Source organism: Gigantopelta aegis, chromosome 5 (assembly GCF_016097555.1).
Source record: "Gigantopelta aegis isolate Gae_Host chromosome 5, Gae_host_genome, whole genome shotgun sequence".
NCBI lineage: Eukaryota > Metazoa > Mollusca > Gastropoda > Neomphalida > Peltospiridae > Gigantopelta > Gigantopelta aegis.
The window spans coordinates 897,824-1,186,181 of record NC_054703.1 but is presented as its reverse complement, the minus strand read 5'-3'; the positions used below and the strand labels follow the sequence as shown (position 1 = coordinate 1,186,181).

The following is a 288,358-nucleotide window of genomic DNA, read 5'->3' as shown; positions in this document are numbered from 1 at the left end:
TAATAATTAGGGTACACGCACATTATCATCAAATGATTTTTGTTTACTTATGTCTGCATATATATTTTTTTAATTCTATTTTCTTCTTATTATTATTATTATTATTTTTCTTCTTCTTCTTCTTCTTTTCTTCTTTTTCTTCTTGTTCTTTTTTCTTCTTCTTCTTCTTGTTGTTCTTGTTGTTGTTGTTGTTCTTCTTCTTCTTGTTCTTTTTCTTTCAATAAAAATGGAAAAACATTTGACGCTAGAAGACAGTGCTCACAAACCCATAACATTAATGTGTTGCTTCTACCGGTTAAAATGTATTGAAAAGAGAAGAAGAAAATGTGTTCGAACAGAGAGGGGTTTCGTCCCCCGAACCTTTCGCTTCACACACGCCTCAGATTATCTCACATACTGACGAAGAACATAACAAAATACCAGTTCTGATCATTTCGTTTTTCTAGAAAATTCGAACAATTTTATTTGTTTCCTAATTAAACACTAACAAGAATGCGTTGGTCAAAATCGTGACTTATATAATCCACATTTTGTATTTCAGTAATTTGGTGGCTCCCGGCACGCCTATCTCTCAAATGTCACGCGCGTCGTCAAGGCAATCTACCCTTGACGACTGGACTGACAGCGCCAGTGACAACACGAAAATGACGTACTATTCCCAGGCCAGCCTGCCGTCAAAACACGCAGGTCTCTATGGCAACTTCAGACTACAGGCACCAATCACGACCGGACTCAGGTAAGCAGCTTCCTCAGGTTTATAACCAATTGATTTCTTTTTAAAGAACTTATTAATTTTAATAAACTAATAAATAAATAAATAATAAATGTATAAATAAATAATATAATTAATAAATAAATAAACTAAGGTAAGCAGCTTCCCCAGGTTTATATCCAACTGAATTTTTTTTACAAACAACATATTAATTTATGAACTAATGAACTAATAAATAAATAAATAAATAAATAAATAAATAAATAATAGTTTTACTTCATTTAGATTAATTTATATATTTATAAATTGAATTAAATTAATTGTTTTCAGTTGTAGTTTATTATTAATTAATATATTCCTTCTTTTGCTATTTTGAAATAATTTCAGTATTTCTGCTGAACATAAGCTCAAGTACATTTTGATTTAATTTCCGTATTTCCACAGATCAAAAGTTCGCATTAATTTTGTTTTAATTTAGTATTTCCACTGGTCACAAGTTGACGTTCATTTTTATTTAATTTTAGTTTTTTTCACTGATCATAAATTCACATTCTTTTCTTTTTTTTAAAATTTAATTTCATAGTCTTACTAATAATAAATTCATGTTCCCACTGAGCCTATATTAATGTTAATTTGTTTTATTATTATTTCAGTGTTTCCAGTGATCGAATCAATGACGATCTGATTTCAGTACTTTCAAATCGATCAACAGATCCGTAAGTACCAGACTGTAATTTAATTTAAAGAACACCCTCACATATTTCAATAGTTTTATTCTGAATTGTGGCCGTTTTCATGAAGCATTTGGTTCAATATACTAAGAAACGAAACGAAATATGCCGACTCTGTAGGGGCAAGGAGAGGGGTTTAGCCCAGTGGTAAAGCGCTCGCTTGATGCGCGGTCGGTCTGGGATCGATTCCCGTCGGTGGGCCCATTAGGCTATGTATCGTTACAGCCAGTGCACCACGACTGGTATATCAAAGGCCGTGGTATGTGCTATCCCGGGATGGTGTATATAAAAGATCCATTGCTAATAATTGAAAAATGTAGCGGGTTTCCTATCTAAGACTACATGTTAAAATTACCAAAGGTTTGACATCCAATAGCCAAGATTATTAAATCAATGTGCTCTAGTGGTGTCGTTAAACAAAACAAACTTTTAACTGTAGGGGCAGTTAAACAATTACGAAACGCTCTTGATGGGTGGGGTATCACAGGAGACGTAACAAAATCTGAACGACAAAACCGTATTCCCATATCAAAGTCGTATCTCTGCACATGGCAGAGAAGAAAAGATGTTATGCAACGTCGCGATTGCTTTCGTGATCCATTATCAAGTATTCATCCTTAGGAGGATATGTAGCAGGGCGTTTCATCCTTCGTTCACCTCCTATAGGAGGACTGTCATGTGGAGAGGGGAGTGATGGGTTGTGAAAAGTTACGTAATTCGTAACTTGAAAAGCTTTTATTCATAAATAAAAACAGATAATTGTGACCAATATTTTCATAACAAATGATTTTATATGTAATAATTATTTCAAGAAATTTAATAAATTCAGTTGTGGTCGAAGCAGTTCACTATATCTGTTGGACGGGATTTAGCTCAGTCGGTTGAGTGATCGCCCGAGGTGCTTGCGTCGGTCGCAGGATCGAACCACCTCGATGGATCCAATCAACTGATTGGGTTTTTTCTCGTTCCAACCAGTGCACCACAACTGGTCAAAGACCGTGGTATGTGCTTTCCTGTCTGTGGGAAAATATCCCTTGCTGCTAATCGAAAAATGTAGCGAGTTTCCTCTGATGACTACGAGTATGAATTGACAAATGTTTGACATCCAATTAATGTGCTCTAGTGGTGTCGTTAAATATCCGTTTACAGCTGATATTCTGTGTATGTTTGTGCATCTTTCTACTTATGTACATTAATGTACACCTACCATCTTGTTACAGTTATACTGACTGTTGTATGTATATATCCTCATATGCCGTAGACTACGCCCTGACTGTAAATCATGTTGAGTTCAGATACAAAAAAAACTAGATAATATTGAAAGAGCTGTTGTGTTTGTGTAGTGTTTAAGGCCAGGAGAAAACACTGCATATTAACTTATTTAATATCTTTCCTACAGGTTGGAACCTCTGAACCTTGCTAGTAATTACCGAGAAAATTGGGATAACCAGTTCTCTGACGTCACACTATCCGCGTCTACTGAAGGGTTAGTATTATTACTACTACTACTACTACTACTACTACTACTACTACTACTACTACTACTACTACTACTACTACTACTACTTTTATTACTATTATTATTATTTATTTATTTTCTTTACTATTAATATTATTATTCTTATTACTATTATTATCATCATTATTATTATTATTATTATTATTATTATTATTATTATTATTCAATTGTTATAATGATTGTCATAACAATAATATGTATTTATAATGTTCAAAATATTCTAATAATAATTATTGTTATTGTTACTATTATTAATGTTATTATTATTAGTAACTAGTATTAATAATAATAATAATATTATTATTATTAATATTAATATTATTATTATTATTATTATTATTATTATTATTATTATTATTATTATTATTCAGGCTGTGCTATATTTCGCATCCTTCTGAGAATCCAGATTTAGCCAGTGAAAGATATCCAACAAGATTACAAACGTAAGTTACAACAGCTTCTGTCTCTTTGCATGTACAATGTTTAATTATTGAGATGATTAGCTTTTAATTCTCGATCGGTCATGTTTCCATTGAATCTGTTTTATATTTACTTTTTGTTTTATAAATTTAATATATTTATAATTATTTATCAAAGCATTAAGGCATTTCCGCCAGTACACAAAGTAGTTTTTTTTCTAAATGTAATTCCTTATGTAGAGTATTTGAAATAAATCATTTAAATAATTAAATTAAATGATGCCTGTTTTGATGTAATACATTTTTATTTTTATTATTTAATTGTTATGTAATTTTGTTTTAAATATTAAATGAGTATGGTGTAGTTTTATTTTAAAAAATTAAATGGATTATTAAATATATTTTTTAAAATTGTAAATATAATACATTTATTAAATATAGTTTATTTATTTTTTATATAATTAACATGTTGTGTTGTTTTGTTATTTTAGGCCAAGAGCAGAATATGGAAATGAACAAGGCAGACAACTGCGATACCTAGAACCATATACACGACTTTAAACTGAACAGTTTGTTCAAAAACTTCTTCCAGTACAGGACTTCAAGCAGACATAACATGGTGGGGAAAACAAAAGAGTAAAGCTGAATTAACAACTTGACATTTGCAAGGAGAAATGATTTCGAATGGTTTTCGTGTATTCCAAGCTTTAGAAGCTTTAGAAGCTAACTGCAATGAAGTTCGATCACTTTCGCCGGAAGTGTGATGAATCACAGGTGTGATTCTCAACAGCAGACCTGCTATATCAAAGTCCGTGATATGTGCCGTCCTGACTTTAGAAGCTAACTGCAATGAAGTTCGATCACTTTCGCCGGAAGTGTGATGAATCACAGGTGTGATTCTCAACAGCAGACCTGCTATATCAAAGTCCGTGATATGTGCCGTCCTGACTTTAGAAAATGTGTGTAAAAGACAACTTGCTGCTACTATCAGGAAGCATAGCTTGTCTGACGTCAGAGGGTATTTTTAGAATAGCTTCTCTAGGCCAAGCGTCTCGACTACCGTAATTAACGTGTAATAGGCGCTGGTTAGGTAACATGTTGATGTGACGTTATATACAACATAACTGTACAGCTATCCAATATGAAATAACCATGTTGAAACAGCCATTGGACTCTTGTGTACGGTTATACGATTTAGAATGTGAGATACCGATGTGGGTTTCAGGATTTGCAGGAAAGGAAGTTTGTAAGCGTTTGTTTTCGCAGAATAATGACACTGTTTTGAAGAAAGAGTTTAGGCCATAACGTGTCACGTGACATTGCGATTAGCCAGTCACGTGATCGCTCATAAAGATCACAGTGATGAGATGTTAAAGAATGAGCAGAAGTGAATACCGTGGTCGTGAATTCTGTAGACCTTATCGATTTGTGTTCCGTAAGACGATTGGCTAAACAAATCATTTGTATTTTCATTCATTTGTTTGTTTGTTTTAACTTATTTTCATGCTTATATCAAGTTACGGTTCAAGCACGCTGTCCTGGATACACCTCAGCTATCTGCGCTGTATATCCAGTACAATGGGTTAATGGTTAGTCCTTTCATTTACTCATTTTTTTAAAAGTTATTTTCGTGTTTATACCCAGTTAACGTTCAAGCACGCTGCCCTGGGCGCGAATCTCCGCCATCTGCACTGTCTGTCCAGGACAGTGGGTTAGTGAAAAGTTGTTAGTGGCTAATGAGAAAGAAGTCAGTGAGTCGTTGAACTCGCTCTAGGTGGGAGCAGGTACCGGTAAGCCACTACACTATCGAGGCTGGTAGTTGTTAGTGAGAGAGAGAAAGAAAGAAATGTTTTATTTAATGACGCACTCAACACATTTTATTTACGGTTATATGGCGTCAGACATATGGTTAAGGACCACACAGATTTTGAGAGGAAACCCGCTGTCGCCACTACATGGGCTACTCTTCCGATTAGCAGCAAGGGATCTTTTATTTACGCTTCCCACAGGCAGGATAGCACAAACCATGGCCTTTGTTGAACCAGTTATGTGCAAGTGATTTACACCTACCCATTGAGCCTTGCGGAGCACTCACTCAGGGTTTGGAGTCGGTATCTGGATTAAAAATCCCATGCCTCGACTGGGATCCGAACCCAGTACTTACCAGCCTGTAGATCGATGGCCTACCACGACGCCACCGAGGCCGGTAGTGAGAGAGAAGTCGGTGTAGTGGCCATTGGGTCATTCAAGCCAGTCTATTAAAGGCCGTGGTATGTATTTTTTCTGTCTTGTGGGATGGTGCATATAAACGATCTCTTGCTACTACTATAGTGGAAAGAGGTAGCGGGTTTCCTATATGTCGAAAATTACCAAATGTTTGACGTCCAATAACAGATGGTAAATAAATCAAGGTGTTCTAGTGGTGTAGTTAAACAAAACAGTTTCGTTTGTTTCTGAGAAATGTAGAAGAGTCATGCTGGTGTTTTTGTTTAGGGTTTTTTCGGGGGGGGGGGTGAGGGGGTTGGGGAGTGTTTTGGTTTTTTACTGTTTATTGTCCCAGCAATCTGAACGAGAAAACTGTTATCCATTGTCGAAACCGTATCTCTGCACAATGCAGAGTCGAATGGGTGTTTAGCAAAATAGTGGTTGATTCCATGGATCTATCTATATGATGACTGTCACTCCCATAGAGATCCTTTACATCCTCCATGCATCACCCAAAAGAGGACTGCCACTAGTTTGTTAAAACAAAATTTATACAGGACTGAACTCATTGGAATAAATATAGCTGTGATAGCATGCACTCATGAATCACTGTCAAAACAGTGATAATATCAGGTGTACGCGAAAGTTGAGCATATCCTTCCCTACCGATGATACCCCATCATGAGTACTGCCACCACAGCTGTCAAGTCTGTTACTTCATCTAAAACAATGAGACAGATGTACTAGATTATTTTAATGTTACTGTTCGTGTATGTTGACGTGTTATAGTGGAAATATTCAATTCAACTGGGTAAACAATGAACATTAAATAGTACTCGAATACCAGACGGGATGTAGCCCACCGGAAAAGCGCTTGCTTGATGCGCGGTCGGTCTGGGATCGATCCCCATCAGTGGGCACATTGGGTTATTTCTTGTTCCAGCCAGTGCACCACGACTGGTATCTCAAAGGCCGTGGTATGTGATATCCTGTCTGTGGGATGGTGCATATAAAATATCTTTTGCTACTAACAGAAAAATGTAGCGGGTTTCCTCTCTAAGACTATATGTAAAAAAAAAAAATAGCCGATGATTAATAAATTAATGTGCTCTGGTGGTGTCGTTAAGCAACACAAACCTTAAACTTTAATACATATTGTAATATACTACTCAGAACTAGGTACGGGTCACTAAATATATTTTATAAGAAGAGTGGCAAGTAATCCTATAGGTTGGTCAACACTATGCGACTTCGTTGTTCTGAATGTCTTAAAGGGACATTCCCGAGTTTGCTGCTATCGACTAACAGATACTTTTCAACGATTGTAATTACATATCAAATATATTTTTTCTGCATAAAATATTAGTGGCTGTAGATTAAATGTGTTTGTGATAGTTCTAATATTTGTACTAGGTTAAATTTCATTTGATTTCGTAAAATTTTGTTTTTTCGTACGTACGAAATTATTTGAAGACAAAGTCCAGTTTGGGCTTCTTACAAATATTGAGATGACCAGAAACACATTGAATATGCAGACACTGATATTCTAAACAAGAAAATATATTTAACATGTAACTTTAATCGTAGAACTATTTTATCAGTCGGAAACATCTTACAATGCAGCAAGCTCGGGAATGTCCCTTTAAAGCAACAGGTGGTTATAATCGTTATTAAAAATCAGTCTTTCTTCTTGTTGCTTTTTAATGTGTTACCTGTTAAAGAGAATTATTAAATTCTACACCGTATTGTTAACATATAAATTTGTGTTCATTATCCATGCATTTTCATATGTTTTATAATTTATGTATTTATTTAAATACTTTACACAATATTTATATTAAATTTACGGTTCAATAAACTGTTGATGGTTAACTTGTTTTGAATAGCAGATAGTAATACTGTGAAACCTCTCAAAACTGGACACTCTGTAAACCGGAATTGTCTCAAAACCGGACCTTTTTAAATATCTGTCCAGAAGACTTTCTCTGTAAACCGGATAACTTTTAAAACTTTTTACTTGGTCCCTAGCGTGTCCGCTTTTGAGAAGTTTCACTGTATACTACATTGAATTTTATGTATTTATTTATGTATGTTTGTATGTGGGTTATATTTCTGTGATTTTATGACATAATTAAAGGTGTTTTGTCAATATTGCATGTGTCCCATTTCGCTGTTTGTTTGTTTGATTAACTCAAGAATATCACAATTGCAATGGTGAGCTACTCGGCGTAGAAATGTGGGGTGGGGTGGAATTTTTAGAAACAAATTTTAAGTAAAGTATATAAAAGATACACAGCGTAATTTTATTAAAACAACACTATTATGCTAGGTTCAGACTGTCAACTGTTACGACAAAGTTGGTCAATTTGACGGTTGCGTTGTAATTCCCCAACTCCCCGACTTACGACGGGTGCGCTCAGATTAAAGGCATACTGTCACGGATTTAAGGACCTTATTTCTCTAAAAACTGATAATAACTAAAAATTGCATTAACTGTTGGAAACCAAATCTAGCTATTGCATCACCTTAACTGAACCATGATGGAGTGAAATCCATGTCAACCCTCTCAGCAATTTTAGTTTTTGAATTATGGACCATTGCCATAATTCAATTATTTTTACAAAATATCATTAATAAATGGAGTATGGTGGTTATGAAGATGGTTGAATAAAGTATATTTAGGGACAAATCAAATTATATTTGTTCAGGTAATACTTTGTTAGACCATTAAATAGGTCAGTGGTCTGTGACAATATGCCTTTAACAACTAATGGTTATATGATACGACGAGAATTGAGTTGTAAGAGCGTTCAGACTAACAACTGGACAGTCGTAGAAGTAATGAGAGCAGAACGTTAGCCAACTTTCTGCTGGCAGTTGGTAGTTGGTGCCTAGCAGTTTACATAGCAGTCTATTCTTTGTAACAATGTTAGTATGAAGATGCTATTCAAATTTAAATTTTCCTGGATCCATTCAAATGATTAGGTTTTTCTCGTTCCAATCAGTGCATCATAACTGTTCAAATGCCGTGGTATGTGCTTTTCTGTCTGGGGGAAAGCGAATATAAAAAGTTCCCTTACAGCTAATATAAAAATGTAGCGGGTTTCCTCTGTCATCTAATATCATATTGTTGTTCCAGCCAGTGCACCACAACTGGTATATCAAAGGCCGTGGTATGTACTACCCTGTTTGTGGAATGATGCATGTAAAAGAACCCTTGCTGCTGATCGAAAAGAGTAGCCCATGAAGTGGCGACAGCGGGTTTCCTCTCTCAATATCTGCGTGGTTCTTGACCATGTCTGACGCCATATAACCGTCAATAAAATGTGTTGAGTGCGTCGTTAAATAAAACATTTCCTTCCTTTCTCTGATGACTACGAGTCAGAAATACCACATTGATTTATTTATCATCGGCTATCGGATGCCAAACATTTGGTAATCTGGCATCTTTAATTCGAAGTATAATATTTATAGTTCACAACAACAACAACAAAAACTTTGGCCACTATGCAATTTTGAGATTGACCCTCTAAATGGTTCGACTTTCCCTGCTCACCAGTGTACGGTGCTGTTGGGTAATAGTCAATTTTATGGAAATTTAAAATTATGGAAATATAGTAAAGTACTCCTATAACGAACTGGAAGGGACCACGATAGTTAGTTCGTTATAACCGTAGTTAGTTGTACACATTTGCATAAGTTTGTTATTAATGTATAGGGAGATAAAACGGGGCTTTACGATCAGTTTGTTCTATGCAATAGTTCGTTCTAAGCATGTTCGTTATAAGTGTATTTTACTGTACTAACATTATAGAGAATAATAAGTCAATGACGTAGAACAGCAGCTTTTTAACAAAGTCTGATCTAGAACTTCCGGGTGGATGGGGTGCATGGAATCTTGAGATCATCTGGATTAGTGAAAGCAATCTTATCCTGCTAATATGAAGCATCCCGGTGTTTATGCGATAACTTGAAAACTCTACGTTTAAGTGCAAAGCTACAAATGTTGGTTTTTTTAACATCCCAATGTTCATACGACAGCTTAAAAACTACGTTTAAGTGCAAAGCTACAAATGTTGATGTTTTGGCATAATGATATTTATACGACAGATTGAAAACGCTACGTTTAAGTGCAAAGCTACATAAGTTTGTGTTTTAGCATCCCGGTGTTTATACGAGAGTTTGGAAACGATGTTTAAATGCAAGAACAGATGGGCAACTCCCCCCCCCCCCCCACTCCACCCCCCTTCTGTTAGATCCACTCCTGATTTCATGTAATGTTAAAAATAGGTAATTCTGCGATGCTTGCTAGAAATGTCTATTTAGGCTCAATGGTGGTCTGCCTGAATGTGTGTACGCGTGTGTGTGAGCGCGCGTGCGTTTCTGAATGTGTGTGTGTGTGTGTGTGGTGTGTGTGTGTGTGTGTGTGACTGTGCGTGCGCGTGCATTTGTGTGTGTGAGAGAGAGAGAGAGAGAGAGAGAGAGAGAGAGAGAGAGAGAGAGAGAGAGAGAGAGAGAGAGAGAGAGAGAGAACTGTTTTTGGCTAAATCTGAACAATGTTTGCTTGTTTTGTTTAACGAAATCACTAGAGCACATTGATTTATTAATCACCGGCTATTGGATGTCAAACATTTGGTAATTTTGATATATATAGTCTAAGAGTAAAATGAATGAATGAATGAATGTTTAACGACACTCCAGCACGAAAAATACATCGGCTATTGGGTGTCAAACTGTGGTAATGGAAATATAATCTAAGAGAAGAAACACGTTATATTTTTCCATTAGTAGCAAGGGATCTTTTATATACAGTATCCCACAGACAGGACAGCACATAGCATGGTCTTTGATATACTGGAACGAGAACTGAACTACACAATCGTAATACAAAGCAGAGTCTAATGTCTCGTCTATAGTATGACAGCCACTCCCTAGGAGATCCTTTATTGGAGTTTTCAACCCCCTCGCGGCATCACGAAGAGGACTGCCACTCCCAGACTAGTTTACGAAATCAAAACTAGTACCGGACAGACATTATTATAATAAATACAGTACATTCATTCATTTCAACTTATTTTCTTGCTTATATCCATTTAAGGCTCAAGCACGCTGTCCTGGGCACACACCTCAACTATCTGGGCTGTCTGTCCAGGACAGGGGGTTAGGTGTTAGTGGTTAGTGGTTAGTAAGAGAGAATAAGGTGTAGTGGCCTTACACCTACCCATTGAGCCCTTAAGAACTCGCTCTGGGTTGGAGCCGGTACCGGGCTGCTGCGAACCCTGTACCTAACAGCCTGTAGTCCGATGGCTTAACCACGACGTCACCAAGACCGCCACCAAAGAGTTAAAGTTTGTTTTGCTTAACACTGGCGTAGGAAGCGGGGGGGGGGGGGGCAAGAATGTATCAGCAGCGATGTTTTAGAGAGAATAGGCCGGTCAGAATAAGTACAGCTGCCATAACAGTGATGATATCAGGTGTACGCGAAAGGTGAGCATATCCTGCCCCACCGAAGGCACCCATCATAAAATACTGCCACTACAGTTGTCAACTTTGTCACTTCATCTAAAATGTTGACAAAAGTACTAAATGTGCAAGAGTTTCACCATACAGATATAAAAAAAAAGTATGTAAAAGTTCAAAATATGGAATATAGCATCAGCCACCATTTTGGTCAATTATGCATCGTATTTAGTAGAGGGGCGAGACGTAGCCCAGTGGTAGAGCGCTCGCTTGATGCGCGGTCGGTTTTGGGATCGATCCCGTCAGTGGGCCTATTGTGCTATTTCTCGCTCTAGCCAGTGCACCACAACTGGTACATCAAAGGCCGTGGTATGTGCTATTCTGTCTATGGGATAGTGCATATAAAAGATCCCTTGCTGTTAATCGAAAAGAGTAGCCCATGAAGTGGCGACAGCGGGTTTCACTCTCAATATCTCTGTGGTCCTTAACCATATGGCTGACACCATATAACCGTACATAAAATATGTTGAGTGCGTCGTTAAATAACACATTTCCTTCTTCGTATGTAGTAGATACAGCCTTCAAATGTTTACCATAAAACGTGTTCAGTGCCCTCAGGAGTCCCTGGACATCATAACCCTGACGGAACAACTTCTGTGCCAGAACGATAGAGCGTTATTTCAAATATGAATACAATGAGCATGTCTTAAAGCGACATACCCTAGTTTCAGCTCATAAAAATTAACACTTAACATTAACACAAATATTAACACACATTAACACACACACATTAACACAAACCTGTAACACATTTGGATAAAGTTACGACTGAGTGAAACATGAGTCTGTGAGTTTGAAATGGTAAAATACCCTCTAAAATAGACTAAAACTCGACTCCATAACTGTTACTTCTCAGACGCACGTGCGTTTTTACAAATATCGGAAATGCATTTTGCGATATTAAAAACACCAGGATGACCAAAACCACTTCGAATGTACGGAAATGGATACTCTAATCAATAAAATCTAAGTAAAATATGATTTCAGTTATCAAAAACGGCTCTAATAGTCAAAAATATTCCTTAGTGTTTAAAAACTAGGGTATGTCTCTTTAAGATATCTTAGAAGTTGTGATATGTAGATACCAAAAGATGGAGCAGAAGGTATATTGCTCGAAAATTTACTGTTGGAAAGTTGGAGTCATCCATTTTGTCATAAAGCTTAGGGACGGTCCATAAATATCGATGTGCTTCACAATCCGAACAATGTTCGGAAGGGGGGGGGGGGGGGTGGTAAAAGCCATGTTCGGATTGCTTTTCAGGTATAACATCGTCCATCGAAGGTCAATATTTCTTACAATTCGAAACAAGGGGGAGGGGGTAAACGCCATGTTCTGATTGCTTTTCAGGCCATAACATCGGTATTTTGGGGGCTAGTTTTTGCGGCGGCGCTCTCTACAATTGTCATCTACTGCATCAATACATCGTCGACCACGGTGAGTCTGAAATAGAATACGCATAGGGTTAATGTTTTATATCTACCAGTAAATATGTAAAGCCAACACGTATAATCTGGTAATAAAAGTCAATGTTTTTATGTTAGGATTAGGGGAGGGGGGGAGGGGGTCAAACCCAATACTAACCAGGCCTGTAGTAAGAGAAATTTATATGGTGGTCTATCATGCCCTCCCAGAAAATATATTGAGAAAAAAGAAACTTTGTTTGAGCATGGAGGGGTTTCGACTCCTGAAGCCAAGGTGATAGTTTCAAAACAAGTATGCGCAAGAAGTAAATAGACTCTTGGGGAATCCCCCAAATGTCCAACATGTTGATGCTGGTTTTAGTGTCACAAATTTTGTGTTATATGTCTAGTGTCACAATTGTAATTCTTAGAATCCGATCATGTTAGGATTATGAAAACCATTGACATTTATGGACCGTCCCTTAGTTTGGAGACCAGCTAGTGTCGCCTTGAATCTCTAGGTATGAAAGTTACACCTTCAGCTGGTTAGTTTATTTCTCCTGTGGGTAAATCAATAAAAGATAATTTATTATTTTGCTATTATTGAATGATATAAGATCATCAGTATAACGAAAAGTAAAGTTCAAAGTTTTAGCCAGATTCCTTTGTTTTTATTAAACCAGATTAGTCAGAAAGTTTTATTCATATGCATAGAGAAACAAATCTGTGAGTAATGGAGAACAGCTGGTGTCCATGAGGATTTCGATCCCTGTCAGTATGCCTATGAATGTTTGCAAACTATTTTGACTGGTTCTCGATGTGGTCATTTGGTTTAATGTTTAGCTACAACCAGTCTAGCTAGCGTTATCAACAAACGTGTGGATGAATTTGGTCCTGGTTTATAGGCTTGACGCTAAATTCATAAGCAGTATCCCACAGACAGGATAGTACATACCACGGCCTTTGTGACACCTGAATCAGTGCTTATAAAACATTCAATCTCTAATGACGCAATTTGCATGGCGTTGTCATGACATTACTGTCTCAAACTGTTAGAAAAATATATATATATTTAACGACGCACTCAACACATTTTATTTACAGTTATATGACGTCAGACATATGGTTAAGGACCACACAAGTATTGGGAAAGGAAACACTTCATGAGCTACTCTTTTTGATTAGCAGCAAGGGATCTTTTATATGCACCATCCCATAGACGGCAGTACATACCACGGCCTATGGTATACCAGTCGTGGTGCACTGACTGGAACGAGAAATAGCCCATTGGGCCCACCGACGAGGATCGATCCCACACCGACCGCGCATCAGACTCCGTTAGAGTCTCGAGTCTAGACTCAAGGTTTTATAAGCACCAGGCCAGGTGTGGAGCACAGGCTGAAACGAGAAATAGCTGAATGGGTCCTCCGTCGGGGATCGATCCTAGTCCTCATAGAAGTACAGGATGGGTTTTTTTTTGCTTTTTTTTTTTTTTACATACGAAATTATTTAAAGACAAAATCCAGTTTGGGCTTCTTACAAATATTAAGCTGACCAGAAACACATTGAATATACAGACAATGATATTCTAAACAAGAAAATATATTTAATATGTAATTTTAGTCGTAAAAATATTTTACTAGTCGGAGACATCTTACAATGCGGCAAACTCAGGAATTTCCCTTTAAACATTACGCAATTCGGCTATATTGGGTTGCAAACGAACCACTACGCATTTTTACATGGATTACAACTAATATTGTGGGAACAATGATGAAAATACATGGTGAAAAGGTTTCAGGCAAGTTCATTTTGTCCGAATATCGCTATCTTTTTTGCCCGAATTTGAGGATTTTTATCCAGCCGAGTGTAGGGCAATTGCTCACCGGACAATACCTCACCGGACAGTACCTCAGCGGACAATTGCTCACTGGACAATTGCTCACCAATAAAGTGAGAAATAGGACAATTGCTCACCTTTAGGTTTTTTTAATTAATAAAATGTTTAGAAGGCAATGGAGTTAGGTAATCGTGGTCACCTATGATATTTTTTCTTTTGTTAATAAAAAAGAACATAAAACATAGAATTTCTAAAGGCACAACTTCAAAGTTGTGTTAATTACACAAGTTTTTGAGGTTCCTATAAGTGTTTAATTGACATTTCTATGCTGAACTGATGTGCTGAACTTGTTTAAAATATAGCTGATTTAGAATTAATTTTGTTATTTTATTTAAAGGTGTTTAATAAACTGAGTTTACCATACCCACTGATAATATCAGAGATTCCCACTCCCACCCAACCATTTACACACACATACCATAACCTAAATTAAATTTGTATTGATAAACAAATCAGCAATTGTGGTGAGCAATTGTCCTATTTCTCACTTTATTGGTGAGCAATTGTTCAGTGAGCAATTGTCCTATTTCTCACTTTATTGGTGAGCAATTGTCCAGTGAGCAATTGTCCGGTGAGGTATTGTCCGGTGAGCAATTGTCCGGTGAGCAATTGTCCGTACTCCCACAGCACCACCACCACCACCCCGTCCTCCCTGTCCCGTACGCTTATGCTAGTCTTACCGCGTATCAGGCAAGCGCTTTACCACTGGGCTACCTTCCGCTTCCCGATCCTGTGTTACCCTTGTATTAATAATTGTTAAAATGTTATGTGGCGAATCGGTCTATTCGTGTGCGTTAACGATAATATAGCAGCTGTAGAAGCGGTCCAGTTGTTAGCGAGTGCTTGCAAACAAAACCGTATTGACGAAGCGCAGCCCTGTGCAGCTGTCTAACAAAAGGAACACGTTATAAATAGGTCAATATGACACGATACGTCACGTACACCAACTTCATCCGTGGTTTAAACCGGGAAGTGACGGGTATCTCGGGTGTCTCGGGTTACCCTTGCAGTACATTCATTCTTAACGTCCGAGGGCTCAAGAAGGCTGTGGAACATGATGTTCTGGGAAACGTGCTATTTATAATGTGACAGACGTCTACAAACTCCTGCGACGGACAGTTAGAAAAGTTTATAGATTTGTGACAATCTGACGTTTACAGATTTTTTACGGAACAATGATATAGTTATACGTTTGTGACGGACAATCGAGTGTTAACAGATTTGTTACGGAACAATAACAGATGCTTATAGATTCCCGACGGGCAACCAGATGTTTTATAGATTTGCGATAGACAAGCAGATGTTTCTGGATGTGCAGGGAACAAACAGATGTTTACCTCGGACAATCGGATGTTTATAGATTTCAGATAGAGAAGCAGATATTTATATCTTTGCGAGACACAATCAGATGTTTGTAGATTTGCAAGAGACAATCAGATATTTACAGATTGTAACAATCAAATATCTGTAGATGCAACGGAAAATCGAATGTTTATAGGTTTGCCACTGACAATCACATATCGATAGATTTGCGACAGACAGTTGGAACTCTACAAGAGTGCGAAGAGCAATCATTTTAAAAGATATATCACGGTAAGTAAAATTATCTTCACACTGGAATTTAGGTTATACTTACTCTTAAAGGGACATTCCTGAGTTTGCTGCATTGTAAGATGTTTTCGACTAATAAAATATTTCTACGATTAAACTTACACATTAAATATATTTTCTTGTTTAGAATATCAGTGTCTGTATATTCAATGTGTTTCTGGTCGTCTTAATATTTGTAAGAAGCCCAAACTGGATCTCATCTTCAAATAATTTCGTACGTACGAAAAACTATATATTTTAGGAACTAAAATGAAAGTTAACCTAGTACAAATATTAGAACGATCAGAAACACGTTTAATATACAGTCACTAATATTTTATGCAGAAAAATACATTTGACATGTACGACATTGAACTACTCTTAAAAATAGACTACAGCTCGTCTTCATAGCCGTTACTTTTCAGAGGTACGTGCATTTTTATTAGAAAATTTGTTTCTAATTTTCATTATTATTCATACTTACCTAGTGCTAGCACAACAAATATGCTATTCAACCTGAGTCATACCTACACACTGCAGAATTCTCTCCCTTGCCGGATATGCGCAATGCTATCCTTGCACGGGCTACCTGTAACTTCATTCTCGGTTCAAAGTCCACCCACCGAGGGAAAGCCTCATAGGGGTGGGTGGGAGGTATAGTTTGTTGTGCTAGCACTAGGTAAGTATGAATAATAATGAAAATTAGAAACAAATTTTCTAATAGTCTTATTCAACTTACTGTGCTAGCACAACAAATATGCTATAACGGACGTGCAATGACACCGTTAGAGCACGTGAATTCAACATTAATGGGAGGAGGTAAGAAAATAGAGGACTTACCCGTACCCAAAAAGCTCCTTTGAAGTAATGACATGGAGATAGGACGAACCACGACATACGGTAACAAGGAGTCAAAAAACTTTTGGGAATAAAAAGGGGCTTCCCAAAAGAAAAACTCATCCCCATGAAAGGGAGGAAAAACATCTCCCCAGGGAGAGGAAATGGTAGACAACACTACAAAAAACCCCATCCCTCAGAAAAGGGTGGAGTGTTAAACATGTCCGAAGCGTGAATCGATGGCAGTCGGACGGAAAAGAGGTCGACCCCTTTCCGTTGCCCTGCGCACAGACACGACGTGTTGAGCCGCAATGACTGTCTGGATCCTACGCGTACCGTCAGGACCAACCGCCATATCCCGGAAATAGAAACGGTCAAAAGTGTGCCGTCCTTTCCAAACCCCTGCATTCATGACCTTTATAATATCTAAAGAGTCATGAAAATTCAGGGAAGCAGAAATGGCTCGGATCTCATGTGGTTTAACAGAGAAATTCCGTAACACATGATCACCCGCCATCTCATATGCTAGCTTGATGGTAGCTGCTATCCATCGAGACAAAGCATTTTTTTTTTTTTGTGACATCACCCGGCCTAATGGTATAAGAAATAAACAATCTCTTTTTACCCTGCCGCCGGTTTTTCGTACGCTGCAAATAATACTTCAATGCTCTCACCGGGCAAAGAAGTCTATCCGAGTTATCAGATGACAGTGTACGAGATAAACTGTGAATGACAGTAGGTGGAAACTCTTCCCCTGGAGACTGGTTTTTAGCAACAAAGATAGGGTCGGTACGTAAAGTGACAGACCCGTCCGAATTGTAATCAACCAAATCATGCAAAAAAGCATGTATCTCACTGATCCGACGACAAGCTGCCAGTGAAACCAGAAACAGAGTCTTCCATGTCAAGGCACGAAGACTAGCAAACCTCAACGGCTCATAAGGCGCACCCTTAAGAGCATGCAACACCAGAAAGACATTCCATTTCGGAATAATGGAAGGTCGTTCAACCGTGGATTGTATTGATTTAAGTAAATCATGCAACACCAAGTTGGTAGAAAAGTCACGACATCCACACTGTTTAAGAGTAGTGAAAATCGCAGCTCTGTGACTTTTCACTGTCGTGACTTTAAGTTTCCTTTCTTGGACCAACGCCAGAAAGTACTCCGCTAAATCGTTGACAGTAGGCGATAAGGGATCGAAATCCCGTGCGTTCGCCCAACGAACCCACATACGCCAGTGACACTGATAAACCGACTCGGTAGAATTGCGCTTTGCTGAAGAGACGAGATGCGCAATTCTTGTCAAAAAACCTCTGCGTCGCAAGGAAGCCCTGATAACCTCCACGCGTGAAACCGGAAGACCTCCGGCTTCGGATGCCACACCGTCTGACTCAGTCGCTGGCTGAGTAGATCGGACAACACTGGTAATCGGAATGGGACTGCCACTAACAGTGACAGGAGCTGTGGAAACCAGGGCTGCGCCACCCACAGAGGAGCTATCAACGTCACGTGACAAGGTTCTTGGACCACTTTGGTCAACACCTTGCCGAGTAAGACAGGAGGAGGGAAGGCATAAAAATCCAGTCCCGTCCAATCCATACTTAACGCGTCGTACTCCAACGCCAATGTGTCCGGTACCGGGGACACGAACACCGGCAATTGGTTGTTCAACCGTGTGGCAAACATGTCCACCTGTGGACTGCCCCCACACCCGAAGAACCGCTGCGACCACCCCTTTGTTCAACATCCACTCCGTCTGAACAGGGGTATGTCGACTGAGGGCATCTGCTAACACATTCACCGATGAAGGAATGTGTTTCGCCCACAGAGTGGTCCCTAGTTGGTCGCAGAATTCCAAAATCGCAAGAGCTTTGCGACCCAAAGTCTCCGATTTGGTTCCACCCCAACGATTGAGATATGCCACTACCGACGTATTGTCGCATCTCAACAGAATTCGACGGTGTCGAAGAACACACCGGAAATGAAGACAGGCACGATGCACTGCCTCCATCTCCAAACAGTTGATATGAAGCTTCCTCTCGGAGAGATTCCATACCCCTGAAATGTGTTGATCCAACAGATGCGCCCCGTACCCGTGCAGCGACGCATCCGTGAACAGGATCAGATCCGGAGCAGGGGGGTGCAACGGAACCGATAGGGACATGCACTTGTCCGACAGGCACTCCTGTATCGGATGAGTGAACCATGGGCCCAGAGGCACTATCGTGTCCCAATTGTGACCGTCCCACCGTGGGGACAAATGCCACTGGAGTGGTCGTTTGAATCGTCTGAACCGCACGATCAATGAGGCCAGAGATTCGAGGTGGCCCAACACCACGTGGAGAGATCGTACCGTAGTACTTTGCTCCCCCATCAAACGTCGCGCCGACGTTTGGAAATTGTGGATACGCGCATCGGTGGGACGAACCGACGCTACCACAAGATCGAAGACCACTCCGAGATATGTGAAAATCTGAGCCGGCGTTAACTCCGATTTCACCCAATTGGGAATAAAACCCAATTGGAGGATCGTGTCCAAAACCAACCCGACATTGGTCTGACACTCCTGTTGCGACGAAGCTGGGATCAACCAATCGTCCAGATAGGTATGCATTCGAACCCCTAACAAATGAACATGACCTACCACCGCTTTTACCACACGTGTAAAAGCATGGGGACTCGTCGCCAAACCGAACGGAAGCACACGAAACTCGTACGCTTTCCCGTCGAACAGGAAGCGCAGAAACTTCCAAAACGCCTTGTGCACCGGGACATGGAGGTATGCGTCTTTCAGATCGATCGACACAGCCCACTCCCCAATTTGAAGCAGGTTCCGGACCGAATGAACCGTTTCCATTTTCATGGAAGGAACATCGACGTAGACGTTCAGTGGCTTCAAATTTAGGATTGGTCTCCATTCCCCATTTTTCTTCCGGGCGAAGAAAAGATGAGAATAAAATCCCGGAGTGTCCAGACTGACTCTCTGGATGGCCCCTTTGTCGAGAAACTCGGCAATCATACTCTCCACTAAAACGCGCCGATCCGCGGACGGTAACGGCGGCATTCTCGGAGTGGAAGTAAGAGGGGGGCTCGAAGAAAAGGGTATTTTGTAACCGTGTCGAACGACCGACAGAACCCAGGGGTCGAGACCAGGCAGCTTGCACCAATTTCGAAGGAAATGGCGGAGCCTGCCCCCCACGGGTATGTTTGCTAACGGTACCTCCGAAAGCAACTGCCGATCGTTCACGTACCCTCACCCCAACCGCTTACCACCCGTAGGCGCAACGCCTTTGGTGGACTGAGAACGGAACACAGTACGACGTTTGCGTCCTCGCTTAGCGGAAGACGGGTTGTTACCTGGTTGCCTCCTAGTGTCAGGAACCCTAGGGATCTGAGCCGACTGTAAAAAAGCAGCCTTTTTTACAGGAGGAGGCTTGAACCCCGAAAACGTGGACCGACGTTTACCAGAGGTTGAGGGTCGAGTGTTCGGGACTGGTCGCGACAAATCCTTGTCTAGGACAATATTAAAATCGGGACCGAAAAGTAAATTTTCCCGTACCGAACGTGTACGAAAAAACGTCTTCGCAACGTTTGACGCACTCAAACCCGCCAGGTAATGGTCACGCCGTAACAAAAGACTGTTCGCAAACAATCGGCCAGATAACTGAGCGATATGCTCAGAGGCTTTTGACGCAGCCTCCAAACAGCCTTTCGCCATCGCGGGAAGGCTCTCGACAGCCTTATCCAAGCCAAATAGGAACGTACCTAAATGGTTATTAACCTGGAACATCGACTTAGCCAGCCGTTCGAACGATTCCAGATCCGCGATTGGCAATGACACATGCGGCGATGGGGAACAAGCGGCTCGGACACTAGCGGGAACGACCGCCGGATGTTCGAGAAAATCCGCCCCCAATGTCTCATAGGAGTCGGCACGAAAAATGCGCGCTCCCGTTAGGATTTTCCCCGTAGGCAGTGCCGTTGGGTACTCATCAACACCCACTCCCAGGATACGATCACTGCCAGTGATCAACACATCAATGTCACAAAGTGAACTGTGCGCCTCCTGTGCAAGTGGTAAACCCGACTCCTCACGAGGAGTGACCAAATTCAAAGAACGGTTCCCGAAGGAGACACCCTTGAATGTAGGCTGGGCCTCAACCTGAGGTATAGCGTCCCCGCATACCTGTCGGACCTGGTCCCTGACAAAAGCCAGAACCGCCGGATAATCGCACTCCTCCTCTACTTCCGAACCGAAGTGAGAGAGAGCTGGGTCAGCGACAGAATCCGGTCCAACCGACGCTTCCTCTGAAGCCAGGTCACTGTCCACTGGATCCCGAAGATCGATATGGACTCCTCCCCCTAATCGAGACGCCCCTGGGGCAGCGTCTCCCGAGACGGAAACAATAGGAACCGAACGACAATCCCTAACTGCATCGTCAAACTGCTGTCGAGACGCAGTTTCTGCTGGTTTTGGCGGAAAACCAGGGGGGGGGGGGGGGGAATGGGAGCCGCACCCGTCGGTCCCGTCTGCGAAAGCAATGATCCCAACTGAGGCGAAGCGTTCAAAAATTCCACAAAACTCCGAAACAACGTTTCCTGAAAGCCTAACGGTCGTTCCTGCGCCAAGTGCGGAACGGTCGGAGTTTGCGGCCACAGAGTACCCCCAACCGAGGGGTATCTGCGCGAACCTCGTCCTCTATCGAGTAAAGTCGAAGAGGTAGGGACCAAAGACGGTGCATACTGTGAGGAGATGTCCGTTGCTACCGAAGTCACCGGACCCTTGGGGTAAACATATGCAAACGGAGGACCCAAACGGGATGAGTCCTCCACCCAACGGTAAACATCGGTCGGGATGCCATCAGAGACGGATCCCGGCATCGGAACAACTGGCTCAGTTCGAAGCAAACTGGCAGAACTCTCCTCGGGCCTTGAGAATGCTGAGGTGCCGAAGCGACTGTCAGCAATCGAAGGCAAAGTCGGGGCCACCTGCTCTGCGGATGAAGCAGTGGACCTATGCACAACGGAGTGCATGTGCTCGGTAACCGATGAAGTCGTCAAAACCGGTGCCGCGACGACTCCACCCTGCCCCCCTTCTGTTTGTAAAGGTAACCGTAACGACGATGGCGACGCCCGCGACGAAAGCCACACAAACAGAAGAAGGCGCCGTCACTAACGAAGACGGCTCACGTACCACGGTCACAATAGGAGCCCGGGGGGGCGCTCCCGAAGTATCTGTAACTGTACTCGTAACACGGACCGAAGAAGAAACACCCTTGTGTTTCCCCCCTTTCCGGACACTTTTAGAAGTGTCTACAGACTTATGGGACCTACCCACTAAGTCCGACTTGCCGACTACTGCCGAAGCAGACGACAAGATTTTGCTGGTACCCGAAACCTGAGTCTGCGAACCGAACCGAACCCACTGGTCAGGAGACCACGTGGCGCAGATCTCACACTGACGGTCTTGAGAACAAGACCGACAGTCCGGACACAACACGTGTGTGTCTTTACGTCGTAAAAGAAATGGACAACCATCTCGCGCACAAACTTCACCATTTCAAAGTAACAGACTCATGTTTCACTCAGTTACAACCTTATCCAAATGTGTTACAGGTTTGTAGATTAACTAAACTTGGTGTTAATTTTCACGGGTTAAACTAGGGTAGGCTGGAGGTTTCGAAGGGTTCGGGTTCACCCCCACACACACCCGTTTCAAGAGGCTAATTTTAAAAAAAAATGGTACAGTGCAATACTAGTTGTAGGCAAATTCATTTAGGTGTTCAGGCGAAATCTAGACAGTTAAAGTTAAAGTTTGTTTTGTTTAACGACACCACTAGAGCACATTGATTTATTAATCATCGGCTACTGGATGTCAAATATTTGGTAATTTTGACATATAGTCTTAGACAGGAAACCCGCTACATTTTTAGCATATTTTGTATGCACCATCCCACAGACAGGATAGCACATACCACGGCCTATATATATATATACCAGTCGTGGTGCACTGGCTGGAACGAGAAATAGCCCAATGGTTCCGCCATCGGGGATCGATCCTAGACCGACCGCGCAACAAGCAAACGCTTTACCACCGGGCTACGTCCCGCCCCAAAATCTAGACAGAGGCGTGATGGATGGATGGATGGATGGGTGGGTGGGTGGGTGGGTGGATGGATGGGTGGCTGGGTGGGTGGCTGGGTGGGTGGCTGGGTGGATGGATGGATGGATGGATGGATGGATGGATGGATGGATGGATGGATGGATGGATGGATGGATGGATGGATGGATGGATGGATGGATGGATGGATGGATGGATGGATGGATGGATGGATGGATGGATGGATGGATGGATGGATGGTGGATGGATGGATGGATCAGTCGATCGATAGACACACAGACAAATAAACAGACTGGCAGATAGGACAGATAGCGCTTACGCTTACGCATGGATTTGGTTTTAGCTTCTTCATTTATTTTTTTAATGACGTTTAACAGATTCGATGAACCAATCTTGATTTTTCTAACGCCCGTAGTTTCCCAACTAGTCATATCTGCAGGCCGTGACAATCTACAAAATGAGTCAGACAAAATAAGCCGTATGCACTAAGAATAAGCTGTCATAATAGGTCTCGGCTGAAGACATATATATTATGTGCTCGATGTCTCTTTGTGCAAATTGCTCTTGAGAGATAGCTGATAGAACTTTTAGAAATAAAAACCTGTTACACCCATAAAACAAATTTATATATTTATTGACAGTTAATAACATATTGAGATTGGCTGTCTGTGGGGAGGGGGGGGGGGGGGGTGGGGGGGGGGTTGGGAGGGTTTTGGTTTGTTTCTTTGTTTTTGTTTTTTTTGGGTTTGGGGGGGTTGTTGTTGTTGTTGGGGGGTTTTGGGGGGGGTTGTTGTGAGGGTTTTTGTGTTTGTTTAGTTGTTTTGTTGAGATTTTTGGTGGGCTTTTTTTCTTTTCTTTTCTTTTCTTTTTTTTTTTGGGGGGGGGGGGGGGGGCAGTTGGTTCCTTTGTCGTTTTTGGTTTGTTTTTTGTGGGTTTATTTTAGTTTTTTTAATATTGGGGTGGGGTGGGGTTCATTTGTGGATCCGGAAGTTTAATTTATTTATGTAATATTTTCTTCCTTTCTTTCTTTTTCACCGGCCTCGGTGGCGTCGTGGTTAGCCATCAGGCAAATGAATATTATTCTGGTGGCAATACTTCCCACAGTTAAGAGGGGTACAGATTTGGGCGGGGAGGGGGGGGGGCGCTCAATATACGCAACTTGATGCAAGATAAATGTATCTAACGCCAATCATGTAGTACTCTCTCTCTATCTGTCTATGTCTATCTAGCTAGCTATCTAGCTGTCTATCTATCTATCTATCTATCTATCATCTATTTATCCATCCATCTATCCATCTATCTATCTATCTAGTCTGTCTGCATGTCTGTCTGTCTGTCTATCTATTTCTTTCTCTCCTTCCCATCCTTTCTGCCACCTCTCTCTTTCTATCTCTCCTACCTTCGCTCACTCTCTCTATCTCTCCTACCTTACATCACTCTCTCTCTCTATCTCTATTCCACTGCTCTCTCTCTCTCTCTCTCTCTCTCTCTCTCTCTCTCTCTCTCTCTCTCTCTCTCTCTCTCTCTCTCTCTCTCTCTCTCTCTCTCTCTCTCTCTCTCTCTCTCTCTCTTAATTTGTTCTCAAAAGAACTCCATTCAACCTCTGCATAGTTTCCATGTTCCACTTATTGTTGTTGCTATTGTTGGTATATAACTGAGTTAAAGGCATATTGTCACAGACCACTGACCTATTGTTGGTATATAACTGAGTTAAAGGCATATTGTCACAGACCACTGACCTAGTTAATGGTACCGGCCTCGGTGGCGTCGTGGTTAGGCCATCGGTCTACAGGTACTGGGTTCGGATCCCAGTCGAGGCATGGCAGTGATCCATAACTGGTACAACAAAGGCCATGGTTTGTGCTATCCTGCCTGTGGGAAGCGCAAATAAAAGATCCCTTGCTGCTAATCGGAAAGAGTAGCCCATGTAGTGACGACAGCGGGTTTCCTCTCAAAATCTGTGTGGTCCATAACCATATGTCTGACGCCATATAACCGTAAATAAAATGTGTTGAGTGCGTCGTTAAATAAAACATTTCTTTCTTTATTTCGCCGTTCCAATCAGTGACCCATGACAGGTATATCAAAGGCCGTGGTATGTACTATCTTTTCTGTGGGGAAGGTGTATATAAACGATCCCTTGCTGCTACTGGAAAAATGTAGCGGGATTCCTTTCTAAGACTAAATTACTAAATATTTGACATCCAATAGCCGATGATTCATAAATCAGTATACTCTAGTGGTGTCGTTAAATAAAACAAACTTTAACTATACAAGATTATTTGGTAGGATAAAAGTAGCTGCTAGAGGTGTGTATATATATATATATATATATATATATATATATATATATATATATATATATATATATATATATATATATATGTGTGTGTGCGTGCGCGTGTTTGTGTGTGTGCGTGTGTGTATGTGCGTGTGTGTGTATTTGTGTGTACGTGTTTGTGTGTGTACATATGTGTGCCCATGCGTGTGTGTGTATGTGCGTGCGTGTTTGTGTGTGCGTGTGTTCGTGTGTGTGATTCCATTACCCACTTCCTGATTTCGCGGCTCTTATCCTTTCCTTTAATAATTTTACAGATGGCGTTGGCGAAATCGACACCCTTACGGTTCTCAAGCGTTCACGGGCAAAATGTTCTCCTGGGCGACAAAATGTCCACGTCCACTTGGGAAATGTCTGCACATTGGGGAACCTGCGTCACAAACCGACAGCTTCTGAAAGGGGAGATAATCGAGCTGGAACTCACTGGCAGTGGGCACATGTTCATCGGATTACTCAGATCGAAACCAAATGAAAATGATATTTTGGGGAAAAAATCCCCGGTGAGGATCGTGGGAGACAACTGGGTCCACTTCCGGTTAAAAAAGAATAACTTTGTCGTAAGACTGGAAAAGACGTCCACGAAGGAAGTGACGTTCTACTCAGGGGGAGATAACAAATCGGAGGTGTTTAAAATACCTGACTGCTGGTTATGCTGTGATTTGCTGTTCGGAGATATTGAAGTGAAACTCTTGAGAAAAGGTAACTTTTAAAAGGTTAACTTAAAAATATATATAATCTGCAAAAAAACTTGGGTATGACGCCATACCCGTTTTACCCCCTGGCAGAAATCTTGACTGTCTTAGAAAGAAAACCGCTACACTGTTTTCCATTAGTAGCAAGAGATCATTTATATGCACCATCCTACAAACAGGGTAGCACGTACCACGGCCTTTGATATACCAGTCGTACTAGGAAACTAGAAAATATATATTTGGTCAAAGAAATGTGATGGAATCTTTTCGATTCCATCCAGAACTTTTATTACAATTTTTACGTGATACTGACTTTTATTCGAAATTTTAATTTTATCTATCTTTGATATTTGTATTTTTAGCAGTTCTTTACACTGTGTTTTATTTTAACTGTTGAATTTTTATATTGATGTTGATCATCACTTTATGTGTTTGCATTTACCATAGTTTGATACTCAATAGCCGATGTATTTTTCGTGCTGGGGTGTCGTTAAACATCTATTCTATTTTATTCTATTCGATTATAAAAATCCATAATAGATTGTGTGGGGAAAAAATTGCTACCGTACCTGTAATTGTGTATCCAGTTTAATTGATGGAATTCTTGTAAAATATTTTGTGGTTTGGGTTTGTCTTCTTATATATGCATACATCAATACATACATACATACATACACACATACATACACACATACAAACATACATAATAGTTATTAAAGGCAAAATTACCGATTTGTATCATGTATCCCGGTGAATTTTTATATTGATGTGTTCATCATTTCATGTTTGCAGTTACCATAGTTTGACACCCACTAGCCGATGTATTTTTGTGCTGGTTTGACGTAAGAAGAAGAAAAAAAAAGTGTTTTGGAAATAACAAAAATCAACCATTTTTGTGTGCAGTTTAAATATAATCAGTTTATAAACAAATAAAACTGTAATACATATCATAGTAAGAAAACGACGCTTAGTCTGAAAGCAAGACGATATCAGTCCATAAACCAAAATGGACGCCATAACGCTGTAAACGTTATTTTTATTTCTATGATGGGTCGTATTATGGCATGGCGTTGTCCGTCCGTACGTCCGTCCGTACGTCCGTCCGTACGTCCGTCTGTTAACGTTTTCTTGTCCGGACCATATCTTGCATACATATGCATACAGGACCATCAAATCTCACATATAGGAACTTGGGATGGCCGTGTGTCGCGTACTATTACTAGGTCACTGTGACCTACTTTTCACGGTCTGCTGTACATAACAGCAAATCCTTGTCCGGACCATATCTTGCATACAGATGCATACAGGAGCGTCAGATCTCACATGTAGGAACAACTTGGGATGGTGGTATGTCACATACAATTTCTAGGTCACTGTGATACGAATAACGGGCGTATCATGTACCTCATCGGTACTCTTGTTTTACTATGGTATGTATTAGTTTTATTTATTTCTAAACCGAATATTTTTTAATTGCACACACAAATTGTCGGTTTTTGTTATTTCCAAAACACTTTTACTTTTTTCTTACGTCAAACCAAACCGAAATTATTTACACAAAAAAACCAACATGTTTATTGGGGAATGGGACGGACTATTGGTTTAAATGTTTTGAAATTGACCATTGTATTTTATGCGCGTTGACAAATTTTAAACATCATTTTCTAACTATTGTTATTCTGAAAATTATACAAATTATTTCCAAGATTTTAGGGTACGTAATTTTGTCTTCCATCTGGCAGAAACCATGGCCGGTGATCGACGATAAAATTCCAGCCGATTAGACTACAGTCCGTCCCATCCTCCTATAAAAATGTTATTTGTAAATAATTTCAGTTTGGTTCGACGTAAGAAGAAACGAAAAGGTTTTCTGGAAATAACAACAAAATACTATTTTTGTGTGCAATTTAGAAAACAATCGGCTCAGAAATAAATAACTTGTAGTAAATTTTGTAGTACGGACGGACGGACTATAGGTATATTTGGTTTCGTTTGTTTTGTTTTTTTAGACAAAAGTGATAAAAAATCATCGTCAAAGCGAGGCTCTCCTTTCTGTTTCGATTCTGTCTGCGGTCCGAACGTCAGTCTTTGTTCGAACTCGACTATCGCGAAGCTAAAACATATCAACCCTAGCTCCATCTGCTGTACAGATCGCCCCGTGGTTCAAGGGGACGTAATCGAGATAAAGGTGGAGCCTATCAGAGATGCCAAGTGGACGTACATCAAAATATACATGAGCAATTTCAGGTAATTATCTTCCTGTGTGATATTATCGCTCCGCAGTAGAATCTAGTCCCACATAATCGATGACGGAGTATCTTCGTGTGTGTGGGTGGGGGGTGGTGGGGGTGTCTGTGTGTGTGTGTGTGTATATGAGAGAGAGAGAGAGAGAGAGAGAGAGAGAGAGAGAGAGAGAGAGAGAGAGAGAGAGAGAGAGAGAGAGAGAGAGAGAGGAGAGCGAGAGGGGGAGAGGGGGAGAAAGAGAGATGGACACAGAGAGAAAGAAGGATGGGGAGGGAGAGAGGGGGGCATGGAGAGAGCGAGAGGGGGAGGGAGAGATGGACACATAGAGAAAGAAGGATGGGGAGGGACAGAGAGGGGGGGGGGTTGTGGAGGGAGTACGACTTCGTGCTTATTTGCATTAAAATGTTACCGTCGCAGTTTGTACATAAAATAATCGTTTGAGTTTAGACTTTTCATGCTTTGAAGAATAAACATTTTGCACGTTATATCCAAGAATATGTGCATGCTGTGTCTAATACTGAGGCTAATCCCAGCCTTAAAGTAGCACACCCTTGTTTGTAAACACTACGTCGTATTGTTCACTATTAAAGCCGTTTTTGATTATTTGATTTAGAATATTCATTCTCATACACCTGTAGTGGTTGTGGTCATCCAGGGTTTTGTAATACTCCAAAATTCATGTTTTATAGTTCTAAAAACGCACGTCTCAGAAGTAATGGTTATCGAGACTAGCTCTAGTTATTTTAGATGATATTTCCCTGTTTAAAAGCATATTGTCACAGACCACTGACCCATTTAATGGTCAAACAAACTATTACCTGAACAAATATAATTTGATTTGTCCCTAAACGTACTATATTCAACCATCTTCATAACCACCATACACTATTTATTAATGACATATTGTAAAAATAATTGAATTATGGCAATGGTCCATAATTCAAAATCTAAAATTGCCGAGAGGGATGACATGGATTTCACTCCATCGTGGTTCAGTTAAGGTGATGCGATAGCTAGATTTGGTTTCCAACAATTAATGTAATTTGCATTTATTATCAATTTTTAGAGAAATAAGGTCCTTAAATCTGTGACAGTATGCCTTTAAACGTCAATTAGTTTAGCTTCTTTCTGTTATAACCTTATCCAAATGTGTTGCAGGTTTGTAGATTAACTAAACTTAGTGTTCATTTTCACGGGTTGAAACTAGGGCCTGTCGACTTTAATGTTTCAAATGAACAAATCATCCCCTTGCCTTCATAAGTTCATAGTATATTTATAAACAAATGTTACTTCTTTATTAACAAATGCTATTTTTGTCATCAGCTCCAGAGATCTAAAAATAGATCAGGCTGACTTTGAACGCTTGGAACTAGACAAAACGAGGGAGTTACTTCCCTTAACGACGTTGAAAAACACTCAGGCAACGATCATTGTTCAAGTTAGGGAAGACAGGAAGATAACGTACACGGTCTGCGGGGACGAGAAATTGTGTGACGTCACCGGTCTTGACCTGTCAAAGTCCATCTATGTGTACTTTGAACTCTTCCGGGTCAAGTTAACTCTGACGTCAGTTCTTCGTACACCAGACAGTAAGTTTTATAAACCTGAAGTCCATGGAATATGTTTTATTATGTGTATAAACCGGCTTCGGTGGCGTCGTGGTTAAGCCATCGAACATAAGGCTGGTAGGTACAGGGTTCGCATCCCGGTACCGGCTCCTACCCAGAGCGAGTTTTAACGACTCAGTGGGTAGCTGTAAGGCCACTACACCCTCTTCTCTCTCACTAACCAATAACAATAACAATAGCTAACCCACTGTCCTGGACAAACAGCCCAGATAGCTGAAGTGTGTGCCATGACAGGGTGCTTGAACCTTAAATGGATTATAAGTACGAAAATAAGTTAAAATTAATAATATTCATATACCTACCTTTGTTTGACACCCAATAGCCGATGTGCATTTTTGTGCTGGGGTGTCATTAATCATTTATTCATTCATTCATTCATTCATTCACGTTTCTTCAAAAATAAGAAAGCTTTCGACTGTCACGGACTCGGTGGTGTAGTGGTTAAGCCAATGGACTTAAGACTGAAAGTTACATGGTTCGCCTCCCTGTACCGGCTCCCACCCATGGCGAATTTTAACAACTCAATGGGTAGGTGTAAAGCCATTACACCAACTTCTCAATCACTAACCTCTAACCTACTGTCCTGGACAGATAGTCCAGATAGTTGAGGTGTGGGCCCAGGACAGCGTACGTGAACCCCTCAATTGAACATAAGTATGAAAATAATTTATGAAAATGAATGAATGTCACGAAAATCACGAAACTACCACATGGGTGTCTGTTAGAAACGGTTAGTTTGTTTGCTTCTTTTGTTTAACGACAAGCGTCGCAGGATCGAACCACCTTGGTGGATCCATTCAGCTGATTGGGGTTTTCTTGTTCCAACCAGTGCACCACAACTGATCATAGGCCTCTAGTAAACTAGTATGTGCTTTCTTGTCTGTGGGAAAGCTCATATAAAAAATCCCTTGCTGTATTAGGAACAATGTAGCGGGTTTCCTTTGATCACTACGAGTCAGATTTACCAAATATTTAACATCCAAAAGCCGATAATTAATTATTCAATTTGTTTTAGTGGTGTCGTTAAACAAAACAAACTTTAACTAACGAGCGAAAGATAAATGGTATCTAACGGACACGAATGTAGTATTCCATTTCTTACACATCTTCAAAAATACATTTAAACGTCTTTTCCAACTAAAACGTATTTACAGCCCTAGTGCTTATAGTTAAGTAACTTAAAAGTTGTATCCTAACCGGATCCGAGCGACGCGAGGGATTATTTTAGAAATCATTGATTTCAATCTCCATATCCTAACTGGACGCGTGCGACGCGACGTGACGTATGAAAATTTATTAAAGGGACATAACTCTGACACAAATAGAATTTGGCCCTTGAACTATTTTTCGTGTATTGCTTTAGCAGTACTTGTTTATTTATTTTATTTTTTTATTTTTATTTATTTATTTTTTTAATATTTATCTATTCTATATAAAAAAATAAAAAATAAAATAATTTGTGTGTTTGTTTGCTTTTTTTATTATTTATTCATTTATTTGTTTATTTTCAGTGGTCGACTATCCTAAAATTAAAGAAATTAAAGAAGATGTCGATGATGGCTATTTAACACCAGTTGCCGTTAACACCAAGAAACCCACAAATAGAACATCGTCAGGAAAACAGGAATATTCCGAATACTGCATACTTATTCCAAACAATGATGAACAACAGCCTACCGGAAGACGAGTAAATTCCGGAAGTGGTGGAGCAGAGGGCGCTAGTGGACCTGAACCGGAAGTAGAGTTAACTGTACGCGATATAAGCAATCAGATAGCAGTTTTGCGTCGCACGACACGACACGGGCGGACGGACAGGCAGGACGACTGTAACTATTATAGGGGAATGCTAAGAGATATGAAAACGAAGCTGATCTCCATCGAATCCTCATCTTCGAATAACCAAGTGATTCTCGACAAGATCAGTGATCTGGAGAGGCAGCTGTCAGAATTCGTGACGTTACAAACACAGCCCGCCCCTAAGTCCAAAGCTCTGTCTACATCATCAGAACTAGAAAGCTGCATCCAAAATAATTATACACGGTTTTTGGATGAAATGGAACCAGATATCGTCCTGGATTATCTCTTCGAATTTGGCGTCATTACATCGGATCAGATGTACAAGCTACAAGCGATGGAAAAGGCAGACAGGCGGAAAAAGAATCGCGAAATTCTGCAGCTGATGCGAACAAAAGCCCACAAGATAGACTTGTTGAAAAAGGCACTGGTAAATTCAGGTCAACAGGATTTAGCAAATCTGCTTGACTAAAAACACCTCCGTGCGATTATTACCAAAATGATATTTTTCTAAAATAATACTAAAAAAAACAAAAAAACCCCACCTGAACAAAGAAAGAAAAAAGAAAGAAAGCATATCCAATTTCCAGATGAAAGGTGACCAGGCGAGATCGGTGTGCGACCAGACAGGATTGATATCCGAACCGGTACGATAATTACAGACCTGGTACGAAGAGACACATTTTAGAACAATTATTACCGAAAATGGAGACAGGAGTGAATTTAAATAAACAAAAATCTGGACAATAGCAACAACGTGTAGAAATAGTTTCAGCAACATTTAATTGTTTTAATATTTTGATTACAGTAATTAATTATTAACAGAGTGTATGCACCTATTTTAAATCAACTTCAGTTGCATCACTGGCTCGATGGTTAAAGGGACATACCCTAGTTTTTAAACACTAAGGCATATTTTTTACCATTATAGCTGGGTTTTTTATAACTAAAATTATACTTTACTTAGATTTCATGGTTTAGTTTATCATTTTGCTTACATTCGAAGTGTTTTTGGTTATCCTGGTGTTTTTAATATCACAAAATGCATTTCTCATACTTTTAAAAACGCGTCTGAGAAGTAACAGTCATGAAATAATCACAGTCAAACAGCAGACTACTTGCACGGACAAATTTCTGTCTGATCTGAGGCCAACAGTGTTCGCCGGAACCGGTGTAAACGGAATACAAGTCCACAGGAATGGTTGTCTTCCCGGACTCTATTGCATACATAACCAGCCTCGGTGGCGTCGTGGTTAGGCCATCGGCCTACAGGCTGGTAGGTACTGGGTTCGGATCCCAGTCGAGGCATGGGATTTTTAATCCAGATACCGACTCCAAACCCTGAGTGAGTGCTCCGCAAGGCTCAGTGGGTAGGTGTAAACCACTTGCACCGACCAGTGATCCATAACTGGTTCAACAAAGGCCATGGTTTGTGCTATCCTGCCTGTGGGAAGCGCAAATAAAAGATAAAAGTGGCGATAGCGGGTTTCCTCTCAAAATATGTGTGGTCCTTAACCATATGTCTGACGCCATATAACCGTAAATAAAATGTGTTGAGTGCGTCGTTAAATAAAACATTTCTTTCTTTTTCATCGGTCTACAGGCTGGTAGGTACTGGGTTCGGATCCCAGTCGAGGCATGGCATTTTTAATCCAAATACCGACTCCAAACCCTGAGTGAGTGCTCCGCAAGACTCAATGGGTAGGTGTAAACCACTTGCACCGACCAGTGATCCATAACTGGTTCAACAAAGGCCATGGTTTGTACTATCCTGCCTGTGGGATAACCGTAAATAAAATGTGTTGAGTGCGTCGTTAAATAAAACATTTCTTTCTTTTTTTCTTTCTTTTCTTTCTATTGCATACATAGAATTGCTAAACGATGACTATATTAAAAGCATGTAAAATATTTCTCAGGGCATTTAGGAATACAAAACTTGGAGGATTTGGAGATAATGGATTGGAGAATTCAGATATATTACCAATATGCATGCAATAGAAAGAAAAGGGTTTGGAGTCGGTATTTGGATTAAAAATTCCATGCCTCGACTGGGATCCGAACCCAGTACCTACCAGCCTGTTTAACTGATGGCCTGCCCACGACCAAAACTCAAATATTAATTTAGCTTTACTTTAATTTATCTAATATTATTCTGTTTGAATACCATTAATGTTATGTCCACTAAAATTACAGAATTAATTATACACATGTATACGTGCAACCCCTCTAAACCGGACACAGTATGTACCACGCAAAATGTCCGGTTTTAAGAGTTATTCGGTTTAGAGAGATTGAGTTCTTTACTGTGAAAAAACGTCCTGTTTTGAGGGAATTCCAGCTTACAGAGGGTCCTGTTTTGAGAGGTTTCACTGTATGTATGTATGTATGTATGTATGTATATATATATATATATATATATATATATATATATATATATTTATATTTATATTTTTTTTTTTTTTTTTTTTTTTTTTTTTTTTAATGCGTTTCTTTTGTTGTTCATAAGAGTAAATGTTACTGATTATAATTATCCATGTTGGAGTTGAAATAACAAACTAACAAACTTATGGACGTTGTTATGTTGTTTGTATTTATTTATTCACTGGGGACCAAATAGTTTTTAAAAATGTTAGTTTGTTTTACTTAACTACACCACTAGAGCACATTGGTTTATTAATCGGTTATTGGATGTCAAACTTGGTAATTCTGACATTGGTAGCAACGAATATTTTATATGCACCATCTCACAAACAGGGTAGCACATACCACGGCCTTTATATATACCAGTCGTGGTGCACTGGCTGGGACGAGAAATAACCAATAAGCCCACTGATGCAATCGATCTCAGACCAACCGCGCATCAAGCGAGCGCTTTACCGCTGGGCTACGTCCCGCCACTAAGCCATAGATTTTAATGATATGTTGAGCCTGTTTACTTTCACCCTCCTCCTATAAAACAATGTATCAACGCTGTTATACAAAACTATATGGCAACTGAGCCGTCAACATCCACATTTTGCTTTCAAAGAGAGCCACAATGGAATTCGTTGTATGATTTCAGAGGCAGGGTCTCCACGAGTCCCAAATATTGGACTCGAGTACTCAAGGGTCAAACTCTATATCTGTGTGGTCCTTAACCATATGTCCGACGCCATATAACCGTAATTAAAATGTGTTGAGTGCGTCGTTAAATAACACATTTCCTTCCAATTGCAATTTGTTGCATACATGTATCTAGACATATTTTAACACTTGCAGCCAGACAAATGGTTTAACAGGTTTGGACAAACTTGGGCGAAGCTCTTCACAGAGAAAATAGAATGTTTCTTTTGTCATCAAAAGTTTTTAAACCATTGATCATTAATCAAAGGTTTCCTTCGCAATATCTTGCCGCCAGTCACGAGATCGTTCCCTCGGCCAAATTCTGTTTCTCCTGAGCTAATCCAAGAAAAAGACCTGTGCAAAAGTAATATTACAACTCTTTCCTCTTCTTTGCGATAAGTACACTACTCATGTCGAATGCTGTTAACCAGCTGATATTTTGATAAAATTGATATATGCACATACCAAATTACACCTGTCACTGTTACCACATGTGAACACAAAGTAAATACACTTTCACTCATGTGAGTATTTATAATATATACGCAAATATACTTACATGAGTAAATTTCTGCATAAAAAAGAAAGAAATGTTTTATTTAACGACGCACCCAACACATTTTATTTACGGTTATATGGCGTCAGACATATGGTTAAGGACCACACAGATTTTGAGAGAAAACCCGCTGTCGATCACTGGTCGGTGCAAGTGGTTTACACCTACCCATTGAGCCTTGCGGAGCACTCACTCAGGGTTTGGAGTCGGTATCTGGATGAAAAATCCTATGCCTCGACTGGGATCCGAACCCAGTACCTACCAGCCTGTTGACCGATGGCCTAACCACTACGCCACCGAGGCCGGTGAAATTCTTTGATGATTGGGGGGATATACTGATTTACTAGCATATATTGAAAAACAAAACTCAAATATTAATTTAGCTTTTCTTTAATTTATCTAATATTATTCTGTTTGAATACCATTAATGTTATGTCCACTAAAATTACCGAATTATTTATACACATGTATACGTGCAACCCCTCTAAACCGGACGCAGTAGGTACCACGCAAAATATCCGGTTTTAAGAGTTTTTCGGTTTAGAGAGATTGAGTTCTTTACTGATTTTTTAAAAAGGACCGTGAAAAACGTCCTGTTTTGAGGGAATTCCGGTTTACAGAGGGTCCTGTTTTGAGAGGTTTCACTGTATATGTATATATATTTTTTTTTAATGCGTTTCTTTTGTTGTTCATAAGAGTAAATGTTACTGATTATAATTATCCATGTTGGAGTTGAAATAACAAACTAACAAACTTATGGACGTTGTTATGTTGTTTGTATTTATTTATTCACTGGGGACCAAATAGTTTTTAAAAATGTTAGTTTGTTTTACTTAACTACACCACTAGAGCACATTGGTTTATTAATCATCGGCTATTGGATGTCAAACTTGGTAATTCTGACATTGGTAGCAACGAATATTTTATATTCACCATCCCACAGACAGGGTAGCACATACCACGGCCTTTATATATACTAGTCGTGGTGCACTGGCTGGAACGAGAAATAACCCAATAAGCCAACTGATGCAATCGATCTCAGACCAACCGCGCATCAAGCGAACGCTTTACCACTGGGCTACGTCCCGCCACTAAGCCATAGATTTTAATGATATGTTGAGCCTGTTTACTTTCACCCTCCTCCTATAAAACAATGTATCAACGCTCAGACGCGGATCCGGGGGGGGGGGGGGGGGGGTTGCGAGGGGGTCTGCCCCCCTCCCCCCTGCTCGTGACTAACAAGCAGGATTTTGATAACGGGAATATATTTCAAATCCATCTAAAGCTATCTTCAAATATGAAAATTTCCTATCGAGGGGGGGCCCTTCAAAGGCTCAAGACTGGACCCCCTCTGCTAAAATTCCTGGATCCGCCCCTGACGCTGTTACACAAAACTATATGGCAACTGAGCTGTTAACATCCACATTTTGTTTCAAAGAGAGCCACAATGGAATTCGTTGTATGATTTCAGAGGCAGGGTCTCCACGAGTCCCAAATATTGGACTCGAGTACTTAAGGGTCAAACTCGACCCGGACCCGAGTACCCGATACTTACACTAGATGATAATGAGACTAAGGAATAAAATAGAATAGCATTGTGCATCTCAATTCCAAGGGGCGGAACGTAGCCCGGTGGTACAGCGTTCGCTCGATGCGCGGTCGGTGTGGGATCGATCCCCGTCGGTGGGCCCATAGGCCCAGAACTGGTGACACAAAGACCGTGGTATGTGTTGTCCTGTCTGTGGGATGGTGCATATAAAAGATCCCTTGCTGCTAATCGAAAAGAGTAGCCCATGAATTGTCGACAGCGGGTTTCCTCTCTATATATGTGTGGTCCTTAACCATATGTCCGACGCCATATAACCGTAATTAAAATGTGTTGAGTGCGTCGTTAAATAACACATTTCCTTCCAATTGCAATATGTTGCATCAACAGGTACATACATGTATCTAGACATATTTTAACACTGACAGCCAGACAAATGGTTTAACAGGTTTGGACAAACTTGGGCGAAGCTCTTCACAGAGAAAATAGAATGTTTCTTTTGTCATCGAAAGTTTTAAATCATTGATCATTAATCAAAGGTTTCCTTCGCAATATCTTGCCGCCAGTCACGAGATCGTTCCCTCGGCCAAATTCTGTTTCTCCTGAGCTAATCCAAGAAAAAGACCTGTGCAAAAGTAATATTACAACTCTTTCCTCTTCTTTGCGATAAGTACACACACTACTCATGTCGAATGCTGTTAACCAGCTGATATTTTGATAAAATTGATATATGCACATATCAAATTACACCTGTCACTGTTACCACATGTGAACACAAAGTAAATACACTTTCACTCATGTGAGTATTTATAATATATACGCAAATATACTTACATGAGTAAATTTCTGCATAAAAAAAGGAAGTTTTTTGTTTAACGACGCACCCAACACATTTTATTTACGGTTAAATTGCGTCAGACATATGGTTAAGGACCACACATATTTTGAGAGGAAACCCCCTGTCGCCACTTCATGGGCTACTCTTTCCGATTAGCAGCAAGGGATCTTTTATTTGCGCTTCCCACAGGCAGGATAGCACAAACCATGGCCTTTGTTGAACCAGTTATGGATCACTGGTCGGTGCAACTGGTTTACACCTACCCATTGAGCCTTGCGGAGCACTCACTCAGGGTTTGGAGTGGGTATCTGGATTAAAAATCCCATGCCTCGACTGGGATCCGAACCCAGTACCTACCAGCCGATGGCCCAACTACGACGCCAACGAGGCCGGTAATAAAATTGATATATGCCCATATCAAATTACACCTGTCACTGTTACCACATGTGAACACAAAGTAAATACACTTTTACTCATGTGAGTATTTATAATATATACGCAAATATACTTACATGAGTAAATTTCTGCATAAAAAAAGGAAGTTTTTTGTTTAACGACACCACTGTCCAGTTGTGGTGCAATGGTTTTAATGGGAAAAAAAAACCAATCAGCTGAATAGATCCACCGAGGTTGTTCGATCGTTCGACGCAAGCACCTCAAGCGAGCACTCAATCGACTGAGCTAAATTCCGCCCACCTGATGATCAAAACTGATGTTGGACGGATTTCATTTTTTGCTGAGACAAATTGTCGTGGTTAATGAAATGCGTTCTTATTAATCATTGGCTATTGGATGCCATATATTTGGTAATTATAACGTATAGTCTTGGCGGAAACCCGCTACATTTGTCCATCAGTAGCAATGGCTCGTTTATATGTATCATCCCGCAGAAAGGTTAGCACATACCACGGGCTTTTTTTTTATATACCAGTTGCGGCGCTCTGGCTGCAACAAAAAATAGCCCAATGGGCCCATTGACGGGAATCGATCCCAGATCGACCGCGCATCAAAGTGAGTTTTACAACTGGGCTACGACCTATAATCTGTGGGTCATCCTTACTGGAAGTTTAAATAATATAAATTGGAAGAAAAACTAAACAGAAGTAAATTAAATTCCAAAACACTTTTACTTTTCTTTTTACGTCAAACCAAACTGAAGTAAAGTTTGTTTTATTTAACGACGCCTCTAGAGTGCATTAGTTTTTATGTTATCATCGACTATTGGACGTCATTATGACATGTTTTTTTAGAGGAAACCCGTTGCTAGGCTACTCTTTCCGATAAGCAGCAAGGGGTCTTTTATATATGCACTTTCCCACAGACAGGAAACCAAACTGAAATTATTTACATTTGTGTAGCTATTCTGCCTACATGAAGGGGGCGAACGTAGCTCAGTGGTAAAGCGCTCTCTTGATGCGCGGTCGGTTTGGGATCGATCCCCTTCGGTGGGCCCATTGGGCTATTTCTCGTTCCAGCCAGTGCACCACGACTGGTTTATCAAAGACCGTGGTAGGCTATGTGATATCCTGTCTGTGGGATGGTGCATATAAAAGATCCCTTGTAGCATTAAAAAAAAAATGTACCGGGTTTCCTCTGATGACTACGAGTGAAGTACCAAATGTCTGACATTCAACAGCCAATGATTAATAAATCAATGAGATCTAGTGGTGTCGTTAAACAAAACCAACTTTAGCCTAAATTGAAAAAAAAAAACATTAGGGGGTCACAGCAGACTTGTGATACTTAACTTTCTCCAAAAGAGGGGTCACGATGACATCACACCCTACAACCCACAACCCACAACCTACAACCCACAACCCACAACCTACAACCCACAACCCAACACCTGAACCCGTGCCTGAAAAGGACCCCAAACAAACAAAACTACAAAATAATAATAACTTTTTGCTGGCGTTTGCTTTGCTCTGTTCAGAGGCAGGCGGAATAATATAATGCTTAGCAAAGTACCAAGTACAACAACAAAAACGTGTAGGCGTTTATACATGTATGTTGGTGTTGTGGGTATGTCGGAAAGTGATTTTGCTAGGAGAGAGTTGAAGAAATGTGGATGGACGGATGGTTTGTTTCTCTTTAAAACAATAACTGTATTTAGTGTTATTATTACAAGACGACACAAGAGTTACAATGAATAATTGTGTTTATAAACCTTAAAAATTTTGAAATAAGTTTTGTTTAATGAAGTCCAAGGAAAGAAGGAAATTATTTATTTTACGACACACTCAACACATTTTATTTACGGTTATATGACGTCGGACGGAAGGACTTTCTTTTGGCACTGTCACTAACCCTAACCCTAACTCTGTTTATAATAAGTATTTATAATGTTCTTTATATGTGACAGTGCCAAAGGAAAGTCGGACATATGGTTACGGGGAAAGAGTTCGACTTGTACCCCTCTAAATCAAAGTTAAATTGTCAAAGGCTCTAAATGTTTAAAGACTAACCCTATACCTAAAACTACCCTAACCACTGAATGTGAAAGGGGGTACAGGTTGAACTTGTGCCCTTTTATATGCACCATCCCACAGTGACAGACAGGATAGCACATACCATGGCCTTTGATGTACCAGTAGTGGTGCACTGGCTGGAGCGAGAACTAGCCCAATTGACGGGGATTGATCCCAAACTGACCGCACATGAAGCGAGCGCTTTACCACTGGGCTAGTTTTGTTTAATAACACCTGTAGTCTTGAGTAGAAGAACACATTGATTTATTAATCATCAGCTATTGGATGTCAAACATTTGGTTATTTTGACACAGATATTTTGCTTTATATTTGCTTTGTAATAGTGTAAATATAAAAGTCCCCCCCCCCCCCCCCCCCCCCCATCAATGGGGATCGATCCTAGAACAGTCGTGCATCAAGCTTTACCACTGGTCTATGTTCCGCCCCTGTTAAAGGGAGGGGACAATTAAAGCATTTAGCCTGGTATGCATAGTCAATGATATATAATGCACATTATTGCTTAATATCAACAAGTATAATCATATAGTTAATTAATAAAATAATTAAATGTGACGGCTATTATATATAACGGGCGCAGCCATTTTATACAATCCCAGTGAATACGTCCTCTGGCAAGCCAGTGGATATGTAATCAGACCTTCGTTTTTGAAAACCCCAGGAGTGCTAAAGATCACACTCCTCAAAATGCTTACGAGGGTGGTGAAAATCACACTCCTCAAAATGCAGAGGAGGAAAAAATCGCACCCCTCAAAATAATTAGAATTAGAGGCAAGAGACAGAGAGGAATTGCACCCATGGACATGATTAAGTTTGAGCAGTGATGATTTCTAAGTTAAATATCTTAAAGAGTTTGTTTTGTGTTTTCAAAATAAATATCCTAATTTGACTAATGTGATGGTTGTTCTCAAAGATGAAGGAATGGGCCATTGCAGTCTTAAACAAGAAAAAGAAACACCATGAACACAACATTTATCTATTGGGTTTTTTAAATGTACGTCGCTATTCTATTGACGAAAACAAAACCTGCTTTACTAAATAAGGGTTTTTTTTGGTGGTTGTGTATGCATTTATTGTAATATCAACATGTATAAACATTATACACATAATAGAATTATTGGACAGTGCACCTATTATTTTTTCTGAACGTGATCAAAATGACGACAGTGTAAAATAAATTTTGCGATCATTACATGCAATGTACAAAATTAAACAAACCAAAACTGACGAGATCTTAATAATAAGTGAACTCCTAGCTGATTGTCTCAGTGTAATGATAGCCAACCAATCGTGTTTCAATTTATAAAAAGTATTCTGGGAAGTTCATTGTGAACAGAATGGAAAGGTTTGTGGCATTGTGGATTGGATTTAATAAACAATTGAAATGGCAGGGTTTTAAAAAAAAAATTACAAGCGTGATTTGTTCAATTTAGGGGCGCGTTATTTCGCGCCTGTCAGGTTCAGGGGCGTGTTAAGCGCTTGCACCCGTCAAAAATGAAGGTCTGCGTAATACTTAACGTGTCACGTCAGGAATTGGTCTTAGAACTGAAGTTCTAAACAAAATGTACCTGATATAAGTATATATTATGTTTCAATATAAAAGAAACCATCATTGTTAAAGTGTCAAAATAACTATTATATTTTGTCCATAAATTAACCCACTTACTGAAATAATAATCGAGTGTTTTCTTAGTTAATTGGTCTTTTCTTTCCATGGCCTGTACCTGTGGTTCCTGATCGGCATGTGTATATTTAGACGGTCCCCAGTCAATGTGTTTAGACATACTAAAACTACGTGCCTCTTTTTCTTAAGATCACAGGATATTGTGTGATAACCACGATAACATCCCTACTAGTTGTAATCGTAATGGACATTATCAGCTGTCCTGCTTTATTACTGTAAGTAATTCTGTAAAACCCTTGATTAAGTAGACTTTCCCATCTGAAATAACAAAACTGACCAATTATGTAGTCCCAAAGAAAAGAAAATTATCACTTGGGTATCATGAGTGGTAGTTTTTGCTCCAACGTACCTTACCAATAGGCCTACTAATATGCATTTTTTCTTTGGATTTTTTAAGAGAGAAAAATACATCAACTCCATTTCATTCTATTGATGCAAATTCAAATATATTTAGTTAAATAGTTTATTATACTATCAAGTCATTTATGTTGTTTTACAAGTCAGGTTGATGAAAGCGAATCGCCTTATCGTAACATAGTGTTTGTTTACACTGAACATATAGGAATTGGACTGAGCCGACATCACTTCGCCCCAAGCTATAGTACCAGACGCCACAAAAACGAAACAAAATGGCTGCCCTCAGTTAGCAGGAATAATCATAGCGGTTTTTTATTAATTCTGAAATTACACGTTTTTAATTTGTTGAAGTGTCAGAAGGTTTTGGTGTTGTCTGCTGTGATATCTGTAACTCGCGCCAGCACAGACTGGGTGTATTGCCACATTTAGTTCAGTGCGCTTCATTTTCGACTCTGGGGGTTGGTCTGGGATCGATCCCCGCCGATGGGCCCATTGGGCTATTTCTCGTCACAGCCAGTACACCACGACTGGTATATCAAAGGCTGTGGTATGTGCTATCCTGTCTGTGGGATGGTGCATATAAAATATCCCTTGCTGCTAATCGAAAAGAGTAGCCCATGAAGTGGCAACAGCAGGTTTCCTCTCTCAATATCTGTGTGATCCTTGCCCATATGTCTGATGCCATATAACCGTAATTAAAATGTGTTGAGTGTGTCGTTAAATAAAACATTTCTTTCTTCTTCTTTTTTCATTTTCGACTGGTACCATATTTGCCACACCAAGACCCAACTTCGGTGTATTTGGGGCCTAAGGTTGACAACAGTCACTTACAGTAGAGTACTTACTTGAAAATCATTAAACCGTGGTTAATTTGAGGAATATTTGATTAGACAAAACAGGATTTCAAATTTCATGGAAAACAATTTTTCGGTTCTGTGCTTTGTGATCCTGGGGATCCATCTGTTTTTAAAAAATAATTAGATAATTATATGTATTATTTTTGTTGATATACCGTATATCTTCGCCTGTAAGTCGATCTCGGCTATAAGTCGAGTCCCTAATTTCAAGCCCTGAAAACGTATTTTTTTTATTGACCCGTTTATAAGTCGACCCATGAAAAACAACTTATAATATTAAAATATTTCATATTTCTGCACATAAGAACAATAATGTACAATATTTGAAAAAAGAAAATTTTTTCACGTTTTGTACATCGCAATCTAAATCAGGACTTTCGATTATTAACATAGCAGAAATATTCCCTTAGTAGAGAGTGAAAGCTGTTTGACTTTTTACTGTATTGTACTGTACAGATGGTTTTTGTGCACATCAAACACACTTTATTTATAAACACTGCCAAAATCACTACGATAAAACTGAAAGTATCACGTTTTGCTATTAATACATGTAAGGAGGATAATCTTTAACGTAATGGTTTTTGTACCAAATGATGTGAGTCCACTATTTGCTAGATAGTGAACTGCAGAGATCAGTCCCTATTGAAGGGAAATCTCAGTAATATTCATGAAGTTAATCACCGGCAAAACATTGTTTGAAACAACCATTATGCCAGTGACCAGATTTCAAATAAACTCAGGGCAACAGGTAGTTAGTATTTGTTTACATTTTTACTATTAGTGATGACGTTACCCATTTAAAACTAGTGAACTGTTGTCTTGGCATGTGAGTGAGATCGTACACCTTTTCAAACGAAAACCGTTCTATTCCAAAAAAAAAAAGGTTATAAAAATAAATATCAAATTAACATATTTGAGTATAAATACATGGGCATACTGTCAACACAATACTTTGTAAAACTTGTTAAAATATCCCCAAAACTAATATTTTTTGGTGATTTTTTTTACCCACAAGTCGACCCCCCAAGTTATAAAATAATTTTTGGGTGAAAAAAATTCGACTTATAGGCGAAGATATACGGTAATAGTCACGGGAAACGAAATATCGGTTCCGTGATTTTACCAACACAGTACCAGAAACAATCGTTTCTGTAAAGTCTGAAGGCTTGCAAGGTATAAGTTTTGTAGCAGTTTTGTATAATAAAAAAAAAGCAATTGGCTAATTTGGCAATGTACAGATTGAACCCTGACATGTGGCTGTGTTTATTTCAGGGTGTGGTCTGGGTCGACATGAAGATGGGATCAAAGACGCTATCAAAGTGAAGATCAAGAAGAATCTACACGGGGTAATGTACACACAACACTAAGGATATTACAATATACTCGAATATTCAGTACATCGAACACTTTCTGAAATAGGTGGGTGGGGTCCAAATGTGATGACTGATCTCTCCTTTTACACAGAACAGTTAATATAATCACATCAGGGCTTCTAGAAACTTTATAAAATGGGATCAGTGATTTTTTAAACTTTACTAGCCACAATTAAAAATTCACTTGCTCTAGTTTACTTTAAGTTAATACAGTTTTACTAAAAAATAGTAATAATCGCCTAAAGAGGGAGATAGAGCTTAATATCACTAACATTGGGGGGTTGGGTGGGGCAGGATATTCATATTTACAAAATAAACTTAACCACAACATTTGACAAAAACATTTCACTAGCTGTCGGACATGGCAGTGGTAGTTATTTACTAGCCCAACACTGAATATCACTAGCCATGAGAGTGGGGCTACCATAACCTAGAAGCCCTGCACGTGTCCCCTTAAAGGTTATGGTCGGTTTTCAAAAAGGATCTGCTACTAGTATCGTAGTTGCATTCATATTTGTCACTAGCTGAACTGAATACACGAATACATAAATATATGTAGGCCCTAATGTAATTCACACCAACCAAAACACAATACCAATTCGATTGTTTTAATAATGATCATATTTTGTTGGTGTATGCAATGTAACTTCAATATATGCAGATGTTTAATTATCTGATTAAAGCAAAATAAATTTGTATAATTCTTTTTTATACTTTTTGTATAATTGGTTTTAAATTGATTAATACATATCAAAAAACAAATCAGCCTTAAATTGCTGCACTTTTCTTGTGAAAATGTGCACATGTTACTGTTAGTGTGCTTTAAAAAGAATGAGATTCTCCACTAGACACTAGAGACACCGATGATTAATCATTTTTCACTGAGATATACTGTTCTTCCTTTCAACAAATACTTTTCACTTTTGTATTCATGGATGTAAATAATTATTTGTATTCATCACCTCATATTCATGATATGTATCGTATTCGCTACCATGAGTATTCATTACACGATATATGGTAATGTACACTAGACACAGGGTAATGTACACTCGACACAGGTTAATGTACACTCGACACAGGGTAATGTACACTCGACACGGTAATGTACACTCGACACAGGGTAATGTACACTCGACACAAGGATAGAAACCCTAGTCTCCAATCTGTAATGAAAGAAACAAATGTTTTATTTAACGACGCACTCAACACATTTTATTTACGGTTATATGGCGTCAGACATATCATAAAGGACCACACAGATATTGAGATAGGAAACCTGCTGTCGCCACTTCCTGGGCTACTCTTTTCGATTAGCAGAAAGGGATCTTTTATATGCACCATCCCACAGACAGGGTAGTACATACCACAGCCTTTGATATACCATTCGTGGTGCACTGGCTGGAATGAGAAATAGCTTAATGGGGCCACCGACGGGGATTGATCTCACGTCGACCGTGCATCGAGCGAGTGCTGTATCACTGGGCTACGTCTCCTCTCCCCCCCCCCCCCCCCCCCCCCCCCATGAGGTCACACGTGACTAGCAGTTATACCTGGCATCTATTTCACAAAACATCGTAAGTTTACGTCTGTGACTAGCGGTTGTACCTGGCATCTATTTCAAGGACAAAAGAAAAGGAAATATGTGTATTTCTAACTATATTTTTTGTACAATAATAGTAATAGGAATGGTGGTTTAATCATAGATTTATGTTTACGTGCAAAACTAGGCTTACGAAGTTTTGTGAAATTTGGCCCAGGACTATAGAATTGTTGCCATAAAAAAACTAGGGACTCGTCTCTGTGATCACTGTGCCAATAGAATTCTTTAAAATGCAAAAGCTAGTAACAAGTATAGTGATTTCCCTAGAAATTTGCAAGGCATGGTAAACCAAACACTTTTGGGGCATTTTCACCATTTAAGGGGCAATTGTTTTTCATTAAAAATACACAAAAATTAATTGAAATAAACATTAATGTAATTTATGTCCTTGCTTTAATAAATGAATGGCAAAAGATGTAAAAGGCATATTTTATTAATTAATAATACCTTTTTGGGTGTTTTATAAAGGCAATTTTAGAATTAATTATTGAAAAAAGCTTGTTTAATCTCAGTGCAGCATGGTGCTGATTAAGGCAAGATGGTGCTAGACTATTGAGGCATGGTGCTACACCATGCTAAAACAAGCTAGGGAAAACACCTAAAGTACCTATTGGGATGTCTTGAACGACCAATAGGCTTCCAAGTACTAATCTAGAATTGAAAAAGTAGGAGAAGTGACTTCTTCCTTCCCAGAAGAAAGGGGAGAATTTTGATAAAAATAGGCAAAGTGAACATTAATCGTTACATTTCATAACATTTCACCAGTTTCCGCATGCAATCGAAAAATTTCAAAATTTTAAGCTCTGTTCTAATCGTAATATTTTGATATAAAATACTATTTCCTGCAATAAAATTTAAACAAAACAGTTGTATGTTTCATTACAAACATGATATTATAATGTACATGCAGTTGATATATGCCATATGTTAAAGTGAAAGTATTAATGAGTATTTTTTGATAAATGTTACTGAAATAAATTTGGCTGAGGATTATAGTGTAGTAACGGTGCTTCACTGGTCACATAAAACAGCGCGACATGCGTTAATGTACATTCTGGTGCCAAAGCTGGCATAGGGCAACACCGTGCCAAGTGAGATATGACTCTAAACAAGTCGCGGTCTTGGCGTCTGTTGTGTGATTTTGTTTTTGAAAACAGATTAGGTCCAAAATATTACTTCAACTTCTCACTACTGCTAATAATTCTGCGACTTCAGCCGACTTTCGGAGAGAAAAAACTGATTTCTCCAACAAGATTAGTGCCTGGGTTTCAGTTTTATACATTATATTAAAAACGTTTGTTGTTTTATTTTTCAGGTTGGTCATAATGTGGGTAGAGAGTTCACGTTTCATTGGTGGGATCATGCGTTCAATAAAGCCGCCGACAGCATCCGTGTCGAGACATCCGAGGTAAGCACCATGCAGGGCTCGAACTTAAACTTAATTGCTGTTATCAAAGATAACTAATACATAATATAATAATATATTTACTTATTGGCTGAATCTACAACAGCTTGTTCTGAATGTGCATGTAAAACCCTATGACCTGCTTGGCCACAGCTTAGTTTAAGGTTACCTCCCGAAAATAGGGCCATTGGGCAACCCAAATGCAAATAAATTGTCACACAAATAAATATGAAATGCAAATGTAATATTATATTGAAATTTGCAAATTGGATATATATATATATAAATGAATTGTCACACAAATAAAATGTTGTTTTGAAACTTGCAAATATATAAAAGTTGTTATGTTTGTTTCATATAGCAACAATGTGCACACTGGAACCAGATGTACACACGTCACAAAATATGAAAATAAATAATTAATGAAAATACATCGTAATCCAATTCAAATAAAATTCACAGATAAATAAATTAATTAACGGTACTGTTTTCTATATTACAAATGTGCCACAAAATTAATTATATGCTGTAGATCTGGAGGTCATACAAAATTCAATTTATACAAGGACCTAAATTTTTCAAATGCTGCAACTCCATTATTATTATATAACAGATCAAAGTTCCAAAGCCTGGTTTTTAAATATAAAATAAAACTTGTAAAGGGTCACTGTCACTGTTTCATCCATAGTAAGAGCCTAAATCAGAACATCTACAGTCCGTAACAACATTAAAAGGGAAATAACTCATGGCTATAACAGATCAGAATTCCATAGCCTGGTTTTAAATATAAAATAAAACTTTTAAAGTGTCACTGTTTCATCCATAGTAAGAGCCTAAATCGAACATCTACAGTCAGTAACAACATTAAAAGGGAAATAACTCATGGCTATAACAGATCAGAATTCCATAGCCTGGTTTTAAATATAAAATAAAACTTTTGAAGTGTCACTGTTTCATCCATAGTAAGAGCCTAAATCGAACATCTACAGTCAGTAACAACATTAAAAGGGAAATAACTCATGGCTATAACAGATCAGAATTCCATAGCCTGGTTTTAAATATAAAATAAAACTTTTAAAGTGTCAGTTTCATCCATAGTAAGAGCCTAAATCGAACATCTACAGTCAGTAACAACATTAAAAGGGAAATAACTCATGGCTATAACAGATCAGAATTCCATAGCCTGGTTTTAAATATAAAATAAAACTTGTAAAGTGTCACTGTTTCATCCATAGTAAGAGCCTAAATCAGAACATCTACAGTCAGTAACAACATTAAAAGGGAAATAACTCATGGCTATAACAGATCAGAATTCCATAGCCTGGTTTTAAATATAACGGGGCAGGATTTAGCTCGGTCGGTTGAGTGCTCGTCTGAGGTACTTGCGTCACAGGATTGAATCACCTCAGTGAATCCATGCAACTGGTTGGGTTTGTGTTTTTGTTTCAACCAGTGCATCACAACTGTACAAAGGCCGTGGTATGTGCTTTCCTATCTGTGGGAAAGTGCATATAAAAGATTTCTTGCTGCTAATAAAAACATGTGGTATTTCTCTGTAAGACTTCGGTGGGCACATTGGGTTATTTCCTGTTCCAGCTAGTGCACCACGACTGGTATATCAAAGGCTGTGGTATGTGTTATCCTGTCTTTGGGATGGTGCATATAAAAAATCCTTTGCTGTTAATCGAGAAGGTTTTCATCTTTCAATATCTGTGTGGTCTTTAACCATATGTCCGACGCCATATAAAACCGTAAATAAAATGTGTTGAGTGTGTTAAATAAAGCATTTCCTTCCTTCTCTCTAAGATTATATGTCAGAACTACCAAATGTTTGACATCCATTAGACGATTAATAAATCAGTGTGCTCTAGTACTGTCGTTAAACAAAACTATCTTCCATGGTGTACTAAGACCGGCAAGGACCTATCTCCGAATACCTTCCAGGGTTCGAAATTTAGGTTTTTTACCATTTAGTATCCCATAACAATCGTACAGCAAAATAACTATAGGCATGTACAATGCTATTAAGCTATTTCTCGTTCCAGTCAGTGCAGGGTCATTCCATGGTAATTATTTAAGCCAGGACGTGACATTCTGACTCCTTCACTGAAAATCCTTTTTAAATGGAAATGCATTTTTATCATTTATAGACTCATTACATATAGTAGTATAAGCATATCAGGCCTAATTTTGTTTTTGTAAAAGTGAAAAGTAAAATGTGCCAGGACGTGACGAAACACAATAGCCAGTCTATTTCTAAATGCCGTATAGCAATTTACTAAAAAAATATTCTTTATGTAACGACGCACTCAACACATTTTATTTACAGTTATATGGCGTCAGACATATGGTTAAGGACCACACAGATTTTGAGAGGAAACCCGCTGTCGCCACATAGTTTTGTTCAATAAAATGGTTTCATACGTAAAAGCAATTATTTGTTTTAAGACTAGCTTAGCAGCCTATCATGCAAAGATGGAATAGCCACACATGAATTTCACTATTCCATGTTTTTAATGCCACATTCAAGACAGAATACTGAAAGATTTGATTTACTATTTCGTTTTAAAAATGATTATTTCGACCCCTGCTTACAATGTAGTAACAACTTTCAAAGGGAAGTAACAACTTTCAAAGGGAAGTAACTTGTGGCTGTCCAGTGAAAAATAACACTACCATAAATACAATTCTGTTAGTTTCATTACATTCCAAAGGTGTAGCACCTATTATGCACAGTATCAATCTAATTAAAATTAGCTCCACTATTACATGTGGATCTAACAGCAGCCAGTTGGAGCTCATGTCCACCAATCAAAACCTTACTTGCAGAATCATGCCAGTGATTTGAAAATAATTTGAAAATATTCCAAATTATCCTGAGGGTATACGATATGTTTCATGTGAATTACGAATGCCTTATTTAGACCAGTCGAACTAATTTTAATCAGATTGCTAACAACACTGCGTAGTCTCCAATGTCCAGGTAACATTTCGTCTGTAAATAATAATGTAAATATTGACCAATCACATTTCGCCTTTTATAACGTTATTTGGGAGCATACAAATTCTAAAAATATCGGGCGAGTCTATTTTAGTGGCCGCAGTACAGCGAACCATACCAATACGTACGGGATGGATTATCATCTTCAATTTTACATTAAAAATTATTTATTTATTTATAAAAAAAAAACCCAACTAAATCAGTCTTCAGTTTTACATTACAAATTATTTATTTTGTAAAATAAAACATGTTTTAAGGCATTCGTAATTCACGCGAAACGTCGTATACCCTCAGGATAATTCGGAATGTTTTCAAATTATTTTTAAATCACTGGCATGATTCTGCAAGTAAGGTTTTGATTGGTGAACATGAGCTCCAACTGGCTGGTGTTAGATCCACATGTAATAGTGGAGCTAATTTTAATTAGATTGGCACAGTATGCACATGTGTAATGCAAAAAAAATCCGGGAATAGGTCGAGGCTGTCTGTAATTGTTCTATAAAATATCCTGTTCCTTTTTTCAGTAATTAAATTTCCCCAATAAAGCGGCGTGCATAATGCTATAAAAAAAATCTGGCTATGCCCCTGCATTCATTATGATTACAGTTTAAAGGCATCCCATTGGTCCAGCCATTGCAAGGAGAGTTTGTTAATTTCTTGATGCACATAAAAATTACGTTGGAAAATGTCACATAAGATGACATTGTTTGTATTGTATTGTTGAGCATTGTTCTAGCACCTCAAAATAATTAAAAGTAAAATATGATTGTGTTTGTATTTTATTTATAAATATGTTTCAGATTTTATTAAAATTATTAAAAAGTTACAGATATTGGTAAAATTGTTAAAAGGCAATGTTTTTAAATTTTATGTTTATATTTTAGGATGGCGTCACTGTAACAAAGTCACAAAGTGTTAAAAGGCAATGTTTTTAAAGTTTATGTTTATATTTTAGGATGGCGTCACTGTAACAAAGTCACAAAGTGTTAAAAGGCAATGTTTTTAAATTTTATGTTTATATTTTAGGATGGCGTCACTGTAACAAAGTCACAAAGTGTTAAAAGGCAATGTTTTTAAATTTTATGTTTATATTTTAGGATGGCGTCACTGTAACAAAGTCACAAAGTGTTAAAAGGCAATGTTTTTAAATTTTATGTTTATATTTTAGGATGGCGTCACTGTAACATTTCTATAGACATTACCTGTCCTCAAACAAGTGCACCTCCCCCCACGCAAGTGGTCTGGTCCGAACATCCCAACAGCCAATGGGATGGCCTAAATTCTTCTACTGCATACTGCTCTCTAGTTCCGGTCACATGACTGTAACTTCCTTCTTTTTCTCTTCGCTAAAGGGTCTGGACGTCTTTTGTTTGGCTCTGTTTGGAGTCAACTTTTTTTTATAAGACCTTTGGTTTTGTATTCGTGTTTGGGTGAAATGTTTTCACCTTAAATTTCGTTAGCTTCGTTAGCTTTCGTATGTTTCTTTTCGCGTATTCGCTTGACTTTTCAAGCGTTTATTTACATGAAATGTTGTTATATTGCCGGTTGTCGTGTCGGACGCCATTTGCAAAATGGCGTCTGTATTGACTGGCTTTGTGTTGGGTGGAATGTTTATTTTTTCACCTTATTCGTTAGCTTTCGTATGTTTCGCGTATTTCGCTTGACTTGCCAAGTGTTAATTACATGAAATGTTGTTATATTGCCGGTTGTTGTGTCGGACGCCATTTGCAAAATGGCGTCTTTGTTGACCGGCTTTGTGTTTGTGTCATGGATTCTTTTCTTTCTTTTTCACAGATTGAAAACTTATTATCATGTCAGATGTTAATGTTCAGCGACAGGTACGAGCGTGCCTACGCTGTAAGAAGTTCACTGCAGGCGGCGACCCTCATGAATTATGTCCGGGTTGCCGTGTTCCTTGTAGCCTCTCTTCGAGATGCGACCTGTGTTCGGGCCTGTCTACTGTCGAGTTCGCGGCTTACTTGAAGGTGCTGTCGGCGAGAGCCAAGAAAGTGGAATCTTCGCCGTCAATTGCGGACTCCATAGCAGATGTATTACGTTCGATGTTACCTACTATGCTGAAAGAGACTATGGCATCAATGGCGGCCTTACCAGAACCGGCGGGTTTGGGGCCAGGTCCGGTTCAAGTCCCCTCTTCGGGGGGTGCGGCTCCAGGACGCAAGACTTCAGATGACAGGCCTGCAGTTCCTACGCAGCCCTCTGACAAGCCGACTCAATCAGTTAGACGTTCCACGGCCTCCAAGGATCACCGATCTTCAAAGTCATCTTCGGCGCAGCGGAGCCGAGACCGGAGCCGGGCTCGTAGCCGTTCCCCAAGACCTGCACGTCTCCCTACGGGTTTCGTGGATCGGCAGCGCAGACCTTCTATTGAGGCTTCAGAGGGTTCTCGACGGGACCGTCCACGGTCCGGTTCACCAGTGAATTCTGTTTCGGCGGATCGATTAGCCTGTGCTCGAGTGCTTCGAGACTTTGGAGATGCAGCGCCTACAGCGGTTTCCGTCATTGATGAGACTGAATCTCCTGACCATATGAATATGAGGGATTGCTTGGCGGCAGTCTATGACATGTTGCCGTCCTTGCCACATCCACCAACGCCGTCCAAGAAGGGACCGACACCGATGATAGCGACTGATGTCCCTCCGGAAGATGTGGTGATCCGTTCCTTGGCAGCCGGTACACTCGTATCCGAGGTGGCGACGGATTTAGACCGCACTTTTAAAGACACAGCGTCTTTCGTCGCCTTCCCGACTTGGGGTCACCGTATGTATCCGGTGTTTGACATGACCTTTACAGATGTAGCTCCGTCTTTGGATGAAGATGTTCACCGTCTTGGGAAGTCGTCAACCGTGGATTTGACGGACAAACAAGTACAAGCCATGGATACTGCCCAGAGACGTTGCTTGTTTGTGTTATCTTACTTGGACGTTTTCCTTGCGGCGATGGCCACCCAGGCAAAAGATGCACGGTGCTACGCGCTGTTTCAGCAATCGGCGCAGATGCTAGCTTTCCTGACGTCTTCGGTGACTTCGATGTCCTCGATGTTAATGCAATACCGTCGCCAGGCTTATTTAAAGAAATCCACTTTGGATTTCCAGCATAAGAAGGAGCTGTTAGCTCAACCGTGGTCCGCAACGAAGCTGTTTGCAGGCAAAGTTTCTGAGGTGGTGAAGGCCAATGATAAGGACCAACAGTCGACAGCAACTGTCAAAGCGTTGCAACTTATTTCGACGTTGGAATCTACAAAGCGGAAGTCTACATTCACACCACAACCACCATCTAAGCGCTGGAGAGGTTCCTTTCGAGGTCAACCTTCTCGAAGGTTTCCGGTCAGACGACCATCCGGTCCGCCAGCTCGGACCCAGGGGAAGCCTGGTCGACGTTGACGCCAGCCAACAGATCGTGGACTGCTCAGATTGCTTCAACCTACGCCCGCCCCTGATTTTGAACCAGAACAACGATTCGGTTTTGACGCTTCCGGTGTGTACCACACCGGTCGGAAGATCCATGGTCGGAAGTCGACTTCGCCGTTATTGGCGAAACTGGCAGACACTTTGCCAAGATCCGTTTGTCACGTCGATCTTGAAGACCGGGTATCGTCTGCAATTGTCTGCCATCCCTCCATTGACCACTTCACCTCGAGAACCGCGGCATTCCGTTGCGCAAGTCAAGGTTCTACAGGAGTCCGTCAACAAGCTGGTGGAGAAGGGAGCCGTTCGCAGCATTTCGGAAGTACACTTAACACCCGGATTTTACTCGGACATCTTTCTCGTACCAAAGAAGGATTCTCCAGAGCTGCGAATGATTCACAACTTGGCGGTCTTCAACGACCACTACCTGTCTCCTCCGACCTTCAAGATGTTAACGTTGCGAGATATCATAGCCGTGATCAGACCGGGGGATTGGCTTGCCTCGCTAGATCTCAAGGACGCCTACCTGCACGTTCCGATGCATGCCGATTTCCATCACTACCTGCGGTTTGTGCTACAGGGTCGGCATTACGAATGGACAGTCCTGCCCTTTGGGATATCCATAGCGCCATGGCTGTTCACCAGAATCACGACTCCGATGTCACGCTTCCTGCATCGCAGAGGTATATCCTTTTACCCATACCTCGACGATTGCCTGATGAGGTGTCACAGCAAGACAGGGCTGACTGCACATGTTGCCTTCATCATGGACTTTCTCAAGCAGCTGGGTTGGATTATCAACATCGAGAAATCTCGACTGGCTCCCACGCAGTCTCTACAGTTCATAGGCGCTTGGCTTCGACCCGACCTGGGCCTCGTTCAAGTTCCTTTAGACCGTTGGGAGAAGATCCAGACCATGATTGTCATAGCCCTCACCGCTCCAATGACCTTCCGCGGTTGGCAGAGTCTCCTGGGTCTCCTCACTTCTGCCCAGGATTTGACACTCAGAGGTCGTCTCCAGTTGCGGCGCTTGCAGATGTTTCTCAACCCGTTTGTTCGTTTCAACAATCCGGACTTGATCATCTCACTCCCGGACGATCTACGCTCCAGCCTGCAGTGGTGGCAGCTCCGATCGAACGTCTTAGAAGGTGTCTCTATGCGGGCCTTCATAGCCACTCATCACCTATTCGTCGACGCGTCACTGGAAGGTTGGGGAGCCCATCTAAGCAACCAGACTACTTCAGGGCTGTGGTCTCCCGGCGAACTCGGACTCCACATCAACCTGTTAGAGTTGTTGGCAGTCTACTACGCTATCCTTCATTGGCGACAGATGTTGACGGAAGCCTCTCTCATGGTGGCCACAGACAGTACGACCGCGGCGGCTTACATCAATCGTCAGGGCGGAACTCACTCCAGCAGTCTGCTGCAGTTCACTTATCGTCTCTACAAGCTGGTCGACGAAATTCCATTGCAACTTCGGGCTCGTCATATTCCAGGGGTTTCCAATGTACTAGCCGACACATTGTCCCGGCCGTCGTCTCCACAGCCGACGGAGTGGATGCTCCATCCGGAAGCATTTCGATGGGTGTGCGACACACTTTGGACACCAAACATCGATCTTTCGCCACACGATTCAACCATCAGTTGAGGGTTTACGTGTCTCCGGTGCCGGATCCCGAAGCTCTGGATCTCGACGCATTGGCCATCAGCTGGGAACAGATGGACGCGTACGCTTTTCCTCCACCAATCCTCCTTCCAAGGGTGCTTCAGAGGTTTCAGCTGTACCATTGTCGCCTGTTGCTCATTGCTCCGATGTGGCCATCCAGGATGTGGTATCCAGATCTAATACGTCTTGCCGATCCACATCCTTTACCGCTGCCAGACTGGGATCATCTGTTGCTGCATCCCACGTCAAGACTATACCATCCACGTCCGCAGTTGTTCCAACTGCACGCGTGGACTTTATCTCCAAGAGTTTGAGGAAGAAAGGTTTTTCTTCACAGTCTACGGCGGCCATTTTGAAAGCGCACAGATCATCTACTACTGCGGCTTACAACGTCAGATGGCTTTGCTTTCACCGATGGTGTGTTGGGAAAAAACTCAAACCTCAGACGATCCAGATACCTCGTCTTGCTGATTTTTTGCTGTATCTGCGGACCACTTTACGATTGAAGGGGTCTACCATCGCTGGGTACGTTTTGGTCATCGCTACTGTTCGTGATGTCACTACTGGAACGAAGTTATCGGGTATTCCTGAGATCCATAAGATGATCAAAGGGTTTCGCCTTGAAGATCAAGTACACCGGTTTCGGCCACCAAGATGGGACCTGAATTTGGTGTTACGAGCGTTATCGACCGCACCTTATGAGCCGATCGAGTCCTCTTCCCTGCAAGATTTGACACGGAAGACGGTGTTTTTACTCGGTTTCGCCACGGCTGCTCGTGTCTCAGAACTTCATGCTCTTGATGTAGATTTGGTACGTTTTCACCGAGATCGGCGTGCAGTCAACTTGGGGTTACTCATGAACTTTATTGCAAAGAATCAGTTACCAGACCAAGCGCCTCGCTCGTATGTTGTGCAGGCCCTCTCCTCTATCGTTGGTCCGGCGGACGTTGAGGACTTGGCGTTGTGCCCTGTTAGAGCCCTGCACCAGTACATCGAGAGGACCAGATCTTTTCGACAACATCGTAAAAGACTTTTCCTCTCCTGTAACCAGAGTCGGTTGAGGGATATTACCAAGAACACGGTGGCCACCTGGATCCGGTCTTCTATCCTGACCGCCTATCAGAAGGAGGGTTTACCTGCTCCGTCTGCTTCCAATCCGCATGAACTCCGTGCCTTGGCTGCCACGATGTCCCTGCATTGCAACACATCCATTCAGCACATCATCACTGGCTGTTTCTGGGCGACGGACTCCATCTTCGCCAACTATTATCTGAGGGATGTCTCCACAGAAGACGTTGAGGGGTTCCATCATCTGGGTCCGGTTGTTGCTGCACAGACTCTGTTGAATACAAGCCGTCCTCGTCGCCGTTGATGTCTGTCTGATTCTGGGCTGCATACCGAGATGTCCACCGAATCGACAGGTGAGGATTGCTTAGACTTTTGTTCTTTTGCACAGTTCACGCACTAGTGCCGGAACTTTTGTCTCGATAACCTTTACCCTGCACTGCATGTGGTTATTGGTTGTCGTTATTGAACTAACAGATCTTTGGTGTACTAGACAGAAAACATTCGGGGGTCTTGTTTTGTTCAATGTTCTGACGGATGCACCTCATTAGGTTGTCGCTTGTTATTGAAAAACTATAACACTTCAATACGTGAGGGTTACCTAACACCTGCATCCCTGGTGGCTACGTCTTCCCACCCTGTCAGAACCAGCATGAGATGTGGCTTCCGCCTCCTGGTCCATGTGTTCTAGGAGCCGTACCTGCCACTGCTGACGGATGCCACCATTCTGGTTGTTGTTACTAACATCACCTGCATTGGTCTGTGACGGGCATCCCTAGGAGGAGGGTTTACCAAGGTTGGCCTTATTCTTCCACTAGTCAGCCTCTTTCCGGTTGGGGAGTTATCACAAGCATCTACGGATCTCGGCACCCACCACCATCTGTTGAATGCTGCACTTGTTTGAGGACAGGTAATGTCTATAGAAATGGAGAAAACTTGAGTGTTTTCTCTTTTATAGATACATTACCTGTCCTCAAGATTCATCCCGCCCGGGCCTCCCCGCTTCCTGTTCTCCGTGCGATGCGCTCATGGAAAAAGAAGGAAGTTACAGTCATGTGACCGGAACTAGAGAGCAGTATGCAGTAGAAGAATTTAGGCCATCCCATTGGCTGTTGGGATGTTCGGACCAGACCACTTGCGTGGGGGGAGGTGCACTTGTTTGAGGACAGGTAATGTATCTATAAAAGAGAAAACACTCAAGTTTTCTCCAAAGTCACAAAGTGTTAAAAGGCAATGTTTTTAAAGTTTATGTTTATATTTTAGGATGGCGTCACTGTAACAAAGTCACAAAGTGTTAAAAGGCAATGTTTTTAAAGTTTATGTTTATATTTTAGGATGGCGTCACTGTAACAAAGTCACAAAGTGTTAAAAGGCAATGTTTTTAAAGTTTATGTTTATATTTTAGGATGGCGTCACTAAAGTCACAAAGTGTTAAAAGGCAATGTTTTTAAAGTTTATGTTTATATTTTAGGATGGCGTCACTGTAACAAAGTGTTAAAAGGCAATGTTTTTAAAGTTTATGTTTATATTTTAGGATGGCGTCACTGTAACAAAGTCACAAAGTGTTAAAAGGCAATGTTTTTAAAGTTTATGTTTATATTTTAGGATGGCGTCACTGTAACAAAGTGTTAAAAGGCAATGTTTTTAAAGTTTATGTTTATATTTTAGGATGGCGTCACTGTAACAAAGTCACAAAGTGTTAAAAGGCAATGTTTTTAAAGTTTATGTTTATATTTTAGGATGGCGTCACTGTAACAAAGTCACAAAGTGTTAAAAGGCAATGTTTTTAAAGTTTATGTTTATATTTTAGGATGGCGTCACTGTAACAAAGTCACAAAGTGTTAAAAGGCAATGTTTTTAAATTTTATGTTTATATTTTAGGATGGCGTCACTGTAACAAAGTCACAAAGTGTTAAAAGGCAATGTTTTTAAAGTTTATGTTTATATTTTAGGATGGCGTCACTGTAACAAAGTCACAAAGTGTTAAAAGGCAATGTTTTTAAAGTTTATGTTTATATTTTAGGATGGCGTCACTGTAACAAAGTCACAAAGTGTTAAAAGGCAATGTTTTTAAATTTTATGTTTATATTTTAGGATGGCGTCACTGTAACAAAGTCACAAAGTGTTAAAAGGCAATGTTTTTAAATTTTATGTTTATATTTTAGGATGGCGTCACTGTAACAAAGTCACAAAGTGTTAAAAGGCAATGTTTTTAAAGTTTATGTTTATATTTTAGGATGGCGTCACTGTAACAAAGTCACAAAGTGTTAAAATGCAATGTTTTTAAATTTTATGTTTATATTTTAGGATGGCGTCACTGTAACAAAGTCACAAGAAGAAAAGAAAACATCCAAAGATGTTCTGTATGGGAATTTTGTTAAGGTATGTTTGGTATGGAAGGGTGGATTTCTTTTCTTTTTTTTTTGGTGGGGGGGGGTAATAATAGCTCACTTCCATAGCCTAGTTTTTAAGTTCAAAATGAAACATTAAAATGTCATGTTACTGTAAAATAGTAACCCACTAACATGGTAGGGCAGTGTTTGCCAGGAGCAGAATCAAACTGATACCAGGAAAGTAATCTCATGAAGTTATAAATAAAAATCAATTTAATAGTTTATTGTAAAGCAATCAATTTTTAGCTCGCCTAAAAACATTTCCAGGTGAGTGAGAGTGATCACTCACCTGAGTTGACGAACACTGCAGTAGCGGATCCAGGGGTCCGGACACACACACCCTTTTTGAAAACTGACCATAACCTTTAAGGGGAAACATGATTATAGTAACTGTTCTGTCTAAAAGGAGAGATCAGTCATCACATTTGGACATTCCACCCCATCCCCCACCCCCCACCCCCACCCCCCTCCTTTCAGAAATCCTGCATCCGCTCCTACACTGATAGTGGGTTATCTCTCATTATTTTGTGTGGTCCTTACACATGTGCAGGAGTTCAAAAAATTTCAAAAACATTACTTGCCAATCAGATATTCACTTGCCCCCTATATTTTTCCACTTGCCCATATTTCTTAAGGTAACCAATTCTGTTACTGTTCTTACTTTAATACAGTGATCAATAATATAATAATCTTGAAAGTAATTGGTTTAATTGAACAAATAAAGAATTTTGGCAATAGGTTACATCACTTACCCAGAAAGTACTAAATTTATATGTCTGTTCAGTAGTATCCACTGTTTATTGTACTTTTGTCTGTCTTCTCTACTTGTTGATTTAAACTTTATGTTTTAAATAGTGTCCATTTGTTGACTTAAACTATTCATTTGTTCATCTAAATATAATTATTGTGTCTATGTATGTCTTATTGACCACTTGTTGTATGGCTGTGGATGTGGCGAGAACCCTTTACCACGTGTGAGCCATTCTTTTATGGCTGGCATTGGTTCAAAATCTTTTAGGGATTTTGGCCTATGTGTCATTATTGTGAGTATATTATTTAACACTATCTGCCCCAAAACACTGCTCTGGGTTGTTTTTACCCTGTTTATAGCTGAGAAAAGTCTCACGCAAACAGCCTTAGCTGGGATCAAAGTAAACATGTGCTCTATTACTCTGCAAATGTTTTTAAATATTTCAGGCTTAGTAAGTAACAGCAGGGAGGAGGAAGAGGGTGTTGTCATACATCGATTACAGCCTTGTATTTTTTATTTATTGAACATAATTTATTTATTAAAAACTATTAATAAAGCAGAATATATTCATGTATGCTTAGAACGCACCATCATGATTATGGCATAGGGATAATGGAATCTAACTTGTCACGATTATGACGTAGGGCTAAAGAAATCTAACTGCACCTTAGACGTTAAGTTTACACGGACGTATATTTACATTTGCAAAGTCCTGAAAAACATTAAACTCTGCTACAAAGCTTATTACATCTAAAGTAAAATATCTTACAGTTTTTATAAGAATACAGTTCATAATATTTATGCTTTGTTCCAGTGAACTCGAAAATTATAAACTCTTTAGTAGCACTTGGTTTATGTCCCCGTTCATTTGCAAAGAATCGAAAGAGCAGATTCCGGAACCGCCTTAACGTCTAATTTAATTTTAACATGACAATTTTAAAATGTATGCCACCTCATATACTATGTTTGCAATGATTAAACATTTTGATTGCGCACACAAGGCATGCATACTTTATTTTTATATAAGCTGTAAAAGTTTGAAGATCATCAAATGTTCAGTGACGGAAATTACCGATCTCAGTCGATAGTAAAAGGGGAATAACTTTGCAACACAATTTCCGTTTTAGTGTGTTAATGCATTGTCAAGAGTTTGGATCGTTACAGCATTTAGGTTTAGGGTTACCGTAGTTCTCCTTAGAGCTATATAAATGCTCAAATGATTGGAACTCTTTCCAAAGGATTTAGTGAGATTTGTAAAAAAAAAAAATGAAAATATGTTTTAGGTGTTACATTAATCATTTGTTATCGGGCATATGCAGGTAACATAATTACTAGCCCGACATGGCGTCGGGCGATGGGATTTTTGATCCCCTGATGTGTCGGACGTCATATAGTGTCCGAAAATGTGTTGAGTGTGTCGTTAACAAAAGATTTGTTCATTCTCTGTAGGGTGGAACTCTTCTGGACAATAAGGAGGAAATAATGCCGACAAATGACGATGCAGAACATGACTCCGAAGAAGAGTGGGACAGAAATAGGTAAATAAAATTTGAATATTTGATTATATGTACAATAGTTATGTTTGTATTTATAGCAGCATATTGGTTTACAATTTGGGACGGGACGTAGCCCACTGGTAAAGCACTCACTCGATGCGCGGTCGGTGTGGGATCGATCCCCGTCGGTGTCCCCATTGGGCTATTTCTTGTTCCACCCAGTGCACCACGACTGGTATATCAAAGGCTGTGGTGTGTACTACCCTGTCTGTGGGATGGTGTATATAAAAGATCCCTTGCTGCTAATCGAAAAGAGTAGCCCATAAAGTGGCGACAGCTGGTTTTCTCTCTATATCTCTGTGGTCCTTAACCATATGTCTGATGCCATATAACCTTAAATAAAATGTGTTGAGTGCATTGTTAAATAAAACATTTCTTCCTTCCTATTTCCCTGTGTTAAAGCAGTGGCCCATTGGGTTATTTCTCTAGTATATTAAAGGCTGTGGTATATGCTCTCCTGTCTGTGGGATGGTGCATATGAAAAATCCCTTGCTACTAATGGGAAAAAGTACCAGGTTTCCTCTCTAAGACTATGTGTCAGAATTAACAAATGTTTGACATCCACTAGCCGATCAATTAATAAATCAAAGTCCTCTGTGGTGTTGTTAAACAAGAACAATAAGCTGTTGTTATTGAGTTATACCTTATCTGATATATCTTATGTTATATGTTATGTTACAGGCCGTCCGAGGAACAAGTGTTCCAGTTGTGTGGAGGAAGAACAGCTCACAAGTAAGATTAAACAGTAGTTGTCTCCCTTGCACCCCCTTCTCTTAAAGGGACATTCCCGAGTTTTCTGCATTATAAGATGTTTCCGACTAATAAAATATTTCTACAATTAAACTTACATGTTAAATATGTTTTCTTGTTTACAATATCAGTGTCTGTATATTTAATGTGTTTCTGGTCGTCTTAATATTTGTAAGAAGCCCAAACTGGATTTTGTTTTCAAATAATTTCGTACGTACGAAAGATTTTTATTTTAGGAAATAAAATGAAATTTAATGTAGTACAAATATTAGAATGACCAGAGACACATTTAATATATAGCCACTAATATTTTATGCAGAAAAATATATTTGATATGTAATTACAATCGTTAAAATGTCTCTGTTAGTCGATAAGATCTTAAAAATTGAAGCAAACTCAGGAATGTCACTTTAAGGTTCTAATAGACCAAATCAATTCCCATTGCCGAAAATCTTAACATTTACTAATAAAACTGATATAAGCAGCGTATCAACACACCTAGGAAGTACAGCAATAAAACGTGTGGCACCCACATCTAATCTACCTGCAGGAAAATGAGGGGGGTGGGGGTCACATACCATTTAAGAGATTTAATTAATGTTTCTAATAGAAACAGTCATTTTTGCTGAAAATTGCAGTTCCATTTTTGGGGGTACCCCACATAAGTTTCAACCTCTGGTATATACTGCATAAAACTGTATAACAAATAAGTGTATTTATTTATTGTCAATGGATAATAGTATTTGCACAAATAATCAAATGTCACATATTACTGCCAATCACACCCACAGCTGCTTTTACATCGTAAATATTTGACGGTGCATCTCGAACTTTGACACGGAACTCTCTTTTTTGATATTATGCAACCTTTAAAGGTAGCACTAAACCAAATGACTTTGTAAAAAAAAAAAAGTTTCATCTGGGCTAGAAATGTATGCAATTTTATTTCATCTAGTACCACTGTATCAAGTAGCCTTGTGCTTGAAACATGTATTGGGTACCTGTAAAAAAAAGTACTCAAATTTTGTGCGAAACTAGGGGTGTTGTAGAAACAGCTGGTTATACCGAAAATGAGCCATGAAAGGTACCATTTTCTTCAGTGAATACTTTGAGGTAGGGGTTGTAGTACTGACATTTATGGGTCATAGTTTGGTTGATATATGGCATATAGTGTTTTTAAACACAAATGTTAACATGGTCACCTATGGGATTTTATATGGTATAGTACAACCTATATTGGCTATCTCAAGAATAGGTTTCCACTTCCGTCTGTCTTGTCTGTCCAACATATAGTTTTTCCCGGATGTTTTGTTTACAATGCCTCGAGATGCTCGAAATTTTGTGTATAGCTTTACCATGTACTGTTGCAGATCAAGTTTGACTTTCCTGGTGAGTTACTAATTTTTGACAGAGTTATGGGCCCTTCAACTAAGGAGATATGAAAATTTGTTTTGTGATTTCTTTTTTGTTGTGGGTGGGACATAGCCCAGTGGGAAGGTGTTTGCTTGATGCGTGGTCGGTCCAGGATTGATCCCCATCGGTGGAACCATTGGGCTATTTCTCATTCTAGCCAGTGCTGATGAAAAATTGCCAGTATTTACATTGATTAACCATTTTAAAAAATATTTATTTCAGAGCGGCACGGTTTGGACACAAGCTTAATGGAAAACTGAAAAGAATTGAAGAGCAAGAACAGAAAAATCTGTCTTCATTAGCAGGAGAAACTCTTGAAAATGAGCGCACAGTGGCTGAGAAATCAAACCACGATGGTTGCCATGGTGGTAGCAAGAAGATAAGGAAAAAGAACAAGAAAGAAAGACGGAAAGATAAAAAAATCAAGGAGAATCTGAATTGTGTAGATAAGAAGGATCATAAACAAACTGAAAAAACATCCTCTGAGGAAGCCGAGATGCTTTCGAAAAAGGAGGAAATCACCAAAAGTGACAAATCATGTGAAAGGACTAACCAGTCGTTAAAATCTAGGACAAACAAATTGATAACACAGCATAGTTCTAATAAAACTGTAGATGATTTAAGTGCACCTAAACGTAGTGAAGAGTGTTTGAATGATGTACACAAAGATGTGAAGAAGAGAAAAAAAGAGAAAAAGAAAAAACTTAAACATGCACACTGTCAAACAGAAGGTAATGAAAATCACAATGGTGTGACAACTTGTGAAACTAATGTAAACAGTGCTGACTTAACCAGTGTAAAAGAAAAGGAGAAAATTAGAGGGCATAGAAAAGACGAGGACAGAAAGACTAAAGTTGAAAGTTTAGAACCGGTTGCTAAAGAAGCAGGTTTTCCACAATGTGAAGAAAGTCGTGCTGATAAGCCTGTGAAGAAATCCAAAAAGCATAAACGAAGACACGCGGGTGAATTAGAACAGAGTGATTTCTCGGCTGTGACGGAAGATGCCGCGGCAAGTAGAAAGAAGAAGAAAACCAAGACTAAAAAGGTAACGGTGAACAGTCCTGCAGGTATCAATACACTTATCTTTGTTTGACACCCAAAAGCCGATGTGTATGTTTGTGCTGGGGTGTCATTAAACATACGTACATTCGTTCGTTCGTTCATTCATTCATTCATTCATTCATTCATTCATTCATTCTGGGGCGAGACTTAGCCCTGTGGTAAAGTGCTTGCTTGATGCGCGGTCGGTTTGGGATCGATCCCCATCGGTGGGCCCATTGGGCTATTTCTCGCTCCAGCCAGTGCACCACAACTGGTACATCAAAGGCCGTGGTATGTGCTATCCTGTCTATGGGATGGTGCATATAAAAGATCCCTTGCTGCTAATCGAAAAGTGTAGCCCATGAAGTGACGACAGCGGGTTTCCTCCCTCAATATCTGTGTGTCCTTAACCATATGTCCGACGCCATATAACTGTAAATAAAATGTGTTGAGTGCGTCGTTAAATAAAACATCTCCTTCCTTCCTATTGTAACTTTATCTAGATGTGTTACGGGTTTGTAGATCAACCACATTTAGTGTTCATTTTCACAGACTGAAATGAGGGTGTGCAAACTTAGGTTAACTTTTATATTTAATAAAATAAAGCGGGATTTAGCTCAGTTGGTTGAGCTCTCGCCTGAGGTGCTTGCATCGCAGGATCGAACCACCTCGGTGGATCCGTTCAACTGATTGGGTTTTTTTCTCATTCCAACCAGTGCACCACAATTGGTCAGCGGCCGTGGTATATGCTTTCCTATCTGTGGGAAGGTGCACATAAAAGATCCCTTGCTGCATTAGGAAAATGTAGCGGGTTTCCTCTGATGACTATGACTACCAAATGTCTGACATCCAATAGTCGATGATTAATTACTTAGTCAATGTGCTCCAGTGGTGTTGTTAAACAAAACTATATAATAAAGTAAAGTTAAAACCAGACCAAACATGTTTTGCCAAGTTGCAGTCAAATATCGGCACATTACATGTACATGTATGTGTTTATTACAATTTCTCTCTTTTTTAAAATTCTGCATTTTAAAATTAGCTCCACCCTTACATGTGGATCTAACAGCATCCAGTTGGAGCTCATGTCCACCAATCAAAACCTTACTTGCAGAATCATGCCAGTGATTTAAAAATAATTAAAAAAACATTCCGAATTAATCTGAGGGTATACGACATGTTTCATGTGAATTACGAATGCCTTATTTAGATCAGTAGAACTAATTTTAATCAGATTGCTAACAACACTGCGTAGTCTCCAATGTCCAAGTAACTTCTGTAAATAATAATTTAAATATTGACCATTCACACTTCGCCTTTTATTTGGGAGCATACAAATTCTAAAAATATCGGGCGAGTCTATTTTAGTGGCTGCAGTCCAGCGAACCATACCAATACGTACGGGATGGGTTATCAATCTTCAATTTTACATTACAAATTATTTATTTATTAAAAAAACTAAAAACTAAATTAGTCTTCAGTTTTATATTACAAATTATTTATTTTATAAAATAAAACATGTTTTAAGACAGTAATTCACACGAAACATGTATACCCTCAGGATAATTCGGAATGTTTTCAAATTATTTTTAAATCACTGGCATGATTCTGCAAGTAAGGTTTTGATTGGTGGATATGAGCTCCAACTGGCTGGTGTTAGATCCACATGTAATAGTGGAGCTAATTTTAATTAGATTGCTTTTGGAGTATTCTAACTTTAAAAATACATGCAATGTCTTCAATACATTTTGAGCTGTTAAAATATAGAGCATGTTCTATGTCTTCAGCTGTTGTAGTTCGTGCCGGGTACCAGACGCTTTTCCACCAAGCCAGTTCGCCCCCAAATAGGATGTCAGTTCGCCCCCACGTGCATAACAGTTCGCTTCCACAAAGGTACCAGTTCGCCCCCATAAAGTTACCATTGTCGATGTGAATGTGTGGTCTGGACCCATCTTTGTGTTTAGATATTATTTTTTATATATGAGTGGTTTGGCAGTCGTAAATTTTGATGCAAGTATGATTGACATTTTTAGATCACGGGGAATTTTTCTTTCGTAAGAATCCAGAATAAACAGATTTATTATGAATGTCAGCAATGCTTAATTCTCAGTCAGGTGTGCCATGTCGCAGGTTCTTCATACCTGAATGGTAAACAGCCTTTTTCAGGTGTATTCAAAGAGCACCTGTCGTATTAAAACCGAAACCCATGGCCGGTCACACGATAAGGAGGTGGTACACATCCTGGTAATTTAAATCTACTAATGGTAATATACTGCTGGCACTGGGTTTTTCTGCGGACAAATACAACAAAATACAACATCAGCGGTCACCAAAAATGTTCTGCGATGTTGACCAACAGAAGTAACAAATAATTGGGATTTGAGGGCGAACTGACTGAAAAGCTTGGGGCGAACTGACAAATAGTTGGGGGTGAACAGGCAAACAGTTGAGGGCGAACTGGTACATGGGGCGAAGTGCCTTGGGGCGAAATGTCATGGATTCAACATAGACACGATGTGTTTTGTCACATTCGATTCAGTTTCAGTGTCTTTGGGTTTTTTTTAACTGGTACCATACTCGCCGGACCCTAATATCAATGGTCACCTAATGAATTAAATTTGTAAAATTCCTAGTCGCCCATAGCCAATAAAGGGCGACCGGGCGACTGCTAATTTTCAGCCCTGCATAATCTTATTATTTATAGTTAAACTTTTAATTTACAATATTCAGTAAAATCAGCATTCACATTTCAAAATGGTCAAACACAACGTAGAACTTGTCCCCTAAATCTGGATACTGCTGTTGTGCTACTAAACAATACAAACCTACATGTCCAGAAAGCTGTGGGGTTTTCAATAGTTAATCTGTATTAATATCGCTGAAGTGGTGCAAAGGCAATTTGTTTCCTTCGATTCTAATTTTATTAAAAGTTGTCAATTCATATTGTTAGAAGTTGACTGGAAGCATATAGGCAGCACATTCAACACTACAGACATTCAATCCCACATTACAACTTGGTATGAAATACAGACATTACTACACTAGTAGTGAATTAAATTTGGTCTACAATCCTTATTTCTTTCCATCAGTATATTATCGACTAACAGAGACTTTTTAATGATTGTAATTACATATCAAATATATTTTCCTGCATAACATATTAGTGGCTGTATATTAAACATGTTTCTGATCGATCTAATATTATAATATTTTAGTAGAAATACATATTGTGTCTTTCACTGTTGACCAAGTTAATTTGATTTACATAAAATCTCTCCCTTGTTTGCTAATAACTAATTTTATAGACATACGGGCTTCCATTTTCTTGTGTGTAAGGGGATAGGCAGGTTTTGTTTGTTTAACAACACCACTAGAGCAAATTGATTATAAATCATCGGCTAATGGATTCAAACATTTGGTAATTTTGACATTTAGTCTTAGAGAGGAAATCTGCAAATTTTTTCAATTAGTAGCAAGGGATTTTATATATGCACTATCCCACAGACAGGATAGCACATACCACATTCTTTGATATACCAGTTGTGATGAACTAGCTGAAACGAGAACTAGGGCCCACCGACAGGAATCGATCCCAAACCAACCGTCCACCAAGCATAGCGTTTTACCACTGGGCTACATTTTGCCATCTCCCTGTGTTAGGAATGCAAGTAGTAGTATGTTGATCTTTTGTGTGGTGGAGTCCTTATAAAGGGACATTCCTGAGTTTTCTACAATTTGTAAGATATACTGATGGAAGGAAATAAAGGATCACACAGCTAACAACAAGAAAAAATGACTGCATCAAAAATCAATTCATATTGTTAGAAGTTGACTGGAAGCATATAGGCAGCACATTCAACACTACAGACATTCAATCCCACATTACAACTTGGTATGAAATACAGACATTACTACACTAGTAGTGAATTAAATTTGGTCTACAATTCGATGTGTTTCCTTATTTCTTTCCATCAGTATATTATCGACTAACAGAGACTTTTTAATGATTGTAATTACATATCAAATATATTTTCCTGCATAACATATTAGTGGCTGTATATTAAACATGTTTCTGATCGATCTAATATTTGTACTAGCATAAATTTCATTTTATTTCCTAAAATATTGTTTTCGTACGTACAAAATTATTTGAAGACAAAATTCACTTTGGGCTTCTTACAAATATTAAGACGACCAGAAACACATTGAATATACAGACATTGATATCCTAAGCAAGAAAATATATTTAATATGTAAGCGTAATCGTAGAAATATTTTATTAGTCTGAAACATTTTACAATGCAGCAAACTCAGGAATGTCCCTTTAATGTATTTTTTAGGAAAGCAAGCAAGAACAGGACACAGGCAGCCCCGATACAGTAAAACCTGATCCGTTGTGTAGACAAGATTCGTCTGGTAATTAAAGACACTGTCCTCGATTTGATGTCACCGTAAGATGTTTGCGACTGGTGAAGTGATTTCAAACCCATAACCACCTATCCCAATCTGATTAAAATTAGCTCTACTGGTCTACCAGTAGATCTAACAGCATTGTGTGGACTCCCATGTCCAGGTGACATTTCATCTATAAATAACAATTTAAATATTGATCAATTACACTTCGCCTTTTATAGCGTTATTCGGGAGCATACAAATTCAAAAAATATCAGGCGAGACTATTTATGTAATAGGCAAACTTGTTGGTCTATTTCAACATTGAAAAAACATGGGGAAAAGTGCAGTAATAAACACTGGATTGTATACTAATATAAACAGATTTTATGGCTATACCATCAGTGTTTTTTGTTTCGTCTTGAAACTAATTTTATATTGCAATTAGTTTCTGGCATGCTTCATAATTCATCCGAATCATTTTGTATTCCCTCGGCATAATCCTGAATGTTTTTAAATTCTTTTAAAATCACTGGCATGATTTTGCAAGTAAATTTTTGATTGGTTTAATGAATGTAATAATTTGAATTAGATTGCACCCATCCTATCCTCCTACAAAAAAAAAAAATTTGTAAATAATTTCAGTTTGGTTTGACTAAGAAGAAAAGTAAAAGTGTTTTTGGAAATAACAAAAAAAATACTGTTTTTGTGTGCAGATTAGTACTCAGTCGGGTCAGAAATAAAATAACTTGTAGTAAATTTCATAGTATGAAGAAAGGCGTTCGCTGTGGGACGGAATATAGATGGGGCACTTATGGTCTCTTTTATAAAATTATTACGTACCCTCAAATTATTTTCTGGCAGAAATGTCCATGTTAATTTAGGAATTAAGCCATTTAATATAATCTGAATTAGAAGTAAATAGTCCCATTGGTAACAATGTGTTTTAACTGTTGTAGTTGTACAACACTGTTTTCTGTACAAATGTTTGCTGTGAATTGCAGTTTTCAAAGACCAAAAAAGTTATATTCTGAATGGACCTTCAAAAGAGAAAAAAAAGTTTATTTTAGGTTTATGTTTAAAGAAGCATTCTTTATAAAAAAAAATTGTAAATGTTAAAAATTCTAGTACCATTGGACAAGTACACAAATGACATTTCAGTGTGTTGAAAATCTTCAGAAAAATAGTCAAAAAGTACAAAATATTTAAGACTTTTGTAAAAACTTAAATTTTGTGGTTTTCATAAACATTTATCAGCATTTGAATTGAACAAACCGGTCTCGGTGGCATCGTGGCAGGCCATCGGTCTACAGGCTGGTAGGTACTGGGTTCGGATCCCAGTCAAGGCATGGGATTTTTAATCCAGATACCGACTCCAAACCCTGAGTGAATGCTCCGCAAGGCTCAATGGGTAGGTGTAAACCACTTGCACTGACCAGTGATCCATAACTGGTTCAACAAAGGCCATGGTTTGTGCTATCCTGCCTGTGGGAAGCGCAAATAAAAGATCCCTTGCTGCCAATCGGAAGAGTAGCCCATGTAGTGGCGACAGCGGGTTTCCTCTCAAAATCTGTGTGGTCCTTAACCATATGTCTGACGCCATATAACCGTAAATAAAATGTGTTGAGTGCGTCGTTAAATAAAACACTTCTTTCTTTGAATTGAACAAATTCAGAAATGTGATTAATATTAACCCTAGTTCTTAAAGTATATTTCCCACAAAAAAATTAATCATTTTAAGGTGTGTGGGTTTTTTTTTGTTGACACAATCGTGTTTCCATCTGCAGGCTTTCTGCCAAAAAATAATTAAAACAGAATGGATCACAAGTGCTCCATCTAGGTGGTTACAGATTTGAAATCTTTTGAAATTGCAGACTGCATTAATTTTCATGTTCTTTGACAATTTTTTTAAACAGCAGTTCTTATACTATAATCTTTCTAAATATTGACAACTGAATACTGAATACATTAATATCAAGTAGTTTAGGGTGTATAATTTACCCACTTCTTACCCCCTGGCAGAAACCCTGAACTGTTTGTGTCGACTTTAACCCTAGTTCTTAAAGTATACTTCCCACAAAATATTAAGTATTTTAAGGCTTTTGTTTTGTTGGTGGGGTGTTGTTGTTGGGGGGTTTTTTTTTGGTGGGGGGGGGTGTCATAAATCATCTTTCCAACTGTATGTGTCAACTTATTTTAATAAATAACAATATCAGTAATATATCTTGCACACATGCCTGTGTCAAAACACCTCAATATCTTAAATTGAAAACGAATGGGCATACATCTCATTCCAGTATGTCCATGATAAATTGCTTAATGTTTTAGGGAAATAGACTTTTCTCTTTGTTTTACATAAAAAGTCCTTGAAGTACTGTTGATTATTAGTCCATTACTGATCCATATGGAGGGGACTATTGGTTTCATCTCCATCGTCACATCCGTCCCACATATAGTTTTCCGTCTCACAATATAGTTTTCCAGATGGGTTTCTTCACAATGCTTTGAGAAGTGTTTTGTATAGCTTTATCATGTACTGTTACAGATTGCATTTGACTTTCTTGATGATTTATTCATTTTTAATAGAGTTATGGCTAATGAATTTAGGAGTTTATGAAAATTTGTTGTGCCTGGGACATGTATTGCTTTAGCAGTTTGCAGTACAGTCAGACTTCGTTACAAAGACCACGTTCGTCCCTGGGTCACTTTGTCATTATATCGAAATTGTTGTTGTATCGATTTATTAATCATAGGCTATTGAGTGTCAATAGTAGCAAGTGATCATTTATATGCACCATTCCACAGATAGAATAACACATACCAAGGCATTTAATATACCAGTAATGGTGCACTGGCTGGAATGAGAAATAGCCCAATGGTCCCACCGACAGGGATGGATCACAGACGATCATTAAATACTTAGTATATTATTATTAATCAAAGCGTATTCACAGTCAATCTAATCGATTGGTACCTACTTCGTTTACAAAATGTCATAAAACTAGTAGACTTGATTGTTCCAAGTTAATCCTTTAATTGAATGACTAAAGGCTTATGTTCAAAAGCAATACACGTCTACAGAGTTAGCCGACATCGGTAATTCGCACATCATGTGACACTTTCGGATGCCAAATGGCTGTGTGTACTGCCAACATACCACAACATCTGTGATTATGTAATGTTGTAAAGAGGTGTTTTTTACACGTTGGTTGCACGTTTGTTCCTAATTTGCTATGTCGGGAGGGAGGAAGGAAGGAAGGAAATGTTTTATTTAATGACGCACTCGACACATTTTATTTACAGTTATATGGCGTCAGACATATGGTTACGGACCACACAGATATTGAAGGAGGAAACCCACTGTCGCCACTTCATGGGCTACTCTTTTCGATTGGCATCTTTTATATGCACCATCCCATAGACAGGATAGCACATACCACGGCTTTTGATGTACCAGTCGTGGTGCACTGGCTGGAGCGAGAAATAGCCCAATGGGCCCACCGACGGGAATCGATCCCAAACCGACCGTGCATCAAGCAAGCACTGGGCTACGGTGTGAAATCTGGTGTAATGAACAGAACAACATTGGTGTACGTTCGTTCCCGACAATTTGTGGTCATAGTAACGAGGTCTGACTGTACTGTCAAAATTATTCTTTCTTCTACTTTTTTCACATTAAAAGTCCTTAAAACTTACTATTATTTTCTCTTTCTCTCTCTTCAGATCTGTATCACCAGCACGTAAAGACGTTTGTCTCGGGCCTTCAGGAGAACCATCAGCTTCGTCCTCTCCTAGCGGAGGCCGTGGAGGGGAAAGACTCGGCGTTTCCGACCGTTAAAAACCTTCACTCCATCACCAGTCTGAACCTCAAGGCCGCCCGACTTCTCGACATCTACGATGGCGACTGTTTCCTCAGTTCGTGTTTACTCGATCAGCTCAAGATTGCCGGGTTAGCGTGTCCCACTACCGTGTTCCTGAAATTCCTAGAGATTGTCGTCGTGCGTTTTCAGAAATACATGAACACAGTGCATACGTGATTTGTGATGGTGAATACAGGGCTAGCCCTGGCACTCGCCAAATTCGCCAACTGTGAATTAAAAAAAAATATATTGACGAATTTGATTTTAATTTGGCTAAATAATTTTATGTAATCATTGATTATTATTTTTTGAATTTTTTTTTTTTTGACCGGCCTCGGTGGCGTCGTGGTTAGGCCATCGGTCTACAGGCTGGTAGGTACTGGGTTCAGATACCAGTCGAGGCATGGGATTTTTAATCCAAATACCGACTCCAAACCCTGAGTGAGTGTTCCGCGAGGCTCAGTGGGTAGATGTAAACCACTTGCACCAACCAGTGATCCATAACTGGTTCAACAAAGGCCATGGTTTGTGCTATCCTGCCTGTGGGAAGCGCAAATAAAAGATCCCTTGCTGCCTGTCGTAAAAGAGTAGCCTATGTGTTGACAGCGGGTTTCCTCTAAAAAAAAAACAGTGTCAGAATGACCATCTGGGTAGTCGCAATTTTTGAAGTTAAATAGATAATTTATTTATTAATCTAAAATTATCTACTGACCCACAGCTAGGCATCATCCATTCTCATCCATTCCCTCACGAATATATATTTTTTTTTTCAAAATAAAAGAATAATAGCTGAAATGTGTATTGCGGTAAAAAATGTTATCAGGGTATGAAAACACTGTGTGCATGATTTTTGCATACATCACTGGTCACAGTTTTACTGTATTTAAAAAGCATCATTGATCAAAATGTAATGACATATTATAACACTCTGGGCTCAATTTCACAAAACATCGTAAGCCTAATTTTGTGCATAAACGTAAATGTACGACCAAACGACAATTCTTATTACTATTATAGTACAGCAAATATAGTTAGAAATACACATATTTCATTTAATTTTGTCCTTAAAATGCTCAATTTTCCTTAATGATGTAATTTTCTTCATGAAATAGGTTTCAAACACATGTTAATGTATGCCCGGTATAACTCTTAGTCACAGACGTAAACTTACGATGTTTTGTGAAATTGCCCCCTGGCCCTTAATTTATATTGTTTAACTTACCTCTGGCCAACAAAGTTCTATATATATTTGTTTCTTTTGTGTGTGTTTGGGTGTTTTTTAGTTGTTGTTGTTGTTGTTGTTTTTTTGGGGGGGTATTATTAATGTAATGTAGATGGATGGTGTTGATAAACGTGAACAATCACCTTATACAAAGGCAACATTAAAGGAACATTCCAGAGTTTGCTGCAAGTTTTAAGATGTTCTTGATTAACAGAGACTTCTTAACGATTGTAATTACATATCAAATATATTTTTGTGCATCAAATATTAGTGGCTGTATATTAAACGTGTTTCTGATCGTTCTAATATTTGTACCAGGTTAAATTTCATTTTATTTCCTCAAATATTACTTTTTCATACGAAATTATTTGAAGACAAATTCCAGTTTGGGTTTCTTACAAATATTAAGATGACCAGAAACACATTGAATATACAGACACTGATATTCTAAACAAGAAAATATAATATTTAATATGTAAGTTTAATCGTAGAAATATTTTATTAGTTGGAATCATTTTACAATGCAGCAAACTCAGGAATGTCCCTTTAATTACTTTACCAAAAATGTCGAGGGGAATGGTTAGAAGGCCATGCCCTTTAGTCTGATGCCTAAATTCGCATTGGTAGTATATAGTGATCAAACCATTAAACTAGAGGTTCTAACCATTAGCCCACTCTCCTGGATAGACCGTCCAAATAATAGAGGTGTGCCCAGGACATTGTGCTTGAACCTAATTTGAATATATAAGCATAAAAGTTAAGAAGACATAAATAGGGTTCTGCCATCAGGACCAGAGGAAGGAAGGAAGGAAATGTTTTATTTAACGACGCACTCAACACATTTTATTTACGGTTATATGGCGTTGGACATATGGTTAAGGACCACATAGGAAAATATTGAGAGAGGAAACCCGCTGTCGCCACTACATGGACTACTCTTTCTGATTAGCAGCAAGGGATCTTTTATATGTGCCATCTCACAGACAGGATAGTACATACCACGGCCTTTGATATGCCAGTCGTGGTGCACTGGCTGGAACGAGAAATAGCCCAATGGACCCACCGACGGGCATCGATTCCAGACCGACCGCGCATCAAGCGAACGTTTTACCACTGGGTAATGGATGGATGCATAAATGTATGTATGTATGTATGTATGTATGGAAGGATGGACATATGAATTAATGAATAACAGAGTGGGCCTGTGAATGGATGAATGCCTGCATGGAAGGACGGAAAGCCAGTGGAACAATTTGAGACCTTTACTGTATTGTGGGTCAGGATGTAGCCCAGTGGTAAACCTATTATCATCCAAGAATAGCTGAAATGTGTATTTCGGTAAAAATGTTATCAGGGTATGAAAACACTGTGTGCATGATTTTTGCATACATCACTGGTCACAATTTTACTGTATTTAAAAAGCATCATTGATCAAAATGTAATAACATATTATAACACTCTGGGCCCAATTTCACAAAACATCGTAAGCCTAATTTTACGCATAAACGTAAATCTACGACCAAACGACAATTCTTATTACTATTATAGTACAGCAAATATAGTTAGAAATACACATATTTCATTTAATTTTGTCCTTAAAATGCTCAATTTTCCTTGATGTAATTTTCTTCATGAAATAGGTTTCAAACACGTTAATGTATGCCCGGTATAACTCTTAGTCACAGACGTAAACTTACGATGTTTTGTGAAATTGCCCCTTGGCCCTTAATTTATATTGTTTAACTTACCTCTGGCCAACAAAGTTCTATATATATTTGTTTTTCTTTGGGGGTGGGGGGTGGGGGGGGGGGGTGTCTCTTTTGAGACCTTCACTGTAAACCTCTTCCCTGATGCAAGGTCACTGTAAACCTCTTGCCTGATGCAAGGTCACTGTAAACCTCTTGCCTGATGCAAGGTCAAATTTGGATCCATCTCCATCAGTGGGCCCAGTAGGCTATTTCCTCATTCCAGCCGGTGCACCACGACTGGTATATCAAAGGCCGTGGCATGTGCTGTCCTGTCTGAGGGGATGGTGCATATAAAAGATCCCTTGCTACTACTTCAGAGATGTAGCGGGTTTCCTCTCTAAGACTGTGAAAATTACCAAATGTTTTACATCCATGTGCTCTAGTAGTGTCATGTTTAACAGAACAAAGTTTAACTTTTTGCTGTATTGATATACAATACAATCTAATTAAAATTAGCTCCACTATTACATGTGGATCTAACACCAGCCAGTTGGAGCTCATGTCCACCAATCAAAACCTTACTTGCAGAATCCTGCCAGTGATTTAAAACTAACAACACAGCGTAGTCCGCAATGTCCAGGTAACATTTCGTCTGTAAATAATAATTTAATTAGATTGCTTTTGGGGTATTCAAACTTTAAAAATACGTGCAATGTCTAGGTTCTAATAATAATTTAAATATTGACCAATCACACTTCGCCTTTTATAACGTTATTTGGGAACATACAAATTCTAAAAATATCGGGCGAGTCTATTTTAGTGGCCGCAGTACAGCGAATCATACCAATACGTACGGGGTGGGTTATCAGTCTTCAATTTTACATTAAAAATTATTTATTTATTTATAAAAATAAACCCAACTAAATCGGTCTTCAGTTTTACATTACAAATTATTTATTTTACAAAAATAAAACATGTTTTAAGGCATTCGTTGTTCACACGAAACATGTCGTATACCCTCAGGATAATTCGGAATGTTTTCAAATTATTTTTAAATCACTGGCAGGATTCTGCAAGTAAGGTTTTGATTGGTGGACCATCTTCATACATCAAGACTAATATTCTTTCCTCGTATTCAGCCTTGATACACGTAGTCAAGATTACTGATATCCACTACTAGCGCCCACTATTGGAAGAAAATTTGTAACACCGATTGTGTCCCTTACACTATGACATCGCTGACCAATCACAGCATCGGTAACATGTGACAATCTTGAAAGCAATATAAAAATTAACCGCCGGACGCTGACGCTGCCATCTTTGTTTACAATAACAAGGGAATCTATAAGGAGCGTTGCGATTCGTTGCAATCAGATCTCATCGCATCCAATGAAATTTAAGCATTTTGTGGCACGATTTCTTGACGACATGTATCAAGGCTGAATACGAGGAACGAATATTAGCCTTGATTTATGAAGATGTTGGTGGACATGAGCTCCAACTGGCTGGTGTTAGATCCACTTGTAATAGTGGAGCTAATTTTAATTAGATTGTATTGTATATCAATTTTAACAGTTGAGATAAGGTTCATATCCATACTGTAAACGAATGAAATAAAATAGACCAATGAAATTGGATGTTTTAAATTGATGATGTATGGATTTTCTCCAATTAAATATGCTTTTAAGGTCCTGTTTGGTTCCTCTGTAGAACATAATGCAGTGAGAATAGAGAAACGTTTATTCTTATTTATTTAAGAAGTAAACAATCAGAAAGTTTGTTGTCTTTTTTTCTTCTTTTATTATTATTATTATTATTCAAACATAATGATTCTGAATGATAATATAATGCTACCAATAGTGATGATTGAATATCGACTGGTGCAAAACGTTTACATCTAGTTTGAAGTAAATCCAAAATGACTTAACAGACTGAGCATTTATGTTCACGAAACGAAGATGTTATGAAATGAAAAGGAAAATTAATTATGTTTAATGTAGGTTCACCAAGACGGGCCTCAAACAAATTTCTACTATATGTAGACTGTTTAGTAACCAACATCTTTTAAAGGGAATGTTCCCAGTTTGAAGTCATTGTAAGTTGTAACATGTTTACGACTGAGCATTTTGTAAAATAAACTGGGACAGCTCAAAGTTGCCATTCTTATTTCAAATTCACCTGTGAAGGATATTTTCACAGATATAACAAATATAACACACAAAATGTTGTATTAAAAATACAGACCCTGCAGATGTTTTGTTGTTGAGTCTGTCTGCCTTCTTTCTTTCTTTCTTTTCTTCTTCTTTCTTTCTTTCTTTTTTTGTTTCTCTTTTTTTTTTTTTTTTTTTAAATAAAAAATTGAAATTATTGAGATTTTATTGTTTACATTAACCATTTCCGTACATCGTAAGTGTTTCCGGTCATCCTTTCGTTTCAAATACCGTGAATTGTATTTTTGATATTTTTTAAAAAGCACAACACGACGTGTTTCTTTAAGTAATGGTTATGAAGGAAGGAAATATTTTATTTAACGATGTACTCGACACGTTTTATTTACGGTTATATGGCGTGTGACATATGGTTAAAGACCACACAGATATTGAAAGAGGAAACCCTGCTGTTGCCACTTCATGGGTTCTTTTTTGATTAGCAGCAAGGGATCTTTTATATGCACCATCCCACAGACAGGATAGCACATACCACGGCCTTTGATGTACCAGTCGTGGTGCGCTGGCTGCAGCGAGAAATAGCCCAATGGGCCCACTGACGGGGATCGATCCCAAACTGACCGCGCATCAAGTGAACGCTTTACCACTGAGCTACGGTCCCGTCCCCGCGTGGGTATTGAGCCAGCTTTAAGAATGGATAGGATCATATATAGTCGGCATTCAAGAAAATATCCGGCGTCGTGGTTAGGCCATCGGTCAAAAGGCTGGTAGGTACTGGGTTCGGATCCCCGTAGTGGTCAGACTAAGCCCACAGCTAAAAGCTGGTGGGGAATGGCAGGTGTGTGGCACAGATAGCCACAAGAGACAAACGTTTGGAGAAACAAGGACTGGTATGTGGAGGTGGACAGCGAAAGAAGTTGAAAGATAAGAGGAGTTGCCAGATCGGGAAGAAATGAGATGGAATTCAAAGGAGAGAAAAGAAAGGGGGAAGTGTGATAAAAAAAAAAGTAAATAAAAAATTAAAATTTACAAACCTGCATCTCATTTGGATAAAGTTACAATAGAGTGAAAAAAAAAAGTCTGTTACGTTAAAACGGGAAATATCCTTAAAAATAGACGAACCGATACTAAACCGATACTTCTCAGACGCACGTGCATTTTTTTTTTTTTTTTTTTTTTTTTTTTTTTTTTTTTTTTATTTTTTTTTATAAAGAAACACCAGGGCAACCAGAAACACTTCGGTTCTACAGAAATGGATAATCTAAACAAAATATAAGTAATGTTTGATTTCAGTGATCATAAACGGCACTAATAGTGAAAAATATGCTGTAGTATTTAAAAACCAGGGTTTGTCCCTTTAAAATAAATCCCAAAAAAATTGGGGGTTAAGCTGCTCATTTCAAAGATTACGGGTAGCGTCTATGACTACCCCAGTTCTGCACAAAAGAAATGTCATGCTATTTTTGGTAGGACTCCGCACGTTTCAAGCACAATGCTACTAGATGAAATAAAATTGCATAAATTTTTTTTGCCTGATGAAACTAATTTAGTTTTTACAATAAACACATTTATCACCAATGACAGGACTTGTGGTATTAACTGCTCTATCAAATGTTCAAAGCACCTCGAACTTTGACCCAGCCGGATGTCATTTGGTTTAGTACTACCTGTAGTGAACATTTTGGAAGTTCGTTGATAATGTTAATTTACAAACGTATATCTCATGTAGATAAAGTTATAATACAGTGAAAGAAGAGTGTGACGTTAAAACGGGAAATATCCTTAAAAATAGACTAGAACTCGAATCAATAAACCGCTACTTCTCAGATGCACGTGCGTTTTTAAAAATATGTAAAACCTCGAACTTTGACCCAGCCGGATGTTATTTGGTCTAGTACCACCCATAGTGAACGTTTTGGAAGTTCGTTGATAATGTAATTTCTACCTGGCTGTGCAAGAACATATTATCAAACATCAATATTCGTAACCTACACTACTCGAGTACATTTATCTTGGACCAGTTTATTCCTACAAGCTTAAAGTTTGTTTTATTTAACGACGCCACTAGAGCACATTGGGTTTTTTTTTATCTTATCATCGGCTATTGGACGTCAAACATATGGTCATTGTGACACTGTTTTTAGAGGAAACCTGCTGTCGCCACATAGGCTACTCTTTTACGACAGGCAGCAAGGGATCTTGTATTTGCGCTTCCCACAGCACAAACCCATTGAGCCTTACGGAGCACTCACTCCGGGTTTGGAGTCGGTATCTGGATTAAAAATCCCATGCCTCGACTGGGATTCGAACCCAGTACCTACCAGCCTGTAGACCGATGGCCTAACCGCGACGCCACCGAGGCCGGTCCTACAAGCTTAAACCAAAGCTGTACTTTCCGCAACTGAGGTATATTAGTATATACGTATATATTATAACACTGACATATGTTCATGCATTCTGTTCACCGACAAAAATCGATATTTCCATCGTTAAATAGGTAACTGAAACATAAATCTTAACTTACTGGCTGGAACAAGAAATAGCCAAATGGGCCCGCTAACGGGGATCGATCATAGACCGACTGCTTATCAGTCGAGCACTTTATAACTGGGCCCTTTTTTTGAGAGATAGGACGACAGCCGTTTTATTTGTTATATTCAAGGCGTTTGATCATATTCACTGAAAGCATACGAGCTTTTTAAAACCACCGCAACCATAATGTTTAGGTAGTGTAACATATCGGCTAGTATGGCTTCTTTATTGTTAGGGGGGTGGGTATGGGGAGGGAAAGGAAGGAAATGTTTTATTTAACGACGCACTCAACACATTTTATTTACGGTTATATGGCGTTGGAGGGTGGGGGAGGAGGTTATGCTACCCCGGGCAAAAAATTTTTTTTTTTACCGTTAAAGCGTACACTAAGTTTTGCTTAAATTACGACGTTGAATGGCATTAGCGTCTTCTATTATAGACCGACAGACAGACAGACGGATACTTTATCAACGTCTTGCATTATGTACACCACACATTTACAAAATAAGACAAACATAAAAGAACATAACCCATTTCTTATGAAATTAGGAGAAACGCTATAGTTAAATAATACAAGTATGTACAATAAACAGGGCCGTAGCTAGGATTTTTTGTTTGGGAGGGGGTGGGGCAACTGAGTAGCTAATAGTAAAAAAACTCCTTAAACGGTTAAGAAGAGAATTTTCTTTAGGGGCCGTCCATAATTTTCAACATTTTCACGAGCGTACAAACCGTACACTTTTGACCCCCCCCCCCCCCCAAAAAAAAGTGTACATCCCCAAATGAAAAATGTTGATCGACATTTTTCATTTTCAAAAAAAGCGTACGCTGGCCCCTTAACCTCCTCCCCCTCCTCCGCGTACGGTTTGTACGCTCGTGAAAATGTTGCAAATTATGGACGGCCCCTTAAGTTTCTATAATATTTTCACGAAAATGAAATGAAATTTGGCGGCGATTAATAAATCAATGAGCTCCACGACACCGCAGCACAAAAATATATACACCTCGGCTACTGGGTGTCTAAGAAACGAGACCGGCCTCGGTGGCGTCGTAGGCAGGCCATCGGTCTACAGGCTGGTAGGTATTGGGTTCGGATCCCAGTCGAGGCATGGGATTTTTAATCCAGATACCGACTCCAAACCCTGAGTGAGTGCTCCGCAAGGCTCAATGGGTAGGTGTAAACCACTTGCACCGACCAGTGATCCATAACTGGTTCAACAAAGGCCATGGTTTGTGCTATCATATCTGTGGGGAAACGCAAATAAAAGATCCCTTGCTGCTAATCGGAAGAGTAGCCCATGTAGTGGCGACAGCGGGTTTCCTCTCAAAATCTGTGTGGTCCTTAACCATATGTCTGACGCCATATAACCGTAAATAAAATGTGTTGAGTGCGTCGTTAAATAAAACATTTCTTTCTTTCTAAGAAACGAAACGTAAGTACATCGGTATACGAAACAGATGTAAATTAGTGTTACCTGACTGTCGGTGTGTCAGTGATGAAATGGGTGTGGCAAGGTTTCCTCGTGCAGCAGTCACGTTGATGGGGAATTATTGAACTACTTACGTCAATAATTAGATAGCTCTGTGTGTAAGATTTTCAAGTAATATCGATCAGACCGTGTTTGCCTTTCAACTCCCAGCAAATTGGGTGTGGTCTTTCCAGCTTAGCGGTTAACGCGCTTACTTGACGTGCGATGGGTTCATGAGGTCTATCTATCACGGTGGACTTTGTTGGTGTCTCACGTCCCCTGCCCCCCCCCCCTTTCCCATTACAACTAGCAGTGTGTGTGTGTGTACATACACACACTCTCACACACACACACATACATACATACATACGTACAGAGAGAGAGAGAGAGAGAGAGAGAGAGAGAGAGAGAGAGAGAGAGAGAGTAAATTATTTTAAATTATTCATTTTGAGGCCCCCTAACAATAACAAAAACAACAATAGGTATAATATCTAACCAAATTCCAAACGCCCTCCTCTTACCCCCCCCCCCCCCCCCCCCCCTTTCTCAACCTCGCACACACGCGCACGTACACACAAACACAATATTTTGGACACAATTTGTTCAAAAACACTACATATATACGCTCATAAGCATATGAGACGGGGTGGGGGCAACCCAGCCTTCCAGTGTTCAAATTCGGAAAAAAAACAGGGTGTTATATTCTGTTTCAAATTACATATGTTTAGCAGTAACAATGTAAATAGATCTCATATTTCTATCTATAACAGGTCATTCATGGTAATTTTTTATACCGGTTGTTTGAATACCGTAACAGGTCATGATAATACTGACACATTTTTAAGGTTTTTATTTCAGGGAAAATCACATGGGTATAATTTTGATTAGTACATTTTAGTTAGCTGGTAGTTATACTGAAAAATACGTACACATATATACACACACGCAAATACAAACACGCATCACTGGCGGAGCCAGGATTTTATATGGGGGGGGGGGGGGGTCCATATTGGGGAGGGGAAGGCAATCCACACTATGTATGTATGTATGTATATATATATAAATACGTATTTATAATTTTATAAAATTTAATACAGTTTTTAAAAATATATGTTTGTGAGGGTGTGTATATGTTTGTGTGTGTGTGTGTACGTGTACGTGTGAGTGTGTGTTGTGTGTATGTATGCGTGTGTGGGTGATTGTGTGTGTGTGTTGTGTGTGTGTTTGTGTGTGTGTGTGTGTGTGTGTGTGTGTGTTTCCTCTAATATTGTATGTCAAATTTATCAAATGTTTGACATCCAATAGCCGATGATTATTAATGTGCTCTAGTGGTGTCATTAAACAAAACAAACTCTGTGTGTGCGCGTGTGTGTGAGTGTATGTGAGTGTGTGTGTGTTTGTGTGTTTGCGAGCGCGTGTGTGTGTGTTTGTGTGTGTGTGCGCGCGCGAGTGTTGTTTTTCTTACTGAGATATTTTCTCATGTATGTTTTACTTTAACAGAGCTCTGGCACAACGATACAATCTTAAATTTTGAGTTATAATTTTCAGACCTGGATATGACTGCCACCTCTCTATTACAACCACTGTTTGGCCGCCATAGACAGGTTCGATTGTATACACACACAAATATCCGCGTTGCCTTTGTTGTTCATGGGGGGGGGGGGCGGGCGGGGGGGGGGGGGGCGGTTGAGGTGCTTGTTTCGCAGGATTGAACCACCTCGGTGGATCCATTCAACTGATTGGGTTTTTCTCGTTCCAACCAGTGCACCACAACTGGTCAAAGACCGTGGTATGTGCTTACCTGTCTGTTGGAAAGTGCATATAAAAGATGCCTTGCTGCATTAGGAGAAATGTAGCGGGTTTCCTTTGATGACTACGGGTCAGAATTACCAAATGTTTGACATCCACTAGCCGATGATTAATTAATCAATGTGCTCTAGTGTTGTCGTTAAACACAACAAACGTTTCACTTTGTTGTTCAGTATATAAAAGTGCGGCATGTACACCCATTTCAAAAGACCGGCGTCGGTGGCGTCGTGGTTAGGTCATCGGTCTACAGGCTGGTAGGTACTGGGTTTGGATCCCAGTCGAGGCATGGGATTTTTAATCCTGAGTGAGTGCTCTGCGAGGCTCAATGGGTAGGTGTAAACCACTTGCACCGACCATTGATCCATAACTGGTTCAACAAAGGCCATGATTTGTGCTATCCTGCCTGTGGGAAGCGCAAACAAAAGATCCCTGTTAATCGGAATGAGTAGCTCATGTAGTGGCGACAGCGGATTTCCTCTCAAAATCTGTGTGGTCCTTAACCATATGTCTGACGCCATATAACCGTAAATAAAATGTGTTGAGTGCGTCGTTAAATAAAACATTTCTTTCTTTTTGTCCATTTCAAAGGTATGTCAAACAAATGACGATATGCTGTGACTTTGATAATATTATTACTGGTTACAGTATACAAATGTTTGATGTGTTTATACATAAAGGTACAGGCGCGTAGCATAGTGGACATTATTGCGGGGTGGGGGGTGGGGGGGGGGTAATTGAACGAGCGCCGAAGTCGCCAGTTATTTGGGGGGTCCGTGGGAATGATTCAAAGGTTATTTGCCCGTTACTGTAAATCTCGCCGTTAATCTCGATCCGTTAGTCTCACTACAACGTTTACATTCAGTCGAGATGTAAAGGTAATAAACAAAAGCCAAAATTATTGGGGGGGGGGGGGGGGGAGAGGCGGGCCCCCTGCTACCCCCCACCCACACCCAACACACCCCGCTACGGGCCTGATGTAGTGTGTTTTTAACTAGCATGTCTGGAGCAAACTTTTTGATTAATTTTAATTAGACTGTCGTGCTTATATATATATATATATATATATATATATATATATATATATATATATATATATATATATATATATATACATGTATATATAAGCACGAAAATCGAATTAAAATTAATCAAAAAGTTTGCCGGTATCAGGGCGCGAACCCAGTAACTCCCAGCCTTAAGGCCGATGATCGCTTAACCAACACACTAATTCCTTCCAGTGTATGTTCGTGCTTATATCCAATCAAGGTTCAAGCACGCTGTCCTGGCACACAACTCAGATATTGTGTCTGTGCATGACAGTGATTTGGTGAGAAAGAAGTCGGTATATATAGTGACTGAACTAAACTGAACTTTATTTACACTCAGGCCGTAGGTCTACGGCATATGAGGATATTTGTACATAATACAGTTAATACATTGTGACATGATGGTGAAAGTACAATAAGATACATAAATACAAAAAACACAAAGAAATCCAGTCAGAGGATTTGAAAGTATTCATAACTAAGTTACAAAATACAGAACGTTTTGTAAGGACACCAGCTTTTGTAAGACTTGAATCATTTATAAAATGTATATATATTTGGTTTTGATTGACAGAAAGCGGGTAAATAGCGATTTCTTTCATTCTTAAAAAAACATACATGTAAATATAAAATGAAGCTCATCGATGTCTTAATTTTTACATAATGGACATATATTCGATTGTGTAGTTGTACGTTTTTCCACCTGCCCGTTTCTATAAGAAGATTATGATTTGTTAATCTGAATCGTAATAATGAGCACCAGCGTGAGATATGTCTCAAATGCAACAGTATTTTTAATAATTTATAATTTGAAGCTTTGGATGAATTATTAACATGAGTATACTATGATTGTAAGTATTGATCAGTAAGCCTTGAGGAAATAGATCTTTTCAACAAGGAACAATTAGTAATACCATTGCACTGCGAGGACTATATATATGTACAACCAACATCATCAAAATTGATTTTACAAACATAATCCATTTGTGATTAAAAACATTATTGTTCACATCATTTAGTAGCAATTTATAGACTAGTAGTGATAACTTGGACTGTTTCCCAGTGATTAATCGATACCAGAAAGCAATCATTCTTAATTTTACAATGATATAAACTGGATAACGTCCAAGTTCTCCATACAACATGTACACTGGTGTAGATTTCCTCACAGGTAATAACAACTTTAAAAACTGATTATATAGTTTTTCCCCAAATTTCGCTACCATATAAAAGGACTGGTAAAACCATGCAGTCCACTTTATTTTTCGGCGGACCGTTAAAGGCATATTGTTACAGACCACTGACCTATTTAATGGTCTAACAAAGTATTACCTGAATAAAAATAATTTGATTTGTCCCTAAATGTACTTTATTAAACATCTTTATAACCACCATACTCCATTTATTAATGACATTTTGTAAATAAAAAAAAATTGAATTATGGCAATGGTCCATAATTCAAAAACTAAAATTGCCGAGAGGGATGACATGGATTTCACTCCATCATGGTTCAGTTAAGGTGATGTGATAGCTAGATATGGTTTCCAACAATTAATGTAATTTTTATTTATTATCCATTTTTAGAGAAATAGGGTCCTTAAATCTGTGACAGTATGCCTTTAAAAAACCCCGCTCAATTCCTTCATTAAAACTGCGCAATCTTTCTCTTTGGCTTAATCCTACGGGACTTTCAAAATTTGATAGCACCAAAAATACGCCACGTCTGCTACCGACCCCGATCGGGCTGTCAGTGTTCTCTTGCACCTGCCAGTGAGGGCGGTCCCCTCTCCCACCCACTCCCAACCCCTATCTTGTCCTGATCAGAGGAGCCGGCACACGTGCCCATGACAGGGGTATGCTACAACAGCTTGTTCTGAATGTGCACGTATCTGACCTGACCTGAGCTGACCAGACCATGCAGTCAAATAACTTTAGCTGACACTGTATAGAAATATTATAATATCTGCCTTGTCTTAGAAAGAAGTAGGCCTACATAGCATTTTGAGCATGTTTCTTGTCTTAGTAAATCTGTTTGTTTTGTGGAATCTAATACCAAGATATTTGTAACTTTCTTCATTATCAAGCTTCTTATTTCCAAGATAAAATAATGTTTTTTACTATCTTTCTTATTTCCATTAAAAACTAAAACTTTTGTCTTTTTACAATTTACTGTTACTGATAAAATACACCTCAATGAATTAAAACTAACTCTGGGTAGGAGCGGGCACCTGGATGCGAACCCAATACCTACCAGCATTAAGCCCGATGATTTAACCAATACACCACCAAAGCCTGTTGATTAAAGTTAAAGTTTGTTTTGTTTAACGACACCACTAGAGCACATTAATTTTGTAATCATAGTCTATTGAATGTCAAACATAAACTGGTAATTTTGACATATAGTCTTAGAGAGGAAACCTGCTACATTTGTTTTCATTAGTAGCAAGGGATCTTGTATTTGCACCATCCCACAGACAAAATAGCACGGGGTGGGACGTAGCCCAGTGGTAAAGCGCTCAGTTTGGGGCCGATCCCCGTCGATGGACTCATTGAGCTACTTCTCGTTCCAGACAGTGCACCACGACCGTGGTATGTGCTGTCCTGTCTGTGGGATGGTGCATATAAAGAAGGAAAGAAATAAATGGTTTATTTATCGACGCACTCAACAAATTTTATTTACGGTTATATGGCGTCAGACATATGGTCAAGGACCACACAGATATTGAGAGAGGAAACCCGCTATCGTCACTTAATGGACTACTCTTTTCGATTAGCAGCAAGGGATCTTTTATATGCACCATCCCACAGACAGGGTTGTACATACCACGGCCTTTGATATGCCAGTCGTGATGCATGGGGCCCACGGACGGGGATCGATTCCAGAACGACTGCGCATCGAGCGAGCGCTTTATCACTGGGCTGCTGGTGCATACAAAGGATCCTTTGCTACTAATTGGAAATATATGTCAAAATTACAAAATGTTAGACATCCAATAGCCGATTTTTAATAAATCAATGTGCTCTAGTGGTGTCGTTAAACAACGACAACAGCAACAACAGAAACTAGCACATACCACGGCCTTTGATATACAGTCGTGCTGCACTGATTGAAACGAGAAATAGCCCAACGGGTCCACTGATGGGAATCGATTCTAGACCGACCGCGCGTCAGGCGAGCGCTTTACCACCGGGCTACGTTCCGCTCCAAGCTAGTTGGTACGCCCGTCTATCGACTGACGTGGGATTGATCTCACGGGGATACGGGACTGGTTGCAGTGTCTGGGTGTTTGGGTAGTACCAGTGGATGGAATGAGTCATGCGCGTTACGCTGTATTGTGTGTCGACTTTATGTAATACATAGATAATTATAGAGCCTACGTGATATTACGCAGGCTGGTGGTGGTGGTGGTGGTGGTGGTGGTGGGGGGGGGGGGGGGTATTATTGTATTTACAAAGTGTTGCATTTGTGATATTTTATTGTATTTGTATTTTATGCAGGTGATTGCATTTCAAGACATCTAGTTTTCAAAAGTTTACGGACAAGCAGGACCCCGAACAACTTAGATGCCATGGCGCTTTACACCCCTCATTTTAGTCACATCCACCAGAGGCGGATCATGGGGGCAGGGGCCCGCCCCACCCCCTAAAATTTGCTATAGCTATAATTTTATTATATATTAATTTTCATTTTTTTTTTTTTACGACCCCCTCTAAACCTCCCCCAAAGTTCCCTTGGCATTCCACCTCATGTCACTGCCCCCCCCCCCCAAATGGATTTTCTGGATCCGCCACTGTCCACCCCCGAATGTTTACTTGCTTCCGTCGTGCTTGATTTGGCTAATCCTGTATTCATTAGCGTACAAGAAGAATGGCAGAAATGGGGACAACTGCCACCCCACCCCACCCCCCCAACCCCCACCTTCCCCCCAGTGCCGGAGAAAATCCTCAAATTTGAGTAAAAACGATAGAGATATTTGGGCAAAATGAGCTGGTCTGAACACTTTTCACTATGTATTTCAATAATTCTAACCACAATATTAGTTGTAATCCATGTAGAAATGCGTAATGATTCATTTGAAACCCTATGTTGCTGTTTGACAGTAAAAGTTAGTTTGTTTTGTTTAACAAAACCACTAGAGCACATTGATTACTTAATCACCGGCTATTGGAAGAAGAAGAAGAAGTTTGTTTTGTTTAACGACACCGCTAGGGCACATTGATTTGTTTAATCATCGGCTATTGGATGTCAAACATTTAGTCATTCTGACTCGTAACAAATAGAACATGCTTTCTGTGACGTGACGGTGACGAATTGCATTAGGCCTATATAATGTGTTGCCAGTCTAGCCCAAATGTTTATAAATTTAGAATGCTATTTGACGGTAAAAAAAACAAAACCCTAGTGATCTCAGAAAGCTAGCAGTTTTATTTTTATATGCAATGTACGTCTTCAAATGCAAGTATGAACCCATAGATATACACTTGTTTTATCTGATGTACATTATTATGACGAATGTACCATCTTACAATGTACCTCATATGCCGTTGAATTACGGCCAGAGTGTAAATAAAGTTCAGTTCAGTTCAGTTCAGTAGTCATCACAGGAAACCCACAACATTTTTCTTAATGCAGCAAGGGATCTTTTATATGAACCTTTCCACAGACAGGAAAACACATATCACGGCCTTTGACCAGTTGTGGCGCACTAGCTGGAACGAGAAAAAACCCAAACCCAATCACAGTGTTTCTGCCAGAAAGAAATTTTTGGGTATGGCTCTATGGAACTGAATGCAACCACAGTCAACAGGGGTATGGGGGGTTCTCCCTCAGAAAGAAAATGGGTTACGTTTAGGGTTAGGATTAAGAAAATCATACATTAATGATAAGAGTAATTAATTTAGCCAAAACGTTGACTTAAAAAAAAAAAATTGCAAACATATTTGGGTATGGCACCATACCCATTTTACCCTCTGGCAGAAAACCCGAATCAGTTGAATGGATCCACCGAGGTGGTTCGATCCTGCGACGCAAGCACCTCATACGAGCACTCAGTCGACTAAGCTAAATCCTGTTCCTGTTTGACAGTAATGCTAATATGAATAAATGTTGTTATCCAGATTTGGGCATTTTCTATAAACAGGCCCGTAGCCAATGGGGGGTCGGAGGGGGGGGGGGGGGGGGTCGACCCCTACCGGTGGCTTTTTTCAATATGCCCCGGACCCCCCTAAGCAACCCGGGCGCTTCACACCCTCGTGTGAGGCACTTCGTGCTTCGTGCCTCACCATAAGCCTAAATGCCCCCCCCCCCCCCTCAAAATCCTGGCTACGGGCCTGATAAATTCGTGCAAAAATCACTAATATGAGCCCGTACGCCTAACAATGTCATCAAAACGTATTTATAGGCCCTAAATTTCTGCGCATAATGTAGCAAAACACTTTTTTCTGTTTATTTTTAATTTTTAATTTTTTTTTCAAACGGGTGGGGAGGGGGTTATCTGATATCCTTCACACGTAGTGCATTCAAACTAATTGAATATCTTTGGACTTCCTACTTTTGAAATTGAAGAACCAGTTTCATTCTGATACACAGCTTCCTTTTAAAATGGCGATCTTTAAAATATTGGTCCTTATTTTAGGGTGGTCATAATAACGGGGTGGTAATTAGGTGGAGTTTCACTGTAGGCTAGGCTAAACTGTTACTGTCATGGTGCTGCTTACGTGTCAGAAATGAAATGAGTCTGATTTGGTTACTTTACAGATTTTGAAACGGTGTTTATTTATAATATACCGGGTATTTGTTTTCAAAGAACGGACAAACGAACACTGAAACCGGCTCATTACATATGCGAAAGCCAGCCTCTCACTAAGTGCAACATCCCATAATACCATCCGATCTGGCTGTTCCATTAATTGAAGTCACTGAGCTTTCGTCGCAGTAATATGCCTTTGTTTAACGTATTTTGATGACAGAAACATCGTCAGTGGCTATTTATTAACCTGGTGCAAGCATTTTTGTCATTTAAGAGACACCACCTTGCTAAAATTTCCTTTAGACGCTTACCGACCAGCAAGTAGGTCAGTCGGTCGTACCCCCTCCGCACCACACCCAGTCATTTGTTGACGACGCCGTAAGAAGAGGTGAATTTGCATGTTTTTCCGAACGTCGTCAGTTATCTATCGAAAATTATACAATTTTTTGCCCCTCAACTGGTCACGTTGAACTGGGGTTCAACGGGGGTGAAGGAACCGGACCTGGGCTCCCCGTGAAGCACCAAACAGAGACGGTCTATCGCCGACTGTCGGGAAAAGGCAACAAAATGGCGTGCTGCCTTACCGAAGAATTGAAGGAGCAGAAACGAATCAATCAAGAGATAGAGAGACAATTACGCAAAGACAAGAGAGATGCGAGGAGGGAGCTCAAATTACTTTTATTAGGTAAGTTGCACAACGCGATATTTGCTCGTTTTCGTCCCTTTTACAACCCAATTGGCTTTCAACATCTCTTCGTCTGCTTAATGACTCTGGGAATCGACGCCACTTTTTCGATAAAATTGATGTCACGCGCCCGTTATCCTTAATTTTCTCGTCCGCTTTTTGGTGGATTATTTATTACGCTACACGTCGGTACCGAAATGATGTTTGATCGCAACACAGATGTTGGAGATCTTTTCTTTTTTGTAATGCTTGTTTATTTTTTTATTTTTTTCTGGCGTGGGCCGCCATTTTGGATTTGTCTAAAACGTGAATACATAATTCATTCAAGGATCTATATTTGTGTGTCAAGTAGAATCATTGCAAAACCAAAACCCATTGATGATAAAAGCAATGTAGACATGTTTTAAATATGCACTGGCTAGTACATGTCTAATTGTATCTGAATATATGCATACTGTCAAATTCTTTCCAAAAAAAAAAATTAAAAAAAATATTTTTATTTTTTTATTTTTTTTAGCATTCACAGTAAGAACCCTATTTACAAATGACCAGTACAGACATGGTATAAATGCATCATGTTTTAGCATGTCCTAATTGGGAATGATATTTCAAATAAAAAATAATGCCATATCAATTTTGGGGAAAATCAAGAGGCTATTTTTGTCTGTCAGGTGTAAATTTTTACCCCTGAAAATGTAATGATAGAGAAATGGATGGAGGTTTGCAGAATTCAGTAAAAATTCCTTCTCTCTTTTTTTTTTTTTTAAAAGTGTACAAGAAGGCCAAACCTATGCCAGACTAGTAGACACGTAGTTGATTAGGGCTTTATATTGCACCAAAGTCAAGCCGATAATTGCTGTGTGCAAATTATATATATGTCCAAATTAAGTACAAACTAATTAACAAATTAAGTACTGGCCTCAAAGCTAATCACTACTGATATGTTAGGCTTTAATTAGATTAACTGGTGGTAAAGTGCAGTCTGTCTGGGATCGATCCCCATCAGTGGGCATATTGGGCTATTTTTCGTTCCAGCCAGTGCACCGCAACTGGTGTATCAAAGGCCGTGGTATGTGCTATCCTGTCTATGGGGTGGCTCATACAACAGATTCCTTGCTACTAATGAACAAATTAAGCAGGTTTCCTCTCTTAAGACAATGTCAAAATTACCAAATGTTTGACATTCAGTTATAGCCAATCAATGTGCTCATTAAACAAAGCAAACTAACTTTTAATTATATTAAACTAACTTGAAATACACTTCTGATTATTTACAACCATCCATCAGCTGTTAATGACATTACTGTTAAAAAAACCTGACTCTGGAGGGATTTATCCAGGCATTCTGTGGTACCAAACATGGGCTCCATTTCGAAAGCATGTGTCACTGAAAATGCCCAATTTTATGTTTAAGTAATTATATAATTATGTATGCTCTAATGAACCATTCTGTGGCCTAAAAATGTCCCAGTAACGAATATTTTGTGCTACTTTTCCCAGTCCCATAGGACATGGGGACCATGGTAAAAAAAATCCTGAATAAATCCCTGCTGTATTTAGAACAGACAAAAAGCCTGTTGCGTCCAAATTAGTGATATCTAAAGCCCTGTCAATATGCACATTCCCTTGTGCAACAATTGCAGATGCATTTGTTGAAGGTTTGTTCATGAATTCAATTCATGGCTGTGGTATGTGCTGTCCTTACTGTGGGAAAGCTCTTACGGTTTTACGTAAATCCCTATGAATTTCACCCCTACCATTCATCCCCTATTGCCACCAATGCCCCTCTATAAATCAGGTGATAGTTTGTCTTGAATGTTATTGAAAAACTACCTGCCACAAACATGATTAAGACATTAAACATTTATTTGCAACTATTTACAAAGCAAATGACTAATATATACACTTAAGCATGCACCATCCATTCAACCATTACACACAATCGTGCATTATATATGCATCACATTTGGAAATGAGAGCTCAACTCTCGGTTATGGAACAACACTTGACACAGAGGATGCTAAAAACACTTATTTAAAACAAAATTAATTGATAAAATAAAACCTGTTTATGCTAGTGCACTGTTCAAACAAAGTAATGACAAGCCAATGTTTACAAAATAGGACAAAGTACATGTCCACCACACTATCTCCCAAACTTTGAGCTTGCTTGATGAGTGGTCAGTCTAGGATCGATCCCCATCAGAGGCCCATTGGGTTATTTATCGTTCCAGGCCAGTGCACCACGACTGGTATATCAAAGGCCGTGGGATGGTGTATATAAAAGATCCCTTGCTAGTAATGGACAAATGTAGCAGGTTTCTTCTCTAAGATTATATGTTAGAATTACCAAGTGTTTGACATCCAATAGCCAATGATTAATAAATCAATCTGCTCTAGTGGTGTCTTTCTTGTGATCTCGTACAAAATTAGCTTCTAGTCAACAATTAACGACAAGTAAGGAGGTCATTTACAGCAATTGCTGTGTTGAAATTCGAACCCTGGCATCTGCGAATCCTAGATTTTGTGTTAGAAGACAAGTAGATTTCTAGATGTATTTGTCCTGTGGACTAGTAAGAAATTCTGCTTATTTCTATCACTGCATCACATGAACTTCAGGGCTAAAAATTATTGGCTACGGGTAACTAAGAATTTTACAAAGATAGTCCGTTGGGCAACCGTCGATTTTAGGGTCTGGCACGTATGGTGCCAGTTAAAAAAAAGAGAGTTGAAACATGAATTAATTGTGACAAAACACACCACATTCATTTGACAATTGTTAATAAAAATCATTTGTAATAAAAATGAATGAGTTCAATTAGTTTATATTATTCTGGGACAAAATCTAAATTAAATCATAATCTTGTAGTTTTAACTAATGTGAGCGCATGCACACCTATACAAATAACAATTGAATTTTCGAATAATAAGCAAATTATTCCAAAGGTTAATTAATTGTTGTCGGTATTGTTTTACGTTTAAGTGATTTGCATGAAATAAAAACAGATCAGATCTAAAGTCTTAAAGACACCAAGACTTACATGATGCCATAACCGTCGAAAGATTATTGTAATAAACAATAAGTACGCTTTTATGCTTTGTAATATGATAACAAAGTCCATCATATATTTTGGTAAAATGTTGTTTTTTTTTTTTTTCTCCCTCCCTCCCCCCCCCAATTTATTTTTCTTTTAATATTTATTTTAATAGTAGTCTACTACTGTAGCATTTACAATATCCAAATTACACGCATACATGTTCGTACACACACATGCACAGGGTTTGAATTATGTTATTAGAGGGGCACTGCATTTATTGCCTTAGAGGGGCATGGGATGAGGAGAGCACTACAGCAGTTTTAAGAACACACTTGGGGCAGGCACAACACAGGGCTAGCTCTGGGTGAGCAAAACAATTCGCCAAATTATCTTTAAAGATACAAAATCCACTGTTATTTTTCAACAAAATACCAATTATTACATGAAATGTTTTCGCCAAATCAAAATAAAATTGGCCAATTGTTTCTGAAATTCGCAGTTGGCGATTTAGGCGAGTGTCAGAGCACAATATTTACAACACATTAAGAAGAACCGTTGGGGCACAATATTTCACGAGAACCATTGTTCTGTTCGCGTGTCGGTTACGCAACTTTAAAATCACGAGAACCGCCAATCGGTTAGGCCTACGTGTTGAGCAATTACATTTTAAAATTAAAAGTACCATATATGAGTAATGAAAGTGAAAATCTGTTTATATTTTTAAATACATTTGAACCACCAATATAGCACAGAACCATAGTTCAAATGTTTTAGGATTAGGTAGACCTAACTCATCGATTATGAGAACTATATTCACGTAACCGAACAATCGGTTACCTAAGTAAAACTCACGTGAACTGACTTCCGGTTACCTAAGATTTTAAAATATTGTCCCCTGGGGCATGAAGGTAAAAAAAACAAACAAAAAAAATCCCCCCCCCCCCCCCCATTAATAATTGTTATAATAAAATAAAATTGACTGAAACAAATTTGCTGCAACAGGAAACTATTTTCCTTTGCAGGTATTTATTGTGCATTGTTGTTTTCTAACACTTGCCAAAAAATAATGCATGTTGGCAAATTATAGTAAGTGAACCACGAGTATGATTTTAATGTGGAATACAAATATTAACGGTGGCTCATGTGATATAGCTCTAAAAAAGATAATATTATTTGGGCAACTAACATCATTATTTTTTAATATTTAAGTTGCCCAAACAGGACATTGGTCGCATTTGGCGACCTGACCACAGGCTGTTTCGAGCCCAGAACACTATAGACCTAAATGCACAATAAGATGTACATTTATCATATAATATCTTACTTTTTCAGTGCAATCAAAGTATACTTTAAGAATTTGATAACTTTACAAATTAGATGTGAATTAATCGAGGTCACTGCACTAGGTTTATTGACATTTAAGCAAACGTACTAGGATGACATTCCATAATTAAACGTATGCAGTCATAGTCCTCAAATAAAAACATTTCAATAACAATTTTATACTGAAAGCTGTCCAGCCTTAAAAAACCCCCACCCCATTATGCACTAGTTTATTTTGATGTAAGGACACCCAAATGACATCATTCGAGTTTGACATCATTTCCATTCAAAAAGACACTGCGTCAAATATTCTTACATCATTTGAATATCTAGTAATGGCGGACTGGAATTAAAGTTGCATGTACGGTTTACACGCTATATTAACCTTCTGACTACCCGACGTCACGGCAGTTGACATACTGTACACTGTATGCAGTGTATTCCCCAATTCATATTTCCCGCCGTTTTGCACACGACACTCACCGGAGAGACTTGTATAACACTGTACAGGAAACGGAAGTCAATCCAGCTTCCTGTATCTTTAGGTGTTGTTTTTCTTTGGAAAATAACTTGTAATTTTGAGTTCAAAAACTGGTTTTTGGCAAGTATTTTCGCTTGACGACAGTAGTAGCATGTAACGGTCATTTTCAGGGATCGATAGCTGATTGTGACAGCTAATTTGATTATAAATTTGATCGTTTTACCAATAACGAAAATCACCAAATATTGGGATATGAATCATAGTACGTTTGTTTTTAAAATTGTCCTCTTGTCAGAAAACCACTGTTGTTGGGAATAATAGACATAAATACTAACAGCTGGCCACAAATGCCGATAAGTAAATGCAACTTTTCTAAAAAAAATAAATTGCCTAATTTTAGTCCACATTAACTGATTAAAAATATTATAAATACCCACAGAAATAATACTTACAAATTCTAATATGAACTTTATTTTATGTATTTATAAATTATTTAAGTGAATTTATGAGTAAAAATTATAAACTTGTACCTACACATCATGGTTTTTATCAAGAATTTATCCAGTAGTCTAAAGGTTAAGCTTGAGATTATATGATAAAGAGATTATTACTGTTGTGTGTTTCGGTATCATCAATATCATATATTAGGAATACAAATAATGTATTATGCTCACCAGAGGCTCGCAAAATAAATTTTTTGATGTATCCATGTCATGTTTCATGTCACTATTGTGAAGTGTAGGAAAATATCAAGTGTCATTTGCAGAGTATGACAAATATTTTGAAAAGTCACTAGCCACAGGGCTAGTGGGTTTGTGAAAACCACTAGCCCACCAAGATAAAGCACTAACCCAAATTCTTGATCAATTATAACTGGATTTTTATCTAATTTTTGCAAGATTACACATTTATGAGTATACTATAGCAGTAAAATGAAACAAACACTTAAATTATGTTGTAACTTTTAGTTTTGTCATGTTGTACATGTACGTTTGGTCTTTTGTCAAGTGTGATCCATTGTTATTGTCCCATTTTCGTTTTTGCCCTCTACCGGGGAAAAATAATTGATTAAACTCATGGTTGGTATCTAAAACCACTATCAAAACAATTAAATTTAAATGAGGGTACGACACACGGTAATAGATGGTTCAGTGTATTTGGTAGTGGGTTATGCTTTTAGGACCTACTATTCATGTCGCCAGGAACGGTACTGCCAATTGCTCAAATACAGGCATTATCCCACATCAGACCGATATTAAAAGAATAGAACGGCGACATCTAATCCGTTGTTAACTGATGAACAAAAAAGGTATTATCTTGTATCGGCAGCTGTGAGACATTATCCAAACGATAATTGCATGTGCGGTTACCATTAAAGTAACTGTTTTATTTAAATAAATTGTTTTCCTGGTTGCCGATAACCATATGTAAGCGAAGTGTTAAATTAGAAAACAATAGGTAAATAAAACAAACACTGAAATTCAAAGCATGACTGGGGTTTACTTGATTGAGATTAACCTGTTGTCGCGATTGGTGATTTCCAAGTTAGCCTAAAACATAATTATGTGCGAGATTAACTACCACGTGACGTGTCCAACCAATCAAAACACGCATGTCATTAGACTTATTTCCTGTGCCAGAAACTTGAAAGGGAAAAGTAAACAATGCATGCTGTAACCGTGACGATGTAGAGATAGCATGTTACTGCAGTTTGCAGACCTAGTTCAAGTGGATTATTATTATATACAGATGATGTTGTTGATATTATTCTATGACAAACGCCACAATCAAATTTATTAAACGAAATTTCAGCCGAGAGAAAAAGAAGAAAAAACAAACACGATCGAGCAATAAGGAGAGGGGTTTTGCGTTTCTCACTAGCCCGAACTTAAAAACCACTAGCCACGGGCGTCGGGCTAGTGGGTTTGTCGAACTCTGTCATTTGTTAGAAACAAGAAATAAATGACCCAGAGGAAAAAATAGCTATTTCGGTTACTCGCATTACATTGTGCAAGGTGATCTATCTGAACAAGAATTACAAACATAACACATCATATTATGTAGCTGCAATGGGTGTAACATGTAGGTATTAAATATGCTACTACATATATGCAACCTGTATTTGATTGTATAAAGCATAATTTATGTATTATGTCCTTAAAAATATGCTTTTATTGTATTTATTTGTCAAAATAATAGACATCTATTCAGCACACGATATCTTTTTGGCAACAACCACAATTACAATTTGTTTTTTTTTTATCCATGAACTTCAGCATACTGTTGATCATAAAACACATTCATTCATTAAAATAATTGATATTTAAATTTCGACTGTCTACTTTGTCATGGAATTGCCCTGGGACGATTATTCGATGTTGCCAAATCCCACGGTTTTAGACCCACGGTTCGGTGCACCGTTTCCCAATTTCATTTCGTTTTTTTTTTAAATGGTACATGTATAAACAATTCTGCACTTTGCTGGTAATCCCAATGACCCGTGAAGTATTTTAGACTTCTATAATGTGTACATGACAGTCACACCCATATATTATGTACTCCAGAATGCATCTATATCCTCTATTACCGGCCTCGGTGGTGTAGTGGTTAGGCCATCGGTCTACAGGCTGGTAGGTACTGGGTTTGGATCCCAGTCGAGGCATGTGATTTTTAATCCAGATACCGACTCCAAACCCTGAGTGAGTGCTCCGCAAGGCTCAATGGGTAGGTGTAAACCACTTGCACCGACCAGTGATCCGTAACTGGTTTAACAAAGGCCATGATTTGTGCTGTCCTGCCTGTGGGAAGGGCAAATAAAAGATCCCTTGCTGCTAATCGGAAAGAGTAGCTCATGTAGTGGCGACAGCGGGTTTCCCCTCAAAATCTGTGTGGTCCTTAACCATATGTCTGACAACATATACCGTAAATAAAAGGTGTTGAGTGCATTGTTAAATAAAACATTTCTTTCTATATCCTCTGTTAGAAATTCGCGAGACAAAATAGGCAGAGTTGTGTCCCCTAACCACAAACCACTTCCGGCGGTTATGGACGATGACCACAATTGAAAAACCAAACCATCCCATCCCTAGTTACTAACATTGCGACACTTAAAACTTTATATCAAGAAACAATATCAAAGTACAGACAATATATTATACAATAATAAACAATACTTAGTTTACTTATGGTTTTCCAATCTAATTAAAATTAGCTCCACTATTACATGTGGATCTAACAGCAGCCCACTGGAGCTCATGTCCAGTTGACCTTTCATTCGACCAATCAAAACCTTACTTGCAAAATCATGCCAGTGATTTGAAAACATTCGGGATAATGCCGAGGGTATATGAAATGATTCAGGTGAATTACGAAGTATAAAATATAAAATGCAGTATAAAATTTTATATCCAATTCGTTTTAAGACGGGGGAAAAAACCCCTGTGATATAGTGATAAAATCTGTTTATACTAGTATGCAATTCAGAGTTTATTACTGCACTTTTTCCCTGTTTTTTTTCAATGTTAAAATAGACCAACAAGTTTGCTTATTGCATAGTCTCGCCCGATATTTTAAGAATTTGTATGCTCCCGAAATAACGCTATAAAAGGCGAAGTGTAATTGGTCGATATTTAAATTATTTATAGATGAAATGTCACCTGGACATGGGGAGTCCACGCAATGCTGTTAGATCTACTGGTAGACCCAGTAGAGCTAATTTTAATCAGATTGTATGGTTTTCTTTCGTAAGTGCTGGCAATGAAAGCAATACATGTGTTAAAAAAACATAAGTAAACATCAAAGTATGTTAAGTGTGGAAGTAAAAACAATCTGGATTGGGCTTGTACAGCGACACTATACTCATAGTACATATTGGGCCTTCACACTGAATGGTTATTTTGACAGTAATCAATATTGTTTTAAATCAAACTTGCGCTAGCATTGCGCCTTCAAATTCCTTTTTGTTTTGGGTTCGGTTTTTATAAGAAGTTTGAAGATTACGAAAAAGCTTGGGGGTAGCCTAAACACCTTGCGTAATCATACAGGTATTTTGTAAACAATAAACATAAAAATTAAAACCGGGATTTTGTTAACCTTCTGACTACTGCAGGCGAGATATCTCGCCCGACGTCACGTCAGTCGATATACTGTACACTGTATACAGTGCATTCCCCAATTCATATTTCCTGCCGTTTTGCACACGACACTCACTGGAAACGGAAATATAATTAAAGAAAAAATATTTTTTTTCAAAATGGTAGTTTTTGTTTTGATTTTTTCAATTGAAAATACCTTGAAATTTTGAGTTCAAAAAGTGGTTTTCGGCAAGTATTTTCGCTTGACAACAATGGTGGCACGTCGCAGTAATTTTCAGGGATCGATAGCTGATTGTAACAGCTAATTTGATAATAAATTTGATCGTTTTACCAACAACAAAAATTACCAAATATTGCAATATGAATCGTAGTTCGGGTTTTAACAAAAATTCTGGTCAGAAAACCACTGTTATCGGGAATAATGGACATAAATACTGGACAGCTGGCCACAAATACCCGTAAGTAAACGAAACTTTTCCGATTTTTTGCCTAATTTTAATCAATATTAGCCGATCTAAAATAATAAAAATTACAAAAAAAAGACACGAAAATAATACTTACCGATTCATATATGAACTTTATTTCATGTATTTATGAAACATTTAAGTGAATATATGCGAGTCAAAATTATAAACTTGTACCCACTCAACATGGTTTTTGTTAAAAATTAATCCAGTAGTCTAAAGGTTAATAAACACAATTGTGTGAGGGATTGGAATTTGCGAAAATGCTCGCGAACTGACTCATTTTCATTAAAATAAAGTATCTTACAGTAATTATTGTGCTATAGTTGTGTTGTAAAAAAAAAAAATCTAAAGCTTTTAAAAAAATTAATGAACATTTAATTAGACCATACTTAGATGTAGATCATGTCAGGCCAACAAACACGTGTATGTAATATAGCGCAGGGATTCTAGATTATGGTAACCCCACTCCCATGGTTAATGATGTTCAGTGTTGGGCTAGTAAATAACTACTATTGCCATGTCCGACGGTTATTGAAAAATAAAATTGTCAAATCTTGCTGTTACGTCTATTTTTTAAATATGAATATCCTGACTCACTCCAACCTACAATGTTAGTGTTATCTCCCTCTTTAGGTGACATGAGTCTGATTATTACTATTATTTAGTAAAATTGTATAAACTTAAAGTGAAGTAGGGCAATCTAATTAAAATTAGCTCCACTATTACATGTGGATCTAACAGCAGTACATGTTGTATACCCTCAGGATAATTCGGAATGTTTTCAAATTATTTTCAAATCACTGGCATGATTCTGTAAGTAAGGTTTTGATTGGTGGACATGAGCTCCATCTGGCTGCTATTAGATCCACATGTAATAGTGGAACTAATTTTAATTAGATTGAAAGTAGGGCTAGTGAATTTTTAATCCTGGCTAGTAAATTTTTGAAAATGCTGATCCGATAGCTAGTAGATTTTTTTAAAATTCTAGAAGACCTGTAGCAAAATGTGGTACCTGCAACTTTTAACTTGAGATGCCCCTTTTATTTAGCTATATGAGATAATAAATTATGTTAAAAATATTTTATAGGGGAAAAACTATATATTTGTGTGTGTGTGTGTGTGTATGTGTATATATTTATGTGCATGCATGTAGACACACACACAGACACAGGCATGTGTTTATTTGTATAATTATAAATCAGAAACGTTTGGAGCCAATCTGATCAAATCAATTAAAAATGCCTTTTCGACCACTTCCAATTTCATAAATGTGTAAGAAATATACAGAACTTCACATACGTTGTTTTCGCTTTCTATTTATTGCACACGTTTATTTTGCGCAAAAATATATACCATTCGACCAATACCTCTCGGTCGAGTGGTATGTTCTTTCGCAAAATAAACAAGTGCAATAAATAGGAAGCGAGAATAACATATGTGAAGATCTATATTTATTACATACCTTCTTTTATGTTTACAAAAACGGTTTTTAATTTAAAGTCATAACAACACTTCGTTAAATCTATGATCAAAACTCCTTTCATGGATTTACTTAACGTTAAAAATCATGCTCTGCGGCAGCTTTGTGTAATGTTTCAAATACGATGTAATGTAATTTGTAAATCATAAAAGGCGTTAACTGCAGTAAAAATAAAAAGGAAATTCCCCATTTAAAAGTTCCGGTCCAGATTGCACATATGTGTAATACAACAAATTTATTACACAGTTTGAAAATGTCTTCATCACTATAGTAAGATTGAATAGGTATGTAATAAATCTATTTCACAATTTTATCTGAGTCAACAATACATGCCATACAATGATCATATTTTAGTACTAGTCCAGACAGCATGTCACATGATGCTGTAATTATAAATATTGACCAATCTCATTGAGGGTTATCTGGTTCAGCCAGAATTTTAACAGCTGAACTTGTGTTGGCAAATCAACAGACAAGTTGTTGTGTGTAAAAATGACTACTTCAGTCAAAGTACCATGTTAGAACTGAATTAAAATTAAATACATAATATTAATAATGATCCATCAACTGGCTTACATTTAATTATTAAGCACATGGCTGTAAAGTAGTAAAAGATACAACTTTAACATGTGCAAAAATTAATTGTAGCCGGTTTTAAGATTCTGTTTTCAATATATTAATGGTACTCATTTTGCATTAAAAAAACACAAAAACAAACGATTTTCAGACTATTCCTGTTTGATTGCAGGATAAATATAAATTATAATAACTGCATTTATTTAATTTTCCCTGTGAGGCTGCAAATTTAGCTGGATTTCGTGATTCCACAAAACTCTGATTGTGCATTGGAAGCCTAAGATTGATCATTATGAGGTGGAATCCCAAAATGTCTGTTACATCATTTTATGATCATGGGAGATTAAAAAAAATTAAGAAATAACTTCAGTGTTAACCTGTATTCTCATTGGCAGATCCAGAAAGGGTCACATTGTTCACCTGACCCCAACTGTTTGAAGTGACCCTTTTTACTCATTTGTTTTTTTAAAAACAATATCATCTACAATACAACACTAAATTGCCCAGAATGAGCACGTCTAAGCTAACATCTATATTTAAAAAACCGGCATTGTGCAGTGTTCGAGATTAAAATTTTTGGCCAGTATGTAAGTTGGATACTAACATTTCAAAATCTGGTATCCCACCTGAGAATTTAGTATTATATGGCATCCCGGTGGGATACTGGGTTCTTGAAGTCTGGTATCCAAAATTAAATTCTGGTATCCCCGGAATATCGGGATACTGTTAATCTCGAACACTGTCGTGGTTAGGCCATCGGTCAACAGGCTGGTAGGTACTGGGTTCGGATCCCAGTCGAGGCATGGGATTTTTAATCCAGATACCGACTCCAAACCCTGAGTGAGTGTTCTGCAAGGCTCAATGGGTAGGTGTAAACCACTTGCACCAACCAGTGATCCATAACTGGTTCAACAAAGGCCATGGTTTGTGCTATTCTGCCTGTGGGAAGTGCAAATAAAAGATCCCTTGCTGCTAATCAGAAAGAGTAGTCCCATGAAGTGGCGACAGCGGGTTTCCTCTCAAAATCTGTATGGTCCTTAACCATATGTCTGACGCCATATAACAGTAAATAAAATGTGTTGAGTGCGTCGTTAAATAAAAACCATTTCTTTCTGTATTTAAAAATGTTCTGGAAAGCATGCCCCTGAATCCTCACTACAGATCTCTTTTGGTTTGGCTCGTTTGACTTAACGACAAACTTAAGTGGCCCATTTTACAATTTTGTGAACCCCACCCTACAAGATAATGGATCCACCTCTGACTGCAAAAATGTAATTACTGATATTAATGATGCCACATAGTATTTGTTAGTTATTAAAATGTGTTGGCAACAAACATTAAATTACTCTTTCTTACTGAGTATTATTTATTTTAAAATCAATAATACATGCAATTGTTAAACTGAATGGTAAAATCATGCTTATTTTCCTCACAAATAAGAGAAACTATTTTGAAATAAGACTTTCTTTGTAATTAATTAGTATTAAAGATTATGTACAATGTAGCATTTACTTTTAGAATAGTAACTATTTGGTGGTGCTGCTACGTGTAATATGTTATTTGTTGTTTTTTCTCATTGAATCGACTAGTGTTATTACGTCACTGTTATGATTTATATATCTGGAACCTAATTCACTAAAGCCTTGCCACTTCGTGATATCACAGTGCAGGGTATTTGTCATTTTGGGTATTCTATAGCCCACTGGGGTAAATTTGTCCCATGGATCAAGAAGGAAGGAATTGTTTTATTTAATGAAGCACTCAACACATTTTATTTACGCTTATATGGCGTCAGACATGGTTATGGACCACACAGATATTGAGAGAGGAAACCCGCTGTTGACACTTCATGGTCTACTCTTTTCGATTAGCAGCAAGGGATTTTTTTATATGCACTATCCCATAGTACATACCATGGCCTTTGTTACACCAGTTGTGGAGCACTGGCTGGAACGAGAAATAGCCTGATGGGTCCACCGATGGGGATCGATCCTAGACCGACCATGCATCAAGCGAACACTTTACCAGTGGGCTACGTCCCACCCCCAACTCGCGGATCAAAGGCGAAATTATGTTGTGGTTACGTCAACTATAAAGCATATGTCATTTACTAGTTAGCAGCAGATGAAATAAATTTCTGCATTGAGCCCTCCCTGACTTATGATCTGTTTTATTTTTATTGTGTACCCTCAAATTATTTTCTGATAGCACCGAATCACTTGTTTATTTACAATACACAGCAGTTGAAAGGACCTAATGTAAAGGTCGGTGTGGGATCGATCCCCATCGGTGGGCCCATTGGGCTATTTCTCGTTCCAGCCAATGCAGTACGACTGGTATATCAACGGCCATGGTATGTACTACCCTGTCTGTCGGATGGTGCATATAAAAGATCCCTTGCTGCTAATGGAAAGGAGTAGCCCATGATGTGGCGACAACATGTTTCCTCTCAATATCTGTGTGGTCCTTAACAATATGTTTGACGCCAAAATGTGTTGAGTGTGTCGTTAAATAAAACATTTCTTTCTTAATGTAACAGCAGTTAAAATTAACTAAATTAACCATGTTTGTGTATTTACATTGGAAAGCAGGGTTTCTGCAAGAGGGTAAAGTGAGTAAGGGTGCCATACCCAAATTGTTTTGCAGATTTTAATTTTTTCAGTTAACTTCTTGGCAAAATTAATTACTCTTTGTCATTACTGTATGATTTTCTTAACCCTAACCCTAACCCTGAATGTAACCCATTTCCCTATTGAATGTTGTTGCATTTAATTCCATAGTGCCATACCCTAAAAACTATTTCGGGCAGAAACACTGGAAAGTAATATATTATTGCAATTTCTGTTGTTTGTGCTATGACTTGTTTGTATGGTCCTATGGGGGTGTCATGCAAGGAGGTAAATATAGTAAAGTTTGTTTTATTTAAGGACGCCACTAGAGCACATTGATTTTTAATCTTATCATCGGCTATTGGACGTCAAACATATGGTCATTCTGACACTGTTTTTAAAGGAAACCTGCACTGTCGCCACATAGGCTACTCTTTTTTACGACAGGCAGCAAGGGATCTTTTATTTGCGCTTCCCACAGGCAGGATAGCACAAACCATGGCCTTTGTTGAACCAGTTATGGATCACTGGTCGGTGCAAGTGGTTTACACCTACCCATTGAGCCTTGCGGAGCACTCACTCAGGGTTTGGAGTCGGTATCTGGATTAAAAATCCCATGCCTCGACTGGGATCCGAACCCAGTACCTACCAGCCTGTAGACCGATGGCCTGCCACGACGCCACCGAGGCCGGTAGGAGGTAAATATAGATAAAAACATCTAAGTACATAGACATACAGGCTCCCATTTTTGTAGGGTTTTTGTTGCTCGAATTAATACTCGATTAATTTTGGACAAAAAACACATTGAGTGAGTACAAGTTTATGATTTTTACTCCCATATATTCACTTAAATGTTTTATAAATACATAAAATAAAGTGCATATTTGAATCGCTAAGTATTATTTTCGTTTATTTTTCTACTTTTTATGATATATTTTAGATCAGTTAATGTTGATTAAAATTTGGCAAAAAAATCGAAAAAGTTGTGTTTACTTACGGGTATTTGTGGCCAGCTGTCCAGTATTTGGGCTCGGATCCCAGTCGAGGCATGGGATTTTTAATCCAGATACCGACTCCAAACCCTGATTGAATGCTCCGCAAGGCTCAGTGGGTAGGTGTAAACCACTTGCACCAACCAGTAAAAGATCCCTTGCTGCCTGTCGTAAAAGAGTAGCCTATGTGGCGACAGCAGGTTTCCTCGAAAAAACAGTGTCAGAATGACCATATGTTTGATGTCCATTAATGTGCTCTAGTGGCGTCGTTAAATAAAACAAACTTCACTTCACTTTCTGATAAGAATATTTTTTTAAAAATGAACTACGATAAATATCCCAATATTTGGTGATTTTTTGCAGTAGTCAGAAGGTTATTATCAAAACAGCTGTACAGCACAGTGGTGGGTTAGTTCTATTAAATACTTTCGAAAATGAAATGCACACTGTATCAAAAATTACAAAGCACAACACGTCTGCTGGCACGAATTACAGATGGGGCAACAGACAACATAGAACATACTATATTTTCACCTTGTCAGACTGGCAGCTGCAGCCTGTAATAGCCGTATTTAAAAACATTTCTTAATAAACAACAGGAAAGAATCAAAGTAGGATGCTGATAATTATTATTGGTGTGACTGTTTACAGAAGAAAAGTTCTACATGTATATCTAAAGATATGAGCACAGTTCAAATATATTGTAAACACATGACAGTTACAGATCCAGGCGTCAAAATACATGGTGTCTTTGCCAGAGTGTTGGTATGTTTTGTCCCTAAACTGATTTTAGCAGTGATATTACTGTTTTAATACAAATATCTGCATGTACATGATGTACAAGTTCATCACTAAAATTTAAACAATAATCATATGTCACGGAATTGTGTTGTTTGGGTCATGGATAGTCATGGAACCCTGCACTAGTATTGGCTTCTGAAGTTCAGACCTACTGTGATGGACATCAATGTTTGCACATGTATATATCAGGGCACTTTTATAGTTATCATGTGCATGTGCAACAAAGATGGCTGGTCAAACAAAATGGCATTCTGCATGACGTGAAAACAACTGGTACTTGATTATGAGGATGATATGACTTTTGGAAAAAATAAACATGTTTAAATAATTATTACACTTACATATGTAAGATACATTTTTCAAATCAAAGGCTCTTTTTTATCTTTTAAAAGTGACAATGCATTTTTAAGATATACATTTTATTTAATTGCATTAAACAAATTAAGGGAACATAAACACACAGTTGGCATTGAAAGTATTGATTTAAAAGAACTCTACTCAGTTTGTAGCCATTAAAATAGACAGTGGATTAATCAACTCGCCTGTAATAATTATATTTAGATAATAGTAAATTATATTAAAAGGTCGAAATACAAAGCAGCATATTAACAAATATTTTCAGGATTTCCTTTGAGCCAATTATTTCAAATTTTGTTTGGTTATTGGAAGAAAAAGTTAACTGATACGTAAGAATTACTGTAGACAGAAATCAATATTGAGCTGCATGTATTAGTTATCTGAAATACATTAAATACACAGATATTCATTTTCTAAGCTAAAAAAATATAAATACTTTTATAAATACAAAGGTTATACAGTTCAGTGATAGAAATAAGCAGAATGTTTCACTATTCCACCAGACAAATACATCTTGAAATCTATTTGTCTGCAAATATTTTCACTTTGCCGAATAGATATTATAATTGCTGCAAACTCAGGAATAGGCCCTTTAAGAACCTAATACACCAGTTTACCGAGTCTTTATGATATTTTCTTTCATTTATATGTATAAATAAAAAAGTTAAAACAAATAAGGACATAGATTCTTTTGTACAGTTTGCACGATGCCACGTCCGTAACAAACAATATGGAAGATAGCACTGTAATTATTTACTGTATAAAGCAAACTATTCCTACACCTAGTATCACCATTATTACCAGTATCATAAATAATTATTGTAAAATTTTATCATCATTAACAGAACAGTTTTGCAGATATATTACGCTGGGGTCGAGATGTGTTCCGAAACATGCCACGTCTGTAACAGGTTTTCATTAACTAATGTATTTACTTCAGGATGATCTTCAATATTAATTATTATATAGGAACATAAGGTATCATATACTTATACTCCATCATCAAAATACATTTTTAACAAAACATTTTAAATAGTACTTATATACAGATTTTTTGTGCAAAATGCCACATTCATAATGCTGGAATTACCCCTATCCGGGTTTCTGCCAGAGGGTAAAACAGGTATGGTGCCATACCCAAATTTTTGGCAGATTAAAAAAAAAAAAATTGATAAAATTAATTACTCTTATCAATACTGTATGATTTTCTTAACCCTTACCCTAAACTTAACCCATTTTCTTTCTGGGGGAGGCCCCCCATACCCCCTGCTGACTGGTTGCCTTCAATTCCATAACGCCATACCCCAAAATTTCTTCTGAGTGTATATTACCAAATCAACAACAATAGTAACATATGTGGCTAAAACTCCTACTTTCAACATATCAATCGACATAAATGCCACAGATAAATACTACTACCCCTCACCCTTAAAGTGAATCAGAAAACATGGGGGTCAAGCTACTCATTTCTGAGATAACAGGTAGTGTCTAGGACTACTCTAGTTCCGCACATTTGAGTACGTTTTTTTTAAAGGTACCCCATACATATTTCAAGCACAATGCTACTTGACTCGGTGATACTACATGATGAAACTTTGACCCAGCCTATATATAGGGTTGCAAACGAATCAATACACATTTTTTTCATGGATTACAACTAATTTTGCGGGTAGAATGATGGAAATACCAGGGTTTCTGCCAGAGGGTAAAATGGGTATGGTGCCATACCCAGATTTTTTTGTAATTTAAAAAAAGAGTTAACCTTTTAACAAAATTAATTACTCTTATCATTAATGTATGATTTTCTTAACCCTAACCCAAAACTGAATCAATTTTCTTTTTGTGGTTGCATTCAATTCCATAGCACCATACCCAAAAATTTCTTTTTGGCAGAAACACTAAATACATATATGGTAAAATGTCTCAGGTTAGAACATTTTGCACGAATATCTGTATAATTTTGCCCAAATTTAAGGTTTTGCCCCCGTCTCATATGCTTATGCCTAAGTAACACTATACATATATAGTTACAAAGGTTTTAAAAAAAATGTAATTTACTTTCATTTGTTTTAATATTTACTTTTCTTTTTTTATTAAATATTTTACTTACTCCTTTTTTCTTTTTTCTTTTTTTTCAACCATGTGCTCATTTCTGCTGTATTTATAATTTATATAGTTCAAAGATGAACAAATATGCAACATTTTAGTCACTGATTGTTCTGCAAAGTTATGTCATCATTTATCGAACACCTCAAGATCCTTCATTCTCATCATCATCATCATCATCATCATCATCTGTCCCATTATCTGAAACTAGAAGAGAGAGACCAAGAATTTCCAGAGCAATGCCAGCTGTACTTTTATCATTTGCATCCTGACTATCTCTTTGGATGTTTTGTAATGGAAAAAAATGTAGTGGGTTTCTTCTCTAAGACTGGGTGTGATTTAGCTCAGTCGGTTGAGTGGGTCCATTAAGCTGATTTTCCCCCCCCCCCCCCTTGTTTCAACCAGTGCACCACAACTGGACAAAGGCTGTGGTATGTGTTTTCCTTGTCTGTCTGATTTCCTGCATATAAAAGATCCTTTGCTGCATAATAAAAAAATGTATAGCGAGTTTCCTCTGAGGACTATAATTCAGAATTACCAAATGTTTGACATCCAATAGCCGATGATTAATTCATCAGTGTGCTCCAGTTGTGTCGTTAAACAAAACAAACAATCCTCTTTAAGACTGTTAAAATTACCAAATGTTTGACATCCAGTAGCAGATGATTAATAAATCAGTGTGCTCTAGTGGTGTTGTGAAACAAAGCAAACTTTACAAGAGCTGACTTGTGACTAATACAGTCTACAGGTACAAGTTGTTTGACATCTTTCTTCATCAAGGCAGCCAGTCCATCACACTAGCATTTAGTGATGTGCAGTTAACCATGCATTTACTTCAGTTTCAGAAGAAAAAACTAAAATCGCAACCATGACAGATTAAAAACACTGTACTTCCAGTTTTCTAAATGTTTCGTTTTTTTTTGTGATTTGAAAAAGGATGTTACGTCACCATTCAAAATAAATTCGCTTAGCTATTTATGGCAATTGACGAAGAAACACAGCAAATTTGCATTGCATGAGAAAATATAAATTTGAAATCCGGGGTAATTCACTAAACGTCGCCAGCCTAAAATTATCTGCAGTATGTAGGCCTATCACAAATCTGCAGTATTGGTTATGTAAGTGACATTCTTTTTGCATTTACCATAGTTGGTGTATTTTTCGTGCTGGGGTGTCGTTAAACATCTAATCTAATGGTTATGTAAGCGAGTTGTTGTTGAGATCATAAAATAGTTAACGGTTAGGCCAAGGCCGTAACCCTATGTCATAGCGTATGCCCTAATGTGCGGATTAAATTAATGTTTGCTTCAATGTAGACATTTGGGATGTATTTGGTTTATTTCTTCATTAATTAATGGAGAAACTTATCAGTGCATCAAGATTCAAATATACATTAGTATTTTTAAACACTTCAATCCAATATTGAGGAATAGTAACAATATGGTGTAGGACACACAGACATGCATTAAAGTGTTTAAAATAAGACATTTAATGGCACGGATTTAAAATATGCAAAAATCTTATCATACCATCTCTTTGATGTATATATTATAACAACATATTAAACCAACCTATGTGACTTAGGTTGAAGAGCTTTAGACAATAAGATATTTTATTACCGTACTGTAATCCAATAATGGGGTTTTATAGTGATACGAAGTTATACTCTTCAAACAAAGTAGGGGAACTCTAATAAGAATTTAGAATTCCCAAAATTGTAAAGTATATTAGCTGTGGGGAATGGTTATATGATAATAGTGAATTAATTGGGCAAACATTACAACCGGTAGTTACAGAAGGTTTTATGACCACAAAAGATCTTGAAGGACAATTGGGGTCAGAAGTGAAATTTAAAAGTTGACAGTTTTTTTTATCAGTAAATCGCAAATTCAAACAATAAAAATGCTAAAAACAAAACAATAACAACCGTATGATCAACAGAATGAAAAAGATTGACAGAAATAATGTTCCACAGTGATTAATGGACCTTCCTGGAAATTGTGTCAAAATCGAGAATGATACCCCACACACGTGTATGGGGCAACTGCGTGATGCACGTGCAAACTATGGAATGTGTTTCGTTGTGTTGATAAACAGACCTGAACATTCTTTACTAGAATGTCTAATAGTTGATATTAACATTAATATTTCAGGTTCCCCTACTTTTTTTGAAGAGTATATTTGAAAATGAGAAAAAGAAGAAAACACAAAAAAAAAACCCTGCTTATTTCTACGCCAAATTTCATAACAACATTAATAAAAATTGAAACCATAACCAAAATGTGCTGAGTGCATCATTAAATTAAAATAAAACATTTCTTCATTCTTCCTTGTGTATATATATATATGGGTTAGTTAATATAACAATCCTTGCTGTTCATTGGAAGGAATGGCCAATAACTATGATAGTAACAGGCCATGAAAGTTTGTTTTGTTTAACGACACCACTAGAGCACTGATAAATTAATTAATCATCAGCTATTGGATATCAAACATTTGGTAATTAGTGGGTTTCAGAGGAAACCCGCTACCTATTTCCTAATATGTCAAAGGATCTTTTATAAGCACTTCTCCACAAACAGAAAAACACATACTACGGCCTTTATCCAGTTGTACAATGTTTTTCATTTACCACAGTTTGACACCCAATAGCCGATGTATTTTTTGTGCTGGGGTGTCTTCAAACATTCATTCATTCATTCGTTATCCAGTTGTGGTGCACTATTTAGAATGGAGGAAAAACCCAATCAGGTGAATGGATCCACCGAGGTGGTTCAATCCTGCGACGCAAGCACCACAAGCAAGTGCTCAACCGACTGAGCTAAATCCGCGCCCCCTAACAGGCCATGAAGGTATGGCCAGTGACAGCAACAGACCAGGGTGTATTACTGTTAGATTTTAAATATTTTTTATAATATTATGTTTTCCAGGTACTGGTGAGAGTGGCAAGAGTACATTCATTAAACAGATGAGGATTATTCATGGCACCGGTTACTCTGACGATGACAAACGCAGCTTTATCAAAATTGTCTATCAAAACATTTTTATGGCAATGGGCTCCATGATCCGAGCCATGGAGACTCTGAAGATCCCGTACAGAAACGAAAATGCAGTAAGTACCACAGAAGCACGGTTAATTTGGGGTCCAGGGCCAGTGCTTATGGTTCAACATAACCGAGTTAATAATTTCAACATAACCGAGTTAATAATAATAATACGAAGCACACGTGTAATAACAAGTGTAATGACGTCATTTGGGGAAGCGATGTCATAACATGACGTTGCTTCTCCAGTCCTATCTCAGACTGTGCATTTGAAATATGATGTCATTTCGTCGTCTCCTTCTAGATGTGGCTGAAACATTTTGAGTTGGGTCTCGTCATTCATAAAGAAAACAACAACAATAATATGGATAATAAAGAAATTATTACACTCGCGTGAGTCGTACTGATTTTACGAAACTCTGGATTCATGTATTACCCTCGCTCTTGCTCGGGCAATAAAAAAATCCTGACACATAAAATCAGTACGACATACAAGCTCGTATAATAGTCTTGACTCTAAAAGTTTTATAAGCACCAGGTCTGTTTGTTGTTTGTTGTTTTCTGGATTCTTCAGTCAACGTTGGCTTTGACGTCTTCTTTTCTACAGAGTTGATTAATTTGTTCTGAAACTTTGTACTCGATCCTTCGGGGCACTGAAATTGAGAAATATTTAGGAAATGTTGCATTTTTTAGTTTTTATTAAATGATTTTTAAAATATAAAAAAAAAAATTGAAAGTACCTTTTCCTAGAGTTTTGATGGAATAGTTCTGAAACTTGGTACTATGATTCTCTGGAAATCCCTTCACAAACCAATAGAAATATATTTTGGAATTTTAAATTCTTTAAATTAAATTTTTAAAATGTACATAAATTTAAAATGTAAATAAAAATTTAATATGACAGAATTAAAAAATAAATAGTGGAGCTCTATAGGTCAAAAGGCCTCTTGATTTTACTGTTAATTAAACAAATTAATTCCCCAAAATGTATCATTCATAATAATAATTAGTAATGTTTGGATGTTAACGCAGTCTTTTAAAGAATTGAAAAATAATTTTCATTGTAATATCTTTTTTTTAGGTCTTCAACACTTTTTCAAAATTTTATTTACGGGTTTCTTTTTATAATTATTATTTTAATTTGTTTTCTTCCTGCAGCATAACTTGTTTTTTTATATACATTTTTTTTCTAACAGGACAACGCAGCTATGATTAGAAATGTTGACTACGAAACGGTGACGACGTTTGAACAGCCATATGTCGATGCTATCAATGCATTGTGGGCCGACCCCGGTATCCAGGAGTGTTATGATCGGCGGAGAGAATATCAGCTCACAGATTCGGCCAAATAGTGAGTGCAATCCACGTGTTTCTTGTCTTCAGTTTAATAACAAAAATTAGTGAACCAGTGCAAACTTTTCCTTCAAAAGAGGGCACCAGACAATTTACTTTCTGTCAAGTTTTCTTACATTTCACTCATTTTGGATTGCGAGCGGGATGTAGCCCAGTGGTAAAGTGCTTACTTGATACACAGTTGGTCTAGGATCGATCCCCGTCAGTGGGCCCATTGGGCTATTTCTCGCTCAGCCAGTGCACCACGACTGGTACATCAAAGGCCGTGGTATGTGCTATTTTATCTAAAAGATCATATAAAAGATCCCTTGCTACTAATCAAAAAGAGTAGCCTAAGAAGTGGCGATGGCAGGTTTCCTCCCTCAATATCTGTATGGTTCTTAGCCATATGTCCGACGCCATATAACCGTAAATAAAATGTGTTGAGTGCGTAGTTAAATAAAACATTGCCTTCCTTCCTTCCATTTGGGATTGGCATCGTTTCAAACCAGTTGGAGCATCATTTGATTTTTCTTGCCATTCACAATATTTGATTAAATGGCAAGTAGGGAGGACAACCACGGCATATCAACCTGTAATTGACCTGAATCTCAACAGTGTTGATTTTGAGGAGAGTCCGGAAGCCAGAGGCTCGTAAAAATCATATAGGACTCTCTAGTTTGGCCAGCATGCGAGTACGTATAACTCGTAAAAGTTATTTGTACAAATTATATTGAATCTTTGAAATGACAGTCAACATAAATCGCAAAATCCTAGGAAACCACAGTCTTGAATAGTGATCTTTTCCACGATTTCATGCAAAACATTTAGCGTATCTTCTGTTCTACTGGAAACGCACAGCATGTAAAGATTTGCAAATATGACGTTATACCGAAATCGCACACTGCTCACTTCTTAAAAAAAACTAAATTTAATATTACAGCTAAAAATCTATTCATTTTTACGTTCTTATACAAATTTTATTTTTTTTAAATAATAAGAAAATACTTGTTATCCCCGGGCACTTCTTAAAAAAACTACGTTTACTGTTACAGCTAAAAATCTAGTCATTTGCACTTTTTTACACAAATTATTTTAAAAACAAAAAAAACTAACATTGGTGATTTAAACTGTTCAGTAATATTTTCCAAGAAAATACTTGCATTCTCTGAAACTGGCTAAAGCATATTTTTTCTGTAAGTGTTGTCATCTGTGAAAGTTTTGAAGTGGCCTACATTCATTCAAATTTAGGAAGATGTGTTAGAAACAATAAGTATTAAAATATTTAAATGTGATATTCATTTCTCATTCCAGCTACCTTAACAATGTTGACAGGATTGCAAGCCCCGACTATTTACCAACATTGCCCGACATTTTGAGAGTCCGAGTACCCACCACTGGCATCATAGAATACCCCTTTGATTTGGATAGTATAATATTTAGGTAAGAACATTGCTGTTTGCTGACTTCATAGTACCATCATAGAATACCCCTTTGATGATTTGGATAGTATAATATTTTAGGAAAGAATACTACTGTTCTGATTTTTTATTTTTATTGTTGCACCAACATAGAATACCCCTTTGATTTGGATAGTGTGATATTTAGGTAAGAACATAACTTTTTTTTTACCTTTACGAAGTAAAAAAGCAAGATATAGCAGGGAACATTTTGTTTTCAGAAATCTTGATTAGCGATATTTTTATTAATTGGAAATTGATTAGCAACTACTGTTTAATGTTTTGAAATTTGGTAGCGATCTCAGAAACGTGGGTAGCGAATCACAATGTGATACTGAATAAAATGTTCCCTGTATAGGTATTACCTTTCCAATGATGGCGGCATCAACAGTTTCAGCTTTTGTGCTAAAGTTTCACGTTTAGATCCATTCCTCACAAACTATATGTAGATCAATTAAAGGCATATTGTCACAGACCATTGACCTATTAACTAAAGATACTTTATTCAACCATCCACGTAAGCACCATACCCCATTTATTAAAGATATTTTGTAAAAATAATTGAATTATGGCACTGGTCCATAATTCAAAAACTAATATAACCAAAGAAGGTTGACATGGATTTTACTTCATCATGATTCAGTTAAGGAAATAAAATAGCCTGATTTGGTTTCCAAAAAATTACTATAATTTTCATTTATTATTATTGTTTTGAGATATAAGGTTCTTAAGTCCATGTTTATACCTTTAAACTTGGTTTATTGTCTTGCCTTTACATATATGATAAGGTGAGATATTGGTGTTATTTTCCCGAATGTGGTGGCGAAGGAGTCAACATTTGCGCTAAAGTTTGCAGGCTTAAGGATCACTAGAACTTTATTCATGAGTTACAAAAAATCCCTGTATTCCTGGTATGTTTGGCTTATTAATATTATCACTGAAGTAGACCTACAGAATTGAAGTAAAAGTATGTTTGAGCCGTAGAGTCTGATAACTCGCCAGTTATAATATATAATTCATGTAACTGGTTAATAGGTTTTAACTAGAAAAACATTATGTGAACTGGCTTCAGTTAACCTTTAATTTGAATAGTATTATATTTAGGTAAGAACATTGAATTTATGACACCTCTGACAGTAATGCATACCACTTAAGATTAGGGTAATATAATAAGGTAAAAATATTGTTTTTATATTGGTATCCCTTTTGAATTGGATAATATATTTAAACCTGTAATTTCTTTTCAACTTAACTGGACTCTTTATGATTGATAACAGCTTGAAAAAAAACCTTGGTTGATGTTTAATTTACAATGTATATGTTTCAGAATGGTTGATGTTGGAGGCCAGCGATCTGAAAGAAGGAAGTGGATTCACTGTTTTGAAAATGTCACGTCCATTATGTTTTTAGTCGCCTTAAGTGAATATGACCAGGTGTTGGTCGAATCGGATAGCGAGGTAAGTAAAGTGCTAGAAGTATTGAAATTTCAGGCTCAGTATCAGTATTTTGGGGCTGATTTACCTCGGTATCAGTATGGACACGATATTGAGCAGTATCTTTGATATACTCTTTAAATGCCTGCTCGATATCCAAATAAAATTAAATTCCATACAAAAGGCCCTCATCTCTCTTTCTCTTTCTGTCTCTCTCTCTCTCTTTCTTTCTCTCTCTCTTTCTCTCGGGTGTTGGTTTACGTGCATATATGAGACAATACTCCAGTAGCTTGTTGAATGGGCGTCTTAGCTCAGAACAGGGGAGATAATAAAACAGGTGGCGCGTCACTCGTCAGGGTCCAACAAACTCGGACAGTAGCTGTATTTTTTCATTGCTTTGTCATTCTTTGTTATACCACGATCATCAGGTACCAAAACCTTATCGGCTCTGTACAGGACGTTCCTATACAGCACGGTTCTGCACAGGGGGGGGGGGGGAAGAATATATATTTAACGTGTGCGGTGTGCGAGTATTAAAAAATATATATAGTGATAACGGCTCTGTACAGGACGTTCCTACACAGGGCGGTCTAGTATTTTATATACTTAGATATGGTGGAAAACACATAACAGTAAAGGGAATAAATATATATTTTGTATATAAAGAAAATATATGTATATTTTGGATAATACTCAGGGGGAAAAAAAGAATATATATTTAACGTGTGCGTGTGCGAGTATTAAAAAATATGTATAGTGATGACGGCTCTGTACAGGACGTTCCTACACAGCACGGTTCTGAACATGACGGTCTATAGTATACACTGCAGTGAATGGTTACCAGTTGACGTTAGTCTACATGAGATATGAGGGGGAAAGTCAGTAATAATAAAGAAAATATATATATTGTGGATAATAATCAATAAAATATATATGAAAAGCTGGGATTGTTTTTATATATCGTCAACGTCACTAACTGCGTTATGCTTCAAATTCCGTTCACTTTGTTTTCTCGTGCACGGTTCGCGCAATCAACATCCGATTTGTTGTCATCGGCATGTCGTTCATTTATAAGGTTTTTCTTCACAGTTCAGGAACATTTTTATAAACAATAAAGTTGAGAAAAGTAAGTATCTAAATACAAAACTTTACAAAACCCTAAAACCATTAATTTTACTAAGTCGTTTTTGTTTATTCCTTTAAATTACCGATATGGGGTCCACATGACTCGTAGAAATTGACTTAAAATGGAGAAAGATGAATTAACATTCGATGCGTGTCACATGACGTCACACGTGCCAGATCAACAAGGCCAAAGAATTTAATTTTTATGATTTTTAGGACCCCTGTTGTTAGAATTTGTTTTCAATTATTATATTTTTGTGCCTCTATTGTAGTGAATAGTATTCATAATCCATTCATAACAGTTGTAAATAATTTTGAGTATATAAATTTTGTTAATTTAGAATCAATTCATTAAAAAATTTATATTTTACAAACTATGCACAGGTATGGACGTAATGCCTATCAGTATTGACATCAAGTGTGAGCGATGTGTGTTGTTGATAAAACGCGGACTGAACCAGAATGCTTGACAAATTGAATTTTTCCTTTTAAAAAAATTGAATAAATTAAGTGTTCGGCAACTGTGCATAATTAAGAAACATATATTTTTTCATGTAGTTGTCTTAAAAATGGAAAATAATGAACTGCACATGCACATTACGATACTTTTTGCAAAAACGCATGCGCCTGGACGCAGTTAGAAACGTCGCACTTTTTCCTGTTTACTGTAGGGTGTTTCACTTTTGTTTACTAGAATGGATTTGTTTTACATCCAAATTGTTGATTTTTTTACGTTAAATGATTAAAATCTATTTTGTTTCACGTATCGTAGCTGAAAAATGTAGAATAATATTTCCGTAAATATCGTATTCGTGTTTTTGTTAGGTGAATGCAGTTTGGGACGTCGATGGTATAACGTGTGGGTGTGTAGTATTAAAAAAAAAAATATATATATGTATATAGTGATGACGGCTCTATACAGGACGTTCCTACACAGGGCGGTCTAGTATTTTATATACTTAGATATGGTGGAAAAGACATTTAACAGTAAAGGTAATAAATATATATTTTGTATAATATTCAATGCATTCGTGTTGACACTGTATAAAAACGTGTGCATGGGTACACTTTGCTGCATAAAAACTCAACTTTGCCACCCCAATTTTTTTTTTTATGTCCTTTTCCCAGTTAGATAGACATTAAGAAAAATGCAACAAAACACATTCTGATATTTAAAATATTACTTTACTGTTAAAACAAACTGATACGTAATTTCAAGTCACTCAGTTGGTCGCTTATAACCTGAAGCCAGTCAGAGACAAACCAGGGCCCGTGCTTATAAAACTTTTAGAGTCCAGACTCAATCTCAAATGACGTCACACACATACAATTTGTATGGCGTTGTCATGACATTACTGTCTCAGACTCTATTAGAGTCTCGAGTCTCGACTCTAAAAGCTTTATAAGCACCAGGCCAGGTTTCTGGGACCCTGTCGATCGTCGCGCCATCTGGAATCGAGTTATTTCCACCTGTTTCAGCTAAGACGCCCATTGGAATGACGTCAGTATTACAATGACGCCACTTTGCATCTTCTTACAATAACAATAAACTGGGTGCATGATTTCCATCTTCAAAATGTCGGGGAAATTCCAATACAAAATTGCTATTGAAAATGTTTTCTTTGAAAATTACTAATGCACCAGATTGTGTAAGAAGAAAAATTTATAATTATAAAAAGTAATAAAAATTACAGAATATTGATTTGAAATGAGATTATGGTAATGTATATTATAATTATTTATTGTGTACAAAGTCAAAATAAGGTTGCGAAAAGTGACGTCTGTCCTAAACTTGCTAACCGGAGACATTGACACAGTCAACGGATCGTAGACATGGGTCCTAATTGCAAGTGTAACAGATGGCTACTTGAGTATTATGTAATATTGGCTCAAATCGAATAAATACGCAATTACATACAGGGACAAATGCATGATTTTAAATATATTGAAATAACTCGGCATTTTTGTCAAGAACATACAAATGTTAATGGATATTACGTTATGGATATTTAATGCAATTGCATATGCCCTGATTTTATTGTTTGATATTTTAATTTATTTTTCAGAATCATAAGGAGTCGAAAGCATTGTTTAAAACAATTGTTACATACCCTGACTTTACTGTATAATATAATATGTTTATTTGTTTTTTCAGAATCATATAGAGGGGTCTAAAGTGTTGTTTAGGACAATTATCAAGTACCCCTGACTTCACTGTATAATATGTGGGGTTTTTTTCTTAAGAATCGTGTGGAGGAGTCGAAAGCATTGTTTAGAACAATTATCATGTACCCCCGACTTGACTGTATAATATGTGTATTTGTTTTTTTCAGAATCGTATGGAGGAGTCAAAAGCATTGTTTAGGACAATTATCAAGTACACCTGACTTCACTGTATAATATGTGTATTTTTTTTCTTCAGAATCGTGTGGAGGAGTCGAAAGCATTGTTTAGGACAATTATCACATACCTCTGACTTCTCTGTATAATATGTGTAAAAAAAAAATCAGAATCGTATGGAGGAGTCGAAAGCGTTGTTTAGAACAGTTATCACATACCTCTGACTTCTCTGTATAATGTTGTTGTTTTTTCTTCAGAATCGTGTGAAGGAGTCGAAAGCATTGTTTAGGACAATTATCACATACCTCTGACTTCTCTGTATAATATGTGTATTTGTTTTTTCAGAATCGTATGGAGGAGTCGAAAGCGTTGTTTAGAACAATTATCACATACCTCTGACTTCTCTGTATAATATGTGTATTTGTTTTTTCAGAATCGTATGGAGGAGTCGAAAGCGTTGTTTAGAACAATTATCACATACCTCTGACTTCTCTGTATAATATGTGTATTTGTTTTTTCAGAATCGTATGGAGGAGTCGAAAGCGTTGTTTAGAACAATTATCACATACCTCTGACTTCTCTGTATAATATGTGTATTTGTTTTTTTCAGAATCGTATGGAGGAGTCGAAAGCGTTGTTTAGAACAATTATCACATACCTCTGACTTCTCTGTATAATATGTGTATTTGTTTTTTCAGAATCGGATGGAGGAGTCGAAAGCGTTGTTTAGGACAATTATCACATACCTCTGACTTCTCTGTATAATATGTGTATTTGTTTTTTCAGAATCGTATGGAGGAGTCGAAAGCGTTGTTTAGGACAATTATCACATACCTCTGACTTCTCTGTATAATATGTGTATTTGTTTTTTCAGAATCGTATGGAGGAGTCGAAAGCATTGTTTAGAACAATTATCACATACCTCTGACTTCTCTGTATAATATGTGTATTTGTTTTTTCAGAATCGTATGGAGGAGTCGAAAGCATTGTTTAGAACAATTATCACATACCTCTGACTTCTCTGTATAATATGTGTATTTGTTTTTTCAGAATCGTATGGAGGAGTCGAAAGCATTGTTTAGAACAATTATCACATACCTCTGACTTCTCTGTATAATATGTGTATTTGTTTTTTCAGAATCGTATGGAGGAGTCGAAAGCATTGTTTAGGACAATTATCACATACCTCTGACTTCTCTGTATAATATGTGTATTTGTTTTTTCAGAATCGTATGGAGGAGTCGAAAGCATTGTTTAGAACAATTATCACATACCTCTGACTTCTCTGTATAATATGTGTATTTGTTTTTTCAGAATCGTATGGAGGAGTCGAAAGCGTTGTTTAGGACAATTATCACATACCTCTGACTTCTCTGTATAATATGTGTATTTGTTTTTTCAGAATCGTATGGAGGAGTCGAAAGCGTTGTTTAGGACAATTATCACATACCTCTGACTTCTCTGTATAATATGTGTATTTGTTTTTTCAGAATCGTATGGAGGAGTCGAAAGCGTTGTTTAGGACAATTATCACATACCTCTGACTTCTCTGTATAATATGTGTATTTGTTTTTTCAGAATCGTATGGAGGAGTCGAAAGCGTTGTTTAGGACAATTATCACATACCCATGGTTCCAGAACTCCTCTGTTATTCTCTTTCTAAACAAGAAGGATCTTCTTGAGGAGAAAATAATGCATTCGCATCTGGTGGATTATTTCCCAGAATTTGACGGTAAGTTCATTTGTTAATAGAACAGATAATGTATGGAACATATTTTTTCAGTATTGTCACAATTTGCTATATAGGTTACACAGACGTAGAGATTCACAATTCTAAAACATTACATAGTAATTGCTAATCGAAATCTTGAAAACAAAATTTTCTCTGATGTAGTAATAGCAAATCAAAAGTTGTAAAATGTTGGTTAGATGCAAATTCAAAGTTGTAAGAAGTTGCAGTCAATAACATGGGGAATAATTCCCATTTAAAATTAAGTCGCAAATTTGATTACCATAAGTTATTTGTGTATTTTAAACGGGTATAGAATACATGCATTTTTATACATTTATTTTAGACTGTTTTAGATTGATTTTTGGACACATGATACGATCATGTCAAGTAGTGAGATTTTAACTCACCAGTTACATAGAGAATAATAAATGAATTACCAGTTATTAGCATTCATAGTTATGTCCTGGGTGAAATCATTTTCACTTGTCACGAGATCGCCACAATTTTAAAACATTAAACAGTAGTCGCTAATAAATTTTCAATAGACTAGAAATATTGCTGATCAAGATTTTTAAAACTAAATGATCTCCAACTTTGATTCTTAAATATTGTCAACTGTGTTTGTCTTTTCCCTGGTTTTCATTATGTTTTTTTGTTTTTTTTAATTTCAGGTCCTAAAAAAGATGCCTTGGCAGCAAGAGAATTTATTCTTAAAATGTTTGTTGAGCTAAATCCTGATCCAGATAAAATCATTTACTCTCATTTTACATGTGCAACAGGTATGTCTTATTTAAGTATCACTTTTGTTACCAGACTTTATTTTTAATATGCTACAGATACTGTACGTTTCATTTTCATGCATTTCATATTAGTAACAAACCAACCTCGGTGGCGTCGTGGTTAGGCCTCTCTCAATATCTGTGTGGTCCTTAACCATATGTCTGACACCATATAACCGTAAATAAAATGTGTTGAGTGCGTTGTTAAATAAAACATGTCCTTCCTTCCTTAATTCCAGCGTACCGGTCTCGGTGGCGTCATGGTTAGGCCATCGGTCTACAGGCTGGTAGGTACTGGGTTCGGATCCCAGTCGAGGCATGGGATTTTTAATCCAGATACCGACTCCAAACCCTGAGTGAGTGCTCCGCAAGGCTCAATGGGTAGGTGTAAACCACTTGCACCGACCAGTGATCCATAACTGGTTCAACAAAGACCATGGTTTGTGCTATCCTGCCTGTTTGAAGTGCAAATAAAAGATCCCTTGCTGCTAATCGGAAAGAGTAGCCCATGAAGTGGCTACAGCGGGTTTTCTCTCAAAATCTGTGTGGTCCTTAATCATGTGTGAGACACCATATAACCGTAAATAAAATGTGTTGAGTGTGTTGTTAAATAAAACATTTCTTTCTTTATTAGCAACAAGGTTAGGCATAGCTATTGACCTTTAGCCTACTGGATTAATTTTTGACAAAAACCACGTTGAGTGGGTACAAGTTCATAATTTTTACTCTCATATATTTACTTAAATAATTTATAAATTTACATAAAATAAGGTTCATGTTTGAATCAGTAAGTATTATTTTCGTGGGTTTTTAAAATTTTAATAATATTTTCGATCAGTTAATGTTGACTAAAATTGGGCAAAAAATCTAAAAAGTCGCATTTACTTACCGGCATTTGTGGCCAGCTGTCCAGTATTTATGTCTATTATTCCCGATAACGGTGGTTTTCTGACCAGAATTTAAAAAAAACTATAAAAAAACTACGATTCATATCCCAATATTTGATGATTTTCGTTGTTGGTAAAGTGATCAAATTTATTATCAAATTAGCTGTCAAAATCAGCTATCGATCCCTGAAAATGATGGCGACGTGCCACCATTGTTGTCAAGCGAAAATACTTGCCGAAAACCAATTTTTTAACTAAAAATTACAAGTTATTTTGCAAAGACAAACACCACCTAAAGATACAGGAAGCTCGATTGACTTCTGTTTCCTGTTATACAAGTCATGTGCAAAACGGCAGGAAATATGAATTGGGGAATGCACTGTATATAGTGTACAGTATGTCGCCTGCAGTAGTCAGAAGGTTAAATAATATTACTAATTTATTTTGATGTCAAAAACTGCATTAAGACTAGCAGGTGCATGTGTAGAAAATTATGTGGGGTGGGGAGGGGCGGTCTAGACTGGCGAGCAAAGTTAGTAGAGGGGTCAGATTATGCATTGGTTTTCTGTTTACTGTTTGTGTGGCGTTGTGGAATACAGTGTCTCTCTCTCTCTGATGTACGGCTGGTCTAAGATTGATCCCCGTCGGTGGGCACATTGGGCTATTTCACGCTCTAGTCAGTGCTCCATAACTAGTGTAACAAAGGCCATGATATATACTCTCCTGTCTGTGGGATGGTGCATATAAAAGATCCCTTTCTGCTAATCGAAAAGAGTAGCCCATGAAGTGGCGACAGCAAGTTTCCTCTCTCAATTTTCATGTGGTCCTTAACCATATGTCAGACACTATATAGCCGTATATAAAATGTGTTAATAAAACATTCAATCCTTTCTTCTGTCTGTTACATTTGTCCTAAACTAGGGTCGTAACGAATACACATGGTGGAAAATATGAATATGTATTCACCTCAATGAATACAAAAGTGAAAAGGTTTTGCAGAAAGAAAGAAAACAGTATTTTTTATTTTTTAAAGTAAAAACTGATTAATCATGGGTGAGTTTTTTTAATGTTTTTGACAGAAGCGAAATGAAGGTACATGTAGGGTACCAGTCCAGTGTGTTGAATGAAAAAGAATGGGTCTGTGCACTTGATCTACTACAAAACAATCTATTCGGTATTGCGTTTTGGTTGGTGTAAATTAGAAACATAAATTGTACAGTTAATATTATATGTATTCGGTTCACTTAATGATGAAGGGCGGGACGTAGGTTAGTGGTAAAGTGCTCGCTTGATGCACAGTCGGTCTAGGATCGATCCCCGGCGGTGGGCCCATTAGGTTATTTCTCGCCCCAGCCAGTGCACCACGACTGGTATATGAAAGGCCGTGGTATGTGCTATCCTGTCTGGTGGTGCATATAAAAAATCCTTTGCTACTAATGCAAAAATGTAGAGGTTTTCCTCTCTGACTGTCGAAATGACCATGTGTTTGACATCCAATAGCCGATGATGAATAAATCAATGTGCTCTAACTTTAACTTGGTGACGAATACGAATGCAACTATGACATAGTTCGGTGCACCGAATATTTGAGTATGTCGTTACACCCCTACTTTAAACATTCTTTCCTTTTTTTATGGCCAACTCACTTTTCTTCTCGTTTTTTTTCTTATATTCCAGACACAGAAAACATCAGGTGTGTTTTATGTTTTTCTGGGTTTTTTCTTATATTCCAGACACTGAAAACATCAGGTTTGTTTCATGTTTTTCTGTTTTTTTTCCTATATTCCAGACACAGAAAACATCAGGTTTGTTTTTGCAGCAGTTAAGGACACCATTCTGCAGCTGAACCTTAAAGAATACAACCTGGTTTGAACCTGCCGTGCAGGCAGCACATTTTGTCGGCAATTAAACGTCTTTTCGTGAAAGTGTCCTTGATTCGAGTTAAGCGGAGCACTGAATCACGAGCCAGGGTCTTGTGCTGTTTGTGTTCTCTGCCTGGACGACACGTTGGGCAAAAAAGTCACTTCTACTTTTTTATGGAAGTAAAACTGCACCGTCGGACCATAATCATGTAAAAAAAAATTGTACATCTGCAAAAACTAGCGTGGGATGTGAAAATATGATAGCAGCAGCAGCAGCAACAACAGCAGTGTCTGGCTGTCGTCAAGGACAACATAATTTATGCGTGAGTGAACTCAGTTCTCTTTGTGATTGGCCCCAGTTTTTGTATCCATTTTTTTTTTTTTTTTTTTTTTTGCTGATGTTCGTTCATCAGGCTCTGACTCTTGCCTTGCCAAACGGAAGCCCTGCCTTACGGACACTTAAAGGTCAAGGACATAATTGTTTCAAGACGCTGGGCCGACACGCGAGACCGCGCCATTAAAAACTTGTTCCTTATGCCAGCCACACTTTAAACACTACTCATTATAAATAGAACAGACCGATCTCCTGTACTGTGTGGAGTGATCTCCCTTGCTACCATGGAGTGACCTCTTGTGTGGAGCAATCTCCATTGCTATCATGGAGTGACCTCTTGCGTGGAGTAATCTCCCTTGCTATCATGGAGTGAACCTCCCCTTGTTACCAGCTGCGCACTCCGGCAGAACGTACTTTGAGAAAGGCTAACGAGAGGAACTGAATTGTGCTTTCTGTGTAGCAGTTTGAACTGGCTGGAACTGTCTTTGTTTTGTTAATATCTCGCGCCTGTCGCACGGGACGGATTGTACGTGATTGGTCGATCCACGGTCAGTGGGGAAAAAAAAGCTCTGATTTGTTTGTTATAAATGTATTTAAACACAAAATTAACAAAACGGTGCAATTTCGTATTGGACAGGACCGGCTATATAATTATAATAATGATGCAAGTACGATGTTTATGTTACCCCCCACTGTGTTTTGGAGAAATCATTTTGACCCTCTGATCTAAAGCAGGAGGGGTACTGTGTGTTATTTTTTGTGACTGTTAAAACGCTTTGCACTGTTTGAGACTAGTAAAACAAATTTGTAAATAGATACACTATGAAGACAAGACACTAAAGGATGAACCATCCTGCTTGTGGTAAACTCTAGTTTTTTAAATCATGTCTCTCTCTCTCTCTCTCTCTCTCTCTCTCGCAAAAAATGTCTCTGCCATAAGACCGCTCCCATACCAGTATATATCTGTCAAAACCAACTCCAGTCAGTTTAATACCACTTAACCTGTTTGTACTGGTTAAGTTTGGTTTCACCAGCCAGCAATGTTGTGGACAGTTCATATTGGTTGAAACTGGCTTCAAGAAGTCTGTGATTTTTTATTTGATTATTTTTTTTGCAGGCAGCTTGGACCAGTTAAAACTGGTTTCAAAATGTCTGTGATGTTATTGCAGGCAGTTTGAACCAGTTAAAACGGGTTTCAAACCGTGCGAATCAATTGCAGGCAGGGTGTACTGGTTCCAACTGGTCTGAGGTCTTATCGCAGGCAGCTGGTGCTGGTTAAAACTTGTTTAAAATATGCTGCAGTTTTATTTCAGACCACTTGTACTGGCTAAAACCAGTTTGTGTCGGACTGTGATCTCATTGTGCACAGATTTTGCTGGTTTAAACTGGTTCGAACCAGTCATAATATCTGCGTGCATTTGGCTTGTAGCAGCTTATAATATATTCATGTTAAGTCTTGTTTTTTTAAGAAACCATTCTGGATGTTTTGGATGACTGTGGACCGGTTTAAACCAGTAGATAATCGATTTTAAACAGTTTTAATCAGCATTCAAACTTAATTTTTCTAGTCAATCTAAATTTGGCAGCAAGTGCTTAAGAAACATTTTCACAGAAAATGGGATGTTAAAAATAGCATACAGGGTTTTAATTTGATTTTTCTTCCTTTTTTTTCTTTGTTTTTTGTTGAATACAAAATAAAAAGTTATCTCTTCAACTGACAGCAATAATTTTTGTCCAATGGCCCAAAGAAAAAGGGCATAGATAAAGCACCTGATTACGGCAATTCTGAGATTTGCAAGAGAATGGAATTCAGCTTTTTTTATATTCGCAACCTGACAACACAACAGTAAAGTCAGTCCGCAAACCCATAGTCAGTTTGTCAGTAATTACAGCATATAATTTTTTTTTAATGCATTGACACGTCAGTAATTTCCTACTTCGTTAATCTCAACTACAGTGAAAGTTATCAAAACCAGAAATTCTGTAAACCGGAATTCCTTCAAAACCGGATCTTTTTCATGATCCCTTTTTAAATATATCTCTCTAAATTGGATCTCCCTTAAAACCAGACTTTTTAGTTGGTCCCGTGGGTGTCCAGTGTACGTTGGTGTCACTGTACTGGAAAAAAAAATGTATACATTATTTTGCAGCTTTCAAAATAAGCACTTGCCGATTTTTACTGACATGGGAAAAATCTGCTCGGACAGCCAAAGTATACATCGGTGGTTGTCCAGTGTACAAGTTAAAATGTTAGTGCTTTTTATCTTCTGTTTTTTGAGCCATCAAATCATCTTTGTATGTGAATAACACAAACCATTTATTTGGATATGTGAAAATATTGGCGGACAAGTAGGTTTGTTGACATAGTTGTCCTGTGAAATATTCTGCTTATTTCTATCACTGCTTTGGTCACACTTTGAAACACAGAAACTGGCTGATAACCAGCCAGCCAGTCTTAACTACAGCTAGATGAATTCAATTGATTGTTGGTTTTAAAATTACCAAATGTTTGACATCCAATATTCAATTGATTGTTGGTTTGAAAATTACCAAATGTTTGACATCCAATATCCGATGATTAATAAATCAATGTGCTCTAGTGGTGTCGTTAAACAAAACAAACTTTAAACTTTATTGTTGGTTATCGTAGTACCGTACCGGGACTGTTTGAAACTGGCATGATTGTCACTCCTAAACCAAGCCATAATAGAAAGTGAATTGATGTATTATATAATCGTAAACTCTTCAACAGCAGCCACTTTTAATCCAGTGACTTTGATATGAGAGGAAGGAATCAGTGGTTTTTATTATTGAGTATGTGTGGATGTGTTATATAATGTCTGTTGTTGCATTTCTACCGTTGCCTCGTCATATAATGCAGTTCGCCATTTCCTCATGATTATTTTTTTTTTTATTTTTTTTTATTTTTTTTTTTTCCTTCTGCTGTAGGGTGTTGTTTTTTTTTTTTCCCCCCATTCATGTCATGTCATGTGAAAATTTCATTTTCAAGGGTTGTTAGGGTGTTGCCAGAAAGTTTGAATTATCCTGACGAATGAAGAGTTGATTTCCAAAACACGATATACGTTTTCACATTTTGGAGTTGGCCGTGAAGGTATGCCACTTAGCAATACGATGATGGTTTCCATCTAAATGCTTTTGAACAGGATGTAAAAACACTGCTACCTGTGATAAACGGCATCTCATGTTGCAACAAAATCATGTTTTTCTGAAAATGATGTACCGTAAATGGACATATTGTGTGTTGGAAATTAACTTGTATATAATATATATTAAGGTAACATTTCATTTATATCTTTCCTTTTTTTTTTTTTTCCTTCTTTCCTTTGCTATCCTTTTTTTTTCTTCTTTCTTTCCTATTTCTTTTCCTGGTGGGTTATTTCGGTTGGCATTTAAAATATTTTTTATGACTACGGTAGTTGAATATCTATCTATTAATCATAAAAGTAATAGTTGGGGAATATGATTCGTTTGATTTTGTCAAACATTTTCCATTTGCTCTTATAAGATTACTTAAAGGCATACTGTCACGGAGTTAAGGACCTTATTTCTCTAAAAATGGATAATCAATAAAAATTACTTTAATTGTTGGAAACAAAATCTAGCTATCGCATCACCTTAACTGAACCATGATCAAGTGAAATCCATGTCAACCGTCTTGGCAATTTTAGTTTTTGAATTATGGACCATTGCCATAATTCAATTATTTTTACAAAATATCATTAACAAATGGAGTATGGTGGTTATTAAGATGGTTGAATAAAGTACATTTAGGAACATTTATTTTTGTTCAGGTCATACTTTGTTAGACCATTAAATAGGCAAGTGGTCTGTGACAATATGCCTTTAATGCATTTGGTTAATGTATATCTTATAATTAATTTATTAAGATGGTTGTAAATTGCTTCATTTTAAAAGCTGATCACGGCCTACGAAATTTGAATTTATTAGTCTCAAATCGAGACAAATTTGTAAAATTCTCTTATGTCTGCTGGTTTCAGAAAATAGCCTGCTTGCTGAATAAATGAAAGCAGGACAGTAATTGTCTTGATAGTTTTTGTCTCGTTAACTTTAGTTCCTGTAAAAGACAAAATTGAATCTGCTGGTTTTAGAAATAACCATTTTAAGTTGGGTAATTTTTAAGAGTTTAATTAATATACAGTCATAAATGCAGTTTTTATAACATGATGCTTTATTAAACCAAATATATGTAATTTTTATATAATATGGCAGGATTTTTACTGTCATAACTTAATAAATTAAAAAAAGGATAGAAATTGTAACATAGCAGTACTGTTAGAAAATGAACAGATAAATGTAAATTTGTTTTTGTTATAATATGACATGCTTTTCAAGGCCATTTCCCAAATAAACAGGTTTTATATATATATATATATAACGTGGCAGAATTTATACACTATAATAGTGTACTGAATGGAATAAATGATGGGTCGAATTTGCAAAGCCTTTTTTTTTACTTGCATGTAACTACATACATTTACAATGCTTAGAAAAAAGGCTTCATAAGTTCGACTTACAATGTTTTATGTAATATGATATACTTTTTTTTTTACTGTCAAGAACTAAATAAATATATTATTTATGTTGGGTTTTTTTTATGTTGCTAATATACAGTGTGTCAAAAGAAGTGTAATTTTTTGGAATGTAGCACATTTGGGAATTTTTATTTTTTATTTTATTAGTTAACCGTAAATAAACATGTGTTAAGTGCATCAGTAAATAAAATTATTTCTTTTTTGGCAGTTTGAAAAGATATCATCTTTTTTTCTTCTTTTTTGGAATGCTTTGGAAAATGTTGCTATGAATGTGTTTTATATGTACACTGGTTTTGGCAGAATCTGTATATTGACAGAATAAGTAACTTGAGAGAATTTATTAAGATGACAGACTTCACCTTTGCTTCAATTTTTGTTAGGAATCAAATAATTTATAATGATTTATTTTTTTAGGGCTGACACTAAAATAAAACGGTGTCTCATTATTCGATTTGTCGCACCAACTTGTCACATGCAATTTGTGGTTCCGATGTAGGTGTTTTCACGGTGCAATTCGATCGCATGCAATAAGTCTGTGCGACTTTAATGAAACAAATATTTGTGTAACTCACTAGTGCAGCAATTTATTAGCTAAATGTTTTCAGCGGTTTGGCTTTTATACGTTAATGAACAAATCTGTATAATTAGCAATTGATTTCTGATATTGCTAATGTGACCCCTAGTTTTAATAGTTGGATTGTGGCACGACTTGCCCTGTATCTTGCCAAATTAGTCAATTGCTAGTTCGTATACAAAGTTTCAACCATATTCAGTATTTGGCTAATAGAAATTTATTTAAAGTAGCCATTTTATAACCATTCTCAAGAAAAGACTCTTAGATAGCTGTAAATTGACTAAAACTGTGTTCTACTCATTGTGAGCCCTAATAGGTGATAGAAAGTTTAGTAAGAATTCAGCATGGCATATAATGATGTTGAAATTATATATACAGTTTGAGAAATCCACATGACTGTCAGGAAAACAAAACCATACATACAAGTGTACCAAAAACAAAAATATTTAGAAATTCTTGTCCCCCGCCCAGTTATGCCCTTCAAAACTACCATTTTTGTGAATGTTATTTTTGTTTAAATTGTGTGCATAATGGATTTAAGAATTGGGCAATAAAATAGAAAATGATAAAATTTAACAAAGTGGCTGAATTATTTTGTGTAGAGGAATATAATAAATAGAAGCGTCGACGGATTAAAGATTCTTTTGGAAACACCATGGGCATGCATCAAATTACAGGGTTTGTTTCTGTTAGGTATTCAAAGTTTCTTTAAGACGAGATATTGTAGACAACATTGAGCCAATATGTTATTCTCTTTACTTATTAATTAAATGCTATATCAAATGGTTAATTATACAGTGGCATAAAGCAAAACAGAGTAATAATAACAGTAATAACAAGTAACGCAGTCAGTTAAGTTGGAATAATATGTAGTTGCTGGACATACAGTTAATAATGGCTGCATGAAAAGTGCAGACATTTAAAAAATAATCAAGAAAACAAAAAACCAAAAATTTTTGTGATAAATTTATTTGATACATTTTTAAACTAATGAATGCATAATAAACATAGCTATTTTTCGGATTTTGACTCTTTTTTTTTTTTAATTGTTTTTCTTTATTAAAAAAAATAATAATAAAAAATAAATTGTAAATCATGCTTGGTAAAAAAAAATTCGATCCACCATTTTACTACTGGCTTTGTTTGTCAGACATTTTCCTCCTTTCAAATTATTACTTAAAAACTCTTATGCAGAAAGGCACTGAAGACTGAATATGAAATGGAAATTGTCACTGAAAATGTATATGGACTTGGGATAATGTTCTGAATTAATAACAACAGACCAATTATCCGAAGTGAACCTAATTTTTACTCTGTATGTTGGAGCTTGTTAATTAAGTAGCAGGCAAGATTTACCTTTTTTTTTTTTTTTAATAATAACCGGGCTACTTAAAATCAAAACCTGACTTCTTTTTTTTCTTGGCTTTGTTAAACTCCATGTGTTGTGTATTGTAAATTCAATTGTGCTATTTTTTACTTCATTGTACACGTCTGCTTTTCCTCTTTCACAGGCGAGCTGGTCACTTGAAACAAAAAGAGTTTTGATTGGCTGTTCTAAATATACACTTTGACGTTTACATGTTTACGTGCAATGTATTTAATTTTGAGTGATGTTATTGTGCATATACTTTTGAGCGATCATGATCGAGTGGGTGGGTTTACGTTTGTGTGTGCAAATGAGTCAAACTGTTTAGTAAGCCAGTCACTTTTATAAATGCTTACTTTATTGTTGGGCGGTTTCGTTCTTGCTGGGGTGTTTCAATTTAAAAAAAATTTGCGGGGGGGTGGGCAGGTCCATTTTATTTTTTGGGTGTGAGTGGCAGTTTCTTTTAAAATTTCTTTCAAAAGCTGTTGATCCTTGTTCTGTATAAAATATATTCTGAACTACTACAAACACTAGTAAGACCAGGTCTGATGCTTACAAAACATTTAGACTAATAGAGTCTTTAGATGTGAACATCATGGCAATGCCATACAAATTAAGTATGTGTTATGTCATGAGATCGAGTCTGGACTCTAAAGTTTTATAAGCACAGGCCCAGAAACTTAGGAAACTGGCCAATAATTATTAATTTAAGTCTTTACTTGCTACTAAATAATTATAGCTACCCTAGACCTTGATGCTGGCAACATTATTTTATATGTTTTGGGCGAGTTTCAATGATTTTCAGTCTTCGTCATGAACAAAATCAAGGCGAGCTGAAGATTAGACTCTCCTAAAACTTTCCTGAATACAAAGTAAACCTCTAAGTTTTCCTTTTAAGTATGGTCCCATATTTTGAATTGACACATGTTTAAGCAGTCTAGAGAAATGCTTGCATTTACAGCAGAGCTCGAAATAAGCAATTTGTTACCTATGGCAATTTTCAAATCAATACTCAACAATGGCAATTTTGAATGAAAATGTATCCCTTTTTAACAGACGGCAATAATTTTTATCTAATGGCAAGAAACTGCCATTGGTAAAATCCCTAATCTACAGCAATTCATATCGCATCAGTGCCAACAGTTCGAATCGCAACAGTGCCATTGTTAATTTCGAGCCCTGTTAGAGTATATTCAAGGATTATAATAATGGGTATATTAATCTATAATGTGACGCACACACCATTTTTAATTTTCGTTGGTCATTTTGGACAACACGCAACAAATGTACAGAAATTGCTATTGTGGGAATAACACGGTCTTTTTGATGATGTCAGAATCCTAAATGAGCTAGTCATGGGAGTTCGACCAGTTGTCACGTGACCTACATACGAGTTTTGCTCAAATGTTTTAACATAAATGGGACTCACTGTCGGCTGCTCAAATTGTTTTTGTACGTTTTCTGAAATTAAATGTTTGATATGGATTAGGGTTCATTACGTATGCAGGGGTGGATATAGGGTTGGTGTGAAATGTTTAGTGCATGAAACCCAGAAACGCGAGCCTGTAGTTTTGACTAAATATATATATAAAATGATCTGTCATATGAGGGTGGGGTGGGGACCAGAACCCTCCTCCTGTAACTCCTTTCTTTCTAAGTTCTTTAGCTATGTAGTAGGTTGTGTTGTACAATGACAACAGGGAATATTTTGTTTTCAAAATCTTAATTAGCAATATTTCTAGTCAATTGAAAATTGATTAGGGACTGCAGTTTAATGTTTTAAACTTGTGTGTAGCGATCTCTGAAATTTGTGTAGGGAATTGCAACGCGATACTGAACAAAATGTTCCCTGGACAAATACTTTGTCATGTTTCTGGTTCGTGATAAAAATAATCAAATTATCAGGTTGTTTTAGTAAAATATAGAGTACTGAAATGTATGATGTAACCCTAATCATAAAAAAGAAGTATAACTGGTATCTTTACAATTCTAATTTCAGTTAGGATTAGGTCATAATAATATAAATGATAGATTTTCGGTGAAATATTTTGTTTAATGGGCGGCAGATGTTAAATTTAAAACAAAAAAAAAAAAAAAAATTAAAATTTCAAAATAATTTTCACTCCTTTTCTAAATTAACTGGAATTTTTTTTTTAATATTACTATATTACTATTATCAGGTTATTTTTAGGTTTAAGATAACAAATCACAAGGCAGACTTGTTTGTTGGGAAAATAATAGAGGGTGGGCTGCTTTTAATTATTTTAGTAATAAAGGGTGGAGTACATTCAATTATTTTAGATGTTGGGATAAAAAAAAACTCCCACTGTTTGGATTAGAAGATCAAACTGGCATTTGACTTTCTTAATTTATGCTGTTTAATTTTATTTAATGAAAAAGGTTTTCTCTATGAAGAATGCCACATGCTGGGTTTTTTGTATGTTCTTTCTTTTTCTTTTTTTCGTAGAGCTTATGTGTAGTTCTGAATGTCTGATCTTGAAGGAGGGAGAGAGAGAGAGAGAGAGGAGAGTGATAGAGAGAGTTAAAATGAGTTTGTTGCACAATGTTTTTGTTTTTTTTTTTCTTTCTTTTTTTTTGGGTTATTATTATGATTATTATTATTATTATTATTATATGATTGTTGTACCACTGTTGCACATTCTTAACAAAATGTATGAACCAGACTTCACTCTTCAGGTCATCTTTACATCATGTGACATCATCTTTTACATTATGTGACGTCATCTTTACATCATGTGACGTCATCAGCACTCAAAAGTTGTCTTCTTTCAAAGATGTATCACAAAACAAAATCATGTTATTTTTTTTTTTTACTTGTGATATTAATTCCCACACATCTTTAGAAATATCTTGTCAGTTTTTGCTATATAAAAATGATGTTAATGATCTATAGGTGTGTGTGTGTGTGTGGGGGGGGGGGGGGTAGTGGCAGAAGTGGGAGCTATTTTTAGCACAGATATTACATGACACGTCATCCATTATCGGGTTTTGACCTTTCGGTGTAGCGGCTAATAAAACTAGTGAATGTGATTTTCAGTATATGTTAGCATGATGGTTAGAATGTTGAGTGACGTAATAATTTGTGTACAAGAAATATTCCATATATAAAACCATGCTCGAAAAATACCATCATAATGAAAGTGATGTCTGAAGTACATTTTGTTGAAGAATCCAGCTTGCGTGGTACCACATATTATCCTAGACATGTGGACTGCCAAAACAAAATGGCGGGCTTTACTTGTAACGCCATCTGTTGGCAACCTGGGAAACTATTCTTTGTGACATCCCGTTATAATGTGTCGTATGTGTTTGAATGAAGTAAAAAAAAAAATAATCCTTTTTTAATACAGAATGGTGTTTTGTTGTTTGTCATGTCAGAACACGTATTAGAAACGATCATCAGATGGTAAGGGTTGTCCTGTCTGTGAATTGACCGCACAAAACCTGTCACTCTTTTAGGCCGCACTCCCCTTCCTCGCTCATCGCTATCGGGCGTGGCGGGACGTAGCCCAGTGGTAAAAAATTGGCTCGATGTGCGGTCGGTCTAGAATGAATCTCTGTCTCGGTGGACCCATTGGGCTATTTCTCGTTCCAGCCAGTGCTCCACAACTGGTGTAACAAAGACCATGGTATGTACTATCCTGTCAGTAGGATGGCGCATGTAAAAGATCCCTTGCTGCTAATCGAAAAGAGTAGCCCATGAAGTGGCGACAGCGGGTTTCCTCTCAATATCTGTGGTCCTTGACCATGTCTGTCAATAAAATGTGTTGAGTGCGTCGTTAAATAAAACTCCTTTGTTGTCAGGCGCGACAAGCAAGCAAGTAGACTTGCGGGGGGGGGGGGGGGGTGTGTGACAGATGGAGGGCACAAAGCAAAGTTTTTAGGGATATGCTTCCCCTTAAAAAATGTTAAACTAGATTTCCGAAAATGAAATTTCTTTCATTCCACAAGTATAATTCATCTCTGCCTTAAAGGGACACACCCTAGTTACGGCTAGTTGTTAACCATTACGGCGTTGTTTTTCGCTATTAAACCCATTTTTTCACAAATAAAATTGCACTTTACTTACCGTTTATTATTTAGAATATACATTTCCATTCACCTGAAGTGGGTTTTTTTGGTAATCCTGGTGTTTGTAATACCACAAAATGCATTTTTCGTATTTCTGAAAAACGGACGCACGTTTAAGAAAAAAACGTTGAGCAGACAAGGTCTAATCTATTTTTAGACGGGATATTTCCATTTCAATTTCACAGACGTTGGTATACCACGTGACCGTTATCATTTTGGTTCGGTTTGTTTTCTTGTGCACGGTTCGCGCAATCAACATCCGATTTTTTGTTGTTCATTTGTGAGATTTTTGTTCATAGTTCGTGAACATTTTCAGTAACAAAGTTCAGACAAGTAAGTATCTCAATACAAAACGTTACAAACCCTTAAAACCAATAATTTTGCTAAGTCCTACGATATCTGGAGAGGGGATACAACCAGGACAGAACAGTTGGAACATGTCCAGGAGAGGTGAAAAGAACGCACCCCAAGTCTGTGAAATTTGTCGTGACGTAGACATTGTGCTTCGAGCGACATCTGCCGGTGACATCAGAATACAAACTTTCAAAATTATTTCAAGCAATTGGGACATGGGGATTCCCATGGTATTTATCGATATAAAACCTGCTTTTTCACTCTATTTGATAAAAATGTGATCTAAGTGTGTTACAGGTTTGTAGATTAACCAAATTATAATTTATTTTCGCTGGATGGAACTAGGGTGTGCGGCTTTAAGATTTACTACTACTACTATTTTTAATTCAAAAGTATTGGGCGTGTTAGAGCCCCCGGCTCTGCCGTGCCTGACTATACAATTTGTCACATACGATGGGAATCGTATTGTGAGAACACCTGAATTGGAACTATGGTTGGAACATGTTCTAAATCATATGCTAGGATTTGACTACCAACTGCCAGCAGAAAGTTGGCCACCTCAGTTATGTTGCAATTTCCTCAAATCCCGAGTTATGATGTGTGCTCGGATTAACAACTAATGGGATATATGTCAAGAATCAAGTGTAGGGTGTATACTACCAATACAAATCACATAGACGACAATAGTAACATGTGGCTAAAACTCCTACCTGCAGCGTATCAATCGACATAAACGCCACGGATATAAATACTACCACCCCTCACACTTAAAGTTAATCAGAAAAAATTGGGGGTCAAGCTGCTCGTTTCTGAGATAACGGTAGTGTCTATGACTACCCTAGATCCGCACAAAATTCGAGTACTTTTTTTTACAGGTACCCCATAAATGTTTCAAGCACAAAGCTATTGACACATTGGTACTAGATGAAACAAAATTGCATATTTTGTTTACCCAGATGAAACTATTATTTTTAACAACCAACACATTCACATTTATAACCAATCACAGGACTTGTGGTGTTCTCTTCTCTATCAAAAGTTCGCTGCACCTCCAACTTTGACCCAGCCGGAAGTTATTTGGTTTAGTACTACCTGTAAGCGCGCACATACGTTCAAGGACAAAATGAACAACTTAATAGGGGCCTACCCTAACTTCGACTTTCGAGGACAATCGCATTTTTTAGCCGGACTAAAACTCGTTTTTAGGCGGGAGGTTAGGTGGGTGGGCTTCGCTCCCGTGCTCTGCCAATACTTATTTAAAACCGATTGAAGTACACAGGGCCTACATTATTATGTATATATCTCCATGCATAGTTAAACATCACACAAGGCAACTGGAGCATTTACAGCCAAAAGCGTACGAGACGGGGGTGGGGGTAGGTAGGTAGGTGTGTCAGTGTTCATATTGATGGGTCCCTCTTTTCTGTTTTGAAATAAAGAAATGTGTTAAATATGTATAGCTGATGTGAGCATAACACAAGGCCAGAGGCCTGATGCTTATAAAACGTTTAGTCTAGACACGAGAATAATAAAGAGTCTTGAGATGTGAACATCATGCCAACGCCATACAAATTGTATGCGTGCGACGTCATTAGAGATTGAGTCTGGCCTTTTTTCTTTTTTTTTTAAATTTTAGGCCTTTAAGGTAATACTATACCAAATAACTTCCGGCTGGGTCAAAGTTCGAGGTGCAGCGAACTTTTGATAGAGAAGTGAACACCACAAGTCCTGTGATTGGTTATAAATGTGAGTGTGTTGGTTGTAAAAAATAATAGTTTCATCTGGGTAAAATAAATGTGCAATTTTATTTCATCTAGTACCAATGTGTCAAGTAGCCTTGTGCTTGAAACATGTATGGGGTACCTGTAAAAAAAAGTACTCAAATTTTGTGCGAAACTAGGGTAGTCATAGACGCTACCCGTTATCTCAGAAACGAGCAGCTTGACCCCCATTTTTTTCTGATTCACTTTAAGTGTAAGGGGTGGTAGTATTTATATCCGTGGCGTTTATGTCGGTTGATACGTTGCAGGTAGGAATTTTAGCCGCATATGTTACTATTGTCGTCTATGGGATTTGATTTGGTAGTATACACCCTATAAGCACGGGCCCTGGTGCTTATAAAACTTTTAGGGTCGATTTCATATGTCTGGGTTTCATAGCACTAGGTTATATGAAAACCTAGGTTTAACACTAGTTTACATAAAACACTGAAAAACTTTACCAAGACCTACACCCGTGGTGCATTTCACATGAGTGTGTTTTACCCGTGTTTACAAAACCACGCTTTTAACATGGGTTACCCGGAGATATGGGAAGGGACATAAGCGAGGAATAGCCTCTATTAGAAATTCTAAAAAAATATAGGCAGAGTTACGTCCCCTAACCACTCTCGACTTCTGGCGCGTTCCGGTTTGAACAAATATGGACGATCATGATATAAATTCCTGGATCAGCGATGAAAATGTGCCTCCAAAAAAGATTACAAAGGTTAGGTTGCAGGAATATTTACGAAAAAGGGAGCTTCCAACAACGGGAACAAAACCACAGGTGGAAAAACGATGGTCACAGTTGTTTGTAAATCTTCAACTGAGAGTTATGCATGTCAATCCCTGGCATCATAAATGTCCCCACCTATGCTTTAAAAATAAAGAATGATACAGGTAAAAATTAAGTGATGAAATTGCGTTTTGGTATAACTCGCATTAATTATCATAATTTCATTTAAACATACAAACACACCTGCAGTTTTAATAAATTGTGTGTGACAGTAATACCGTTGTAATAGATCATAGAAACATTGTTTATAGTGCGTCCCACGGGGAATGAATTTTTTCATACTATGGAATTTACAAGTTATTTATTTCTGAGCCGCTTGTTTTCTAAATTACACACAAAAATAGTATATTTTTGTTATTTCCAAAAAACTTTTATTTTTATTTTTACGTCAAACCAAACTTAAATTATTTACAAAAACAACATTTTTGTAGGATGGGATGTAATATTCCGATCAGAACAGTCCCCTTCACCACGTGCTATATTATGTTTGTCTTGTTTTTTTCAGTGTATTTCTGGGGACGTATGACCCGACCCCTCCCCTAAAAACACCACTAGCCAGTTACACAATTTCCTGCACATGCGCCTGTTTGACTAAATATTTCGTTTGCTGTAAATTAATTAGGCCTATATACATTGCATTATACAGTGTAAATTTTGCTGTAATAACAGCTAAATATATGGTTTAACCTAAAAACATCTACCTATAGTAACAGTAGGCCTACATGTTTTGTTTACATTAAAATATCTGTGTGAACATATTTATGTTACTCTTGCATGACGATTATTTAAGGTTAAAAGTTAAAATGAAGACATTGTTCTATACATGATTATAAGCGTAAGTGGCAGGCAAAAAAAAAAACCTAATATTTTAAAAATACCCCCTCCCCCCTCAACAATTTTACCTCTCCCCCAAAAAAACCCAAAAACAAAAAACAAAACAAAAAAACAACAACACCAGTAACAACAATAAATCTGCTCCCAAATAAACAATAGCCTACAAAACAAGCCCACACCAGTACACACGCACTACCAAAAACATAACTCAAACTAACACGCACATTTGAAAAAAACCCACTTTTATTTATGTACATATACCAGTGGCGTATGAAGGTGGCAAGACGGGGGAATGTACGCGCGCGCGCGCGCGCACACACACACACACACACACACACACACACACACACACACAGCCAAAAAGTGTGGGGAGGGGGCCAAAGTATCTGAAAAGTGTGTGTGTGTGTGGGGGGGGGGGGGGCACTTGCTTCCTACGCCAGTGAATATATATATATACACACACACACACACACGCATGTATGTATGTATACACACACACACACACACACACACACACACACACACACACACACACACACACACAATGGACTGCTTAATGGTTGTGCATAATATATATATATATATATTTTCCATATTAATAACTCTTTATTTTTCTTGACCATTCCCTTGTTGACAAATATCAACCCATGCAAAGGGAGAAGACATGGGTTGTTACAGTAATTTTATATATAATTTATACACACATAATGTAGTTACTACTTTATAGGCAGACTTAATTAAAATAATATATTCACAAGGACCTGGATTTTAACAAGTATCTAGAGTAAATGAAAGTATATAATGATATATAAAAATGAGAGCGAGAGAGAGAGAGAGAGAGAGAGAGAGAGAGAGAGGAGAGAGAGAGAGAGAGAGAGAGAGAGAGAGAGAGATGGAGGAAAAACAAATATGCACACACATACACACACACACGCACGTGTTTTGATTATGTACATATTTATCATTATTTATAACAACATTTCAGTGGTCTGTAAAAAGAAGTAGGATATACAATAGGCATACAGATATGAAGGTGTTTTACTTTACATCAATTTTACATGACCTGTTGGGGCTGATGAAAAATGAATGAACAAAAGTAATTTTAAAATTATATATCAAATAGAGAATGGGACATTGCTCACTTAGTAACGGATTTATTAAAGCAGCTTTTACTGTAGTGGATATGTTTCTCAATCAGGTATCTTTGTTTAACTTCGTTTTGGAAATAAGTAATGTTTAACTGTACAATTTGCACTTTGCATTTATATATAAAATACTTAGCTAACAATAATAATAAATCAAAAATATTATCTGTTTTAGTATTACTTTTACATCCAAATATAACAAGTTCAAATGATAAATTTAGGTTAAATATATGATTACAAGATTTTAACAACCAATTCAAAAAATTGTTCCAAAAAAGCTGAACAACTTTACATTCCCAAAATAGATGTTCTATAGATTCTCGCATTTCATGACAAAAAGTACACATTTCACTGTCAATAAGTTTTGGTAGTCAGTATCCTGTGTAAAATTCTATATTGGAACCATCTTAATTTTATTTCTTGAGTGGTTATAAATGGCTTTAAATAGATAACAGACCAGTTTAGGTTGGAAGTGAAATGAAGTTGCCATTTTAGTATGGCAATATTTGGAACTTTCGACAACGTTAATGTATAATAATATAATTTTGAGCCTTTTCTAATAGAGCAAAGTGTCCGTTGAACCGGAGAATCGTCCAAGGAGATATTTGTTTCAACTTTTTTAATATTTGTTTTCCTAAAATATGACTTAACGGAATTAACGACGCCATGGTATTCTAGAACCCCCCCCCCCCATCTAACTCGTATATATCATTAAATTCATTTAAAGTCAAAAAATCTCCTCGCTTATTAACAAGATCGCAAATCTGAGAAATGCCTTTCTCAAGCCATTTCTTTTTCAAAAGGTTTTCCTATCAATTTTTATTTGGGAATTATAAAAAATTGGTTCAGATAAGAAATCTTCAAAGGATGTTACTTTTATTGCTGTCGAGAAGTCGTAAAAAGCCTGAATACAGTCCTTCCAAAACAGGTTATTTACATTTTTGAAACATTTTGAGGGGAAGTCGTTACCAAATACAGAAATATTACGAAATTGAGGAAAACAAGCAAATAAAATAGATTTCCATTTTGAATCTTTCGTTTCCAATTTTCGAATCCAGGTAATCTTTAAAGCCTTGACATAATTAAATATATCTATCATACCGAGGCCTCCTTCTTTAACATGTTTACATACAGTTATTCTGTTTATCCTATCTGGTTTTTGGTTCCATACAAACCTGAATAATATTTTGTTTAATTCACACTAAAACGACTTAGTGGGGTTTGGTAAAGTTAAGAGTAAATAGTTGAGTTTAGATATTAATAAGGCTTTTATTATAGCTATTCTGCCAAGTGGTGTTACAAATCTTCTCATCCATCTATTTATAATCTGTTTAATTTCAGACAGTTTAGAGTTGTAATTAAGTTTAGTTATTTCAGAAATATCAGTACTAAAGATAATTCCAAGTGCTTTAAAAATTGGAGGATTCCATTTTAGATTTAAATGTTGTAAATATCTTACTGAACTATACTTCAGATTTATCATAATTTATTTTTAGTCCTGATAAATCCGCAAATCTATTTAAAGTTGCTCTAGTTTCTTCAAAAGATGTTCTGCTACCATTAAGTATAAAATCTGTATCATCAGCGTATTGTAAAATAAGATATGCTTTGCTGTTTATTGAAATGCCTTTAATATTCTTATTTTTACGAATAAGCTCTGCAAGAATTTCTACACAGAGGAGGAATATATACGGAGATAATGGGTCTCCTTGCCTGCATCCTCTGTAAATGTTAAAGGATGATGATACATTTCCGTTGACTATAACACTGGATTTAATATTTTTATAGAACACAAAAATCCATCGTTTAATATCTTCTCCAAATCCAAAGAAATCAAGAGTTTTATGTCAAAATGACCAAGAGATCGTATCAAATGCCTTTTCAAAATCTACTCTTAGAAACATTCCTGGAATATTTTGAGATTCAGTACAATACAAAATATCATACAGGATCCTTATATTGTCACCGATGTATCTATTTGACATAAACCCAGTTAAGAGAATATGGAGTACCCCTTTTAGTCTTTCTGATATGCAGGTTGATGCTAATTTATAAACAATATTTAAGAGTGAAATGGGACGCCAGTTAGTTAGAAAACGTTTGGGTTTATCCTTTTGGGTATGCAGGTAATTATTCCAAGTTTCTGTGTTATAGATAATTCACCATTAATAGAAGCATAATTCACAGATCTAAGAACAAAATAACCAATATCTTTCCCAAAAAATTAAAAAAATTCGGCAGAGAAACCGTCAGACCCTGGACTTTTTTTGTTCTTTGTACGTTTTAAAGCATTTGATAATTCTTCATATGTCAATAAACCCTCTAAAGAGTTTGCTTGTTTTCTGTTAAGTCTATTTATATCTTGACCTAAAAATAAGTCATGGAGGTCAGTATCAGCTATCGTATCTTCTTTTGAAGAATAGAGGTTTTCATAAAAGTCTTTTGTCTCATGCATAAGTTCATTTTTATTTGTAACGACAGAGCCATTATTTTTCTCAATTTGAGTTATAGACTTGCTAATAAAGATCCTATTTTCTAAGTTACAGAAATAGTTAGAAATTCGTTCACCTTCATCTATCCATTTGGCTCTAGATCTGATGTAGACACCCTCCAGTTTCTTTTCACGCAGGCTTTCTAAGTCTTTTCTTTTTGTCTGTATAATTTCAAAATCTAATTGTTCGCTATTTTGTAATATCTCTATTTCTTCAATCAGCTGTTTTTCTAGTTTACAGTTTTCTTTTTTCAAATACGATGAGTATGAAATTGTCTTTCCTCTAATTTCCATAAGTAATACTTCTAGGAATAATTGATCATTAATTGTAAAATTTATTTCAGATAGGGGTATATCATCAACAGTATCCACGTTATAGACAGACACGGCATATTGTCTCTTAACATCAGAAATAACTTTTTTTATTATCGATATATAAGATTTATTTTTTAAGAGTGAATTATTAAATTTCCAATAGGTGTTGTGCCTTTCGTTTTCACTGAATTCGAGATTTAGACTTATAATAGAATGATCAGTTTTATATCCACAATGTATATTGGAGTTAATGACATAAGAATACAACATTTCTGATATTAGAAAAAAATCTAATCGAGCTTATTTTATTGGGTTATTCTTCCTCCATGTGTAATTACGTAGTTCGGGATTATGATCTCTCCAGATGTCCACGAGATCTAATTCACCTATTATATCTAACACTTCATTGCGAGCTTTTGGATTGTTTACATTTATGTAGTTATGTGTATCAATCTGTGTGTTTAGAACAAGATTCCAATCTCCACCAAAAATATAATATTTATTTTTAAGAGCTTTTACTTCTTGTAGAACTTGCTTGTAAAAGTTAGGGTGTCTGAATTTGGTCCATATAGGTTTACTAATGTTATACGTATATTGTAAATAGTTATATCCACAAAAAGTAAATTTCCGCCGTCTCCTCTAACTACTTTATGTATTTTATATTCAAAATTGTTATTTATTAATATAGCAACGCCACGAGATTGGCTGTTATTAGAATTAAAAATACATTCGTAGCCCCACTCCGCAGGTAGATAGTCGATCTATTAAATTACACATGAAATTGTGTCCGTTACACTATTTTCGTCTGACAATGACACTGGACTCGCTGTTGCGATTTGTTTGCGAGTCAGACAGTAGAAACCTTATCGTTAGGCGAGGAAGTGAATTTCTGTATCGTTAGTTTCATTATTAACTACTGCATAGGTCGTAGTTAAAAATGCAGCTAGCGGAAACACATGCATATTACTTGCAAATATCAAAACTTTATTAAGGTGCCGTTTTAACGTGTTCGTAAGTATTTTTGTTGAGCACAAAACATATTGTACATTTTCTTTTCTGTAAAAGGAGATTGCACACAATCTGACGTACAATAATAGTAATAGAAAACTTTATTAACGTCAAAAAATAAAAGAACAAGTCGACAACTACTCCACAATTCAGTAGTAAGAAAGGACCTTTGTTGCAAGCGACTGGAGCGTAACGCGGCGAAAATAATTTAGTGGCTAATTGGGACCGCTTAGCACGATGAAAATAAAGGGCAGATAAGTATGTTTCTAATAGAGGCTAAAGCTTACACTTCATCACTTTGTAGTTGAAACTCGTTGCCGGTATATTATTAGCATTCGCGTACGAGGTGGGGGGTCAGCGATCTCCTCCCCCTCCCCCACAGATGATTCAGATATTTGGCCTGAAAACTTTTCACTGTGTATTTCCATTATTCTATTCACAATATTAGTTATAATCCATGTAAAATGCGTACAGCACCCTACATAGCTGTTGGTAATAATGCACAGATAATTAAACGTTGTTACCCAGAATTGGGCATTTCCCTTTAATTGGGGCAAAAACCAGCCTCCCCCACCCCCCACTCCAAAACCAAAAAGGGACCCGTACGCCTGAGGGTAACGAGAAAACGTTTTGTTAAATTTTCAAACCTGTAGGCCTATCTTTTTTCCCCCTTTATTAAGATGAGACATACACGAAAGCATGTCATAATAAGACTGTAGTCGGTGATGGGCGTTTAAAGAATTTGCGTTCATGACTCTGGTTTAGTGTTAAATTTATAATAAAATGTCATTTTAATGCAGTTCATTATATATATATATTTTTAGCAGAATAAAAATAACTTTTGCTTTTGAAAATTATCTGTGAGTGTGATTAAAATACAAAGCAATAGCAATACTCAGAACAGTGTGTAAAGTGGTTTATATCGTTTCTATACATGTACATGCCTTTGCGTCTAAAATAAAGGCGTTTAAAGAAAAAATAGCTGGGTAATAAATATAATAATAAATGAGATGCCAGTTATGATCAAATTTATGTCCGTCGCTTAAGTTCATGAAAATAAAAATTATTTCACTCATGAATTGTTTGTTGTTGAAAATACTGGTATCTTTTTGTTTATCATCTATATATCTCAGGCGCTTTGTTGTTCGACGCCACGAACATGGTAAATAATTGTTGTGTGAAGGGGTGGATTTAATTTTCTAACACACTCGTTGGTGAGAACATCATTCGTTATTTTTGATAACACATACTTGTTAACACGTACGTGTGTTATGTGTTAACAATTTCAAGACATATGACTGACTGCTCCTTGGTGATGTCCAGGTCACCAATACCATTCATCCAATGGAAAAACAGCACAGTCGAAATCGATTACACTGTGATGTATAGTTAACCTGGCAATCATTTGTCTGATACGTGTAACTTTGCTACAAGCGGAAGGGCTGTAAATAACTTTTAGTCTAAAAACATTTAAAATTTGCTTAAAACCTGATTTTTGAGGATATGTGAGAAATAAAATAATGCATTTGTGTCCATTAGACATCATTTATCTTACAACTTGCTGATTAAAAACGTACCCAACTCGCTTTCGCTCGATTCGCTCGATTCATTTTAAAACAACTTGCTGTAAGATAAATGGTATCTAACAGCCACTCATGTCTTATTATTTATATACAGTCGTGCTAAAAAAAAAGAAGAAGAAGACAAAAGGGCATCTTGTCTCAAAGGGGAGGGGGGGGGGGGGTCGAACCTTGTATCCCTACCCCGTAAAATAAACACTTTTAGGGCATTTCGTCAAATGACCATATCTCCTAAAGTAAGTGTCATAAGAAGTTAATATTTGTGTCTATAAATATGTTTTGACCCCCCCCCCCCCAAAAAAAAAAAAAAATTAAAACATTGACTGGTATCATTACTGTGATTTTTTGGAGTTGACCTAATTAGCATAATTCCAAGATGGCGTCTAAAATGGCCGCGGAATACTGAATTAGACATAACTTCGCATACAGAAGAACATTTCAAGTGAAATTATTACATTATTAGTGCAAAAGTTTCAAACATACCAAAATACTGCAGAACTCAAGCTAATCTTATCAGACAATTACATTTTTTACATGAACTGAGTCAGGGCTATCCTCTGGGTGAGCAAAATATTTCGCCAAATTGTTTATTAAAATTCAAAAATTGCAGAAATCAACAGTTATTATTTTTTTTAAATCATTTATTACATGAAATTATTTCGCCAAATTAAAATAAAATTCGCATTTGGCGAATTTGGCGAGTGCCAGAGCTAGCGCTGTGAGTGATGTTTTCTTACACCGACAGAATTTGAAACATTTGACCTCTGAACTGATACACTTATGACATGAGCATATGATTGACCAATTAACCTCAAGGATTTTCTACGATGTTGCAGGCATTAGTTCACCTTGGTCGTGCTCATAGCCACACTATTGCGGTTTCAGTGATTCAACAGTTTCAGGGTCGAGATGGCTCTGCAAGGCATGCATGGTGGTATGGACATTATAGAACGCACGCTGGATATGAGGCAGAATACCATGACTGGTCGGGGGCAGGTTGTCGAGAGAGCCGCCTTTACTGAAATCTAAAACCTACATGGAGGTCACAGAAACTTGTGATATAACATTTGTGGTATATCAGCACCTTCACCAAATAATGCTCAGCATTGCCGTAGGACGCATCGGAAGCTCTTAGCGCAGAGTTAAAAGTTTCTGATGTGTTGTAGAAACTTTTATTGGCCGTAAACCTGTAGACACGTATACAGCATAGCACGGGCCCAGTATGGCCCCTGCAACATTCGTACGGACGCCGTACGATTTTGGCACTGAATTTCGGACCTTCAAATCGTACGGCACCCATACAATTTCCAAGATCATCGTACGAGTATCTTACGATGTCCGTGCGAGTCCCTCTCGAGCTCCGTACGATGTGTAAAAATCGTACGGGTATCTCACGGCTCCTGTCCGACTGCAGTGCGGCGTCCGTAGAATTATCCTGCGGTACCCTTGTAGTTAAACACAGGCGCCTCGCGATTGAAGTCGAGAAAACATCAAAAGGCAACACGCGGGCCCCGCTGAATATGTGACTGCTACACATGGATGCCGCAGACCCCTGTGATACCGAAATCATAGAAATCCGCCGTAGGTAGAAACATTTGTACGGAGACCGGTGAATATGCGACTGTAGCATAACTCTTTGAGTAGCTGGCTTTTCTCTGGGCTGGTCATCATCCCGTTGTTGAATCTCAAAATAATGAAAACCAGCAGCAACAAGCCACAGCAAACAATCACGAAGATAGCGAAGGAGGTGACTATTGTGGAGAAAATGATTGAAATCGCCCGTGATCGTGGCCTCACAACAAAGGACCTTTTGAAATATGTCACACCATCTCCTCTCCTGTTCAGTGACGATATGATGACCAGCCCACCTCTACCAAAACAGAAGGAAATGTTCTGGTCTTCAAAAAACAAGAAGCGTCTTCTGGAGAAACTAATTTATCGTAATTTTCGTGGAAATACTTCTGAATCTCGGCAATAGGCCACTTTAAAAGATGAGAGCAGGCAGTGTGTTATGGTTTACAAAGGCAAAGAAAAAGATCTGGCCAACCTTCTATCATCATTTGAAGAAGCTGATCTTCGTATACGTTTTCATGTCTTGGATTCTCTTGAGGCAGGACACAAAGTATGTGTCTTAATCTCCATTGATATAGATGTATTTGTCGCCCTGCTCTTCCACATCCCCGTTTTGCTGCAACATAAATGTAAGGAGCTGTGGGTACGAACTGGAGTGGGAGATTCCACTCGGTAGGTGTGTGTCCCTTCCTACTCTGTTCGACATCCTGGGTCATCAGCACTGTACAATATTCCCAACTTTGTACAGCCTTACAGGGTGTGACATCACCAGCAAAGTTGGTACGAAGAAGGCAGCTTTGAAAGCAGAACTGGATAAGTATATCAAAACCTTTGGGAGCTATTCAACCCTCTCTACAGTTATGATTCGCAATGCTGAGTATTATTTGGTGAAGGTGCTGAGATACCACAAATGTCTGTGACCTCCATGTAGCGATTTTCGATTTCAGTAAAGGCAGCTCTCTCGACAACCTGCCTTCGACCAGCCACAGTATCCTGCCTGATATCCTTACAGAGCCATCTCGACCCTGAAACTGTTGGATCACTGAAACCACAAGATTGTGGCTATGAGCACGACCAAGGTCAACTAATGCCTGCAACATCGTAGAAAACCCTCGAGGTTATTTGGTCAGTCATATGCTCATGCCATAAGTGTATCAGGTCAATTTGCCCTTGAAGGATGACTGAGGTCAAATGTTGCAAATTCTGTCCGTGTAAGAAAACATCACTCAATTCCTGTAAAAAATGTAATTGTCTGATAAGATTACCTTGAGTTCTTCAGTATTTTGGTATGTTTGAAACTTTTGCACTAACTTTTGCACTAACAATGAAGTAATCTTTAAATAGTAGTATTTAGGACAGTTATCAATGATAAATAATGATAATTCATGAAAGGTCCATTTGTACAATATACAATGTATAGGCCTGATGTTTTTAATGATTGAACTTCATTCTTTATTAATGTGGACTTTTTGATTAGATGGTGTTTTTAAATTATTATCTGGGATATGGTAGGGAGGAGGAGGGATGCAGAATTTGTGTATTTGACTCTCTTTTTTTTAAGCGTCACTTGGAATGTTCTATATGCAAAGTTATGTCTCATTCAGTATTCTGCGGCCATTTTGGACGCCATCTTGGAGTTATGCCAATTAGGTCAACTCCAAAAAATCACAGTAATGGTACCAATCAAGTATTTGGGTTTAAAAACATATTTATAAACACAAAGATTAACCTTTTGCGACACCTACTTTAGAAGATATGGTCATCTGACGAAATGCCCTAAAAGTGTTTATTTTAGGGGGTAGGATACAGTGGGCCCCATGGGTATCATCCAGTAATCCGAGGTACTAAATTGAAAACTGTATTGCTCTGAGCACTTAATGAAGAAACTTTTGGCCAATTTGTGGAACTTTGCTTACAGTATTGGTTGACTGAGAAGCCATTAGACTTTGAGCTACTTTCAAATTGAAAGCGATTTCCGAGTAAAAAATATGTAAAATAAGGTAATTTTGTACCCCCAACCCAAGTTTATGGCAATGAATAATGCTAAAATATAGTTAGTAACACACAAACAATTGAAATAAATCAAAATGAATAATCTATGGGAGTCAAATAATTATTTATTGCACAAAACTCCAATATCATCATTTTAGCCTTTTGGCGGCCAACCAAAATTCATAAATGTGCTTTGCTGAGAAAACGTACTTAACCTGGAAGTCTTACCCAAACTTTTTCTGAAGGCCATGGCATATAGAACAAGAAAATTTAAGTTAACTCTCTAAAAGAGAAATGTACGTGAACTACCCCCCAGAGTCTATACTACTATGAAGAAAGTTACTTTGAGCAAACCCAGCGAAAAACCACCTCAAGGGCAGGTTTAAAAAAACAATACAATTGTAACCCAGTGTTAAACTAGGATTATTGAAAACCAGACGTGAAATGCACAGTAAACATGACCCAGGGTTTAACCTAGGTTTAATCCATATGTTTCCAAAGCCCACCGATAACCCAGACATATAAAATCGGCCCTAGACTCAATACTCTAATAGAGTCTGAGATGTGAACGTCATGGCAACGCCATACAAACTGTATGTGTGTGACGTCATTAGAGATTGAGTCTGGACTTTAGAATCGTCTCTTTAAAAGCTCATTGAAGTCAAAATGATAAAACACCAGAAGAAATATAATGTTAAAAAAATAATTTATTTTAACTTCTATTAAAATGCTGTTATACTGCTGATCTGAAGATCTTGTTTGATGCATATTAACTAAATTATATTTACATAATAAAGTATGGAACTAAAATGACAGAGGTATTAAAGGTAGATACATACTTCACCCGAATTCATCAGTAATTCAACAAACCAATATAAAATATAAGTGTGTAATAGAAGCTGTAACATACCTGACGATTATGAAACTGCCATTAGCATATTCAAAACTGTATCTCTACACAAAACGGGTTCCAAAAGATATTTATCAGTAATACAACAAATCAATATAAAATGTTACTAGTGTGTAATAGCTAGAAGCTGTAACATACATGGCGATTATGAAACTTCCATTAGCATATTCAAAACTGTATCTCTACACAAAATGGATTCCAAAAGAGATGCATGCTAGAATTGTGAAGATGTGCATCAATGGCTCACTGTCAGGTGCTCTATCTACAGAAAGTTGATCTTTACCACAATATATGGTTCCAACTCAGCCTGTAGGATGCCATTTTATAGTGCAGGGCCCCGTTCCACAAATCGATCTTAGCGCTAAGATCACCGTAACGGCATAAGGTAGTTATGTAGTTAAGGTGATCTTAGGGCTAAGATCGTTTCGTGGAACGTGGTCCAGCCCAGTACAGATTCAAAAAACGTATCTACAGCTTTTATAAACAAAGGGATGTTTGACTGAACATGGAAGTGCAAAGAATAATATTTTTAACAAGGAATTGAAATATTTAACGAAAAATTGCTCAAATAATTCTGTGGATGTAACAAACAAAGGGATGTTTAAACGTGAATTCAGATGTGCACAGAATATTTCAAGGAAGGAAATGGAAGTATTTTACAGAAAAATAGCTAAAATTATTCAGTGAGCAAAGTACCTTTAACTTTGTAATACAACAGCTGATACATAGGGAAATGTTCCAAATATAATAACATATTATTGTAAACACAAATGATATCAATAATTAAAAAAAACTAAACTAAAAACATTTGCCAACAATAGTATGATAAATTTGTCAATTTTGAGGATGAATAGATATGCTATTGCTTCATACATTTCTTCCATACCCTTTATAGAGAACACTGCAGGCATGTGTGCATGGGGATGGGTTTCAGAGGTAGAAACCCCTCCCTGCTCAAGCAAATTCTCCCAACCCCCCCTGGATATATTTTCTCAACCCCCTATAAAATTTGATCGCCATCGTCTGGACATCCTCTTGCTAAAATTCCTGCATATGCGCCTGCACTGTGTGACATTTCTGGTAACCACACATCAATAGTCCTTCACATCCGAGGTGCGTGGTCGTGCCTGTGCGTCCAAGTCAACCTTAATTTCATGTGAGAAGCAGTTTTTATCATGCACTTAAAACATATGGTAACAACGTACCTCCCACGGGTTGAATCAAAAGAATCGTGCTTTATCCCCAGTCAACCCCGTGTTTTTGAATATTGTTATACTGATTCAGTGATTGTTCAATGTGCGCCATTCAAAACTTCTTTTTGTCAATATGTGCAAGCTTTAAAGGAACATTCCTGACTTTGCTGCATTGTAAGATGTTTCCGACTAGTAAAATATTTCTACGATTAAACTTACATATTAAATATATTTTCTTGTTTAGAATATCAGTTCCTGCATATTCAATGTGTTTCTGGTCATCTTAATATTTGTAAGAAGCCCAAACTGGATTTTGTCTTCAAATAATTTCGTACATACGAAAAAACTATATTTTAGGAAATAAAATGAAGTTTAACCTAATACAAGTATTAGAACGACCAAAAACACGTTTAATATACAGCCACTAATATGTTTTGCAGAAAAATATATTTGTTATGTAATTACAAGTTAAAAAGTCTCTGTTAGTCGATAACATTTTAAAAATTGCAGCAAACTCAGGAATGTCCCTTTAATAAAGATTTTTTTTCTATATAACTCAAATCAGTGGCCTGAAGCTTATGAGGTGAGTGATTTATTTTCTCCTGATATTTTCAAATGTGGAAGGACTGCAGCAAGATCGATTTAGACATGTATTTGATCGACAGCTCCACGAAGATGACCCGACACCATTGAAAAACACACAGATCAATGAAATGATCACTAATGAAACATCACTATGTGATGTATAGTTATTGTGCTAGTGGGAATGTATCATAAATGAGTCGTAGTTGGAAAAGATAAAATGTGTGTTTGATAGATACATTTATCTTACAACTCGTTTCAAAGGAAATGTTTTATTTAACGACAAACTCAACACATTTTATTTACATACCACAGCCTTTATTACACCAGTTGTGAAGCACTGGCTGGAATGAGAAATAGCCCAATGGGTTCATCAACAGGGATCGATCCTAGACCAACCGTGCATCAAGCAAATGCATTACCACTGGTCTACATCCTGTCCTATAAATGCACGACTTTCACTCGTTAGATAATTTTTGAAGTAACTTGTAAGTTCATTATCAGGTAATCATAACCTAGTTAATGCCACTGTAAATTCATCAGTGGTGTAGGACGAGGGATGTTCGTGCTTTCAAGGGGTTAAGATGACCCCTCTCCCCCACTGAGGCTAAAACATGGGTTTTTTTACAGTATAATAATTATATTAGGCTATATAGTCCTTCCCACAGGGAACACTTCTTTTCGTAATATGAAATTTACTATAAGTTATTTATTTCTCGGCCGATTGTTTTCTAAACTGCACACAAAAATATATATAAAAATTGTATTTTGGTTGTTCAGGTTACCAGGAGGTTACCACATGTCAAGAAAGTCGAGAACAGCCGTTCAGGTTACCAGGAGGTTACATGTCGAGAAAGTTGAGAACAGCCGTTCAGGTTACCAAGAGGTTACAACAATACTTAATTTGTTCTGCACAAATGTTTTTGAAGAAGACCACCATCACCTAAACTTAGATCAACTGTGTGTTCCTTATATATAAATTATACAAAAGTATTACAGTGAGAACAGCGACAAGAATGAATAGCAAAGTATCAGTGTGTTTGTACAGGTAGGATAATGGGCCTGTAAACTTGATAAATGTGTCCTTTAACTGGGGCCTAATTCACAAAAGTCTCTTAGGCTCTGCTAGACAACAAATCATCCTCTTTGCAGGTCTTTTAGCATTGCACTGCGAGATCGCAAAGTTGCGAGAGTTTAGTGAATTAGGTCCTGGAGCTTATGATAAATATGATAAACGGGTCCCTGGGGCCTAATTCACAAAGGCCTCTTAGGCTCTGCTAGGCAACAAATCATCCTCTTTGCAGGTCTTTTAGCATTGCACTGCGAGATCACAAAGTTGCGAGAGTTTAGTGAATTAGGTCCTGGAGCTTATGATAAATATGATAAACGGGTCCCTGGGGCCTAATTCACAAAGGCCTCTTAGGCTCTGCTAGGCAACAAATCATCCTCTTTGCAGGTCTTTTAGCATTGCACTGTGAGATCGCAAAGTTGCGAGAGTTTAGTGAAGTAGACCCCTGGGGCCTAATTCACAAGGTCTCTTAGGCTCTGCTAGACAACAAAGCATCCTCGTTGCAAGTCTTTTAGCATTGCACTGCGAGATCACAAAGTTGCGAGAGTTTAGTGAAGTAGACCCCTGGGGCCCAATTCACAAGGTCTCTTAGACTCTGCTAGACAACAAAGCATCCTCTTTGCAGGTCTTTTAGCATTGCACTGCGAGATCGCAAAGTTGCGAATGTTTAGTGAAGTAGACCCCAGACCCGTAATTTATGGTAACCTCTATATGTTACTAGGCAGTCTACTATTTGTATTTCAATGCCTGCATTAGTACTACGGTAATCTTATCCCAATGATTCCTGGATGCAAAATCCATCAAGAGACTCCAAGTACAAACTTTGATCCTGCCATTAAACTAAATGGTGTTGCTATGACAATATGTCAAAACACACACTTCAGTGTTCGAGATTAAAAATTTGGGGCAGTATCCCAGTTGGATACTAACATTTTAAAATGTGGTATCCCACCTGAGAATTTAGTATCCCACTTAAATGAAATTCATAAATAACATCATAACAAACTTGGACGACACTGTTACTTAACTTAACCAGTAAATGATGACTTTCATTGTTCCAGTGAAAAATAAAAATGCAGGATTAAAAAACAAAAAACAACATTATATGGTATCCCGGTGGGATACTGGGTTATTGAAGTCTGGTATCCAAAATTAAATTCTGGTATCCCCGGGAATATCGGGGATACCGTTAATCTCGAACACTGCACTTTGATCCTTAAATCTTGGTTAAGTTATATATTATCATAGAGTTCTTGGGATCTAAATAGATTTAGGATTAAAGCTTCTTTGCTTTCTCTGTTGTCTTCTTGTCATATATGAAGGCTGTATATGGCCTGAAAGAAGAAAAAATAAATAAAATAAAGAAAGTCAAATATAGGGCACACTATTTCATGCAAACTGTTTTACTCAAGTACGGGTTATGTAAATTCAAACTAACGATACGTTCTTAAATTAAAAGTTGCAAACTTCAGGATCACCAGAACTTTATTAATATATTCCAAAAAGTCATGTAGCCCAGTGGTAAAGCGCTCGTTTGATGCGTCATCTGTCTATTTATGACTCCCCAAAACTCTCCCAGCCTGATGCATGATACATACTGGTATTGCAATTTACCTCGGACAATATCCACATTGGGCAAAAAATTAACCACAACTAAAAAGAATAAACTGTATTTATATTCATAATTTTACATTTACAGATTTTAACATAGTGGCAGGTGCTGATTGTAAGGAGGAAAAGTGTTTGCCTGATACAGAGTCAGTCTTGAACAATCCTCAACGGTGGGCCCATTTTGCTATTTTTCTACCAAGCCAGTACACCACAATGGTATTTCAAAGATCATGGTATGTGCAATCATGTTTGTGGGATGGTGCATATAAAAGATGCCTTGCTACCAATGGAAAAATGTAGCAGGTTTTCTCTCTAAGACTATATATCAGAATTACCAAGTGTTTATAGCTGGTGATTAAGAAATCAATGTGCTCTAGTGGTGTACATTAAACAAACAAAACTTTAACTTTAATATTCCAAAAATTTATCTACAGGTTTGGAAATAACAAAAACATACTCTGTAATTTGATTACAGAAGAAGTACATGTAACAAGGAAATAATCAGAGTCATCTCATATTGCAAGACTACACCAGTCTATAAAACAAAATGACAGCAGTAAAGCTGCAAATGTTATTTTCTTACTGTGGTATGCATTACAGTTTTATTTATTTCTGAACGGATACAAATAAAATTGCATACAAAAATTATACAGTTTTGTTATTTCCCAATCACTTTTACTTTTGTTCTTTATACTCAATATTAAACCAAACTGAAATTATTTACAAAAATAAAACTAACACGGCGGTTAACAAAGACTATCTATAGACATTATTTACATGGTCATGACCGGTTATGCAAAAATGAAATGGGTTTTCTACATTTGATTTTACGTAACACAAAAAAGGTTTACACAAATTTTTCGATTCTGAGAAGCCTGCGATATGTTAAAAAATCCATACAGTAATTTATCCAAGATTTGTTTGCCAGGGTCTTATATCTGATGGGACTGGGAAAATTATCATGATTTAATCACAACTGGGATGTTTTTCACGTACTTGAATGATACAATGTACCATTATTAAATTAATTCATCAGAAAAGACAGGCAACAATATATAGCCATGTGGTTTTTACCCATAATGCTAAACAGATTTATTATTATTCAGGGATGTGAGAGGAGCTCGAAATAAAAATCTTACTGTGGCCGGGGTCCAGGGGCCCTGATGGCCCCTGAAGGAAAATTGTTGTTTGCAACCCCTGGAACTGCCAAAAATTGCATTCAATGCTAACAAATCTAAACTGGTTATAACTTATAATATAAGGCACACATCATATGAAAACATGCAAATGAACCTTGTGTGGTCAACAGTATTGAACATTATGTTTGTTTGTTTTTTAGACGAAATGGAAAAGCGCATTTATGTATAGCTCTCACATCCCTGATTATTCCTAATATCAGTCCTCTGAAAATTATAAAAACAATAGTTTTGCATAACGTCCCTTTTTTCAATCTCACATTAAACTTTTAGTCCTTGTCAGCCTCCATTTAAGGGTTTTTTTGTAAATAATTTTAGTTTGGTTTGACGTAAGTAAAAGAGTTTTGGAAATAACAAAAATGTACTCTTTATTTGAGTAAAAAAATATTTACACATCACATTGAGAATGTTCAGTACCACTTGCTTTTGGAAGAGGCCTATTTTGGGTATCACAGAATGCCTGGATAAATTTCCTGTCATATACTAATCCAATTGGACTTTGACTGGTACGTCTACAAAATTGTCTATTAAACCAGTATTTCCTGATTTGTTCAACACAGAGAAATATCAGTTTAATGAATGCATGGAAGCCACTGCCATGTTTTAAATTTTTATTGGTTTAATAAATAAATATACCCATCTATTTTAAGTGCGCTGTTTGTTAAGTGTAACGTGTGCTGTTTTTCACACTCGTCAGATTGAAATTACGTGCGCTGTACGAGCGCAATCGCACCCGCGCACCTTAAAAAGCAAGATCTGATACGAAGACTATAATAAAGAACTCACTCTTCAAACAGCAGTGCTACTTTGTACACAAGACCAACCAGGATGGTGTGCACGATTCCACATGGACAAGCTTTTCTGAAATAAAAACCAAACAACAAATTCAACTGAAAACTAAAATTATATCACTGTAAATTATGGTGGTACTGGCCTTGTGCTTAAAAAAAAAGAAAAAAAAAGAATATTTTATTTAATTATAATCCAGGGCTCGAACTTAAGAATTTGTCTCCCATAGCAATTTTTAAAAGAATTGTCATGGATGAAACAACCCACCGATGGCAATTGGTTTTAAAGTGACATTTGCAGCAAATAAACATGATTGAAAGGTTATTTTGCTGTATGTAGACATATTTCAAATGTTAAATGTTGGCAGATAATATACACCAGATGTATACATTTTGCCACTATTGAGTCTGAGAGCACTTTGATGTTCTCTACCTATGACAATTTATCAAAATAATTGTGTCATTCTTATTTATAAGGGGCCCAATGGTAAAGCGCTCGCTTGATGCGTGATCAGTCTGGAATCGATCCCTGTCAATGGGCCCATTGGGCTATTTCTCATTCCAGCCAGTGCACCACGACTGGTATATCAAAGGCTGTGGTATGTACTACCCTGTCTGTGGGATGGTGCATATAAAAGAACCCATGCTGCTAATCGAAAAGAGTAGCCCATGAAGTGGCGACAGCAGGTTTCCTCTCTCAATATCTGCGTGGTCCTTAATCATGTCTGATGCCATATAACCGTACATAAAATGTGTTGAGTGCGTCGTTAAACAAAACATTTCTTTCCTTCTTATTTATAAAGTTAAATGCATCCAGCCATGGCTATTTTGTTCTTTAACAGAAGATTTTTCTTGCTAGTATTTATTACTAATTTAAAACTAAACAAACATTTACAAACATAAATTCTAATAGCAAAGTACATATTATGACAGGGACAACAGGGTTGGTGATAGGTTATTGACAAACATTATGCAATTTTAGAGGTACATGTAGCTGCCTTACAGGTATAAAATATATTAGGGGAAGAGGGTGGGGGTGGGTGTATAAAAATGTCAAATTCTGTGTTATGTAACATAACTGTATATTAACAATATTAAATGAAAATCTAGTAACTTACAGCAACGCGAAGCCAAGGAAATTCAGTGTGGATCCAATGTACATAGGATTATCAACAATATTAAACGGAAATCCAGTGACTTTTTCTTTCTGGAGGATTCCAAAATAATCACCTGAAAGAAATTATAAACAACATACAGTATGCAAAACTAAAATTTAGGATAATATATTAAATACAGTAAACAGTTAAAAGTGTCTCACCATCGACTGTTCTTCATAACCAAGCACACAAATATTGTCCTATGCAGCAATTAAACCAGAAAAGGAAAAAAAACTACTTTAACTTTCTACCTTAGGAGAGAAGAGACCATGTGATATCATTTGACTATAAAAAACATAACACCAAAAGTTTGAAGCATTCCCAGTCTTTACTTTGAGGGGTTTGAAAAGGGAACCTCAGCCATATAGACAACACACCACAACTGGTATATCAAAAGCCATGATATGTGCTATCCTGTCTGTGGGATGACGCATATAAAAGATCCCTTGCTACTAATGGAAAAATGTAGCGGGTTTCCTCTAAGACTGTCTGCGTGTAAAAATTACCAAATGTTTGACATCGAATAGCTGATGATTAATAAATCAATGTGCTCTAGTGGTATTGTTAAACAAAACAAAACAATCTGTCATTTGGTTCTATGCAGAGCAAGTCTGTTTTTATCCAATACTTGTCAGAGTTACTCCCCCTTTAACACGGCATGAACTAACAGTCAAATCAGTTTTGATGTCAACCAAATCAAATAAAAGTGATTAAAATCCTTCCTTCTACCCAGACTGTCAATATAACATTATTTTCATATACATTGTATCTTAATATCTAGTCATTCCACTGTAACTGCCGATGAAATTCATCATGTTCCAGGCTTGTAGATCTATTTTAAAAAATCAAAAATACTTGTCAGCCAGGTTAGTAAATATAAAAATGCACAGTATCACTAGCCAGAATTCTTTCCCTCAAATTTTGTGAATTTTTTTTTCCCACATATAAAATAAACTATTTGTCAGCATGGTTTTATTTTACAACTAAAACAAAAAAGTACTTATTAAAAAACAAAACCCAAAACGTAGTTCAAAACAAACTCTCTTGGAACACCTTGGCCGAAGTGTAAGTAAGAATCAAATAGCTAATTTGTTTGAAATGGGTCAATATCGGAAGTTCTCGGGTAATGTCACATAATATGATAAAAACAGCCATGGTAATTGTGTTCATTTGTAATCCGGATTAACTTGAACAATTTATCTTAATTCTCACTCTGATATGTCAAAGTATTTATTTTCCGATCACAGTGTTAACACTAAATGTATCTTTTATCTAGAAAAAAAAAAAAAATAGCCAACATTAAAAAAACCCACTGGAAATACCTTAAGTTATGGAAATGATAAAGTATGGGCACAAATGAAGGGTTCAAACAAATAGCAAACATGATGGATGACTTTTGCAGAAGACACATGTGCATAAAAAAACATCACGTGAATGCGGTAATTACATAGAAGATAATAAACAAGTTCCCAGTTATTACACTTGGGACATTAATTTGATAATAACTGGTACCAAGTTTGTTATTCTATTTATTACCCCAGCTATTTGAGTTTTTTTTTAAAGTCTTTATTTTCGATATAGCCTACATCGGCTACACGTCCATGTATATAGAAACAACGTAAACTACTTTACTGTTCTGGGTATTGCTTTAACTTTGTATTTTATTCACGATTCACAGATAATTTTCAAAACCCAAAGTTCTATATATTCTGTAAAAAAATAAATAATAATGAATTGCATTAAACTACCATTTTATTACAAGTTTAACACTGAAACCAGAAAGACATAAACGCAAATGTTTTAAACTATGTGATGTCATTGTGTGTGCTTTGCCAAATCGTGATGATGTCATATTTAGTACCGACAATGTGATTGGTTTGTTGGTGTCAAATTGTCCAATAGTAGTGTACATTAAACCAATGCACAATAATTTCTCAGTGAGAAATTATGGTTTTTATTTTCCCCATTATGAGTGCCTGCTGGGGTAATAATAGGCATTATGTTGTTTTCCAAACTCTGTCTCGTTTTCGCCAAGTTAAAATGGCGACGAATTTGCAAATGTTAACAACATTGCGCGATGTTCAAAACGTGTACCGAATTCGAAGATCAACATCACAAAACACAAAAATATGAGTCATTTGGCAGATTATTGACAGAAGTAGATTTTGGTATCGACTCGCCTAGACTTTGTTTTTTTCATTTCGGATGAGCTGGGCTAAAAATGGCAAATTTGGAAAACCGAAAGTACGGGTTTTTTTCTATCTCCATGGTTACTGTTTTTGCTTTTTCTTCTATAACCAAAACCGAACTGATTCAACGGTTAACCACACATCACTATGATGAATATAAATCTGAACATTCAGTCATTCCACTGTGACTGTCAATAAATAATTTTATTTATCTTTTCAATGAAACTTAAATCAATTATCTACATGTACATACCATTAATTGGCTATATAGTGGCGCAAATGCACAGCATACAGTATATGATATGGTATCGGATGGGGTATCTTGCCTGCAGTATCCTAAAATTAAACAACTGTGTTTTTACAGGTACATTTTGCAGCTGCAGATGTATAACAATGTATTGCTTACCGAGAAATGTTCCATAAAATCCTAACCTCCAGAAACTAGACAGTGTTAGTAATGTGCCACATACGAGACAGAGATAACCCAGGTAGAGAATCCAGTTTTCATGTAACATGATAGACCGTGGCTGTGTTTCCAGCATCATTTTGTACCTGAAAACTAAAACACTTTTAGCTTTTTCTATGACATGCAGGAGATGACTACATGATCAAGTGTGGTATACGAAGATATCAGTTAAGAAAATCCAGTTTTTATATAGATAACATAGTGATTTCCCTAGAAATTAGGTAAGGCATGGTAAACCAAACACTTTTGGGTCATTTTCACCATTTTGGGGGCACTTGTTTTTCATTAAAAATACACAAAAATTAATTAAAATAAACATTAAAGTAATATATGCATTTGCTTTAATAAATGAATGGCAAAAGATATAAAAGGCATATTTTATTAATTAATATATACATTTTTGGGTGTTTTATAAAGGCAATTTTAGAATTAATTTGTGAAAAAGGCTTGTTTAATCTCAGGGCAGCATGGCGTTGATTAAGACAAGATGGTGCTAGACTATTGACGCATGGTGCTGCACCATGCTAAAACAAGCTAGGGAAAACACTATAATAAAATACATGTATTGATAACAAGTGGGTCAATATTAATTAATACTTAGTGAATCAGTGAGTTATTATCTAATGATTTGCATACCCCAGAAACTTCACATTTCTTGATTTAATTCAACTGCTTGCTGCGTCAATGTTACTATGGAATGCTGTCGTTAACTTGCACTCGTGAAAAAGCCATTTTTCTTAATCTTATAATGCACAAAGTGACATCACACAGTATGCATGCATATTCATAACCACCCAAAGAAGCTATGAAACTATGTCTATAACTGTAACAGTGGGTTGACCATGTGTCTGTTAAGCAGATAAATCACTGATTCTTGTCCTGAAAAAACTTATTGTTATTACTGTTTTGTTTTCTTAATGTAAACCTCTCCACACATACAATGAAACTGATATCATAAGTGAGTATATTTACCCTAGTCTGTATGCACACAGGGTTTCTGCCAGATCTTTCAGTTGTAGAGGGATTGCCTCTAACAGACATTAAATATTTCTATTATATTGTGTAAAACCGTAAACTGCGCTACCCTATAAACGAGTCAATTTTCATATGCAGGCATTGTATTTGGAAAAAAATTCTACCAGCAACGTAAACATGATTTAATATAGATATTTTAGGATTCCGTCATATAATATTATGCTTCTGACTAAAAATCGCATGTGTGTGATCGCAAACATCTGTCAGTGAATACTTCTGATGAATTAAATATAACAAAAACCTACAGACAAAAAATGGCACACTTTAGGAAAAAAAACAAGTAGACATATGAGATGTGAAATATTAAAAATATGGCGTCAAACATATGATTAAGGACCACACAGATACTAAGAGAGGAAATCTGCTGTCGCCACTTCATGAGCTACTTTTTTTCGATTAGCAGCAAGGGATCTTTTATGTGTACCATCCCACAGACAGGATAGCACATACCACGGCCTTTGATGTACCAGTCGTGGTGCACTGGCTGGAGCGAGAAATAGCCCAATGGGCCCACTATCGGAGATCGATCCCAAACTGACATGCGCATCAAGCGAGCGTTTTACCACTGGGCTACGTCTCGCCCCAAGTGTTTTGATGAAGTCTGACTGTTAAATTAAGTTTGATAATAAACTGAACAACATAAAACATTTCATCAGATCGATCGTATATTACAATGTGCATGCACAGAACCCATTTCTCATTAATTGGCTGGTTTATGATCATTCAATAATACCTCTTGTACACACACCAAGAAAGACAATTACAGATAGAGGTAAAATAACTGTGTGTACCTCCAGTCTCTAAACACACCAAGAAGAAAGATAGTTATTCCAAGCACTATGCAGCCCAGCTTAGCGGAACCTGCCATCTGAGTTAACTTGTGTGTGTGATATTCCCACCGTGCAACCTGAAAATAGCCCAACATCACATGAGACCAAGACATATAAGATTGTTGAAGACAGCCAGAAGGATGGATCCTGTGCACTATAATGTGCAAAGAAATTAAAAATTTGTTTTATTTAACGACACTACTAGAGCACATTGATTTATTAATCATCAGCTAAATTGGATATGAATCTTTTGGTAACAGTTAACATACAGTCTTAGAGGAAACGGCTACATTTTCCATTAGTAGCAAGAGATTTTTTATATGCACCATCTCAGACAGGATAGCACATACCATGGTTTTTGGTATACCAGTTGTGGTGCACTGGATGGAACAAGAAATAGCCCAATACAACCCCTGACAGGGATTGATCCCAGACTGATCGCACATCAGGCGAGTGCTTTACCACTGGGATACATCCTGCCCCTACAAGGAAAAAGAATGAAACCAACTAGGTGGTATGCATCCATCTTAACCGATTGTCAATGTGTATGTGTGTGTGAGAGAGAGAGAGAGAGAGAGAGAGAGAGAGAGAGAGAGAGAGAGAGAGAGAGAGAGAGAGAGAGAGAGAGAGACAGACAGAGAGAGACAGAGAGAGAGAGAGGATAGGAGTGGGTGGAAGAAAGAGATGTACATCCATGACTTTTACCAATTTATGTTTGTTGTTGGGTTTTTTGTTTAGTTTTTTTTTTACTGGGGGGGGGGGGGTGGGGGTTGTTGTGTGTGTGTGTGTCTTATTAGCAATCTTGTACAGGTATGCATTGACATTACTGTACATATGATCTAATGCTAAACAAATTTGTTTTTCATTTCAACTTCTTTTCATGCTTATATCAAATTATGGTCCTGTCTGTCCAGGACAGGGGGTTAGTTGTTAGTGAAAGAGAAGAGGTGTAGTGGTCTTACGCCAATCCATTGAGTTGTTTAAACTCTCTCTGGGTGGGAGCCGGTACTGGGATGTGAACTCTGTACCTACCAGCCTTATGTTCGATGGCTTAACTACGACACCACCGAGGATGGTACAACAAATTACCTGATGTTTTATTGTTATACTCACAACATTCCAAAACAGTGGATTGAATACAATAGTTGCCATGGAGATCCACAGGTTTCCATCTCCATAATCTACTGGAAGTTCAAATGGCAAACTCATCTGAAAAGAAAAATACTGGAGACATTTTAGTACATATTTTTAACCCTTGTTTACAATCATCAAAAGAGGAAACCTTCTGTCACATAATGCAGGCTTCTTCTACCAAAAAGAATCAATCTTGCCTTCAGTGAATGACCTGCCACTGAGCCATGAGGTCACTGGATCTTCCCCACTGAATCTGACCCTGGTCAAGAAATTAATAACAGCATTCCATTGACGCAACAAGCAGTTGAGTTCACCCGCTGTGATAGGCCTACTGTATGATACAATCAGTGTTCGAGATTAACAGTATCCCAATATCCCGGGAATACCAGAATTTAATTTTGGATACCAGACTTCAAGAACCCAGTATCCCACCAGGATACCATATAATACTAAATTCTCAGGTGGGATACCAGATTTTGAAATGTTAGTATCCAACTGGGATACTGCCCCAAAATTTTAATCTCGAACACTGACAACCCCTATGATGATAAAGTTGCATGTTCACATGCTTTGTTCTACGTCACCACAACAAAATACAGTTTGATTTGCATAGGGGCGTTGGGTTTGTTCATGTCGTGTTGGTAGCCTACTGGTTAACAACATGTAACTTTAATGACTTGACTACAGAATAATCAAATGGAAGGTCTGTGCGTGGCATCAGGGTTAGGGAAAAAAGAGTATTTTGGACACAGTAGCTGATTACCATTTAGTCGTTGTCAATTATGGATTCATTACAAACATCCATCTCTAGTACACTCATGTCACCTTAGTCTGCGCGGCACAAAAGTCTGCACACGTTAATGATGTTACATTACGTCTTGAAACAAGTGTCGGGGTATGTTTGTAAACAAACAAACAACGTTAATTTAATTCACAAACCGTTGTTAAAACAGCACATCTTGATTGTGAATATATGTATAAAACTGATCGATAACACTTTTATTGAAAAAAACTCTGAATTAATGCACTAAAAGTATACTTTTGCCAGCCTCGATCAACGTGTTTTTCTATCACCTGTCAACACGTGTCTGTCAACGTTGTAATGATCAACCTTGCATATCAACTTACATAAATTTACATAGAAGCTTCAATACATACCTAATATTGTAATTTATGAATCCATATATGAAATGAATGTCTTATTTTATCTGTTGACGTAAACATCCAAGCATTATCATTGATTGTCCTATATGTCTAACGAACACTATTTGTGCTCATTTACACAGTTAATAACAGAATTTTTGTTGAATAATGATCAAATATTTTTACATTGGCTTTTTTTATATTGTCATTTTGTGTTGTCCAAACTAAGGAGCATGGAACACCATTTATATTTTATCTCATGTGCACAATCTAAATGTTTCTGAAATAGACTATAACAGGAAATGTTTGCTGCGCAGACTTATGTGCCGTCATGCAGGCCAGTAAATGCAGGGGGGGGGGGGGGGGGGGGGGGGGGGGGGGGGGGGGGGGTGTGTTGCTCATTACTTGAGTTTAAAAAACATTCAAATTAAAATAACTTTAGTTGTAACACGTTTATTGTTCCATTGTACTGTGGCGGTGAAACAAATATTTTTAAAGAAATATTTTAACTTTAAAATATAACACAAATGCTTAGGTGCGCAGACTTAGGTGCCACCAATGTATAGGTGTGCATTAGTCTACTTACCTCAGTACAATAGTTGAATTATATACAATGAATAATTTAAAAAAACCCACTTTAAAATATTACTGTCCAGATTGATAATTAGTGTACATATATACTTGAATCTAACCAGACTAATGTATCAACTTGAAGACAAGTCACAAATAGCAACCACGAACATTCTGACTAAACGCAAACCAGGAGTATGATATTGACATAAGCTCTTCCATTAGGACAAAAAGTACACACCTTACTAAAGTCCACAATGATACGATCTCCACAGCACCCGTGTATACCTTTATCTTTCATTCACGTGATAATACATTTGAAACTTCGGCTAGCAACAAAGTGTAAAAAGTTCGTCTGCACTTGGTTGTAGCGGACCAATTGACCTATTTCCGGGTCATAGTTGAAGACCGGTCTATTCTGCTCTGATTGGTCAATGCCATTGCCTTTATTTTTTACAACGCTAAAGATTTAGACAACAGCTTTCGTCTGGTTGTAATTTAGTTTACTTATTGCTATCGTGTACATGTTTTGTCGTAACTTTATGTATATGTGATTACAGTATATTTTCTGTGGTTCTATCGATTAATATATTTTTAAATCGGTCCTAGTTTTTGATGGTCCCTGTTTTACACTCGAGCTCGCAAGTTCATATTTTTCACTTCCGGTTGTACAAACTTAACTTCCGGACGCCGTACATTGTGAAAGCATGAGGTTTTATTTTGTTAAAAATATTTGTATTTTGGCGTTTTAATTATAATTATTTAACATATCTCGGGTTTTTTTTAACAATAATGAGGTGCAATTCAATATATTTATGGGGATATTTAGCATTTTTATTTGTTGTGATTGCTCGAAAATATCAAAATCCTTAATTAGTAAAACCATTCACAAAAAATTGACAAAAACAGTTTTTGCCAAATTTTAGCAGGTCTTTTTGTTGACACTGTTAGTCAAATGTTATTCAATAATATATATATAAACTATTATTATTACTTCTTATTGACTTGTTTCTGATAATAATATGTAGCAATAAAGCATTTCTGTAAAACAATAAATAATGTAAATACTAGAAGTTAGAACAATAAAAATTATAGTTTGACTCACAGTTTCAACGAGCTTGCAGTTTCTGTGGACTGGTGTATTTTTAAACAGAACGGTCAATAGTACGGTAACGTATATTAACATTTTATCCATAACAGGTCTCCATGGATACAAAATAATCATGACACGTGCAGTAACTGCAAGTTCCTTCCCTTTGTTTATAAGTCACAGCATCAAAATGAGTTTGTTTCCCACTGAAAATTAAAAACTTGGTTGGGGATTTTTTGAATTTCAATATATGCATTAAAGCATGAATAACAAAACAGCAATAACTTTTGTTAGGTTAGACAATTTCTTTTATTCAAAATTACATTTTCTGACAAGAATTTTAAATATGATCTGTAGTAATGAGATTTATGTTGCTGTTTTTCAGAGATCGTGGTACCGGCAGACTGGCTAAAAGGTATTGCAGGTTATTTATATTCCATACCCAACCCACGACAAATTAAAATTAAAGTTTTGGGATAAGATTACTTAAGAATTTGTTACATGTGACAATTTTGAAATCTTTTTGCATAAGCCTACAGTAATTTTAAATTAGTAACAAATATAAAAAACAGAAGTAATCCTGTCAACAAATGGCAATAATGTTTTATCTGGTGGCAAAAACTGCCATCCGGAAAGCCTGTTGACCTACAACAATTACTACTATCCATGCTGCCATTAAGTTTCAGCCTTAAGAATCTAAGATTATTATTATTTTTTTTTTTAATTAACACTAATAGTCGCACATAAATTACATGTACTAGCATTCGATTATGTGCCCCAGTCTGTGGACCCATTGGGCTATTTCAGGGTTGAAAATTAGCAGTCGCCCGTGGCGACCTTTATTGGCTTATCATTAATGTATGATATTTTTTTTTTATCCCTGACCCAAAATGTAAACCATTTTCTTTGTGGAAGAGGCCCCCCCCCCACACCCCCAGTTGACTGTGGTTGCATTCAATTCCATAGCGCCATACCGAAAAATTTCTTTCTGGCAGAAACACTGATATGGTACCCTTTAAAAAAAATCCCGCAATGAAACTGAATTGAATGTGGCACAAACTATATATCTGGTAGCAGACAATATTCTAGAACATGTTCTATATTTTGACAGCGACATTTGTTTTTATAAGCAGTGATATCTCCCCCAAAATTAAAAGTTTCTAATATTAAAAAAAAAATTGCTGAATAAACAGAATCCCGGAAATTACAGAAAGTAAAAATCATCATTTACAACCAATTAAATCTGCAATTGAGGACAAAATATCGGACGATAATTAGTGGAAACAAAGTCAGAATGACTGTTTGATCACGTGACAAATTTGCCACCAAATAAGTGCTTTTTCAAATGTGCAATTGAATGTAGCTGAGATAGGTGCTGTAATTGGTGTAAAATATAGTGGGGTGCGGAAAAAAAATTTGTGCCCTGAAAATGGTAAATATTTTCAAAAATTGTTTAGTCTACTGTGCCTTGCCAAATTTCTAGGAAAAACACTATTATATGTAATAAATTTGTTAAGTTTATTGGAGCTTTGTTTTCTTTTCTTACAGAGGTCCACCTATGCGAGGTCATATGAGAATGGGGCCACCACATATTCGACCTGGGATGCCGTAAGTTTATTTTACATGTGTTTACATTGTAGGCTCAAAAGGAGATGTGTGTACATGCATATAAATACAGATACATGTTACATGTAAATATTCATGTATTAAATAGTACTTATTTGCCCACCTGGCAGCATTTCTACCATACTACCCATATAATTAATTTTAAACAAACTACACAGTCATTTTTATGCTAAATTTAATATGAGTTTATCAGTGATATTTGTATTTTCCACAGTTTTTCCAAGTACACGTGCACAATAGTTTTAGTAGTTTAATGTACAGGAATTGTTTGTGATGTGAATAGTACATTTTTCACTATCATATACAAAGGTCTGTGGGATCAATCAATTTGTAGGTTTTTTCTTTCTTTTTCTCACACCAATACCTCTTTTTGATGCCCAAAAATTCATTTTTAATTGTAGGAGATAATTGTTAAACATACATTGATGATTTTATGAATTATAAATATATTTAGTAATGCACACTTAAAATGTTGTTTTTACATGCACATTTTTGATAATTTCAATTTTCTTTTTCTTTTCAGGTTTCGGTCATTTATTCCTCACATCCCATTTGATCTAGTTCAGGTAAGGTGTTTTGACAGAATGTTGCAAAAACACAAAATTGCAAATGATCTGAGTGACCTAATATTAAAATACTGTTAATCCCTTCAAAAGCAGGGCTAGCCCTAGCACTCGCCAATTGTGAATTTCAAACACATTTGGCAAATTTTATTTTAATTTGGCGAAATACTTTCATGAAATAATTGATCAATATTTTGATTAAAATATAACTGGTTTTCTGCAATTTTTGAAGTTAAATGGATAATTTGGCGGGATTTTCTGCTAACCAAGAGCTAGCCCTAAAAAGTACCATTTTGTCACCAATGTGTGTATTATGGAAATATGAATTTTATGTTCAACGTTTTTCATCTGAATCTTGCAGCCTCCTGATTTGACAGAACCAATTGTATTTGGCAGTATGTCGGCAAAATTTCATTACCATTGTTAGAGGCACTGATTTTCAGTGGTTACGGAATCGCGGAAACACCTATCTGAAACGGAATTCCTGATTTGTCCCCAGAACATTATTTACCTGCAAATAGTGTATTTAATTATTATAATTAAACTGGATTTTCCAATGTTACTTTGGAAACAGAAATTGTCGACACTGACATCGACCAGTACTAACCATTAAACTGCTATTCTCAATGTTTAATAAGCGTAGCGCAGTATATTTTACCAGTCACGCTTTGTTCGTATGCTTCCAACTGGAAGTCTTAAAGTTGATTTTGAGTATATAGAGCTAGCTCTGGGTGAGCAAACAATTTCGCCAAATTATCAATAAAACTTAAAAAATAGCAGAAACAGAGTTATTTTCTAACAAAATATCAATTATTACATGTAATTTTTTCGCCAGATTATAATAAAATTCGCAAGTTGTTTTTAAAATTCGCAATTGGCAGAGCTAGCCCTGGAGTATTCCAATATCTAAACCTTTACAATTTTAGATCATACTTGTAAGTTAATAAAAAAAATTCCTGTAATGTGCCATTCTATTTTTTGTATTGGATGTTATTGTATGGCGAAGTGAGCTAAAAGCTTTAATAAAGAGTGTTTTAGGATAGAGGGGTTTGATTGCAGCGTTAAAGGAATGCTTGATCAAGGCTTTTTGACTGGTATGCATATGCAATGATATATAATGCACATTATTGCTTAATATCAACAAGTACATGTATATTATTATATTTAATTAATAGAACAGGGCTAGCTCTGCAATTTGTCAAATTCGTCAATTGCGAATTTTAAGCACAACTGGTGAATTTAATTTTAATTTGAAGTAATTTTATATAATGATTGACAGTTTCTTTAAAATAATGGAAGGTTTCAGCATTTTTTTAAAGATAATTTGGCCTTGTAATTAATAAAACAGTTAAATGTGACGGCTATTATATATAACGGGTGCAGCCATTTTGTTCGATCGCAGTGAATATGCCCTCTGGTGAGCCGGTGGTTAGGTAATACTTAATGCTTCACGTCAGGAATTAGTCATAGAACTGAAGAAACAAACATACCTTAATTTTTAGTGATGATAAAGCAAGCGTGCATCGCAAAGTTCTGTTATAATATCCCAGTAAGCCAGCAATAAGTACGTATTATTTTTCAATACAGAATAAACGACCATTGTCAAAGTTGTCGAAATATAACTATCATGTTTTGTCCATGCAGTAACCTACGTACTGAAGTGGGTTTTTTAGTTAATTGGTCTATCGTGTAGTTGCCTCCACCTGATTGGCGGGTGTATATTTGGCAGGTAACGAGACGAAGTAATTAATTACCATCGTCTAGACACAAAAAATATGTACCAATATTATGAACATCACAGGGTATGATGATATAACCTGCTACCCCTAAAATGGTAATGGACATTATCAGCCGTCATGCTTTATTATTGTAAATAATTCAATAAAACTCTTAAGTAGACTTTCCCATCTAAAATCAAAGAATTTACCAATTATGTAGTCCCAAAGAGAAGAAAATTATCACTGTTGTCGTGAGTGGTCGTTTTTGCTCCAACATCGCCTACTAGTATGTATTTTTTAAGAGTGAGAAATACTTAACCCCATTTCGTTCTGTTAATGCAAATTGAAATATATTTAGTTAAATAGTTTATTATATTATCAAGTCATTTATGTTGTTTTACAAGTCAGGTTGATCAAAGGGAAACACCTTGTCATAAATTACCGCATTTGTTTACATTGTGCATACAGGAGTTGGTAGGAGCTGACATCACTTCGCCCCAAGCTAGATTACTGGACGCGACGAAAACAAAATGCCTGCCCCCGGTTAGGAGGAATAATCACGTTTTTTTATTAACTCTAAAATTACACACATTTCATTTCTTAAATGTGTTGGTGGTCAGGGTATGCATCTTTCCAACACATAAGGCTCGTGTTTTAGTTTATTTCCCCTTTAACACTTTACAATAATTCTGTTAAAATGTTATACTTAACACCTGGTATTATTTTTGTTGTTTTTTCAGTGTGAGTCTGCATTTCCCAAGGCGAGACCAGTTCCAGATGAGAAGGCTTTTACTGAGGTAACAATTATTGTCCGAACCAAATTGTTAACAACTACAAAAAACTACTCTCCTACCTTTAATTACCGTTAGATTTCCTCCAAAGTTTGTCCAGACACAAATCGCAAAAAAACCACTACAAATATACAGATTCCACACACGAGACTGCAACGATGTCGCCGATATTGTCTTTGCTGAGATTGCATAGGGAAAAATACATGCAGTTTTCTGCCGTCTGCCATGTTGCTTGTTTATGGAATACTCTTCAAGAGGGGTGAAAGCCTCCAAAGTATGTGACACAATTAATATGAAATCAATGATCTCTAGTGGTATCATTAAAATAATAATAATAATAATAATAATAAAAAAATAATGTGACGTCATCACGTTTGCTTTTATATCATAACATGTTATGACGTTGTTAAGTCCTATCCTTTCACCCCTCTTGAAGAATATTCCATAAAAAGTCAAAATGGCAGCTGATACAAAATTACATGCTTTTTCCCCTATGCGCTTTCAGCGAAGTCGATATAGGTGACATGGTTATCATCTGGTATATGGAATCTATGTCATTGTAATGGTTTTTTCAAGATTTGTGTCTGGACAAACTTTGGAGGAAATTTAACGGCAATTAAAGGAGAGTAGGAGAGTAATTTTTCGTAGTTGTTAACAATTTGGTTAGGACAATAGTGTCAATTCCTTAACTTATTTTATTCTTTTGTTCCCACCATATTTTGTTGGTTTTATTGTTACAGGTAATATTTATGGTAAAATTTAATGTAATACTGAAGCAAATCTTGTATTACACACATTTGTTTCAAAGTATTTTATAACATTTATAATAAACCATGTTTTACAGATTACAACAAATAAATCAATGTTTTTTTGTTGCTATAGATATTGCGGAAATAAAAGAGCAACCTAACACCCAATAACACACCCAAAATATGACTGAATATGTTGTATTTATTGTGTACAAAGCCAAAACAATGATGGGAAAATATTTGGTCATCAGTGTTAATATTATGTATTATAAATGTTATGTTACCAATTTGTATGATTAATTTCATTTATCACACACATACACTGGTATGAAATATTTTATAATATAACTGATTTTGGTTTAAAAAGTTTAAGTGTCGTAAGGACTTTTACGAGCCATGCGGGCTCGTATGCTAGTCAAGCTAGAGAGTTCTATATGATTCTTGCGAGCCTTGGGCTCCCGGACTCTTGTCAGAATTGCACACTGATGTATTTTGTACAGCTTGTCACTTGTGTAACTGTGTGTTTTTGTTCAGTCGGTTGAGTGCTCATTTGAGGTGCTTGCGTCGCAGGATCGAACCACCTCGGTGGACCCATTCAATTGATTGTTTTTTTAATCAATGTGCTCCAGTGGTGTTGTTAAACCAAACAAACTTTTTTGTTGTTGTTGGTATAGGCCTTGCTGAAGAGGAACAATGACCTGACACCGAATGCCGTGGAGCAGGCATCTATCCTCGCTCTCGTCACCAAGATGCAGAGTATTCTCGACAACCTCGTCATCGTCCCGGGCTCGTTCGATGCAGCTGTAACGTCTCTTTATAATACTTAGTTTCTTTATCCTATTACACAGCACACGACAACAATAAAGTCTGTTAATAGATATGATATTTTTCTTTCTTAAAGTATTGGAGTTTGCAATATAATACAATACATACTATTTCCAATGAAACACTAGTTTGCAATAAATAAAAAATTCAATTTAATCTGACCTCTCACCAATGGTATTTCCTTCTATTTCAATACACTGGTCCGAACATCCCAACAGCCACAGATTTAAGATTTGAACCATTTAAATTTTTGATAATCTTAACACACTGCATATTCATCAGGAGTAGCATATGTGGATATCTCTTTTAGGGCGGAATCTAGCTCAGTCGATTGAGTGCTCGGCTGAGGTGCTTGAATCGTAGGATCAAACCACCTCAGTGGATCCATTCAACTCGCTGTTTTTTTTCTCATTCCAACTAATGCAAAAAAATGTTATCCAATTTTCTTTGATGACTACGTAACAGAATTGCTAAATGTTTGCCATCCAATAGCTGATGATTAATTGATCAATGTGCTCTAGTGGTGTCATTAAACAAAACAAACTTTTTAACTAATTGAAAAATAAAGCAGGTTTCATGTCTTAGTCTGTCGGAATGATCAAGTGTTTGACAACCAATAGCCATAATGAATCATATCAATATGCTCTACTGGTGTCGTTTAACAAAACAAACTGTATTCTTGCTGTCTTGCTGAACCAAATGTGAAAATAACCATTTAGACACCAAAAAACGATAAAATGTTCTTGATGAATTTTTCTGTCTTTTGAAGCAACTGGAAGAAGTGCGACAAGTGGGTTCGTTCAAGAAAGGGACAATGATGGCTAGTTGCAACATTGCCGACATTGTCGTCATGTTTAAAACACTTCCAACCAGTAAGTCTCCCCACTACCAGCTTTCACTAAAAGCAGACAATACTCTAGCTGGCTTTCGACAAAAATTAACTCGAGTCGCCAAAGGATTAACAGTACTGAGAAATTGTCTTACTGTTTTGGACCTAATCCAATTTCGAAAATAAAATAACCATGTCAAGACAAAGACGTATGAAATCTCATGTACAACCTTATCGGTATCTTGTTTAACCTTCTGACTACTGCAGGCGAAATATTTCGCCCAATGTCACGTCAGTCGACATACTGTACACACTCACTGTACAGTGCATTCCCCAATTCATATTTCCTGCTGTTTTGCACACGACATTCACCGGAAAGACTTTATTAACAGGAAACGGAAGACAGCTCAGTTTTTTGTGTCTTGATTTTGTTTTTTCAAGTGGCTTGACGTAGCCCAGTGGTAAAGCGATTGCTCGATGCGCGGTCGGCCTAGGATCGATCCCCGTTGGTGGGCCCATTAGGTTGTTTCTTGTCCCAACCAGTACACCACAACTCGTATATCAAAGACAGTCGTATGCACTATCCTGTCTGTTGGATGGTGCATATAAAAGATCCCTTGCTACTAATGAAAAAAATATAGCTGGTTTCTTCTCTATGACTGTCAAAATGACCATGTTTTTGACATCCAATAGCTGATGATGAATAAATCAATGTGCTCTAGTGGTGTCGTTAAACAAAATGAACTACTTCTACATTGTTTTTGTCAATGGAATTTTGAATTGAAAAGGTGATTTTCGCTTGACGTCAATGGCAACACAATAGCTGATAGTGATAGCTAATTTGATAACAAATTTTGATTGTTTTACCAACAACTAAAATCACCAAATATTGGGATATGAATCATAGGTGGGTTTTTAAAAATTCTGGTCAGAAAACCACTGTTATCGAGAATAATTGGCATAAATACTGGACAGCTGACCATAAATTCCTGTACGTAAATGTGACTTTTTTCAATATTTTCCCTAATTTTTATTAACAGTAACTGATTTAAAATATGAATATTAGAAAAATCCACGAAAATAATACTTACCGATTCAAATATGAACATTATTTTATGTATTTATAAAACATTCAAGGGAATATATGTGAGTAAAAATTATAAATGTGTACCCACTCGGCGTGGTTTTTGTCAAAATTTAACACTGGTTTAACGGATGCCCAATTCCCTTGCTGCTAATGACGGTACATAAATTACCAGATGTTTGACATCCAATAGCCGATGATTAATAAATGCGTGTGCTCAAGTGGTGCTAAAGAAAACAAACCTTTAAGTTTAATTGTGTCAATAATTGACTTGATTATGTGTGTATTTTCAGAGGAGGCAGTGGCTGCTCTTGGAAATAAGGTATTGGAAGAACTGAAGGTTCAAGATCCCAACGAAGGTAATTCTTTTTATTCTCCCAAGTCTGAGTGTATTCCTTTGAATAATTTACAGTTAATTAAAGTTTACAGTGCTTGATGTCAGGATTTGTTAGGTTGTAATTTACTAGAGAAATGAAATTCAAACAACAGAATCTCAATCATTTCCTCCTTCTCTCTCTCTCTCTCTCTCTCTCTCTCTCTCTCTCTCTCTCTCTCTCTCTCTCTCTCTCTCTCTCTCTCTCTCTCTCTCTCTCTCTCTCTCTCTCTCTCTCTCTCTCTCTCTCTCTCTCTCTCTCTCTCTCTCCCTCCCTCTCCCTCTCCCTCCCTCTGTGTCTCTCCCTCTCTCTGTGTCTCTGTCTCTGTGACACACACTCATCTCATATATTTCCTCTCCTTTTTCTGTTTATGATACATTTGTCATGTCTTGTCTGATTTATATTTCAGTTTTGAGTATGCTGACTAATGACACAGGTTTTGAGATAAGTTCAGCTGACGCTAGCGTCAAATGTCTCGTAGCCACCATTCCGCCGAATCTCAAGAAACTCGACCCAGCCCTGCACAGTGAGTTTTGTGTTATTTAAAAAAAAAATATTTATTAGAATATTTATTATATATAATTAAAAAGATAAAAAAAAAGACGAGATATGGTAATAGTATTACTTTTCTGGTGGAGATGGCATCAACTTTTGTGATAATGTTTTGTGGTTAGATCACTTTCTCACAAACCATAAATCCAAGATCAGTGAAACTTGGTTTATAGTTGCACCAGATGTTCATCATCACAATGCACCAGTAACGTGTATGGTAGATGAAACATTTAATTCCTCAGAATATTTGCACGGCTTCTAAAATTTTATAAAAATCCACTAGCCATGGGATCAGTGATTTAAAAAATTTACTAGTCATGATTAAATATTCACTAGCCCTACTTTAAATAATTACAATTTTACTAATACTAGTAATCAGATATGTCACCTAAAGAGGGAGATTGAGCTTAAAAATCCTTAGATTGGGGTGGAAAGAGGGGGAAGAATATTCATATTTACAAAATATATATATATATATATATATATATATATATATATTTGACAAGTTTTTTTCAGTAATTATTTACTAGACCATCACAGAATATCACTAGTCATGGGAGTGGGGCTACCATAATCTAGAAGCCCTGATATTTGTTGATTTTTGTATATGTCATTATTACTGTAATGAATCATTCATTTGCCTCCATTATTCGACGTAAAATCTGATAGTTTTTATTTATTTGTCTTTTCCTTACCGATCTACGAGAATGTTCTCCATTGCTGTTGCACATGTTTACAACAAAATGGCTTTTATTGCTGTGTACATTAATTTTGTCTTTGACTAAAAGGAGTGGGACTTAGCCCAGTGGTAAAACGCTCGAACGATGCACAATCAGTCTGGGTTTGATCCCATCAGTGGACCCATTGGGCTATTTCTTTTTCCATGTAGTGCACCACAACTGGTATATCAAAGGCTGTGGTATGTACTATCCTGTCTGTGGGATGGTGCATATATAAAAGAACCCTTACTGCTAATCAAAAAGAGTAGCCCATTGAAGTGGCGGCAGCGGGTTGCCTCTCTAAATATCTGTGTGGTCCGTAAACTTATATCTCACACCATAAATAAAATGTGTTAAGTGTGTTGTTAAATAAATCATTTCCTTCCTTAAACTATTGGGGAAAATAATTCTGATGAATTTCACTTTTTATTTTTCACTGAAAATACACGTGCCAGTCATGTGGTACTTATAGTGTATGCTGATACAGTGCCACATTTGATTGCACCAAGTAGGGAGATCTAACAAATAAAAAGCACATTGCTAATACATTTACAAACAAGTCTGTTCGAAACAACAATTTTGTTGCTCTACCCAATTTCCTATGGTGGCATTTATGTCGCTGTATCCTTAAAAAGGTTAAAGTATTTATGGATAGTGCAGAACAAATTCAGTAACTTTAGGGAACATTTTGGGCATTATTGTGTCACAATTTGCTGTGCAAATTTCAGTCGTTGGTACACAATTCTAAAATATTAAATAATAGTTGCTACTCAATTTTCAACTCATCACCAATGGTCGCTAAGTAAAGTTTTAGAAACAAAATGTTCCCTGAAGTGAATAGTTTTTTTGTGTAATCTGTTATAACTATGTAAATTAAATTAAATGGGCAAACGAAAAACTGATTAGTTTTTAATGATTGTCATTATTAAAGTCACAGACCGTAGTTTCAATCCATTATAATGGAAACTAAGTTTGGATAATCTACAAACCTGTAACACATTTGAGTAAAGTTACAATATAGTGAAACGAGTCTGTGATGTTGAAACGGGATAATATGGTCCAGGGCTTGCTCAGGGTGTGCAGACAAATTGGCCAAATTATCTAGTAAACTTCAAAAATGACAAAACCCCAGTTATTTTCTTACACAATATCAATTATTAAGTGAAATTATTTCGCCAAATTAAAATAAAATTCGCCAGTTGTAACTAAAATTGGCGAATTTGGCGACTGCCAGAGCTAGCTAGTAATACGGATTACCCTTAAAAATGGACTAGAGCTTATTTCAATAACCGTTACTTGCTGTTTAATTACACATAATTAGTGGAGCCCTATAGACCACTAGGCCTCTTGTTGTTTAATTACACATAATTAGTGGAGCCCTATAGACCACTAGGCCTCTTGTTGTTTAATTACACATAATTAGATTTTACGTGAACGCAAAAGCTGAACTAAATTGTTCTCACAATTTTTAGCAGACTGGTTTGTTTTTAATAGGGTTCGTACTCAGTCTGTAAATCCTTAAAAATTATGGAATTTATATTTTTAATTTTCCTGGTCTTGGAAAAAGTATGGGAAAAACAATTTTGATGTCCAAGTTTTGAAAGTTTTGAAAACGAGCAAATTTTAGTAACTTGCATAACGTTGTCCGAATGCGATCTCCTTTTACACGCAATTGTTAACATTCGGAAACTAATCTGGACTTTTCAATTTTATACACTTGCGCAGTGTACATTTGGAAGTTGTGAAAAGTAAGTCTGGAAAATGGTTGAATGTGTTTTTGAAAAGGTTTTTAAACAGTATGGAATTTTTTTTTTTTTAAAGGTGTATGAACCGTGTTTTTAATGATTGTCGGCCATTGCAACAATTCTTGTTAGGGGTTTTACAAGACCTCTAGTAACACGACTGTTGGTGTTTTTTCAGTGGATGGGAAGGTGATGCATGGTCATTTGGCAGCAGTGCGACATGCCCGCTGGTTTGAGGAAAACGCGGTTCATTCTAGGTGAGTTGGCTGGTGCCATGCTGGACGCAATATCTCATACACACTGCTTTTCTCTTCACACGACGGCGAGACGTAGTCTAATGCAGGATCGGTTTAGGATTGATCCCTGTCAGTGGCCCATTGGGCTATTTCTTGTTCTAGCCAGTGCACCATGACTGGTGTATCAAAGGCTGTGGTATGTGCCATCCTGTGCATATAAAAGATCCCTTGCTACTAATGGAAAAATGTAGCGAGTTTCCTCTCTAAGACTGTGTCAAAATTACCAAATGTTTAACATACAATAGCCGATGATTAATAAATCAGTGTGCTCAGTGGTATCGTTAAACAAACTTTAACTTTATACTGGATATAATATCTACAGTGTCTCCATGGCACACCATCTCATGTGGACCGTTCTTCAGTTTCGCGTAAATACATTTTTCGCATAGTTTTAAACAGCATTTTTTTCACATTTCCTTGAGATATTGAGCTGAAATTTTTTTTATAGCTTTATCATGTACCATTACAGATCAGTTTTGACTGTCTTGTTGATTTACCCATTTTTCACAGAGTTATGGCCCTTGAATTTAGAAATGAGAACATTTGTTGGCCTGGTAGGGAACATTGACATGTATTGCTTTAACATTACTCTCAGGATTCTTGTTTTAAGCATATTTAGAAGGAAAATTAATATTCTGTAGCTTAGGGATGTGAAACATACACACACACATGCAGACACCGACACACCACTCCCTTTGTTGTCCATAGGATTATTTTTGGAATTGTCCTATGGTAAAGTTAAAACAGTTGGTGACACAAAACATGAAAAAAGAAAAGAAAAGAAGAAACAGAAATTCTCACCACTATTTAAAGAATGGGATGTACAGAATAGATAACACATTCTCCATTTGTTTATGTTTTAAGCATTCGTCCGGTCGAACTTCCTGATTCTTTCTTTTGTAAAACACAGCAGTTTCTTATGTCGGTAACTAATGTTGCATCCAGACTGTATACATTTAAATAAACTGTTATTTTTCTTTACTGTGACTTTTTATTGGAGGGGATTTCTTCAACCCTTTCAGCGATGTGATGGTAACATACTTTCTCATTGCAGTCCATAGGAGACGTATATTCAGCAGTGGCTGTAGGTTTTGTTTTTAGGGATGAAGTGTAAGAATATATACCAGGTCTTGCTTTCTTCAACAGTGGGTAGTCCTCTCTTCATCTATCGACAAGAGATGGTGGGACGTAGCCCAGTGGGAAAACGCTCGCTTGATTTGCGGTTGGTCTAGGATCAATCCCCGTCGGTGGGCCTATTGGGCTATTCCTCTCTCTAGCCAGTGCACCACGACTGGTATATCAAAGGCTGTGGTATATGCTATCCTGTCTGTGGGATAGTGCATATAAAAGATCCCTTGCTACTAATGGAAAAATGTAGCGGGTTTCATCTCTATGACTCAAAATGACCGTATGTTTGACATCCAAATGATTAATAAATCAATATGCTCTAGTGGTGTCGTTAAACAAAACAAACTTTCTGTCGACCAGATGTCGAAATAAAGATCAGGCCCTAATCTTGCTGTTAAAATGAGTGGGTTTTTTTTACCGAAAGTCAGGTCAAGTCGCCAAGTTATTAGCAGTATTTTGGACTTAATCCAATTTTAAAAACGAAGATGTCAAGACCCCGACTTGTTTACTGTCGTAGCTCACTTGGCACCTTGTCGCTGTATGTCGAACAGTTTTTAATTTGTACCCTAAAGAAATCGTGAAACAGGAAATGGTTTCTGAGTATACGCACTGTAAGGTACGATTGATTTGATGAAATAGTGTTTTACCTTGTTCAATTTATTATCAAAAATCAACCAACAAATATTAATTCTCATGCTAGTTTCTGCTGTGAAGAGATTAAATACATGTCGTAGCCACCTTCATTTCAGTAATGCCAGAAAATACTAATTATTACTTTAATTTTAACAATGGCACATTATCAACTATTTAATAATATCACATTTTTAATAAAACATACAATTTTGTGTGGAAATACTACAATTAGATCAGATTAAAATTCTGAATTTTTCCGATTAAACACAGAAACTGGCGAAACATTACAAAATGTACCGATAAATGTTCACTTCACCCATTTTTATCAAACTTCTCCCCCTTCTCCTAGGTAGGGAGAAGTCACTTCTGCTTTTTCAATTCTAGATTAGTGTCTTGACGCGTAGGTTAAACATCAAACGGCCGTGGTTAAAAAGGTGCTCAAGTGTTGTACATATTCGTTCTTTCCTTCCTTCCTTCCTTTCTTCAGTTCCAAATTCCAACTTCTGCTAGTCCATGTTACTCTCACTCATTTCTTTGGTTTTATTGTGTATAATTTAGAGCTCTTTGGAACCAAAGTCTTGAAAGTTCTTAGGATAATGCCAGTCGGTTGTATATTTTTACCTTCTTATCCATTCTTGTTATGGGCTAACACTGGAAAGAATTTTGTCTTGGCCAATTTCTACATTTGTACTAGAGTACTTCCAGCAAATCATTTTAAAAATCAGGGCTAGCTCTGGCACTTGCTAGATTCGCCGGTTGCGAATTTTAAAAAGCAACTGGCGAATTTCGTTTTAATTTGGCGAAAACATTTACGGTAATTATTGATATTTTTTTGAAAAATAAAGTGGGTTTTTACCATTATTGAAGTTTCATGGACAATTTGACGAAATTTTCTGCTTGCCCAGAGCTATTCCAGAAAACTGGTTATTTTAAAATAAAATTTTAGTACCGTAGTTAAATGTAGCTACGCTGTATAAAATATAGCAATCGACTAATTTGGCTATAGGCAGAGTGAGTCCTCGTTCCTGTTTGCTTAATAACGTCTAGGATCTGGGATGACCAGATGCTTTCCTAATTCTTGCCATCTTTTGATGTGACTTGTGCAAGTTCTGCCTTGGAGAGCTGGGCATCTTTTTTTGTGCTTCAGAAAATCTGTCAAGTTCCAAAAGTCTCCATCAGTTTATATAGTTCTCAGCAGTTAGTATGATACTTTTGTTCAGGTACATGTTACAGAGTTTTTTTATGTGATCAAGTTGCATCACCTCGGCAGCATCTAAAATCTGAATGCAGTTGTCTTCATTTACAAGATTAGTTCTACAGAAAAACATTTTGACATAATCTTGATATACTAACAAAGATACAGAGGGAAGGTTTACAATGCCAATCCTACTCTGTCATATCTTGCTGGCAATTAGATGGTCACTGAAAGTACCTTTATTAATCTCTTGGTGAAAGTTTAGAAGTATTTTATTTACTAGGACGAGATGACTTCCAGTTGCTGCCCTGAATACAATCTAAAGGTCACTGAAAGTACGTCTACCTTTGATGATCTGTTGGAGAACATTTAAATGGTGAATTTTCTATTTTGTGTTGGCTTAGACTTCAGTACATTTGTCTAGGTTTCCACTCTAGCACTGCCAATTCCACAGTGTCGTCCAGCCATATTTAATACAACTACACACACATACCGTACTTTGTTCAATATGCTCTGTGTTACAGTGGTACCTACCATACTGTTTATAAGTGCATTTTTAATTCTCATGTAAAAAAAAAATAAAAAAATATATATGTATAATTTTTTAAAAACATTTTGGGGGGGATAACTATTACTATTGATAATCCTTCAAGTTGCATCATTTCGCCTGCGTCTAAAATTTGAACACTGTGCCGGTTCCATAAGTCTCCATCAATTTAGACAGTTTTCAGCAGTGATTGCCAGTCCTTCCTTCAGGTACATGTTACAGAGTTGTTTGATGTGATCAAATTGCATCATTTCATCTACGTCTAACATTTGAACACAGTTCTTTACATTCACAAGATTCATTCTGCTTAAAACATTTTGACAATATCTTGAGATACTAACAAAGATATTGAGGGAAAGTTTGCAATGCCAGTTCCATAAGTCTCCATCAGTTTAGACAGTTTTGAGAAGTTAGTCCAAGACTTTCGTTCTGATATCTTGGAATACTAACAGAGCCATCAGTTTAGACTATTTTCATCAGTGATTGCCAGACCTTCCTTCTGGTACATGCTACAGAGTTGTTTGATATGATCAAGTTGCATCATCTCGGCAGCATCTAAAATCTCAATGCAGTTGTCCTCATTTACAAGATTAATTCTACAGATTTTTTTTTTCTTCATAATCTTGATATACTAACAAAGATACAGAGGAAAGATTTACAATGCCAATCCTACTCTCTGTGAATTGTTTGATATGATCCACTTGCATCATCTCAGCAGCATCTAAAATCTCTTGTTCACATTCACAAGGTTCATTCTGTAGAAAAACATTTTGATATACTGACAAAGATACAGAGGGAAGATTTACAATGCCAATCCTACTCTCTGTCATATCTGAACTCAGCATTGCCTGGAAGTAAGATGACAGTGCTCCTATTACTAGACCATGTACTGTTGTTCCCATTCTTACTGGCAATATGAAGGTTCCTGAAAGTACCTTAAATGCCATAAATACCAACAATAACTATGTGTTGGCTTGGATTTCAGTAGATTGTGTGGGTTTCCACTCTAGCACTGCCAATTCCACAGTGATGTCCAGCCATATCTGACACTGTTCGAAATAAGCACTTGTCCATTTGTCCTGACAAGTAAAAATCTCCTCGGACAAATACAGTGTACCTCAGTGGTTGTCCAGTGGACAAGTCAAAATGTTCAGTGCAGTTTTATTTTCAGATTGCCACGTAATTTTTCAGTCTCTGCAGTAATTTTGTTGACAATTTTTGATTTTTTTTTTAAAGATTAAAAGTAACTGCACCGTTATTACTAAGTATTTGAATCTCATCGCCATTGGACATGATTGAAAATATATGTAAATTACTGGCATTAAGCGAGTTCCACCTAGGTCATTGAATTCTGTTGACTGTTCATAGCACGTGCATTGCAGGACCACTGGGCACTATTTTTGCATGGCAAATGTTTTGCTGTGGTCATTTTCTTAATTGCAGGCATTGCAGCATAAATAAAATGTCACATTAAAATTTGCGAGATTACACCAAATTCAGGTAGCCAATGGGTAAAATTATAATTTGTGGTCCAGACCACTGTAAATGTTGTCCAGACCACTGTAAATGTTATCCTAGAATTGCTGATGGTGAACAAATTAAATCTTTGTGTCATAAAAAAAAAGTTCCGACCCTCTTCCCCTCACTTTATACATCTCGTACCTTTTGTAAGTGTAGTTATTTTAGTTCTTTGTTATATATGACATGCCTTCAATAACTTGAACTTACCTTTTTGATAGATACATCTAACGACACCTCGCAGGTTGTTTTCCCCATTTAGACACTGACAGCAATTGCTCTCCTACATAATTTCATGAGAGCAATATATTGCTTACCATAGATTTTCAAACCATAAGCACCGAAAGTGCATTTTTAATTCCCATGTACGGACATATGTTATTTTTTTGCGAAAGCAGAACTATTTCTACCAATCATCCTTCACGTACATCCATGTACCACTGAATGGTTTGATGTGATCATGTTGCATCATTTTGTCTGCATCTAAAATCTGAACAAAGTTGTTCACATTTACAAGATTAATTTTGCAGAAAAACATTTTGACAATATCCTGGAACACCGACACAGTTACAGAGGGAAGGTTTACAATGCCAGTCTTACTCTCTGACATATCTGAAGTAAGCATGGCTTGCAAGTACGACGAAAGTGCTCCTATTACTAGCAACCCCAGATAGAAAATATAAAATTACATTTGAGAAATTAAATTATAGCTGCAAATGATAGACCTTAAAAAGATCTTTCCAAAACAGTTTATTTTGGTATGTCTATTGGAAACAAAGTTACATAAAAATTAGGTGTCGGAAATCTAACTATTTTTAGAAATCGTGGCTTACATTATAGTAAATATGATTGGTCCATAGGTGCTTACTTTTTTCGTTCATACTTCGATGAACTGAAAAATGTTTAAGCCAAGCCTACTACAGCCATATTTAGATATTTTGAAGGAAACGCACGTGAATGATATAATGCAGTAAAAAAAAATTATACGATAAATTAATAGAAAATGCTACACAAGAGTAGACATGTATACACATTGATTTAAAAAACAAAAAAGCCCCTAAACAAACCTCTTCGCTAATCGTGAAATGAGACTTGGTCGGTGGACAAAGAAATGTAGGAAACTACACACCTGTATCTTACTTGTAAGCATTGTTCTACAGCTGTTGGCGAAAATTAAACGGTTCCCCCAACAGCATAAATGTTAGACGCGTTCCCTTCATTCACATTAAAAAATATATAAACTAAACATGAATCGGACAGTTCCTTCCAATATAACTAAATGATCCGTAAAAATGCACACAGCAGCAGCTAGAGGAAATGGTATCTCTTAACAAAATTACGTCATTTACCAAATAAAATAATAATGAATGAACGTTTGCGTTCTTATGCGACATAAGTATCAATGAAGTTTACACAAACAATACTACAGGCATATTTAAAGCTAATTTTTTTTTTTATTATTCGGTTATGTATTATTAAAGTATGTATATAAATTTAATTATAATGTAACCTCTGGGGTAGTTGACAGAACTAACAACTCAGTGGGTCGACATATATTCAGGTTTATTTCTTTACCATCACATCAAACCTAGAATAAAATACATAACATTTACAAGTATCGTTTTCCATGTGATGTTGTAGACTAGATACATATACATAACAATCATTAACATGTGCTAAAACATATATACAAATATATAATAAACTCACCAGCAGCATCACATAATATCATTGATTTACATCAATTGATGAGGTTGTGAAACCCTTAGAATCAGCACTTGGTACTGAATAAAATATGTCTGATGCTTTGAAGTTTTCAGAAAAGAGTAAGCAAGGATGGGTTAGTAAGTGATGAAAAAGTAAGAAAAGCATGCATGACCCTGGTCAGTCAGGTGTCACTGTCAGGTCATGTCATGTCACTGTAGTCAATACTTTCCAGTACAAACCAAATGATAACATTTAGTAGGAAAGTGAATTAGTTAAGTATATATATATTCTGTTTAATGAAAAAGAATTAAGTAACAATTAGTTAGCATATAAATAACACCTAGTTACATACGGTTTAAGTTTTTTCACCACAATTTTGTTTTGGTTCATGCATGCAAGTATGAATGAAAAAGAAGATGTATGACCCTCTACGCGAAATCATACGCTGTGCACATCCTTTTTTTTCAGTTCATACGTGCATGAACCAAAAAAGTATTGTGGTCAAATCTTAAATGAATACATATTTGATGAAAAATACTCGGTTACTTTTTCTCACCTTTTATATCTGTTCATTTGTTACACCAAGAAAGTCATGTTCTTTTCTAAATATGACAATTATATGTGATATATACAATACATTGTATTCAGCAAAGTAATTTTCAGTTCTGTTATGTACTTTTATTCAGTGGCGTGTCATGAAAATCCACATGTTTCTTCGACATGGCCAGTTATTTGACCAGTTTTTGTGTTTCTTGATGGTTTGGAATAAACCACCGACGTCCAGAGCCAACATAATCTGGGATGAATCCTTTCTGAATAACAAAATGTTTTACTACCAGTTGTCGGTCCTCTCGAGGTGGCCACTGAAATGTCCCTGGTCTCTTACAAGGTGCCATAAACTTCACTGTGGCTTGTTCATCTTCTTCCACCGATTCCACAAGTCCTGGATACGAGTTGTTTTGATATGCAACTGCTATATAATCATTAACCAAAAACGTATAATAATCTTTGGGCAGTTTGGTTTGCAGTTCCATCTGCAAATGTATGGCTTCTTCATCAGATTCAGAATCTGATATTTGCTGCTTTCTTTTATTCTCTTGCTGGTTGTGTTTTGTTGCATTCTTAACTTTTCCCTGGTTATTCCATCATGTATCTCGATAACAACATTCCTCTCATTCTCCATGTGAATTTTTCTAAATTCCTTGCCTTTTTTCCTAGCGTTTTTAAGAACGTGCGTTTATTTTTCTGATTGCATTTTTTGCCAACCACTGCATCATACTGACACAGTTGCGCTTTTAGTAGTTGAATGGACGAATGATGATGCATTGGGTAAGAACAAAGAAGAATGTCGGCAAATCAAAAGAGAAGCAGTCACAACGATAGGGAATATAAAATGGCCTTGCTTATTATATAGTTCCTTATTATTATAATTATAATTATTATTATTTTATTTATTTTAGTATATTATTATTTTAAATACATTTTTTTAATTATTATTATTATTTTATTATTATATTATTTTGACTTAACTTTATTAAAAAGACATTTACGTGTACCTGTAGCAGGAGTCGGATTCGGTGAAAAGGATTTCACACCTGACATTAAATGCATCACAAACTGTGCAGTTACTCCTTTGTCCAGATTTCAAAGGCTCTACAGTAGACAATGAAACAGCGTGATCGTCCGAGGTAGTTGAAGGACGATTATGTATGTATGTTCCACACACCTGTGGGCGAGCTTCATCAGTGGTGCTGCTGCAGCATGCCTCTGTTTGAATGCTAACAGACGCTGTCCGACCATCTCATGTGCTGGTCTCTCTTGCAGCACGAGCAGCATGCCTCTGAATGCTAACAGACGCTGTCAGACCATCCCATGTGCGAGTCTCTCTTGCAGCCCGACCAGCTTGAGTCTGTTTGAATGCTAACAGACTATCAGACCATCCCATGTGCTGGTCTTTGTAGCAGCCCAAAGCTGGGTTTGGAGATAGTCTATATAACCCTCCAGATCTTTTATGTGTTCTTCATATTCAAGTCGGAATACTTCCTGTACTTTTCCAGGGCTGGTTCTGGGTTAATACAGAGTTTTGACAAATTATCTATTAAACTTCATAAGTGGCAGAAAACCAGTTATTTTCTAATAAAATGTAGTAAAATTATTTTGCCAACTTAAAATAAAATTTGCCAATTTTTAAAATTCGCAATTGGCGAATATGGCGACTGCCAGAGTTAGCCCTACTTTCTCCTCTCTCCTCTCCTCTTGCACAAGTTTAAGCATCCCATAATTAATTTTCAAAAATCTCGATTTTGTTTTCACTTCTACTAGTATTACAAACATTGTTTGTGATGCAAATTTATTTGTAAATACTCGTCCAACACTTAAAATGTTTTACATTTAAAACTTTAAACTAACTTATATGTACATCATATTTCAATATGGCATCACTTATAACAGTGTGATATAACGTCACAATTGACAATATAATTGACAACACACAAACCCTAATAATTTCTTATTTCAAACCTCTGAATATACATCTACTACAATAACTAAGAGAGTCAATAAAACAATTTAATTGGCAAATAATTATATCATTACTTTGATAACTTCATTTAATAGAAAGATTAAATGTTATTATTTAAAAGCTTGTTGACAAGTTTTTCATTACTTGCTCTGTCACTCATAGTGAAAGCAAGTTTTTCCAGTGATCAAATGATATATTCTTGAGGACAACTTTCATTTGAATCATCTTGTCTGAACTATGAGCTTCCTTGACTGTTAAGATGCTCTTTTGTTATGTTATTTATTGTGACTGCAGTTTCATGTGCAACACGATTGAACACGATTGAATCCCAAGTACAGGGCTTGACCTTAGTGGTAGCCCATGGTGTTTTGGCTACCCATTTGTGGTTCTGGCTACCAGATATCTAAACCCAGTAGTCCACCAGGCTACTTGATTTTTTTTTTTGCATATCCAGTTACTCTGCAATCAACAAGACGGTGAAACACCTAAAAACTCTACCTAAAACAACACACTTTGACAGCCTTTTTTCCCCTGCTGTCACCAATAAGTTCCTAGGATAAGTCTTCGATAAAATCCTGGAAGTTGGGCCAACGATTCATCGATGGTATCGGATGTTCATCCTTGGCACATATGTATGCATTATGTGCACATGCCATGGCCAGGCTGAAAAATATACGCCTCCACCACTTGCGAGATCGATGATTTATCATTTAGTAGTGAATCAACTGGTCCATGCGATCTACACCTCCCATATTCATCTGGTAGTCACTGACAAGTGATGGCGTAGTGACGTTCACTTTTAGTCGGATGTTGTTTCTTCTAGATACGATTCCATTATCATCCTGAGAATGAAAATTCGAAAGGAAGAGAACAGGTTTGGTATCTTGCCAAATGCAGTATGTCAGTTCATCTTTCTGAGCTACCTTGAATTCATACTTTTGAAGCTTTGTATTCTTCGGCAAAAGTCTGTTAGGTAGTCCTTTTTGGTTTACACTGACTGTTCCGCAAGCATGGATTCCATGTACATGCAAATCGTGAAACAGTTTAGTTCCTGTATAATAGTTGTCCATGTTAAGCGTTAGTTCCAAACAATGGCATGCACAAATCCATAACAGCACAGTGTGACAGACCTTTCTCATGATTTGAAAGTTATACAAATAACCAGTGTCTGCTTCGCACACCGACCAAATTTTCACTCCTCATTTGATGGGCTTTGCAGGCATGTACTGTCAAAATCCCAACCTGCCTTTAAATTTGACCATACTCTCGTCCAAAGAAAACTGTCGATATGGCATGTAAACAGACTGGAATTTTTTATTCAGATAGTTTACAAACCATCTAATCTTAAAAAGTTGGTCGGCATATCTATCTCCTTGGGGTCCCAATTCTTCATTATTCTGTAGATGCAGATAACGCCACAACAAGTTAAAAGTATCCCTTGGCATGATGTGGTTGTAATTTGTTTTGAACAGAAACTTTCCAACACGCCAGTAGTCATTTCTAGCAGGCAACCTCAGTATTCCCATCCCAAAACACAATCCAGTGAATGATTTCATATCCGGAATGTCCGTTGGTCTATACTGAGGGGGTGTAGGTTGGTGGATTTTTTTCTCGTTCTTGTTCGGCATAAATGTTTGTCTCGGTCACAATGTGTTGCCACATGTTCAAGTCCCCAAAAAGTTAAAAATAATCCAGTGCACCGGCTTCTTGTGGATGGATACAAAGCAGACCCGTCCTCTTTCTGAATAGATTTGCTTTTGCCCTCTGAGAAAACTCCTCGGAAATCCATTTCCTGTGGAAACCGTCAAAATCGCAGTTTTCTTCATTGCTGTCGGTATCCGATTCAAACAGCTTGTGTAGCCACTCTTCATTTGCCTCTATCACAGTTAAAACTATCACCTACATAATTGTTTTCTGCTTCAGTGTCACTCCCGTCGCTAGATGCATCTGCCATGACAGTTTTTGAAACAAAAAAATCGCGAAATTTGTTGATAAAATCTACGATATCTACCAACAAAACAATACTTTTCTCAGTTTAAAAAAGGCGGCACGCCGGAAGGAAGTGTGATCTATTACCTACCGCATGGATATAAATAGATGAGGGATATCCCAAGGTATTCCCAAACTACACATGTATGCGTATCCCGAATGAAAAGTAGTATTACGCATGAGTGCGTATGCCAAATGAAAAGAGTTAAAGAATAATAAAAAGTGAAAGACAAAACTGGCAATTCCAGATTACAATAGGAGTTAGCTGGGGTTGATAAAAAAACATTTTGACAGTATCCTGGAACACTGACACAGTTACAGAGGGAAGGTTTACAATGCCAATCCTACTCTCATATCTGAACTCAACATCGCTTCAAAGTAAGACGACAGTGCTCCTATTACTAGACCACTTACTGTTGTTTCCATTCTTACTGGCAATATGAAGGTCACTGAAAGTACCTTTGATAATCTCTTTGTGAATGTTTAGAAGTAGGAACCCCAGATGAAAAATCTAAACTTAAATGATGAATTTTCTATTTTGGCACAAAATAGCCATAAATGCTAACAATATATTTTTGTTGGTTTAGTTTTCAGTAAATTTGTGTGGGTTTCTACTCTAGTACTCCCAATTCCACAAAGATGTCCAGCCACATCTGATAAAACTATACACATACATGTACCTTACTTTGTTCAATATGGTCTGTGTTACAGTCGTACCTACCATACTGTTTAAAAAGTGCATTTTTAATTCCCAGGTATGGACATTTAAAAAAAAAAGAAAAAAAAGAGCAGAACTGTTGCTATCAATTGTCCTTCACATACATACCACTGAATTGTTTGATATGATCCACTTGCATAATCTCAGCAGCATCTAAAATCTGTTGTTCACATTCACAAGATTCATTCTGTGGAAAAACATTTTGACAATATCTTGATATACTGACAAAGATACAGAGGGAAGATTTACAATGCCAATCCTACTCTCTGTGAATTGTTTGATATGATCCACTTGCATCATCTCAGCAGCATCTAAAATCTCTTGTTCACATTCACAAGGTTCATTCTGTAGAAAAACATTTTGATATACTGACAAAGATACAGAGTGAAGATTTACAATGCCAATCCTACTCTCTGTCATATCTGAGCTTAGCATTGCCTGGAAGTAAGATGACAGTGTTCCTATTACTACACCACTTCCTGTTCCTATTCTTACTGGCAATATGAAGGTTCCTGAAAGTACCTTTGATAATCTCTTGGTGAATGTTTAGAAGTATTTGATTTACTAGGACGAGATGACTTCCAGTTGCCGTCCTGAATACAGTATTAAAGTCAATCAAAGTACAAAGATGATCTCTTATAGTAGGTACCAGCAGAAGCCTGGAAGGCTGAGTGGAATTGGTAAATTTGTCCAAATCTGGCAATTTTCCCCTGCGTTTATCTCTATATTTTCTAGTATTTATCCTTTAAAAAAATATACTGGATTAAAGATCAAATCTTTTTCTGCAATATGATGTTTGTTGTGTGTTTATTGTTCATGTTTTAAGTATATTACTTTTTATGACAAAACACTAATTTCAAGACTAATTAACGCTGTGGAACACGCCTCCAGCAGCAATCTGTGCAGACACAAAATGCATACCGACTTTCTTTCGCTTTGCTCAAAAACGCCGTAACTCGTACAAATAATCTAAAAATAGCACGATATTCAGCACAAACTCTTCTTTAATTTGATACCAAATATGTAGTACAAAAAAATAGTATAGTAACTTTAATTCAATTTTAATTTAATTTTTTTTTTTAAATGACTACTACGGCTTTATTTTTTGAAAAAGACTGACGAAATGTTATATCAAACGAATCGTCATTCAATTGCCTTTAAAAAAGCTTTGCATGCAGTGGCTAGGTCAAGCGGCGCGCATGCGCAGACTGAAATAAAAAGGTCTATTCCTAGCTTTCTTGGAAAATAACCATGTGCGCGACCACGAGGAATGGCTGAAAAATGTGAGCAAGAAAATTTGAAACCGTCAACGATATACAACAAACTAGGTAATTATCTTATATTTAATTGTTTGCATTTGTTTTATTTATTATTTAGGACCATATTTTATAAGTTTTAATCACCGATGCATACTTTTAGTTTAATAATTTGACCAAAAGTAGTTTCGATTTTTTTTAGCTTGTTGTAAAATGTAAACAAATCGTTAACGGTCGTTTGTCTTTTATAATTGTAAACTTTTATCGCATTTAATAACAGAAATAACTTAAGATGCAAAACAATAACATGTTAATGCACCATTTCATTTTTTTTATCGACACCAGTTATTATTTTTATGACTGTATTTTCACAATTTTTAAGAATAAAATAAAATCGAACAATTCCAAAATGGCGGACATCGATGATGGTTTCGTTTATTTTTATCAGTTACATTCCAATAGATTGCCTAGTATTTATGTTGAACTTCCATAGATGGTATAATAATTTCATTATACTATAGCATCATCAACATGTACGGTACTCATTTAAAATTTAATATTTAAACAAAAACAAAAAAATTAAATTGCTTATCAATTTATGATTCTTCAAATATGTTCATTATGTTACATGATGCCTTTGTCATCCATGTCATTTAACAATGAAGTTTCCAAATATGATTAAATAAAATAGAATACAAATTTTAAAATTAAATCTTATATTTATTATCCATTAAAGAATTGTTGTTCACAATCACAGAAACAGTTATTTTGCTGTAATATTTACTGAATAGTCTTCCTAAAGTACATGTAAATTTTATTTATTTATTTGATTTCGATCAGGCACACATGTAGGGGAGGGTTTTGTGGATCTACCCCTTCTTCCCATGTTAACAATATCCCCCCATTATTGTTCAGTGTATTTCGGGGAGTATAATCATCACCCCCACCCCTGCCTTAAACTTCACTCAACACAGTATAGACCCCTGCACATGTGCCTGACAATTCAGTAGTTACACACTATTATACTGTTTCATTACTTTCTTAAGCTTTAAAGTTAAACTATGCCTTAAACTATTTGAACCATTTTTTAAAAAATTTTTACTTTTAGATGATGAAAACTTTACAAAGTTGAAAGGATTATTTAATTTCATCGGAAGAGGGCGTAGGCCATCCTTGCCAAAGGTTTCCTGTACCAACAGACTTCTTCTTCAACTCTATCATTTGAAGGAAAATAAAACATGGGATGAACTTTCTGAGTTTGCAGTGCAGTTCTTAAATACCGAAAAAAACGTGCATTAATTGAAAAAACATTAAAAACTGCTCTACAGCTAAACCCGGCAACTGAGGACTTTGATCACTTTCTTGAGAAAGAAATAACATTTGTAGGCACTTATTTAAATGAACATAGCATTACAAAAACTGAGCTGATTAAAATAATTTTCCAAACAAGTACATGTAGATCAAATGTCATACCCCTTACAAATGGAATTATTTTGGACTTGATCACTTTTCAAAAAAAAGAATGTTTACCTGCTACATGGATCTACATATTCAAAATTGTGCAAGAAATATCTGTTGTACAAACAGATGTATTGTTAAAAAACAAAATTGGCATATATGTTGATACATTTTTAATTCTGTATATACCAGACTACTTTTCAACTCACTGTTTTAAATGCAAAAGACTAAAGTTGACTATTTTATGTTGTAAATATTTTTTCTACATGTTTTCCGATGGACAAATTCGAAAAATTGACAAAAATTTCCAGGTATGTTATATGACAAATAATCGGATCTGAACAATGAATTTAACACAGATGCTGGTCCTGTGTATACCCATCCACATGCCAAATTTCATGTACATAGTTATAATACTTTTTTAATTATAAATTTATGAAAATTGAAGATTTTCGCCATTTTGGGGCTGTTTTTTCCGCTCCCAATTTTTAACATTACGTCATTTTCAAGTAGCTGTAACTTATAAAGTTACACTCCTACAAAGCTGAAAAAAAATAGGTAGATATTATATAACTTGTTATACATAAATTAAAATGCATTAGACCTGTAACATCATTACATTTTGTTTTGTGACCCCATAAAAATGGTGTCGAGACACATTTTTGTGCCTTTTTATCGATATAATTTTAATTTTTACAGGTAAAAAGCACTTTATAAATAATACTGTATTAAACCCATTTCATTTATTTTTGTTACAGATTAATACATACATTTTAATAATCATAAAAGAGTAATTGTCATTTATCTGTATTTTATGTTATTTCATGCCAAAAGGTGCACCCCATAGCATAAAAACGCGATTTGTATTTGTGTTTTTGGAAAAACGGGCATAACTTCAAAAATAATAGACATATTAAAAAAATTATTTTTGTCAAATGCTTGTATTTCTTTACAGTATTATAAAAATGTATATTAACAGTGAAAATCAGTAAATGAAATTTTGACTGCCGGTACCTACTTATAGAACATTTAAATGGTTAATTTTCTATTTTGGTAAAAATAGCCATAAGTGCTGACAATAATTTTGTGTTGGCGGGTTTCCACTCTAGCACTGCCAAATCCGCATTGTCGTCCAGCCATATCTGATAAAACTAAACACATACCGTACTTTGTTCAATATGCTCTGTGCTACAGTGGTACCTATATATACCATACTGTTTAAAAAGTGCATTTTTAATTCCCACGTATGGACATTTAAAAAAAACAAGGGCAAGTTGTCACCAATTGTCCTTCATGTACGTATCACTGAGTTGTTTGATGTGATCTGGTTGCATCATCTCGGCGAGATCAAACAATTGAACACAGTTGTACACATTGACAATATTTTGGAATACTAACAAAGATAGAGAGGGAAGGTTTACAATGCCAGTTCCGTAAGTCTCCATCAGTTTAGACAATTTTGAGAAGTTAGTCCAAGACTTTCGTTCTGATATCTTGGAATACTAACAAAGATACAGAGGCAAGGTTTACAATGCCAGTTCCATAAGTCTCCATCAGTTTAGACAATTTTGAGAAGTTAGTCTGATTCTTTCGTTCTGATATCTTGGAATACTAACAATGCCAGTTCCTTAAGTCTCCATCAGTTTAGACAGTTTTCATCAGTGATTGCCAGACCTTCCTTCTGGTACATGCTACAGAGTTGTTTGATATGATCAAGTTGCATGATCTCGGCAGCATCTAAAATCTGAAAATACATGCTGTGTGTTACAGTGGTACCTACCATACTGTTTAAAAAGTGCATTTTTAATTCCCAGGTATGGATATTTAAAAAATAAATAAATTCAAAAGCAGAACTGTTGCTATCAATTGTCCTTCACATACATACCACTGAATTGTTTGATATGATCCACTTGCATAATCTCAGCAGCATCTAAAATCTGTTGTTCACATTCACAAGATTCATTCTGTGGAAAAACATTTTGACAATATCTTGATATACTGACAAAGATACAGAGGGAAGATTAACAATGCCAGTACTACTCTCTGTCATATCTGAGCTTAGCATTGCCTGGAAGTAAGATGACAGTGCTCCTATTACTACACCACTTCCTGTTCCTATTCTTGCTGGCAATATGAAGGTCACTGAAAGTACCTTTGATAATCTCTTTGTGAATGTTTAGAAGTAGGAACCCCAGATGAAAAATCTAAACTTAAATGATGGATTTTTTATTTTGGCACAAAATGGCCATAAATGCTAAAAATATATTTTTGTTAGTTTAGTTTTCAGTAAATTTTGTTGTTTCTACTCTAGCACTCCCAATTCCACAGTGATGTCCAGCCCCATACTGTTTAAAAATGCATTTTTAATTACCAGGTATGGACATTAAAATTTGTTTTGAGAAAGTGAGACTGTTGCTACGAATCGTCCTTCACGTACATACCACGGAGTTGTTTGATGTGATCCAATTGCATCATGTCAGCGGCATCTAACAACAGAACACACTTGTTCACATTTACAAGATTCATTCTGCCGAAAAAACATGACAGTATCTGGGAATACTAACAAAGATAGAGAGGGAATGTTTACAATGCCGGTTCCGTAAGTCTCCATCAGTTTAGACAATTTTAAGGAGTTAGTCCAAGACCTTCGTTCAGGTACATGTTACAGAGGTTTTTGATGTGATCAAGTTGCATCATCTCGGCAGCATCTAATATCTGAATGCGGTTGTCCTCATTTATAAGATTAATTTTACAGAAAAACATTTTGACAATATATTAATATACTAACAAAGATAGAGAGGGAAGGTTTACAATGCCAGTTCCTTAAGTCTCCATCAGTTTAGACAATTTTAAGGAGTTAGTACGAGACATTCATTCTAGTACATGTTACAGAGGTTTTTGATGTGATCAAATCGCATTATCCCGGCAGCATCTAATATCTGAATGCAGTTGACCTCATTTATAAGATTAATTTTACAGAAAAACATTTTGACAATATATTGAAATACTAACAAAGATACAGAGGGAAGTAGTGTTTTTTTTGTTTTGTTGTTGTTTTTTTGTTTTTTTGTTTTTTACAATGCCAATCCTGCTCTCTGACATATCTGAAATAAACATATATTTTTATCAATACTGAATCCAGTTCAATCATGGAATATAAACATGGAACATAACAGTTATATATGCTCATTGTCGCATCATGTCATCATTAGCGGAAAACTGGTGGCCATTTAAAGGTTTAATAAAGTTTTCGTACATTTAAAATAAAAATATCAAATTGCAGTGTTTTGTAGCAAATATTCAAAGATACGGAAAAAACAAAAATGTTCGATAATATGGAGCAGAACAGATCTATATATAATAATATATGCCTGTACATGAGGTCTCCCTTCTATGAATTCAGCAAAAATGCTGACTTTCTTAATCCTCATGAATCTTCTAAATATTTGCACTGTCGGGAATACTGAATGTTCGTCCACTGGAATCATTTGATGCTGTGTCAAAGCCACTGGAGAGTATAACGTTGGCATCCACATGCTTTATGTTATGCAGTGTTGGCCACTTCACAACCCTTATTTCTTTGTGTGTAGACACTGTTTGGCGAAATTTTACCGTTAATTAATTATTGAAAACTAGAGCTGGGCGGTATTGAAATTTCAGGGTGGGTATCGGTATGTTTGGTGTGATTTACCTTGGTATGTTTGGTGTGATTTACTTTGGTATGTTTGGTGTGATTTACCTTGGTATGTTTGGTGTGATTTACCTTGGTATTTTTGGTGTGATTTACCTTGGTATGTTTGGTGTGATTTACCTTGGTATGTTTGGTGTGATTTACCTTGGTATGTTTGGTGTGTGATTTACCTTGGTATGTTTGGTGTGATTTACCTTGGTATGTTTGGTGTGTGATTTACCTTGGTATGTTTGGTATGATTTACCTTGGTATTTTTTTGGTGATTCACCTACATGTAGGTATTTTTTTGGTGATTCACCTTGGTATTTTTAGGGTCATTTACTTGGTATTTTTGGGGTGATTTACTTAGGTATTGGTACTAATCTGATACCGATATCGAGCATTATTTTCGGTATACTCTTCTTTAAAATGCATGCCCGAGTTAAGTCACACCCACTAATTTCATCTAAATAGGTTTCCTCCATAACTTGCTGACTTGGTTGACGGTACTTTCCACCTGGTAGCTAGCTGATCCTGTAACAGACGATAAACCAAAGGAATAAACAATAGGAATACCTTTTCTAGGCTGTCTTTGGTTTCCGTTTCAAAATCAGTGTCCTTAGGGCGGAACAAAGCAGCCCATACACAGTCCTTTGTGAATGAAACACCTGTGAAAATGGGCTCACCGTGAAGGAGATCTGTTGCATCTTTACTAATTAAGGTTTAAAACACTGTTGTAGAGATACTCCCTGTGAGTGTACATTAAAAAAAAAAATATGTCCCCTTTTCTTCCAAGAGCTGCCAAAGTGGACCAGTTATGATTTTTTTTCTATAATGCCTAAAGCCCGACACATAGCTTTGTTATCAGCGATCTGTAAGCCACTTGAAATAGCTTGTAGGAGTTTATTCTTTTGCTCATCATTTTAAAAAAGAGCAAATTTCACTCCAGTGGTGATGAACACCAGCACCGTTGGCGAAAAGGACATTAAAACGATTGCCAATGAATGTTATGAAAAAAGCTCTAAATTCACCACCACATCCAGATTTAGCACATCCACTTTCGGTTAGTGCTTTACAGCACTGGTATTTCAGATTATGGGTCTTCTTCTTTTCGTTCACTTGTTGACTACACGTCAAGGCCAGCAGGGACTATGAACGAAACTGTTCTCTGTAAATCACTTCTTGTGCCATACAGCTTCTCCTGGAGAGTTGGTATAGTTGTAGATCATGGGTGAAACCCATACCACTTTCCGCTGATGATGCCATATTGATAACAACATGTAGTCCACAGTAAAGACCATGGATTTCTGTCAAGTTATTATTTTTTTGTTCTCTGTTAAACCATCCCAGTCATTCACAAACTTTTGCAATATATCTTCTTTGACTTACTGAATTTTTTGTTGACAACATGTCTGTCTGTAATAGGTTTTTTTAAAAATAGATGTTAGCAGCTGTGCAGTGATACCAGACTTTTCAGCTTCGGTGGTGCTAAAAGCCTCGACCAATTTCGTTTAATGTCCAGTGTTGTTAAGCTGTCTGCAAGAAAACATTGTGCGCATCACCCGTTGTTAGCTCCTGCAATAAAAAGCTGTTGCCTTCACCAGAGGAAACCTGGTACCCAGAGTACTCACAGAAGTGTCTTCGTTTTGTCTTTGTGTAAAGTATTTTGATTGCTTGAATCCCCAGTATGGCAGCAGCTACTTGTTCTTGTGACACAATCATTGTCTCTGTTTGCGAGAGACTTGTGCAGGTTTTCCTTGGTTATCTTCCAATTTGTTTCATGCACAGCTTTTCGGCAACTGTTCGGATAGCGTTTTTCACAATGATCTATACTCACACCACTAGCTAATAATTTCCAGTACGTTTCTCGCATGTCACCTAAATACCTGGAGCGGGATGTAGCCCAGTGGTAAGACATTCGCTTTATGTGCGGTCGGTTTGGGATCGATCCCCGTCGGTGGGCCCATTGGGCTATTTCTCGCTCCAGCCAGTGCACCACGACTGGTATATCAAAGGCCGTGGTATGTGTTATTCTGTCTGTGGGATAATGCATATAAAAGATCCCTTGCTGCTAATCGAAAAGAGTAACCCATGAAGTGGCGACAGCGGGTTTCCTCAATATCTGTGTGGTCCTTAACCATATGTCTGATGCTATATAACCGTAAATAAAATGTGTTGAGTGGTGCATCATTAAATAAAACATTTCCTTCCTTCTTTCCTTCCAATCATTGCGTCTGTTTGCGAGAGAGACTGGTGCAGGTTTTCTATGGTAGTCTTCCAATTTGTTTCTGGCACAGCTTTTTGGCAACAGTTCGGATAACTTTTTCACAATGATCTACACACACACCACTAGCTAATAATTCCCAATACGTTTGTAGCATATCATCTAAATACATTTTTGTTTTGTCGTATGTCTGAACCATCAAATTCTCCGTAAGTGTTTTAAATTTGTTCTTGAGTTAAGTTTTTTTTTTAACTCGAGTCAGAAACTCACTCAGAGGCTGGATTTACATGTAGTTTCATTTCATTTTCATTTCATTTTCAATATTTCCCAAACTGTTTGCATGTTTCAGTGTCTTCCATGCAACTTTGCACCGTGAAGCACGCGTCTGAGCATTAACTGTTGCTTTTATGCTCATACAAACATTTTCTTCCAGTGTGGTCTTCATATGTTACACACTAATCAGCTGATTATTCAGGCTTTTTATTTCTTTTTCTGAGTTCTGTAGCTCTTGTTTCTGCTATTGGGCTATTTCTCGCTCCAGCCAGTGCACCACCTGTCTGTGGGATGGTGCATATAAAAGATCCCTTGCTGCTAATCGTAAAGAGTAGTCCATGAAGTGGCGGCAGTGGGTTTTCTCTCTCAATATTTGTTTGGTCCTTAACCATATGTCTGACGCCATATAACCGTAATTAAAATGTGTTGAGTGCATCGTTAAATAAAACATTTCCTACCTCCTTATATGTTGCTCACTAATCAGTTGATTATTCAGGCTTTTTATTTCTTTTTTAGAGTTCTGCAGCTCTTGTTTCTGTTTATCAGTTTTAGCTTCGTTTCTTTTTTCTTGCTTGTTAGCATTTCTTGGAGTAAAGTTTGCAAGTTTATTTCTTAACACTGTTTCTTTTATTTGGCGGGTTAACTACCCCTGGATATCATACAGTTGTCGTCTCTTGCAAGCAATGCTGCGAGTGCACAATTTCTTTCTTTAACCTTTAGATTATTGAATTAATTTTTGACAAAAACCACGTTGAGTGGGTACACGTTTATAATTTTTACTCACATGTATTCACTTAAATGTTTTTATAAATACATAAAATAAAGTTCATATTTGATTCAGTAAGTATTATTTTTGTGAGTTTTTATAATTTTAATGATGTTTTAAAATTGGGCAAAAAATTAAAAAAAGTTGCGTCTACTTATGTGCATTTGTGGCCAGCTGTCCAGTATTTATGTCCATTATTCCCGATAACAGTGGTTTTCTGACCAGAATTGTTGTTTAAAAATGCACTACAATTCATATCCCAATATTTGGTCATTTTTGTTGTTGGTAAAAAGATCAAATTTATGATCTAATTAGCTCTCACAATCAGCTGTCGATTCCTAAAAATGAACGTGATGTGCCGCTATTGTTGTCAAGCGAAAATTCATGCCGAAAATCACCTTTTGAAGGTATTTTCCATTGAAAAACGAAAAATAAAAGCTAGCATGCTGTCAAGAAAACTGTTTCCTGTATTGAATTTCTGTTTCTGGTGAGTGTCGTGTGCAAAATGGTGGGAAATATTAATTGGTGAATGCATTGTATATAGTGTATTCGTGCTGGAGAGTTGTTAAACATTCATTCATTTCATTCATTTGTATACAGTATACAGCATGTCAACTGGCTGGTTGGTTGAGATATCTTGCCTGCAGTCCGAAATCTTATGTTGAAGAGATGACATTGCCATTTCTTCCAACAACAAACTAATTTCAGCATCTAGATGTAGATAAATATATTTTCTTGACATACGGTTTGTATCTTTATGTTCATCAGGCTTGTGAGTCTTACTCTCTGCATTGACGGACTCTTGAATTGTTGGACACTTGAATTGTTTTCGGCACTTGATATGGTTGGTTTTCAAAGTTATTTTTTCCTGATCAACCAGCTTTGCTATTTTTTCCATATATTTTCTCCACTGGTTGCAAACAGCACCTTCATTTGGAACATCATTCATTGAAATGGTACTATACTACCACAGATGCCATTTTGCCATTTTAAAACAGGCCAGCGGAACGTTCTGTTATTTTGTTGGAGGGGTAAATAATTCCATCATTTGAGTTACAAAGCAATTAATTACTAAAATAAGTCTTACGTAAAATAAATAGTATTAAAGCAAAATTATAATTTTTATTTCACTATCGTAAATAATTACATTGCAGCAGTTAATCGTCTTCTGAAATATGCTGGCTACTATCACGATTACTGATTAAAAAACCATACAAATACTACTTCAGCCCAATTTTATTTTGATCGAAAACTTATTTATATCTGTTGAAGACATCAGTTTGCATATTGCGTACAGTTACATCAATGTATTTACTAGATTTTCGTTCTTCTTTCGATCGTAGCAAAACATAGGATAATCTGACCTGGTTTTCACCAGCATGACACAATTCAGACAGGATTCCCCTACAGAATGAACACTGATTGGTCGATATATTCTGATAGACTGAGGTCCTAATCGCTTGTTGAGGTGAATGGGTATTAGGACACCCAGAAAATGAAGGGTCACAAGTTGATTAATTGATCGTTTTAGTTGTTTAATATAAATAAAACAGAATATTAGTAAGAGGAATAGATTTTAATGAGGATATTTCATGTTTTTTTGTCAAATATGATTTACATCTTATCGAGTGAAGTTTGCAATCATATTTCACGAGTAGCGCTTGTGCGATGAGTGTGATATGATTGCAAACTTCGTGAGAACTTTTGGCAATTTACCTTTATTTTAAAAATGCCAGCAGCAAAATAGTTCTGGCTTTCTTACAGTGAAGATAACACTTTCCACAGTGACGATAACACATTTTAGAGTGAAATAGTGAAATTTTCATTCTAAATGTGTTATCGTCACTGAGTGACTGATAACACTTTAATTTCACTGATATTTTAAGATATTTCACAAAATGTTAGATAATAAAGTGTTTAATTAATTTCCATAATTAATATTAAAACTCATTCTGAACAATTTGCACCCATTATTGGTAAAACAAGCATTCCCTGGCCGCCATCTTGGTTTAGTGAACTCCCTACTAAAACCTGAACGTAGTTCACATTCACAGCCCAGGTCTGGTGCTTGTAAAACTTTTAGAGTCTAGACTCGAGACTCTTAATAGAATCTGAGACGTGAACATCATGGCAACGTCATACAAATTGTATGTACGTGACCTCATTAAAGATTGAGTCTGGAGTTTTACATGTATAAGCACTGGGCCTGTTGAATTTTAACTGGCTTATTAATGGTGACACAGATTGATTTTGATTGGCTTATCGGGGGCTAGACATCCAAGATTGCCATTAACCCCATACCCAACAACGTGTTTGTAACGAGTTATTAATACAACATAAGACAGAAATACCTTTTCATTAATTATTTCCCCATGTTCATTGTGGATCCTCTAGCTTGTCTGTAGAACCTTTTCCACTTTCTAGATGTAACCCCTGCTAGTCCATAACAAAAACACGACTTGGGTTTTGGAATTCTTTATTCCCGTAGAGAAAAACCTATAAATATATAAATGGTACATTTTGTTCAATAATTTGACATAACAACATGACATACATGAAAAATATAATAAATGTCTGGGTCCTACATAAAACATACCAATACACGTAATATAACATTAAAACACACTCACCAGACATCAACTATCTTTAGTTTGCACTAAAGACGTCTCCAAGGGTGCTCACCATCAATATCATAATTATATGACCTTACGAATGAAAGGCTACAAGAAGAATGAGAAGAAGGTGTGGTATTTGAAAGGAAAGGTCAGATTTTTCCCAGCATGCAGTGCAACTGTCATAATGCGTCACTATAGTCAGTCAAGCGTAACCTGTCACTCAATACATGTGGGACTAACCACGGAACTACAGTCAATACCCAACTACCCATTCTAACTATAAGCTTATACATAAAAATAGCTAAAGTATTAAATAATACAGTAAAGCACTAGCTCATCCGTAGTAACAATTGTATTAAAATATCCCTGGTTACATAGAGATCGTCTTCTTTTACATCAACCTTTTGGAGTTTCCGACTGGTAGAATTTTCACTGTATTTCCTCTCCATCACAGTCCTTCACTCGATAGAGGGATAGTCCGCAATGTTGTAAGGTTTGGCTGATGGTGAAGATATTCTCCTGTCCACTTCTCTTGTCATATTTGTTGGTGAATTAATTTTTCAGATGAGTGACTTGAACATGGTCTCCCACTGTTAATTGAAAATGTTTCTTCATGTTGGGTGTGTTCTTCACATCTTTCTTGGGACAATACATTTTTCATCGTATGGATGTTTCCTTGTTTTCTGTGACTTTGTTTGGAGCCATAGTGATCTTCCTGTGATAGCTCGGTGATGAGATCTGTCAATTTTTGGTCGGAGCACACGTTAAGAAGAGCTTTTTGAAATGCTTTCATGTGATGATTGTGGGTTAACGTTTCAAGAAAAGACCCGTGTAAAAATGGTGCCCTGAACAATGGGCAATGAAAAGAAAATGTGATGATAAACAGATAATGAACCACATATAAAAAAAAGACTAAAGATACGAAGAAGGGAAAACTGACAATGGCAAACTGGGAGGATGCCTGCAGGTCTTCAAACCCTTTGGAAATGTGTTGTGAACCAGCATAAAGACCTGGTGAAGACAGTGTGAGAGATGAATTTGAAGCAGTGAAGACAGAGAGATTAATTTGAAGCAGTGAAGACGGAGAGAGATGAATTTGAAGCAGATGATAAATCTGTGGACTAGATTGACAACAGCTGACGAAGCTGGAAGAGGCGGCATACTTGAATAGACTCGCCAGCATTTATCACGAGGATCCATGTTTGACCAGCATTTCACTCAGCTCAGAAACGTAGATCCTCACACATGGTAAACACATGCACGTGAAAACCTAAACTCCTGCTGAAACTATTACGTCAAACTATTGTTTCATACATGTATGTTGACCGTAACACATTATCCAATGATTCAGAAGATGAACAAACAGCAGAGGATGAAACGGCAGACGAGAAAACGGATGACGAGAAATACTAAAGTGTATACAAGTCTTAGAGTAGTTTGTGGATATAGTTATTCATAACTTGTTTGACATTCAGTTTTTATGGATTGTGTCTGCGTGGGAAGATTATCTCAGGGAAATATACTGCAACCCTGTCTCTCCAGCAAGTGTTTCGGGACCTGAAGAACTATATAGATATGTCTGTAAAGCTGATGAATATGTTGTCAGAAAATATAAAATCTGAAAATGGCTGCAAAGACAAGAAGCTTACATAGAGTTTACAACACCCAGTCAGAAGAAAGTTTCTGAGAAACAAGATTATGGTTGCTAGGATTGATAATCAGTGGTTCACCGACGTCATAGAAATGGTAAAATTAGCCAGGTCTAGTAGAGGTTATACTTTTGTGTTGATAGTGATCGATGTCTTTTCCAAGTGCTTGTGGTTGAGACCGTTAAAGGATGAAAAAGGACAACAGTGTCTAGAGCTTTGGAAGATGTATTAAGAAACTGAAGACAATTCGAATACATACTGACAGAGGTCAAGAGTCTAGAGCTAGAGACGTTTAGAGGCTGTTAAAAAAATTCAACATCTTCTGACAAACAATGAAATTAATTAATGACAGCAGTGGCAGAATGAGTCTTAAAAACCATCAAGACAAGGATATACCGATACTTCACCTAGAAACAATCCTACAATTGTTTTGATCATCTGCAGACCCTTGCCAACACCACCTATCAATGTATAATAGGACGATCGGTATGGTTTCAAACAAAGTCACAGAAAAGAAGGAAACATCCATATGGTGGAAAATGTATTTTCTCAAGAAAGATGTGAAGAATACATTGAACATGAAGAAACCTTTTTCATTCACAGTGGGGGACCATGTACAATTCACTCATCTGAGAAATGTATTTATTCGGGAATATGGTGAGAGGTGGGCAGGAGAAATCTTTCACTATCAGCCAGACCCTACTATGTGGTGGACTACCCGTCAATTGAATGATGGAGAGGAAGTTTGTTTTGTTTAATGACACAACTAGAGCACATTGATTTATTAACCTTATGACTGCTGGGTACTAATGTATAACTTGTACTCACATATTTTTACTTGAAATGTTTAATAAATACATAAAATAAAGTTTATATTTGAATCAGTAACTATTATTATTGTGGGTTTTTTCTAATTTTTATATTTTAGATCAGTTAATGTTGATTAAAATTAGGCAAAAAAATATTAAAAGTTGCATTTACTTAAAGAATTTGTGCCTGGATGTCCACTATTTATGTCCATTATTCCCGATAACTGTTTTTCTGACCACATTTTAGTGTGGAAACCGAACTTTTACTAGGATTCATATCCCAATATTTTGTGATTTTTGTTGTTGGTAAAACAGTAAGTTATTATCAAATTACCTGTCACAATCAGCTATCGATTCCTGAAAATTACCATGATGTTCCGCCATTGTTGTCAAGCAAAAATATTTACCGAAAGCCACTTTTTCAACTCAAAATTCCCAGGTATTTTCTATTGAAAAACGAAAAAATAAAGCATCCACACTCTGAATTAATCCATTTTCTGTTTGTCTATTATTATTTGCGGTGAGTGCCGGGTGCAAAATGGTGGGAAATATGAATTGGGGAATGCACTGTATACAGGGTACAGTATGTTGACTGGCGTGTTGTCGGGTGAGATATCTCGGCTGCAGTAGTCAGAAGGTTAATCATCGGCTATTGGTAATTTTGACATATAGTCTTAGAGAGAAAACCTGCTACATTTTTCCATTAGCAGCAAAGGGTCTTTTACGTGCACTATTCAACAAACAGGATAGTACATACCACGACCTTTGATACACCAGTCGTGGTGTACTTGCTGGAACAAGAAATAGCCTAATGGGGCCCACCGACGGGGATTGATACCAAACCGACCACACATCAAGCGAGTGCTTTACCACTGGGCTACATCCTGCACATACGATGGAGTGGAAATGCAGTGAACATTCTATGATGGAGTGGAAATGCAGTGAACATTCTATGATGGAGTGGAAATACAGTGAACATTCTATGATGGAGTGGAAATACAGTGAACATTCTATGATGGAGTGGAAATACAGTGACCATTCTATGATGGAGTGGAAATACAGTGACCATTCTATGATGGAGTGGAAATACAGTGAACATTCTACCAGTCGGAACTCCAAACTGTTGATGTAAAAGAAGACCATCTGTGGAAAGTGGAGAAGATTCTAAAGCCGAGAGGACATGGTGCTAACAAAGAACAGTACGTCAAGTGGTTAACTTGGCCCAAGAAGTTTAGTTCATGGGTGCAGGCATCTGATGTTGAACACTTGTAAATAGTTTACTATGTAAGATCATGCATATAATTAGACTAATATATAGATTGTAAGGGTAGACACAGGACCCCATGACCTGTGATCCACTCACGATTAACATGGGGAAATAAATAATGAAAATGTATTTGTCTTGTGTTGTGTATTAATAACTCCATTTATCAACCACGTTGTTGGGTATGGAGTCGACGCCAATCTTGGATGCCTAGCCACTGATAAGCCAATCGGAATTCATCTGTGTCACCATTAATAAGCCATTTAAAATTCACTTGGGCTGTGATGTCATCGTCTAGTTTTATCTCTGTGCATTTTGACGGGGAACTGTTTAATTTTCGTCAACAGCTGAAGAACAACGCTAACAAGTAAGTTTCAGATGTGAACTTTCCTACATTTCTTTAGCCACTGACCAAGTTTCATTATGGTAGCGATTACTTTTTTGAAGGCGAGACATAGTCCAGTGGTGAAGTGCTCACTCGATGTGTGGCCGGTCTGGGATCAATCCCAGTCGGTGGGCCCATTGGGCTATTTCTCGTTGCAGCCAGTGCACCACGACTGGTATATCAAAGGCCGTGGTATGTACTACCCTGTCTGTGGGATGGTGCATATAAAAGAACCCTTGCTGCTAATAGAAAAGAGTAGCCCATGAAGTGGCAGCAGCAGGTTTCCTCTTTCAATATCTGTGTTGTCCTTAACCATATGTCTGATGCCATATAACCGTAAATAAAATGTGTTGAGTGCGTCGTTAAATAAAATATTACTTTAATTTTTTCTTTAAATGACTTTTTTTCATCAGTGCATCCTTGAATGTCTACTCTTGCTATAGCATTCTCCATTAATTTATCATATTAAAAAGTGCACTATTTCGTGGCATTTGTGTCACAATTGTATTGCTTATTGTATCTTTCACGTGTGTTTTCTTCAAAATATCTAAATATAGTTGCCTGAATAATCCAGCTAGTTATGGATAAGTAGTGCGAGTTGGGGGAGGGGGGGGGGGTAGGCGAGGGTGGGTAAGTGTGGCTTAAATGTGTTTAGTTCATCGAGATATGAACGCAAAAAAATAAGCACCTCTCGACCATTCAGATTGCCGTAAAGTGTATAGATGCAATTTAATTATATACAGATGTATTTTGAAATCAGAATGTAACACTTGATAAAAAAAAAAACCTTCCTTCACCCATAATATTTCATAATGCAAAATAGATATATATTAATTTGAATAAATACAAATACATGTATATACATGTATAGTATTACTCTTTTAAAATGTAACTTGGTTTAATAAGATATTTTTGAAATAAAACATTTCCTCTTTTTTTTTTATAAAGCAACACTAAAATTCCCAAAGTAAAAACCATGGGCATCAAGAATTTTTTTAGAAATAACAACCTGCACCAGTGGGATTTCTCATTCTGCCTGAACAGGATAAAGCAGATATCCGATGTCATTAACTACATGTAGTTATTATCTTTATCCTGCAGACCATGTACTTGGACACGCACATGTAATGGGTTGTGCAAAAAGCAAATCTGTTACCTGAATTTAATTTCGAGTAACCCATATATGGCTTTCGCAAATTTTCAATTCTTAGAGGTAGTACTAAACCAAATACATGAAACACCTAGCAGGTTCAAAGTTTGAGATGCACCTAACTTTTGATAGAGCAGTTAATACCACAAGTCCTGCCATTGTTGATAAAATGTTGGTTCATCTGGCCAGTAAATTCCTGTAGTTTGATTTGAACTATAGTGTCAGTGTATCAACTACCATTGTGCTTGAAACGTGTGGGGTCCTACTAAGAATAACATGACCATTTTTGTGTTTAACTAGGGTAGTCATAGACCCTACTCTTTATCTCTGAAATAAGCAGCTTAACCCCCAAGTTTTAAAAATTTACTTTAAGGGTGAGGGGTGGTAGTATTTATATCCATGGTGTATATGTTGATTGATACGCTGCAGGTAGGAGTTTTAGTCACATATGTTACTATTGTCATCTATGTAATTTGATTTGGTGGTATACACCCTAGAGGTCTGTTTATTCCTCATTTTTAATGCAGTCAGTGTACTGTAATCCGGCTAAATAGAGGATCTGTCTCGAGTGTTTTAATATGGAAAATATCAACCGATATTAGTCGAGGCCCTGTCAAGACAAATACCAATTAGCTGGATGAGGTTAATATTTTACATAAAAAACACGAGCAGCGAATTCTATTTATCCTATAGCACGTCTAAAATAAATTTTTCATTTGATATTTAGTAAATCACAGTACTAAAGTTAAGGAGACTTTAGTACTGTGATATACTAAATATCAAATATGATGTCATCGTGATCAGCGTAAATTAATTTGACTAAATCCTCTGAAAATGTTATGCTCAGGTATACAGGTCTTGTTGGCTTGTAAACCAATGACCCATCCACAGCAACACATTATTACATAGAGACCGTACAAATTTGCATATTCCTTAAAGTTTGCATACCATTATTACACGGGTTAATACACTAAATTATCACATGGGTTTATGACATGGATATCATGGGTAAGTTACAGGCTAAAGAAGCAGTGTGACGTATGATGTATTTTATCGTTGTACAGTATTAAAGTTCTGATTCGCCTGCTGCGCGATCTACGGATGAGATTTGAAGGATTACAGCCGCTAACACCGTGGATCATAGACCTACTGGTGAGTGACGTAACAAAATATTTCAATAGTTTAATATCATTTCTTAATACACTATATTCAAGTCTATATACTTTCACAACTGGTATATAAACGGCCATAATATAATACTTTCTGGCACTCGTCCTTTTGTAGATGGTTTTTCTGACACAAATCTCAAGAAAATAAATCCAGGGCTAGCTTTGCCAATCGCCAAATTCACCAATTGCGAATTTTAAGAATAATTGGCGAATTTTATTTCAATTTGTCGAAAAAATTTCAAGTAATAGTTGATGTTTTGTTGGAAAATAACTGTCTTGCATTTTTTTAAAGATAATTTGTCGAAATGCTTTGCTCACCCAGAACTAGCCCTGCAATCCAAGCAAACTTTAGCAAGCTCCAAGGATTGATTTTCTTGATACAAGTGTCAGAAAACAATCTATAAAAAGACGAGTGCCAGAAATATTTTCTAGTTCAATGATTCTTATAATTTTAGTATAATAATTATAAAATTCACTGCATTTTATTTTTGTACTGTGACGTCACTCGTTCTGTCAGCTGATATATGTTACGTCACTAAAAGGAATGCATGCAGCGTTACATATTACGTGATGTGGAGTAATAGCTTAAAGAATTACATAATCAATAGGTAGAAACGGCCGTCTACCTCCTAAACGACAAGACAAGTTGACCAATGAAAGGGGTTTATTACCATCTTGGGGTCATGTGCCAGAACAGCTTTCCAGCACCTTTCTAGTTGTTGATTGAGCTGGAATGTGCTATCCTGTCTGGGGGATGGTGCATATAAAATATATACTAATCATTAGTAATGCTACTAATGGAAAAATATAGCAGGTTCCCTGTCTAAGGCTATATATAAAAATTACCATATGTATGACATCCAATAGGCGATGATTAAGAAGTCAGTATCCTCTTACTTTAACGCTATACTTTCATGGAAGTAATATACAGTGTAGCTGTGGTAGAGTGCTCTTATGAAGTTGTGCATTGATAAAATATTTGACATCCAATTGCTGATGATTAGTAAATCAATGTCCTCTAGTGGTGTTGTTAAACAAAACAAAAACTTTAATATACATGTAGGTTGTTTGACCATCTCAAAAATTGTCATTAAGAGTTGATGAAATTGTGCTGGCTAAAAACAAATGCTGATCCTAACCCATGTTATTTGAAGTTTTACATTAACGTTGATAAATGATAATGTTATTAGTTATGGCTGACACTACTGTTTAACAAATTTTATCTCAAGTTCCAGTTTACTTGTATTGGTTTATTTTCAGTCTCATTTTGCTGTCATGAACAACCCGTCGAGACAGCCACTTGCTATTAACTGTGCGTTCAAGTAAGTCACTCGGGTTTTCAATTGTTTTAAACCTCTATGATATTCTCTTTTATAGGGGGATGGCTCAGTTATTGACCTTTTCTGTCCTCTCTCATTACTTTATTACTTTATTACTATTTACAGTTATAGCAGGGCTCAAACTTAAGAATTTGTCTCCCACGTCAATTTTTAAGAGAATAGAATAGTGTGAAACGGCCCACTGACGAAAATGTTGAGCCTCTGTATAGCAGTATTTTTTTAAAGCGAAATTTGCAGCAGATAAATATGACAGAAAGGTTACTTTGTTGTATGTAGACATTTCAAACGTGCTGATCTTAAATATTGGCAGTTAATGTACACCATGTGTATACATTTCACCATTGTTGAGGAACTTTACCGGTGGCACAAAAGTGCCGTCTCTACCTATGGCAATTTATATCTCGACGACGACAATTGCCGTTGGTGCCATTGTTAAGTTCGAGCCTTGTTATAGACCTATCCCCTGATTAGTATAAATAGTTGTAATAGTGTATGGAAATTTATTGCTGTTTACGGTAACTTATAGACATCCGGGCTTGAAATAGTGACCTAGAAAGGCAGTCCATTGTTAAAGCTAGCAGATGATTTAGAATTTCCACAAACACTAAAAATGAAATTCGTCTCTGACTTAAGATTTACTACCAATAATATATTTTTTATTCAGAATTATTCAGCCCCCTCTTCTCTGCTGTGCCTGTTACTGATTATATTTCCAGACCTTTCCACTCTGATTACTTGTAAACAGTTGTAATGCTATATTGAACTTTGTTACTGGTTATAGTTATAGGCCTACAAGGTATCCTCTAGTTACTGTATACAATTGTAAGTATACTTCAGAGGTGGGAATTCTCCTCGGATCAGCTGTTTTCCTCTCATGGAACATTGCGTTTCCTCACATTTTAATCGTCCTTTCCTCCAAAATGTGTCAGATGGCACAGATTTTAACCTAGGATTTCAAGAATTTCCAGGACCATTCTAGATTTCCTCTTTTTACAGTTCATTAATTCCCACCCCTGATACCAAGTTCACGTCTTGAGTTTTGTTTCTGTTCACAGGCGATGTCTACAGCTGCTGGCTGCGGGTTTCTTCCTTCCAGGCTCGGTTGGTATCACGGACCCGTGTGAGCAGGGAACAGTTCGCATCCACACCGTGATGACGTTAGAGCAGCAGGTTAGTTCACCAGACTTATTTATTTATTTATATAAGTCGCAATCTCGTCCAACCAGAGAGCACTATAGGTTTCATTGATCTCCGTCCTTCTGTCTGACCCACATATAGTTTTCCGGATGTTTTATTTCACACTGCCTTGAGATATTGAGCTGACATTTGCTGTTAAGATTCAATTCAATACATCTTATTTTCTTGCTTATATTCAATTAAGGTTCAAGCATGCTGTCCTGTGGCACACACCTCAGCTATCTGTGCTGTCTGTCCTGGACAGTGGGTTAGTTCTTAGTGGTTAGTGAGAGAGAAGAGGGTGTAGTGGTCTTACACCTACCCATTAAGTCGTTAAATCTCGCTCTGGGTGGGAGCCGATACTGACCTGCGAATCCTGTACCTACCTGTGTGTCCAGGACAGTGGGTTAGTTCTTAGTGGTTAGTGAGAGAGAAGAGGGTGTAGTGGTCTTACACCTACCCATTAAGTCGTTAAATCTCGCTCTGGGTGGGAGCCGATACTGACCTGCGAATCCTGTACCTACCTGTGTGTCCAGGACAGTGGGTTAGTTCTTAGTGGTTAGTGAGAGAGAAGAGGGTGTAGTGGTCTTACACCTACCCATTGAGTCGTTAAATCTCGCTCTGGGTGGGAGCCGATACCGGGCTGCGAACCCTGTACCTACCAGCCATATGTCCAATGGCTTAATTGTGACACCACCGAGACCTGTTGTTAAGATTACGTTCTGACTTCCATGGCGATTTACCCATTTTTGACAGTTATGGCCCTTGTTTTTTCACAATGACTTGAGATATTGAGCTGACATTTTGTGTATAGCTTTATCATGTACTGTTACAGATCAAGTTTGACTTTCATGGTAATTTACCCATTTTTGACAAGAGTTATGGCCCTTGAATTTATCTGCATGTTTTTTCACAATACTTTGAGATATTGAGCTGACATTTTGTGTATAGTTTTATCATGTATTGCTTCAGAACAGGTGTAATGGTCATGATAATTTACCCATTTTTATATGCCTGTCTATGATGGGTCATAATATGGTATGGCATTGTTCGTCCGTCCGTCCGTCCATTTGTCTGTTAACTTGTCCAGACAATATCTTACATACAGATGCATACAGGATTATCAAATCTCACATGTAAGAACAACATGGGATGGCGGTGTGTTACGTACTATTACTAGGTCATTGTGAACTACTTTTCACGGTCTACTGCACATAACAGTAAATCCTTGTCCGGACCATATATTGCATACAAGACCATCAAACCTCACATGTAGGAACAACTTAGGATGGTGGTGTGTCACATAAAATAATTTGTCTATATTCTGAACATCATATGGTTTTCATCAAACTTCTGACGGGCGTGTCATATACCTCACCAGTACTCTTGTTCATTGAGCTATGGCCCTTGAATGTAGGAAATACAGAAATTTGTTGGGCCCTGTAGGGAACATGCGTTGTTTTAGTAGTACTCAGAAGGAAAGAAAGAAATGTTTTATTTAACGACACACTCAACACATTTTATTTATGGTTGTATGGCATCAGACATATGGTTTAAGGACCACACAGATGTTGAGAATCCCGCTGTCGCCACTTCATGGGCTACTCTTTTCGATTAGCAGTAAGGGATCTTTTATATGCACCATCCCACAGACAGGGTAGTACATACCATGGCCTTTGATATACCAGTTGTGGAGCACTGGCTTGGTACTCTCAGAATGCTTGTTTTCTATGGGTTTAGATGAAGTGACTGACTTGACAACTGGTGGCAGTACTCTTGATGGGTGCCACCTGTAGGGCAGGATATGCTCATCTTTCAGGAACACCTGATACCATCACTGTTTTGTCAGTGATTCGTGAGTGCATGTCATCACAGCTGCACTTATTCGAATGACCTCTGTCCAGTGCTAGTTGTGATTTAATAAACTAGTCTGGGAGTGGCAGTCCTCTGGTGGTACTAGCAGGATGAACTTGGGAATGGCTCTCCTATAGACGTACATTCATGGAACCAAACACTATTTTGCCAAAACACCATTTGACTCTGCATTGTACACAGATAGTCTTTTCCTTCTTTGTTTTATATATTTGCCTATAACAATTTGGGGGGGGGGGGGGTGAGTGGAGGGATTTAACTCAGCCAGTAGAGCCTTTGCCTGAGGTGCTTCCATTCGCGAACACGTTGACAGCACCGCGAATTTAATTACGCGCAAAGTTATTTCTGATTTGGTATAATTTTCATCGATACAAAAGACAAGCAGTCAGAGGTACCTGTTAAATTTATACCAAAGTTTCGTATGCATTTTGTCTTTACCACGAAATTATCCACAAGGTCAGGTGGTTCTGTAAACCTGCATGGTCAGGTGAATTTGATCGAAGTGACACACATTTGGGTGTAAGTCTGTTGTTACGTAATCTGTTTTCTTTGTTTTCTTTGTAACCTTGAATGGATGTTTGTGGGTACCATCAATAATTAAAAGTTATTTCTTCTGATATTTGTGTTTTTCATTTTTCTGTATCGCATGTGCGTGTTCCATCGATAACAATGTCTTATCAGACATACATACAACATTGAGGTCTCGCTGACAGCATGGTGAACATGTCCAAGTGTGTGCGTGAAATCGTCATTGAAAAAAGTTTGGCAAATGAAATAGGGTAATTTTGATTTTATTATCGGGGGACACAGTTGCGAAAAATGTAAAATGAAAGCCCGATCGCGATTTATTTTAGCCGCGCAAATATTTGCGTATACGGTATAACACATTGATTTATTAATCATTGGCTATTGGATGTCAAACATTTGGTAATTTTGATATATAGAGGAAACCCACTACATTTTTTTTACTAGTAGCAAGGGATCTTTTATTAAAAAAATACACCATCCTACAGACAGAGTAGCACATACCACAGCCTTTGATATACCAGTCGTGGTACACTGACTGGAATGAGAAATAGATGTATAAATGGGTTGAGTGTGTTGTTAAATATAATAATAATCTTTCTTTAGGTGGGCAGAACGTAGTCTAGTGGTAAAGAGCTCGCTTGATGTGCGGTTGGTCTAAGATCGATCCCTGTCACTGGACCCATTTGGCTATTTCTCGTTCCAGCCACTGCACCACGACTGGTATATCAAAGGCCGTGCGATGTTCTATCTTGTCTGTGGGATGGTGTAGATCCCTTGCTACTAATGGAAAAATGTAGATGGTTTCCTCTGAAAGACTATATGTCAAAATTACCAAATGTATGACATCCAATAGCCGATGATTAATAAATCAGTGTGCTTTAGTGGTGTTGTTAAACAAAACAGACTTTAACTTTCTTTCTGTCGTTTCAGGATCAGGTCTGCTACACAGCACAAACACTTCTCCGAGTTCTCAGTCACGGAGGTTACAAACAGATCCTTGGCATGGAAGGAAACGCCAGTGAGTTCATTACTGCAATAATTCAATTTCCATTATATTCATTACAGTATAATTCAATTTCCATTATATTCATTACAGTATAATTCAATTGCTATTATATTTATGACAATATAATTAAATTTCCATTATATTCATGACAGTATAATCCAATTTCCATTATATTAATTACAGTATAATTCAATTTCCGTTATATTCATTACAGTATAATTCAATTTCCGTTTTATTCATTACAGTATAATTCAATTTCCGTTATATTCATTACAGTATAATTCAATTTCCGTTTTATTCATTACAGTATAATTCTATTTCCATTATATTCATTACAGTATAATTCAATTTCCGTTATAATTCATTACAGTATAATTCAATTTCCGTTTTCTTCATTACAGTATAATTCAATTTCCATTATATTCATTACAGTATAATTCAATTTCCATTTTATTCATTACAGTATAATTCAATTTCCGTTATATTCATTACAGTATAATTCAATTTCCGTTTTATTCATTACAGTATAATTCAATTTCCGTTATATTCATTACAGTATAATTCAATTTCCGTTATATTCATTACAGTATAATTCAATTTCCGTTTTATTCATTACAGTATAATTCAATTTCCATTACAGTATAATTCAATTTCCGTTTTATTCATTACAGTATAATTCAATTTCCGTTTTATTCATTACAGTATAATTCAATTTCCGTTATATTCATTACAGTATAATTCAATTTCCGTTATATTCATTACAGTATAATTCAATTTCCGTTTTCTTCATTACAGTATAATTCAATTTCCGTTTTCTTCATTACAGTATAATTCAGTTTCCATTATATTCATTACAGTATAATTCAATTTCCGTTTATTCATTACAGTATAATTCAATTTCCATTATATTCATTACAGTATAATTCAATTTCCGTTTTATTCATTACAGTATAATTCAATTTCCGTTATATTCATTACAGTATAATTCAATTTCCGTTTTATTCATTACAGTATAATTCAATTTCCGTTATATTCATTACAGTATAATTCAATTTCCATTATATTCATTACAGTATAATTCAATTTCCGTTATATTCATTACAGTATAATTCAATTTCCGTTTTATTCATTACAGAGGGGCAGGACATAGCCCAGTGGTAAAGTGTTCGCTTGATGCGCGGTCGGTCTAGGATCGATCCCCATCAGTGGATCCATTGGGCTAATTCTCGCTTCAGTCAGTGCTCCACAACTGGTGTAACAAAGGCCATGATATGTACTATCCTGTCTGTGGGATGGTGCATATAAAAGATCCCTTGCTGCTAATCAAAAAGAGTAGCGACAGTGGGTTTCCTCTCAACATCTGTTTGGTCCTTAACCATATGTCTGACGCCATATAATCATAAATAAAATGTGTTGAGTGCAGCATTAAATAAAACATTTCCTTCCTTTATTCATTACAGTATAATTGAGTTTTCGTTACATTCATTGCAGTATAATTTAATTTCTTTTATATAATTAAATTTGTTATATTCATTGCAGTATAATTTAATTTCTTTTATATAATTAAATTTGTTATATTCATTGCAGTATAATTTAATTTCTTTTATATAATTAAATTTGTTATATTCATTGCAGTATAATTTAATTTCTTTTATATAATTAAATTTGTTATATTCATTGCAGTATAATTTAATTTCTTTTATATAATTAAATTTGTTATATTCATTACAGTATAATTCAATTTCTTTTATATAATTCAATTTGTTATATTCATTACAGTATAATTCAATTTCTTTTATATAATTCAATTTCTGTTATATTCATTACAATTTTACATCATCTCAAATGCAAGTTTGTTCATTTGTCAATGAACATAAAAATAACATTGTCATTGAATGGTCATACCTTATGACGATGTTACTTTCTTTTGATTCTTTGTCTTATTGACCGTTATTGTAAAACAAAACAAAAAATTCCAAATTAAATATGGACTTTTAGTGTTATTATTGTTTTAAATTTAATTATAAGGATTATCTATTATTTCTTCCTCGATTCACAGTTTACGGATGATTTTGTATTGTTCATACCGAGATGAACAATAAAAGAAATAACAGATAATCCTTAAGTACAGGAATCCCTTTTGTCCAGTCATAGCAACATACGTGCGCACGTGCATGCATGTGTGTGTTCATTTCTCTATGAATGTAAAAATTACGTTATCTAGTGACGACATTTTACATTGATAAAATAAAATTATATATTTCAAATTTAAGACAAACTTTATGTAGTTATATATTGCTATTGATTAAGTGAAGTTAAAATTATGTGTGTAACTGGAGTGATATTTCAGATATGGATATAGTGGTGATGTAATAACATAAAATTATATAACAATGAATGTAAGTGAAACAATAACTATCTAGTCATGTCTTTTTATAGATATAGTGATGATGTAATAATTAAAAATTATATATAACAACCTGAATGTAAGTGAAACAATAACTGTCTAGTCATACCTTTCTATAGATATAGTGATGATGTAATAACTTAAAATTATATATAACAACCTGAATGTAAGTGAAACAATAACTGTCTAGTCATACCTTTCTATAGATATAGTGATGATGTAATAACTTAAAAATTATATATAACAACCTGAATGTAAGTGAAACAATAACTGTCTAGTCATACCTTTCTATAGATATAGTGATGATGTAATAACTTAAAATTATATATAACAACCTGAATGTAACTTAGTGAAACAATAACTGTCTAGTCATACCTTTCTATAGATATAGTGATGATGTAATAACTTAAAAATTATATATAACAACCTGAATGTAAGTGAAACAATAACTGTCTAGTCATGTCTTTTTATAGATATAGTGATGATATAATAACTAATAATAATATGTGTACTTGTAACTGCAGGTGATATTTTAGGAATAGATGTAGTGATGATGTTTTAAGTTAAAATTAAATGAAATCCTGAATGTAAGAAACTATATCGTTATTACAGTCATCATCCTATGTTGCTATTGATACAATGTTGACATAGTAACTTAAATATGGATGTCACTATCAAGTTAAAATTATATGATACCCTGAATGTAAGAAACTATAGTTATTACAGTCATCATGTGTTGCTATGGATACAATGTTGACATAGCAACTTAAAATTAGATGTCTCTAAAATGTAATAAGTTAAAATTATATGATACCCTGAATGTAAGAAACTATATTAGTGTTTTCCCTAGCTTGTTTTAGCATGGTGCGGCACCATGCCTCAGTAGTCTAGCACCATCTTGCCTTAACCTGTGCCATGCTGCACTGAGATTAAAAAAGCCTTTTTCAATAATTAATTCTAAAATTGCTTTGATGAAACAGTCAAAACATGCATTATTAATTAATAAAAATATCTCTTATATATTTTGCCATTCATTTATTAAAGCAAGAACATTAATTACATTTATGTTTATTTCAATTTTTTTATTATTTTTTTTTTAATGCAAAAAAAGTGCTCTGGAAATGGTGAAAATGCCCCCAAAGTTGTGTGTTTAGCATGCCTTGCCAAATTTCTAGGGAAAACGCTATATATATAGTTATTACAGTCATCATATGTTGCTATGGATACAGTGGTGACACAATGACTCAACATTATATGTCTAACTGCAGGTGATATTTCAGGTATAGCCACAGAAATGAGTGTGTGGGAGGGTGTGGTCGTGACACCTTCGGACCGGGCCTACGAGAAGCCGGTGCAGAAAGAAGGGGAGGACGTCGACGGGGAGGGGGCAGACGACGAAGTAATGGAGACTGCGGACACAGCGTAAAACATGTTGTCATGGTAATACAAAAGTTTTTTTGTTAACAATTGTTAGTGATTTTGTTCTCTAGGTAATCTGGGGCCTAATTCACAAAGGTCTCTTAGGTTCGGCTAGACAACAAAGAATCCTCTTTGTAAGTCTCTTAGGCTCTGGTAGACAACAAAGCATCCTCTTTGCAAGTCTTTTAGCACTGCACTGCAAGATCGCAAAGTTGCGAGAGTTTAGTGAATTAGTTTGCAGAATGACAAAACGGTTATTCGTAATCAAGACCTTATCTGCCAGTGTTTGACAAATGTTCTATCTATGTATTATATCAATACCGTTGATAATTTCCATTAGCTCAGACCAAAAATTCACTAGGTGGGACAAAGGGATAGTGGATTTGTCAAACTCTGTATCTGCACAGTGCATGTTAATTTTTAGGTTTTATTTTTAGGGTAAAATTCATATTTTGATTATGTTATAGTATTTTTCACATTTTGTTTTTGTGGTACTTTTCACATTTTGTTACAGTTTTCACATTTTGTTACAGTTTTCACATTTTTATCACAGTAATATATTTAACTCGCCTTGATTTTGCTCATGACAAAGTCTTTCTGTGAACCCATTCTCTGATTTTTTTTTCCCCTATCCCAACCAGTATCAAAAGTTGTGTTTTATATAAGAATTGTTTCTCATTTTTTAGGAATTTATCGATGTATAAAAGTCACAAATGGTATAAAATCGCGTAGCGTAGCGAAGCGATTTTATACTACATTTGTGACTTTTATACATCGATAAATTCCTAAAAAATGAGAAACAATTCTTATAATTATAAACAGTACAAGAAGTGTACCTTAAAACACTCAAAAATAATTTCTTTCGTTCTTACCGTCAACCATGTTCTGTAAATAAGCGTAGGAATACATGTATACATACTATTGGAAATTGTCCGCTAAAAATAAAAATAAGTATTGAATCAACAAAAACAGTGTATATATCTTTATTATAACTTCTTTTTAAAAAAAGATACAATTTCATGTGCAGATTTGTCTTGTGTTTTTCTTGCAAAGTTACCTTGATATTAACTTTTGTTTACGTGTAGTGACTGTTGGTGTGGTGCGGTTATTTCGATCTTGGTCTTCCGTGATGACGTATTTTTATGAGGTTTATGGAAGGATAACGCTTGGTTTTTTAGTGACGTCAGCCAATCAGAATACAGTAAATCGTATAAATTCGGAAAGTTTGTAATTATAGAGAATATAGAGGATAATAAACGAGTTACCAGTTAATATAAAATTTATGTCCCTCGTGAAATAATTTTCATTTGTCACGAGTAAGAAATGAAAATTATTTCACGAGGGACAAATTTTATAATAACTGGTATCAAGTTTGTTATTCTATTTATTACCTCTGTTATTTCGTCTCTAAAAGCCTTTATTTTCAACACATATGCACGTACATGTATAGAAATGATGTAAATGATGATCTGAGTATTGTTATAACTTTGTAATTTAATCATGTTCATAGATAATTTTCAGAAATAAAAGATATTTTTATTTTGGTACAAAATCTGTAATAAATTGCATTAAAATGACATTTTGTTATAAATTTAACACCAAAATCAGAGAGCCATAAACGCAAACTCTTTAAACTACATGACGTCATTTTGTGTGCTTGCCAAATCATAATGACATCATATTTAGTACCGACAAGGACATTGGTTTGTAAGCATCAAATCATCCAGTAGTATTGTTCATTAGACCAATACAGAATATAGAGGAAAAACTGTTACTTCTGTTATTTAACCTACATTGTACGATCGATGACCTATTGTCCGAACCAAATTGTTAACAACTACGAAAAATTACTCTCCTACCTTTAATTGCCGTTAAATTTCCTCCAAACTTTGTCCAGACACAAATCTTGAAAAAACAATTACAATGACACAGATTCCACATACCAGTTGATAACCATGTCACCTATATCGACTTCGCTGAGAGCGTATAGGGAAAAAAGCATGTAATTTTGTATCAGCTGCCATTTTGACTTTTTATGGAATATTCTTCAAGAGGGGTGAACGGATAGGACTTAATCTAACAACGTCATAACATGTTATGATATAAAAGCAAACATGACGACGTCATATTTTTTTATTTTATTATTATTATTTTAATGATACCACAATAGATCATCGATTTCATATTGATTGTGTCACATACTTTGGAGGCTTTCACCCCTCTTGAAGAGTATTCCATAAACAAGCAACATGGCAGACGGCAGAAAACTGCATGTATTTTTCCCTATGCTATCTCAGCAAAGACAATATCGGCGACATCGTTGCAGTCTCGTGTGTGGAATCTGTATATTTGTAGTGTTTTTTTTTTGCGATTTGTGTCTGGACAAACTTTGGAGGAAATCTAACGGCAATTAAAGGTAGGAGAGTAATTTTTTGTAGTTGTTAACAATTTGGTTCGGACAATAGAGTAGGAGTCAAATGAATGCTTTTGTAATGTATCCATGCATCTATGCATGTGATGGGGGTGGGACGTAGCCCAGTGTTAAAGTACTCACTTGATGCACGATCAGTCTGGGATCGATCCCCGTCGGTGGACCCATTGGGTTATTTCTCGTTCCAGCCAGTGCACCACGACTGGTATATCAAAGGCCGTGGTATGTGCTATATTGTCTGTGCATATAAAAGTTCCCTTGCTACTAATGGAAAAATGTAGTGGCTCTCCTCTCTTTGACTATGTAAAAATTACCAAACGTTAGACATCCAATAGCCAATGATTAATAAATCAATGTGCTCTAGTGGTGTCGTTAAACAAAAGAAACTGTGCATGTGATGTAACATGACGTGTTGTGAAAAGTCATAATCTGCTAGTATACGATTATAACTGCTTTAATTGGTCAACATGTAGAAACTGTGGTTGCAGGATAAATTCTGTCCTGTATGTGGCAACATGCACATAAAAGATCTATTGCTGCTGATGGAAAAATTTAGCGGGTTTTCTATGAAGACTATATGTCAGAATTACCAAGTATTTGACATCCAATAGCTGATGATTAATGAATCAATGTGCCCTACAGATTTTGGTAATGCCCATTTTCAGATATGTAGAGTTACTTATGCCCATTGCCCCTCCTCGGGCATAGGCCATCGACAACAGCTCTCCAGAGTATTTCCTTGAAAACGATAAAAATGTAGTTAATTTAAGGAATATGTAATTAGCAAAAGTCTAAATGTTGTAGCCACTTTGTATAAAAACTAGCTTGGTTAGCAATTAGTTAATTTAGTTAGTCTCTTGTTCCAGCCAGTGCACCAGTGCACAAAGGTCGTGGTATGTGCTATCCTGTCCATGGGATGGTGTATATAAAAGATCCCTTGCTACTAATTGAAAAATGTAGCGGGTTTCTCCTCTAAGACTAAATATCAAAATTACCAAATGTTTGACATCCAATGTGCTCTAGTGGTGTCGTTAAACAAAAAAAACCTTTAATTTTTTTCAATTTGGTGCTGTTTTCTTTCTTTCAGGTTTTAGATGCAAGATTCCCAGCCGATTCTGTAGAAGCAAAAACAATGAAACAACTTTGACTAAAAACTTTTGACTGAAGTTCAGCAAGCGTTGCTGAATCAGGATCATTTTGCGTACATCAGTGTCACCTCATTTTTTTTTATTATTGTGTGAATTTGTGACTTTCATATGTTCATTTGATTATCATATGACATTGGCATACACATTGCATTAGATGACGTTTTTTTAAATTGCTTTCACGGAAACACAAATAAAGAACTATTGTTGTCTCGACTTTATGAAGTTAAAAGGCGAGATCTTGGTATTACGTTTCTGACAAGTGTTGGTGGCAATGACCTTAACTTTTGCGTTGAAGTTTTAAAGTTTAAATTTTGCATTTACATCAGTTTTTCACAAACTATAAGTCGTAGGTCAGTGAAACTTAGTTTAGAGTTGCACCTATGGATGTTCATAACAGTGTAGGGAAAAGGGGAGAACAAAATTATGGTAGGCAAGACATTTAATTCCATAGAATGTTTTTGTTTTTAATTGTGCGAATTTGTGACTTTCACATGTTCACTTGATTATCATATAACATTGGTGCATACATTGTTTTCAATGATTTTGTTTAAAATTTACTTTTAAAGAAACACAAATACAGAAATCTTGTATTGACCTTTGAGTACAACATAAATGTATATGTAGATCATCGTCTGAATATAAGAGATTTTGAATCTACAGTATACAAACCAACAGTAAAGTCAACCAGACCTAGGTGATTGACTAGAAAACAGTCGCTAGACTAGTTTATGCACTTCACAGTAAACCAAATGGCCACGGCGGGAACCAAAACAGTTTCCCAACATTAGCAAAACATTAGCTGGCTGAACTTGTATTTTTAGTATAATTCCATATATAGATATTTCACATTGTCGTGAGATTTTTTACATTATCAGTCATGGCTGCCAAAGAATGCTTTTAGTCTTGATAATTGTTAATTTACATTAAATTTAATTAATTATATTTGCAACAATTAATTTGATACGTCTTCAAAATATTGAGTAAGTGTTTGCAATAAAATGTGATTTTTAAATTGTTTTTTTAAGAACACTGATATAGCTTTATCAAGTAGAACTACAGATCCAATTTGACTTTTATAGAAATTTATTCAAGGGAAGTAAACTAAAAAAATAGAATTTATTCTTGCTTATCAGAGTTATGGCCCTTAAATTTAGGAGTTATAGCCAGTTAAGTTTAATTACGGAAATTTATTCAAGGGAAATAACTGTCAAAATCGAATTTATCCATGTTTAACAGAGTTATGGCTCTTAAAAGTTAGGATATATGAAAATTTGTTGGTTCCGTTAAGGGCCAGGTTTTCCTTTAGCAGGACTCAGAATTTTTTTTTTATTGTTAACTTGAACACTACTTATAAATGTTTTCTTAAATTATCTAGTTTGGCAAGTCGGACATGTCGCACGTCATCCTGGTGTTTCATAGTAGCTAAATATTAATTTTATGCGAAACAAAAAATGGCAATTACTTCAGCAACTTATCTCATTGGCTTTAAGCAGTGTTCGACAAATGTTTAAGAAAGTCACTAGCCCTCGTAGAAGCTTTGGCTAGTATCATATGTATTATGGTAATACATTTGATAATTTCCACTAGCCCAGACCAAAAATTCACCAGACATGTTAGTGGAAACCTGCACTTGGACAACATTCACTCATACTTAGTACTGATATTTCAGTCATAATGCCCCTGCCCCCACCCCCATCCCATTTACAAAATGCTATAACCGCCCCTGGTAGAACATAAGGTAATGTTTCATTGTGTGTTTGTATATTGTTATAAAAGATATAATGTTAATGATGTCCATCTTTTCACCAAGATCATTGTATGTCAGTAAAATAAAAAGCAAAAAACCCCCACCAAACATGTTTGTTATTATTTTTATTTTTAGAGTTAAGTTATGAACAGACTGTATTAAACAGGCACTATTACATTTTCTGTATTAAACAGGCAATATTACGCAAGCCGTATTACATGGGTACTATTACATTAAGAGTATTAAACGGGCTATATTACACAAGCTGTATTACACTGGTATTATTACATTAGCTGTATTAAACGGGCACTATTACGCAAGCTGTATTACACAGGCACTATTACATTAGCTGTATTAAACGGGCAACATTACGCAAACTGCACTATTACATTAGCTGTATTAAAACGGCACTATTAGGCAAGCTGTATTACACAGGCACTATTACATTAGCTGTATTAAACAGGCACTGTTACGCAAGCTGTATTACACAGGCACTATTACATATCTGTATTAAACGGGCAATATTACACAAGCTGTATTACACAAGCACTATTACATTATCTGTATTAAACCGGCAATATTACACAAGCAGTATTACACAGGCACTATTACATTTTCTGTATTGCAATATTACACAAGCAGTATTACACAGGCACTATTACATTTTCTGTATTAAACAGGCAATATTACACAAGCCATATTACATGGCTACTATTACATTATCTGTATTAAGCAGGTAATATTACGCAAGCCGTGTTACATGGGAACTATTACATTATTTGTATTAAACTGGCAACATTACACAAACTGCACTATTACATTAGCTGTATTAAACAGGCAATATTATGCACACCATATTACATGGGCACTATTACATTATCTATATTAAGCAGGCAATATTACGCAAGCTGTATTACACGAGCACTATTACATTAAGAGTATTAAATGGGCTATATTACACAAGCTGTATTACACTGGTATTATTACATTAGCTGTATTAGACGGGCACTATTACGCAAGCTATATTACACAGGCACTATTACATTAGCTGTATTAAACGGGCAATATTGCGCAAGCTGTATTACATGGGCACTATTACATTAGCTGTATTAAACGGGCAACATTACGCAAACTGCACTATTACATTACCTGTATTAAACCGGCACTATTAGGCAAGCTGTATTACACAGGCACTATTACATTAGCTGTATTAAACAGGCAATATTACGCAAGCTGTATTACACAGGCACTATTACATATCTGTATTAAACGGGCAATATTACACAAGCTGTATTACACAAGCACTATTACATTATCTGTATTAAACCGGCAATGTTACGCAAGCAGTATTACACACGCACTATTACATTAGCTGTATTAAACAGGCAATATTACGCAAGCTGTATTACGCGGGCACTATTACATTAGCTGTATTAAACTGGCAATATTACGCAAGCTGTATTACGCGGGCACTATTACATTAGCTGTATTAAACAGGCAATATTACGCAAGCTGTATTACGCGGGCACTATTACATTAGCTGTATTAAACAGGCAATATTACGCAAGCTGTATTACATGGGCACTATTACATTATCTGTATTAAACAGGCAATATTGCACAAGCTGTATTACATGGGCACTATTTCATTAGCTGTATTAAACGGGCAACATTACGCAAACTGCACTATTACATTACCTGTATTAAACCGGCACTATTAGGCAAGCTGTATTACACAGGCACTATTACATTAGCTGTATTAAACAGGCAATATTACGCAAGCTGTATTACACAGGTACTATTACATATCTGTATTAAACGGGCAATATTACACAAGCTGTATTAGACAAGCACTATTACATTATCTGTATTAAACCGGCAATATTACGCAAGCAGTATTACACACGCACTATTACATTAGCTGTATTAAACAGGCAATATTACGCAAGCTGTATTACGCGGGCACTATTACATTAGCTGTATTAAACTGGCAATATTACGCAAGCTGTATTACACGGGCACTATTACATTAGCTGTATTAAACAGGCAATATTACGCAAGCTGTATTACACGGGCACTATTACATTAGCTGTATTAAACAGGCAATATTACGCAAGCTGTATTACACGGGCACTATTACATTAGCTGTATTAAACAGGCAATGTTACGCAAGCTGTATTACACAGGCACTATTACATTAGCTGTATTAAACAGGCAATGTTACGCAAGCTGTATTACACGGGCACTATTACATTAGCTGTATTAAACAGGCACTGTTACGCAAGCTGTATTACACGGGCACTATTACATTAGCTGTATTAAACAGGCACTGTTACACAAGCTGTATTACACGGGCACTATTACATTATCTGTATTAAACAGGCACTGTTACGCAAGCTGTATTACACGGGCACTATTACATTAGCTGTATTAAAAGGGCAACATTATGCAAACTGCACTATTACATTAGCTGTATTAAACAGGCAATATTACGCAAGCTGTATTACACGGGCACTATTACATTAGCTGTATTAAACAGGTACTGTTACGCAAGCTGTATTACACGGGCACTATTACATTATCTGTATTAAACAGGCACTGTTACGCAAGCTGTATTACACGGGCACTATTACATTAGCTGTATTAAACAGGCAATATTATGCAAGCTGTATTACACGGGCACTATTACATTAGCTGTATTAAACAGGCAATATTACGCAAGCTGTATTACAGGGGCACTATTACATTATGTGTATTAAACAGGCACTGTTACGCAAGCTATATTACACGGGCACTATTACATTAGCTGTATTAAACAGGCAATATTACGCAAGCTGTATTACACGGGCACTATTACATTAGCTGTATTAAACAGGCAATATTACTCAAGCTGTATTACACGGGCACTATTACATTAGCTGTATTAAACAGGCAATATTACGCAAGCTGTATTACACGGGCACTATTACATTAGCTGTATTAAACAGGCACTATTACGCAAGCTGTATTACACGGGCACTATTACATTAGCTGTATTAAACAGGCACTATTACGTTACATGCAATTACATTAGCTGTATTACACACTGGGCATTACACGGGCAATATTACATTAGCTGTATTAAACAGGCACTATTACGCAAGCTGTATTACACGGGCAATATTACATTAGCTGTATTAAACAGGCAATATTACGCAAGCTGTATTACATGGGCACTATTACACCAGTCATGTCTCGACCAGAATTTTGTTTAGTGCTAACCCACCGAGTTACCAGTTTATAGAATGAGGTAGACCTCAATTAAAATTGGTAGTCGTGTAGTTTCAGACCAAAGAAAAAGAGAAGAAAAGAAATCTGAAAAAATCCATACTGGAGAAAAAAACTAAAACTAAAAAAATATTTTTGTCTTTACAAAAAATACATGCCCCCCCGCCCCCCCCCCCCCCCACACACACAACAACAACAGCACCGCCAACAAAGAAACAAAAACCCAAACCCCCTCCCCCAAAAGCAACAAAAAGTAAAAGAGGGAAAAAAAGAAATGTTTTATTTAGTGACACACTCAACACATTTTATTTACACATGGCCGTAGCTGGGAATTTTTGTTTGGGTGGGGGTGGGGGGTGGGGGGTGGGGGGTGGGGGGTGGGGGGTGGGGCAACTGTGTAGTTAATAGTCTAAAACAGTTAAGAAAAGAATTTTCTTTAAGTAGAAACTTAAAGAAAATTCTTTTCTTAACTTTCTGCATTTTTTCCTTGCCCCAAACTAGCTACGGTCCTGTTTGTTACATAGCATCAGACGTATGGTTATGGACCACACATATGGAGAGAGGAAACACGCTGTTGCCACTTCATGGGCTACTCCTTTCGATTATCAGCAAGGTTTTTTTTAATATGCACCATCCCACATACAGGGTAGTACATACCACGACCTTGTATATACCAGTCGTGGGGCACTGACTGGAATGAGAATTAGCCCAATGGGCCCACGCACAACGTGCCCCAATACCCGCCAACCCCATCTCGCACACGCTCCTGATATGGTAAACAAAACCTGTAACCCAATTCAACATTCAATTATCCAAAGAAAATATAACAAAACTATAAGACTCTTTAAGGAAATGTATTTATTTCATTTTCAATTACATTAATATTAAAACATATTCGCCAAATAGAACTTTAACTCGCATCTGGGCAGGGTTTCTGTCAGAGAATAATTTTGCAATAAAAACGACACGCATCATAACTGCCTTTACTTACTTGATAGATATGGGGTTGAAATATTTTGAAACTGGTCACTCCATTTCAGGTACTTTGACCTATTTTAAACAGCAGTTTTCTTACTGTACTCTTTATAAAAATTATAAATTTCCAAGATTTTATGGTACGTAATTTTAACCTTCGTACACACTGGCAGAAACCTTGTTGAGGAATTGGCGAACTATAGCAAATGGAATCCTAGTGGATTCCTCCTAGTAACCAAACAAGAAATAATATATATAATTTTAAAACTATTTAAAAAACAAATTACATGTATCTCTAAATCATTTCTTTTTGTTATGCGCATGATAATTATCAAGCCACTTCTGTAAGGGCATATCCAACCCTTTCATGTAAGGTTTTCCGTGGTCTCGGATAAACACTTCGGCCGGTGTCGGCTTCGGCTTTGGTGGCGACCTCTTGAGGAAAAGGGAGACAATTGTCATGATGATGCCAGCAATTGCCAGCACGGCTCCCAGGACCGGAACACACGACAGCTCTAACGCGACAAGGTCAAGGACTCCGCTGACAATTTCAAGAGTGATCTGTAGACCAATCACCACAGCCTACAGAGAATAAAGAAACACGCATGAAAAGAGATTCTTCCTCTAACTACTTCTGTCCGTTTGCGTCAAAAAGAAACAGGTGAATTGGCTTGTAACTTTATAACGAACTCAGTTAAAATGAGTACATCATACTTGTTAAGATATATACGTGCTTTAACATTTTAAAGACATACGACTGGCTGCTCCTAGGTGATGACCAGGTCACCAATGCCATACTATCCAATGACCCCCCCCCCCCCCCCCCCCGCACACACACACCAGTTGCCAGATCGTGAAGAAATGAGATGGAATTCAAAGGAGTAACAAATGGTGTAGTGGGATAAAAACATCAACAACCCCCCCCATAAAAAACAAAACAAACAACAACAAAAACAACAACAACAAAAGAACCCACGAAACAAACAACATTTATCATTTTGTAATGTATTAGTTTCAAGTCACTATATAGGATACTGTGTTAAAGGGACATTCCCAGTTTGCTGCATTGTAAGATGTTTCCGACTAATATAATATTTCTATGATTAAAATTGCATATTAAATGTATTTTCTTGTTTGGAATATCAGTTTCTGTATATTCAATGTGTTTCTGGTCGTCTTAATAGTTGTAAGAAGCCCAAACTGCATTTTGTCTTCAAATAATTTCGTACGTACGAAAAAATCTTTCTTAGGAAATAAAATGAAATTTAACCTAGTACAAATATTAGAACGATCAGAAACACGTTTAATATATAGCCACTAATATTTTATGCAGAAAAATATATTTGATATGTAATTACAGTCGTCAAAAAGACTCTGTTAGTCGATAACATCTTAAACATTGCAGCAAACTCAGGAATGTCCCTTTAAGTTAAAACCTTATCTGGTTTGACACCTTTGGTAACGTTTACATTGATTTTACGGGAGTTTGGGGAAGTAGCCACTGGAAAACTTTGAAAATTGGTTGTCTTGAAATGTAATAACCTACATTCTACCAGTAAAATTCATTGTCACAAATGGTGGTGAATGAAACATATTCATTGCATTTTCAAGAATTACATAATCATTTATATTTATATATACATGAATGGATGGTCAAACCTTTTTACAGGTAAAATGTAAAAGAAACGGCAACTAGGCCTACTTATATGATCTCGAAAGCCTTGACTCTAATTGAAGAACCGTTTTCAAACTGTTTACCGGTGAAAAAAAAAAAAAAAACCCATTTACTTGTGTGATATCGAAAGCCTTGATTCTAATTGGAGCGCCGTTTTCAAACTTGTTTACCGGTGAAATATAAAAAAAAACCTAATGTGTGATATCGAAAGCCTTGATTCTAATTGGAGCGCCGTTTTCAAACTTGTTTACCGGTGAAATATAAAAGGAACCCCACTTACTTGTGTGATATCGAAAACCTTGATTCCAACTGGAGCGCCGTTTTCAAAATCGTTAGCGATCTGAAATCCTATTGCCACGGCCGAGGCTCCAAGAGCGATTACATTCGTAACCCTGGCAACTGTTTTGGCCACGTTAAAGAACTTTGTCCACCTGTGTAATATTAAAAAAATAATAATAATAAAAAGAAGAAATGAAATTAAAGGGACATTCCTGAGTTTGCGGCCATTTTAAAGATTTTTTAACGATTATAATTACATATCAAATACATTTTTCTGCATAAAATATTAGTGGCTGTATATTAAACGTGTTTCTGGTCGTTCTAATATTTGTATTAGGTTAAATTTCATTTTATTTCCTAAAAATTATTTTTTCGTAGGAACGAAATTATTTGAAGACAAAATCCAGTTTGGGCTTCTTACAAATATTGAAATGACCAGAAACACATTGAATATACAGACATTAATATTCTAAACAAGAAAATATATTTAATATGTAAGTTTAATCGTAGAAATATTTTATTAGTCGGAAACATCTTATAATGCACCAAACTCAGAAATGTCCCTTTAACTTTTCGACAAACTAGGATCTTGTGAGCTACCCTAAATGTCCACCAGTGATACGGGATGCTGCAGATATCGGACTAAAGCAACAGCAACAACAACAACAACCCAGCAAAACAAGTGCAATTGTGAATTTTACAGAATAATACGAGAATAGCCCACCGGCGTGGATCGATCCTAGACAGACCGCGCATCAGGCAAGCGCTTTACCACGGGGTTGCGTCCCCGCCCCCTACATGTAGGTAAGAACCGAAAAACCCCGATATGCACACTATATGACTCCGCTAAAAGGGTCATACGGAAAGTGTGCGCACTGTCGCAAGAAGAGGTTGATTTTGTCAACAGCTGTAGAACAAGGCTTACAATTAAGTTTCAAACCTGAACTTTCCTACTGTTTTTGGCCGCCAAGTCTGTTTTCATTTACATCTACCATCAAAAGAAAGAAAGAAATGTTTTATTTAACGACGCACTCAACACATTTTATTTACGGTTATATGGCGTCAGACATATGGTTAAGGACCACACAGATTTTGAGAGGAAACCCTCTGTCGCCACTTCATGGGCTACTAATTCCGATTAGCAGCTAGGGATGTTTTATTTGCATTTCCCACAGGCAGGATAGCACAAACCACGGCCTTTGTTGAACCAGTTATGGATCACTGGTCGGTGCAAGTGGTTTACACGTACCCATTGAGCCTTGCAGAGCACTCACTCAGGGTTTGGAATCGGTATCTGGATTAAAAACCCCATACCTCGAATGGGATTCGAACCCAGTACCTACCAGCCTGCAGACCGATGGCCTAACCACGACGCCACCGAGGCCGGTCATTTGCCATCAATTTATCGTATAAAAGGTTATCTCGAGTAACTCGAAGCCCTCCCCTTATTGATATGTTGTTGGGGAGGGCTAGAGGGGACTGTGTTTAATAGGGGGCGGTGGTAAAGCGTTCGCTTGATGCGCGATCGGTCTAGGATCGATCCCGTCGGTGGACCCAGTCAGTGCACCACAACTGGTTTAACAAAGGCCATGGTATGTACTACCTTTGTCTGTGGGATGATGCATATAAAATATCCCTTGCTGCTAATCGGAAAGAGTAGCCCATGAAGTGGCGACAGCGGGTTTCCTGTCTCAATTAATGTCTGATGGATTAACCAAGACACCACCGAGACTGGTTTGGCAACTTACCAGACCATCTCCTGTATAGCCTAATATAATACTAATGGGAGGTGGTCAGCCGATTTCTTTGATTCAAATTTTATTTATTTTGTATTAGTGGTGTCGTTAAACAAAACAGACTTTAACTTTTTATTTATTTTGTAGAGACGATGTAGTAATTAAATAATTTTATTTATATATTTATATGTTTATTTTGTGTGTGTATATATATATATATATATATATATATATATATATATATATATATATATAGATAGATAGATAGATAGATAGATATATACATACATATATATACATGTGTGTGTGTGTGTGTGTGTGTGTGTGTGTGTGTGTGTGTGTGTATGTATCTATGTATGTATGTATATATGTATATATGTATATATACCTGGAGATTGTTGCTACTTCTTCCCCGGCACTTGACGTGGATTCTGCTACAGCTGCCGCCATCGTCTCCGGAACCTCTGCCACTGTAACCTCTTCCACCGAGGCCACATTCTCAGTGATACTATTCTCCACGGATTCGATCACAGAAGCTTCTTGTCTCGCGGCCACCCAGCTTTTGACTAACTCAAAGCTGAGGAAGCCTTCTTTGATGCTGGACAGAGTCTTGACGACGTTCGGTATTTTGGCGAACAACTGGGCGCCCACGTTGACGGCGCTGATGACGGCGGTTGCCTTCTGTCTGTCGTTCAAGTCCTTCCAGTTCATGAAGAGCTGCACAGTCGCGTAGACGGCGAACCCTGCAGTGGCCAAGCCCATCAGGTTACTAAGACAGGCTCCAGTCTTTGTAAGCTTTGGGTATTTCGCAGCCCACTTCTGCACAGAGTTGCTGAGCTTCTGGATTGGAGGGCCTACCTCCGTGACCCAAAAGTTCACCATCTCATTCACCGAGGGAGCTAATCGGTCAAAGAATTGTTGAATGCTCTGCGTGGCCAGCTCCTCCTGACTTTCTTTTATCAGCTTCGATAGCTGCTCACGTAGTTCTGGAAACACGGAAGAATCGTTAGCTAATACCAAGGTGATGAAACGCTTGATGCAGTCGAAGATGAAGCTACCCATGGCCTCCGCGACGGTAGCGGATCCTTTGTAGGTGTTGCTGATGTATTGTAGCCTGAACTTGAGGAACTTGTTGTACAAGAGGGATCCGTAATTGTCCTTCGGTCCCTGAAGAACTTGTAAGATCATGCACTGCTTCTGCATGATGGCCATGGACTCTTGGACATTGGAAGACACTGCTAACCCAAGAAGGACGTTGTTCTGTATTCGGTTTTCGTACATTTTTTTGGCCCACATTTCCCGATCTGGAGAATTGTAGTACTTGCGCAGCGATGGAGAAAGATCGAGGAATGCCAGAGCCGATATATCATTATTCAGTAATGTATAATCTCTGGCCTTGGACAGCGAGGTCTTCCCATCCCCAGCCCAGTAGTACAGCAGCTTGTTCTTCTCGTCTGGGGTAAACTTGTCTTTGAGACTGGAGCTCTGAGACATCCCGTAGGTGAGATAAGAAACGCCAAAGTTCTCTATCAAAAAGGCGCCATGTTTGTGGGCGATTGCCGTGACTTCCGGTTTGAGGGATGGGGAAACTATGCCTGGTGAATATAAAAATAGATAAACAGAATGGAAAAATTGTCGAAATATACACTGATCAATGGGCACATGAACGGACAAACTAAAGAATGAAGGATGAACGAATCAAAGAATGGATGATTCAACGAATATAGAAAATGAAAAATAGTTTTCTTTGCACTGCGTACATGGCGTTGTTTAATTACAGAAAAGGAATAGTTGTTTAACCTTCGAACATTTTAAGCTTTGGATATTTTTGTACAGGAGGGATCAAACATCCTGTTACCGATCTCCTAGGGGAGTGGCTGTCCTCCTAATAAGGACGAGCATCTGATAGTATCTGCGTACATGGTGTCGTTTAATTACAGAACAGGGATGGTCATTAAACCACGGAACATTTTAAACTATGGATATTGTTGTACAGGAGGGATCAAACATCCTATAACGGATCTCCTAGGACGAGCATCTGAGAGTGCATCACAAAAAAAAAAAAAATCACGACTTTGCCTAAACATCCTTTCGATTCTGCCTTGTGCAGAGATACGATTTTTTTATCACGGAATTCACATTTATTGCATGAAGCATATATTACACGACAATTATAGCAAATCAAAACTATAATAAAAGTACAGCTTATAAACAATTAACAGAATCAATAACTAAGTAATTTGACAACAGACGACACATAAAGATATATAGTTGCGACGAACAGATACAATGTAGGCTTTGAGTTATAGCAAAAATTAAAGTTGGATTTGTTTAATGACACTACTTATTAATCATCGGTTATTGGATGTAAAATATTTGGTAATTTTGACTTAGTCTTTGAGAGGAAACCGGCTACATGTCTCCATTAGTAGAAAGGGATCCGATCCATAGACAGGATAGCATATACCACGGCCTTTGATATACCAGTCGTGGTGCACTGGCTGAAACGAGAAATAGCCCACCGATGGGAATCGATCCTAGACCAACAGCGCATCAGGCGAGCGCCTGACCGCTGGACTACGTCCCACCACACAACAATCAGTCAGTAATTACACAAGCTGACAGAAAGACAGCACATAAAGATAAAATAATATTATATTTCCAACAAACAGAATCTCACACAACGTAGGCTTACAATTACTGCAATAACTAACTAATAAAGGCTAACATTATTAATTTGCATTTATATTTTCTGGGGGTTAAAACTTAATACATGTAATATGTTTTTATACGAGTTTTAGCTGTATTCATTATAAACCTAAATGTCGATTCATCAGTTTACGTTTGACAGAAATGGACTAATAGATATTTGTGTAGATTTATCGTCCTGGGGTAGTTTCGTTGACAAAGATTCTCTAGTGATTTTTGATACGTGGGAGTAGTGTCAGGATCTTATTAAAACACCCCTTTCACTCTGCCTTGTGCAGATATACGATTTTAAATATGGTAATTCTTTCGTCGGTCAGGTTTTATAGACTGGTTTGATTCTACTTACTTTACCAATGTGTTCCCCCGTAGTCTATTCCTTGACGTGCAGAAGGAGATTGTATGTCATTATGACTAAATATGTAAAAGTTCTACCACATTTTGTCTTCCAATAATCAGAGAAGTATAACAAATCTAGCCACGTTTATACATTTTGCCAGGCTTAAACGTCAATTGATTTTGCATTGTACTGTACTGTCCTGTCCTACACTGCACTGCACTGTATTGTTATGTATCGTATTTATTATTATTATTATTATTTATGTTTTATTATTTTTTAATGTGTGTTGTTTATTTCGTGTTGTTTAATTACACAGCTGACTCACTATTGAGTTTTGCATTGAAGCTTTGCTATAAGTGTGTGTTTTTTTGGGGGGTAATAAACTATATATACTAACCTAGAGAGCTATGCCAACATGAGCTTCAGCTTCTGTTACAGACACTCAAACTAGATTGGTCAATTGGTAACACTAGCAGAAACCTTAGGTGTTGAAATCAAAGAAATAGGGACGTGGTACCTTAAAGGAGGGGACAATTAAGGCATTTGGCCTGGTATGCATATTCAACAATATATAATGCACATTATTGCTTAATATCAGCAAGTATAATCGTATAGTTAATTAATAAAACGGTTAAATGTCACGGCTATCATATATAACGGGCGCAGCCATTTTGTACCATCCCAGTGAATACGCCCTCTGGCGTGCTGATGGTTACGTAATAACTAACGTGTCACAACAGGAATTAGTCTTCGAACTGAAAAAAACAAAACATACCTAATTTTTGCAGATGCATCGCAATGTTCTGTAATTATATCCATCCTAGTAAGCCAGCACCAATTATATATTATTTTTCAATACAAAATAAACCACCATTGTCAAAGTGTTGAAATAACTGTATTATGTTTCGTACATAAATTAACCCACGTACTGAAACAATAATCGGAGTGTTTTCTTGGTTAATTGGTATTTTCTTTCCGTGGCCTTTCTGTGGTTCCTGATTGGCAGGTGTATATTCAGACGGTCCCCAGACACTGTGTGTAGAAACACTAAAAAGACGTGCCTCTTTTATGAAGATCACAGGGTATTGTGTGATAACAGCACGGATACACCTCAAATCGTAATGGGCATTACCAACCGCCCTGGTTTATTACTGTAAGTAATTGTGTAAAACCCTTGATTAAGTAGACTTTCCCATCTAAAATAACAAAACTGACCAATTACGTTGTTCCAAAGACAAGAAGAGTATCACTTGGGTATCGTTCTATTGATGTAACCTGAAATATATTTAGTTAAATAGTTTATTATACTATCAAGTCATTTATGTTGTTTTACAAGTCAGGTTGATGAAAGCGAAGCGCCTTGTAAATTAGAGCGTTTGTTTACACTGTACATAGAGAAGATGGATGGAGCTGACGTCACTTCGCCCCAATCTATACCACCAGACGTCACAAAAACGAAACAAAATGGCTGCCCCCAGTTAGCAGGAATAATCATGTTTGTTTTTTTATTAACTCTAAAATTACGCGTTTTTCATTTGTTCAAGTGTTGTTGTTTTTTTTGTTTTTTTTTGTTTGTTTGTTTGTTTTTTGTTTTTGTTTTTTTTTTGGGGGGGGGGGGGGGGGGTCGAGTCGTGCTCTCCGGAAAATATATTGAAAAAAATGTGCTTGAGCAGGGAGGTGTGTCAGCCTACAAAATCCTTCGCCTGTACACACGCCTGGGCCTAGACTGAAATGGACCAAGTGTGAAGTAATCCTACCAGAAACATTAAGTGCCGAAGTGAAAGGTATCACAATATCATGCATCAACAGCGGTTATGACTATTATGAATACGGTACTTAATAGTTTTAGTTAGTAATATAATTATGACCCTAAATAATGAGTTTGAAAGAAAAAACGCAATGATGTTTTGACACCAGCATATTTACCTAACAGGTTATCAGCCCAATGGTGTTTTGACCCCAGCATATTTACCCAACAGGTTATCAACCCAATGGTGTTTTGACCATATTTACGTAACAGGTTATTAACCCAATGGTGTTTTGACCCCAGCATATTTACCTAGCAGGTTATCAGCCCAATGGTGTTTTGACCCAAGCATATTTACCTAACAGGGTATCAACCCAGTGATATTTTGACCCCCAACATATTTACCTGGCAGGTTATCAACCCAATGATGTTTTGACCCAGCATATTTACCTAACAGGGTATCAACCAAGTGATAGTTTGACCCCAACATATTTACCTAACAGGTTATCAACCCAATGGTGTTTTCACCCCCAACATATTTACCTAACAGGTTATCTCTCCAGTCTGCTGGTATCAGAGTCTCCATGGCCTGCTTGATGTAGTTAAAGGTCAGAATGTGCATTTCTTTCTGGTCGATAGGGGGCGTGGTTACCAGATCTTCCAAACTCATCATAGAGGCAGTGTCTTCACCTGCTACTCTTGGCGCTGGGGCTGGTGGTGGTGCTGACGTTGTCCTCGCAAAAGATGAGATTGATGGGGTTGTTACAGAGAACGGATCTTGTAACCTTTCAAATGGTTGAGTAGAAAGATCTGCCGTGACGTACGCAGCGTTGGCAGTATCACTAATTTGCTGCGCTAAGGGGGTTCCGAGTAACATTGATGGCGCTGTTACACCATACATACCTGTTAAATGTGCAGATGGTTCATTGGAAATACTTGCCATGATGTTCGCAGCCTTCGTGGTACCAATATATTGTGATAAGGTAGGTTCGAATGAGGGATCACCACTCATAACAGAGACTGCTTGAAACAATTTGTGAAGCTCCGACCCAGCTGCTTCTGTAGAGTTATCTACAATCGCGGGTTCCGCTTCATCTATTATTTCAAAGTCCTCTTCCTTTGGTGTAGTCGGTAATTCCGCCTTCTTCACTTTCTTGTGTTTGATTGCTTTCGAAAGCAGTTCGTGTGCTGGGGCTTTAGATAAGGCATGGGCGTTCGCATCCGCGATCATCTGGTGTTGTCCTCCACGCAACGCCAACTTTCCAGTCCATAGATACGACGGACCTTCCCCATGAGGACTGGTTCGGCTATATGATATCACGTGACCCTCAAACGTCTGCATATCCCAGTCAAAGACGGCAACCAGTTTGCAGAACCGAAAGAGAACTTTGTAGTCTTCGGGGACAGTGAGTTCTAGATTGAGCCTGTTATTCTTGTCCACGTAGAAGATGTGATGATCGTGCAGGTCTGACGATTCAAGCACCTCCTCTATGTCTAGGCCATCCAGCAAGGCATATGGCGCTAGGACGCCGTCAGCATTCTTCCTGCACCCGATGATGAGCCTGCCGAAATGCGTCATTACCTGTCCAATGTTGTTGGTTTCAGGGTCTACCTCCTGTGAAAGGTGTTTTATTGGAATCTGTGAAATACGAGATATGTAGGTGTTGGCGTCAGCGTGGAAGTGGAACCGGACCTTCTGCTGCGCACTGCCGCCCCTCATCCGAGTCACTATCCCGTGTCCTACAAATCAGAAAAAAACAAATTATCCTTTCAAAAGTTTAATCAAAAGTGGCGGATCTAGTTGTATCGTTAGGGTCGATCGGAAATCGGCAGATTTATTTTAAAATGTTATCAGGTTTATTAAATGACATTAATTTAAGTTAGTTTGATTTGTTTAATGACAGCACTATAGCACATTCATTTATTAACCATCGGCTATTGGATATCAACTATTTGGTAATTTCGACATATAATCTAACAGAGGAAACCCGCTACATTTTTCCATTAGCAGTAAGGGATCTTTAATATGCTCCATCCTACAGACAGGATAGCACATACCACAGCCTTTATATATTTATTTTGTTGACACATTTGTAGTAAAGATGAAGTTTGTTTTGTTTAATGAAAGAAAGAAATGTTTTATTTAACGACGCACTCAACACATTTTTTATTTACGGTTATATGGCGTCAGACATATGGTTAAGGACCACACAGATTTTGAGAGGAAACCCGCTGTCGCCACTACATGGGCTACTCTTTCCGATTAGCAGCAACGGATCTTTTATTTGCGCTTCCCACAGGCAGGATAGCACAAACCATGACCTTTGTTGAACCAGTTATGGATCACTGGTCGGTGCAAGTGGTTTACACCTGCCCATTGAGCCTTGCGGAGCACTCACTCAGGGTTTGGAGTCAGTATCTGGATTAAAAATCTGTGTGGTTCTTAACCATATGTCTGACGCCGTACCTATAGTCGTGTTCACCGGGATAAAAACTACAAATCGCTAATTTTACCTTTACTACACCTGTTCAGTGTTAAAAAGTCCCAACAATAACAGTTAACATTTTTATGACAATGGATTGTGAATTTTCATAAATCAATGACGTGAACATATGTTACGTTGGGCATTATTTAAACCAAGATCACAGCGTCAAACACCTCTCTCATTCCTTTCTCTGACAAAGGCGGATCCAAAGAAGACGGGGAGACTCGTACAGTAACAATTAAAGTGATCCCCCCAGACTTTTAACAATTTGTTTACAGTTATCATTGAAGTGTCTTTTTCATGGAGTTGGTCCTTGTATCCTTTTGCCCTCGCTGTCCTCCCTTAAATATACCCCGAATCCCCCCTCGCTCTGATGGCCACTGATGGCTTTCTTACCCGACATTCTGTCTGGATAATGGTGGATTTCGCCCACTTCCTTCCACCCGTTACATATCATTCGGGTCCAGGTGTGTTTTGTCTTGTCCACCATTTCAGAATCAGGTATGAGCTTTCCATCCAGAAACAGACGTCCCCTTACTACCGAGAGACGTTCCGGCCACGCCCCCACATTAACCTGAAGAAGAAAAGAAAGAACATCAGGCATTGGGTCTCTTCGATATAGACAGGTCTGTAAGCTACGCCCTCTCTCTATCCCGAAACAATAAACATTAGACATTAGATACGAGTTCACATCTATATACGGAAGTCAGGTTACTACTGACGTTTAAGCCACGCCCACTGATTAACAAAACAAAAAAAGAAAAGAAAAAAGAAGAAGACACGATGTACATGTTCCCTGCATACTCACGTACCTGTAAGCAACGCCTTTTCTTTAACCTGGCATCTCGCTCCACAAGAATAAAAGACAACTAAGTACATCAGCGGTCATACTTGACCCATTAATTTATCTTGAAGAAAGATCCTCCACCTCAGTGTGACCACTGTCAGTGTACTCTGACGGTACGCCACATTTCGGTGGAGTGTCCTCATCTTAAAGACACTATAAAAAAAATATATTTGGACAAAGAAATATGATGGAATCATTTCGATTCCATCCAGAACTTTTATTACAATTTCTCCGAGATACTGACTTTTATTCTAAATTTTAATTTTATCTATCTGTGATATTTGTATTTTTTTTTGCACAGTTCTATACCTTGTGATTTAAAGGGACATTCCTGAGTTTGCTGCATTGTAAGATGTTTTCGACTAATAAAATATTTTTTAGGAAATAAAATGAAAATGAACCTAGTACAACTATTAAAACGATCAGAAACACGTTTAATACACAGCCACTAATATTCTAAACAAGATAATATATTTAATATGTAAATTTAATCGTAGAAACATTTTATTAGTTGATAACATCTTAAAAATTGCAGCAAACTTAGGAATGTCCCTTTAATTAAACTATTGAATTTTTACATTGATGTGGTTTATCACATTATTTGTTTGCATATACCACAGTTTGACACCCAGTAGCCGATGTATTTTTCATGTTGGGGTGTCGTTAAACATCTATTTTTTCATCAGATAAAGGGTTATCCAGAGACCGATTGACGTAGCCTACTTATTGTTCTGACAGATACATACACAAAGAAGACGCAAAAGAACTGAAATTTTAAAAAAAGAAAACAAACAAATAATTTAATATGCAAAATAACAAAAGAAGCCACATTCACCTGATCCCAGTAGTTGACCTTCATATCCATATTGTACACCTCCTCCAAAGGCACGCTTGACTTCGGGTGACCCGAGTCCGCCTTGGGAATGTTGAGAGATCTCTTGAAATGAAGTCCCTGCAGAAAGTTGAGCGCGTTGGGCCCCGCGGCTGACGTCAGGTAGGGTTCTAGTGTCTTCGTCACGCAGGGGAGGGACCCTTCTTGGTGATTGACGGTGAAGGCGCCGTGAAGTCGGACTCCGGTTATTTCCGGATAGTTCACGTGCACCAGGTAACCGGCCACGTGGTAAGACCGGCAACCCTCGCGCACGTGCACGCCGAACACGCTCTCGCCCTTTGGCATCAACTTGACGCCGATATGTTTTATTTCCTGCCATTCGTACACGCACCCTTGTGTCTTGGGGTCATAGCTCTGAAAAATAAAATTAAGATTTAAAGTCACAGGGCAAGCTCATTCCTACAAGAGGCAGTTACGTCTCACCCAAGACCCAAACTGTATATTTTAAAAGTTTCTCTTTAGGTAGCAGTAAGCCAAATAGCATCTCGCACGGTCAAAGTTCACCTTTTAATAGCGCAGTGAATACTACCAGGCCTGTCATTGTTCATAAATATGCTCGATTTTATTTGGTGCGTTCTTTAATTGTTGTTGGGTTGTTTTCTGTTCTTGTTTTGTTTGGGTTTTTTTTTTTTTTTTTTTTTTTTTTTGGGGGGGGGGGGGTTGGGTGGGGGTGGTGGGATTGGGGGGGGTGGGATTGGGGGGGGGGGTGGATGGTGGTGGGGGTTGCTGCTGCTGTTTCGCCTGGTCAGTAAATTCCTATGATTTAATTTGACTTTTATAGTATCAGTGTACCTCCTGCTACTGTGCATGAAACGAGCGGGGTACTACTAAAATTAGGATGAACATTTTGTGCGAAACTAGCGTAGTCAAAGACGCTTTGTGTTACCTTTAAAACAAACATCTTGTTTACAGAATGTGCCGAGTTCAATATGAAGATTGCGTTTACTGAATGTGCCAGGTTCAATATGAAGATTGTGTTTACAGAATGTGCCGAGTTCAATATGAAAATTATGTTTACAGAATGTGCCAGGTTCAATATGAAGATTGTGTTTATAGAATGTGCCAAGTTCAATATGAAGATTGTGTTTACAGAATGTGTCGAGTTCAATATGAAAATTATGTTTACAGAATGTGCCAGGTTCAATATGAAGATTGTGTTTATAGAATGTGCCGAGTTCAATATGAAAATTATGTTTACAGAATGTGCCAGGTTCAATATGAAGATTGTGTTTACAGAATGTGTCGAGTTCAATATGAAGATTGTGTTTATAGAATGTGTCAGGTTCAATATGAAGATTGTGTTTATAGAATGTGCCAGGTTCAATATGAAGATTGTGTTTACAGAATGTGCCGAGTTCAATATGAAGATTGCGTTTACTGAATGTGCCAGGTTCAATATGAAGATTGTGTTTACAGAATGTGTCGAGTTCAATATGAAGATTGTGTTTATAGAATGTGCCAGGTTCAATATGAAGATTGTGTTTACAGAATGTGCCGAGTTCAATATGAAGACTGTGTTTACAGAATGTGTCGAGTTCAATATGAAGACTGTGTTTACAGAATGTGTCAGGTTCAATATGAAGATTGTGTTTATAGAATGTGCCAAGTTCAATATGAAGATTGTGTTTACAGAATGTGCCGAGTTCAATATGAAGATTGTGTTTACAGAATGTGTCGAGTTCAATATGAAGACTGTGTTTACAGAATGTGTGGAGTTCAATATGAAGACTGTGTTTACAGAATATGTCGAGTTCAATATGAAGATTGTGTTTACAGAATGTGTGTCGAGTTCAATATGAAGACTGTGTTTACAGAATGTGTCGAGTTCAATATGAAGACTGTGTTTACAGAATGTGTCGAGTTCAATATGAAGATTGTGTTTACAGAATGTGTCGAGTTCAATATGAAGATTGTGTTTACAGAATGTGCCGAGTTCAATATGAAGATTGTGTTTATAGAATGTGCCGAGTTCAATATGAAGATTGTGTTTACAGAATGTGTGGAGTTCAATATGAAGACTGTGTTTACAGAATGTGTGGAGTTCAATATGAAGATTGTGTTTACAGAATGTGTCGAGTTCAATATGAAGATTGTGTTTATAGAATGTGCCGAGTTCAATGTGAAGACTGTGTTTACAGAATGTGTGGAGTTCAATATGAAGACTGTGTTTACAGAATGTGTGGAGTTCAATAGGAAGACTGTGTTTACAGAATGTGTCAGGTTCAATATGAAGATTGTGTTTACAGAATGTGTGGAGTTCAATATGAAGATTGTGTTTACAGAATGTGTGGAGTTCAATATGAAGATTGTGTTTATAGAATGTGTCCAGTTCAATATGAAGATTGTGTTTACAGAATGTGTGGAGTTCAATATGAAGACTGTGTTTACAGAATGTGTGGAGTTCAATAGGAAGACTGTGTTTACAGAATGTGCCGAGTTCAATATGAAGATTGTGTTTACAGAATGTGCCGAGTTCAATATGAAGACTGTGTTTACAGAATGTGTCGAGTTCAATATGAAGATTGTATTTACAGAATCTGTCGAGTTCAATATGAAGATTGTGTTTACAGAATCTGTCGAGTTCAATATGAAGATTGTGTTTACAGAATGTGCGGAGTTCAATGTGAAGACTGTGTTTACAGAATGTGCCGAGTTCAATGTGAAGACTGTGTTTACAGAATGTGCCGAGTTCAATGTGAAGACTGTGTTTACAGAATGTGTCGAGTTCAATGTGAAGACTGTGTTTACAGAATGTGCCGAGTTCAATGTGAAGACTGTGTTTACAGAATGTGCCGAGTTCAATATGAAGACTGTGTTTACAGAATGTGTCGAGTTCAATATGAAGACTGTGTTTACAGAATGTGTCGAGTTCAATATGAAGACTGTGTTTACAGAATGTGTCGAGTTCAATATGAAGACTGTGTTTACAGAATGTGTCGAGTTCAATATGAAGATTGTATTTACAGAATCTGTCGAGTTCAATATGAAGATTGTGTTTACAGAATCTGTCGAGTTCAATATGAAGATTGTGTTTACAGAATCTGCCGAGTTCAATATGAAGATTGTGTTTACAGAATCTGTCGAGTTCAATATGAAGATTGTGTTTACAGAATGTGCCGAGTTCAATATGAAGATTGTGTTTACAGAATGTGTCGAGTTCAATGTGAAGATTGTGTTTACAGAATGTGGCGAGTTCAATCTGAAGACTGTGTTTACAGAATGTGCCGAGTTCAATGTGAAGACTGTGTTTACAGAATGTGCCGAGTTCAATGTGAAGACTGTGTTTACAGAATGTGCCGAGTTCAATGTGAAGACTGTGTTTACAGAATGTGTCGAGTTCAATGTGAAGACTGTGTTTACAGAATGTGTCGAGTTCAATGTGAAGACTGTGTTTACAGAATGTGTCGAGTTCAATATGAAGACTGTGTTTACAGAATGTGTCGAGTTCAATATGAAGACTGTGTTTACAGAATGTGTCAGGTTCAATATGAAGATTGTGTTTACAGGATGTGTCAAGTTCAATATGAAGATTATGTTTACAGAATGTGGCGAGTTCAATATGAAGATTGTGTTTACAGAATGTGGCGAGTTCAATATGAAGATTGTGTTTACAGAATGTGCCGAGTTCAGTATGAAGATTGTGTCCCTTTAATGAGGATGCTATCTACCTGGAGTCTCAGGACGTAGTCTCCCTGTCGTAACAGCCCCACCTCCAACCAAGGGTTCTCCGACTTGGCCTCGTACGGGTCGAGCGCTCTCCAGCCGTCGTGTGTCCAGAACGGGTGCTGAGACGTGAAGTAGAACTTGTTGTCCAGAGTGTACACGTGAGTGTCGCTGTCGTACTCCAGTTCGACCTTCTCATTGGATATCAGCCCCAGTGCTCCATGGGAACCGACGATGACGTCATCTTCAGTGAGTGTCTCTATCTTGGTCCAGGTTCCGTCCTCGGTGAGAATCGGCGTACCTCGGATAAAACAGCCGCCGCCGCCGCTTGGTTTCTTTATTTTAACGACGTTGTCGGGGCTGCGGCCGGTGGTGACGCCGTAGTGGCGTGGCCCGTCCGAGGTACCTAGCCAGTACGCAACGTCGGCGCCGTAGGTGACACTTTCAGACGTCTTATGCGAGGAGTTACAAGCACTGCTGGCAGCGCTCTCCTATACGACAATAAGAAAAGTGTTATGTTTAACGACACCACTAGAGCACATTTATTCATCAATCATGGTGATAGCATAACAAACATTTGGGCATTGTTTATACGAAGTCTTATAGTAAACCCGTTACGTTTGTCATAAGCACTTTCCCCACAGACAGGACAATACATACCAGTTGAAATGCCAGTTGCGGTTATCACGGGAAAATCTCCTATGCAACCAATCTCGTACATTTAAAACATGCAAACTATTTTTCACACATTCATTTTTTTAACCAGACGTATTGTTGTCATGCGACGCTAGCACCTCAAGGGAACCCTCTACCGACTGAGCTAGACTCTGACTCTCCTCCTCCTCCCCAAATCGTATCTCTGCACAAGCTGGTGCGCGTGCAGGGAGTGGGTTTCAGGGGTCGAAACACCTCTCTGCCCTAAGCGAATTTTCTTCTTTAAAAAAAACAAAAAAAACAAAACAAAACAAAACAATTTCCGGGGTATCATGTCTCAACCCTATCCCCTGAAACGTTTCACTCCCCACAGAACAGACCCACATTCACAATTCCTTGCAGACGCACCTGGCAAGACAATCAAGGCGATGTTTCAGCAAGGTCTTACTAAGATTGTCCCAAGCGAAATAAAACAGAAAAAAAGAAGAAAAAAAACCCCCTTTAACTTCTAACTTTAACATCCAGTAGCCGATGAATAATAAACCAATGTACTCTAGTGGTGTCGTTAAACAAAACACAGTTTAACTTTGACATCCAATGGCCAATGATTAATAGATCAATGTGCTCTATTGGTGTCATTAAGCAAAAGAACTTTAGAAACCATATATATATATATATATATATATATATATATATATATATATATATATATATATATATATTCATAGTGGAACATGTACAACTACATTGAAATACAATTTATATATTTAGCTATTCAATTAATTGTTATTCTCTCACCTGCCATTCATGCAATAACTTAGTCTTCGATTCATTAAAAGGTCATTCCTGAGTTTGCTGCAATTTTAAAATGTTATCGACTAACAGAGACTTTTTAACGATTGTAATTACATATCAAATACATTTTTCTGCATAATATATTAGTGGCAGTATATTTAACGTGTTTCTGATCGTTCTAATATTTGTACTAGGTTAAATTTCATTTTATTTCCTAAAATATATTTTTTCGTACATGCAAAATTATTTGAAGACAATATCCAGTTTGGGCTTCTTACAAATATTAAGACGATCAGAAACACATTGAATAGACAGGCACTGATATTCTAAACAAGAAAATATATTTAATATGCCAGTTTAATCGTAGCAATATTTTACTAGTCGGAAATATCTTACAATGCAGCAAACTCAGGAATGTCCCTTTAATGACTAGCAATCAGACCAATTAGCGTAAAACCTAAATTACAGCAATCAAGGAAACTGTGGATTTTAATTGTTTGCCCTTAGCGTAACAGCTAAGGACTATAAACCATGGCAATTATGTATCAATAAATAAAGGTATCTTATAAATATTCGATTTTTGTATACGAAACGGAGGACATCTCAGCTGTTCGTATCTTTGAGGGTCTCAGTCGCAATGTCAATTCTGTTGGGAGATTTGTGTGTCATTGACCAAAGCGCTGAGACCTGTATTATTATTTGTATTACTACGTTGTTAAAGGGACATTCCTGAGTTTACTGCATTGTAAGATGTTTTCGACTAATAAAATATTTCTACGATTAAACTTACCTATTAAATATATTTTCTAGTTTAGAATATTAATGTCTGTATATTCAATGTGTTTCTGGCTCCGTATTCATAAACATACTTAAGTCAATGTATGGTACCTAAATACATACTTAAAGTACACAGATAAGTATCATACATTGACTTAAGTATGTTTATGAATATGGAGCCAGGTCCCAAACTGGATTTTGTCTTCAAATAATTTCGTACGTACGAAGTTTTTTTTTTGTTTGAAATAAGATGAAATTTAACCTAGTACAAATGTTAGAACGATCAGAAACACGTTTAATATACAACCACTAATATTTTATGCACAAAAATATATTTTATATGTAATTACAATCGTTATAAAAGTCTTTGTTAGTCGATAACATCTTAAAACGTGCAGCAAACTCAGGAATGTCCCTTTAATAATATTATATTTTGTTTAACACCACTGGAACACATCGGCTATTGGAAGTCAAACATTTGGTAATTCTGACATGTAGTCATCAGATGAAACCCGCAACATTTTCCCTAATGCAGCAAGGGATCTTTTATATGCACTTTCACCACAGACAGGACAGCACATACCACGGCATTTGGTATACTAGTACCAGTCTCGATGCACAGGCTGGAACGAAAAACAGCCTAATGGGTCCACCGAAGGGGATCAATCCTAGACCGACTGCGCATTAGGCAAACGCTCTTCGACTGGGCTACGTAGCGCCCCTACCACGTTGTAAACAATGTTTCATGTTGGAAAGACAAACAAAATAAAACCTACAAGCAAACTTATGACTTATTTTATTCATTTACAGGGACAGACCCTGGTTTCAGCCCACGAAAATGCACACTAAGTTAATTAATCTACAAACTTGTAACACATTTGAATAAAGTTACAATTGACTAAAACATGAGTCTCTGACTTTGAAATGGTGAAATACCCTCTAACAATAGACTAAAACTCGACTCCATAACTGTTACTTCTCAGACGCACGTGCGATTTTAAACATATGAGAAATGTATTTTGTGATATTGAAAACACCAGGATGACCAAAAACACTTCGAATGTACGGAAATGGATAATCTAAACAATAAAATCTAAGTAAAGAATGATTTCAGTTACCAACAAACGGCTCTAATAGTAAAACATATGCCTTAGTGTTTAAAAACTAGGGTATGTACCTTTAACATACCGGTAAAACATCACAAGGAAAACCTACACTGTGTTAATATATATATATATAATATTATATACAAACCAACACTCCGGATTTATAATGTGGAATCGCCGACTGAAGGAAGTTCTCTTCGTAAACAAAATTCCTGGCTTTCGCCAGAAACGCGGGACTCAGATGACTCTTCCAGACCTGCAGGACGCCGTCCACTTCCCGTGGGTTGAGCAGCTTCACAAAGAGAAGTTTCATCATGACGACCAGCTGGTTCTCGCTCACAGACAGTTCCACCAACAGCGGGACGATGTAGCGTGGCATCTTCAGCTGGTTGGCCAGAGCCGTGCCCCAATTTGCGGGACTCCTGAAGTACGTGGACATGTTCCGCTTGGAAACCAGCCACGACGCAAACATGCTCAGGGAAAGTTCGCGTCCCGTTCCGGACAAGATGGCAGACGACCATTTCACCAAGGCCCTATTGGCGTCGACGGTTTGGTAGAAGCCGTGGGCTTTGACCTGCAAGTTCAAAATAAAAGAAAGGAATGTTTGTTTGACAGCGACAATTCACCACATTTTACTCTGCTTATATTGGATGTCTTGTATTCGTCATGCATGTTAGGGCTTGTTTTCTTATGGGGGGAGGGGGGGGGGGAGCGCCCGCACCAGTTTCCTCACACATCTGTTATAGTCCAAGAGGCGGGGGAGTTAACCGAAAATATCCGAAAGATCTGAGGGCAATTGTTATTTGTTAATATTCTGACATATACAGTTTATGGAATGGTGCTTTTTAGTTGCCAAATGTATTTTGATTTTTTACATTTTTAATATTTTTAATAAATGTGTTGAAATCTGCGCCATTCTACTAGGGGTAGGGATAACTAATATGTCTGTAGTTTACACTACTGATTTATGTAACTTCAAAAAATTTAAATCTTTTAAATGGGTCAGCAGAGATCAAAAGGTCGCCATTTTGAACCAGCACCTAAAATGTGGGCCATGTTTTGGTAAAACTTCTATCTTATTTCTGTAAAGACCGGCCTCGGTGGCATCGTGGTAGGCCATCGGTCTACAGGCTGGTAGGTACTGGGTTCGGATCCCAGTCGAGGCATGGGATTTTTAATCCAGATACCGACTCCAAACCCTGAGTGACAGCTCCGCAAGGCTCAATGGGTAGGTGTAAACCACTTGCACCGACCAGTGACCCATAACTGGTTCTACAAAGGCCATGGTTTGTGCTATCCTGCCTGTGGGAAGCGCAAATAAAAGATCCCTTGCTGCTAATCGGAAGAGTAGCCCATATAGTGGTGACAGCGGGTTTCCTCTCAAAATCTGTGTGGTCCTTAACCATATGTCTGACGCCATATAACCGTAAATAAAATATGTTGAGTGCGTCGTTAAATAAAACATTTCCTTCTTTCTTTCTTTATTTCTGTAAAATGTGGTTTATCAAATCGTTTAAACTATGTTTGTATACTTCTAGGTACGAGGAAGAGGAAAACAACAGATTTAGTTGATTGGTTCCGATATAATATATATGTATATGTATGTATTGGCATGATTTTTGTCATATGACAGTTTCTCAGAATTTCCTATATTTAAGGGTATGGGAAACATAATGCCATATAACTCTAAAAAAAATATGAATTGATGAATGAATGAATATTTAAAGGGACATTCCTGAGTTTGCTGCAATTTTTAAGATGTTATTGACTAACACAGACTTTTTAACGATTGTAATTACATATCTAATATATTTTTCTGCATAAAATATTAATGGCTGTATATTAAACGTGTTTCTGATCGTTCTAGTATTTGTGGATTATCACAATTATTAAACAGTTTTTTGTATACTTTTAGGTAAATATTAGAGGAAACTAACAGGTTTAGTTAACTGGTTTCGACATAAAATATATAATGGCATGGTTTTTGGGATATGATGGCTATCAATGAAGAGTTACTCGCATAAATTCGGCTGTTTTCGGTGAGAGATTACTCGGATTATTTCGGTTATTTCCGTCGGTCTTACCTGTGCCACGTTCCATGCCATTAGTGGTATGGCGATGTCTGAAACGACTCCATGATAATCGATTCCCATCCATCTGGAGGTTCCAGCTGCACTATGAAAAAATGTATGGTTCACTCTCGCAGTCGTTGTTCCTTTGATACTACTCTCCAAATAGCCTATTAGGTCTGTCGCCGGGATAATGCGAAGCTGAGTAGCAACATCGAGCATGTGGTTAACTGACATTTTCGTACTGGTCACCTGATAATAATAATAATAATAATGTTGATGATGATGGTGACGATGACCATATCAATAACAAATATAAACGCAAGCGGTAATGACGGATTCCCAAGCTATGATACCACATTACTCAGACATATGTTATTTAGTTATAGCAATATTACCCCACACCCCACACTCACACACCTAGTACTCGGACATATTTGTATGTTATTTAATTACAGCAATAATTACCCCACACCCCACCCACCCACATATACGCACACACCGTCACCTACTACCAAATTTCAAAACTTAATTTACAAACTTATAATACTTTTAATACTTTTTTTTAAAACCCACACATAAAACCTGACAAGTCTCCTTTAGCGACGCACTCAACACATTTTATTTACGGTTATATGGCGTCGGACATATGGTGAAGGACCACACATATATTGAGGGAGGAAACCCGCTGTCGCCACTTCATGGGCTACTCTTTTCGATTAGTAGCAAGGGATCTTTTATATGCACCATCTCATAGACAGGGTAGCACATACTACTGCCTTTGATGTACCAGCCGTGGTGCACTGCCTAGAGCGAGAAATAGTGATATGTGATAAAGTATCCGAGTTCTGTGTTTTGGCAGCCATTCTGAATCTTTCACAATGCTCAAGGGTGACACGTTTGCACCCCCGCCCCCACCATCGAATCCTCAATCAATACCTTCCAAAGATGCAAAAATCACAAAGAACAATTATGGGTACCGAACGGCAAGGTTGTAAAGAAATAAATAATCTAAACAATAACATTTAAATAATATCTGAGTTCAGTTAAAGGGACATTCCTGAGTTTGCTGCATTGTAAGATGTTTCCGACTAATAAAATATTCTACGATTAAACTTACATATTAAATATATTTTCTTGTTTAGAGTATCAGTGTCTGTATATTCAATGTGTTTCTGGTCGTCTTAATATTTGCAAGAAGCCCAAACTGGATTTTGTCTTCAAATAATTTCGTACGTATGAAAAACATATATTTTAGGAAATGAAATGAAATGTAACCTATTACAAATATTAGAACAATCAAAAACATGTTTAATATACAGCCACTAATATTTTATGCAGAAACATGTATTTGATATGTAATTACTATCCTGAAAAAGTCTCTGTTAGTCGATAACATCTTAAAAATTGCACCAAAGTCAGGAATGTCCCTTTAAGAAACCTGAACGATCAATCAGTGAATTTTTATATTGATGTTGATCATCACTTTATTTATTTGCATTCCCATAGTTTGACACCCAATAGCCGATGTATTTTTCGTGCTGGGGTGTCGTTAAACATTAATTCATTCATTCATTCATTCTTTAACTCCTACGTTAGACTGGAAACTGTTGCTGTGATAATTATTAAGTTTAATAGAGTACTGGACATCAGAGTACAAACTAATTAAAGTATTTAAAAAAAACTACCACCTATGTCTGCAAGTAAACGTTTGTACATCAACGCGTCCCTGAACGACAAAGCCGTAACACATGGTCAAGGTCGTATCTCCGCCCAGTGCAGAGTCGAATGGGGGATTTTGTAAAATAGATTCTACGAATCTCTATCCATTGTCTCGTCTATAGGACAGCCACTCCCGAGGGGATCCTACACTGAAGATTTCACCCCTCTTGCATTGCCACAAAGAGGACTGCCGCTCCCAGACTAGATTACTAAATCAAAACTAGCACAAGACAACTCTAGCCAGACTACTCTGCCGTTCGAGAGCTAGATTGACTTCTGTACAGTTATGATCGCTGACTACCACAAGGTACAAAAAAGATTTCCGCTCTAATAAAACGACGATTTTTAAAGTTGACGCTAAATATCTTTACACTGATCATTTTTGAGTTCACCGATAAAAATCCCTATTTCGCTTATTCACCACTAATACACATACTACAGGTATAAGAAACCCATCTGCATCTACGTATTTAACCGGAACATTATTGAAATATGAGCAATCATAACCGTACAAAAGTCCGTCTGGCTCTAAACGGCAGAGTACTCGGGCTACGAATAGTCATAACAGTGAAAAATACGCTGTAGCAGTGGCGGATCCAGAAGATCCATTTGGGGGGGGGGGGGCAATGACATGAGGCGGAATGCCAATAGAACTTTGGTGGAGCTTTGGATGGGGCGGTAAAAAAATGAGAAAGTTAATATATAATAAAATTATAAATATCGCGAAATTTTAGGGGGGGGGGGGGGGTCCCGGCCCCTGCCCCCCTCCCCCTCCACATCCGCCTCTGCGTAGTGTTTAAAAATTAGGGTCTGTCGCTATAAGCGGGAGAAATACTCATCCCCATCCCCGACTTAGACGTCGTGTTAAAAACTAATTGGCTAAAGTATTAACATTGCAAATAAACACAATCATATACTATCAAAAGGTACCTGAGACAGTTGTGTTGAAGTTCTTTCAGCTAGTTTTACTGTAGATGTTGTCGAAGCAGCTGCTGTTTACTTTAGAACAATTGTCCCAACCGTAGATGATATACTAATGACGTGGTAGTTGTATTAGTAATATTAGTATTACTGAGGAGGATGTTATGACGTCACCAGGCCGTTGTCACTGGTGCTGTAGGTATTGTAATTGTCACTGTAGCTGTAGACGTGACAAGTGCTTCACCGTTACCGTTAGACGTCGTCAGAAATACGTGCACGTACTCAAGGTCTCACTGCACACTTTCTGGTGGTCACCGGAGGACTAATTATACACTTCCTAAAACCATCGATCATTTTTATTTACGGGTCTGATTGTCCAAATATTTACTAATTAATTGTCTTTCGAAATCAGGGGCGTAGGCTGGGGGTGAGGTCGTGAGAATCGGATGACCCCCCACACACACATACACTGAAGCAAATGGTCCGCTTTCAGAACTGAAACATACAGGCGTATACATATGGAGTTTCTGGTGCTGCAAAACAAAATAGAAAAAAAGGGTCCACTTGGTTCATAGTCGAACTCCCCTTCCAGGTCCAGATCACGCTACGCCCCTGTAAATAACAGTGTACGCGATTATTTATCTACCCATAAATATATCAAGTGTCAGAGAGCAGATTGACGGCAGCTGTCTTAAATCTTCACTGAATGCACATTCAAATTAATTGCATTAATTACTAGTTTGATATCAGTGATTATTACCCAGCTGTCAGAACAGAACAGAACAGAACTTTATTTACATTGATGTGATTTACAAACATTTTGTGCAGCTGCAGTAAAGCAAAAGTAATATAATAAACTGGCAACTATAGAACAATAGAACATAGCCATAAGGGTTCGAGATGGGGCGGTTAACTGCCTCCTTGGTGCTGAAGCAAAACCTCAAATTCGGGCAAAATGACACAGATATTAGGGCAAAATGGGCTAACTGCCTCCTTAGTGCTAAAGCAAAACCTCAAATTCGGGCTAAAATAACACAGATATTTGGGCAAAATGGGCTAACTGCCTCCTTAGTGCTGAAGCAAAACCTCAAATTCGGGCTAAAATGACACAGATATTCGGAGAAAAATATATCCTGAGACCTTTTTACCATGCATTTCCATCATTCTATCCTCAAAATTATTTGTAATCCATATGAAAATGCGTGGCGATTCGTTTGCAGCCCTATATAGCTATGTGGCAGCAATGCTAATATGAATAATTGTTCTTATGCTAGTTTTTAAAATTATTATTATTCATTCTAGTTCAAATCTTAAAATCTAAAGTTTAAATACCAAATGCGCCATAAATGATGGGTAATGGAGTACTTTTGTCTAACTTTCAAGATATTTGTAAAATGTTTTACCTGTATTTGCTCAATATTCTGGTTGTGACCACAGGCCTACCCATTTTTGTAGGGTGTGTGTGTGTGTGTGTGTGGGGGGGGGGGGGGGGGGCTGGTTAGCTTTTGCCGGAATTCAACGAAAATGCCCGAACACACTTTATTTAAAACGAAATTAAAAGTTTGTAACAAAACATTACAATCGTATCAACAACTTAAACAAACAAAAATGAAAAGTCGATCACATAATTAACATAGATTGGGATCTCTGTCAACCTTCAATAAGCAGCACGCAAAAAACATCGTTTGCATAAAGCAAAAAACCAGTTAGCTTTCAAAGATTCCCGAATGTATACAAAGATTCCCGAATGTATTACTTGCGAAGTTACGAATATGAGGTACTCTCCCCCGTTTTCCATATAAAATAGTTAGTACTTTTTTTTTCAAATCTGATTTGTTACAAATAAAATGTGTCATTAATACATGAATTGAAAAGCAGACGAAAATAATTTTTGAAACGTGTATTTCTGCTTATCACATATTTATAATAAATGAATTTCGTAAATAGGGAAGATTGCCACTCTCCAGCGTTGCATTTTAGTAAAGTTTTAACCCACAGATTATTAGAATTTACTTTCTGATGTAATACCCAACAAACAATTACAGATACTAGTCACACAGTACATATATAGAGTGCACAATTGTTCTCTGATACACTCCATGCTTTTTAAAATTATTTAATATTTATACTTATGGGTAAAGTGTTCACACACACTAACATAGACACGCACCCACAAACACACATAGGAAAGAAATGTTTTATTTAACAACGCACTCAACACATTTTATTTACGGTTATATGGCGTCGGACATATGGTTAAGGACCACACAGATATTGAGAGAGGAAGAAGGAAATGTTTTATTTAACGACGCACTCAACACGTTTTATTTACGGTTATATGGCGTCGGACCACACTGATATTTTTCATCAGCTACTCTTTTCGATTAGCAGCAATGGATCTTTTATATGAACCACCCCATAGACAGGATAGCACATACCACGGCGTTTGATATACCAGTCGTGGTGCACTGGCTGGGGCGAGAAATAGCCCAATGGGCCCACTGGGCTACGTCTCGCCCCCAAACACACACAGATACACATACACACATTCATACATACACTATATCGGTATATAAACATGGTTCCCAATTTTGCTATTTGACGCCTGAAAAAGAGAAGTAGGTACCATCTGGCTCCTGGACAGAAAAGTTATCGTAGCATTACTACTAAACAGTTATATAGGTTTGCAGACGAATGACTACGCATTTTTACATGGATTACAACTAATTTTGAGGGTAGAATGATGGAAATACATATTAAAAAGGTGTCAGATCAGCACATTTTGCCCGAATTTGAATTTTTACTCACCCCTGTCATGTCATGTCATGTCATAGGGTTTTACGTGCACATTCAGAACAAGCTGTTGTAGCGCACGCCTGTCGTGGGCACAAGAGCCGGCCTTGGCCCGCTCCTCCGTCCATGACAGGAAAGGTGGGGGGAGGGGAGAGGAGGGACCACCTGCACTGGCAGGTGCAAGGGAGCACCAGCAGCCCGATCAAATCGGTAGCAGGCGAGTGGGGGTGGTGGTGGTGGTGCTATGGAATTTGAATGGAGCAGTTGTGTCGCATACGCTTATGGTTGGGACCAAACCCCCATATTTCTGATCCATGCAGAAGTATAAATAGTTTAAGCTGTCAATCTATAGGTATATTTAAGATTCAAATTATAATATTTACAAGAGTTTAACCTTTCTTAATGTCATGGAATCAACTACTATTTTGCCAAATACCCATTGGACTCCACATTGTATAAAGATACGGCTTTGATCACAGATTACGGTTTTGTCGTTCAGATTAGTTTGAGCTTTTCTGGATTGTTGGAACGACCCGTGTTTTGGTAAATAACATGCCAAATTACTTACAGCTGGCTACTATATCTATTTTTGTATTATTTCAATATTTGGCGAAGCTCTTGTTCCGAAGATGCTTTCCTCTCTGTGGGAAAGTGCATATAAATGATCCCTTTCTGCTCATGAAAAAAATGTTGCGGGTTTCCTCTGATGACTACAAGTCAGAATTGCCAAATATTTGCCATCCAATTAATTAATCAACGTGTTCTAGTGGTACCGTTAAACAAAACAAACTTTAACTTTGTTTAGGAGATAAAAATTTAGGTTTTACTTTATCGTTGTTAACTTTTAACTTCCAGTTATCATAGTATTCTGAAAAAAAAAACCCATTAAAAAATGTCCAAAGATCATCGGGAGAGTCTGCTAAACCAACAGTGTCGTCAGCATAATGTAACAAGGTAATTATTATAAGAGGGTTGTTCTCATATTTCAGTTTTTTACCGACACATTGTTTCTCGCTTAATAGATCTTGTAGGTCACTGAGGTATATAGCAAACAGCATAGGAGAAAGGTTCTCACCCTGACGTACACCATTTTCACTAGTTTGCTGTTTATTACACAGCTGTCAGATGTCACTGTTTGACCTCTGACCATATGTGGATGTATTTGTTGCTGGCCAGTGTGTAGGTAGAATAGATGGATGAATGTTTAACGACACCCGGGCACAAACATACACAGTGGCTAATGGGTGTCAGACAAAGGTAAGTACAGAGGAGCACCGTTTTGTCGATCTTTCGTGAGTCGACATTTCGCCTGTATCGATATGACTGGCCGGTCCCGGCCAAAACGTATATTAACTATCATGTTTTTATATCGGTTGAGTCGATATTACGTTTGTGTCGATATATTTTGGAGTCCCTAGGTAGACTTTTATAGGGGAAAATGTCTCTATGTGTCGATATTAAAGGGACGTTCCTGAATTTGCTGTAATTTTAAAAATGTTATCGACTAACAAAGACTTTTTAACGATTGTAATTACATATCAAATATATTTTTCTGAATAAAATATTAGTGGCTGTATATAAAACGTGTTTCTAATCTTTCTAATATTTGTACTAGGTGAAATTTCATTTTATTTCCTAAAATATTTTGTTTTCGTACGTACGGAATTATTTGAAGAAAAAATCCAGTTTGGGCTTCTTACAAATATTAAGACGACCAGAAACACATTGAATATACATACACTGATATTCTAAACCAGAAAATATATTTAATAAGTAAGTTTAATCGTAGAAATATTGTATTAGTCGGAAACATCTTACAATGCAGCAAACTCAGGAATGTCCCTTTAATATTATGTGATTATGTATATATATATATATATATATATATATATATATATATCTGTGTGTGTGTGTGTGTGTGTGTGTGTGTGTGTGTGTGTGTGTGTGTGTGTGTGTTATTACCAGATTGGTTTTTGGTATCTTCAATATCATATATTATGAATAAAAATTGTATTATGCCAGCCTCTGGCGAGCATAATGCATTATTTGTATTCCTAATATATGATATTGACGATACCAAAACACACGAGGGTAATAATCTGTTTATCATATAATGTCAAGCTTAATACAACGTGTTTTTGTAAACTGTACACGCAACTTTAATGCCAGTCTTCCATTACTAGATATTCAAATGACGTAAAATATGTGGCGCGATGTATTGTTTCAAACATTTAATTCAGGGTGCAATTTAAAAGATTCCAGAACATTTCTGTTACAAAACATATATATCTTATCTCTTCGTCAGAGCCGGTTTATCCTAGTAGCTCGTGTAAGCACGTGCTACGGTCCCCGCGCTTCAAGGGGACCCGCGGTGATGTGTACATTTATATCCTGGGATGTGTTATTTGTGCTACAGGCCCTGCGCATTTTTAAACCGGCTCTGCTGGTCGTCAGATGATTATACTCCAAAACAAAATGTGACGCACTGTCAAAGTACATTGGCAATATTCACACCGAGGAGGGTCTTGTTTTAAAATAAACACATGCGTTAAATGTGTATGGCCGATGCGAACACCACACAAAACCACTCCATCTTTCCTGTATTGACTGTAGGAGGACGGCCACTCTCCCAGGAATAGCTAGACAGAATGACGTTTGTTCGCAGCTGCACCGTTCCACTCATCTTGCAAATATGATGTTCAAATCTACTGACACTAACATTGACATGAGTTATAAATAAATGTGCGATCTTTCTTCAGATTCACAAGATCAGAAAGATCAAGGTTGGTAAACAAAATATGAAGGTATTTCCAAAATGTCAGTAAAATTAATGTTGGAAACGTGAAGACGCATGGCATTCGGCCTATCATTGAAAAAACCCCTTCATATATTTATTATCAAACACCGCATTATGTGCAGGATGGTTTCGTAATGATATAGTATTGGTAGCATACCGCAGAGACAGTTTTGCACGTCTAGCACCCAAAAGAGGCTTGTATGCATCACCGTACAAGCTGACCATGGGGATGTTCTGAAAGCACCAAGACAAACCCTAAACTCCTGACGTCACGAATACGCAAAGTGTTTTCCTTTACAATTGGTACACGTCAGGCGCGGATTCAGGCGGGGGACCCAAGGGGCCTTCAATCCGCCCCCTATTTTTTTGTCAAATAATATATATTACCGAATTTAAAAACAAAAGTGCAAACTTATCGTGTTCACCTGTCAAGGACCGTTAAATTCTATTTTCCAAAACACCAACGTGTTTGGGCCCGATCTATTAAACAATTCTGGATCCACGCTTGCAAGCTATTCCATTTTAACATGTCTTGCTGTCGTGGACAATTTGACAACAACTAGCACATGTCAATCTACATGTATTCTTTCACTGTCCAAACTTTTAACATTTGAAACAACGTAAAGGGTTGGGAATACATGGCCCCGAATATATATTCCAACAGCCTGCTTTAACAGAATCTAGAAGGATAGATAGGCACATTAAATGACAGGATCAATGCGTTCGTCGAAAAAAACAGTTCATTGTTCTGACGGACCTTAATCAGTTTGAAAGAAAGAAATGTTTTATTTAATGACGCACTCAACACATTTTATTTACGGTTATATGGCGTCAGACATATGGTTCAGGACCACACAGATTTTGAGAGGAAACCCGCTGTCGCCACTACATGGGCTACTCTTTCCGATTAACAGCAACGGATCTTTTATTTGTACTTCCCAAAGGCAGGATAGCACAAACCATGGCCTTTGTTGAACCAGTTATGGATCACTGGTCGGTGCAAGTGGTTTACACTTACCCATTGAGCCTTGCGGAGCACTCACTCAGGGTTTGGAGTCGGTATCTGGATTAAAAATCCCATGCCTCGACTGGGATCCGAACCCAGTACCTACCAGCATGTAGACCGATGGCCTAACCACGACGCCACCGAGGCCGGTTTAATCAGTTTGACTAATGTGACACCATGTGATGAGAAATGTTCGGAATTCTCATCCTCACCGACTCCTTTAGAAGAGGACGGGACGTAGCCCAGTGGTAAAGCGCTCGCCTGATGCGCGATCGGTCGAGGATCGATCAATGTCGGTGGGCCCATAGGGCTATTTCTCGTTCCAGCCAGTGCACCACGACTGGTATATCAAACGCTGTGGTATATCCTATCGTGTAAGTGGGATTGTGCATATAAAATATCCCTTGCTGCTAATCGAAAAAGAGTAGCCCATGGAGTGGCGACAGCTAGTTTCCTCTCTCAATATCTGTGTGGTCCTTAACCATATGTCTGACGCCATATAACCGTAAATAAAATGTGTTGAATGCGTCGTTAAATAAAACATGTCCTACCTTCCTTTAAAAGAATTGAAGCTCGCGTGATGACTGACTTTAATAGAAAATGTTACACAATTGTTTTGATTTAAGTTTTCTGGAATGACTCTCCATTGAGCAACTGATCAACAATGAACGATTCCTTAATTTCTTAACACTTTTGGTCGACGACTGGAATTTCAAAGGCTGCGGTAGGTCAAGTCCTGTCCGTGTGAAGACCCATACACAAGATCCCTTGCTGCTAATGGAAATATGTAGCGGGTTACCTATGAAAAACCGGCCTCGGTGGCGTCGTGGTTAGGCCATCGGTCTACAGGCTGGTAGGTACTGGGTTCGAATCCCAGTCGAGGCATGGAATGTTTAACCCAGATACCGACTCCAAACCCTGAGTGAGTGCTCCGCAAGGCTCAATGGGTAGGTGTAAACCACTTGCACCGACCAGTGATCCATAACTGGTGAGAAGCGCAAATAAAAGATCCCTTGCTCTCTGTCGTAAAAGAGTAGCCTATGTGACGACAACGGGTTTCCTCTAAAAAACAGTGTCAGAATGACCATATATTTGACGTCCAATAGACGATGATAAGATAAAAAATCAATGTGCTCTAGTGGCGTCGTTAAATAAAACAAACAAACAAACAAACAAATAAACTTTTTACCTATGAAAACTACATATCATATTCAGAATTAGTAACTGGCTCGAGTTACATTCATCTCCGTTTAAATGGCAGTCCTCCTAGGGGAGTGACGGTCTGAGCCCAGCTTAACATGTTCCAGTTCTCATATATATTTTCATCCCATCTCGACCATCGAACAGACAGACCCCCACCCCACCCCACCCATCCTCCACTTTCAAATACATTCCGCGGCCCTGGTAAAACCAAACAAAATGAAAACTCAAACAAAAACAATGAGAGCCGATAGAGCGAAGCCTGATAAATATGCTTAAGTAAACTCATCTTGCTACATCATGAGTAGTAATGGTACCTTGTTTAATGTGTAACTTGCACCCACCTGGGGCGTAGCCAGGGAGGAAAAAAACCGCAGAGGCAAACCCAGACCTGTAAAATAAATATCAGTGTCATGGAAAAAATAAAATAAATCTGGGGCACTTCTAGACGAGGCCAGGTCTGCCCACTGTGTCATGCACGCAAGCGAGATCGACCGCGTAGATTGTAGGCCCCATGCATGTGGTTGGATTAAACAGCATCCTTTTTTTTATGGCTGTTTGGATAGCTCAGAACGCATCGTGGTTAGTCTGCAATTAGCGGGCGATTCGGTGCCATAGGTTCGATTCCCAACAACGGCATGGGACAATTTGTGAGGCCAGAAAGTATTTACTTAGCCCCTGTGCCAGTGCGTTAATATCTATATATATAACAGTCAACCTCGACATACATACAATTTATAGATAGTCATACATCAATACATACTAGCCAGTGCCAGGTCTGCCCACTGTTTCATGCACGTAAACGGGATCGACCGCGTAGATTGTAGGCCCCATGCATATGGTTGAGTTAAAGAACTTCCTTTTTATGGAAGCTTCGATAGCTCAGAACGCATCGTGGTTAGTCTGCAATTAGCGGGCGATTCGGTGCCATAGGTTCGATTCCCAACAACGGCATGGGACAATTTGTGAGGCCAGAAAGTATTTACTTAGCCCCTGTGCCAGTGCGTTAATATCTATGTATGTAACAGTCAACCTCGACATACATACAATATATAGATAGTCATACATCAATACATACATACACATACATACAATATATAGATAGTCATACACCAATACATACAGTTGAATACTGACATTTACTTTATTTATAGTTAAATAAATACACAGATACAGAGTTAGTTGGACAGACTATTAGTCAAAGATAATTAGTTACAATCAGGCCCATGTATAGAAATGACAGATGGTATTAATAGGAGGTGTGTAAATAGTCCGATGACCACCAGAAAGTGTGCAGTGAGACCCTGAGTACGTGCACGCATTTCTGACGACGTCTAACGGTAACGGTGAATCACTTGTCACGTCTGCAACTACAGTGACAATTACAATACCTACAACACCAGTGACAACGGCCTGGTGACGTCATAACATCCTCAGTAATACTACCACTACTGCTACAAAATGGGGATGGAGGTGAGTATTTTTCCCGCTTAAAGCGACACACCTTTTCGGTGTATTTATTTATCAGGTTTTATGTTGTTTTAAAAAAAAAAAAGTATTGTTGTTTGTAAATTAAGTTTTACACCGATTTGGCTGAAATTTGGTTGTTGTTTAGGTAACAGTATGTCTGAAAGAAATAAGAAAGACATGTCTTATTTAAGGACGCACTCAACACATTTTATTTACGGTTATATGGCATCAGACATATGGTTAAGGACCACACATATATTGAGAGAGGAAACCCGCTATCGCCACTTCATGGGATACTCTTTCCGATTAGCAGCAAGGGATCTTTTATATGCACCATCCCACAGACAGGGTAATACATACCACGGGTTTGATATGCCAGTCGTGGTGCACTGGCTGGAACTAGAAATAGCCCAATGGGCCCACCAACGGGGATCGACCCCAACCCGACCGCACATCGAGCGAACGCTGTACCACTGGGCTACGCCCCGCCCCCAGTATGTCTGAGTAATAGGTGACGGTGTGTGCCTGTATGTGGGTGGGTGGGGCGAGTAATTATTGCTGTAATTAAATAACATACAAATGTGTCTGAGTTATAGGTGACGGTGTGTGCGTGTATGTGGGTTTGGGGGTGGGGGAGGTGTTGATTATTACTATAATTAAATAACATACACATGTCTGAGTAATGTGCTATCATGTATGTGGGTGGGGGATGGGGCGAGTAATTATTACTATAATTAAATAACATACAAATGTCTGAGTAATGTGCTATCATGTATGTGGGTGGGTGTGGGGTGGGGTGGGGGGGGGGGTGGGGCGAGTAATTATTGCTGTAATTAAATAACATACAAATGTGTCTGAATTATAGGTGACAGTGTGTGCGTGTATGTGGGTTTGGAGATGGGGGAGGTGTTAATTATTGCTATAATTAAATAGCATACATATGTCTGAGTAATGTGCTATCATAGCTTGGGAATCCGTCATTACCGCTTGCGTTTATATTCGTTATTGTTATTGTCATCGTTACCATTAACGTCATCGTCGTCATCATCGTCATCGTCATCATCATCATGATTATGATAATGCTTATGATAATAATAATAATTATTATTATTGTTATTATTAGGATCACGTGATCGGTACCACAGACCCACTTAGCCACATGCTCGATGTTGCTACTCAGCTTCGCACTATCCCGGCGAAAGAGCTATTAGACTATTTGGAGTCCAGTATCAAAGTAACAGAGACTGCGAGAGTGCACCATACATTTTTTGATAGTGCAACTGGAACCACCAAATGGATGGGAATCGATTATCATAGAGTCGTTGCAGACATCGCCATACCACTAATGGCATGGAACGTGGCACAGGTAAGACCGACGGAAATAACCGAAATAATCCGAGTAATCTCTCACCGAAAACAGCCGAATTTATGCGAGTAACTTTTCATTGATAGCCATCATATCACAAAATACATGCCATTATATATTTTATGTCGAAATCAGTTAACTAAACCTGTTAGTTTCCTCTAATATTTACCTAAAAGTATACAAAAACTGTTTTTAAAAAAGTATCATAGAAAATAGCCAATTTTAAATGTCGGTAAAACAATTATGACATGTTGACTACTGCTGACCCATTTAATCAACCAACCATGTAGAAATGCACATTAATGATTATTGCATATTATCACATTCAAGTAGTAATATATAATCCTACCATTGAACACTTACTTTTTGCGTATACCATAGTTTGACGCCAAATAGCCGATGCATGTTTCGTGCTGGGGTGTCAAACATTCATTCATTCTTTCTCTTTCTTTCTTTCATTCGTTCATTCATTCCTACAGTGAATTTTTTGAGAGTTATATGACATTATGTTTCCAATACCCTTAAATATCGGAAATTCTGAGAAACACACACACACACACACACACACACACACACACACACACACACACACACACACACACACACACACACACACACACACACACACACACGCATTTTTTTTCTTCAGAATCAGTCAACTAAATCCGTTGTTTTCCTCTTCCACGTACCTAGAAATGAGATAGAAGTTAGACAAAGACATTTTAGAGGGCCGGTTCAAAATGGTGACGTTTTGTACTCTGCTGACCCATTTGAAAGATTTACATATTTTGAAGTTACATAACAGACATATTAATTATCCGTACCCCTAGTACTGACATGACGCAGATTTCAATACAGTTATTAAAAATATTAAAAACTTTAAAAATCGGACTAAATATAGGAACTAAAAAACATCATTACATAAACTGCATATATCAGAGTATTAAAGAGACATTCCTGAGTTTGCTGCAATTTGTAAGATGTTTTCGACTAAAAGAGACTTTTTAACGATTGTAATTACATATTAAATATATTTTTCTGCATAAAATATTAGTCGCTGTATATTAAATATGTTTCTAATCGTTCTAGTATTTGTACTAGGTTAAATTTCATTTTATTTCCTAAAATATTATTGTTTCGTACGTACGAAATTATTTGAAGACAAAATCCAGTTTGGGCTTCTTACAAATATTATGACGATCAGAAACACATTAAATATACAAACACTCATATTCTAAACCAGAAAATATATTTAATATGTAAGTTTAATCGTGGAAATATTTTATTAATCGGAAACATCTTACAATGCAGCAGCAAACTCAGGAATGTCCCTTTAACAAATACCCGCAGACCTTTTGGACCTTTTTGGGTAACACCCGCCCCCCCCTCCCCCCCCCCAGCTCTTGGACTATAAAAGACAACGTGTGAGGAAGCTGGTGCGGACCTCCCCCCCCCAAAAAAAAAAGAAAAAAAAAAAAAAAAAGAAAAAAAGCAACAACAGAAAACAAAACATACCCCCCCCAAAAAAAAAAAAAAAAAAAAAACAACAAACAAAAACAACCCAACAACAACAAACAAATAAAACAACAACACAAAACAAAACAAAACCCTAAACAACCCCTAGATAAATCTTATCACGGCTAAGAGAAGCCCTGACATGCATGACGGATACGAGTCATCAAATATGAGCAGTTTAAAATATCGTGAGGTGTCATCGTCAAACAAACATTCCTTTCTTTTTTAAAATTGCAGGTCAAAGCCCACGGCTTCTACAAAACCGTCGACGCCGATAGGGCATTGGCGAAATGGTCGTCAGCTATTTTGTCAGGAGAGGGACACAACCTTTCCCAGAGCATCTTTGCATCGTGGCTGGTTTCCAAGCGGAACATGTCCACGTACTTCAGGAGTCCCGCAAATTGGGGCACGGCTCTGGCCAACCAGCTGAAGATGCCACGCTACATCGTCCCGCTGTTGGTGGAACTGTCTGTGAGCGAGAACCAGCTGGTCGTCATGATGAAACTTCTCTTTGTGAAGCTGCTCAAACCACGGGAAGTGGACGGCGTCTTGCAGGTCTGGAAGAGTCATCTGAGTTTCGCGTTTCTGGCGAAAGCCCGGAATTTTGTGTACGAAGAGAACTTCCTTCAGTCGGTTATTCCACATTATAAATCTGGAGCGTTGGTTTGTATATATATATATATATATATATATGTTTTACCGGAATGTTAAATGAATAACAGAAGTCATAAGTTGGCCTGTAGGATGTATTTCCTTTCCAACATAAAACATTGCCTACAACGTGGTAAAACAGATAATAACATAGATGAATGACACACAGGTCTCCCGATAGAGTTGCCATTGCGACTGAGAACCTCAAGGATTAGGGTCAGCTTTTGTGTGAATGACACACAGGTCTCCCGATAGAGTTGACATTGTGACTGAGAACCTCAAGTGTACGAACAGCAGAGCTGTCCTCCTTGGGTCTACCTTTCATGTATAAAAATCTAATATTTATAAGATACATTTATGTGTACGTAATTGCCTCTTTTTTCATAGTTCTTAGCTGTTGAGCTGGGGACAACATAGCCCGAGTACTCTGACTGTAAGAGAGCTAAACGGACATTAGCCCGAGTACTCTGACTGTAAGAGAGCTAGACGGACATTTGGACATAAATACGCTATCATTACAGTCAGAGACCAAGCTATGTAATTTTCTGGCAATCTCCGACCTCCAAAAAGTAGTCAAAGATTTCCGCTCTAATACGACAACAATCCTATGTTTGACGTCAAATATATTTACATCGATCATTTTCGAGTTCCTTGATTAAAACAAATTCAGATATTAATGTGTTTACTCTAAGACTTCGTATAAACAATGATCAAATGTTCGTTATGCCATCACCATGATTAATGAATCAATGTTCTCTAGTGGTGTCGTTAAACATAACACTACTTCGTTGTTTTTATAGGAGAGCGCTGCCAGCAGTGCTTGTAACTCCTCGCATAAGACGTCTGAAAGTGTCACCTACGGCGCCGACGTTGCGTACTGGCTAGGTACCTCCGATGGGCCACGCCTCTACGGCGTCACCACCGGCCGCAGCCCCGACAACGTCGTTAAAATAAATAAAAAAAATCTAGCGGCGGAGGCTGCTTTATGCGAGGCACGCAGATTCTCACCGAGGAAGGAACCTGGACCAAGATAGAGACACTCACTGAAGATGACGTCATCGTCGGTTCCCATGGAGCACTGGTGCTGATATCCAATGAGAAGGTCGAACTGGAGTACGACAGCGACACTCACGTGTACACTCTGGACAACAAGTTCTACTTCACGTCTCAGCACCCGTTCTGGACACACGACGGCTGGAGAGCGCTCGACCCATACTAGGCGAAGGCGGAGAACCCTTGGCTGGAGGTGGGGCTGTTACGACAGGGCGACTACGTCCTGAGACTCCAGGTAGATAGCATCCTCATTAAGGGACGCAATCGTCATTGTGAACTCGGCACATTCTGTAAACACAATCTTCATATTGAACTCGGCACATTCTGTAAACACAATCTTCATATTGAACTCGGCACATTCTATAAACACAATCTTCCTATTGAACCTGACACATTCTGTAAACACAATCTTCATACTGACCTCGACACATTCTGTAAACACAATCTTCATACTGAACTCGACACATTCTGTAAACACAATCTTCATACTGAACTCGACACATTCTATAAACACAATCTTCCTATTGAACCTGACACATTCTGTAAACACAATCTTCATACTGACCTCGACACATTCTGTAAACACAATCTTCATACTGAACTCCCAACATTCTATTAAGACAATCTTCATATTGAACTCGGCACATTCTGTAAAAAAGATGCTTGTTTTGGAGGTAACAGAAAGCGTCTTTCACGACCATAGTTTTATACCCGCGATGAGAAGGAACACTGATACTATAAAAGTAAAAGTAAATTATAGAAATTTAATGACCAGGCCAACCCCTACATTTGCCCACGGCAATCGGCAGTGCCGTGGAGATTGCCGTGGCGTTTTTAATTCTCCACAGCACTTTTTTGCATTGGACTGTATTCAGAATTTTTTTTCAATGGCAAGTTTTTTTTTGCCCTGGCTGTTGTCTTAATTGTAGGGTTTGCAGGCTAGATAAAATTTTATGATAACTGCAACAACAGCAGCAGCAACCCCCCCCCCCCGAAAGAAACAACAACAAGAAATAAACAAAACAACAACAAAATACCGACACACACACACACACACACACACACACACACACACACACACATCGTTGAGTATAAAAACTCGCCAAAACCACTAAATCGATCATATTTATCAACAATGACAGTGTTCTCTGCGTTATTAAAAGGTGAACTTAGACCGTGCGAGATCCTATTTGGCATACGTACCTAAAGAGAAACAATTGAAATATACATTTTGAAAAGTTTTGGGAAGGACGTAACTATTCTCTGCGTTATTAAAAGGTGAACTTAGACCGTGCGAGATCCTATTTGACATACGTACCTAAAGAGAAACATTTAAAATATACATTTTGAAAAGTTTTGGGTAGGACGTAACTGTTCTCTGCGTTATTAAAAGGTGAACTTAGACCGTGCGAGATCCTATTTGACATACGTACCTAAAGAGAAACATTTAAAATATACATCTTGAAAAGTTTTGGGTAGGACGTAACTGCCCCTATTCAAATCTTAATTTTATTGTAGAGAGCTATGACCCCAACACAAGGGTGCGTGTACGAATGGCAGGAAATAAAACACATCGGCGTCAAGTTGATGCCAAAGGGCGAGAGCGTATTCGGCGTGCACGTGTGCGAGGGTTGCCGGTCTTACCACGTGGCCGGTTACCTGGTGAACGTGAATTATCCGGAAATAACCGGAGTCCGACTTCACGGCGCGTTCACCGTCAATCACCAAGAAGGATCCCTCCCCTGCGTGACGAAAACACTAGAACCCTACCTGACGTCAGCCGCGGGGCCCAACGCGCTCAACTTTCTGCAGGGACTTCATTTCAAGAGAGCTCTCAATATTCCCAAGGCAGACTCGGGTCACCCGAAGTCAAGCGTGCCTCTGGAGGAGGTGTACAATATGGATATGAAGGTCAAATACTGGGATCAGTTGGGTGTGGCTTCTTTTGTTATTTTGCATTATATTTGTTTGTTTTCTTCTTTAAATTATTTTTTCTTGAAGTTCTTTTGCGTCTTCTTTGTGTATGTTAGTGACGGGTCTTGGCTTCCACATCTGTCAGAACAATAAGTAGGCTACGTCAATCGGTCTTTTGATAATCCTTTATCTGATGTACTTAGAATAGAAAAGAGTATATGTTTAATGACACCACAACATGAAAAAATGCATCGGCTATTGGGTGTCAAACTATGGTAAATGCAAACAAATAATGTGATGAACCACATCAATATAAAAATTCAACAGTAAATTAAATCACAATGTAAAGAACTGTGCCAAAAAACCAAAAAAAAACAACAAACAAAAACAAAACAAAAAACCACAGATAGATAAAATTAAAGTTTAGAATAAGTCAGTATCTCGAAGAATTTTCTAATAAAAGTTCTGGATGGAATCGAAATGATTCCATCATATTTCTTTGTCCAAATAGATCTTTTTTCTAGTTTCTTTGAGATGAGGACACTCCACCGAAATGTGGCGTACCGTCAAAATACACTGACAGTGGTCACACTGAAGTGGAGGATCTTTCTCTAAGATAAATGAATGGGTCAAGTATGTATGTCCGCTGATGTACTTAGTTGTCTTTTATTCTTGTGGGGCGAGAGGTCAGGCTAAAGAGAAGGCGTGTCTTGAACGTACGTTAGTAAGCAAGGCACATGTACATCGTGGTTTTTTGTTTGTTGTTAATCAGTGGGCGTGGCCTAAACGTCAGTTAGTAACCTGACTTGTGTATATAAATGTGGACTCATATCTAATGCCTAAAGTTGATTTTTTCCGGGGACATGGACAAACTCCATAAAAAAGGACACTTGAATGAAAATTTTAAACATATGTTTTAAAAAGGGGGCACTTTAATTGTTATTGGGTGAGACTGGCTTCCCTGGTCCCCTTCTTTAGATCCACCCTCGTCAGAGAAAAGAACAGGAAGGGGACGTTGTGATCTTGTTGTAAATAATACCCACTGTAATATATTTTCATGTCACAATGCATTGTCACAGAAAATGTTAAGTCATTGTTCCTACAGTCCAGACGATGCATTTACCAGTGCACCACAACTGGACAAATACCGTGGTATGTGCTATCCTGTCTGTGGGGAAGTGTATATAAAAGATCCCTTGCTTCATTAGGAAAAAAAGTAGCAGGTTTCCTCTGATGATTACAAGTCAGAATTACCAACTATTTGACATCCAATAGCCGACGATTAATTAATCAAAGTGCTCCAGTGGTGTCGTTAAACAAAGCAAACGTTAACTGATGTAAATATGCCGAGGTTTGGGGTTTCTTTTCATGTGTTCCTAAAAACCTAATACTGAACATAAAACAGGTAAAATTAGCGATTTGTAGGATCTGTCTCGGTAAATACAACAACAGGTACAATAAATCAAATCTTTGGATCTGCCCTTGTTAGAGGAAAGAACAGTGGTTGACGCTGTGATCTTGGTTTAAAAAAAGTAAAGTTTGTTTTATTTAACGACGCCACTAGAGCACATTGATTTTGTAATCTTATCATCGGCTATTGGACGTCAAACGTCTGACACTGGTTTTTTTCTTTTTGAGGAAATCCGCTGTCGGCACATAGGCTACTCTTTTACGATAGGCAGCAAGGGATCTATTATTTGCGCTTCCCACAGGCAGGATAGCACAAACCATGGCTTTTGTGGAACCAGTTATGGATCACTTGTCGGTGCAAGTGGGTTACACCTACCCATTGAGCTATGCGGAGCACTCACTCAGGGTTTGGAGTCGGCATCTGGATTAAAAAGCCCATGCCTTGACTGGGATCTGAACCCAGTACATACCAGCCTGTAGTCCGATGGCTTAACCACTGCGCCACCGAGGCCGGTTGATCTTGGTTTAAAGGCATATTGTCACAGACCAATGACATATTTAATGGTCTAACAAAGTAGTACCTGAACAAAAATAATTTGATTTGTCCCTAAATGTACTTTATTCAACCATCTTCATACCCACCATACTCCATTTATTAATGACATTTTGTAAAAATAATTGAATTATGGCAATGGTCAATAATTCAAAAACTAAAACTGCCGAGAGGGATGGCATGGATTTCACTCCATTATGGTTCAGTTACGGTGATGCGATAGCTAGATTTGGTTTCCAACAATTAATGTAATTTTTATTTATTATCCATTTTTAGAGAAATAAGGTCCTTAAATCCGTGACAGCATGCCTTTAAGTAATGTCCAACGTAACATATGTTCATGTCATTGGTTTATAAAACATTCACAATCCATTGTCATGAAAATGTTAACTGTTCTTGTTATGATTTTTTAATATTGAACAGGTGTATTAAAGGTAAAATTAGCGATTTGTAGGGTCAATCCTGGTGAGCATGACTATAGGTACAATAATTCAAATTCTAGTTAGGTTCCTATATTTCTAAACGATTGCATACTAAGTCATTGAAATTTGATTGGTTCGTCCAAATCGATTATAAGGATGTAAACTATCAAATCAAATCCCATAGACGACAATAGTAACATATGTGGGTAAAATTCCTACCTGCAGCGTATCGATCGACATAAACGTCACGGATATAAATATCCAACCCTCACCCTTAAAGTGAATCAGAAAAAATGGGGATCAAGCTGCTCATTTCTGAGATAACGGGTAGCGTCTATGACCACCCAAGTTCTGCACAAAATTCGAGTACTTTTTTTTTACAGGTACTCCATACATGTTTCAAGCACAAGGCTACTTGACACAGTGGTACTAGATGAAATAAAATTGCATACATATTTTGCCCAGATGACACTATTTCTTTTTACAACCAACACACTCACATTTATTACATTTATTACCAATCACAGGACTTGTGGTGTTCACTTCTCTATCAAAAGTTGGGTGCACCTCGAACTTTGACCCAGCCGGAAGTTATTTGGTTTAGTGTTTAGTACTACCATTACCGATGATTGATGATGAAATTCCTGCCGCGTCACAACATAAGTATTTTGAAAACGAAATAATTATAATACAACAAATATTACTGCCAATCTATACGAAGCATGGTGTTACTATTTCAAACACAAGCAGGCATCTTAAATCAACTTATTCCAGCCAGTATATCAAAGCCGTGGTATTTGATGGTGCATATAAAATATTCCTTGCTACTAACGAAACATTTAGTGGCTTTTCCTCTGTAGGACTAAATGTCAAAATTACCTAATGTTTGATATCCAATAGCCGATGATTAGTAAATCAATGCACTCTAGTGGTGTCGTTAAACAAAACAAACTTTAACTTAAATCAATGTATTGTGATAAATCTGATATAATTCTTGCACATTTTAAAATAAATATGTCGATAGAGATCCCCTCCCACTAACAGCACCACTAGATCCGCCATTTTTTTTTTTTTTTTTTTTTAAAGGATAATTTGTTTGGCTTGTAGGACACGGGATGGTGACTCGGATGAGGGGTGACAGTGCGCAGCAGAAGGTCCGGTTCCACTTCCACGCTGACGCCAACGCTTACATATCTCGTATCTCGCAGATTCCAATAAAACACCTTTCACAGGAGGTAGACCCTGAAACGAACAACATTGGACAGGTGATGACGCATTTCGGCAGGCTCATCATCGGGTGCAGGAAGAAGGCTGACGGCGTCCTAGCGCCATATGCCTTGCTGGACGGCCTAGACATAGAGGAGGTGCCTGAATCGTCAGACCTGCACGATCATCACATCTTCTACGTGGACAAGGATAACAGGCTCAATCTAGAACTCACTGTCTCTGAAGACTACAAGGTTCTCTTTCGATTCTGCAAACTGGTTGCCGTCTTTGACTGGGATATGCAGACGTTTGAGGGTCACGTGATAAGATATAGCCCAACCAGTCCTCATGGGGAAGGTTCGTCGTATCTATGGACTGGAAAGTTGGCGTTGCGTGGAGGACAACACCAGATGATCGCGGATGCGAACGCCCATGCCTTATCTAAATCCCCAGCACACGAACTGCTTTCGAAAGCAGTCAAGCACAAGAAGGTGAAGAAGGAGGAATTGCTGACTACTCCAGAAAAAGAGGACTTTGAAATAATAGATGAAGCGGAACCCGCGATTGTAGATAACTCTACAGAAGCACCTGGGTCGGAGATTCACAAATTGTTTCAAGCAGTCTCTGTTATAAGTGGCGATCCCTCATTCGAACCTACCTCATCTTTTGCGAGGACAGCGCCAGCGCCAAGAGTAGCAGGCGAAGACACTGCCTCTATGATGAGTTTGGAAGATCTGGTAACCACGCCCCCTATCGACCAGAAAGAAATGCACATTCTGACTTTTAACTACATCAAGCAGGCCATGGAGACTCTGATACCAGCAGACTGGAGAGATAACCTGTTAGGTAAATATGCTGGGATCAAAACACCATTGGGTTGATAACCTGTTAGGTAAATATGTTGGGGTCAAAAGACCATTGGGTTGATGACCTGTTAGGTAAATATGCTGGGGGTAAAAACATCAGTGGGTTAATAACCTGTCAGGTAAATATGCTGGGGTCAAAACACCATTGGGTCATAATTATATCTTATATTATTAACTAAAACAATCAAGTATTCATAATAGTCATAACCGTTGTTGATGCATGATATTGTGACTTCGGCATTTAATGTTTCCGATAGGATTACTTCACACAGGCGAAGGCTTTTTTTCAATATATTTCCCGGAGAGCACGACTTGACACACCCCTATAAACTTTGATTACCACACCCTGGGACACCCACCACACCCCTGCTAAAATAACTGCACCCGCGCCTGATCCTGTACCCACCGACCAATCTAGCTAGAGTGTCTCTAACAGAAGCTGAAGTCATAATAGTCATAACCGCTATTATTGCATGGTATTAAGGTCCCGCGGCCTTATACCTTTGATTTCAGCACTTTGGGTTTCTGCTAGGGTTACCAATCGACTAATGTAGCTTGGGTTTCTCTAACACAAGGTGAAGTCGTAATAGTCGTAATAGTCACAACCGCTGTTGATGCGTATTATTAAGGTCCCGCGGCCTTATTATACCTTTGATTTCAGCACTTAAGGTTTCTGCTAGGGTTACCAATCGACCAATGTAGCTTAGGCGTCTCTAACAGGAGCTGAAATTAAAGTTGGCATAACTCTCTAGGTTAGTATATATAGTTTATTAAACCACTTATAGCAAAGCTTAAATACATGTCAGTAGTGACACAAAACAAAGAACACACATTGAAAATAACAAAAACAAATACAATACATAACAGTATGACAGGACATGACATCAGAGTACTGTACAGTATAGTTCAGTACAATGCAAAATCAAATCAATGAAAACATGGTAAACTAGAACTGGCAATGATAGGATGGAAGGACATGTCAAACATTTATATAGTAATCGATTGACGTTTAAGCCTGGCAAAAATGTATAAACTTAGCTAGATTGTTATAATTCTGTAATTATTGGACGACAAAATGTGGTAGAACTTTTACATATTTAGTCATTGAGACATACAATCTTCTTCACTTCAAGGAATAGATTGGACACAATGGCAAGGCAAGTAGAATGAAACCTTTCTATAAAACCTGACCGACAAAAGAATTGCCATATTCAAAATCGTATATCTGCACAAGGCAGAGTAAACGAGATGTTTTGATAGGGTCTTGACACTACTCCCACGGATCAAAAATCACTACCAGGATATTTGTCTACTAAACTATCCCAGGATGATAAATCTACACAAATATCTATTAGTCCGTTTCTGTCAAACGTGATCCGATGAATCGACAGGTACGTTGATAACGAATGCAGCTAAAACTCTTATTAAACATATTATTAAGTGTTAACCCCCAGAAAATATAAATGTAAATTAATGATGTTAGCCTTCTGTAGCAAACACCAGCAATCAGAGGACATTATATTTATGAAACAAGACTATACAGAACATTATGTAACACAACCACCTTATAAAAACAGCATATTTCGAACACCAGTCACCAAATATCCAAATATTGAACAGGCTATAATGTCTTGTGGCAATTCCAAAGTAGTAGTACATTTAGCCAAATTAGCACATCTTGCTATGCAGACGCCAGTTATTGCGATAACTGTAAGCCTTCGTTGTGCGAGATTCTGTTCGTTGGAACTATGATATTATTTTGTCTTTATGTGTTGTCTTCTGTCAGCTTGTGTAGTTACTGACTGCTAGTTGGGTGGCGGGACGTAGTCCCGTGGTCAGGCGCTCGCCTGATGCGCTGTTGGTCTAGGATTGATTCCCTTCGGTGGGTTATTTCTCGTTCCAGCCAGTGCACTACGACTGGCATATCAAAAGCCGTGGCATGTGCCATACTGTCTATGGAACGGTGCACATAACAGATTCCTTGCTACTAATGGAAACATGTAGCAGGTTTTCTCTGAAAGAATATGTCAAAATTACCAAATGTTTGACATCCAAAAGCTGATGATTATTACATCAATGTGCTCTAGTGGTGTCATTAAACAAATCCAACTTTAAATGTAACTTTTACTATAACTCAAAGCGTACATTGTATCTGTTTATCGCAACTATATATCTTTGTGTGTCATCTTTTGCCAAACTACTTTGTTATCGATTCTGTTCATTGTTTATAAGCTGTGCTTTTATTATAGTTTTGATTTGCTATAATTGTTGTGTATATATACTTCATACAATAATTCTTAGTCACAAAACCGTATTCCATGATACAAATCGTAACTCTGCACAAGGTAGAATCGATAGGATGTTTAGGCAATGTAGCGATTGCTTCTGTGATGTTCTATTAGGTGCTCGTCCTTAGGAGGACAGCCACTCCACTAGGAGATCGGTAACAGGATGTTTTATCTCTCATGTACAAAATATCTATAGTTTAAAATGTTCCGAGGTTTAATGACCATCCCTGTTTTGTAATTAAACGACACCATGTACACAGATACTATTATATGCTCGTCCTTATTAGGAGGACAGCCACTCCCCTAGGAGATCTCTAACAGGATGTTTGATCCCTCCTGTACAAAAATATCCAGTTTAAAAGCTATTCCTTTTCTGTAATTAAACGTCACCATGTATGCAATACAAACAAAACTATTTTTTATTTTCTATATTCGTTCAATCATCCATTCTATGATTCGTTCATTCTTTAGTTTATTCGTTCATTTGCCTATTTATCAGTGTATATTTCAACAATTTTTCCATTCTTTTTTTCTATTTTTCTATTCACCAGGCATAGTTTCCCCATCCATCAAACCGGAAGTCAAGGCACTCGCCCAGAAACATAGCGCCTTCTTGATAGATAACTTTGGCACTTCTTATCTCACCTACGGTATGTCCCAGAGCTCCAGTCTCAAAGACAAATTTACCCCAGACGAGAAGAAAAAGCTGCTGTACTATTGGGCTGGGGATGGGAAGACCTCGCTGTCCAAGGCCAGAGATTATACATTACTAAATAAAGATATTTCGGCTCTGGCATTCCTCGATCTTTCTCCATCGCTGCGCAAGTACTACAATTCTCCAGATCGGGAAATGTGGGCCAACAAAATGTACGAAAACCGAACACAGAACAACGTCCTTCTTGGGTTAGCAGTGTCTTCCAATGTCCAAGAGTCCATGGCCATCATGCAGAAGCAGTGCATGATCTTACAAGTTCTTCAGGGACCGAAGGACAATTACGGATCCCTCTTGTACAACAAGTTCCTCAAGTTCAGGCTACAATACATCAGCAACACCTACAAAGGATCCGCTACCGTCGCGGAGGCCATGGGTAGCTTCATCTTCGACTGCATCAAACTTTTCATCACCTTGGTATTAGCAAACGATTCTTCCGTGTATCCAGAACTACGTGAGCAGCTATCGAAGCTGATAAAGGAAAGTCAGGAGGAGCTGGCCACGCAGAGCATTCAACAATTCTTTGATCGATTAGCTCCCTCGGTGAATGAGATGGTGAACTTTTGGGTCACGGAGGTAGGCCCTCCAATCCAGAAGCTCAGCAACTCTGTGCAGAAGTGGGCTGCGAAATACCCAAAGCTTACAAAGACTGGAGCTTGTCTTAGTAACCTGATGGGCTTGGCCACTGCAGGGTTCGCCGTCTACGTGACTGTGCAGCTCTTCATGAACTGGAAGGACTTGAACGACAGACAGAAGGCAACCGCCGTCATCAGCGCCGTCAACGTGGGCGCCCAGCTGTTCGCCAAAATACCGAACGTCGTCAAGACTCTGTCCAGCATCAAAGAAGGCTTCCTCAGCTTTGAGTTCGTCAAAAGCTGGGTGGCCGCGAGACAAGAAGCTTCTGTGATCGAATCCGTGGAGAATAGTATCACTGAGAATGTGGCCTCGGTGGAAGAGGTTACAGTGGCAGAGGTTCCGGAGACGATGGCGGCAGCTGTAGCAGAATCAAGGTCAAGTGCCGGGGAAGAAATAGCAACAATTTCCAGGTATATATATATATATATATATATATATATATATATATATATATATATATATATATACATATATACATATATACATATATACATATATACATACATACATACATAGATAGATATACATGTATATAAATTTATTTGTTTTACAAACTAAACATAGAAATCAAATTAATTCATTACTACAAACGTCTCTACAAAATAAATAAATAGATGAAGTTTGTTTTGTTTAACGACACAACTAATACAAAATAAATACATACAAATTGAATGATCGAATGAATAAATCGGCGGTCACCTCTCATTAGTAATATATTAGGTTATATAGGAGACGGCCTAGTAAGCTGCCAAACTAGCCTCGGTGGTGTCGTGGTTAAGCCATCGGACATAAGGCTGGTAGGTACAGGGTTCACAGCCCAGTACCAGCTCCCACCCAGAGTCCGTTTTAACCACTACACCGACTTCTCTCTCACTAACCACTAACCACTAACCCACTGTTCTAGATAGACAGTCCATGTAGCTGATGTGTGTGTGTGTGTGTGTGTGTGTGTGTGTGTGTGTGTGTGTGTGTGTGTGTGTGCTCAGGACAGCGTGCTTGAACCGTAATTGGATATAAGTACAAAAATAAGTTGAAATGAATGACTGATTGAAACATATTTTATTGCTTTTTAAAGAACAAATGGATTAGGCACAAGTCATACAACTTACTAGGGCTTCTCCAAAATATATATATTTTACGACAGTAATATATGTTTGCAATTTAAATTTGAACAGAAATAAATATTATTGAAAAAAAAAAAAGAATAAAGAATAAAGGAAACAGAAAAACAGAAATGAATGAATGATTGAATGAATAAGATGCTAAACTTGTGCCCAATCTTTTTGTTGTTTATGCAATAAAATGTGTTTTCAATTAAACCTCCCACGTGATTTGTAATGTAAATGCACTCCACTCGTAATACGCGTTCGCCTGTCTAATGTACACACCAGCCACTTAAGTGGGCTCACAAATCGCTAAAATCATATTTTAAGCCATAGGGATGTAACGATTAATCGATAACTCGACATGTCACGATGCAAGATTAATGAAACATCAGATTACGGACCTCCTAGGGGAATAGCGGTCCTCCTAAGGGAGTGGCGGTCCTCCTAAGGAGTGGTGGTCCTAAGGAGTGGCGGTCTTCCTAAGGGAGTGGCGGTCTTCCTAAGGGAGTGGCGGTCTTCCTAAGGACGAGCACCTGATAGTGGATCATGGAAGCAATCACAGCTTTGTCTAAAACGCTCCCGAAATGCTTTATGCAGTCATGACGTTAAACTTACATGTTGTTAACCAGTACCAACGTGTCACGTGGGCACACACTTTGCTTCTACATCACCACAAGAGAATACAAGACAGGTTCGTTTCGCATAGAGACGTCGCGTTTCTTCGTGTAGCGTTGGTACTGGTTAACAACATGTACGTTTAATGCCATGACTGGACTCGAGAACAATAAGACTAAAACTCTGTGGCATTAAATTTAGGAAAAAACCACATTGTATTTGAGAGAGAGAGAGAGTAGCTGGTTACAATGTGGTCGTCGATGATTGCCAACGTATTACACACAGTCCCCTCTAGCCCTCCCCCTACAGCATATCAGTAAGGGGATGGCTAAAGGTGAGTCGAGCGAACTTTATATACGATACATTAATGGCAAGTGCTAATGAAAAAAGACTCGGTGGTCAAAAACGGTAGGAAAGTTACCTCCTGAAAATTAAACAGTTCGTCCGACAGCGTGCAGACTTTTATATGACCTTTTTAGCGGAGTCATACTTGTGTGCACATCGTTTTTTCGGTTCTTACTTGCTAGTAGGAGGTGGGTCGTAGCCACGTGATAAAGCGCTCGTCTGATGCGCGGTCAGTATTGGATCGATCACCGTCGGTGGGCTATTCTTGTATTCTTTTGTAACATTTACTATTGTTCTTATTTTGGTGGGTTGTTGTTGTTGTTGCTGCTGCTGTTGTCCGATACCTGAAGCATCCCATATCACTGGTAGACATTTAGGGTAACCCACAAAATCCTAGTTTGTTGAAAAGTTAATTTCTTTTCTTCTTTAAATTGTTTTTTTTAACATTACACAGGTGGACAAAATTCTTTAACGTGGCCAAAACAGTTGCCAGGGTTACGAATGTAATTGCTCTTGGAGCCTCGGCCGTGGCAATAGGATTTCAGATTGCGAACGATTTTGAAAGCGGTGCTTCAGTTGGAATCAAGGTTTTCGATATCACACAAGTAAGTGGGGTTTCTTTTATATTTAACCGGTAAACAAGTTTGAACATGCGTTCATATATATCTATATCTATATATATCTATATCTATATCTATATCTGTATATCTATCTATCTATCTATCTATCTATCTATCTATATATATATATATATATATATATATATATATATATATATATATATATATATATATATATATATATATATATGATTAAGCAATTCGTGAAAACGCAATGAATATGTTGCATTCACCACCATTTGTGACAATGAATTGTACTGGTAGAATGTAGGTTATTGCATTTCAAGAAAACCAATTTTCACAGTTTTCCAGTGGCCACTTCCCCAAACTCCCATAAAATCAATATAAACGTTACTAAAGGTGTCAGACCAGAAAAAGTTTTAATTTAACGCATTATGCTACATAGTAAGTTGAAACTAATACATTACAAAAATGAAAAATGTTTTTTTGTTTTGTTTTTGTTTATTTGTTTATTTTTATCACTCTGCACCCTTTCCTTTTACTCCTTTGAATTCCATGAATTTCTTCCCGATCTAGCAACTCCTCTTGTCTTTCAACTTCCTTTGGTGTTGACGAAATGTCTGTTTTCCCTCGATTTTCCACCCCAAAATATTTCCTGGATCCTCCATTGTCAACAATGGCGTGCACAGAATAATATTTGATGGAAGGAACGTTTTATGTATTTGACAAATATATTGTATTATAGTCCGTTTGAATTTCAATGTAACTCTATAATGGATAAAGTTAAAATTCGTATAACAACATCATTATTATTAAGTTTTTAAACCCATGTAAAATAAAGCAGTTTCTTAACAAATTATCATCAAATTAGATAGATTAAATCTCATTTTTAATACATGGGTGAAAACAAAATGATAGAACAGCCAATGTATGCTGCATTATTTACATTGCCACTGCAAAAATCGATAGTGCAGAAGACGGAGATGTGTTTTAGTTTGGCTCTTACATTAGTTGTCGTCATGTATGTACCATGTATAACCACACCCATTTCTGTGCATTTAACATATGCAATCTGATGATAATTTGTAAAGAAACTTTTTTTATTTACATCAAAATGGGTTTTTAAAAATGTTATTTGAGTTCGTATTGGTTTGAAACTTAATACTATGGGTTTATAGAATACTACATGAGTGGCCGTCAGATACCATTTATCTTACAACGAGTTGTTTTAAAACGTATCTAACGTGCGAAAGATAATGCAAGATAATGGTATCTAACGGAAACGAATACTGTATTCTATTTCTTACATATATCCTGAAAAAACCCAGTTTTAAAATAAATATAAATGCCTTTTCCAACGAAAAACTATTTACGGCTTTTCGCAGATATAATTAACTTGTGTGTTACAGACAAGTTAATTTCAGGTTATCTTGTACGTCACGGAGTGATCGATTCAACCGGGTGTTTTGGGGGATTTTTGTTTTCATTGGATAATATAGCATTGGTGACCTGGTCATCACCTAGAAGCAGCCAGTCGTATGACTTTAAAATGTTAATGCACGTATATGTCTTGAAAAGTATGATGTTCTCATTTTAACTTAGTTCGTTATAAAGTTACCAGCCGATTCACCCTGTTTCTTTTTTTATTTTTGACACAAACGGACTGAAGTAGTTAGAGGAAGAATCTCTTTTCATGCGTGTTTCTCTATTCTCTGTAGGCTGTGGTGATTGGTCTACAGATCACTCTTGAAATTGTCAGCGGAGTCCTTGACCTTGTCGCCTTAGAGCTGTCGTGTGTTCCGGTCCTGGGAGCCGTGCTGGCAATTGCTGGCATCATCATGACAATTGTCTCCCTTTTCCTCAAGAGGTCGCCACCAAAGCCGAAGCCGACACCGGCCGAAGTGTTTATCCGAGACCACGGAAAACCTTACATGAAAGGGTTGGATATGCCCTTACAGAAGTGGCTTGATAATTATCATGCGCATAACAAAAAGAAATGATTTAGAGATACATGTATTTTGTTTTTTAAATAGTTTTAAAATTATATATATTATTTCTTGTTTGGTTACTAGGAGGATGCATGTAATTTGTTTTTAATGTGATAAATGTCACAGACTTTTAAAATTATATATAGTATTTCTTGTTTGCTTCATATTCCATAGCCGATGAATCATAGCCGATAAATCATTGTGCTCTAGTGCTGTTGTTAAACAAAACTTTGATTAACTTTAAAATTGTCTTGTTTGATCAATTCTCGAGGATTCTATTTGAGGTATAAGCTGTGTTTCGCCAAATCTCCAAATGCGAGTTGAAGTTCAATTTGTCGAATATGTTTTATTATTAATGTAATTGAAAATGAAATAAATACATTGGCTTAACGAGTCTTGTAGGTTTGTTATATTTTGTTTGGATAATTGAATTTTACAGGTTTTGTTTACCATGTCAGCCAGTGTGTGAGGTGGGAGTGGGTGGGTATTGGGGATCGAAACCCACTAATCGGAAAGAGTAGCCCATGATGTGTCGACAGCGGGTTTGCTCTCAAAATCTGTGTGGTCCTTAACCATATGTCTGACGCCATATAACCGTAAATAAAATGTGTTGAGTGCGTCGTTAAATAAAACATTTCTTTCTTTCTTTCATATTTGCGATTGTACACATAATTTGAACAAATGTTTTGATTTGACCATACAGTTGTTCGTTGTAGGTAATTTGGTACATGATTGTGGTCTTATAATACCAGTATTTAGCGTATAGTATAAAAGAAAGTTTGTTTTGTTTAACGACACCACTGGAGCACATGGATTAAGTAATCATCGGCTATTGGATGTCAAACATTTGGTAATTCTGACTCATCAGAGGAAACCAGGTACATTTTTTCTAATGCTGCAAGGGATCTTTTATATACACCTTCCCACAGACAGGAAAACACATACCACGGCCTTTGACCATTTGTGGTGCACTGGTTGGAATTAAAAAACAACAACCCATATAGTATAATTCACATGTGTATAGAAAAATAGTATATAATTCGTAAAGATGCACTGAAAGTGGTTCATTTACCACCATTCGTCATAATAAAGTTTACTGGTAGAATGTAGGAAACGGCATTTTCAAAATTAAAAACAAAATCGTCTTTGCAAGTAGCTATTTTCTGACGAAATGTCTGTTTTCCCTCGATTTTCCACCCCAAAATATTTCCTGGATCCACCATTGTCAACAATGGCGTGCACAGAATAATATTTGATGGAAGGAACGTTTTATGTATTTGACAAATATATTGTACTATAGTCCGTTTGAATTTCAATGTAACTCTATAATGGATAAAGTTAAAATTCGTATAACAACATAATTATTATTAAGTTTTTAAACCCATGTAAAATAAAGCAGTTTCTTAACAAATTATCATCAAATTAGATAGATTAAATCTCATTTTTAATACATGGGTGAAAACAAAATGATAGAACAGCCAATGTATGCTGCATCATTTACATTGCCACTGCAAAAATCGATAGTGCAGAAGACGGAGATGTGTTTTAGTTTGGCTCTTCCATTAGATGTCGTCATGTATGTATTCTATTTCTTACATATATCCTGAAAAAACAGTTTTAAAATAAATTTAAAAGCCTTGTCCAACGAAAATCTATTTACGGCCCTTTCGCTTATATAGTTAACCTGTGTGTTACAGACAAGTTAATTGCAGGTTATCTTGTACGTCACGGAGTGATTCAACCGGTTTTGTTTTTATTCGGGGGGGGGGGGGGGGGGTGGGGGCTTTTTGTTTTCATTGGATAGTATGGCATTGGTAACCTGGTCATCACCTAAGAGCAGCCAGTCGTATGTCTTTGAAATGTTAATGCACGCATATGTCTTGAAAAGTATGATGTTCTCATTTTAACTTAGTTCGTTATAAAGTTACCAGCCAATTCACCTGTTTCTTTTTTTATTTTTCACACAAACGGACTGAAGTAGTTAGAGGAAGAATCTCTTTTCATGCGTGTTTCTTTATTCTCTGTAGGCTGTGGTGATTGGTCTACAGATAACTCTTGAAATTGTCAGCGGAGTCCTTGACCTTGTCGCGTTAGAGCTGTCGTGTGTGCCGGTCCTGGGAGCCGTGCTGGCAATTGCTGGCATCATCATGACAATTGTCTCCCTTTTCCTCAAGAGGTCGCCACCAAAGCCGAAGCCGACACCGGCCGAAGGGTTTATCCGAGACCACGGAAAACCGTACATGAAAGGGTTGGATATTCCATCACAGAAGTGGCTTGATAATTATCATGCGTATAACAAAAAGAAATGATTTACAGATGCATGTAATTTGTTTTTAATGTGACAAATGTCACAGACTTTTAAAATTATATATAGTATTACTTGTTTGCTTCATATTCCATAGCCGATGATTAATAAATGATTGTACTCTAGTGCTGTCGTTAAACAAAACAAATTAACTTTAAAATTGTCTTGTTTGATCAATTCTCCAGGATTCTATTTGAGGTATAAGCGGTGGTTCGCCAAATCTCCAAATGCGAGTTAAAGTTCAATTTGTCGAATATGTTTTATTATTAATGTAATTGAAAATGAAATAAATACATTGCCTTAACGAGTTTTGTAGGTTTGTTATATTTTGTTTGGATAATTGAATTTTACAGGTTTTGTTTACCATGTCAGCGACGTGTATGAGGTGGGGGTGGGTGGGTATTGGGGATCGAAACCCACTTCTGGCTCAAAACTAAAAAAATTTCAATATCTTTTTTTGGAGGAGAATGACTGGGATCTTCGCATACCACAGTCTAGACCCTTGTATTGCATAATTTCTCGCAAACGCGTCTGCGTGTATGTGGTAGGGGTGACTACTGTAGTTAGTTTTACTATAGCAACAGTGAGCAAAGAGCAAATAGAGAGAGAGAGAGAGAGAGAGAGAGAGAGAGAGAGAGAGAGAGAGAGAGAGAGAGAGAGAGGAGAGAGAGAGAGAGACGGAGAGAGAGAGAGGTAGAGAGAGAGAGAGAGAGAGAGAGAGACAGAGTGAGAGAGACAGAGTGAGAGAGACAGAGAGAGAGAGGTAAAGAGAGAGGGAGAGACGGAGACATAGAGAGAGAGAGAGAGAGAGAGAGAGAGAGAGAGAGAGAGAGAGAGAGAGAGAGGGAGAGAGAGAGACTGTATGGATAGACTTACTTTTATATACGGTATGGCTTTAGTAGTATCTTGTTTCTTATTTGTCTGGAAAACCTTATGAGAAGTTCATCGTTAAGGTTGCTGTAAGAAATATGGTTTACATACATTGCATTCCTTGGTTTTTGAAAAGTTTAGACGGGTGGAAAATCGCACACCTCAATATGCTAAGGCGAGTGAAAAATCACTCTCCAAAATAAATAAATTAGGCAGTGTAGTTCCGATTGGATTTTGACTGGTACGTCTACAAAATTGTCTATTAAACCAGTATTTCCCGATTTTTTCAACAAAGAAAATACCAGTTTAACGACTGCATGGAAGCCACTGCCATGTTGTTGTTTTTTAAATAATAAAAGGACCTTCCTATCAGCTAAATGAGCTATGAAAACTGTTGAATTTTGTGAACAGTGGAAATAAATATACCCATCGATTTTACGTGCGCCGTTTGTTCAGTGTAACGTGCGCTGTTTTTCACACTCGCACCCGCGCACCTTAAAAAGCAAGGTCTGATACATATCTGGTTGAAAAGGTGCAAAAACCGGAACATGTTTGCGGTATGGGCGACTACTGCGATTAGTTTTACTATTGCAATAGTAATGTTGCTATAGTATTGTAAATTCTTAAAGGGACATTCCTGAGTTTTCTTCACTTTTTAAGGTGTTATCGACTAACAGAGACTTTTTAACGACTGTAATTAGATATCAAATATATTTTTCTGTATAAAATATTTGTGGCTGTATATTAAACGTGTTTCCTAAAATATTTTATTTTCGTACGTACGAAATTATTTGAAAACAAACTCCAATTTGGGCTTCTTACAAATATTAAGACGACCAGAACAAAATTGAATATACAGACACTGATATTCTAAACAAGAAAATATATTTAATATGTAAGTTTAATCGTAGAAATAGTTTATTATTCGGAAACATTTTTCAATGCAGCAAACTCAGGAATGTCCTTTAAATGGCTTTATAACAGTAATATGAATAGATGTTTCGCAAAACTATATACCTCAGTCTTCCAATATGTATGTATTGATGTATGAATATCTATAATATATTGTATGTATGTCGATGTTGACTGTTACATACATAAATATTAACGCACTGGCGCAGGGGATAAAAAAAAATCCTTTCTGGCCTCACAAATTGTCTCATGCCGTTGCTGGGACTCGAACCAGTGGCAACTTGCAGACTTGCCACGATACGTTCAAAGCTATCCAGACATCCATGTGTGAATGTGCGTGCTTGCGTGCGTATGTATGGCTGTGTTTGTGCGAAGTTGTATGTAATAATGTCACTAGGTAGTGAAATCATGGGTTGGTCGTAGACCATATTTCACTATGCATACTATCGAAACTATGGATAGTTCAGCAAACAATTGCGACAGTTATCGACAGTTGAATTAACTATCAAGGCACTGACTATCGCAACATATCGATAGTTCGATTAGTATGCGGTTTGTGGGTGGGTGGGTTCTCACAGTGCTGAACGTGAAAAACATATCTATATACAGGATAAAAGAAAAATCCGGCATTTGATGATACAGTCATAAAATTTGATATTAATAATGTTGTTGGGTCACTTATCACCAGCAATAACGTTAGCCACCTGGAATTCCAACACGGCTGCCATTTTTCAAGACGGCAGCCATTTGCCAGTACAAAGGGTGTTTTTGTCTATTTGGTGACAAAGGCAATGTTTTATTAGCGAATTTGGTGATAAAATCACGACATTTTGTATATACCGTTACAGAATCACTTACTACAAACATAGCGTTAGAACTCCTAACATGACCTTCATTTTACCGGTCATGGTAATGAAGTAATCGTCTATTTGATGGTAACCGGCCTCGGTGGTGTCGTGGTTAAACCATCGGACATCAGGCTGGTAGGTACAGGGTTCGTAGCCCGGTACCGGCTCCCACCCAGAGCGAGTTTTAACGACTCAATGGGTAGGTGTAAAGCCACTACACCCTCTTCTCTCTCATTAACCATAAACCAACTGTCCTGGACAGATAGCCCAGATAGCCGAGGCGTATGCCCATGACAACATGCTTAAACCTTAATTGAATATAAGCACAAAAATAAGTTGAAATGAATTAAAATACATGAAACTTTATATATATATATATATATATATATATATATATATATATATATATATATATATATATATATATATATATATATATATACTGAAACGCATTGGAAACGCACCACCAAGAAATGTTTGGATTTCGAAAAGAATACCTCAGCAATAAATGTTTTTGTTGTGAACAGCAATAGATGGATGATTGATAATGACAACAATAACAACAAAAAAAGATGCACAATCATTAATTAGTTTTAATTCATTTACGTTTAAAAGACACGTGGGGTCACAATGAAAAGTCAGTAGCGCGTATGACCACCATCTGCAGCAACACAAGGCATGCAACGTCTTCTCATCGACCCGATAAGTCTGGGAATAGTGTTCTGGGGAATAGCATTCCACTCCTGCTGTAGTGCGTTTTCCAGTGCTCTAAGGTTATTCATTTGTGGATGACGTGAAATGCGTTGACCAAGGTAATCCCAAAGGTACTCTATTGGCGATAAATCAGGGGACAGTGCTGGCCATTCAAAGCAAAGGGACATTATTGTTGACTAGATACTGTGTTGTAACATGTGCTGTGTGCGCCCGGGCGTTGTCTTGCTGAAATGTGTGCATATCCCGATGCTGATGAAAGAAGGGAATGACATGATTTCGCAAGACGTTATCCCGGTAGTAAATGACATTCATTCTGCCACGGCAAACATGAAGTGCTGTTCGGTGATGATAACTGATTCCGCCCCACACCATGACACTCCCTCCACCCCATCGATCCGTCTGGACAAGACAGTCATTGTGGTAACGTTTACCACGCCTACGCCACACCCGCAATCGACCATCAGCATTCCTTAAATGGAAACAGGATTGGTCAGAGAATAGCACACCATGCCAACGTTGTAATCGCCAATGATGATACATTACTGCCAAACATCGGCGTTCATTTCCATGTCGATCAGTTAGGATAGATCCAACATATGGTCGTTGAGCAGAGCGAAGACGGCGACGCACAGTGTCTGCGCTGATAACCCCTCGTCGACCTGACAGCGTTCGATCACGAATATGGAGGCGAACACGTCGTTGGCCTGGACGTGGGCGGTCCCTGGTGGTTCCTGACTGCTGGTATCGCCTGAGGAGTCTAGTGATT

The 288,358-nt window shown here is 37.3% G+C and overlaps 6 protein-coding genes across 11 annotated transcripts in view; 5 read left to right on the top strand and 1 right to left on the bottom strand.

Moving 5' to 3' along the window:
- Positions 1–4,200, top strand: part of LOC121373243 — a 19,812-nt gene extending 15,612 nt beyond the window's left edge. For all 3 annotated transcript variants that reach the window (XM_041499750.1, XM_041499751.1, XM_041499752.1), the window contains exons 3-7: positions 542–736; positions 1,366–1,428; positions 2,843–2,929; positions 3,334–3,405; positions 3,873–4,200. In XM_041499750.1, coding sequence (XP_041355684.1) covers positions 542–736; positions 1,366–1,428; positions 2,843–2,929; positions 3,334–3,405; positions 3,873–3,942 — 487 coding nt within the window. In that variant the 3' untranslated portion in view covers positions 3,943–4,200. The remainder of the gene's footprint in view (positions 1–541; positions 737–1,365; positions 1,429–2,842; positions 2,930–3,333; positions 3,406–3,872) is intronic.
- An 11,148-nt stretch (positions 4,201–15,348) lies between these two features.
- Positions 15,349–33,006, top strand: LOC121373547. Its single transcript, XM_041500223.1, has 5 exons — positions 15,349–16,000; positions 25,552–25,993; positions 27,996–28,233; positions 29,554–29,819; positions 31,370–33,006. Exons 2-5 carry the CDS (start codon positions 25,552–25,554, stop codon positions 32,122–32,124), a joined length of 1,701 nt encoding a protein of 566 aa, XP_041356157.1. The 5' UTR covers positions 15,349–16,000; the 3' UTR covers positions 32,125–33,006.
- A 6,674-nt stretch (positions 33,007–39,680) lies between these two features.
- On the top strand, positions 39,681–73,029 carry LOC121373307 (G patch domain-containing protein 4-like). 2 transcript variants are annotated; one of them, XM_041499862.1, is made up of 9 exons: positions 39,681–39,773; positions 44,351–44,424; positions 47,370–47,462; positions 58,924–58,998; positions 61,210–61,298; positions 61,998–62,048; positions 63,702–64,524; positions 68,861–68,936; positions 72,636–73,029. In XM_041499862.1, exons 1-9 carry the CDS (start codon positions 39,698–39,700, stop codon positions 72,947–72,949), a joined length of 1,671 nt encoding a protein of 556 aa, XP_041355796.1. In that variant the 5' UTR covers positions 39,681–39,697; the 3' UTR covers positions 72,950–73,029. The 2 variants fall into 2 exon arrangements, with proteins under 2 accessions (XP_041355796.1, XP_041355797.1); XM_041499863.1 differs by having other exon boundaries at positions 68,861–68,971; positions 72,636–72,773.
- A 17,778-nt stretch (positions 73,030–90,807) lies between these two features.
- Positions 90,808–129,447, top strand: LOC121373416 (guanine nucleotide-binding protein G(q) subunit alpha). The gene is made up of 8 exons (XM_041500060.1): positions 90,808–91,141; positions 112,395–112,576; positions 113,705–113,859; positions 115,155–115,283; positions 116,628–116,757; positions 121,777–121,930; positions 122,602–122,709; positions 125,386–129,447. The coding sequence occupies exons 1-8, from the start codon at positions 91,024–91,026 to the stop codon at positions 125,466–125,468; spliced, it is 1,059 nt and encodes a 352-aa protein (XP_041355994.1). The 5' UTR covers positions 90,808–91,023; the 3' UTR covers positions 125,469–129,447.
- Positions 129,448–155,087: 25,640 nt separating this feature from the next.
- On the bottom strand, positions 155,088–166,501 carry LOC121373193 (phosphatidylethanolamine N-methyltransferase-like). The gene is made up of 7 exons (XM_041499651.1): positions 166,360–166,501; positions 164,385–164,480; positions 163,233–163,348; positions 161,347–161,492; positions 158,713–158,824; positions 157,593–157,667; positions 155,088–155,333 (listed from the first exon to the last, which is right to left on the bottom strand). The coding sequence occupies exons 1-7, from the start codon at positions 166,417–166,419 to the stop codon at positions 155,276–155,278; spliced, it is 663 nt and encodes a 220-aa protein (XP_041355585.1). The 5' UTR covers positions 166,420–166,501; the 3' UTR covers positions 155,088–155,275.
- Positions 166,502–166,540: 39 nt separating this feature from the next.
- LOC121373192 (interleukin enhancer-binding factor 2-like) lies at positions 166,541–224,897 on the top strand. 3 transcript variants are annotated; one of them, XM_041499650.1, is made up of 16 exons: positions 166,541–166,608; positions 167,594–167,623; positions 168,757–168,816; positions 169,358–169,400; positions 171,856–171,912; positions 173,330–173,458; positions 174,250–174,352; positions 175,687–175,752; positions 176,177–176,293; positions 178,959–179,037; positions 209,616–209,703; positions 210,981–211,042; positions 212,116–212,230; positions 215,567–215,654; positions 219,318–219,489; positions 222,987–224,897. In XM_041499650.1, the coding sequence occupies exons 3-15, from the start codon at positions 168,767–168,769 to the stop codon at positions 219,473–219,475; spliced, it is 1,155 nt and encodes a 384-aa protein (XP_041355584.1). In that variant the 5' UTR covers positions 166,541–166,608; positions 167,594–167,623; positions 168,757–168,766; the 3' UTR covers positions 219,476–219,489; positions 222,987–224,897. The 3 variants fall into 3 exon arrangements, with proteins under 3 accessions (XP_041355584.1, XP_041355582.1, XP_041355583.1); XM_041499648.1 differs by lacking the exon at positions 166,541–166,608 and adding an exon at positions 166,719–166,830; XM_041499649.1 differs by lacking the exon at positions 166,541–166,608 and adding an exon at positions 166,727–166,830 and having other exon boundaries at positions 219,330–219,489.
- Positions 224,898–288,358: the final 63,461 nt, after the last annotated feature.

Coding starts and splice junctions, on each gene's coding strand:
- LOC121373547 (XM_041500223.1), top strand. CDS start 25,552: ATGGCGTTGGCGAAATCGACACCCTTACGGTTCTCAAGCGTTCACGGG. Junction 25,994..27,995: donor AGTGAAACTCTTGAGAAAAG/GTAACTTTTAAA, acceptor TTGTTTTTTTAG/ACAAAAGTGATAAAAAATCA. Junction 29,820..31,369: donor AGTTCTTCGTACACCAGACA/GTAAGTTTTATA, acceptor GTTTATTTTCAG/TGGTCGACTATCCTAAAATT.
- LOC121373307 (XM_041499862.1), top strand. CDS start 39,698: ATGTATGTTGGTGTTGTGGGTATGTCGGAAAGTGATTTTGCTAGGAGA. Junction 47,463..58,923: donor TCCGTGTCGAGACATCCGAG/GTAAGCACCATG, acceptor TTTATATTTTAG/GATGGCGTCACTGTAACAAA. Junction 62,049..63,701: donor GGAGGAAGAACAGCTCACAA/GTAAGATTAAAC, acceptor TATTTATTTCAG/AGCGGCACGGTTTGGACACA.
- LOC121373416 (XM_041500060.1), top strand. CDS start 91,024: ATGGCGTGCTGCCTTACCGAAGAATTGAAGGAGCAGAAACGAATCAAT. Junction 91,142..112,394: donor GCTCAAATTACTTTTATTAG/GTAAGTTGCACA, acceptor TATGTTTTCCAG/GTACTGGTGAGAGTGGCAAG. Junction 113,860..115,154: donor CTCACAGATTCGGCCAAATA/GTGAGTGCAATC, acceptor TTCTCATTCCAG/CTACCTTAACAATGTTGACA.
- LOC121373193 (XM_041499651.1), bottom strand. CDS start 166,419: ATGAAAGATAAAGGTATACACGGGTGCTGTGGAGATCGTATCATTGTG. Junction 164,481..166,359: donor TCATTGTGGACTTTAGTAAG/GTGTGTACTTTT, acceptor TTTTCTTTTCAG/ATGAGTTTGCCATTTGAACT. Junction 158,825..161,346: donor ATTTTATGGAACATTTCTCG/GTAAGCAATACA, acceptor AATTTCTTTCAG/GTGATTATTTTGGAATCCTC.
- LOC121373192 (XM_041499648.1), top strand. Junction 169,401..171,855: donor TCCCATTTGATCTAGTTCAG/GTAAGGTGTTTT, acceptor TTGTTTTTTCAG/TGTGAGTCTGCATTTCCCAA. Junction 175,753..176,176: donor GGTTCAAGATCCCAACGAAG/GTAATTCTTTTT, acceptor TTTATATTTCAG/TTTTGAGTATGCTGACTAAT.